This window comes from Barbus barbus (genome assembly GCF_936440315.1).
Source record: "Barbus barbus genome assembly, chromosome: 13".
Classification (NCBI taxonomy): Eukaryota; Metazoa; Chordata; class Actinopteri; order Cypriniformes; family Cyprinidae; genus Barbus; species Barbus barbus.
Window position 1 is genome coordinate 20,021,364 of NC_136741.1, and position 275,632 is coordinate 20,296,995.

At 36.3% G+C, this 275,632-nt stretch overlaps 8 protein-coding genes and 1 pseudogene across 17 annotated transcripts; 2 read left to right on the top strand and 7 right to left on the bottom strand.

Annotated features, from left to right (window-relative positions):
• Nucleotides 1–264: 264 nt before the first annotated feature.
• Nucleotides 265–8,740, bottom strand: LOC306878829 (SERPINE1 mRNA-binding protein 1-like). Of its 2 annotated transcripts, none has more exons than XM_079431382.1 (8): nt 8,358–8,740; nt 6,799–6,982; nt 6,247–6,387; nt 6,090–6,158; nt 5,885–5,959; nt 5,445–5,616; nt 4,132–4,320; nt 265–1,356 (listed from the first exon to the last, which is right to left on the bottom strand). In XM_079431382.1, exons 1-8 carry the CDS (start codon nt 8,608–8,610, stop codon nt 1,297–1,299), a joined length of 1,143 nt encoding a protein of 380 aa, XP_079287508.1. In that variant the 5' UTR covers nt 8,611–8,740; the 3' UTR covers nt 265–1,296. The 2 variants fall into 2 exon arrangements, with proteins under 2 accessions (XP_079287508.1, XP_079287507.1); XM_079431381.1 differs by having other exon boundaries at nt 6,090–6,161.
• A 3,638-nt stretch (nt 8,741–12,378) lies between these two features.
• LOC306878857 (3-keto-steroid reductase/17-beta-hydroxysteroid dehydrogenase 7-like) lies at nt 12,379–17,747 on the bottom strand (annotated as a pseudogene). The gene is made up of 9 exons: nt 17,713–17,747; nt 17,224–17,409; nt 16,420–16,494; nt 14,952–15,066; nt 13,871–14,065; nt 13,652–13,756; nt 13,508–13,559; nt 13,100–13,198; nt 12,379–12,462 (listed from the first exon to the last, which is right to left on the bottom strand). The product of its transcript is annotated as a 3-keto-steroid reductase/17-beta-hydroxysteroid dehydrogenase 7-like (transcript).
• Nucleotides 17,748–17,948: 201 nt separating this feature from the next.
• Nucleotides 17,949–48,529, bottom strand: LOC306878858 (discoidin domain-containing receptor 2-like). Of its 5 annotated transcripts, none has more exons than XM_079431428.1 (18): nt 48,303–48,529; nt 48,021–48,122; nt 35,399–35,506; nt 29,441–29,543; nt 28,909–29,140; nt 27,354–27,501; nt 26,378–26,480; nt 24,949–25,132; nt 24,486–24,726; nt 24,324–24,389; nt 24,051–24,187; nt 23,267–23,483; nt 22,953–23,179; nt 21,867–21,994; nt 21,531–21,728; nt 21,107–21,341; nt 20,813–20,962; nt 17,949–20,132 (listed from the first exon to the last, which is right to left on the bottom strand). In XM_079431428.1, exons 3-18 carry the CDS (start codon nt 35,502–35,504, stop codon nt 20,001–20,003), a joined length of 2,607 nt encoding a protein of 868 aa, XP_079287554.1. In that variant the 5' UTR covers nt 35,505–35,506; nt 48,021–48,122; nt 48,303–48,529; the 3' UTR covers nt 17,949–20,000. The 5 variants fall into 5 exon arrangements, with proteins under 5 accessions (XP_079287554.1, XP_079287555.1, XP_079287553.1 ...); XM_079431429.1 differs by having other exon boundaries at nt 24,051–24,163; nt 48,303–48,437; XM_079431427.1 differs by lacking the exon at nt 48,021–48,122 and having other exon boundaries at nt 48,303–48,449.
• A 992-nt stretch (nt 48,530–49,521) lies between these two features.
• On the bottom strand, nt 49,522–60,905 carry LOC306879291 (UDP-N-acetylhexosamine pyrophosphorylase-like). Of its 3 annotated transcripts, none has more exons than XM_079432112.1 (11): nt 60,782–60,901; nt 59,898–60,190; nt 58,624–58,828; nt 57,225–57,400; nt 56,732–56,904; nt 53,394–53,587; nt 52,775–52,915; nt 52,119–52,307; nt 51,655–51,685; nt 50,981–51,047; nt 49,522–50,821 (listed from the first exon to the last, which is right to left on the bottom strand). In XM_079432112.1, the coding sequence occupies exons 2-10, from the start codon at nt 60,172–60,174 to the stop codon at nt 51,012–51,014; spliced, it is 1,422 nt and encodes a 473-aa protein (XP_079288238.1). In that variant the 5' UTR covers nt 60,175–60,190; nt 60,782–60,901; the 3' UTR covers nt 49,522–50,821; nt 50,981–51,011. The 3 variants fall into 3 exon arrangements, with proteins under 3 accessions (XP_079288238.1, XP_079288236.1, XP_079288237.1); XM_079432110.1 differs by having other exon boundaries at nt 51,644–51,685; XM_079432111.1 differs by lacking the exon at nt 51,655–51,685 and having other exon boundaries at nt 60,782–60,905.
• Nucleotides 60,906–61,586: 681 nt separating this feature from the next.
• On the top strand, nt 61,587–69,378 carry LOC306879286 (serine/threonine-protein kinase Kist-like). Its single transcript, XM_079432102.1, has 8 exons — nt 61,587–62,218; nt 62,872–63,164; nt 63,556–63,747; nt 63,916–64,010; nt 64,091–64,167; nt 64,257–64,355; nt 64,444–64,532; nt 64,861–69,378. The coding sequence occupies exons 1-8, from the start codon at nt 61,918–61,920 to the stop codon at nt 65,005–65,007; spliced, it is 1,293 nt and encodes a 430-aa protein (XP_079288228.1). The 5' UTR covers nt 61,587–61,917; the 3' UTR covers nt 65,008–69,378.
• An 11,350-nt stretch (nt 69,379–80,728) lies between these two features.
• Nucleotides 80,729–210,874, bottom strand: LOC306878890 (carboxyl-terminal PDZ ligand of neuronal nitric oxide synthase protein-like). The gene is made up of 12 exons (XM_079431479.1): nt 210,277–210,874; nt 210,009–210,080; nt 166,347–166,439; nt 165,273–165,331; nt 133,400–133,508; nt 124,653–124,794; nt 120,736–120,893; nt 109,812–109,973; nt 103,728–103,893; nt 101,786–101,935; nt 86,511–86,802; nt 80,729–84,027 (listed from the first exon to the last, which is right to left on the bottom strand). Exons 1-12 carry the CDS (start codon nt 210,379–210,381, stop codon nt 83,466–83,468), a joined length of 2,070 nt encoding a protein of 689 aa, XP_079287605.1. The 5' UTR covers nt 210,382–210,874; the 3' UTR covers nt 80,729–83,465.
• Nucleotides 210,875–232,032: 21,158 nt separating this feature from the next.
• LOC306879310 (regulator of G-protein signaling 4-like) lies at nt 232,033–236,421 on the top strand. Its single transcript, XM_079432138.1, has 5 exons — nt 232,033–232,326; nt 232,673–232,786; nt 233,020–233,081; nt 233,954–234,117; nt 234,200–236,421. The coding sequence occupies exons 1-5, from the start codon at nt 232,283–232,285 to the stop codon at nt 234,446–234,448; spliced, it is 633 nt and encodes a 210-aa protein (XP_079288264.1). The 5' UTR covers nt 232,033–232,282; the 3' UTR covers nt 234,449–236,421.
• An 8,132-nt stretch (nt 236,422–244,553) lies between these two features.
• On the bottom strand, nt 244,554–253,602 carry LOC306878961 (regulator of G-protein signaling 5-like). Of its 2 annotated transcripts, XM_079431597.1 has the most exons (6): nt 253,374–253,492; nt 251,910–252,023; nt 248,612–248,673; nt 246,662–246,828; nt 245,015–245,184; nt 244,554–244,849 (listed from the first exon to the last, which is right to left on the bottom strand). In XM_079431597.1, exons 1-5 carry the CDS (start codon nt 253,415–253,417, stop codon nt 245,023–245,025), a joined length of 549 nt encoding a protein of 182 aa, XP_079287723.1. In that variant the 5' UTR covers nt 253,418–253,492; the 3' UTR covers nt 244,554–244,849; nt 245,015–245,022. The 2 variants fall into 2 exon arrangements, with proteins under 2 accessions (XP_079287723.1, XP_079287722.1); XM_079431596.1 differs by having other exon boundaries at nt 244,554–245,184; nt 253,374–253,602.
• Nucleotides 253,603–266,562: 12,960 nt separating this feature from the next.
• On the bottom strand, nt 266,563–268,958 carry LOC306878960 (regulator of G-protein signaling 5-like). Its single transcript, XM_079431595.1, has 5 exons — nt 268,846–268,958; nt 268,575–268,655; nt 268,395–268,456; nt 267,527–267,693; nt 266,563–267,442 (listed from the first exon to the last, which is right to left on the bottom strand). Exons 1-5 carry the CDS (start codon nt 268,917–268,919, stop codon nt 267,200–267,202), a joined length of 627 nt encoding a protein of 208 aa, XP_079287721.1. The 5' UTR covers nt 268,920–268,958; the 3' UTR covers nt 266,563–267,199.
• Between the last annotated feature and the right edge of the window lie 6,674 nt (nt 268,959–275,632).

Here is a 275,632-nt window from a genome sequence, read left to right on the forward strand (position 1 = left end):
AAAAAAAAAAAATTATTGCTTATGTTGGCTAATACATTAACTGTTTACAACTGGGACCTTATTGTTATTTTTAAGCCAAACTCCAGCTCTGACACCATTATAACCAATACTACACCATGGCATAAGATACCATATACAGCTACTAATAGGACCAGCGGGGGTGGGGGCACAAAAGACTTTAAATAAAATAAAAAAACTAACCAGCATCAGACAAGAGCAAGTTTGAAGCGGTTTCATCTGAATTTAAAGTCCACACAACAACTGTATGAATCGACCATCTTTTAATTATTGACAGAGGTCTAATAGCAGGGTAGGAATTCACACATCACTCAGCTGTTCCACACCGAACAGGATGGGGTTTCTTTCAGATCAGTTATGCAGTAAAGCTGTTGTAAAAGCAATGGGGCAGAAAGAAAAATTTAATTTCTAACAGGATTCATCCATAAACCGGCTCACATTTTTCAGTAAACAGGAATGCGGTGTGTAAACTTGCTTCTTGTATTTACACTGGAACTTTGTGTAACAAGAATGATACTATCCTGAGTTACAAGAGTCAATGGCATAAAGACACCATTTTGAACTTTACAGTGGTCATTCAATAAGAGACACTTTTTGTGGCGAGTGCAACTGAATCATTGGAACTACGGATCGGATCTTGGCATAAAGTTATTAATCATAAATTGTACATTTCATCAAAATGATTTCAGATTGTGTTTCAAGGCCCGCTTTCAGGGAACCGAGGTGTTTTAATTCTACAACAAGCAGAAACAAAATGCTCTATAATTTCCCTTAGAAATGCAGTAATCTTTACAAATTAAAAGACTAACTTGTAGATCTTACTCTTGAAATGGCTGCCTTGTGGCTTTTCTGTGTAAAAAGCAAGCTACGGGACACCTTAAGATAAACCTGTGTGCTCTTCACACCTATTTTTGGAAATGCATATTTTCAAGCAGCAGTACAAAAAGTATCCATGAACAATGCATAATTTCTGAGAGAAAAAAAGAAACACAACAAAAGAAACACTGTATGAAAACATCCCTGCTACCTTATTTCTAAATACAAAACCTCAACCAATAATTTGCTTCAGAATAGCAAGAAGTCCGTCCTTTTTTTTATTTTTTTATTTTCCATCTTTTTTTCTAAAACAGGTAAAATCAGTCCTCAGGGGTAAATGGCATGGATGACAGTCTTCCATCACTTCATCTGCTGAAGGATCCATTAGCATGCAAGCCTCGTAGACAAGGACCCATGGAGGAGTGATCCTCCTGGGTGAGCAGAGCGTGCTGTCTGAGCAGCTTAAGCCAGGGCTGGGAAAGCCTCTGGGTCGTCCACGTTAGGAACAGACACTCCACCGACCTAGAAGCAGAAGATACAAGAAAAACAGCCCATTGTCATTTAAGGTCCCTCTCTTCACTCCCAATAGATAATACCATTAGAGATAAAAAAGGATCTAAAGTAGGGATGCATCGAATGTTCGGCAACCAAAATTGTTTGGCCGAAAATAGCAACAAAAAATACCCCAAAACAAACATTCATTGTTCGGCCAAATAAGCGAAAAGACCAAATAAATTGTACTGAACAATGACGTGACGCGATCAAATAGAGGTGCGCACTAATGCAGCAAACACTCTGCAGTGGGAAAGTATTTAAAACTGTCAGAGGAAGCAGCAAAAATCATTACAAGCACGAAGCACCGACAACGAGAGACTGCTTAGCGCTGTATCTCATGTCTCCAATGAGAAGAGGAAGGGGTGGTTGTTGCTGGTTACTATGATGATTGAAATCACGAAATGACCTCAAGCGATTAGTAAATCAACTGCAGAATGTTGTTTTCTAAAACACGCATGAATTGCATGTATTCAAACAGCGCTGCACGAGCTTAAAACACTGTTACTCGTCATTTGCTCAGTAACTTTTTTTTTTTTTTAAACATGTTAATATTGTAATTTTACTGTTGTTCTGTAAAAAAAATAAGACAATAATAATTACCCTACAACAACTCTACACATTTATTATAACATTCACACAGTGTTCAAATTGGGATTTGTACTATATTCTAATGTTTTAAAAGAAGTCTCTTCTGCTCAGCAAGGCTGCATTTATTTGTACAGTAACAAATACATGCCTGATTCAAGAAGGGGTTCTCAAAAATGGCAAAACTATTATTTTAGTAACTTAATTTTAATGTAATGCAATGAATTTTAAGTTAAATTGTGCTTTATATAATATATATAATGTCTGATAGAATGTTAAAAAATTCAGTGTCAAGTAAATATTTTTAAATTGTTGTTTTTTTAATATATTTTTTTATTTGAAAAAGCAGGACAAAACAGTAAAAAGCACATTTTGGCTATTTAATTTATGCAATGGTGAAACAAATGGCAAAATAGGCCTACATGGGGAAAAAAATGCAAAAAACAGTGTTCGGCCTTCGTCCCAGTGTTTCACTTTGTTCGGCTTCGGCCAAGAATTTTAATTTCTGTGCATCCCTAATCTAAAGGTTTTGTGTCTTTTTCACCAATTTCATTGAATTGTATGGGGAGGACATACCATCTTCAAGACTTAAATGGGAAAAAGATCTGGAATGTACCTTTGAACAAGATACTTGGGAACTCGTATGTGAAAGTGCTTCATCGTTTTCATTTAACAGTAGGCATAGATTAATGCGGTTCAATATTATACATAGGGTATATTATACACCTGAAAGATTGCACAAGATCAGTGATTCATATTCAGAATGTTGCCCTAGGTGTAAAACAGAGGTTGGAATATTATTGCAAATGTTTTGAACTTGAAACTTATTGGAGAAATATAATACAAACCATTGACAAAATTGTTAATGTTAGGCTTCCATCTGACCCGAGATTTATGTTATTGGGGGATGACTCAATTCTTCACTTGATCAAAGGAAGACTTAACGTTTAGTTAAGATGGCTCTGATAGCAGCAAAGAAATGTATAGCTATACAATGGAAATCAGAAGAACCACCAAGTCATATTGTATGGCTAAAGGAACTTTCGTCCTATGTGCCTGTTGAAAAAATAATATCTAAAACAAATTCATCAATGTTTGAAAAGATTTGGGGCAAATTTATTGCATACATGAATAATTTGGATGTTACATTGACTGAAAATGCAGATGTGATAATGTAACCCTTCTTGACTTTAATCGTTTATTGATTATTATTTCTGGTATTTATTTATATTATTATTTTTTTCCTTTAGTTATGTTTATTTTTTTTATTTCCTCTTATTTTACGCACCAGCTCAGTACCCTCGCAATAATGTCCATTTATGTGTTCTGTCTAGTGAGGATGGGATAGGGAGGGAACATTTATTTGTAAACTGTACGGACTCTGTAAATTGTTGATGTAAAAATAATAAATGTGTGCATAAAAAAAAGAAAAAGAAAAAGAAAAAGAAGAACAGCCCATTGGAGTCAAACGACTAAAACCTTAGGAGTTATTGTTCATCTTTGAGATTATCTAGCAAAACTACATGTAAACTTTTCATGTTTTTGAACAAGTCTTGATTTGCTCACAAAGGCTGCATTTATTTGACCAAAGAACAAAGTAAAATCAGTAATATTGCGAAATATTATTAGAATTAAGATTGTAAAATATTTTTAAAAAATGTAATTTAAAAAAATGTGATGCCAAATATTCAGCAGTCATTATTCCAGTTTTTATCATCATGATTCTTATATGCTGATTTAGTCCTTAATGAAACATTTCCTATTATTAGTGTAGAAAACAGCTGTGCGGCTTAATATCTTTATTTGTGAAAACTCATGCATGGTTTTCAGAATTAGTTTGATGACTTAAATGTAAAAAAACAACCAAAACAGCGTTTATTTGAAATATAAATTTTTTTTAACAATGCAAATTGCTTCGTCACTTTTGATAGATTTTAGGCATCCTTGCTGAATAAAATTAAATTTGACATTTTGTACTGACCCAAAAGTTTAACAATAATATACAAGTCAGCCAAATGTTAACGAGGAATAAGTAATCACAACTGAATCAGGTGTGCGTTACTCTATAATTAAGGTTATGATGACAACATCCATCTTTGGATGGATGTGCAAACTCTTCCACAGTTGTACAAATATATATGCACAAAGAGACTGTACCTTGTCCGGCCTGCGTTCGCGAGGTGGCCTGGTAGCAACAGCTCCACGGCCTCCTCTGCCACCTCGTGGTCCTCCACGACCACGTCCTGGGCGGCCCAGATCTCCAAAGTTAATCTCCAGCTGGGTTGTAATGTCGTTAGCTAGTTTACGGAAGTGGTGATCTCCAGAGGCATCATCATCAACAGAGGCCTGCAGAAAAAAAAGAGAATATGTATGTGATATAATAGAGCTGCATGATTATTTGTTAAAGGGTAACTAAACCCTAAAACAACTTTGAGTTAATGATCTGTAAGACTGTGTCTTTATTAGTGCTGTGCATTGATTCGAGTAAATGTTGTGACATTTGGTTATAAAGTGTTTTAATTCTACAATATATGGTATAAATGTATAAACGTCTGAGTGCTGGCCTCTTCAGGTTGAACGGTGGCTACTGCAGTTGAATTTTCCTATCGGACGTTGCATACCCCTGTGACGTATCATCACAAAAATACAGGGATGAAAGTTCAGTAAAGTATAGTTCAGATAGAAACATTCAAAAGAGCAAATCCCCTTTTGAAAGCAACTGGCGCTTCAAATAACATGTGTCAACTGCATTGTTTTGCCACCAAGTGACTGCTAAAAAATGCATGTCATTGAATCATTCATTAAAGAGATTCGTTCAAAACGCTGAATCATCCAGTAATGAAACAAGTGAAGTATTAGGAGTCACCGAATCATTCATTCAAACCACTTTCTCATTTTAATATTAAGAACTGGTACATTAAATACATACAATTTTAAATGCATATATATTAAAATGCTTAATTCATTCATATTAAGTAAACACTTAAATAGACTGCAGCAATAATATTTTGTCATATTTTTTGGTTCAGAACTGTGGGAGAATCGTGATCTCTATTTGAGACAACAACAACAAAATTGTGATTCTCAATTTATCCAGAATCGTGCAGTTCTAGGATATAATATTGTCCTTTTCTTTTAAACTGACATTTTAGTTCAACATCCAAATATCTATAATTATTCATTTCTCATTTGGGATGAAAAAGACTGAAGCAACAAAAGACGACAATGAATGTGATGAAATATCTTCTCAATAATACAGCCTGAAGGTTTGAGTTTTTAAAGAAACAATGAGGTTGTGCTTTTAGCGTAATGACGCCACACTAAATGGAGAGCATTCAGGTTCCTCAAGCACACTTCCAGGCTACTTACAAGTATATACATACATTAACATACAAGTATAATTTATACATTTAGCATGAAAAATGGACACTATGAGAAGCAAAAAGCTCAAACGCTGTCATTTTACTTACATCCTCAGCCTTAGATTTGTGCAGAACGTATCCTTTCTTCCAATCGGTTCCCTCGTTGGCCTTACGAATGTTGAATTCCACTTTGGCTCTATCTTTATTCTGCTGGGCTTTCCATTCATCCAGAGTCATCTCCTTAGCACCATCTTCTTTAACCTCCTCAACCTCATTCTCTCTGTGAAAACATCAACATTAAAATTGAGCTACAAAGTACTGCATCCAAATTAGTTTAATCCCAATTAATCAATTAAGAAGGGACCATCAGTAACTGTTAAAGATTGAAAACGTGCTTTTAATAGAGCCATTGATCTTGAATCAATCCTAATGTTACACACTACATTTTTGTTTAATTACATGTGGGAACTTATGCTAATAGCACCGGCAGCAAATGGCAAGCAATGACTCCGCAGTGCGGCGCTAATTTAGAGCTGAAGTGTACACACTTGTTCTCCGAGTCAGCAGGTGGGTGCTCCTCTCCTTCAGGGGTATCCTCAGTGACATTTGACTGGTCAAGCTCACTGTAAAAGGAAAGAAATGTATCCAATTTCACAAAACTAACATAATGAACCAAAATACCTCCTACAGACCAGTCTGTGAATCAAATTCATCTGCGTTTTTTGCAGACAAAGGATCTGTTGCTTCACTGACCTCAACTCATCCTTAACAGTGCCCCAGTTATGAGATCCACTCCCTCCACGTTTTTCCTCTGCTTTCAGGCTGCTGAAACAAAAATTAACACTTAGCTTTGATATGTCACACGGGCGGCATTACAATTGAAGTTAACATGTGCATGCAAATGACTTACGATCGGTCGCTACCGCTGTGTCTGTCAAACTCGCGTTTGCCACGAGAGTCAAAGCCGTCAGTCCTGCCAACACCTCTGCCCCGGCCTCCGCGCCCTCCTCTTGCACCTCCACGACCTCGGAACGGCCGGTCACTGACAGACCTGAAGAGAAGAGATAATATAACAGTTACATGTCAGTCATTTCTGATGAAATTATCTACATTTGGATATTAACTACAGTGCAACTTTATGTATGGATTAAAATGGATTAAAAGATCCTTAAAAGGTTTATGAAATAAGAGAGTGTATGAAATTTAGAATGAACATTGAGTTCAAAAATTTTCAAAATGCAACATTAAGAATTGTTCACAATAAGATCTAACATGAATTTGGAAAATAGGGTGAATTTTCCTTTCACGTCGACTTCAGATTATCAGAAATAATAAAAATAAAAACATGAAAAAATAAAGCATTAAAAACAAAAGTATACTTCTGTTTGAATTAAATGTTTTCAATATAAAACTTCAAGGATCAACTATGCATTACCACACAAACAAAGGTCAATTGACTCACTTCTCCACCGAGAAATCTCCACCCTCAGCAGGTTTTTCATCAGCGGGTTTGTCAAAGCGTCGTTCACGTGGTGGCCTCCTGTCAGGCCGCCGGTCGGCTGGTGGACGAGCCTCCCCCTGACCTCCCTGCGGCTGGGATCCTGGCTGACCCTGCTGCTCCGGTCGGCGGCCCATTTTCCTCACGCCTGCAAACCAGACACAATAATGATTCAACACCCGCTGATGCCAAAAAGCATCACAGAAAACAATATTGAATGAGATGGGAAAAATCACTAGAACAAAACGCCTAGTCTTAATTCAAATCATATAAAATTCACTTCAATTCATGTGCTTAACAAGAACAAAAATTTAATTATTCACTCACCCTCAAAAAATCTCCAAAACCGTGTTACTCATTTCATTAGTGTAACTCTGAAGACTGAATTACAGCATTTGCCACAAATCAATTTTATTTAAAAAAAGTATATAAAAAAGTGAATGTCATTATCCCTTACGAACACTAACCGTGGTCTCCACAAATTAAGCATGGTTTTGCTAAACTAACCATAGTTTAACCATGGTATTTTTAGTAAAACTGTGGTTATACAAATAGTAATCAACCATGTTTACTACAATAAAACCATGGATAATTTTCGTAAGGGCTAGGCCTATCTCATAAAGCTTTAAAACAACATGAGGATGTTAATACATTTAATTTCTGGCAAACTATCCTTTTAACTGTGAAAAAGTCAAATTCTCTGAAAGAGAAGAACGATGTAAATTATTACGCTATTACTTCTTCAGCTTAACTGCTTAATATTGTCCATTTTCCTTATTTACTTTCGCAGGAAATCTTAGTTTTCACACTAGCAAAGCAAAAAACCAACGTTGTGGGTCTCGATAATAATGGTTTACGCCTCTTGACTGATCCCACCCTCCACCTACAGAAATAGACGCTCTCGCGCGCCCCGACAGCTGGTCACGCGCCCGCGCACCTGTTCACGAGCCGCTGCCTCCTCTCCTCCACACCACTGACACCCGGGGAAAAAACTCTGACAGCCCTACCTTCAGAGTAGTTGGGGCTGGCGCAATTTTAAAGCACGCAATTAAATTGAAAACCGGAGCGAATAACAATAGGAGGGTTTTAATGGGAGTGTCAAGTCTCTCTCAAACACGAGGTTGGAGCTGCACTGCCGCGCGACGCTAATAAAAAGCCATGCGATAACGGACCGTGCATTCAGAGACTATCAATAAACAAGTGTTTCAGTACTGGATGGGAGATTTTTACTAGTATGTTGAGTTAATTTCACAAATATACCCGACATTTAACAAACAAACTGAGGGTTATCTCTAGGCCTGCAGTTCATGGAGAATCTAGAAAATAATTAAGCAGCAACAGGTTCTTCTATCGTGCGTCACAGAGGATCAATGTACGGCGCGAAAAAGCATATTTGCTGAAAGCGCTGGAAGTTTTTGGGATGTCAGGCAGTTCATCAACAATAGTGATGTGCTCGACCTCATGGGCTTAACGTATAGCGCCTTTTGCAGACAAATGACGAGTTCAATGCAAGCGATGTTTACCATCTTTCTTGGGAGGAACGGGAGCTTGTGTTTCTTCCTTCTCGGCAGCTGGGTTTCTTCTTTCTTTCTGTGACTCCTTTTTGGCCTGCTTTGCAGCCTGCGCGGCGGTCTTGGCGGCACCAGGAGCGGTCGCGTCCTTCTTCTTCGTTTCTGCCTGCTTTAACACCTCAAACGGATCCTCTTCATCATCAAATAGCTGGGCGAACCGATTGGTTACGACACAGCCGAAACCTTCTTGCAGTTGTCCGGGCATGATGGCCCCCTTTCAGCAGGATTCTCCTCCGATTCTACGGGGCTTGAGCGAGCACTTCGCTGCGAGATGCCACAAGATGGCTGGAAAAGACTCGCGCTTCTCTTCCGGCGTAAAAGACATCCGGGACTCTGACCGCAAAGTCTTATGGGACATGTAGTCACACAAAATACTCTAGTCTAGAGAGTCTATGAGAGAAATTACAACATTGTTATTTCCTAGATTGACTATTAAAATGTAAATAGAAGATTATGTAAAGACCTATAAATCTAAATGGGCTATTTCACTTCATTTTTTTCTTAGTGTCAAAGCTATAACTGTCAATGAATTAACTTAAAATAGAAGAGTATAATATGTATCCTCAATTCCCTAGCCTCCCCTCTCCTATACTCCTATAGATTTAATACTTGAACCAATGTGTATTGGGAAAGGGATGATTTCAGTTTTTAATGACAAAATATGTTCTCTGCATAGAAGCTCACTGACATCCATAAAAACTCAATGGGAGGAAGACTTATTAGAAGACATACTGTGGGAAAGCATTTCATACAGGGTGCATTCCTCATCTGTGTGCCAAACACGCTTAGATCCAATGCAAAATACTTCAGCATACTCATTGGACTAAGGTCAAACTCTCTCAGATTTACTCTGATGTTGATCCTATCTGTGACCGTTGTCGTCAGGCTCCTGCAACCCTGGCACATGTTTTGGTTCTGCTCAACTCTATATATGGATATTGGTCTGAAATATTTGAGACAATGTCTCAAGTAGTTGGGTCAGCAATGAAACCTGTGTCTAAAACAGCACTGTTTGGTACACTTCCTTTGTCAGTTCGCTGTTCAGGATAAGGCAGATTTAGTGGCTTGTGTATCCCTCCTGGCCAGGCCGGATTTTACTGCATTGGAAGTCATCTGCTCCACCTATACTCACTCCTTGTGGATTAATGACGTTTTTCACTTCATCAAACAGGAAAGAATTAGATATTCACTGAGGGGTTCTTCCAAGAACTTTGATAAAATCTGGGGTTCTCTTCTTGGATATATGGAAACGTATACTTCCTGCATACTGGAAGATATACTCATATTTAAATAAATTAATATTTAATAATTGTTCCAATCATCCTATCTTCTTTCTCTCTCTACATGTTAAAATGTACAACAGTATTCTAATATGTTTGATATTTTGTAATTAGAAAAAAAAATCCTATAAATAAAGTGGGGGGAAAAAATAGAAGAGTAAAGGCCCCTTTTAACAAAGTATATAAAAAGTGTTTTACTCATTGACACAGACCCCTAATACCCCATTGCAAGGTCATATGTCAGGTCATATGACCCCATGGTCTTGTAAACAGCTCAAATTAGCTTTGAGTAAACTGGAGTAACCCGATCAAAGCAGTCATTCAGCAATCTTTGACGAAAATGTGTTATGTCACAAGTTAATTATTGGGTGCAAAGCTTGAATTCTCTTGGCGGTTTATTTATAGGCCTAAATGTCTGAATAGAGTAGGCTGAAGTAGGATAGGTTGATGATGTTGTTGTTACAGGCCTATTTGTGTCGGGCCAGGGGAACAAAGTAGGGCTAATTATATCATGATCACATAAAAATTATTTTGAAAACTTTTTTCATTGCTTTCATCTCTTACTTACAACTTTAAAATTATTTTACGTATGCTTTTTTATGTATGCACAAAACATTGGTGCAATTATACTGTACAGTTTAAATGTGAACAAACCTTAGTGTGCACCAAACAAGCTTCTAAATGAACTTTGATGCGGTTTGCCTGAAATAATGGAACACAGAACAAAAATTCATAAAGAACATTTTTGTCTATAATTATACCTGATGTGTGTGTGTGTGATGGGGATGGGGGGGTCAGTCAAGTTATTCAAAAAATGTTATTTAATTTAGGCTACTTGAGATATGAAATCATCCTTAGAGCAAGCAAAACAAGTCAACTGGTATACCTACCAAAAATGTCCAATTGTCACAATTTCCACCACAAATACATTATGAGAACTGATACTGTTAATGTTCATATTTTCTGACAGTAATATGCTTAATTTTATTGTTTGTGGTCAAATTAAATACTAGTTTAAATCAGTGTTTTTAAAACAGTTCATTTTCTTTATCTACATTCCCTCATACCATTAAAATCAGGATCTCGAAATAGCCTACTTCTGGTCACAAACATATTTATTTTAGTAAATATATTGACAAAGCTTCATAGTGAAGTGCGAAACTTTCCTTGAACTGTCATAATGAAGGCAGAAGCAATTGTGATGCCATAGCGCACAGGAGGACTGAAGACGACCGTGATTCATGGACATTCAGCTAAATCGACTTTGACTTCGGTTTAAGGTATTACTATTTGCAGAAAGCGTTGCTCGGCGCGCAAGGATGCCGAATGTGGTGACAGAGGCGATGATTGAGTCTTATGCGCTCATGTTTTTAGTGATGTCAGCGTTTTTTGTGTACTTTTGTGGCATGGTTTGGGCATTCTGCAACCCTAAACTCAGCGGTTTCGCTGAAGAAACAGAGTGCGACACGAGCAGTTTTTCACAAATCCCTCTGCAACAAATCTTTGCGGATCCTGAAGATGTGGAAATAACTCAGCCGGAACATACACGACGTTTAACCAGCCACGAACTGCTGGATCAACCGACAAGCACTTACATCGCTTCATCCTATATTGTGGATTAATATTGTTTAGTTTAAAGAAAACAGCACAGGCTATGCTCCAGCTTCATTAGAGATATATTTATAGTAGTTTACCCGAACATCTGCACGTGCAACCAGAGGACTCCAGCGTCAAGACAAAGGTAAAACTGCTAAAAATCTCTTAACTAACCTATTTACAAAACTTGCAAAGTCAAGATGGTTTCAGCATGCATGTTTCTTTATTAACACAGGGAAGTGCATCTTTATGATCTTCGTCACCATGGCGACCCATCAATATCTGCAATCTCCCTACATTGCCAACTCTCATCCAGAGAAATACAATCATTAGTTTCTGATATGTACATTAATTTAATGCTATGTAGTTGTATAAATTGGTACAAGGCACTTCATTTTACTTTGTTGCATTTGCGTTGTACTTTGAGAGCTAACACAGAAAAAAAGAAGAATAGATTGTAAAAGAAAGTCTGATTATACATATGTATCTGCGAGTGTTTTATACGAATTACAATTTTTTACTTTTTTTTTTTTTTTGTAGAAAGAGGATCAGAGCTTTAAAATACTGTCAAAGTAAAGTTCAATTGAAATTTTAAATCAAACACTTCAAACTGTTTATATTTTTTAGGTGAATTATTAATCATAAAATGTACACATACTGTTCCACACATTTTTATTCACTGGAAAGAGCAGATTCAGTTTCCTTTTTCACAGCCTGTGCTGATTTTGGCCAAAATCCCTCAAGTGACACCATACTAGATTTTTTTTTCTTCATATTAATCAGAAAATTTAGGAAGAAGCCCCTTTGGGGTCACAATAAAATAAATGCAATGTGTCAATTTGGATAAAGTGTCTGCCAATTGCATAAAATACTTTTTGTAAATACATAAGTGAAGAACGTGATGTGGTTTATAGCCATGCTAGATTATCATAATCATTTCATATTAAGTGTTTCTAAAGATCTTAATGAAAAATAAATATTCATGAGGTGTTTATACATTCCTTAGAGAATATTTCAAGATGGAAATGTGTTATAAGGCGATAGAATGCTTGAGGTTTTGTGTCCATATTTAGATTTTTGCTTTGATATCTACATCCTCATCTCAGTTTTTTCCGCACTGTATCCTCAAGTTCTAATAACTTCACATAGAGAGCCTCTGACATGCTTTCATCAATATCCATCTGAAAACAAACAAAAAACAGATTATTGACCGTATCAGTACTGAATAGATTATGAACATGATCAACAGCTGAGAAACATTAAAGTCCATGCATTCCTTTGCATAATTAACCAAATCACAAAGCATATAAACCAGGGGTGTCCAAACTCGGTCCTGGAGGGCCGGTGTCCTGCAGAGTTTAGCTCCAACCCTAATTAAACACACCCTAATTGAAGCAGCTTATCAAGCTCTTACTAGGCATACTAGAAGCTTCCATGCAGGTGTGTTGAGGCAAGTTGCAGCTAAACTCTGCAGGACACCGGCCCTCCAGGACCGAGTTTGGACAGCCCTGATATAAACCCTATAGACCAGTGGTCTCAAACTCAATTCCTGGAGGGCCACAGCCATGCACAGTTTTGCTCCAACCCTAATCAAACACACCTGATCCAGCTAAGCAATGTCTTCAGGATTACTATAAACTTCCAAGCAGGTGTGAATTGGAGCTGGTTGGAGCTATACTCTGCAGAGCTGTGTTCCTCCAGGAATTGAGTTTGAGACCACTGCTATTGACTATAATTTGCCATTTAAAATTGGATTTAAAATAGACTCAAACTGGCTTAAAAATAGATAAGTGAGAGAACCTGGTTGTCAGTTCTGACCTTGTGTGGTCGGGTGTAATTGTTTCCAAGCCCAGAGGTCAAACTGTGGTATTTGGCCATCGGGTCCAGTGACTCAGGTTTCTGCATGAACAGCCAAAACTGTGTAATAAAAACAATAGATGAAAACTGAGACTAGGAGAAAGCAATGAGGCCCAGACAACCGTGAATGAACTGAATCTAACATGGCTACTGGTGAGCCAACTGGCATGCAACACTAAGCTTGAAACTATTAGAATCAAAGTGGTTTCACATCTTGACTTATTTTTTCCATTCCTTGTACTATGAAATATTTAGTTTCACCGTTGTACAATTCAAAGTCCAAGAAAGTGATCCAGTACATTTGAATAATTATTCATGGTTAAAACGTGATGATGCTATATGAACGTTTGTGATGGTGCTGGTACTTACCAAAGCCTCTGCTCCAAGGTGAGAAGGTAAAAGTGTTGGTGAAAATCCTTATCTGATGAGATAGGACAGGACATTAACATAATGTGTAACACAGTGTGATTTTCCTATTATTGTGTTGATATACAAAGTAAATTGAGGACCTACAAGCCACATTACTGGCATGATGAGAGTCCAGAAGAATGATGGTAGAATGCCATAGGTGAGATTAGTCATGACCAGACCAGGACAGATCAATGAGGAGTACAAACCCTGTGAACAGATCACTGGTATTCATGACTAAATCACAGTTATGATAATCATAAATAATTAAGGTATAAACATGTCATGCAATAAACCATTTTCTGTAGGGAACTGTGAACTTACCCGGTTGTTGTAGTGACGGTTTAGGGCTAAACTAAGTAGATCAGACGCATATTTCGAGGAGCTGTAGGGCTCACGGCCTTTCTGATGCTGTATGTCATCTAGACTAAAAGCTGATCGCTGGGCATCACTGGAGGATGTCCAGATCACTAGAGAACTGTGGTCCATCTGACACAATAAGGGCTCCAGTTCTTTCACCTGTCACAGAAACAAAAAATGCAGTTGGATCAGATATTGTACTGCTTAATTTCTGCACCATTTAAAGTGCTAAACAAAATTACAAAAACAGTTTTTGTCTTTCATTTTTTTGGCTACACTGGTAATCCTGCCCTAAACTTTCACCATTAGTTGAGCCATAAAAAAAGATTAAAATATTTTTTTTTAATAAAGATTTTATTTTAAATATACAGTATATAAGTATATAACCATAAAAACAATTTCAGTGTGTGCTGTGAGAGAGAAGCAGAGGGCAAGTTGACTAGAAATACAAGCCTCACTCCTCCTCACTCGGTGCCGTCCCAGCAGAAAATCGATACGTCTCGTCTGGCCTTCGAGGACATGGAGTGTCATATCTACTGCAACTTTAATGTCTGAGGCACTTGAGCCACAATAACACAACTGTATAAAGAACCATGAGGAAAGAATGCTGCTGCCCGATTTCCAGCACTGATGACCAGATGCCTAGAGCAAATGAATGAGCTCTTCAATTAGCAAACAGCAACATTTCACAAAGAAGCACAGGGCTGCAATTTGAGGACTCAAAATAACTTCAGCACCAGAGACTTTCAGATGAATTATTGATCGGGACAGCTGTCAGGGAACAAGTTGTTGACAACAGTGAAATTAATCCTGTGGCATTTATGGGTGAAATATTGTTCCAGGAGATCTTTTTGAGGAAGATGATTTGTTTGATAGTGTTGCATGGAAAAGACAGAATAAAATGTGAATTTTCTACCACAGCTATATGCTCCTATGGAAATAACGTTGAAAAAATAAACTACTTTTATCCATATTTGTTATTATGTCTAGTTTATTTTTAATGTATGGTCATAGAAACACACTAATTTCTAATCCATCAATTTACCAGAAGGAAATGACCAAAAAGATTAGTGGCAAACACCTCCTGCAAACCATTGGGTGTGACCTTATCTTCCTGGGTCAGAAGACCCTCCCCCGTGGCAAACATGCGAACCATATTACTGATGGGTAGACAAATATAACAATGAATTATTCAGCCAGTGTTTGTGGGTCTGTGGGTCTTTTTGGGTTTTTAATTCAACACAATCAAACAATTTTGTTAAAATACACAGGACCTAAAACTTCCACACTTTTATTATCCCCATGTCCAGTGCATCCGAACATCTTGTATGTAATATAAATGTGTAGGGGGTGTACAGTGTGTGGTCATTGAAAATTTGTTCTGATATATGTTCGCAGAAAATGAGCCAAGGCCAATGAGTCAAAAAATAATTAATCGTATAATTTTTCTTTTGATAAAAAATGAAAATGGGTCACACACACACACACACACACACACACACACACACACACACACACACACACGGGAAGTCGTGGCCTTGGACTCGTAATCCAAAGGTTGCGGGTTCGAGTCACCGGCCGGCAGGAATTGTAGGTGGGGGGAGTGAATGTCCAGCGCTCTCTCCACCCTCAATACCACGACTGAGGTGCCCTTGAGCAAGGCACCGAACCCCCAACTGCTCCCCGGGCGCCGCCGCATAAAATGGCTGCCCACTGCTCCGGGTGTATGTTCACGGTGTGTGTGTGTTCACTGCTGTGTGTGTGCACGTTAGATGGGTTAAATGCAGAGCACGAATTCCGAGTATGGGTCACCATACTTGGCTGAATGTCACTTCACTTCACACACACACACACACATAATAATAACTATACTAAATTACACTAACTTTAAATATCCAGTATGCAACAATCAATGCTATAAAAAAATTATAATGCTGAATTACTGGCTGATGCATGATGGATGCATTATAAGCAAATTTTAGGTTAATTTGGTTATGGGAGTATTACATGTATAAAATTAATTTTATAGTATGCACCATGTTATGCACAGTTTATGTACTGTATTGTATTACAATATTCAAGTGTAGTAAATTATAGTAATATCTGATTTACAGTTGAGGAATGTAATGTTGGAGCACAAACTTGCTTTATAGATTATATTTAGAAACTATGAACCACTGTTCAAGATAAAAAAAAAAAAAAATGATCTGAAGTCTTTATGGCAAAGCTGAATTTTCAGCAGCCATTACTCCACTCTTCAGTGTCACATCTAATATGCTGATTTTGTGCTCAAGAAACATTTATTTTTATTATTATTATTATTAATGTTGAAAACATAAAACATACTACAACTACTACTATTACTACCACTAATAATTATACTGTCTTTTCTGTCACTTTTAATTCATTTAATCCATCCTTGCTAAATAAAATTATTAATTAAAAAAAACTATATATTTTTTTTACTGACCCAAAAATTTGAAACGGCAGTGTTCTAGAAAGAAATACTGTACCTAGAAAACAGGCCTTTATAAAAGGCTTTGTGATCTACCCTGGGATTGAGATACAGATAGTCCAATCTGTTGTACCTGTTGAGAGAAAAAAAGATGTTTTAAACAAGTTTAAGTTAAATAACGCTTTAAAGTTTATTTACAGCTATTTTATAACATTTATGTAATGTTATACTTTAATCAGACTGGAGGCTTCAAATGTGCTCCTAAGTGACACCTAATCTGCTTAACTTTAAATTTATGCAAGGGAATTCAGAAGTACCCAAACTGTTCAGACACGATTGGTTCATGCTTACTAATTGTAGGCCTGGTTTCACAGACATGGTTTAGGTTAAACCAGGAATAGGCAATAGTTCAATTAGGACGTTTAAGTAGTTTTTATAAACATGTCTTAGAAAAAAACAATACTGGTGTGCATACTGAGACAAAACAAAGGCACTGACATATTTTAAGATCAGTTAGTGCAAGTTTCTTTCAGTTGAAACAGCTCAGATTTACATTTTAGTCTGGGATTAGGCCTAAGACTTGTTTGTGAAACCGGGGGTTAGTGTACTAAATTTTAATAAGCACAAATGAGATTTCAGAACTACAGTGCAGTGCAACTTAAATTTTAGTCTGTTCCTCACATAAAACTATGAAATGACTTCAAAAGACTTGGAATTTAGTAGATGAGTCAATGGATTACTATTAAGGTGCTTTTTTAAAGTTTGACATGCCCCTGGTCACTATATGCTTAAACTGTATAAAAATCATTAAGTCTATCAAAATTACAGTGTATTTTTGCAAACAGGGACTGGGATGTCTTACTTCTGCTTGAACTCCTCAGCAGCCCTGAGCACAGAGCGCATGTTGCCCACATCTAAGTGCTGCAGATTAACCTGAGCTTGAGGGTGAGACACTAGAAGAGCCTGTCTGGCAGCTTCAGCTCTCTGCATGTTCCTGCAGGCCAGACAGAGCTGCAGTAGACGCTCACACAGGGCAAGGCCAATACCACTGAATGCACAATAAACACATGCATGTAAACAGGTGCATATGGAATGAACATACACATTTATGCAAACAGGGTTATAAGGAGTGAACATTAACATGCAGAGAAAAAGAGACAGTATACAACATGTTTTCTCAGCTATAGGAGAACGAAACTGCAGGATAATACACTTTATAAACTAATTATTCCTAATTTCTTCCTTTCTGTTTCTTTGTTATTTTAAAAGTTGTCACTAAAAAAAAAAAAAACAATGACATTTAAAACAGTGATGTGAAACTACAAAGAAAATAATTATACAGTTTCATTACCTGTTTGCACCGGTTACCAACACTACTTTCTTCATCCTATCTTTACATTCATATAATATATGACTATGCTACCTGTGATACTGTACTTTCCCTTTGTAACCGTTCCTAACGTGGTACTTCACCAGTGTCTGTGTACGGATCATGGACTGTAAGGTACGGATGGAGTTTGCACAGCATTGTCGGAAAAACAAAGTAATGCGATAGCAGAAAATGATCAGAAACTTAATTTTAAAATCAGATTTATTTGACAGGTAACCAATGCACAAAATGAAGGATTTAAAAGGCAAGTATTGGAGTACACACGATGTTAAAATGAATGTCTCGATACATTCTAGGCTGTACACATATGTATACATCCAAATACACGTTTTATTACTGTTAAAGTATGAAATCCGTGCTTTTATAATTATAAAATGTCTAGACAAGTTTAAAGGTTCATCAATTTATTATCATATGTACAGTTTCCTAACATATACAATAGGTTGTAAGAGAAAAATTGTAAGAGGACTGCTAATATATATAAAAAAAAACAGCACAAAGCGCAGATTAGAAAGAATAAGCATCACCTAATGGAAATTTTGCTATGAAAAAAAAACCTCCAGTTTTTCCATGCATTGTGATCAGATGTTGTCAGTAGAGAATATGAAAAATGTTCATTTCCTCACCTCACAAATATGTTTTATAAAGTGGAATGTGTTTGTAAACAAACTCAAACCCTCAGAAAGGGCTATTGCTGTTTCATATGGTTATGGTTTGAAGGAAGAACATTTAATAGACTTGTTGAAAAACCAGCTGATAAAACAGTGCAGAATTAAAGCATATCTATAATGCAACTTCATCAGTCATGTCAAGAATGCTAAAATTAATCTATACACATCGATAAATGACTTTCAAACCCACAACCAAAAAACTTCTTATAGACTGGCAGATATCTCAACCAACCCCAAAAGGTGCACACATTTGTAAAAATATGGTCATATTATACAATGACCTTGCAAAAATGATTTACAAGTATACAAGTTAATTACAAAACAGATTTCTGCGTGTCGCATTTGCAGCACTTTTCACATGCCAAAACATATCACAACTTACTGTAAACCATCATAGTGCATCTGTTCAATACAAATCCAGTATTTATCCCACACTTTAGCAATTCAACACCACCTAGAATATATTCTGACATAAGACAAACAGCTTTAAAATAAGCTAATTTAAATTTATTTTATTTTTTTTTTTTTTACAGATAAACAAAATTAGCTGGTGATAATAAAGGTACTTACAACCCCATTCGGCCTAATTTGAGATGCGTTGAAAAAATATAGGACAAATGCAATGGAAATGTGAAATTAGCACTCAGTAATATAACTATATCTGATTTCATCCAACTTCATGCAAATATTGTAAGACATTTCTGTAAAATAATTATGGCTATCCATAGCTCATTATGCTGAAATGTAAAAGTTGTTTTGAGCAAAGAAAAAATAAGAGCACAAATGAAATGGACTTAAATAATAACCATTATCACCCTAACAAGATTCTTTAGACAATAAAACGAAGAAAAGCAAAACACTTACATAATGCAGTATGCTTAAATATAAACACAAAATATAGGTAGTTGCAGGATAACACAAATATATATTTTTACATTGATTTTTTCTAATTTTAATCCACTTTAGTGCAAGTGGTCTTTGCAGTTTACTACAAAGAAAAAAAAATATGTAAAATAATAAAATACTTTAGCATTTTCGATAAATGAGATGAAAATATACACAAAAGTCAAGAGACATCAAGATAAAACCAAAGGTGAATCTGAATGTCAATTAATGATTCTTATTTACATTCAAGCTGTCTTCGGCCTCAAAATACTGAAAACAACATTAAATTGGAAATAATAAAAGGCGCATTAGTAGCCGATACCTTGTTTTTTTGCATTTCCTCTTTCTATTCAAAATATTCTTATAGATTTTTTAGAATATTTAGAGTTATATGGAGAAAATACTCAGTGTGTAAAATCCAATTATTCTGTGATAAAGATGTCTAAATTCATTGCTACATTTTCTTCGTCCTAGTGCTGCCCAGGTATTGTAAGCCAGCTGAAGGCACTTAGTTAGGGGGTGTAGTTCAATCTTACAATATATAGCAGTTTGCCTTTGCATACTCACAGTGAAAATTGCTACAAACGTATATACGGAAACATATAAGTACGTGTTACGGTGTGTAGTTGACTGGAGTCCTGTGGGCGCACTGAAATGTTTCTGGAAGTGCCAAGGTTGGCACATAAGTTGACACTACGGCTTGCAATCCAGTAACGTGTGATGAATCTCCTGGAAGGATGGACGCTCTTTGGTGTTCCTGTTCCAGCAGCTCAACATGAGCTTGTAGACAGGGTCAGGACACATTGGTGGCTGAGGCAGGTATATCTGAGAATAAGAAGTGGTACACTCTTTAAAAAAAAAAAAGTTTTTTTTGACCCATTTTATACAAATACAAATATAATTAAATATTAAAATTATTTTCTTTCTTTCTTTAACTTTGTGTCTGTGCTACTAATTTTGAATGTAACAATATATGGGTCAAACTAACCCCAAACACACTGGAAATCACACACACACACACACACGTTTCTGTGAATTGTGGGGACTTTCCATAGACTTCTATTACTATTATACTGACCAAACGATATTGTCTATCCCCTAAACCTAATCCTTACAGAAAACCTGTTTGCATTGTTACACTTTCAGATAAACATAGTCTCTAAAAGATAGATGAACAGTCTCTTTTAGTCTCTAAAAAGCTACAATAGAGGTTTTCTGTTTTTACATCAATCCTGTGTTTTTCATTTGTATTTTCCATAGTGTTGATTTTAAACACAACAGGAGGGTTAAAAGAATTGTTATTTTTCTTAGTGTTAAGAGCAAACCAAACAAACATTTTTGACTATGAAGAATCTTTTGTGCAATGAAAAGGTTCAATGGATTCTAAAAGTTCTTCCTGGAACATAGATGTCAATACAGAACCTTAATGGATAAAAGTATGAATAAATAAGATCAGTTTAATCAGATCTCATCCACCTCTACACAAAAGCAGATAAGCATAGTACCTGTCTCCTTTGATCCCGAAAGAACTCTCCTGTGTTTTCAATGACCTGCTCATCTGACAGCTGTGAGTAAGGCTGCTCTTTGCAGAAGGTAAGCATCTCCCAAAGGGTTACGCCAAAAGCCCACACATCACTGGATGTGGTGAATTTACCCTGTAAGGACAAAAATCATCCTGTGTCAGACTTTTATAGACATAGAATTAGTTTTTACCAACAGAAAAATCACTAAAATGTGTTATTCTCGGAGACTTTTGAGAGTATAATTTAGTATGTTTCTAGGTTGTGAATGTGTCTGACCAGAAGAATGCTCTCCCAGGACATCCAGCGGATGGGCAGCACGGCTCTGCCCTGGATACGGTAGTAGTCTCCGCTATACAGGTTCCTGCTCATCCCGAAGTCTGCAATCTTGATGGTGTAGTTCTTTCCTACTAGGCAGTTGCGTGTGGCCAAGTCTCGATGCACAAATTTGAGTGATGATAGATACTTCATGCCTGAAGCAATCTGTGTGGCCATGTGGTGTAGGTTACTGTAACTGAAACAGTTAAAGCAGAATGTAATTCATAACCTGGTAGTGCTGAAGAACATTACCTAAAAATTCAGTTTAGCAATAACATGTTGCTTCATCTGATTTCTGTTTCTGTTCGTAATAATCAGTCCATCTTTCTTAGGGATTTAGAGTCACAGTCCACTACTGCAATGTTTGAAATCTTTTGGTATCTACCTAACTGTGGGAGCGTTGCTGAGGAGAGCAATCATGCCCTCAGGCTCATGGCGGGACAGGAACTGATTAAGGTCTCCGTTCTCCATGTACTCTGTGATCATACACAGAGGGTCAGAGCTCATACACACCGCCAGCAGCCTGATGATGTTGGGGTCTTTCAATCGTGACATGATCTTTATCTCCTTCAAGAAATCATTCCTGTAAAGTATTAAAAAAAAGGAACCATGAATAAGAATGGAAATGAATATTAAAGCAACAGCATGCATTTGATGTTCATTAGGATGCAGTGAGTGTTAATTTATGGAAGTCATGATTGTGACATTTGGGCTTGCATACCTAGCGTTTTTATTTGCATCCGCTCTAAGCATTTTAACAGCTACAAGCACTGTTTGGTTTTCAATGACATCGAAGCAGAAGTCCTCGTCCATGAAATCTTGCATGCCTTCTGCTTCACATAAATGCACCTGGCAACATGCAAAAACAGGCATTTAGCATATTCACCCTAGTAAAAAAGTAACATTTATTTCATACTTAGTATATTTCAAATATATTAACATATTTACTGACATATCACTTGAGATTTAGTGATATAAAAATTATAAATTTTATTTGGAGTACTACTTGTGCACAATGCACATTTATTAATATTAAACCTAAAATGTCTTTAAATGCAAGATATTTAAAGTTTACCTGCAGTTTACTTGCAATAGCTCCACTTTAGCACAATCAAATATACTTCAGTATATCTTTAGTTAGACTTCAGCACTACTTCCGCAAAATTAAAGTACATTAAGCACAAAATTAGTTGTTCCAATTAACAGTACAACAGTTTAGTATACAAAAAGTACAATTGCAGGTTATTTTTAAGTACATAAATACGTAAATGCATTTATAATATACTTAACATGAAATAAATGTGTTTCAAATACATTTTAGTATATTTATTATTCAAATATGATTTAAATATTTGAATTAAAATAATTGAACATAGTCTATTCAAACGTTTGGGGTCAGTATGATTTAAAAAAATATATATTACTTTTATTCAGCAAGGGCACATTACATTGATCAAATGTGACATTTATAATGTTACAGAAGATTTCAATTTCTAATAAATATTATTCTTTTACTTTGTTCAAGAATCCCCCAAAAAATTATCATAGTTTCACCAAAATATTAAGCAGCACAACTCTTTTCAACATTCATAATAATAATAATAATAATAATAATAATAATAATAGTAATAGTAATAAGTGTTTCTAGAGCACCAATTCAGCATATTAGAATTATTTCAAAAGGATAGTAATGGCTGCTGAAAATTCAGCTTTGCCATTACATTTTTAAACTTTTGAACAGTAGATAAAGAATTGTACAATAAATTTTTCATCAATTGAGACTGTTATTTGTTAATTGAGAACTGACCTCTCCAAACTGCCCTTCTCCCAACTTTTCTTTAAAGGTAAGCAGCTTCCGAGGAAATTCTTCCACAGCGACATCCTTCCCTGACAGTAGGTCCATGGTGAGGGCGGGCACCGCGTAAGTGTTGCCCCCAGTTACACCTTGCAGGTTGACGATGTCTGCCTCAGCGTAATGTGGGACTCCCTCTTGAACACTGGCTGGAGCGGACTTGGAAGCTGTATTTGTTGAAGCTGCAGAAAAATAAACATGTATATATACTATTGCATAATATGTATGGAATACCCATATATACTCCATACATCGCTTCTGGAACTCACCGGTGTCCTCTGAGGTTTGGGAAAACTCTGGCAGTTTGCGAACTAGGCGGGAGGGCTCTTGGTAGTCGGGTCCCAGAGGGAAGATGCGCTCATAGGTGGAGTTGGACTCTTGCTCGCTGGGCACTGAAGAAGGACTGTTGTTGTTGTTATAGGTGAAGGTCTCACTCTGTATTGACAGACTAGCAGTTAGTTCATCGTCCAGCATCCTCCGAGACACCTGGAATGAAGGATGTTTAGTGAAAAGCGTTAAAAAACGCTACAATATTAACTGGGAGTTTAATGTGTTATACATATATAAAATCATATTTATAATCCACTTATGCATTACTGTTTTTTTTCATTCATATGCAAAATAGCATCACACTGTTTATTGTAAGACTACAATAAAAGCTTGTCATCATAATAAACCTTGTGTTATACTGTATGTTAAGGTCTGGTGCATAATTAATGTTTTATGCAAGAAGTTTATGTTGGAACATTCTGAGTCAAAGACATCATATGAAGACATCATACTGTACACATAATTGTACATGATCCTTCAGAACTGTGATTCATTTTTTTTTCAAGATTATTTGATGAAAGTTCAAAAGAAAAGCATTTATTTGAAATAGAAATAGTTTGCAACATTATAAATGTCTTTACTGTCATGTTTGATCAATTTATTGAGTCTTTACTAAATTAAAGCTGCAGCCCGTAACTTTTTTGTGTTCAAAATTTACAAAATGTATATAAGCAATTTAATAAAAAAGCTATGAAAAGCTTCAACCAGACACAAGCTTCTCACCTTCTCAAGCATCTTCTGCCACACTTGTCTCCATAATATAATAACAATAATGGCCACTAAAATGAAGATGATGGCGACCAAGCAGCCAATCAGAATCCGGGTGTTGCTGTCATCTACTTTGTGGGTGGGATCATCCCCTAAGAAGGGGATAAAGAGAAAGATAATCTGATGATGAAATTAACACTCCAGAGAAGGTGAGTGAAGTTTATTCAAATGGATTATAACACAGAAACTTCTTGTTCTCATCATATGACTGATGGCAGGAAATCTGACCTGGCTGATTGATGGTGGGAGGACTGGTTTTGGGGGGAGCCAGGGTTGTGTTGTACATGGCTGTATCTGAAATTAGTGTGTTAAAACAGCAATTATACGATGACTGTAGCATTATGAAACAATTCGGAAAGTGTCGTTGTCTTTGCATGGACATTTACTAACCTGACTGAAAGGTGATTTCACTAAACATCATCCAGATGTCAGAAAAGTAGTACTGGCACCTAATAGCACTGGCCATGTGATTGTAGAGTGAGACGGTGACGAAGCGGGCACTGGGGTTGACATCATCCATCACGGGGCTGAATGATATGGGTGTAGCTTCCCAGTCCAACTCTGAGCGAAAGTAACACACCACCTTCTGAAAGGTCTTCACTCTTTGGGAGAACATGTTGTTGCAATGCACCTGAATCAATTTGGATTAAAAGGGAGAGAGAATACAAAGCATTATTATGTGTGTAAATAAAGGAGAGTTGGGTCATGTAAACCTTTAAATCACCCAACAATTTTCAAACACTTAATCATGTAGTTCTAGCAATTAGACTGCACTTTTAACAACACACCCTTTAAATTTTACATGACTGAACAAAAGAGTCATATATCAGTAGGACATGACAGACATTTCTACCTTCATGGTGGTGAAGTTGCGGGTGCGGTCAAACTCAAACATGATCTCAACATAACCGTTGGGAAAGCTCTCGTTGGTCCAGCCGACATAGTCATAACCTGGCCATACATTGTAGACGTGACTATGTGTGAAATCATCAAGGCCACACATGCCATCCGTCAGCTGTCCAAGTCCTTCTGTCATACTACAGGGCAAAATAAAGCCAGAATACATATTTTTTCATGTATGCAAAAGTTCAAAAGATTTTGGGTCAGTAAGATATTTCTTTTAAAGAAATTAATACTTTCAGTCAGCAAGGATACATTAAATGATCAAATGTGACAATAAATGACTCACATTTGATCAATTTACAAACAAAACATCTATTTTTAAATAAATTCTGTTCTTTATATTCATCAAATAATCTTGGGGGAAAATGTATCACTGTTTCCACAAAAATATTAAGCAGCACAAATGTTTTCAAAATTGATGATAATAAGAATTATATATATATATAAAAAAATCATACTCTCAATTCTTGAGCACCAAATCAGCACATCTGAATGATTTCTGAAGGATCATGTGATACTGAAAACAACTGGCTGCTGAAAATTCAGCTTTGTCACCACAGAAATAAAAGTTATTCTAAATTGAAATAATATTTCACAATTTACTGTTTTATAGTAATCTGAAAGACATAAAAAAAATTACTGACCACCAACTTGTAAATGGTACTGTATGTGTGATTTGTATATGTGTTGCTACTTTTTGTTGTATAAACATATTATAAAAATATACACTCACACACACACACACACACATATATACAATAAATAGTTTCTTTAAAATCAAGTCTCTCACATGTATTTAATACCATGTGTTCTGTTTATACCATATCGCCACTAGATGGAGCCATTTAAACATCTTTTTTTTTTATTTTTCCAGCAATGACACAGGTCTTTCTTGTGATTGTTTAATGACTATGAATGTGTGTATTTTTACTTTGCGGTTTTCTGCCAGCTCTGTCAAGAAGGTAAACACGCTTTGCACTGTGTCATGGAAGGTATTGTTCAGGAAGCAATGAGTCAAGTTCTCCTGTGAACATTGTGAAACCACGTGACTCTCTCCGGTCTTGGCGCCTGTCGTCATAGCAACAAGGCAATAACAGACTGGCTGTAAGTTAGTTAGCACGTTTTTTAGCATCAATTTTTTCATGTGCCAGGCATCAGGTAAACGGGGCAGTTGAAACCATTCTGATTCTGAATCAGTAGTCAGTGGAGATATATCGACATTTAGTCGTAGATTTAACATTGTAACGTTACATCATATTTTGTAGAAGTAAAATAAGACTATGTCAAAGCTAAACTGCTACACACTCTTGGATTGGTGTAACGTTATTGGTGTAACGTTATCCTGTAACTTCCTCATTCATTCTCAAGCTTGTACTGACCTGTAACTCATGGCTCCATCATACACTGAATCATTGAGATAAATATGCTGTCCATTGAGAGTCATCTGCTGGCCAAGTGGAGAATTATATGAAACCAAGCCATCTAGAAACACACACAGGAGAACACCATCAAATAATCATATTTTTGTCAGGTGTCCTCTAATGGAAATACTAGAGGAGGTTCTGCGCTATACATAATACTGATTCATCCCACTGTAGGACATTGAAGTTTTCATTACAAAATGGTAAAAATGTCATCTGCATTTACAATGTCCATAACAGCATAACATATCACTGCAATATTTTTCTAATGTCACAGAGAGAGAGAGAGAGAGAGAGAGTTTGCAAGGGTTGTGAAGACTGTGTCCTCCTCAATATAATATAATTCAATATTGTAAATAAAATGAAAATGTTGCAGAACAGTGTAACAAAATATGAATACATTTACTATAAATTAATATTACTTATATGCGAAGATAAAGATCATTGATTTACATTCTGATATTTGGTCACTAAAGGTCCAGCAACTATGATCTGATCCGATATGTAAATATTATATCAGATATTGAAAATGATCAACGTTTATCAGCAGTCCATTTCAAATGATAATAGGACACCAAATGTATCTCACGCAAAGTTTTAATAAAAGCTGAACAATGTATAGCAGGTGACATATTTTTGAGCGATGTCACAAAGACCTCATGAAATGAAAAATGTAAAATTAACAGTTGTTCTCTTCTGGGAAAATGGACCAAAAAAACCTAATGACTCATGTTGCATAACCCAAACTTCTAGTTTCATTAGAAAATACGTTAACATAGAACTGAAAATAGTGTCAAGTGATTTCCTTAAAGGGATAGTTTAGCCAAAAATGAACCTGTATGAATTTCAATCTTCCGTGGAACAGCAAAGAAAACAAAACAAGAATGATTTGAAGCATTTCACTCAACTTTAGTTCATAAGTTGTCAGACTTACCTAGCCACTCACAGCCGTACAGTTCCACACGCATACAAACGTTCATGGAGTGATCAATGACAGGCATGAAGCGGACGAAACGTGCAATGATGGGTGGCTCCAAATCCTTCAGCACAATGTCATAGGCATGCCTGTTTCCCTCAATCACCTTCACAACAGAAAAAAAAATGACATTTAGATTTTCAATACACATTGCAAAATGTATGTGGACACCTAAACAACTCACATGTGCTTTTTGAACAGTTAACATTTCATCAAAATCATGCACATTTACAGGGAGTTGGTCCTCTCTAACAGCTGCAATTCTGGGGATGCTTTGCTGGGATTTCCTCTCTTTTAGACACAAAAGTGTCAGGCACAGATGTTAAACGATGAGGCCTGGCTCGCGGTTGGTGTTCCAATTAATCCCAGAAATGTTTGATTTATGTTCAGATCTGCACACCAGATCCAGTAAACCATTTCTTTCTGGACTTTGCTATGTACAGAGGCACTCGTGCTGGAACAGGAAAGTTATGTCCCATCCAGAAAAGGTTTGTCTACAGAGATTATATGGGTGTATGCTTGATTTTATGCACCTGTTAGTAATGGATGTAGGTGAAATCGTCAAACACAGTGATGGGTGTCCACATACTTTTGAGCAAGTAGCATAAGACTGCTGCATCACATTCACTACTGCCATAATTTAGCTATATCACATTCAAATTTGACTTATGAGTTTTTATATTGTGTTCTCTAGACTAATTTGCTACCATTCAGCTTGCAAAACAAATTTGCATAAATAAATAATATTATAAATATAATAATCAGAAAAAGACTAATAATAAGACATTCATAACATGGATATAATATAATAAATAATATATAATTTATTAAGGATAAGGATAATGGTGCACAAGAAAAATGTCAATGTTATTAAAAAAGTGCCACTGATTAATATTTTTGTGGATTTCTTCGTTAACTAAAAAGTTCACAAGAACAGTATTTATTTGAAATATTCACAATCTCAAACCTTTGTAACATTATGGAATTACTGTCACTTATGATCAACTGAATGCATCATTGCTAAATAAAAGTATGAATTTCTATAAATTTTTACACTGTATTAAAAAAAAAAAAGTTAAAGGCAACCAGCTTCAGCAGATTTTTGGGTTTTCTCAACTTCTTGTTTTCAGTGTATACAACAAAAAGTTGAGAAAACTCAAAAATCTGCTGAAGCTGATTGCCTTAAACTTTTAAGTTCTCTCAAATTTTTTTTTTTACAGTGTAATAATATAATATAAATGTGTTTTTAATGTGCCAAAAAAAATAATAATTGAACTAAACATTTCAATTATTATTATTATTATAAAAATAATTACATGAGTCAATTATAAAATATAATATTCTTAAACCAGTCAAAAAGATAATTGGTTAGTCGGTCAATCTCTATATTCTTCTTGTGTCTCCTTAGATAAAAATATGTAATTAATAGTAATATATAATCAGTTGATGATGTGCAAGCAGCAAGATGTTGGGTTTTCTATTATAGCACAGAGGCCAGTGTTGCAGTGTGTACCTCTTTGCCCTGCCTGTTGCGCCAGGAGATCCAGCGGCTGCCATCACGGCTGTATTTGATCTTATATGTCTGGGCAAACTCATTCCCAATGCCCCCCGCGTGACGTCCCTGAGTGCCCACCAGGGTGATGAAGTGCAGAGAACGAAGGTCTATCTGCAGGAACTCGTTCATATTCTCAGGTTCTCCTGCTATCTCAGGACACCATGCACCATCTCCTTCCTCACAGTCCAGCCTAAGACACAAAGAAAATTTAGAAGAGAATAAAATATATGCAAGCTTGTGTTTAATTTATAGCAATCTCTCTGGGTCCTTGGCCTCTGGGCTGAACCACAGAGACTGCAGGCTGTAATTTTCACAACTTACAACTTTCAAAACTGATTTATGGAGTTGTCGTCTACTGATTTTAATTTTTTTCCAGAAACATATTTCATCAGCTGCAAGTTGTTAAACATTAGTACAATCAATTTGATCCCGCCAAGATAACCTACACTACAGCTCATGGAAAATACTGTGTGTGTGTGTGTGCTCATACCTGCCATATTTTGCTGCTGTTGAGTCAGACCACTGACTGGAAGCTGAAATATCTTCATCTAAGATCTGGCCTCTGGACATTCCTAACGGGGACCGACACACACCTGTAAAAAAAAAAAAAAAAGAAAGAAAAAGAACTTAGTGTTTTTATCAACTTTTTTGCAAACAATGCTGTGAAGTTCCAAATAAGGCTTCCCATTATTTGACGGAATAAACAATAGATATAATAGTTAAAATGTAAACACCTTTTAGCACTTTTATGAATAACATTTCATATCACGGATTGATTCATATCTCCATGCGAGAAATACACAACACAGAAATGCTAAATGTTTGGTTGATAAGATCATTTATATGAGATAGATATTGCTTTTTACATTTCATCATTATAAACTGTAAAAAGGACATAGTCATGAATATTTTTCTTTGTGTTAATTTAATGGAAAACAGCACATAAAACATGTCAACATATATTTCTATTACTTATATTACATACTTTCTTATTACTTATATATTTTGAATCTACAGTACTTGGCAACAATGGCTGGTTGGTTGAAAAAAAAAAAAAAAGATTTTAAGTCAGAAGGTGGACAAGAATTTTTAAACATTCAAAAATTGACTGATTTAATGTTAGATTTGGCCTGTGAGAAGGAAGAGGTTTTGAAGAACTCTTGGGTAAACATGAATGTAGGGCTTTAGACCACCATACCACCCGCTGATGACTGGCACAATTTATCCATTTGATTGAACAGTATATTTTAGAATCAGTATTTCATATTTTGATTGCAATATCACATAATACTGCCAGAGCAAGAGAGGATATTTATATAAACTCTCTTAATCTCTTGTAATATCTCTTTTTCTTTGAGTGTCTGTGTGAAGATCCGGACATGTAAAAAAAAAAAAAAGTGTACAAGGACACTCCTATTCCAAGTGGCCCCTCCATTTCAACAAAATAACCTTTGTGATCCTGCCAGCAATAGCAAGGATAGTGGTGAAGGACTTTTTGTCTCTCTTTTCATTTTTTTTTCTGTCTCTCCTCCAAATGTTTGCTTAAAAGTCAAGATGGGGGAAACCTCAGAGGCTTGGTTTTGGCAATGACAAGCTGATATAATCCAAAACGAGCTGAATCCCTCAACAAAAAGCTCTTCCAGATGTAATCCTCCTCCCCCATCACTCACTCTCTCTCTGGCTGTTTCCTTAACACACATGAACTCATGCTTAAATACAGACAAATATTTATCAAAGTTAAGTCTGGGCGATATATATTGAATACTCACAATTAGTGCTGTCAAACGATTAATCGCGATTAATCGTACCCAAAATAAAAGTTTTTGTTTACATAATATATGAGTGTGTACTGTGTATATTTATATTGTACATATACATACAAACACACGTATATATTTAAGAAAAATTTATATATATATATATATATATAGTATAATGTAAAATATAAGAATATAAATATATAAATGTATATACACATGTAAATATTTTCAAAATATATACTGTATGTGTGTGTATTTATATATACATCATAAATATACACTGTACACACTCATATATTATGTAAACAAAAACTTTTATTTTGGATGCGATTAATCGCGATTAATCATTTGACAGCACTACAATATCTTCATAATGATTTTTCAATTTTACTATATTAAATGGTAACATAGTACAATTTTTTTTATTTTTAGTGTACTAAAATGTTTATTTTAAATGTTGGATATGCAAGTAATATGAGTAAATAAAATACATTTAAATAATTAAAAACAGCACAGAAAACTAAGCCAACAGTGACTGATGATTTAAATCTTCCGATTAAAAAAAAAAAACTTTAAGTTGTTTACACAAAATGAAAAATACTAATGTGTGTATATATATATATATATATATATATATATATATATATATATATATATATATATATATATATATATATATATATAAAATGTATAAAATAAATAATAATTTTCTTTCATAAATGTCATACATTAAATACTTGTAGCTGTATCACTCAGCTCTAATATTCAGGCACAAAGTGAGAAAATGTATGTGCTTTCGTAATTCAGAGCAGAGTTTTCATAGCTTTGTGAACGCAGGCAAAGCAGTGTTAGACAATTGACTTGAGAACGCCACATATATCAAATGTCTTGCGAATGCCCCGCACTATTCGCCTGCAGACACAGGGCCAAATGTGTGCTGACAAATGGTCTCACAAAGCCACAATAAAAAAAGCAGTCCAATATTTGATTTAAAAATTACTCACATAATATGCAAATATGAACACAAGGCCGTGTACACTCAATGATTAAATCAACAAATTGAATTTGTGGTGAATACTAATTAATAGTTTAATAAAATGAAAAAAACAAAAAACAAAGTGCTTGAGCAAATTTACAGGCTCCGATCTGAAATGCAGCCCATAGGAGATTTGAAAAGAATCCTACATTCACAGCTATGTGAGTGGATGGTTACAGCCTCACTATCAGATGGAGTAAACATTCAGTTACTGAGTCTAAAAATATCCCTCACTTTAGAAAGGTGGAAAAATACTCATGCTGTGTGAAGAAACTGCGGCTTTTGGTCTTTCCTCTCTCTCTTTCTCTTATGGGCCACTCTGGTCTTGTGCAGTAATTCATTGGTCCGAGTGGCGCTTACTTCCCCCTCCTGCGAAACCCGTTTTTTCCATCTTAAATCCTTGTGAATGGCACATTTGTTCCACCATGTTTGCTGTCTAACTGCAGGGTCCAAAACCTTGCACACACACATGTATACTAATATACACACACTTTTATTTGTGCACATGTAAACTGCTAGAAGAGGCACTTGCGTTTTTTCTTTACTTTCTTTCTTTTTTTTTTTTTTACAGTAGAAAAAAGTAAGAGTCTATTACTCAAAGTGGAAAAAAGCAGGGAGTAGGATGGTATAACTACAGTCTTTGGGAATTTTAAACAGAGGAAAGTTGGCAGAGGAGATCCCATAGCTACTCGGTTCGGCAACACACTTTTCCAGAAGTAGGAAAAAAATGCAGCTTTTTTCCAGCGGAAATATGAAGGAGCAAAACTGATATTTAAAGAGGTTACAGCATCTCTCTCCTGGAAAGAACGGAAATTCACCACCTTCGTGGAAAGCAATCATTTATACAATTTATCTGAAACACTGTCATTAACTTCTGTCACTTAATTGAATTAGTCGAATACCAAAACTCTAAACATGAGAAAGTCTGCTGCCCTGACTTGCTGTGAGCCTCTGGAGCAAAAAAAAAGGGGAGAAAGTAAGAAATAGAAGCTGTTTCAATATACTTTCCTGTTGTCAAAATGTCTGGTATGTACAAGCCACAGACTCCAGTCTGATTGTTGAATCCATTGTAAACAATCATGCTTGCGCTCCTGCTACATTCAATAATAAACTCAAAGCAAGGTCACATCCTCACACAGAGCTCACACACAGTTCAATGAGGTTTGAGTGATGGACTCGATCCCGTTACATTTCACCACTCCTTTAGCATAGTGTTCTTTCCTTTCTAACCACCAGCCTGTGAAAAAGAAATTCTAAACTGAAGATTTTTTAAGTGTCTGTGATGAGAAGTAATAATATTCAGCAGCAATTATGGGAGACCATGATATATTGCTAAATAAATGTTTCAAAGCACTGTAGTGTATTGATCCAAACTGTAAAGCACAGCACAGAAAAGCAAAGGAAAAAAGCAACACGCAGTTGGTAATGAATATTGAGCTTGTTGAGACAATTATTTCCACCATGCATTATGAATCTATATTTTCAGAATGAAGTGCACAGGAACCCTTCATGAATGAATGAATCTAATGAAACTTGTAATTTCTCAAGAACATGTTATGTATGTTAAAGTCCCCATGAAATAAAGTTTTTTGACTTTTTGTATGAATATGTTAGCCTTTAGGTTATCTATAAACTAGTATGCTCCAAAAATTCACGTTTACAAGATATAAGCATTCAAAACTTATAGTCTCTCACTTCTGCCAATATAGATCAACGATTTTGAAGACATCACTCTTCACTTCAGCTTCTCATCCAACCTTCTGTCCAATCAAATGCTCTCTAGAATCTGAAGCGTCCCACCCCTACACTATAAATAGACGCTGAAGTGCAAAAAAAAGCATAAAATATTATATAATTACTTAAAAAATAATAAAATAGGGACTGTGAAATTTGTTTTTCAATTGTGACATTATTTTCATATTAACAAAGCACAGAATTGTTATTAACAGATGGTAAGAATTTCATAATAATTACTATTAAATCTGTATTTAAAAGTGTACAGGACTCTTGTGAAGAAAGAACCAAATGAAAAGTGTAATTACTCAAGAACGTGTGTGGTAAAAAAGAAAATAAAAAAAGAAGTAAATATTGTAAAATGAATCAATGATGTTTCCTCTTACTGCTATTATGTCTTATGTATAAATGCCTATACACAATTTACTTCAATTATTTTAATTATGCTGTTTTTAACGTTATATGAGAACTAGTTTTTTTGCTTAATTGTCATGAAAATAATGTCACAAATCAAAAACTTAATGGTCCTAATAATTAATCTTCCTTTTCCAAAATGTAATTTCTTCTTTCTTTTGTTTTTGGGGTAAAAATGCTTGGTTGGTAGGATCCCTTCACCTACTTTTCTCAGATACTTTCAGACCGGAAAGTAACAATCCAGCAACTGAACAGCTGAGTATAATTCTGTTATTTTTGCTTGTACCACAAGCCATCCAAAAACTTTTGAACAATTCAGACTCCCTTCACATAAACCACACAGATGGATTTTTAACAAAGCATTTTACATATTCCATGTTTACTTTGAAACAGGCCAAACACTACTCTTTGTAGTTCGACCAAGCAAAGCGACAATTAAACAGTCTGGATTGACTGGTATATCCTCCTCTCCGATACATTAAAGCACAATATGGCAATAAAAAAAACATTTAAGAACATTATGCATTCCTTGTCGTATTACATTGGCATGCTTCTGAACCTTAAACTGCACTACAAATACAAACGTATGTGTTTTAAAACTCAATGCATTATCAGTTAAGCCTTTAATGTCAGCCTATGGTCTTAATTTGTTAATATATGGCAGAGGAAACTGACACATGATCGGTAGAAGGAAGCAATGTCACCTTGGGTAATCAAATTCATCTGCTTCATGAAGAAACACAGCCCAATATAGTACAAGAGCACAGTGTGGTTTTCATCCTGGGGGATCCCAGAAGAAACTGCCTCTAGCCATGGTGGTATTAGCTGCTTTCCAGACTTATGCTTTAGTCTCTACTGTACGGCTGCTCACCATGAGCTGGCTTCTGGTTTCCTTGTAAAATATAATTGAACCTCACATTGACATCACACTTTCCTCCCCACAAACCACCCATGCTAGAGAGAGAAAGCTAAAGTTGAAAGACACAGATAAAAGAGAAGAAGCCATGAGAACCAGAATGGAATCTGGGCATCTTCCAGACCTTATTCAGACCTCAAACGTAGATTGATCACAACTACAAGGCTGCCAGTTTCAAAGCAGTTAAAAAATAACAATGCAACTTGCAGCATTCTGACCTTTAGAAAAACTTCAATTCATGGACAATAAAATTGGAGATTGTGACCACATTACCACAACAACTGATTTCCATAGTGACTTGTCTCATAAATTTTCAAACACAGTTTTTGAGCAAATTTATGTCACCAGTGTCCACACCACTGTAGCTGTTCAATTAGTATAATATTGTAGACTAGTAGTTAAAGTTTGGGCTCAAATTCCTACAAACTCTAAAATCCACCGTTATTGTGCTGTTGAGTAAGCCATTAAACCCTAGGTCACAGTTTCTTTGGATAAAAAAACTAATCAACTAAATGACTAAATTTAGCTACAGCTTGAGTCATTTAAACACATTTTTATACAGGAAAAAAAATAGACATATATCTCTACCTGGATTTACTTGAGACTTGACAACTCCCGATAGGTAAAGGAGGATAAGGAGTGGAAAGAGCATCTTCCAAAGCTGCTTCATCTCAGGCGGAGACGGGACGTTCATTCCTGGAGAATGAGACACACGGTTAAAAAAACAACAACGTATGACTTCATTTCACCACAGACATCCAGGAACTGCTCTAACATGATTTCTCTTTAATAAAACTTAAAGAGGAATCAAATGTACCCCAACAATCCTTGAGCAAGTTTGAGCCCAGGCTTAAATGGAGATTTCACCTCCATTATTCATTAATACAATATTGTCAGTTTTTATGGCATTTTAAACTATAGAAGATATTTTGAAGAATCTCAGTGTTAGTTTTTTTCCCACCCATACAATTGCAGCCAGTGGGGCACAGTGATGTTTTGGACCCCATTAACTTTCATTATATGGGCAAAAACCTTCTTCATAATATCTTCTTTTGTGTTCCACACAAGATGGAATCATTCAAGTTTGGAATAACAAGTAAGCCCTTTCGCTCATTCTGCCCAAATAACATCTACCACCCACACAATGAGTGTCTGAAAAGCTAATAATCTCATAAACATTTCATATCCTGCAAATCTGTTAGCATGAGAACTGTCTTCATCCTTTTAGTTTTTATTCTCCAATTATGAAAAGGCACTGAGCCATGACACAAATCTAATGGGAAAACAGGTTGTTGTTGTTATTTTGAGGGAATGGTTTTAATTTGGTCAGTAAAGATGCAATAATTGCCTGCAGAGCATAATGGAATTTCCATATTCATTATAGTGACGTGAGAACTATGAGAACAACTATGGGAAACTTCATAAGTGGCTAGAGTTGAAAAACTTTACAAAGAGTTCAAAGAGAAAATACATGCTCTTTGGGTTTACTTCAACTGCTGACCATCAACAGAGCCTTTTATGAAAGTCTGCTTTGTACATATAATTTTGAGCAAACACAGACACACAATAAAACTAGCCAGCACATTTTAACATTCATATTTGTACTGATAGATTATGCAGATGTCTTGCTAGAATATAAACACTGCAACACTGCAAAAAAAATTAAATGTACTATTTTTTATTTATTTGCAACTTCATTATTGCAAAATACCTGACATACAAGTTTCTATAAAAATTATATTAAAGTATATTTAGGTTACCCTAAATGCTTCCCAGTACATTCTACAGTACATTTTAACTATATTTCATATGACAAAAGAAGCAATTATGAAATTACGGTAACACTTTATTTTAAGGACCAATTATCTCTATTAACTAGCTGCTTATTGGCATGCATATCACTAGCATGCTGGCCATTTATTAGCAGTGTTGGGAGTAACGTGTTACAAAAGTAATGCATTACAGTAACGTATTGCTTTTTGATGTAACGCAGTAGTGTAAGACATTACTAATCAATTTTCAGTAATATTTTACTTGTTACATGTTCAGTAACGCTTGCGACACACTTTTAGCCCCCAATTATTAGTATTTTTGGAAAATAGCAAGGATTTGCCATCTCCTCATTAGACGCGCCTTTAGAGAGAAGTGCATCTTCACGGATAACGATTATATTAAATAGTTTTTGTTTTTATTTATTTCGTTAAGTAGTAATTTAAAGCTTTCTATAGATATATTTATCATGTCTGTGGGGCATGTATTTGCTGACTTTAGGTTCATTTTTGTGAAGCGCTCCTGTTCAAGATAAAAGCACAACGTTTTGTTGATACTGTGAGTGCACACAAATAAAAGTAGACCCTTTACAGTTCCGAATGATGTATTACTCTTAACTTTATGAGCAAAAATTATGGCATAAGTTGTTTCCATTGAAAAAAATTGTAATTGATTGCGCTGGCGCCTCCATGTCCTGCGCTTTAGCTTCCACTCTCCGCACAAACTACTGATGCAGTGCACATTTATAGGTTTAACATTTAAGCATGGTTATATACATGAACTGTTTTAATATATCTATAGATTTTATTTTAGGCAAGTCGTGATGATTTGAGAAGGCTAAATTGATCAAACATAAGCTATGATCAGCCTGCCGGTCTGCCGCTGGCCACTTGGTCGTTACTTTAAGAAAGAAAAAACTTATTTAATGAACAAAAAATGCTCCAAACGTTTTTTCTAAATAAACTTAATAAAACCTGGAGTACCGCTGTCCTGTAGAGCTTTGCTCCAACCCTAATCAAGGTCTTCAGAATTTCTAGGGCTTATAGGCAGGTGAGGTTTTTTTCAGGGTTGGAGCTAAACTCTGCAGAACATCGGCACTCCAGGGCGGATGTTGCCTACCCCTGGTTTAGCTAATTCCTCTCTAGAGTAGTTAGCTATTTAAACTACAGAGTCTTGCCCAACACTATTCAGTACATGTTTGCAATGTGTGAATGCAATGTGACATTTTCATTTTAACTGAAACATAAGGAAAAGATACAGTTATGTAAAATTTTAACAAAGCACAGCAACCGTAATAACTAATAAAAAGTATATTGCACTTTTAACACTTTTACTTATGATTTCTTGCGTAAATCTTTCAGACAGCAATTCATCATCATGTATGTGTGACATTCTTAGCAATAATCATCTACTTGAATGACAGCATTTGATTTAACAACACAGATCGCCTCCTTGAATACTGTGCTTTGGGACAGCCAGAGGAACACAATGTATTTTTAATATTAATTTAATGAGATGCGCATTTGCAATGCATTGGCCGAGCATTCATGTCTGCATTTGTCTACTTGCATAGTGTATGTTTCTGGACTTAACATAAAAAAAACCTGACCAGGGGATGTGGAGTGTCTGACTGTGGGTCAGACGTTACCTCATAAAGTGTGTTAGTGCCTATAAGGATGACCAGTTCAGTCAAAATATCACTCCCACCTTTACTGATCATAATATGAAATAGTACTGGCTAACTACATTATTATTACACAACATGTATGTTTTCAAGAACCAGTGAACAACAGAATTGCTTATGACACATAATTAGGGGTCTGTAATGTCAGGATATATTGTACAAAACTCAAATTTACATGCCAATTTCATTCAGTGAACTATATTTAGTCTTATAAAGACAGCTGCTGCAGACTAAAACGAAATTTGCTTTAATTATAATGGAGAAAATGAAACGTACATGCTGGATTGCAAACAAGCGCAGGATTACTCACTGCTTTTGACTGTGCATGACTGTCCTAGCTCCTTGAAAATGTCTCAAAACATGATTCATGATGAGTTATGTAACAAAAAAATTTAAGGAATAATTGATTCAAAAATATCATCATATGAACTCACTCTCAATTCATTCAAAACCCATCAAAGTCATTTTCTGTGTAGTTGCAATGGTAAGAGGAGTTTTCATGTTTCAAATAAGACTGAAAAACTACATTTCCATTTATGTATTATAACATTACATTTATGCATGTAGTAAACGCTTTTATCCAAAGTGATGTTTAAAAAGGAACGAAGTAATTTGTCCAATTAGTCAGCAACATTACACAACGTATTACACGATGCCAGGTTTATTAGTCAACTAGATTATTAGACAGTCTATATACTGAATACCTATATATAAAAAACATATATAAACTATGTATAAAAGTTGGTCCATACTTCTTGTGTGCTATATTCTTGGAGCAAATTCATAATTGAATGGAAAAGAGTAACTTTTCATTATGATACACAATGTCTATTACTAAGTACAACCAATCTTGTAAAACCATAATATGTAAACTGGCAAACCATCATTTTTAATAACGATGTCTTCAGTAATCAATCTTTGTTATGTCACTAGAGGCTAAACGTGCATTTTATAGTTGAAACAGCAGCATGCACATTTATCAAGGTTATTTAAGTTCAGCTTAAAGTCTTTAAGGTTGGGACAAAAGTGACTTTGGATCTCTGCTGGAAACCTTAAGAAGCCAAGAAAAGTCTTCATCGTCAGCCAAACAAAACTCTCCTCACAGGATTGAAGTAGGAGTGGCCTATATAACATGAACATGTGTGATCATCAGGCAGATTTCTGCCTCTTCTGCCTCATTTAAGTTTGAGCGTTTCAAAGAGGTTTTAAACGACCGACAAAGGCCTCATAGACTCAACATACAACACACCCTTTGAACATTCACTACGGAAATAAGGCACACTAATCAAAGGAACTCCCTAAGTATATGATAATAAAGTTTAATGTAACTTTGGTCGACCACCAGCATTTGTTCTTCATGTATATTACAAAATGTCTCCAAAGTTTTTTTCACATATCTGTCACACTAAGAATGTATTTCATAAAATAGTTTCGGTCTTTGATTACGATTGGCTGAGCTGCGTTCAAAGCCATTTTGGCTGAACAACCACATTGCTTAGCAGAAGGATTATTGAAAAAAACATTTTTGCTGTGTGTTTGCATGGCTCCACATTATGACTCCACAGCCTCCTGGGCCCTATTGCAACAACAAATAAAGCAAAACAAACCACAACAAAACTAATTCAATTAAACAAAAAAAACTTAACTAAAACAACAAAAAATAAAAAAATAAAACAAACCTCAACAAAACAAAAAACTAAATAAAACAAATCAAAACAAAACACTAAACAAATGAAACAAACAAAAACAAAAGAACGATGAAAAACACTGTGAAGTGATTTTGAGAGGGGCAGGGCTCTGAGAGCTCAATAATGAGAAACAACTCCGTTCTTTTCCTTTTTATGGTGGCTCTTATAAATGTGCTTTGTCTCCCCAGGGACAACCCTGTTTGGTTAACACGTGTGACTCTGCAAACCTCTGTGTGAACTCCCACGCAGAGGGGATGCCACACACACACGGGAAAGAGCAGTCATGACCTGGGTTACAAGGACCCTCAAGTACTCGCTGCAGTGCATACCGGGGTTACGGCGCAGTGGGGAGAGGATTCTTTGGGGTGTTATTTTGCCAGCATTTTCCAAAGTCACATTTCCAAGTTTCAAACACTTAACACTTCGTTTTTTAACATTTCAGAGATATCAGAAGATTGTCAGTTAATGCCACTGCAAATGCAATATTATATTGTAAAACATTATTGTATTTATTATTAAATTGTATTGTGCATTGTCTTTAAGAATAATAATTGGTGCTAAATTTAGGTTCTAATAAACTGGTCTAGTAAAGCTGGTAAATATTGATAATGGATGACACTAAGGTATCATTTGTATCCAAAGTGCAGTATTACATTACCGGTCAAAAGTTCATTAAAGTTAATTAATATTTTTAAATGTTTTGGAAGAAGTCTCTAATGCACAACAAGGCTGCATTTATTTGAATAATAAAATACAGTAAACACAGCAATATTGTGAAATATTATTAAAATGTAAAAAAATATATTTTTAAATGTAATTTATTCCTTTGATGGCAAAGCCTTCAGTGTCCTTCAAAAACCAATATAATATGCAGAGTTGCTGAAAGCTTGAGATTTTTTGTGGAAACCAGGACTCTCTGATGAACAGTTTAAAATAACAGCATTTATTAGAAAAAACATATCCTTTGTAATATTTTGCATGTCTCTTTCAATCATTTTAACTGAATAAAAGTATTTATTTGTTTATAATTCTCACTTACCCCAAAGTTTTGTGTATCATGAATTCCACAAAAATATTAAGCAGTTTAATAAAAATAACTAATTTTCAACATGTTTCTTGAGCACCAAATCAGCAAAAATAAATTATTTCTTAAGGATCATGTGACACTGATGTATGGAGTAATAGCTCCATACTTCTGAAAGTTCAGTTTTGCCATCACAGGAATAAATAATAATTTACTGTATTTATTATCAAATACATACAGCCTTGGTGGGCATATAAGACTTTCAAAAACATAAAACTATATTAAATATTACACTTTTTTTTTATTATAAAACTTTATAAAACTTTTGACTGGTACTGTACAGTAATGGTCTATGTTAAAAACAACAACAACAAACCATTTTTCATTCTCTCAGCCAGTGTATGTTGGGAGTGCATTACTTTCAAAAGGTCCCTCAAGTATTCCCGTACTGCACAGAGACATGCGGTAGTGTAGGTCCCTCAGTTTATGACCTTCATGCTAAAATATACTTCAGTAAGAGTGTGAACAGAGCAGATGATCTAGGTCACACTCAGACTGTAGTCAACATATGGAATTACTGGATGGTTGCCTCTGAAGCATTCATATGTGCTCCACACATTTACAGCATAATATATGATTAAACGGCCTGCTGTGTTTGAAATTGGTACCAGCCCTATGAGGCCATTCCTCAAATGTCACGAGTCATGGTGTTCACATTGAGTGATCCTGCAAGGAGGCAGATGAGAATAATTGAAGGGAACATGGGCAGACGGGGCACAACGGGGGAAGTAATAAGAGATTTGCCTCTAAAACTAGTCAGTGTGTGTATGCTAGTGGTATACTGCATTATGAAGCTGTCGTGACCTAATCATATAACTTGAGAAGACAAAGTAGGCAAACATTTCAGAATATGGATGGTTTTTAAAATATCAGACACTTCAGACTTTCAGACAGGACCATTTCAAGACTGGCACGCTATATATAGCAACTGTTAAAGTTTCTCATTTGTGTCACCCAAGTACTTTGGAATGTTTAAAATCATTTTACCAGCAACTCTAAGGAATTATAAAGGAAAGCTCATACTGCTGCAGCTTTCTAAATCATCTGCCATGCTTTATTCATACACTTTAAAGAGGGCATTATAACTTAAATAGTGTGTGTTAAAAGGAACACACTACTAAACGAACTGGGGTCAGTATTTTTTTAAGTAAAGACTATTACATTATTACAAAAAATTTTATGTGAAATAAATGCTGTTCTTTTGAACTTTTTTTCATAGAAAAAAATGTATCACGCTTCCCACAAAAATATTAAGCAGTCCAACTGTTTTCAACACTGACCATAAGAAATGTTTCTTGCACACCAAATCAGCATATTAAAATGATCTTGGGATACTAAAGAGTGGAGTAATGGCTGATTAAAGTTCAGCTTCCACAGGTCAATGGAATAAATTACATAAAAAAAATAATATATATATATATATATATATATATATATATATATATATATATATATATATATATTAAAATAGAAAAGTGTCATTTAAATTGTATCAAATGTCTTTCAGTATTTTTAATCAAATAAATGCTGCTTTTATTAGCATAAGAAACTTCTTTTGGTACCTACGGTACTCTTTTTTTTTTTTTTCTTTGACAATTTTCCTGAAGGGGTTTGGACCAGTTACTGTTTACTAGCCCTGAGATTCAGTTAATACGACTAAGAAGCATAAGCCTTAGAAAATTGGAATGAAATCAAGACACATTAAGATCTCCCACATGATCTAACCTCCGTTTCACTGAAAAAAGTGCATTTGCCACACCAACGCAAAGAAGATCCATCATGATTCTTTCCTAGTATATTTGTTTTAATGGCTTAATGCGAGGAATATTCCACATGGAATTCTGGAGAGAGAAAAAAACACTTTTGCCATCTTAGATGAACTCTTGGTACTTAATAGCACACAGTGTTTATTAATGTAACCTTGGTAACACTTTACAATAAGGTTTCATTTGTTAACATCAGTTGACATGAACTAACAATAAACAATACTTCTACAGCATTTATTTCATGTTAATTTCAAAATAATTAATTATTTTTTAAATCAAAAGCTGCATCACTTAACATTAATTAATGAACTCTGAACTAACACCAACAAACAATGAACAAATTTACTTATATTAATGTAAATTACAAATGTTAATAAATAAAATAAAAGCTATGATTGTTAATTTAGGGAAGTTAATTAACTCTAATGTTAACAAATGAGACCTTACTGTAAAGTGTTACCAGAACCTTTAAGTACTCTTGACTTTAAGATGCTGACTAAAATAAATAATTCTCTAATCTCATATTTGATATATTAGCATGCATATTACAAAAGAATACCTGGAACAGAATGGTGCTATGAAATTACAAGGTCATAGGTCAATTCCCAGGGAATGAATGGACTCGTAAAATGTATGTAAACATATACCGTAGGCCACTTTGGGTAAAAGTGTCTGACATATGCATGTGTATTAATAATAGTTATCTGAAATTTCACAAATGATGGTTGAATGGGAAAAATGTGCAGTGTAAAATATCAAAAGCCTGTAAAAACTTAATTAAGATGCTTTATATAATAGTAATAAATAGTCTCACAAGAACTTTGCATTAGTTTAACAAGACAATTAATTAGTCAAGACAAGTCAAAGAAATTCATAAATTAATGAACTAATTTGGTGGGATTCAGAAAAAGCAACAAGAGCTGCCATTACAAATATTTATTTCAAATTAATTCTGCAGATTATTGTGCTCAACTGCTATAAAATATTTTCTTCAGAAAAAAGGTTCTGTGAATAGTAAAGCAATTAAACGTCTTAGAAGCCAGTTTGATTAATTATATATTTTTTCATGTTAATAATATTTTGCAAGTATATATATATATATATATATATATATATATATATATATATAAATAAAGGTATAATTCTCATTGGGGCAATTAGTATACCACAGTTAGGAAAACTTAAAATAGTTTTGTCTAGTATTTAATAGAAGTCTGGTGTTTGGTTCAGAGATTCTTACCATAAACAGACTCTCAGTAACAAGCTAAAGTACTATTATTGAGAAAATATAATTTCAGAAAATCACACTAAAACATCTTTTTTTTATCTGATAACAGTATTTAAAGAGAAACCATTAGTGAATTAAGGACCTTCTTAAACACAACACCTCATAGTACAGAGGGCCAATAGTGCACACGAAGGCGGTAGCCCTTGTAAGACCTCTAAATGTAAAAATAGTAGGATTTAGCTGATTCCAAACCACAATACTGGCTCTTCAGTGCAACTTGGCAAAACGAATCAATTACACATTGCATTACGTCTTCTAGGTGCTTTAGTCAACATCATTCACATGCAATAGGTGAAGATCGCTTTTAAAGTAAAAACACGGCCTCGCACAGAGCCTGGTTACCTCATAAACAGCATGAGGCCCATATCAGGAAAAAGGAAATGAAAGTCAAAAATAGTGTCAGTGATTTTGAAATGAGGACACAGTGTGCTCTTTGAATTTAAATAGTGGAGCTCATAGCTACGCATGTATGCAAAAGCTACTCCATTTTTAGTTAAATTAACATTTGGGATGAATGCTGGATTTTACAGGTAAGTGTTTTGTTAATGTGCTGTGAAAACCACAGCAATAAAGAGTAAATCGCACTTTATATGCAAAGCTTTTATCTTTCTGCACTTTTTCCTGTGCCACATCGAGGATGCTTGAGCCATGTTTTAATATTTAAAGGGGTCAACCTTTTTCAGGATGGACAGAGATAAATGTAATTTGATATGATGCTTACACTTCAAAGATCATTCAAACATATTTTTTTATATTACAGCATATTATATTGAAGTTATACCAAATTTAATAAAAATGTAACAAAAGTTTATGTACAGTAGGTTTACTAAATGAACAGTCTCCATACACGCTTTGTTCTAAACAAACACTAACTCTAACATTAGCCAGTCTCTCATTATAGCAGAGAAGCTAAATGGCAACTTTAGACTGGAAGACAGATAGGTCATATCTAAAGGTCTTAATTAAATATCATAACACATCAATGTCAAAATTTGGTTACAAAAGGTAACCTATATTTTTAACAGTCTCCATATAAGTTTTGTTCTAGACATAAAGAAATCTTCAGATTGGAGGACAGAGAGCTCATATTTATATATTTACAATAAAACAGTATGCAAGTTAGAAATAAATTAATAGTTTTCCTATAAACTTTGTTCTGAACATAAACAAATCCTAACTCTAACCAGTGTCTTATTACATAATACAGCACATAAGCTAATGACAGCTTCATATAGATTGGAGGACAGATAAGTCATGCATTATCCAAAGGCCTCAATTAAATCTCATTGCACATCGGTGTTAAAATCTGGTTTCAATTTGTGGCCCTGTAAGTGAGAGCGTTCCAAGATCTGAGATCGTCACTTAACCAACCAAATAACCCGAAAATGACAGAGAAGGGCTCTTCAAACGTCACCTTTCAAGACAACTATATGCACTTTTGGTTATGCTGTTGAGCCTCCCTTCACTGCTCACTGCAATTAACTGTCAGGATTTTATCATAGGCTTCAAAAATGTTGGCAGTGAGAACTTCACAATCATGTTTTTCAAACTCTTGCACAGTTTAGAGATTTACTTCAGGATTAAATGACACTAACTTCCTCCAAACACTTCTACAGTGTAAAAAAAAAAGTGTAATTTTGATGAAGGCCTCAATAAAACAAAGATTATTGGAGAAGTATGTTTTAAAACAAAACACTATTTCTTCAAAAGTGTTATTTGCCATTTTTTGGTGAATTTTTTTTCAGTGTAGCTTAATATAATTGAGAGTAAGAGTGCGGCTTAATGTAATTCAGATCTGAAATTAGCACAACTACAATAGTGCAATTTATTTTGCATACTACGTACCACTGGAGGGATCTTATTTGCCAGGCTGATATTCACACGCCTGTAAATTTAGGTATGAAGAGAACATGTGTTTTTCATTTGAAACCTCTTTCATTCCTCCCTAAAGCAATGGTCATAGCATTGCAGATATTTTACTTTCATGGAAATGCATAAATCCAAATCAAATGGCAGTTCCAGCAAAATTAGAGCCAGGTGACAGCAAAAACAGATGCAAGTGCAACGACACATGTTACAGAATCATGAGGTTTTGTGTTGAGTAGATGTTTCCTACTTTTCTTGTAACCTATTTGGGGTAGCACAGGTGACTGAAAAACATCATTAAACAAAAGTGTCATACTGGACAAAATTGAATCATAATTAAAAGAATAAAGGGCCACAAACAAACTGAAGTTTGCTAATAATGGAGGTATTAAAATGATTTGAAAAACAAGTCATAAAATCTTGCTTGTTTAATCATAAAATATTGAAATATTCTTTGTGAGACAACACAGCTTTTTTTTAGACTGTTTTATACGGGGTAAAGCTATATGGTCCAGTGGGTCATAGTTCTGGTGAACTTCATCTGTGCACCTGCACAAAACACACTGGAATGTAACATATACTCTCTCCTGAGCTTTCTGACTTAAATTACACCTAAAAACCTTTTCCATTTCCTTTCTAAAAGCAACAGTTAGTTTACGAAGTGTTGCATGAATCATACTCAAAGCAAGCAGTGGGTGCTTTCTTCCTGAGACGTCAATTAATTACAGGCAACATCTGCTTGCTAGTTTTCATATATGTTTTCATTTCATGCAAAAATGCATACATTTTTTGGGGTGTTTGGCTTAGTGTTATGTTGGAATCATTATTATACTCTTATACCTTTTATTCTTTAATATTTTGAATTGTTTTTAGCTTTTTTTTTTAATTTAAAATGTTAAGTATTGAGATTTTGTTGTATGCATTTGTCATTTTTATTTAATTTCTTTCATTTTAAAACGAGTATAGGTAGTAGGTAGTATTTATAAAGTTTTAGCTTTTAGTTTTGGATCTGTTTTTAGTTGTTTTAATACTACAATTGATTGCTTCTGTTGTCGCTTTGTCGCTTTGGATAAAAGCGTATGCTAAATGACTAAATAATAATAATAATAATAATAAAACATCACAAAAATATGTAAATGCATTAATATGGTATTATACATTTTAGTACTAGGCCTGGGTTAAAATGCAGTATTCAGTGTTTTTCGATATGTATCATCAGTCTCTGTGCCATCTCTTTATCCACCAAGCGGTCTGAAAGATACTGAAGATATTGTCAGTATCATATGTCAATCATATGTTGATGTCTTGATAAGGTCATCACGGTGTAACGCCGGTAGTGAGGTCATATCCTACACACACCAGGTTGAGTTGCACTGTGGGAGGATATGCAGCGGCCCCAAAAGTATTTAAATCACATTTAAAAATGTCAAAACAAGTGACAAACAAATGAGATCATAAACCAATCTGTCTCAAGGTGATTCTTAGAGGATGTATGAAGTCGGATCATCTCAAGTTTACACAGGTGGTCCTAGCAAGCAACAACAGGTGTAAATTCATAATTTATGATGATTATACTAAGTCTAAATACTTGGCGCCATCATTTTGAACAGTATGTTTCATAAACAATTTTTAATTATTTACATTTTGTGAACTGTTTTGCTTAAAATGTGTGCTTATCAAAATATTACAAATATTATAAATTTTTTAAGAGAGGCTCGAGCTGTCCAAATACTTTTTAAAGATATTTAAGTCACTGTACTTTAATTTTTGTGTGTGCATGTATCACAGCCACCATTCAAACTTATTAGAATTAATAGGGAAAAGCATCCTCGTGTTAACTTATAGACAGCTTTCTAATACAAAAACTGTATTCTTAATCTGACAACTATGAAAGGGGCACGTTTTTAATTTTATAAAGTTGGGTAGAAAAGGAAAGGAAAGGAAAAAAAGTTCTGAGGAACAACAGGAGTAACTAATAGGCTACAATAATGTGTAATTTCCGAGCAAAATCAAGCATTTTGAGTACACTTTCGTGAAATGTAACAAGCTAGAACATATGACTACCTTGTTAAAAAGTCGATTCAGAACAGCTGGTTTGCAAACGTTCTCTGGATCAAGTCGCTCTGCTATCCGCTATTTTAGTCTGCCATGCAAACAGTGGCTGTCCTATGCAAGTTTGAACAAAAAGACAACGGAACGGAACAGCACTAATACACATTCATTCATCTTAACACCATTATAATCAGTAATATACATATTCTCTTGAATCCAACAAAGGAAATGATCGAACTTTCTTTAACAAAATAAAAGAAAACAAAAAACAAAAGAGACAGTATGCAAACTTACTGCGTGTTGCTATTTTCAAACCATTTGTCCAAGGATTTCTTAATTCCAAATAATGTGTGTGTAATCAGGAGGATAAAAACAAGGCTTTGTCTTTCTCTCCGAACCTCTCTTTCAGGTCTCACATTCAGGCACAGTAAGCTGATGTAAGACACCGCTGGATGAGGGGAAAAAGAGCGAGAGAGAGAGAGACTAGCATTCTAAGGATTCTTGGGAAAATGCCAAAGTCCCAGAATTCTTCGTGCCATGCAGAAGGTTTCAATTAAGTCAGACTCCTGTGGCCAATCAGAAAAGATTTGGAATATTCACTCTCTTTTTTTTACTGTCCAACATCATTTCGAAAAGGCAAAATTCAGGACAGCAAATATTAACTTTATAATGTCTTTCAGAATGTTCTGAACATTTTATGTGCATATGATCTTAACCACATGTTGGCTCTCACTACTGGTAGTTATTTAAAATTTATTGAAGGCGCAGTGAATTTTTCTTTCCATGTGTACGTTTCTTTGCATTTATTGTCCTGTATCCTGCTTATAAAAAGTATTAATTGAATAGTAGCTGATACCACAGCTAGATCTAGTTGTAACTCTGGAACTGTTCATCCATATTAAGTGTGACTAAAATACCAATTAAGTATTTTTTTTTTACCTTAAAAAAGTGATTGTTAGGTAGTTCTCAGTGACTTCTGTGAATTTAGTTTGCTTTCCCTTTAAATCCCTCCTCCGTCTCTATAGAGGAAAATCATTCTGCAAGATAATGAGAAAAGCAGTCTCAACTTTTTTTCACCATTAGCTTTGGCTAGAGACAGGATATTCAATTATAATTTATAGATGGAAAACTGATACAGAACTATTGTTATAGGGGGAAAAAAAGCAATAAAAATTTAAAACTTCTCCACTGATCTGAAGAAACACAAATCTGTACTCTGCCTAATTTGATTACCACTACAAATCAAAGAGTTTACCAAAATTAAAAGCCTAAGCAATGGTCCCTGAGTTACTTGTCATTATCCAAAACCACTAACAGTACATTATTTGCACTAACCATCTGCCTGGGTTTATGTACCTTCCTCAAGTACAGAAAAGTGGCAGGATACAAAGTGATCCAGACTGTGGATTGTCTATATTTGATCTTGAACAATGAACATTTGTGCAAGCAACCTAGTTTTATATCTTAGAGGCCTTCTATTAAATACATGATTGCAACACTGCACATTAATTTTCCAAGAACTTATTCTTTAATTTCTGAGCTTTGCTTATACAGGGATTGAGATTGATGGGCCTACAGTAGGTCAAGGCATATTTCTATTCATTTTTACTATAGCAATGAGAAAAACACTGTCCAGATTCAACCATGTGATTAGTATAAACAGATACACTTGAAAACATTTCTCTATTCAGCTTTTTTGTTGTATTGGTGTACAATGAAAACATCTCAGAATTCCTGGAGAACCAAATTAAGTGGCAGGAACTGATACTTTCATTGCCAATCGAAGGCAACACAAATCCAAGAATTCTGAGAAAATGTTTTCAACGTATTCAAAAAGGAAGAAAAAAAATACCATGCTTAAAAAAGATTTTGAAATATGTCTGTTTATAGTAATCACATGCTTGAAACCAGGAAGCATTTGTCTCTGCTTTAATGTGAATGCGAAAATTGCAGCAATTTTCTCAAATGTCAAATTATATGTAATGTAATTTTCCAAATTCTATGCATCTTGTGCAAATGTAAGTCAAGACATTCCTATAAACGGTAACTGAGAAAAGTATACAGAAATTAAGGTAAACAAACAATTAATCATTCATCATGATAAATTATTTTATACATGGACGTGCACAAACAAACATTGATGGTGCAGACAAAGGCTAATCGGAAAAGTGGGATAGGTAGAGAGTAAAAGAGAAGGTGTCTCAAAGTGCACACTTTCTGAAGCACCGTCAGTGGCAGCAACTGATTCCAACCAATCAGAACCTCTCCCATAAACCCTGTGCTGGAAAGTCTGATGCAATGTCACATTCCCACTCACTTTTTCTCATTGAAAACATACCTGTCCTAAACAGACATCCATAGAGAAGACCAAACTTTGTTTTACATGCATCTACATTTTCAAAGAGTGGAACAGATTAAGCAGAAATGCCTGAAATCTTTGCAGTGACCATTCATGCACTGTGTATCATTTGATACATCCATTTATAAATTAAAGTTCCAATTCTAGAAAAAAAAGCACTGCACATTGATATAAAAATAAGTCTTTGCAAAATAAATAGAGTCTAAAATGATTTGATTGTGATTAGCCTTCTGGCATCCTTGGTTCATTTTATTGCACAAGAATTTCACGGTTTCCTCCACCCTGGCAGGAAGTGAGATGAAGATGAAGAGATAAAGAGCCTTTGTTTTGGTTTCAAGTACAGCAGCAGCTGGCTCGAGGTTCACAGGCCGTTCTTCACAAGCTCGCGGACACCGTTCTCATCGATGACCAGAGTGGGCTGGAAAGCTTTTCCATTCACAAGATGCTCCAACCCCTTGGAAACAAGAAAGGCTATTCATTTTTTTAAACAGGAACTAGCAAGTAGAGTATGAGGCCTAAAATGTTTTCTTTTGTCCTTGCACCTAAACAATATATTAGATAAAAATACTCTGGGATTGATATTCAAATTAAAATAGGCCTTTGTGTCTCTTACCTCACCACCATAAGACACAAGAGGAGAGATCTCACATTTGATTGGCAGATCTGTTCCATCCTTCAGGCTGTGGCACCAAAAAGAGTTACAGATTTCTTTATGTATGGCATTGCCAGATCAAGCATTAATCATGTCATATATGATATTAAATGATTTTAGAGATTACATAAATTAAAAAAAAAATTAAGATTAAACTAACAAATTATATAAAAAATAAAAAGAGAAATTTTTGCTTCATTACTTCAGTAATCAAAATTAATTCCACTACAAATGATTCACCCATTAGATACACTTTAGATCACCACAATCAATGTATGCACAATCTGAATATTTTGAATACATTTAAATATTCATAATACAAAGTTCTGCCATTTTCTGTCATTTTGCAGTTGAGGAAAACTTGATTATAAGCACCTAAACCAGATTATGTGTTATAAGCAGCCTTGTTCCATTCAGCATGCCTGATGCCCATTTCCCAGCATGCATATTATTCTGCCCCGTTAGTAGCTGCTGTATGGGTCAGAGCCGGTTTAAAGACGCCAACCTTTACCACGGCCGCCTGGGATTGGACACCGTCTCCCACTGAGCTCTAACAGCTACACGGAATCTACTAAGAGCGAAGCCCCATCACCATGCACTACATACGACAGTGAGAATAGTTACTTCTGGCTGACTTCATGTGTGACTGTCCCTGCTGGTCCAGGTCTAGAAATGTTACACAGAAAATATAGTGTGGTTACACTGTAGCTGAAGATAAAGGGGAGTGAAACCGAACACAGGTGGGAAGGAAATTTGGGTTTAAAGAGATATTTCAGCTGGAAATGAAAATTCTGTTATCATTTACTCACCTTTATGTTGTTCCACACCTGTATGCTATTATTTTTGCAGTAGAACATAAAATGAGAATTTTCAAAGAGCTCTTTTCCATACATGACATAATTGCCGATAATAAATTATCAAATAAATAAACAAACAAATAAATAAAAGATTTATTTAAAACATAAAATAAAGAGCTGTGTGATGAGATTCCTTAGAAATTCTCATTTTGTGTTTCATGGAAAAAAATAATAGCATACAGTTTTGGGAAAGCACCAGGGTGAGTAATGACAGAATTTTAATTTTTGTGTGTATGTCTCACCTGGGTATAGCAGGTATAGGGGTTCCATTCTCATCAACGAAATGTCCTCCTGCATTTAAGATCCAGCGGTGATGCAGGGACATGAGGGCCTGACGGGCTGTAGTGGGGTTGTCCTTCCCATCTTGACTGTCTGCATTTTTCAATGGAGAAAACTCGTCTTCTCTCAGAACTTCATATACCACAAATGTTCTGCCACACACAAAAAATGTTTTAATAAGTTAGAACTAATTGAACAAGCCTGAAGCAAAGTTTGAAACAAAAAAACAACAGAGTATAAAATATATAGATTTTCTAATAATAGATTAATTAGTATCCAAAAATTATCTTCTTGTTTTGTATATGATTAGCCTTAATTATATTCTTTAAGAGATTTTGGAGGCTCCCTGGGTCTTTGTTTTAAGCATAAGAATTTATATCTCATAAAAGTGTGTGCCAGAGCAAGGGTTTCATTCAAAACTTTGACATTTTGAGAACTTTTTTCATTTTGCAAAGGAATTTTAGAATGGCATGAGTACACTGCACTGTCTACACACTGTGCACATTGTATAAAACCTGTAAAATACCTAAAACACCTATAAAACAGGTGTAAATGAGGACCCTTCCTGCCAATAGCACGCATACTAAAAACAGGAATGGAAAAAAGTCCGGACACTAACTTGGCAAACTGGAATATGTCGAAGACAAATTTTTCCATCTTAATCCCATTGGGTTTGTCGGGTCTGATTAGCTGTCCTTGTGTGTTCACGTAGGGAATTTTCTTCTGTGCCACATGGTGTTGCAACTGTGGCTCGTGAGTCCTAAAAGTAAGATATAGCGGTATAAAGACAGAGCAATGGACAGGCAGACGGTAACAGACAGAAAAGTGAAGCATGTTCTTTCAGTTAAAATTTCATAAAAATGACAATAAGAGAACACGTCTGGCAAAGTCATCTGTGTTTAAAATACCAGACACTCAAAAACTGCAGATGTTCCTCTTCTGACTTTACCTCATTCTCAGCACACATTAAAGTCAGCTCCATCCTGTCTAGTATTTACAAGATGGCAAACCTTATTGGAAATAGCTCATAGAAATAGCTGTACTGTTTAATATGTTACGGCATTGCCTAGCGACAAAATGTCATTAAACAGCTCCTAAAGCTGTGATTCAGAGATGAGTAATCAAAAATTAACCTACATACTTTACCAAAAATAAATGTAAAATATTAATTGAAAACTACTGTGACATTAACAGCTGACTCATACAATGCATGAAGCACTCTCTGAAGATCGACTAACCTCACGATCTCTTTGAGGAATGTGAGGGTGAAGAAGTGATTAGCTATGTTGCCGGCATTGAACATAAGTCGTCCATCGGCGCTTCGCTTCTCTGCTGTTGCCAAGGTAATCTCGCTGTACTCCACTACTTGATAACGCCCATCCACCTTACAGACCACGCCCACTGCCTCTGTTGGATTGGTCTTCTCCACAACCTGCCAATCAGAATCAGTAGATGAATGTTTGGAAACAGCACAACATTAATGCGTTTCATTTTTGTCAGTATCAATATATTCAAAACTTTCCTGCACAAGCAATACCACACAGATTCACTTAGGTCATGTCCCACTTTTTTTTCTGATTATTTTTAAGATAATTTCTATGTAGATCATCTGGTGCTCACTGTAAAATGTCTAGTACCAGTATCACTTTAATAACAATATTAATTACATTACTGTTAAATATAATCTAAATGCACTTTCTATTCAAAGAATCATGGAGAAAAAAAAAGGCTTTCACAAAAATATTAAGCAGGACAACCAGTTTCAACTGTGATAATAATAGCAAATGTTTCTGAAGAATCATGTGACCCTGAAGACTGGAGTAATGGCTGCTGAAAATGTAGCTTTGCCATCAGGAATAAATATTAAAATGTATAAAAAAAACCTGCAATATTTCACAAAATCACTTATTTTACTGCACTGACGAGTTTAAGAATATTCAAAAACAAACAAACAAACAAAAAAACAACTTACCAATCACAAACTTTTAGTTAGATTTGATGTTTAAATTAACTTCTTAGCTTATTTCATGTGATTTACTTTTATAGACATAAGTAGTTAGGATTACACAATAGCTGAAAAAACAATTTACCAAAACAAACCCTGTAAACTCTTGTTAATGATTTAATTTGATTTAGTTTGTGTTGAGTTTATCAGATGTCATAAAAATTGTATCACGTCAACTGATAACAATTTTCAAGTACATCAAGTACTAAGCCCAAGACTAAAACCATTTGTTAAAGAAGTCTTTTTAACATTTAAAGGAATTTAGGTTGAAAAAACAAATCTATCAATTCTGAAATGTAATTTCTGTATAAGTACTAAACTAGTTGCTGTGTTTAAATGGTCCACACACCCTGTGTGCTGTGTTTGCCTGAGGTCTGTGCTAAATTACAGCAGAGGCAAAAGCAGAAAACCCTTTCCATTCATCTGAGTAACAAATTACAAACTTCTTGGTTGATGACGGGTTAGCACTGGGGGGAGGCATCGATCTGAAGCCACTTTAAGTGCATGCTTCAGAAATTATGAGGGGTGGGTGGGTCCAAATATTCTTACCATCGTCCCCTTGTCACGCAGGAACTGTTTAATTGCTAGCAGCTTCAGAGAGCCCAGTATTCAAAACCAGCTGTTGAGTATTAATGTTTGAACCAAATGTCACATGCAAACACTTTCATGAATCACATTTTGTATGCTAATGATTCAGTTTGAGACTCAAAATACGCTTTTTGTTCACACTGTGAATTAGAAAACCAAGCCCTAACTTAAAAAAAACAAAATCCCATTTATAAAGAACAGAAAGAAAGAATCAGAATCAAAGCAGAACACTTGTGTCAAACATTAGATACTATTGTCATCACATCAGTAACCGGTCACACAAGAAAAACATGTTGAGTTTCACTTTTGCGTAAATGGTTACTCCAGGAACATACCCACTGTGCATCATTTCATAATAATTGTCACAGATATACATTTATCATTTTGTATTGGGTATCTGCAAAACATCATTCCTTCATTTTTCATGTAAACAGGAATGCATGCAAGCAGGTTCAACCTAGTCATTTGCTTTCCTTTGCATCATAATAACCACTATAATACGTCAAAAACTGAGGCTACACTGAGAATAATGGCTAAATTAATTGGTATCCTGCATCACCAGGCTGGTTATATAAGAGGTTTAAAGGCAATTTAGCTCCTGACTGGAGACTATTTAAAATGTCCAGAATAACCACTGTTCCTTGTAAAACTATTTCCCCCCTTCTTGCTGTTGTGTACGCAGACTGCAAAAGCACATGTGAACAAGTTACCTGAATTTACATCATAAGAAACCACAATTAATTGCTGTAGGATGTGCGGCTAAGCACAGGGTCCCATCAAAACATTTCTAAAGTAAACATCATTAAACAAAAATTTTAACAGTTGTAAAAAGTAAAAAAAAATTGTGGTCGGTAAGTTTAAAAAAAAAAATTTGTATGATTTATGTGATCAAAAATACAGTGAAAAGAGTAATATTGTGAAATACTATTTCAATTTACAACTATTTTAATGTGTTTTAAAAAGTCATTTATTCCTGCAATAGGAAAATCTTTAATGAATTTTCATCAGGCATTTCAGTCTCCAGTGATTTGGTGCCCAGAAAAAAATCCTTATTATTATCAATGTTAAAATCAGTTTGTGCTGAATTTTTGTGGAAACTGATATATATATATATTTTCAGGATTTTTGATGAATAGAAAGTTCAAAAGAACAGCAATTATTTCATACAGGAATCTTTTGTTACATTATGTCGTTACTGTCACTTTTGATCAATTTAATGTGTCCTTGCTAAATAAAATTATATCTAATTTCTTAAAAAAAATAAAAAAATAAAAACAGACCCAAAACATGTTTGAATGGGGTATATGTCGAACATCACCTGACCAAACTCAGAAAAAGGTCTCATTGCATCCACTTGTTGGAGAAATTGGTAACAGCCATATTAAATAATGGCAATATCTAATGACTTTTAAGGTAATCGGTTAAGATAGCTAGTTGTTTTAATTGCTACCATTTTATTGAATTTTAATATCTAAATGTTAGTGAAAGGATAAAAAATAAAAAGAAAGCTATCAATCCAAATTGATATATAGATATCAATCCACATTTATGGATGACCATCTTTGATATCTAATTTGAAGGCATCTTGAGTAAAACAGCTCCATATTTAACAAAAATACGGGACCCGTTTTACAGATTACGTTAATCTGTTGTGCATAACCACCATAGTGTAATTTCCTGCATATACTGTTGTTTTGTTTTTTTCTTGAGTAGCTGCTCCATCTAGTGGACTAACATAATAGGCTTTGTTTTAAATGTGACAATTCTATAATACATCACTAGGAAATAGCCAAGCCAGGGAATTGACCACAAATACAGATATATAAAAACAAAAGTTGTTTAGATAAGGTGCACGAGCTTAATGATGATAAACCTCTAAGCTTGTGGATTTATGAGCAAATTTGTAATAGAACTGTATTTGCATAAAGCTTTTTGCATTATGTATAGAAGAGGAAACACCTGCAAGGTATGTTAAGGACTGACCTTTGCACCACAATCGGCTCCTTTCAGTGTACAGAAGCCAATGAAAGCAGGGTCGGCCACTTTCACAAGAATGTTGTCTACACAGTAGACATGGATGTAGGAGATTCCTCTCATCTCAATGTCCTTCACAATGTTCTGTGTCCCCAGAGCTCTGTACAGGCCCCCGTTTCCATCTGAATGTGAAGATTCACAGAAAATATACAAGTTCTGAATATTCACATGAGTATTTCTAATTATGAATGTTAGCAAGCTGTTCAGTCATGATATCATGCTGTAGGCTAACTGCAAGGCTAATTAACCTGGAGTTTCTTTGGGATATTTTTAATGGGCTTTAGAAAAGTGTTTTTTAATTAAAATAAGGTCTGTGGTTCAGATTACTTGAAGAGGCTTTGATGTTTCCTTCAGCAACATGCAATATAGGCATACCTCATATGTGAAGTTGCTTAAAGTTGTCTATACAACTAGAGACAATAACCTTGCTCTAAAAACTTACCTGGTGCCATGGACAATTTGCCTTTACCCTCTAGAATAATCTTCCCATTAAAGTCCACAGCGGGAAGCATGCCTTGCTGAAAGAAAAACACATTCTCTTCCTTCAGGCCGAAGTATTTGTGTTGCATGAAAAAATCTTTGGTCATGTCCATTGTTCTGCCACTTGTCATAATGTACCTGATGAATCAAAACATTGATCATGTGATTGCAAGACCAATCTCTTGACAGAATCTTAGCTTTAAGTGTAAAGGCCATTGCAAACCGAGTCCAAAACTTTTCCTCTGCAATATTCGCACGTTGACAAATAAATACGACCTCACGTTGTGTCAATCACGTTTGCACACTGCTCTCGAAACTTTCGTCCGTCACAAACCCCCCCCAAAAAATCAGACCAGGTTCCATTTTCTGCGTTTTCGCATCCGTACCAAGCATTTTGACAGGAAATGATGACAAATACGAAAAACGCATATGAAAATTTCCGACTCAGTGTGCAAGGACCTTAAGTCTATTATTTTTGAAAGGAGTCTTCCTCACCAAGGCTATATTTATTTGATTTATTTGAATATTTTAAAATGTAATTTACCCCTGTGATCTGAATTTCCAACTGCTATTACTCCAGTCTTAAGTGTCACAATCAGAAATTATTTCAATATGCTGATTTTGTGCTCAATAATAATTTCTTAACATTATCACAGCTGAAAACAGTTATGCTGCTTAATATTTTTGTGGAAACCACGATACATCATTTTGCAGGATGCTTTCATCAAGTTTAAAAGAACAGCATTTATTTGAAATAGAATTTCATAAATAAGTTTCTACTGTCACTTTTGTTCAACTTAATACATTAATTTATTTTCTAAAAAACATATTTGTGGTAAATTACTTTTAAAATATATGATGGTGTTAGCATGTTTTCTGGACATAGTAAATTCTGGATGCTAAAATGATGGTGTTCTTTAAAGTATATTGTCATATTACTATGACGATTATACATGGATCTAGTTATCTGTCTTTAAATAATGAGCTATGATTAGGGCTGATCATTAGGGCAATCATGTGTCAGGTGTCAAAGATCAATTCTGTCGGGCAGAGATTGGCTCTAAAATTATTTTTCTCTGGAGGCCTGACCTAGTTCCTCAGGACGACATGCTGGTTATGTCAACCTGATTTCACACTGACTAAACCATGTAATGACATTCATAGCAGGGATTTCACTTGCATTACAGTAAGTGGGGAGAAACTTCCTTAAAATCAAAACATGTTTGGTAATCCAAGTAATTAGATTGAACAATCATTGACTCAAACTACTTCCTTGGGAATTTGGAAATGGTTGTCTATGGCTTCAAATGTAAGTGCACTGTAACAGAATACATTTGAATTGTGCTTAATGATAATCTTACCATGGAATACAGCACTTCCTTGAGTGCTGTTTTTCAGCGAGCTGTTCCAGTCTTCTGATGCGTTCGGCCTGGGTCTGAAAGAGGGTTTTGTGAGAGGGGAGGCACACGTCATACATGCCTTTTGGATATGACACACCCAGCCGTGTCCCTTGCCCTCCAGCCAATAGAAGAACCGCCACTTTGCTCTCTGATATACAGCGAAGGCCTATGTGGAATGATGGGAGGTTAGGTCACTTTAGCAAACAGGTGTTAATACTATGCCATACAATTCAAGTAATAAACAAATATAGGTCATTGCTCCCATTACATGAGTGCTTAAAGTGAAATATGCTACATTAATGTACAAATGAAAATCAACTATGGCGAGAAAAGAGACGGATGCTGTAGGTTAAAATGTCTGGTTTCTTAAGCAACAGTTTGTGTTTAATTATTTGCAGATAACAAGGGAGATTATCATTTTAGCATTATCACTTTTATGAGGCCTGGTTTATCTAACATAAATTACTGTTATGCTAGATGTTACATCACCCACACACAGCCTTGAATATGCTAAAATATGACTTATGTGATTTAAAAAAACAAACAAAAAAACTTGAATTAAATAAAAAAAAAAAATGAACTGAACTAAGATGACACATAAAAGTCATTGGGTATCATAGTAATGTGGTCTGATTAAAGATGATGTGATGCTGAATGAGCTCAACATGACTTCAGCAAAGCAATTACGTCAAATCAAATCAGAACCAGATGTTTTCAAACCGTTTTGAAGCATCCTCGCCCAAAAATGGAGTACTGGGACAAAATAGTGTTTATTCAAATTTGAAGCCTATTGTTATTTCAATAACCGAGTGCCTTTTTAGACAGACTCTGGGCAGAAATCCTAAGCTGTTGATTTCGTATATGTCTCTTGGGGGTCATGATTTGTCTAAGAATGGTTCTCTGGGGTTCATTTGGGTGGAGAAGACATTGCATCACTCATTATGTTTTGTTGTGCAATATTTCTTAGCAACATTTTTTTCTGCTCAACAAAGATTTAAAAGAATTACTATCACATTTGGGTTATATTATTAAATGAAACATAAGTTGTTAAGCTTTCACAGTTGTTTAAAATAGCCTTTTATACAAATTCCTCTGCCTGTCTGCTTGGTCAGACTGGGAAACCAACTGGCTGACCAGCTAAACTCCAGCTTGGCCAGTTTGGGATGGCACTTAATGCAGAATAATGTGTGAGATGGACCAGGAGTGCTGTGAAACATTAAACTATCTGAACTCACCCTCTTCTTCCCATTCTTTGAGACGTTCATGATCGCGTGTTACGCTTCCCAAAACTTCTCGGGGCACCGGCTCCATTCTGGTGTCCACCTTCTCCCGTGAGTTCTGCCCAGACGTCTTCATGGCAGTTTTAAAGAAGTTATTGATCTCCATGAAGTTTAGGCTCTCCAAATCAACAATCATTTCAGCTTGTTCCTCAGGGCTTAGCTGGTCCCTATATTGGAGAACATGAGACTGTCCAGCTTCAGCGAGTCTTTCAGCCAGTTTGGCGGTGTCCATGGTCTTTCCTTTAGATCTGGATCAGTCAGTGATGGAACAGAGGCAGAAGCAAAGTGACACTGATTATCTAAGAGTCTCACAAACAGATCTACCTGTCTTATCCCACCCATAAATTGATAACTCTGTGTACGTGCTCAGTCGAATAAACACGAGGTTGGCTAAGTCTAAGGTCAGGTGTGATCTTTACCTCTCCTCAAAGATCAATATAATTTTTGATTGGCTGGAAGACAATACAGACCATTTCTGGTCATTTGAAAGCCTACTGGACAGTAACTCCATTCCAACTCTCTTATACAATACATCTTGTGCCTACATGTTCAACATTAATGAATGAAAACACCTGGTTTATTGACAACAAGGTATCAATATTTATCATAGCCATTCATGAAAAGAAACATAGTCTTTAGATGTAAAAACCCGTAAGAATTACCCATATCTAGCCCATATTTGCCCTCAAACTCAAATCGATAGACTGGTAAAACTGTCTTTGATTAGAGTTGCGTGGCGGTACTGTAGCCTGCACCCCATCCTTGACAACAGTACAGCTCTCTGCCGAGCCAAACCTTGCCGAATGTTTCTGAATTTAACAACATCATAACATTCTTACCTTTCGAGCAGCTGTTGACCACTTAATACGTCCCTCTCACTTCAGTAGGACTAAAGACACGGCTACATCTCCTGAGAGCACCGCCTTCACTGTTTGAGATCCTCCTCCGACATCCGTCATAGACACACACGGAAACACCAAACCGAAACCTCTTCAGCAAGCTCCACCTCCTTCGGACAAATGGGCGGGTCTAACTGCCTCTCTGCGAGCCGTCAGAGAAACAGAGATCAGGGCTGCATTCAGCCCCGAAAAAAACCGGTGCAAAACGTTTATTAGACGGAAACCGTGGTGCGTTGAACACCCTGTTCTGATGACGCAAGAGTTGCAACTATGGCCGTTTTCATTTTGAAGGCACCTTCTGGAGAGCCAAATGTAACAAAACAAAATTAATATTTAATTAAATAATATTTAATTAATTAGTAATTAATTAATAATTCTGATTTGAACACCATAGCAAGTCATTAATTCAATTTAATTAAGATAATTAGGGGTAAATGCTTTTATATATATATATATATATATATATATATATATATATATAATCGATAACAACAGTGTGGATTCCCAAAAATATAATAAAATATTCAAAGCCAAACATGTATTACTAATATTTTACAATACATGTACTTCTCTAATTTTCATTTGTTTAATTTAATAGTATTACAAATGGAGTAAGTTAGACATGGAGCATATTCTACATTTATAATATAGAATTTGCAGATTAAAATTATACTTAATTTGCTTCACTGTAGAAAATACGGCTTTGAATAGCAAAATCGTCATTTCCGGTATCATGGCCACCAAAACAGTGGCAGGAATTTGTCAACTCGGTCCAAAACTGGGTTTTATGGATCTGCTGTGTGTTTGAGGCGCCAACTCGGCTTTTCGGATTTTTAAGATCCGACTATGGTGCGGCACTTTGCTCTAATTTGGGCGTTTGCGTTAAAATATGGCATTTGAATCTCTGTTCGTCAGCAGTTGGTAGTTAACTTTAACTGTAAACTTTGGCATGCAGAAAATCACTATGCAAAGATAAGTTTAGCAAAAAAAAAAAAAAAACGTTTCTGCAAAGGGCAACTAATGGAGCAAACACTACTTATTATAAACCTGATAGTATTTAACTCCGATTATTACTGATGGCTTGTAGATCTGGCTCCAATGCTAAAATGTCCAGTCCAAATGTCAGCACACCAGCGATGGCGGTGACACCAGACGCCGTGGATCAGAAGACAAGCCCGGTGGTATTTGAGATTTACGGAAAGATCTGGAACGTGCAGGCTCGTTTGGGTCAGGGCGTCTCGGCCTCGGTGTACCGGGTGAACGCCGGCCGGGCGAGCTCTGCAGTCAAAGAGTTCCAGGTGGACGCGCAGGGCGGAGATTACGGGTACCTCAAGGAAAGCTCTGTGCTGGAGAAGATTCAGGGACATAAAAATATCGGTAAACCATACAGAGATCAAGACGAGCTAACAAATACAGAATTAAACCAGTGGTTCTCAATCTCAACCAGGGGCCCCAATAAATCTTAAAATTATGTAGTTCTATTAGCATAATCTCAATAAAATTAAATGGTGAAAACAAAAGTAATGTGCAACATAAAACTGACATATTTTTGAGTTCATTTACAACATCAGTATCAAAGGTACATATCAGGTTAGATATGGGGACAAAGTGGGCCTTGGAGTCAGAAAATGTTGATAACCACTGATTTTAACAGCTCTATATGCCATTTTATTGGGATTAAAATCATGCAGAAAGTCCTAATTTCTGTTGAACTGATGTTCCGTTCATTGTAGTAAACATGATTTCCCTCCATTACACAAAAACAACTTTCTAAAAATTCTGAAGTAACATTATTTACGCCCTTTGTACACCATGACCGAAATTAGTTTATAATAATTTCATTTTTTTAAATTTTTACCCTATTCATTCATAGAGAGCTGTAATATATATAATGGTTACAGCTACAAATAATTTCCCGGTTCCATTTGTGCTATTTCAAATATACTTTCTACACAATTTGCCATAGTCATCTTGAGTCCTGGAGATCCAAATGCTATTCCAGCATTATAACGTTGGTATTTTCTCTCTAGTGACGCTGTATGGAATGTTCACCAATCACAACCCATATGGTGTGGCCACTCATTGCCTGTTGTTGGAGCTTTTAGATGTGAGTGTGTCAGAATTGCTGGTAAGGGTGAGTAATCAGGGGCATTCCATGTGGTTGATTCAGCACTGTGCCCGTGATGTTTTGGAGGCCCTTAGCTTCCTGCACAGAGAAGGTTATGTACATGCTGACCTCAAGCCCCGCAACATTCTCTGGAGCGCTGACGACGAGTGCTTTAAGCTCATTGACTTCGGCCTAAGCTTTAAAGAGGGACACCAGGTGAGAAGTTGATATGGTTTGCCTGAGACACCCAAATTTATTCACATTCACAGACATACACTACCGTTTAAAAATTTGGGGTCTGTATAATTTTTTTTATCAACTTTTTTGAAAGAAGTCTTATGTTCCCCGAGTGTTCATTTATTTGATCAAGAACAGTTGAACAGTAATATTAAAATGTATTTCATTCCTGTGAAGTCAAAGCTGAATTTTCAGCCTACTCACTTTTCAGTGTCTTGTGATCCTTATAAACCATTAATATGCAGATTATATATTAATCATTAATAATATGCTGACCTCAAACTTTTAAATGGTAGTGTAGTATTAATGTGCTTCAGTATTTAGATGTGGGTTGGCTGTGAGCCTAAGGCTTCTTGTCTGTTTCTTCCAGGATGTGAAGTACATCCAGACAGATGGATACCGGGCACCTGAAGCCGAGCTGCAGAACTCAATGGCCCAGGCAGGTCTGGAGAGCGACTCTGGCTGCACAACTGCTGTGGACCTGTGGAGTCTGGGAATCATTCTTCTAGAGATGTTCTCAGGAATCAAACTGAAAGAAACTGTGAAGTCTCAGGAATGGAAGGTCAGCTGATACCCAAGCAGCACTCTACCTGCAATATGGCCTTAAATCTTTAATGTTATGTCAAATGTAAATCTTGAATTTGTGTCAGTTTTCTCTTGAGTCTACTGTTCCTCATGTTATTTTGACCTCTTATGCTTGCTAAGACAGCATTGTGTTGTGTCTCTACAGGATAACTGTTCTGCAATAGTAGACCATATCTTTTCAAGCAATGCTGTGGTTTACCCGGCTATCCCTGTTTTTCATTTGAGGGATCTGATCAAAAGGTTGGCAGTAATCTAAGCGGTCTACCAGTGTGTTCTTTAGACATGACTAAAATGAGTAATATGTGTCTTTACATTCCCAGTATGCTTCACAATGATCCTAAACTGAGAAGCACAGCTGAGGCAGCATTAATCAACCCTTTCTTCAGCATTCCCTTTGGTTAGTATGACTCCGCATCTAAAAACATTGCTACTTTGCCCAACACTTGGTGTAACACTTTGTGAGTGAGGAACTGCTTTGGGTTTTAGCACCTCATATTGAAGACTTGGTTCTTTTGCCTACACCTGTCTTGAGACTACTAAATGTAATAGATGACAACCACTTGTATAATGAGGATGAGTATGAAGGTAAGTCTTTTGTCTTTTGTTTTTTCTTTCTCTATGGTTTCTTTATTTAGTAATTCCCAAAGTGATATTTATTTCCTGGTTTTCTTAGACATAATAGAAGACATGAAAGAAGAATGTCAGAAGTATGGCACGGTTATATCCTTATTAATCCCAAAAGAGAATCCCGGCAAGGGACAGGTGAGGCAAATGGAATTTTTAGTAGTGAATGTGAAATATTTAAGATATTCGCTTCATGTAGCTGTAGCTAATTATCTGTTCTTGCATACTATCATACCATGGCCACCAATTTATACTTTTTTAATCTCTTCACATTTATTTCTGTTTGGAAGCTCACAAAATACAATTTGTTTTGCCATGATGCAGTTGATTCAGAAGTAGCAAAATAGTGGCACAGGAGTCAATTCCACCTCCTAGTGGACAGAGAGACAGTGATTCAGATTGTACTGTGCTAGATACTGTGCTAGTGTCCAGTCTTGAAGATGTATTATTTATCGTCTCTTGGCAGGTGTTTGTGGAGTATGCAAATGCTGGAGACTCCAAAGAAGCCCAGAGACTGCTGACAGGCCGAACGTTTGATGGCAAGTTCGTGGTCACTACGTTTTATCCACTGAGTGCCTATAAGAGAGGTTACTTATACCAAACTGTGCAGTAAAGCTGCACACACACCTCCATACAAAACATGTAAATTACAATCATGTGACCCTTGAGCTGCGTATTATTCTATTGTGCTACCTTTAATACTTACTTGTGTCACTAAGATCAACATTGTTGTGAATATAGGCACACATGCAATTTAACTTGGGTGGAACAAGGAGAAGAGTTTTAGTGCCTGCTTCCTACTTCCCTTTTTTACTAAATGATCACACCATAATAAGACAATTATATTTACAGTGTGATAGCTGGTTGCCAGACATTCAATATGTGTGCTTCCATATTTTGATTATTTACTTTTTTTTTGCAGTGGGGTTGATGCTCTGCTTTGGTTTACACTGTCTTCTAAACAACAGATCACTTCAGATACTAGGTTTACATGCTTTTTGAATGTCTACGATTCCAAAAATGTGTAGTTTATGTGGCCTGTTTTCTTCCGTTCTTTTTTTCCGTTGTTAGTTTTAGTGAAGGTTTGTTGGTATTTCCAGTAATTATGCACATATTTATAAACTACTGGCAAAATACACTGGCCTGCATGGACTGTGGCGTGGTTAACATTTATGTTCAACTTGACCATGAAAGCTGTTTAACCACATTTAAACTGAAGATGGAAATCTGTAGAGAGAGCACAAATACGACAGAGCGGGTAGCCTTGTGCTATAGATCATTCTTAAGTGACTTCATTCAGGGTTGACTGGAATGAGACTCTATGTCCAATACAAAAGCCACAATCTGTCTCATCCAAAACCTCTCTGGATATGTTTATTGAACGTTATACTATCGTTTTAGGATTTTCAACTCGAATTCCAAAGTATAATATTAGTTTAAGTATAAATTGTGTCTGAAAACTCCTCAAAAATATTCATAGCACACATATGTGAAGATTCAGGAGCAAATAATCTACTCTGAATCTTCATTAAGTTGGACTGCCCTGACGCACTGGTAAATAATGCTGTTGTGAGACTTACTTTACTATCAAAGATACAGTAACACAAATGTGTTTCAGAAAGGCTTAAAGCTAAAATGCTTTTTACAGACACGTTCAAGTCAATTGTATCTGCTGTTTGAATGGATTTTAATATCTGTACAATAATGGCGAGTGATTTTGAAATCGTAACATTATTTAAAGGCTTTTCCAGTTGTGATAGGTATAGTGTTCCTGGTATAATTGTGTTTTCCAGTCAGTTTGTCTGTGATTGCATGATGTGGAGTCTTTAATAGTTCTACAGAGCTTTCTGACACAAGAAATTCTTCGTAAGTGTGTTCTCGTTTACTTCATGAATGTTTTTTTCAGTCATCCAGGTTGATTGTTTTTCTTTCTACCGTCCCAACGAATGCCATAAAGTCAGTTTTCTCTGTCCTGCAGTCTAGAAAAATTATATTCACTTCCAGGGCAGTGAGCTCTAATATGATAAGTGTACAAGACAATGTGAGGAAAGAACAGGCTGGTTTTCTAGATGTAGATTTTAAAAAGAAGTTTAAACTTTATTGAAACATTTTTTGTGGATTAGATGGTATTGTGTCCAAAAGTTATTATTTTTAGTTAACATTTTTTTGGGGGGGGGGGGGTGTTTTAGGCGTGTTATTGTTGGAAAAGGGCACTTTGGTTATGCATGTTCTGAGTGTGAGTCTATCCAGATCTGGGCTATTTACTTAAAGTCTTTATCTGAGCATTGGAAAGAAATTGTGATTGATCTAGATTTTATACACTCATATCTCAAACTCTCTCACACTCTCTCACACACTCTTGCATGTTAATGGTGATGACATTTGAGAGAATTATGGAGATGGTGAGCTAGAGATCTTTTAGTATCCTGCCCATATGACTTTGGGCTGCTGCCATTGGTAAATGTGACTCTTGGAAAGAAAGATTCAGTTGCTAAAACATTTGAGCTTGTCTGTCTTTAAATGCACTAGGCATTGGATTGTGCTACTACATGTTTGGATAAACTTCCTAAGTACAAGAGTGAACCTGTATGAGTTCGAATGAATGAATGAAGTAGCCTAGACTGCTTATTTACAATGTCTTGTTTTATTCCTCTTCCTGTTTGAGCCAGAGAAAACTACAGTGAACAAATAATTGGCTTTTAGAATGTTAAATAATAACAGTATACATATATTTACTCAAACAAGAATTTCTGATATTAATTACAAAATTTCTATATTATGATGAAATTGTTGTTTATGAAACAGTGATTTAAAAAAACAAATATTATGTGAATACTGTGTAGGTCTAATGTTAGGAAAATTGCTTACATGCAACACATCATTAACCCTAATTTTAACAAATGGGAAGATTCCAGTTTGACAATCTAGCTTGATGCATTTGACAAATGTGACAATAGCAATAGTCAGTTTAAGTGCAGATTGTGCCTGTGAGCCATCCATACTTTAATCCAGCCTGTTATTAATATAAATCCACAATAAAATTCAAAAATGATCAATTACTTTTTGCTCAAGCAATATCATCAAAGCTGCTCAAATAGAGCCCGAGGCCCATTCGAACTCTTTCGAAAAGCACAAAGATTTATTTTCATAACTACTGCATAGAACCCGAGATGGGTGTCTGTCAGGGATCATTTCATGCTGCCTTAATTTGTTTGTATGCTGTAATAATGTCACAGTCAGTAAATGCTAGACTGTGATAAAAGTGCCAAAATTGTTTCAAAGCCTTCCTTTTTCCCTGCCACAAGCAACCCTGGAGAAATACCTAAGACTGCAGGGAAACCATATATATACCTTTATCTTGAATTGCATTTAAATGTCTTTAGATGTGTCCAGAAACATTAAAATGTGTTCCAGTTGGATGCCAGAGATCATATGAACAGTAAAGCACAGTGCTGGAGTTTGGCTGGCCTTTGTGTTTGTGTAGTGAATAATGAACCTCCCAAGAGAAAACACTGCAGGGTGTAACCACAGATAGACATGGGAGTGAAATGCTCTTTGGGCCTTAATAACTCGAGAAAGGTTGGAGAACTAAATGGCAGCTTGAATGGTCAGAAAGATTTTGAGTTGGTGACTACTAGAACAGACATATTGAAGTTCTAATCAGGAATAGAGAAAATGCACATGAACATCCTTTTCTTCTACCTTCATATTTATGATCATAATTTATTTTGTAACCCTCTTTAAAATGTATTGGCTGCTTTATTGGTTTCAATATTGCAATAAAGAAAGTAAAGTCATATCACACATATCTTAGCATGGATATGACCTTTGAAGGAAAAGGGCAAGAGCTCACCTGATAGTACAGTCATTTAATGGGGAAGAGTGAACATATAAGGCAGTAAGATGATAAGTTGAAATGAATCACGTATAGATAATAAAATATAAGACTGAATATGTGGCTTTGCTAAGGTGAAAAACAGTCAAGAAAGTCTTGTATTATGGAAATCAGCTTTTTTTCTGCGATGCATTGAAGAATCAGAGCAAAGGTTTAGACTCTTCAAATCACTTGTTAATTGGAAAGCTGAGTAAACAACAGAAGCGAGTTTATGTACTGATCTACTGGTAACATGCTGACTTCACAAAGTTATATAATGCGTATAATAACATGATCAAAAGGTTTGTAGAAATAGTGTTTACAGTACATTTGTTGTACATAAGTGCATTACAGTGGTTGGAGTGCTGGGTTTATAGGATCAGAGCAATTAGGATAATGATGTGAATTCTGATTAAATGTCTCAATGTTTTGTATGCAGATTCTATTTATGATTCTTCCCTTTACAGCATGTTTATGTGCGTTCATATTGAATCTATGCCAATGATTTCATTGTTACAGATCAACAGTGAAAATTCCCTCCAAAGCATTAAAAAAGTTTTACATTCTGACATTTAAAAAGACATTTTGCAAATCTGTAGATGTTTAAAGTTTAAACCTCACTATGAATTTGGTAACAGGAGATTAAAATTAGTATATTTAATAGTTGAGGTAAATAATAATAATGAATTATACATTGGAGGCGTGGTGCTGGTGGCCTGCATTACCATTATGTTGCTCCATATTCAGACAATCATGCGTTCTTGTTAAACCTTCCTCGCTTCTGTCTTCTTATCCCTGTGGCTGAGATGTGATTGGGCGAAATATAATTCTTTGTGAAGCTCTGCCTTAAAGTCCACATTATATGTGGCAGGGAAAACAAACCTAAACTTGAATTTGAACATGCTACAAAGTATAAAAATGATCTAACATTGAGTGTGAGAATGAGTGTTTTCTGGATTAGTTAGAGTAAAAAGATGTTGTAGATGTCATTTGTAAAATGTAAGTTGAGCAGATGATCATCCACTAAGGATCATGGGAGACTATGACTTAAGAGCTCTGGATGGAATGAATATTATTCATGTTTCTCACAATAAAAAGTTAATGTCTGTATCATGACCTTGAGTCTTTATTTTTTTCAAATTTATTAGAAAATGTATTCACATTCAAATGAGAAATCTTATAATGTAAGTGACTTAGGAACCAACACAGTCATGCTACAGACCACTAGATGGCAGCTCTACCTTTCAGACTGTTATAGTGTATTGCAATTTCATTAAAAATGAGCAAGGTTATTGAGGAAACAGATATTATTGAAAAGCAAATTTGCCGCTACATTTATGCACATCATAACTGTAAAAATGTAAGAATAATGAGTAACACTTAAAGCCTTTATGTATAATGCATTTAAAGGGTTATTAATACATTATAATTGTTCATAATGTGCATTATAAAACATTATATCTTGTCGTAAACAATATATCCCAATATATATAATATATATATACATTTTTCAAATAGTTGTATCTCAGCCAAATATTGTCCTAACAAACCATACATAAATGGATATATATATATATATATATATATATATATATATATATATATATATATATATATATACATATACACTCACCGGCCACTTTATTAGGTACACCTGTTCAATTGCTTGGTAACACAAATTGCTAATCAGCCAATCACATGGCAGCAACTCAATGCATTTAGGCATCTAGATGTGGTGAAGACGACTTGCTGAAGTTCAAACCGAGCATCAGAATGAGGAAGAAAGGGGATTTAAGTGACTTTGAACGTGGAATGGTTGTTGGTGCCAGACGGGCTGGTCTGAGTATTTCAAAAACTGATGATCTACTGGGATTTTCACGCAAAACTATCTCTAGGGTTTACAGAGAATGGTCCGAAAAAGAGAAAATATCCAGTGAGCGGCAGTTGTGTGGACGAAAATACCTTGTTGATGTCACATATTATTTACCATGTTTAAAGCGATTGTAGCCTATGTAAGATATTTTTAACCTCGAAATGAATCAGAATGAATCAAAATCATTCTGGTGACTTATAATAATTTAAATGGCGTATGTTTCTTTCCCAAGCTCCCACTGAGCGTACTGGGAACAAAATTCTGCGAAAAGGGTGGATTGCTTTACGGCAGCTACAAATGCAATTACACTGACTTAACTGTAGGGGGCTCTAAAGTCGTTAAAATACACAAAACTACATACGGTTGCTTTAAATACATTCTGTGATTTTTCGCCAAAAGAAATGTAAAAATCCACAGATTCAGTCTGGGCTTACTAATAAGTCATAAAACAGTGTAGGAAAAACATTATGTTGGAAAAACGTTTCAGTCTTTCAGGTTTTGTCGTCTTTCTCATTTAGGATTTGGGACAGTAAATATCCCCTCCTGGCAGCTACATTCCTAGGACCCCCATGGCACGTCTGTATCATCAGTTTCCTGTGGTTCTCTATAGCTCCACATCCCTGCCAGTTTAAAGGTTCAGTAATTTACTGCAGTCTAATAAAAGAGGCCTTGTACGGGGCTCTCATTGAGGTAGGCAGTTTCCCAACATAGTCAACTCAATGAATTACAAAAGACGAGCCGTTTTAATGAGGGCGTATTAATTAGTGCAGGATTCTCTGGAATGAAAGGGCTTGTTCACAATCAGGCAAAGTGACATATGTCGTGTAGAGACTGAATGTTAACCTGCATTGCTGCCTTTGCCACTTGAATTTACAGATGCACGTCTGCACAATCTTGTTTCAGCATATGTATGGCAGAATGACAGAGGAATCCAGGTGATGTTATGGTTCAGGATCACTGCCTTCTGTACCCAAGCACTTATCTCCATACTGATGATATGCCCATGCACCTACACAGCACATGTGGCTTATTGCACAAGCATGTTTCCTTGAGTCCTGCACTGGAACACACAAGAAAGCATGCTTACCTTACTTTTTATCTACTCAGGAATTAAAGCTGTACAACACTTGGTTGCGTTTTTGTTCAATGGATTATGTTATTTTGAATATCCAATTAAAAAATCATACCATAAAGCAGCCTTTCTCAATCGTGCTCCTGGAGTTCAAGCCTATACATTTTTAGCACTGTTTGTTAAGGCAAGCATCAATATTACAGTTCTTATAGTTAGGGATTTCAATAAACCCCTAACCCTATGAATAATTTTCAGCACATTCATATCGCAACACTTCTGCGACAGATATGAATGATACCTCAAAATATGCAGCTTTTGGGGAAGAGGTGGACTATAGTATATCTTTATATATATAAATTGCCATATTAGTCATATAAACAACTTTTTATATTATATTATTGTTATAAAATACTGTATATCATTTTTATATTTCTATAAATATATTTAGGAGTCATATGGATCACTTTCATTATACACTGAAAAAAATGCTTCTAAATGTTTTTGAGGTAAGTGGTTCAAAACTATTTATTTTAGCTACATTTAAATAAATTTAGTTGAAAGTTAGTCAACTAAATTTGTTTATTTAAATGTAGCTAAAATAAATTGATGGCAACCACTTACCTTAAAATAAATGAGTAAATTCAATTAATCATTTTTTTTCAGTGTATTTTATTGTGCTTTGTGTTTAAACTTCTGAATAGTGAGATCTGCGTGTGCAAGCATTACTTATATTTACAAATGTAATCAAAGTATACATTTTTAGAAAGTAAACTCTTAGTTTTGCATAGATTTATATTGTGGTATATGATATTAGAAAAAAACATACTATATACAATAATATAATACTGGTGGTTTTGTGTCCTTTTGAACTGAATCAGAGATTTGCATTTTTTTCTGACAAACTAAACACTTGGTTTTGCATAGTTTTATATTTTATATAAATTTTTTTATAATTACAAATACAGAGAAACTGCAGAAAGAAATGTGTGCAATGTTATTATCCGTTATATTTAATGACTTTTACAGGACAAACAAACATACAGGCCTACTGTGGTATGTTTTGATGCTTTTTTTGTTAGGACCATCCTTGAGAGATCTGCTCTTACAACTTAGAACTGGACCCAGACCAGAACGAAACAGTGATGCTTCATGCCTTACCACACTTGATTGAACAGCAAAAATGTAAAACATTCGGTTACAGTGGATGGAATGTAAGCTGCGGGGACCACAGAGCACAGGTCTGAGACAGCCAGAAGAGCGTATTTACTTTGCTGCTGTACTGCCCATTCCTTACTAATGCCAGCTATTTTCATTGTGCTGCTGATTTCAAATACTTTAAAAATAGAACATACACCCTCTCTCTCTTCGTTCAACTCTCTCACCTTGTCACTCAGACATAGCCTGACCATAAACCTCTAGATAAATCAGGAACCTTCTGGGGGAAAAGCTTTTTACTAAACATTGCACCTTATCTGAAACAAACATAGACACACGTGTGCTGTACTGTGACGATCAATAAGACAGATAAAAGATAACTCAGTGGGTTGAAGCTGACTCATACAGTCTCATTGTGTTCTCTTCTAGCACTGGGAGGTCAGGATATCACTGATGGGAATCTGTGTGAGACCCAAACATCAATGATTGGTGTGATTGCAAGCCGCGGGGAAAGATGACCATATCCACATGGCCAGGAGTCTTATGCGTTTTAGCACACTGCATTGAGTGATGGAGGATTGTTATCAACATCGCTGTCTCCAGATCTCAGGAACATTTATCTAACTGTCTGTCAGTTTCCAGTTTTCTCGTTAGAAGATCCAGTAAGTGGTCTGGACTGTGCGTTTTAAGTTTAAAGGCATACTGTACCCAACAATCATTCTGTCAGCCTCATGTTATTCCCAAATGACTTTCTTTCTGCAATGAAGCACAAACACAGAAAATGCACTGGGTAGTTTTTATATGCAATTACAATGAATGGGGACTGAAGTTTTAAGCTTCAAAAAGGATGCAAAAGCACTATACAAGTGTCATAAAGTGGTCCATATGACTCAAAGCCATCTTTGTTGTATGAAACATAACACATTTAAGTCATTATTCACTATTGATTCAATGCTTTGAATTTAATTCAATGAGTTGAATTTCAGCCTGTTTCTTACACAAAGCTAAATGGGATTTAGAATATTTCAAATATAGTGCACACGCCAAACAGACCATTTTTATGATACTTTATGGTGCTTTTGTATCATTTTTGATGTTTGAAAGCTTTAGTCTTTGTTCATTGTAATTGCATGAAAAAGAGCCACTAGGATATTTTTTCTTAAAAGAATATCATATGGGTCTGGAATGAGGTGCAGGTGAGTATAATACTTTTGTTAAATAATATTAAATATATGTATATTATAGTTATCATATTTCTTATGTTTCTCCATATAAAGTTTATATGGCTTAAGACTATTGGAATATAGTGCATGAAAGCTTCATTACTCATTCAATTATATGGCCAAAAAAAAACATTACTAGTAAAATTTGATATTTCTCCTTTTGTGCTTCATCACAAGAGTGCATGGTTGTTGAAGCTTCACTGGACGACTTGCTTTGTAGGCTAGTGGTAATTTTGCATGTCAAAAATGCATGGGCTTTTCTCAGTATGGCTGTACAAAGGCACAGCGGTGATCTTCTCTCACCATAGCAACACAATAACAATCCAAACTGTTCTTCGTAATGTGCCTGCAGAGTCTCTTTACACAAACATCATTCTGGGTCTTCTCTTGGCAGACGGGATGAACGGGAGCTGGAATGTAAACAGGAGGCAGATTTGTGAATACGCAGCATGTCATCTTTATTTAGCACCCTACCGGTGACATGATTATTTTCCACTTTTCACAGCATAACCCTTCTGGTTCAAACTGGACTTCTAGATGAGTATTATTATTGAATAAAGAGTCGTGCAGGCTGAAGACTCTCTTGGACAACTAGGGAAATAAATTATGGTACAACAAAAATACATTGGAGTTGTTTTAGAGTTTCTAGTTTTAAAAACAAATGGTATAAAGTGGTACATTTGTTTTATTAACATTTAAATGATCTACTGTATAATTGTGTATTTATAATGTTCTTATTTTATATGCCTTTGATGCATAAAAGAGACTTGGGTTAATAATGGAAACAGATAAACATTCATAATGGAAGGGCCTTTTAATCAAATTCAATTAAATGCATACAGCACTTACTATTCCCAGAGGTTTATTTGGATCGTTGGAGCAAATATATAATTATAATACCCAAGAAACCAAATGACTTTATTTGTTTCTTCTAGGGGAAGTTGATATGAGCTGTTTTTCTGCTCAGGAGTCCAAACAGTGCAGACAATCTGAGCTCAAATCCTGCCCCTGTGCTATAACAAGGAAATCCTCTTAATTCACCAACTGTTAGATCGGGAAGGAAGTACTAGAAACTGTTTTATCTTTGGTGCAAGTGCTAACAGACTAAAATATCAGATAAACATATCCCAGCGTCTCATAGACCCTGCACAGATATTTGTATTATTTTATTTTCCCATGTACTTGGACCCTGTTGAGTTCTGCTTTCAGCTATGTTTAACAATTAATATTATTTAATAACTAATAGTGGTCTTTGGGCACCTGTATAGCTATTCAAGCCGATGTCTTCTGTGTATTAATATTTTTTATGACATCTTTTTTTTGTAAATGTTGCTAACTAAACCCAGTCCTAATTTGATGTTTTCAGAAGCATCGTTACCGTGCAAAACATAATGTCCTTCTATTTAGTGTCTACATGATTAAGTTCCTCTTACCTTCATTATGATGTTTTAGCACATACATGATGTTTCATCAGGTTTAACGGTCATCAGAAGGTTGAGCATTATGCTGTGAATATACCAAATATTTTTTTCAGTTTGTGTGTATGATAAACTTCAGCAGTGGGATGCTGATAGGCGCATTAATATTGTTTTAAGTGCAAATTGCAAAGGGTTTAAGTATGATTAGATACAGTTTATTCAAATGATGTATCTTGGGGGTCACTATGTCTGTTGTAAATCAGCCTCATAGTTCATGACCCCTAATCTATGCTCTAGATGCTCACTATCAAGAGACTATTGTATACAGTGTTGAGCACAAAATTTCAATTTTGACAGGAACAACAAAACAAAAACACTGTCTCAAAGTGTTACATGTACAGTGAAATTAATAATTTTTGACGATAAAGAAATTATTTTGTTTTGACGATGGTCTCTGAACTTTGCGTTCTTGTATTTTTTTCAATCCTTCCCTACCTTAGGAAGGAACAGGTTTGTTAAGTCAAAAATATATTAATGATGGATTTGTTTCTTACAAATAAGCATCTTTTCACTTCACAATACATTAACTGGCATCCGGCCAAAAGTGCATTACAATAATCAAGTCTTGAGCTTTTCTCCATCCCGAATAGAAAGAGATTTTGAAACTATGAGGTGGAAAAACGCTGTTGTGAATGAGAGACATTAGAAAAGAGGCCTTCAAATGCTAATGCCATGTTTGCTAATAATATCATCCAGAAAGAACAACAAAGGTGGCACACCGTATTTTGCCTTTGTTAGCTCAGATTTTCACAAACAAGATATTAGAAATCTGACAAGAATCTAAACCAGGTTAGTGCCAGTCCACAAATACCACCACAATTCATTAAGATCTTAAATATAAAACAATACATGACAGAAGAAGATGAGGCACAGAGGTTAACCTCATGCAAATGCAATGTCCTTTGTTAACAATATTCATTTATTCACTGATTTATTCATGCACGTATGCATTCAAATGTATAAATGATTGTGGGTCACAGATTTATTTTTGAATTAATATTCAATACTATTAAGAATAAATCATCCATTTATTGCAATTAGGTAGTTATGCTTATCAAACCAGGCCTACATGAGGTTTCAGATATATTCCACATTATTTGGATATTCATTGTTATGTAAATTCAGAACTATTACATTAGCATACAGACTGCAGACCGTTGTTTTAGATTTTTCTAACACTTTTTCAGACCAAGCTCCTGTGCCTGCAGTTTTTGCTGTTTCTACTGCTGCTGACCTGTAAGTTGCAAGCTACAAATAAAGTAAGTTCTTATGGTTCATCACCATATCACATCAAATAGAGACTGTGTCTGTTCTCTGTATTGCCAAAAGCTTATGTTGTCTGTGTGCAATAGGAAGCACTTGAAGTGGAACAATGCCGGCAGAACTGCCAGAAGCTCCAGGTGGGTGACGTAGTAGTTTCTGATCTGTTGTTGTCATAATGAGTCTTGCCGTTGGAAACTTTCGCTCACCTTTCAAAACTGGCTCTTTTAGCCAATATGGCAACTGTGGTATTTCCGCTGCCTTTCTCATCTCCTGGGACCGTGCTGAGTGACTATACTGGGAAACTTCCTTATCTGTTTGTGTATTTTACCTCACAATAACAACATAAAAATACAAAACACTTTCTCAGTGAATAAAATGTGCAAAAGAACAACAAAAATAGTGAATGTTTATAGGATTGTGCAGTCAGATAATAATAATTTCCTAATGCCTCAATATTTAAAAGTGAAACAGGTGACCAAAGACCCCAGTATCATTTAACGCAATCTTTAATGATCCTGGAACAATAGCAGTACATTAATAAGTGTAATTTATGAACATTGTATAAGGGACTCTTTTAGGGCAGAATGTTTTGGGATACAGGAGGTTAAATATTTAAGGGTAAATAGGACTGAAAAAGAGACTAGAAAAAAAGAGACAAGAAAAAATAAATCAAACCCTGCAGAGAGACATACAAGGACAACAAATGAATTCTGACAATGCATTCTTCATGTCCTGCAGGAAATCCAGCACTAAATACATTTTTTCCAGTCTGAAAAATGTCTCATTTGATCTTAACTCTTTATATCAGCAATCCTTTGTAGTGAGATTTTATCCAAAATGACTTTATATACATAACCATTCAAAAGTTTGGGGTTGGTATGACCAAGGAATATTAAAATTTAAAAGAACTGTTTTCTGTTTTAATATATTTTAAATTGTAATTATAGCCTATTGTACTATAGCCAATTATAGCCTAGTGTATATAGCCTATACACTGAACAAAATTATAAACGCAACACTTTTGTTTTTGCCCCCATTTTCCATAAGCTGAACTCAAAGATCTAAGACTTTTTCTATGTACACAAAAGGCCTATTTCTCTCAAATATTGTTCACAAATCTGTCTAAATCTGTGTTAGTGAGCACTTCTCCTTTGCCGAGATAATCCATCCACCTCACAGGTGTGGCATATGAACATGCTGATTAGACAGCCTGATTATTGCACAGGTGTGCCTTAGGCTGGCCACAATAAAAGGCCACTCTAAAATGTGCAGTTTTATCACACAGTACAATGCCACAGATGTCGCAAGTTTTGAGGGATACCATATTCTAAACTTTTGAAGTGTTTTACTTTACATGTAATGAATCTAAAATATATTAAAGTTTCACTTTTTGAAATAAGTTACAAGAACAAAATGTACTTTTTCACCATATTCTAATTTTCTGAGATGCACCTGTAAGTCAATGTTGTCATTAATGAATTGTCATCCTTAATGGCTTTTGATGGTCTTCGAACATGATTGTTTGTCATTAGGTACCAATTGACCTGTCACAGGTGTCCGTAATTGGGAACTGTTCATCATTTAAGGCTCTGAAAGCTTCACTTTAGGTCAGAAAATGCCACATTTAGTGAGATTGCAGGATTCTGACCTCAACAGGGCCATTGGGATGCTGCAAGGAGGCATGACTCAGCGTGAAGTTGCAGATGCAGTGGTGACATCTCAAAGTGTCATTTTCGGAGCCTGGAACAGGTTCAGAAGGTCTGGTAGTGTGAGTAGAAAGCATGGTGGAGGCAGACAACGGGTCACAACACCAAATCAAGACCGATACTTGACCCTGCATGCCCACAGAAATCGTTTCATGCCTGCAGTCATCCTGCAAAATGACCTTCAGGATGAAACAGGGGTGTGAGTGTCCACTCAGACTGTGAGGAGACGACTTCATGAAGTTGGCTTGAGAGCCAGAAGACTGTGAGGGTGCCTCTTTCCAGAGCACACAAACTGGCACGTCTGCAGTGGGCCACAGAACACCACAGGTGGACAATGAATCATTGGGGTACAGTGCTCTTCACAGATGAGTCCCGGTTCTGCGTGAACTTCCTAGACCGGCGTAGGAGGGTCTGGCGTCGTACTGGGCAGAGAAATTTGCCACAAAATGTTGTACAGCATCAGCATGACAGTATTGGCAGATCAACAGTCATGGTTTGGGGAGGCATTTCCATGGGTGGAAGAACAGAGCTTGTCATCATTGAAAATGGCAGCTTGACAGGCCAAAGGTATAGGGATGAAATCCTGTATGCTAGTGCAATGTGGCCAGATTTCGTGCTTATGGATGATAACGCCAGCCCACACTTAGCTAGGCTGGTGACGGAATACTTGGAGGAGGAGGGCATCTCTAGGATTGAGTGGCCTGCCCGGTCACCCGATTGAACACATTTGGGAGCAGCTACAGTCAAGAGTACAAGCACGCCAGGTCCCTCCAGGAACCCATGTGGAGTTGCGAACAGCATTGCTGGAGGAATGGCAAGCCATCCCTCAACAGAATATCCAAAACCTCATCTCAAGCATGCACTGAGTGGATAATGTTTGTTGTTTCTTGCTCATGACTTGTTTGTCGCATTTGTTAAACCATGTAATTCATGTTTGTTTTACAGTACGAACTCAGATTTTTGATCTGCTGCAATGTGCAATAACATCTTGTTTTGTTGAACTGAAAAAGCTTTCTTTCCTGTTTTGGGTCCTGCTTCAAGCTCTGACACTTCACACAAAGTGACTACAGTACAGTACAGTATCCAGTGCATCAGCATTATGACCATTGTGCTGGCTCCTTGAGGCACTCCAAAGGTACTAAACTGCTGCACTGCAGGCAATAATGTTTAAGAGGCATTTCTAGTCCATTCAGGCAAATCACAAAAGTACTGAATAACCTACAGTTTTTTGATGTATCTTGTCTTCACGAATGTGTGACAAGCCACTTCACACCTTGTGACAAACAATCTGGGCACCATCAAAAGTGATGAGGCATGAAATTCCATTGATGACAACATTGATTAACAGCAGACTTACATGTTATACATGAATTTTGAACAATACCCTTTCTTGTCTTAGGACAACTTTGATTAACTTTTTTGATCCACTTCAAATGTTGACTACTGTATGTATATATATATATATATATATATATATATATTACACTACAAAAATATATTATATATACATAAAAATCTAAAGAAATATCTAATAGTAGACAATGTAGTCCAAATAAATCAAATGTAACAATGCCATTTGCCTTAATCACAATTTACTTCATAATGTACTGAATCACAAGTACATTTCGGTGTAAAACACCAGTAACAATTGCAATGATGAACAGATTGAATTGCACAGGAACAGGTGAGAAATGTTTCGAGCAAAGAGGCTGATAATGATCATGAGTTCAATTCCACACTAACCCCATATATTATACTGACTGACAGATAATTAAACTCCAAAACTGATTTCAATACTCCGTTGTCATCCATTATTTTAACCATATGACAAAATCTTTTCTTCAGATTAAAAGCTACCCTCACGCTTAAAGTAGTCAGTCTAAACAAAATGTCTGACTGGCAGTGATAAATAGGACAAGGTTATATTTTAGGAAAGGAAACTGTAAAACAGGATATGACTATAAACACTGAGACGGGATAGAGGATGAAGATCCCACCCACTGCCCCAATTTCACTATCAGAATTTACTTCTAACAGTTTGCTTCTTAAGTCATTTTTTGAGTTTAGCAAAGGCTGAATTGAAGATAAAACTGTGTAGAGCACCAGAATACAGTCTAAACATAAGATTCAATATTTCATATTTTGAGGCAATTGGATTAATAGATGAAATGATTTTGAAATGAAACATTTAAGTGTTTGAAAATATAAAGGTGCATTGCTTGTAAGCTGAAGTAGTAGGCAAATTAGATGCAAAAAAATAATTAAAAAGATAATTTTGCAGTAACTGGTAACTTTGCAGCTAATAAAAAGTAGTAAAATGATTAAAGCCGCTTTAAAATCAAGTGATATTGTGGTGATCAGAAAATGCTATGAACTGTCCATGTGCATGAATCTATAAAATATTTCTTGAGTTGAACATGGTTGGCAGGGTGGATTGAAATATACAGTTTGGTCTGGATTTGGGGTGATGGTAACATCATGGTTAGGAATCAGTTCTGGTAAACCAAAACTTAAAGGTTCAATCTCATGTAGGACTCACAGCAATCATCAAGTCCTGCTTTACTGTTGTTATGTCATAAAGCAGGCTATTTCAGCAGCATAAAGCAGGCTAAGTTGCATAAAATCCATTTACAGAAAATAAAGGCACCCAGACCCAAACTTCATCATGAATAGACAGTTAGCATAATGGGAAATCATTTTAATATACCCAGCTTCTCAAAATACATTTCAGTGCACTCATAAAACCTTCATATACATGCGTTTTCCTTCCACATTCTTTTTTCTTCATTCAAACAAACTGTGACAATGATGGGACCACTTTGATTGAAATTAAAATACATTAATCATCACAGAAAAATAAGAAATAACATTCCAGTCAGGTTAAAGGAATAGTTCACTTAAAAATTTAAATTTGATGAAAATGTACTTGTCCTCAGGCTAAGATGAAGATTTTATTGCAACAGATTTAAAGAAATTCAGCATTATGTTACTTGCTCACCAAAGGATCCTCTACAGTGAATGGGTGCCATCAGAAAAGGGGGTTAAACAGCTGATAAAAACATAATAATCCACAAGTGATCTTCACAACTCCAGTTCATCAGTTAACATTTTGTGAAGTGAAAAGCTAGGTGTTTATAAGAACAAAAAATTAAGATGTTTTTAACTTAAAACAGTTACTTCTGGCTAAAACACTCTAATAGAAGATCCCACCTAATACAGTCTTCTCTCCATATATTATTACTTTCTCCAGTAAAAAAACCCTGTGTGGTCTGAATCAGGGGAGAAATATGCTCAATATGCTCTTTACAAGCAAAAACAGTCCAAACTACTTCTAAACAAATATTTTGATGTTTTTAATCAGCTCTTTGGATTGTTCTGATGAAGCTCATTTACATCTTGGATGGCCTGAGTGTGAATGGAATTTCAGCCAATTTTCATATTTGGGAAAACTATTCCTTTAAGTTCCCACCAAGCATCATCTCAACTCTAAACTGTCTAAAAAGCTAAAATAATAAGATAAATATGCTTTTCTTTCATTCATTCAGCTGTAGTCTCACCAGCACATATACACAGGCATTACATAAAACACTTATATCTGACGGTCCAGTAACACCGTATCAGTGGTCCATATTAACTCATCACTTGCACATGTATCTGCATGAATCTGCTTTACTCTCAGTTCTTATTGTAGTGTTCACACTATTATGAATTAGTATGCATAATTGCACAATTGGTATCACAAGGCTACTGTAGTGTAACAAAAACGTGGTACGGAAGCTCAAAGATATTAATGCAATATTTCCAATACATACAAGTCATCTTTCATTAATGCAGCTATTTCATCCCAGCTTTGACTTATAATCAACATCTCAGTACATATATGCAGAATGACAGTATATCTCTTTAATATAACAGGAGCATTGTTAGCATTGGAATAGCCCAAAATCTCACCAGAGGAGCCACTGTGTGGGATAAAGAACAGGCCTGAGAGAATGCCATGGGAGTCAGGCGGTCTACACAAACAAGAGGATGAGAATCGAGATTAATGTTGAGTTATAGCATTCCAGGGAATTTCAGAACCCTTCTGCATACCTTCATGTTGACTGAGCCTTATTACTGACATTCCTCGAGCCATCATCACCTTGACTATTATCACTATGACACTGCTTATAAAGGTAGGATCCTAGACTTTCTCCATCAGATTGTGAAAGTTGATCTAGAGGTCACATAGTGTCAAAAACGACATGGAAGCAGCACATACAAGGTGCATAACGCTTTATAGACTGACCCAAAGCCATGTGCGCTCGCTCATACTGCCACTGATTATGACACTGAGCACAAGTTTAGAGATGTGGTCAGCTAGCCATGGATGTAGAATTGATATGAAACAAACAAAAACACACACAACACATGAAATGCTGCCCACTTATGAAATTGCAAAGACAGCTTTGGAGGTATAACAGTAACACTGCAAACATTATGTTCTGAACGAGTATTTTTGGCTAATTTTCCAGTAAAATAGTCAAAAAAACAACAACATGTGCATACTCTTTATATAGAACATTTAAAAACTGTTTTCAATAGTATAAATTTGGGGTCTAAGATTTTTTTTTTAAAGAAATGTTTTTTTTTTTTTTAATAAAGAAGTCTCTTATGCTCATCAATGCTGCATTTAATTGACCAAATACAGTAAAAACTGTAATACTGTGACATATTATTGCAATTTAAAATAACTATTTTCTATTTTAATATATTTAAAAATTTAATTTATTCCTAGGATGGCAAAGCTGAATTTTCAGCAGTCATTACTCCAGTCTTCAGCGTCACATGATCCTTCAGAAATCATTCTAATATGCTGATTCTGAATACATTTGTTTCAGGATTCTTTGATTTGAAGTTCATAAGAACAGCATTTATATGAATCTGAAATCTTTTGTATCATTATTAGTCTTTTTATAGTTAAAACGAGTGAAACAATCTTCCAGTGCAGTAAGAAATACAAAAGTTCACTAATATTTATGATATAACGAGAACAAGTCTTAATATCTTATGCAGTGGTGTTGCTTCAAGTAAATTTATCTGGAAGTTCTACTGGAATATGTGACTGGAAAAAAGCCAAGAAATACTAATTAAAAACCTTTTTTGCAGTGTAGTATTGACTTTGGTTTCTGCTAATGGATTCATCATGGTTTTTAGAATACAGGTCCACAAATAATTTAAAATACAATCTTTTAAATTGATTATGGTGCTACAATTAATAAAAACAATAGTGATTTTTATCATCTGAATAATTATATCTATGAAATAACTAAGTACAATCAGTGGTACTTAAAGGCAAAATATGAAATGCAGAATGAAAGCAGTTTAAATGACTTTTTGTCATCGCAGAAGCCTGGAGAATCAATGATCTTAAGGGTTTCAAGCCTGCTATTCAAATGACAGCAGGTCAGGGTGGGATTCTTCGTTCTCCAAGCTGAGGGTCCGGTAATCCGTTGTGCTGTTCCCCAACAATTCCCCTTCAGTGACGCTGATGCGGCAGCCCCCTTTCCCTGGACACGGGGTGGAAGCCATTCTAGTTTCTGAGCTGGCCAGTTTCTTTGGGTCCAGATTGTCTTTGTGAATGAGATCTGGAACGGAGCGCAGCAGCTGTGACTGATCGACATCCTCCGAATCTTTCTCATCCGTCACCACAGCTGTGGGCTCATTTTTTAGTTCTAAAACGGGAGTCTTCTCCATCTGGCTGTCGACACGGTCGCCGGGTCCTGAAGGTTTCTCAAGACCGGACTCTTCAGGCCTCGGTTCAGGCTGAAGCTCAGCTTTATCTTTGGAGATCTTGTCAGGTGAGGACACGAAGGAGGATTCTGGGGAGGCTACCACGGGGTCAGAGGATATCATCATGTCCTGGGTGGTCTTCAGGGCCCGTGGGAGACGCTTTTTGCCAGTGGGAGGTGGGGGATCTAGCCGAGGGAAGGAATCCAGGGAGATGTGACTGTGTGAGAGAAAGAAAAAGCATAGACACCAAGTGATCATGCAAGATAGAGTGACCACAAAAGATCGGAGCAAATATGTGGCCTGAATTTACTTATTCTCTAACACAGTGGTCCGAAATGATACTTCTAAAAAGTAAAGATGTCAAAGACTACCATCAACTCATTCTGATATTCAAGATATTTCCCTCTGTAATACAAGATCACACTTCATTTGAATAAATCTTATTAAACCTAATTTTAAATCACCGATTGAGCCTACAGGGATGGAAAGGGGGAAAGTAAACAGCAGAAAGGGCTTTTTGTTGAATTCAGAGGATCATGTTTGGGCAGGATAAAAAGATGAGAAGACAGCTGGACAACTCATTAGCTTTGACATATTTCCAATGGAGGAAAGTTGGATTGTGAAAGTACAATAAGAATACTTTTGTGATGTTATTTTCCATGTAAAATGTTTTGACCTTTTTAAAGAAAAAGTATTAAAATCTTAGAAACAGAATGCAAAAATGATGACAAAATAAAATGTAAAATAAATAAATAAATTTATTTTACATTCAATCCAACATTTATTAATATATTAATACATGTGGGAATGCAGCAGCATTGTTTTTATAAAGGTTTATTTTTTTTCAGCAATAATGCATTTTGAGCAATTATGTGACAGTAAAAACATTTTTTAAACGGACAATAACAAGAAATATTTCTTGAACAGACTGATTTCTAAAGGATCATGTGACACTGAAGACTGATGTAATGGCTGGAAAATTCACCATTTAATATGTTTTATTCCTTTAAAGTTATTTTAAATTGTATTAAAATGTCACAACATCACTCTTTTTACTGTTTTCTTTTTTATCAAATAAATACAGCCTTGGTGAGAATAAGAGACTTCTTTCTAAAACCCAAAATTTTGAGCAGAATTGTAAAATATATATGTTAATATATTAAAACATGCTGAAAAAGGTCAGTGGACAAGAATAGTAAATGCAATGGTGTCATTGCCATCTCAAGTCACACGAGATGCTCACAGTCATTTAGTGACACATTCCTGTAGTGAACTTTCCATAAATATCCCATGACGACGACACAAATCCCTCAATAATGCCACATATCTGGCCAATAATAGCCTTACTAGAAATTATAAGAAGTTGGTTTCTTGTAAATGCATAATTTCATCAAATGCATCATTTTATGACAGTGGAATTTGCACTTGGTCTGCTGAAGATAAGAATGTTGATGAAAGCCATAAAGTCTAATTATATATATATATATATATATATATATATATATATATATATATATATATATATATATATATATATATATATATATATATATATATATATATATTAGGTGTTTTTCCACAAATTGTGAAGACTGGGTAACAAGTTCATTACTTAGCGTTTGTCTTTGTAGCACTAACTCCAAGCAGTAATGTCTTTCAATGATTGTCTTAGCAAGCTTTGTCCTGTTTTTGCATTCACTGCTGAAAAACATGAACTACCATAGAGAAATATGAACGGCCATCTGCCATGATGAATTTTTGTTTTAAAAATAATGCCTCTATCAGCAAGTCAGCATTTGTTTGATCAAAAATGCAATAAATCAGTAATTTTGTAAAACATTACAGTTTTCTACATTATTCTACAAAAGATTATAACTGAAAAATAACATTACAACGGAAAAACAGTTTTCTATCGAAATATTAAATATGGAAATTTATGGCAAAAGATGGCAAAGCTGAATTTTCAGCAGCAATTAGTCTTCAGCATCACACAACCCTTCAGAAGTCATCTAATATGCTGATTTGGTGCTCACAAAACATTTATTATTATTATCAATGTTGAAAACAGTTGTGCTGATTAATAGTTTTGTGGAAACAGTAATACTTTTAAGGTATTCTTTGATGAATAATTTGAAATAGAAATCTTGTAACATAACATAACGTAACATAAATGTCTTTACTGTCACTATTCATCGAAATATTCATTTCTTTAACCAAAAAAACCCCACACTTCCTAAAGGATCATGTAAAGAGCCATTACAGAAATAAATAAAATATAAATATTAAATATATTTAAATAGAGAACAATTATTTTGTTTATATACAATATATTTAGTTTAAATTATGATAATATTATATAATAAAAATTTTTTTTCTTTGGATGAAATACATTCATTCAGCATTACTGAAAGTGTACTGGAACCAGATCAAAAATCACCTCACGTTTAGAGAAATATTGTGTTGACTTCCTTGTTTATTTGACATTTATTAGACAGGACAGTGAAGAGGGGGTATCGGATTGGGACATGACGCAGTCCAGCCCTGAATCTGTCTCTGCAGAGGCACTACGGGCCTTAAATGTCAAGAGCAAGTACCACGGCTGACAACTTCCTAGCAATTTTATTCTAAGCGTGAAGTCAATTGAATATAATGACCGTATTGAGGTCATTGGTTTTGCAGCTGTGAGGGTGAAATCTTTACCTGTTTCTTGTGGTATTGTGGCCCATCTCAGCCAGGCTGGGCCACACTGGCTCCACGTTCTTATTCACCTCTGTGACTCCGATGTCCCCGAGGCTGCTGAGATCTTTTCGGCGGAGCAGGTCGTTTACCTTGGCTCCCATGGCTTTGCCCAAGTTCAGGGCGTTTTTTAGGTGCTGGCTGCCTCCTGTCTTTGATCCTGCAGATGTGTCTGTGGAGGTGCTGCTGCCTGCCTGACGAAAGCTCAACTTCGGCTGCTCCGCAGCGTTGCAGTTCTCAAACATGCTTTGGTCCACTAAGGAACAAAATAACAAAAAGGTTTTCAGACAAAGTAAGGCACTGGGGAAATTTTAATGAAAACATTCATACCACATTAACATTTAAAGGTAAGCTGAGACTTCAGAAGCTTTTGTACAGACATAAATGCATGACTGTTTAAAACTGAAGAGTTTTCATTTAACCAGTTTGTTCAACAAACTCAATATTTTGATTTTCATGTTTTGGCTGATAACTGATAAATAACCAATATTGAATTTCTAAACAATTTTATATACAGGTGCATCTCAAAAAATTTAAATATCGTGAAAAAGTAAATTTTTTTATTGTAACATTTCAAAAAGTGAAACTTTCATATATTCTAGATGCATTATATGTAAAGTAAAACATTCCAAAAGTTATTGTTTTAATTTTGATGATTAGAGCTTACAGCTCATGAAAGTCAAAAATCCAGTATCTCAAAATATTAGAATATTTCCTAAGATCAAAAAAAAAAAAAAAAAAAAAAATTGCCAAACAGAAAAGTTCAAGTTTTTAAAGTATGTTTATTTATGCACTCAATACTTGGCCGGGGTTCCTTTAGCACAAAAATTCCAGCATCAGTGAGGTGTGGCATGGAAGCGATAAGCCTGTGGCTCTGCTGAGGCACTATTGTTGACCCCTGAGGAACCTTCAACTCGTCTGTATTGTTGGATCAACTGTTTCTCCTCTTTCTCTTGAAAATATCCCATAGATTCCATATGGGGATAAAGTCAGGCATGTTGTCTGGCCAATCAAGCACAGTGATATTATGGTCAGCAAACCACTTGGAAGTGGTTTTGGCACTGTGGACAGGTGCTAAAGTCCTGCTGGAAAAGGAAATCAGCATTTCCATAAAGCTTGTCAGCAGATGGAAGCATAAAGTGCTTCAAAATCTCTTGGTAGACAGGTGCATTGACTTTGGACTTGATAAAACACAATGGACGAACACCAGCAGACGTCACAGCACCCCAAATCATCACTGACTTCAGAAACTTCACACTGGACTTCAAGCAGCTTGGATTCTGTGCCTCTCCAGTCTTCCTCCAGACCTTGATTTCCAAATGAAATGCAAAATTTACTTTTATCTGAAAAGAGGACTTTGGACCACTGAGCAACAGTCCAGTTCTTTTTCTCTTTAGCCCAGGTAAGATGCTTCTGACCATGCTTCTGGTTCAGAAGTGGCTTGGTAGCCCTTTTCCTGAAGACGTCTGAGCGTGGTAACTCTTGATGCACTGACTCCAGCTTCAGTTCAATCCCTGTGAAGCTCTCCCAAGTGTTTGAATCAGCTTTGCTTGACTGTATTCAAACTTGCGGTCATCCCTGTTACTTGTCCACCTTCTCCTACTCAATTTCTTCCTTCCAGTCAACTTTACATTTAATATGCTTTGATACAGCACTCTGTGAACTATGTAGGATATCAGAGACCGAATCAGACAAATTTAAGATTCGATCAGACCATCGAAACCTGAGGAGCTGAAATTCCACAGAGGCCCAAGAAAACAGGACAATGCCATAAATTTGTCCAGATACTAGCGCCAGCCCGTCTGAAGAAAGCCTAACCAGCAAGCCTCTTTCAAAAAACAGCTTGCAACATTAAGACAAAAGAACTTATAAGTCCAACGTAGGAAGGAGACTGTCAAATTTGGGGCAAGTAATCAAGACTGATGGTCAAAGAGATGGCCATCACATGTGTTCCACGATAGACATCACGAGCTTCCTTAGATTGACTTTTCCCCCACACATAGAAGACACAGACCAGACCGAAATTCCTTTGTCCACAGAACATGTCTTTTTGTTCTACACAGAACTTCAGAGACTGTCTTTTCCATATGCACCTAAAATCATCCTAAAAGGACTTATGGAGTTATGCATAGAAATGATTAGTTGCTCATATGTATGTAACCCACACAATTAACTATCATGTTTTAATCAGGTATTGTGTATGTCTTTTTAATAACTACTGAATAGCTTAAAGGTTAATATTCATGTTTGGTATGTATGAGTTTGGGAATTCACGCTTTAAATGTTTCTTCCAATCAATTCTTTGTCAAATGTATAATAGTCTTGTTATAGAAATCATGCCCAAAATGATACTTTACAAGATTTATGATGGGGAAGAAACAGAGCAACACCCCTAGCTAAGATAATTTCTAATTGGTCAAGACATCCATTGGGACGGGTCCGAAAGCCGAGTTTAAAAACTCAGCACACCATCAAATCTTGCTTCAACTTTTGCTACTGCGTTTTGACGCTGCTTTCTATCGCTCTTTGATCGTGCTCTGGCCTACATGCCAGCTGCTACCACGATGAGAAGAAAAACCACCTAGTCTCGTTACCTCATTTTATTCTTTTACTTTAGTTTCTTTTCTTTCCGCTGAGTTTTGTGTTCAAAAGTTACGCTTGCCACAAAGCGCAGCTCCGACTGCACCAAACTTCAACTAACAAAGGACTCTGAAACCATCTTCAGCCAACGACACCTTCCCAAGACACCACTACAAACCACCACTGAACTGTCAGCTAATCAGCAACCTCGGGAAACCCCCTTTCCTGCAAGGACAGGCAACGCATTTAATGCAAATTTTAGCCTCATTGAGAAACTCAATGCAAGGGTTAAATAAGTGATTGATGGTTGTTCAGGTCTATGCAATAACACATATTGCTGTAAACTTAGGATATCACATTTTCATTCTCTTAAACTCATCCTTTCCTCACTTTCTCTCTTTCTGCAACGTGTGAATGCTTGTGTTCATGTGTTAGATTAGTTTACGTGTCTTAGATTTATCAAATAAAGCCTTATTTATATTGAAAAGAGAAGTATCTTGTGTTTTGTGCTTACAAGTTAATGTCTTAAACTGCCAATCTTCGTTACTGTTCTATTTAATAGTGTCGTCACTATATTTTGGATTTTAATATCCCGTGCAGAGTTGATGTTGTGCGGCTCGTTCATGAATTGCTGCCGTGAAACAGTGAGTCTGTTCAAATTCCCTATAAAATCATAAATGATTCCCTTTGAGCTAAATTGTCCTATTTCCCTTAAATTACATATTACCTTCACAACAGCCACCCCTTTCAGTAATGACCCTCTGTGACTTACCCTCTTTGTGGAGGGTGTCAATGATTGCCAAGTCAGCAGTTTTCCCCATTATCGTGGCTTCAAAGAACAAGAGATACCCGAAATTTATACTGTAGTGGTGGTCATTTAATGAAGCTCAAATGTAAATAGTCTAATATTTTGAGATCCTTGACTTTTGACTTTCATGAGCTGTAAGCTCTAATCATCAAAATTAAAACAAAAAACTTTTGAAATGTTTTACTTTACATGTAATGAATCTAGAATATATGATAGTTTCACTTTTTGAAATAAGTTACAATAAAAAAAAAAAATACTTTTTCACGATATTCTAATTTGAGATGCACCTGTAAATAGATTGGTAACACTTTACAATAAGGTCCCATTAGTTAACATAAGCTATAAATGAAAAACACTTCTAAAGCATTTATTAATCTTAGTTAATGTTGATTCCAACATTTATTTATTCATTATTAAAATAAAAAGAACTGAGCTAACATGGACTAACAATGAACTAATGTTAACAAATATTAATACTGTAACGAATGTATTTCTCATTAGCAATACAATGTTAGTTAATGCATTAGATATAGTTAACAAATGGAACCTCATCGTAAAGTGTTACCAATAAATGTATAATAATAAATCATTCAAAATTCTACAAGTGGGTTTAGGCATCACAACCTTCAAAAATAAATGAAAACTGGATACTCATTTTGATAAAAAAATAAATAATCAGATGATAGTCAAAAAAGATCAATTAAATATTCAGCATTACCTGATTTATATATCCAATATCAACAGATATCATTTAAAAAAATTACAGATAAACAATATGACACTGATTTTGTGCATCCCTAATTTCATGCAGTGGTAATTAAGCATTTTATACATCAAATGTTGAAAAATAGACATGCAAAAAAAAAAAAACACAATGACATTGGCAGAAAATGGCCATCAAAATAAAATAAACAGCATTTGGCAGGTCACAAGAAATCATGTTTCTTACCTCAGAACCATTATTTCATGGTTGGCATTTGAGTGACAAAGAGAGCATAATTTATTATTTGCAGCTAACAAAACAGTATATTAATTCTCATACATGCAAATAGAATAGTATTTAAAGGCCAAATGGACATCAGAAAGTAAAAAAAAAACACCAAGATTTTACCTTTTAAAAGATGACTGAAGAGAGGGAGACTGACAATGACAAAGACTGAAAGATTTGCAATTTGCCAACAAAAGCAACCCTGACACGGTGTTATAATTCAACTTCAGCTTCAATTTAGACCATTCAAAGCTGTATACAATAAAAGTTGTATATTAGTCTGGCTCTAATCAAATGTGATTTTAAGAAACTCTTGAAGGCATTTGATGTGGCATAGTTTTTTTCCAGCTCGTTAAACTCAATAGTTTCAACACTTGCTCATGGAGGAGTAAGAATTCTCATTAGCTTGTGACAGTCTCTCAGCAATGACAAACACGGGCCACATACGAGTCTAGAGAGGATTTTCCACAAATATTTGACAAAGCAAAGTTATTTTGATGCTGACAATGTCTTGGCTCTGCAGGCAAGGCAAACAGATGAATGAGGGAAATTTGTGTGCCAAAAACAGCATGTTGTTGTCATGGTAATCAGGGGAAAAAAATGACAACAAAAAACCCACAACTTACAATTTGCGATGGGTCTGCTTTTCTTTTCTAGACACGCCATTGGGTAACAAGACCAGCTTAAATCATTCACAGAATTGATCCTCAAAATGTGCGTCATCACACTGAATTAATTTCGCTATGAAGCTTAAATTAGCACAACATGCTGCTATAATGAGTACTGGAGAGAAATGAGCAGGAGAAAAGGAGGCTCTTGTCTGTGGTTTCATGTGATTGTATCATTGCAAATATTTATTTGTGGTAGAACACCAATAGGGTCATCTGACATCTGAAAAAAATACTTGATGTACCCAAACTACTAAAGCACTTCACTGACTGACATGATATTTCATCTGCTAATAATACAATACCCAGACTAGTTCTACTATAATTGTGGGTAGTATCAGCCTCAGATGGGCCACCCACGGCCCACCCACATTTCCTTCACTGACCGCCTGATGCATATTGCACACAAAACTAAAAAAACACTCAATTAGATTGTCTGACTGCAAAGCAACTTAAAATAATTTTTAAATATACTGTAGCTGCAAGCAGCAATGATATGAACATTATGTGGATGTACAAAACTACCAAATTTTGCAATACGTTTGATCGCAACAATCATTGCTGTTAATAGATTACATGCCTTTAACTAGTCGTGGCCTAATGGTTAGAGAGTCGGACTCGTAATCCAAAGGTTGCGGGTTCGAGTCTCGGGCCGGCAGGGATTGTAATTGGGGGGAGTGAATGTCCAGCGCTCTCTCCACCCTCAATACCACGACTGAGGTGCCCTTGAGCAAGGCACCGAACCCCCAACTGCTCCCCGGGCGCCGCAGCATAAATGGCTGCCCACTGCTCCGGGTGTATGTTCACGGTGTGTGTGTGTTCACTGCTGTGTGTGTGCACTTTGGATGGGTTAAATGCAGAGCACGACTTCACTTCACTTACTGCATGATTTTTACTGTACATTTCTGCCATATGGACATCACCTCGACATAGTCACCACTGATAAGCTACTCCTACATATACTGCAGAAACTTTAATTTTCTGTAAAGCTGCTTTGCAACGATTTGTATCGTAAAAAGCACTATATAAATAAACTTGAAACTTAACTAGTGGCCTACACTAATTTTTGTAATTCTTACAGACCTTTAGGGTCTCAAACAGAGTTTCGTTACGATCGGCCTCCATTAACCTTGTCTAATAGTTACTCAAAATTCATTGGACGATGGCGACCATTTTTGTTTTTTAAATACACAAATGTCCTCGACATTTGTTGCACTTTGGACAAAGACACGGCATACCACGCATACGAGGCATGTGTTTTGTCTGTCATGAGCCAAGGATTCCAACGAACGTGAGCCTCTGACTCACGGTTTAGGAGTTATGAGTAATTTTGTACTTTTGATTGCTGTAGCGCCCCTGTCAGGCTGATTGGGGCAAGCCTTAGTGACGTGAGCACTACTATCCCTCCAAGTTTCAAGTATCTATGACTTATGGTTTGGTCTACCTGGTCAGTTTTAGCTGGAGAATGCTGATCCTTGGGCATTCTAACAATTACAATAGGGTTTCAGCGTTATGCTCTTGAACTCCTAAAAAATATTTTTGTACAGCCTATTATTCTAGTATAATCCTTTTCAGATTTATCAGTCCAAAAAATGCAACTAAAAACAAAGCATGGTTGGTTGGGTTATATGTTATTCAGCCTCATCCCGTCTAAGTGGGTAGTCCAATTTTAAGTCACTTTGGATAAAAGCGTCTGCCAAATGACTAAATGTAAATGTAAATGTAGTTTTAGGTTAGAATACATGGAAACTGGACTAGACTTTATGCTGAAAATCACAAGTATGGTTCTGTGAGACTAGATTTTGAGTGAGGAAGAAAGAAAGATGGATGTATAGCAAATCCTCAGCTTCCAATTTTGAGCGCGACACAATGATCATTGGTTTTGATCCTTCTCCACGGGGCTGGACATTATCGTGTAGCTCGAGGCTGCAGTTTAAAATCCCTCACTGAGACTCCACCACAGTAGCAAATGCTAGAAGGGCATCTGACATGCTGCTATTCTGGGATGGTTTATGAGCTCCTGATGTGTCCCAGCAGGAAACCTCTGGACCAAACGCTGTCCAGCACATACATGCATGGGCCACATGGTACAGGGTTGCCGCTCTTTTTGACCATAAATTTCCATGACATTTCCAGCTGTTTGAGTTTAGTGCAAGACGACATTAAAAAAAATCCTTTTACAGCATGCACTTACAATTTTCAACTGATTAAATATGTTAGTGTTTAATATAATCTCAAATTTTAGAAATTAGAATGATTCTAGAATTTATAACAGCATGCATTTTACTGATTAAATATTTTAGCTTTAAGCTTTAAGCTAATATAATGCATTAGCGTAATGGCTTGCCCTGTCATGCGGCTTTGACAGATGCGTGCGTGTCCTTATCTGTAAATGTCACATATTCACGAGAGCATTTCCATTTTTGCGTAAAGACCCGTCCTGACAGTCTGTGTTTAAGTTTAAATTCTGAGGCGCGTGCACTCGCATCAGACAGACGGTAGAGAGGGAGACAATTAATATTCAGTGCAAAAACATTCATTGTGCTGAAATATCTGTTGTTGTACGTTAAATTAAGGTTTAAAAGTCAACATTTAGTGCACGTATTTTATGAGTAGGAACTGTAATGGGGATAACTGCCTGTAATTGTCTGAATATAAATATCAGATGCTTCATAGGCGCCTTTTAAAGATAAATAAATGACTGCAAAGATGACTAAACTAGGTTATATTCACTAGCCTATACACAGTGCTTAAAACAAATTTATGTAAGGTTTTAGCGCGCGAGCTATCAGCACCCGGGTGATAACGGAATAAATTCCAGCATACGGCACTCGCATTGAACAAGAGTGAATGGTTTTGTCCACTATTGTTTTTTTTTCCCCCCTCGCTGTTGTTGTAATATACTGGGAATCCATCAACAGAAGCATACATTAGCCGAATCCTGTTTTTTTTTAACGTGTTTTATTTATAACAAACCATATTGCAAATACGTTGTCAGATTCAAGTTGAACCGCGGTCCTAGCGCGTGCCAAACCATGTGTGGAGAACAGTACGGTTCGATTTTTTTCCGCAAACCATTCCACCCCTAGTGTACACACACATATATATTATGTAAACAAAAACTTTTATTTTGGATGCGATTCATTGTGATTAATCATTTGACAGCATTAAATATAATATAATACTTTCAAAATTTCTAAATTATATAATACAGTAAAATACTTTATATTTTTAAGTCTTAGAAAAGACATTCTATTTGATGTATAAATAAATGTAAATATATATGAAAACATATTTCTAGGTTTCCCCATTAACTAATGGTAAACTCCTGTTGTGTTTTTAAGACTTGTCTTCTCTCATGACCCCTTAATTATTAACAATATAAAATCTGGTCACATTTTGGTTGTGATTATTTTTGCATTTCATGATGCATTACATCATTACAGATTCAAAAATGAACCGATGAAGAAAAGCCAAAAGCCTACCATCTCTACTTGGACAAATTGGAGAATAACACTGAATAAATAAAGCAATTTAACCCATTATCTCCAAGTTGGCTGACCTAGATGTTCAGGTCGGCAGAAGATGGGTCAAACATCAATATTTCATTTGAACATCCTTTCTAGCATGAATCTTTAAATACAAGGGCAGGGGGATGGGAAAAAGACTTAGCCATGGATAGCACATGATGAGAGGGTCAAGGTTGACTAACTCGAAATGCACTTGCACCATATGACTCCCTGTTATCAACTCCATCATTAACACAAATGAGGTGGAGCACCATAGTGGCACAGCGGCCCAGAATAAAAGCATCAATCTTAGGACTCCTAAATGAAAAGGGCAGAGAACTTCACAAGTAAACTGCACTGTTAGGACTATCCATTAGCTTTATCTCTACTGAACAGCACTGCTGGCTGACTAGTCTCCTTGGTACTGTAGATATACTGAAGCACATATAAGGGTAGAAAGGAAATAAATTAATAAAAATCCCAAAGAGAGTAACAAAAACAACATTGTATTCTATTTGTATGTTAAGCAGCATGCTGAAACCTACAGCAGCACTTTGAAAAATGCATTGGCAAAAAATTGATTTTTGAAAGACAATAAATCTCAAAAAATGTCAGAAGAGTCTTACAATTAAAGTGAGACCAAACAGCAGCACTGAACACATCAAAAATAGATGTTGAGATGTTATTATGGCAATGTTCTGCTACTGGAGATAAAAAAATAACAGTGAACATAACAGGAGACAATGCCCCCATTTTCATCCGGCTTCAAATCTCAGATCAATAATTAATCAAAGCTTCCGACACATCAATGTCAAGCAGTAACATGCATGCAATGCAACAATCTGCAAGTTTATCACTGATGAAATAAAGAGATTTGGAGCAAGTAGACTGTGATGCCAGATAATGACAGCTTTGATACTTGATCGACGGTCATGTGTCTTTGAAGAAATCATTAGAACCTGATTGGACTAACGATGCGTATAACGGCACATTCTGTGAAATATAGCCAATAATTTTTTTTTTTTTAAGGGCAGTCTTTAATTTCATGGTGTGTCACCCTTGTGGGGCATAAAGGAGTTAAAATCAATTGAATTGTATTGCAGTTCACTTTTTACCATTAAGGATTTTTTTCCAGCCAAGTGCAGCGACTGTGCCTTGGATCTCCTTGTCATTGTGTCAAATTTTTTAATCCTGGCAGGAAATAGTCATTAATAAATATGGTGTGAATACTATGAAATTGCCACAACCCAATGCACAGGACTAATTTCGCTGTGTTACAGCTTGTTTCCGTTGTGCTAATCTTGTTGTGTTGCAGCTTGTTTCTGTTGTGTTGTGCTAATCTTGTGTTGCGGCTTGTGTAGTGCTAATCTTGTTGTGTTGTGGCTTGTTTCCTTTGTGTTGTGCTAATCTTGTGTTGTGGTTTGTTTCCGTTGTGTAGTGCTAATCTTGTTGTGGCTTGTTTCTGTTGTGTTGTGCTAATTTCATTGTGTTGCGGCTTGTTTCCGTTGTGTTGTGCTAATTTCGTTGTGGTTTGTTTCCATTGTGCTAATCTTGTTGTGTTGCGGCTTGTTTGTTGTGTTTTCCTAATCTTGTGTTGCGGCTTGTTTCTGTTGTGTTGTGTTGATTTCATGGGTTGTGGATTGTTTCCGTTGTGAAATCACATGCCTTTGGTGTGAGAGACCCGGGTTCGAATCCACTGTGAGACACCAATGTGTCCCTGAGCAAGACACTTAACCCCTAGTTGCTCCAGAGGTGTGCGACCTCTGATATATATATAGCAATTGTAAGTCGCTTTGGATAAAAGCGTCAGCTAAATGAATAAATGTAAATGTAAAATGTTGTGCACTACTGGGCCACCGTAAATAAAGGTTATGGTCCCTACAATAGTTGGAGCTGAACACTTCAAACTAAAGAACTATGGCAACTTCAGGAGAAAGAATGTTCTAAAAAGCCTCCAGAGCGAGCAGGTGGGCCGGGCATGAGCCTCTAATTCAGAGGCACCCGCGTTTCCAACAGCTTCTCAGAAGCGGCAGCTGTACTAAAAGGAGATGTGATATTGTTATGCAATTTCAATTACGCCGCAGGGAGAAGGATCAATCCGACAGCCGCTCGTTTCCCTGAGCGAGCAAAGATGAGACAGGGACACTCCAGAACATCCTTTAAATTACACAGCGATTCAGATGGTGTTCTCTGCACTAGCTGGTTTTGTGAGCACTACACGTTTTAATGATTATCTCTATTTCTTGAAGCAGCTATGCGTGCATATGGCGTCTGAAGTGGTTCTATAGCCGTGCCAGCGATTCTTGGAATCGCAGAACGACTGAACCACAGTTTAACTAGGAAAGTCTATTAAATGCATTCATGATGGATATGTGTGTAACTTAACCAGTGTGCACTTGCTGCTAAAGAAATGCCAGTTTGTGTAGGCACTTTTAAAAGCTCACTGAGAATGACTCTCACACTGAATGAACACAGTCACGCAGTGTCACCGCAAAGCTCTTAAAAATGACAACTCATTTAAAATGGCTTTGAAATGAGTCATATATTTTAAAAACCTGCAGTAACCTACAGGAGGGGCAATTCATGGTTTATTATTCGTGACACCAAAGGCTGTTTTCTGTGGAATAATTATTGAATTATTTCTTTCTCAAAAATGGCCAGGATTCAAGGACAAGATCAATGATGACAAAATAATTTTTTAAATAATTAGCTGTGCTTCCCCAGGCATCAATATCATATAAAAGAAATTCACTGTGTTTTGACTGGTTTTCATGCCATTACTATGCAGTTGCTAGGGCAGTTCAGAGCAAATTACTTTTTTAATCAAATGGGCCCACTGTTAACGTCCCAAAAATGCTTGCGTACAATAGTAGCAGTGATGTATGCACCTTAGCAAACACCACTAATACAAATATACTGTGTCCTTGAAGGAGGAGAAATCATAAAAATAAAAAAAAACACTGGTTTTGTGTTCAGACAATGACACGTTTCCCTGTGGAGGATTTAGACCACAGCTCACAGCTGGGTCTTGGCCTCCAGACCTGCTGCGAGCCAACACGACTGATCGTGAACCCTCATTACGGACGCAGCGAAGAATCTGTGGGAAGATTGTTACAAGCCTGAAGGAGATTTAAAGATGGTAAATTCTTACATTTTTTTCTTCTTGGTGGAAAGAAAAAAAAAGATATCAGTGCATAAATGGAGGAAAATACAAACGTTTAAGACTAAACCAACAACAGAAAGTGCTTTCGATGTCCTTTATGTGTGGGAAGAATTGCTTACCACTCTATTATTACCAGTCTAATTGTGTGCACTTGTCTGCCTCTAAATGACACTGGGCACACAGAGAGAAACAGAGAGAGAGAGGGAGAGAGAGAGAGGGAAAAACTGGAAAATATAAACAGAGGTTAAAGAGTCAGCAGTTTATCAGAGAGACACAGGTAAGACAGCGAAATATCACTTTTTAGAAGCACAGAAAAACGAAACGCAAGAAAGCAAAATGTGTACAAAAGTTAATATGTGAAGCAGTCAGACACGACAAGCTCTTCTGAGTATGAAAATAATGAATAAGGGATGTGGGTTGTGAAAACTCTTGACACTCTAATTGGGGTTCCTGTTGGTTTAGATGCCTCGTTACCCTTAGGATATAATTAGCTTAGCGTCCTCAGTCCACAGTCATTCAATTAAGAGTCTGTTCTGTCGTGCATGCTAAAACAGATGTAGCTGGGTAATTGTCTTTACTCTGAGCACATTTGATGAAAGGTGATCTAAGTGGCTGAACATATCAGCGCAAACATGGCTAATACCGCCCAAACCCGCAACTGTACAACTGATGTCATAGATACAATATCACAGGCTAATGTATAAAATTTGTTCTACATTTCACGTTTATCTCTTGCAGTTAAAAACAATTACTTGTTTGTGAATAACCAGCAATCGCTTGTAGACTCTAAAAGAGCGTTAACACATACAGCGGTTTCCGACGTCAAAGCAGTCACAGCTACCAATAGGAGGGAAGATGCTGGTGAACATGATCTGCCTACTGTGATTTAACTTTTCTATATTTGTCTTTTTTTCCCTATCAGTCGCTGTCCACATGCAAGGATATCACATATTATGACTTTACAATGATGTTCAATTTGTTAAAAACAATTCATATATACCATTTAAATACTTATCTATTTAAATATATATAGCCTAGTATACATACCCATATCATTTGTATATTACATTAAATATAACATAAAACATTACTATATTTATAAATAAATATATTATTATTTATATGCAATATACATAATTTATACGTGCCATTATAAATAAACAAAATATCTATGGAATATAAGATGTATACTTATGGTGTATATACCACTATACATTTAAAATCTATCTATCTATCTATCCATCCGTCCATCCTATTTTTATGATTTGTTTTACTAAATAATTCGACACACATTCATGTTGAAATGTTAAAATATATATAAAAAATAATGAAATACTCAATGCATGACACCTAATCAATTAGTTAATGTTAACAAATTGAACTTGTAAAGTGTTACTAAAAAAACATGCTTGGAAAACCAAGCCAATGGTCCATATATATATGGACATACATATATATATATTTGATCCCCTGCTGATTTTGTACATTCGCCCACTGACAAAGATATGATTAGTCTATAATTTTAATGGTAGGTTTATTTTAACAGTGAGAGACAGAATAACAACAACAAAAAAGAAAATTCAAAAGAAAAACGCATTTAAAAAAAGTTATAAATTGATTTGCATTTTAATAATTTCAATAATTATTTGACCCCTTCCCGAAACATGACTTAGTACTTGGTGGCAAAACCCCTGTTGGCAATCACAGAGGTCAGACGTTTCATGTAGTTGGCCACCAGGTTTGCACACATTTAGCGTGCATGTGTCATTGTCATGCTGTAATACCCATCCATGACCCATTTTCAATGCCCTGGCCCTGACGGTACATGGCACCGTCCATCGTCCCTTTGATGCGGTGCAGTTGTCCTGTCCCCTTAGCAGAAAAACACCCCCAAAGCATAATGTTTCCACCTCCATGTTTGACGGTGGGGATGGTGTTCTTGGGGTCATAGGCAGCATTCCTCCTCCAAACATGGCGAGTTGAGTTGATGCCAAAGAACTTGATTTTGGTCTTATCTGCCCACAACACTTTCACCCAGTTCTCCTCTGAATCATTGGCAAACTTCAGACGGGCCTGTACATGTGCTTTCTTGAGCAGGGGGATCATGCAGGCACTGCAGGATTTCAGTCCTTCTCGGCGTAGTGTGCTACCAATTGTTTTCTTGGTGACTATGGTCCCAGCTGCCTTGAGATCATTGACTAGATCCTCCTGTGTAGTTCTGGGCTGATTCCTCACTGATTCTCATGATCGTTGAAACTCCAAGAGGTGAGATCTTGCATGGAGCCCCAGTCCGAGGGAGAATGACAGTTATTTTGTGTTTCTTCCATTTGCAAATAATCGCACCAACTGTTGTCACCTTCTCACCAAACTGCTTTGTGAGGTCTTGTAGCCCATTTCAGCCTTGTGTAGGTCTACAACCTTGTTCCTGACATCCTTGGACAGCTCTTTGGTCTTGGCCATGGTGGAGAGTTTGGAATCTGATTGATTGATTGCTTCTGTGGACAGATGTCTTTTATACAGGTAACAAACTGAGATTAGGAGCACTCCCTTTAAGAGAATGCTCCTAATCTCAGCTCCTTACCTGTATAAAAGACACCTGGGAGCCAGAAATCTTGCTGATTGATAGGGGATCAAATATTTATTTGACTCATTAAAATGCAAATCAATTTATAACGTTTTCTGGATTTTTTTTGTTTGTTATTCTGTCTCTCACTGTTCAAATAAACCTACCATTAAAATTATAGACTGATCATTTCTTTGTCAGTGGGCAAACGTACAAAATCAGCAGGGGATCAAATAATTTTTCCCCCACTGTACATATATACACACACTCACATATATACATGGACCATATACGTGTGTGTGTGTGTGTATGGTGTGTTTGGAAGTAGGGATGGCCATTATGACCAACAATATAGCAGCCACTTGGTGATCTCCATCACTGTGTGTGAACATTCCATTAGAGACACAAGATTCTGGCATTGATGTGTGTCCCTAAACTTTAAAATGGAGACAAGAGTATTTACTATTCTTTGGGACTGTTTGCTTTTCGATATATGACAAAATGCGACAAACTAAACGGCCACCAAACGGTTAATGTCACCTTGGTCTCCCAGATTTATCAGCAGTACAAACAGCAGTAGATGGTTTGACAATATTGACATTGATTGACTTGAACCTTCTAAGCAAAGCATCAAGCAGTGTTTTTCTAAGTTCGCAAAATCACATTAAACAGCAATTTCGTCCTCCAAGCAGTCAGAGGGGCTATGTTTGTTGAGCACATTGAGCAGACGCAGGGTGCTCTCGTCCTGCTGTCCCCAGCTTTCATCACTCTCATCTGTGTTTGACTCGTACTCGGATGTGATTCCTGACTCGCGGAATTTTAGCAGCTCGAGGCTACCCAGAAGCTCGTCCCGTGATGAGGGTGAGACGCTTTGGGATGGTGTGTCAGGACTCTCCTCCTGTTGGGGTGGTCCCGGAAGAAAGCGGAAACACTCAAACTTGATCAAGCACTGGTCCCTACCTATTGGACTGCCCAGTGGCAGGGATAGCTGTGTCCCATCGTTGAGTGGAGGAAGGATGGCATCCTCTGGTCTGGGGGTGGTGGGGTCGCATAGGACTGGGGGCACGTTGGCACGGAAGGTGATTTCCAGGAGACTGTCTTGGGATCCCACTGTTAAGGGAAAGGAAGATATTGAAAATTAATTGTGAATAATCTCATGACTTTTTCTATTTAATTATACTAATCTAACAAAACTTCCTAAACAAAAATATTTTCATATCAAAACATGTTTGGTTTTAATGCATCTATTTTCTCTTTTCAGCTAGACAAAAAATAATTTTAATCAAGGCAGAGAGTTTTTTTTTTAAGAAGTTTCTTATGCTCATCAAGGCTGCATTTATTTGATTTAAAAAAACGGATTTTTTTATATAACTGTATATAATTATTTACTTTTTAATTTTGTAAAATTAGTTATAAATAATTGAAATTGTGAAATATTATATTTAATTATATTAAATATATTTAAAAATAACAGTTTTCTATTATAATATACTTTAAAATATAATTAATTCCTGTGAAGCAAAACTCAATTTTCAGTATCATTACTCCAGTTTTCAGTGTTACACGATCCTTCAGAAATCATTCTAATATATTGATTTATAATCAGTGTTGGAAACAGTTGTGCTGCTTAATATTTTTGCTATTGAACTATTGAAAGCATCACCCATCATGATGCATTCTCAGTGTTAAAATTAATTAATTTCGAAGCACCGTACTGTTTCAAAGTAAAACTGGGGTTCCGTCTTTCTACTCCCTTTTCTCTGTGGATGTCATCTGCCTTCCTTCATATTATATAACGCTTCATAATGTCAGTTCTGCTCCACTGTTTTCCCCTTTTCTTCTGCCTCAGTGGGTTAATAACAGTGCTCCTACCCCTGCAACACATCCTCACTTGCCCTCTCTGAATAGATCTGATGTGTTTCAGCAGATTTTTTATTTCACTCTTGCCTTTTCACTCAGACCCTCCCATCTGTTCCACCTCTCCTCTCTCCCCATCACATACAATTTCACTTTGCCTTTTAACTTCTCTCCCCTCATGGCACTCCACAGGGGTTAATTTCATGCTTATTTTAAAGCACACTTTCACATAGACCAGCAGCACCTGGAGATGTGCTGTCTTTCACATTAGCCCGCATGATAAAGAGCTCTCATCCTTGACTGTCCCAACTGTCACACTTAAGACACCTTGTAAAAAACAGCTGTAAATGACTGTTAAATCTCTTCTCATGTCCTCTTTAATAATGACACCACATTTTACTCTGAAGTTAGGGTTAGAATCTAGTACTCAGGATGTTTTCATAGCTAGTACTCTTTAAAATAATAATAATAATAATAATAATAATATATAAAAAATAATAATAACATTATTATTATTATATGAAAAATACATTAACATTTAGCAATTTAATAATAATAAAAATTAAAACTTTTAAAACTTTTTCTCAAAGGTCGAAATTCAATACTACTGTACTCAATGCATGGCTATACTGTACAGCCTGAGGATGTCAGTAGATTAAAAATTAAATGATAATCATGTGCATGATTATAATAATTGCATGTTAATTATAATACTGCTTATTCTAACAATGACTATAAATAAATATTTTCATACCAAAATGTATATTCAATCTTAATGCACTTTTATTTATTTTTTGTTATTTTATTATTTATTTTCTTAATGCACTTTTATTTATTTTTGACAACAAATAATGCATTAAAGATGTTTTAATGGATGCAGAAGGTCAACAAAAGATGCTTTACTGAAACACAGACCTCCTGTGCTTGTGCTCATTCTTCCATTACGAAGGATGTTAAACAGGGCACAATTAAAGTCTGCCACAAAAACAATGGAGGTTTTTACAGTTACTCCCTAGCACTGCTAAACACAGGAAATCATACTCACTAGAGCCATTCCCAGCCAACTTGAGCTCCAGCTCCTGAACCTGTTTGACCAAGAGAGAAATATGCTGCAGTAGGTCCTTATTCTGCAGCAGCAGCTGATGAACTCGAGCCTGGGCCTCAATCCTCGCCGCAGCTTCTGCAGAGAGCTGATCCTTCAGCAGATGAACCTGAGGAACACACCAAAGCAAGCATGCTTAAGTACAGCAGAATATTCTACCAACCAACACAGAGACCTCCAGAAGTTAATATGCTGTATTATCCTAGAGTCGCCTCTACTAAGGACAAAAACTCAAACTGGCTCAATTTATCAATCTTTTTTCAGCTCCAACTCAAAAGCATTTTGAAAATTTAAAAGCAATACTTTTAAAAAAATAAAAGAAGTTTTAGGTTTTCATTTGATTAAACTTTAAGGCCATTATTTCATAATTAATATCAGAATTTGCCTTTGTTCAGCTTCAGAAGAATATGTCTGAACATACTGGGATCCGGTCTGGGCTTCAAGAGTTCAAGGAAATTAAAACCTTTTTATTGTTATTCTGAGAATTTCAAAGTCCTACTTGAATTTATTCATATATTTAAGATTAAACATCTTTAAAATATTTTTTTTATCTACAATCACCATAATGCAATTTGGTATGCAGTTCTATTTAATATATTTTGAATGCATTTATATGAAAAATTGATGGCAAACTTTATAAAGTGTTACTATGAAGGTCATCTCATTTACTGTGTAGGTAGCAGCATTCATGCAAAATTAAAGAGTGCTTTCATCTTAAAAGCTTCTTTAACACCACATCAAGAAATAACTTTAAAAAAAAGAAGATATTTTATGTTCCTGATATCAGCTGTATTTTAAGAGTAATGATGAAATAATATGAAGCGCAACGATGGAAGGACAAATGGCTGTTATATCTGTTAAAATTTTTAAAAACAAACAATAAAACAAATAAATACAATATAATAATAATTATTATTATCATTCAATATTATATTTAGTTATATACATTATAATTAAATCAGAGTAAAATTTTTCTGCCACAAATATAATGCAAGTCTTTGCAAAAAAATATATATAAATATATTAAAAATAATAAGCCATTAAATATTACAGATGAATATTATCACTAAATACTTAAGAGTGTGTTCAATTTACACCGCTTTAGTCAAGTAATAATTAACTTAATCCTAGATAAAGGAATTATCTGGAATAGTCTAACAAACCTCCATTTCCATAAGTACCAGAAAAAGTCCTCCACACATTTTGTTATGAATTGCTGTTTGGTTTGTCCAGCTAATGACAAATGGCCAGCTATAAAGATTTCCAAAGCGATTATGATGCACTTGAGTGTCCTTCGTAAGTCCTATGATTCTACCCAGCGATAGGCGAATCCATTTCTGCCAGTGGCTTATGCTGAGCACCGTCTAAGTGTCTGTTTGCTCCTAAAGCCACTCTCCAAGGGGTCCGGGGTGATTTATGACCCAGCTTAAACAGCGTGCCTGCTCGTGCTGCCTGCCCTTAAGAACAATACATTCTCCAGACGAAGCCAATGAGCCATCAAGATCAGGCCAGCAGGGAGTAACGCAAAAGATTGAGGAAAAAAAATTACCATACTGTAAATGTGGATTGAAAGCTTAGTTCAGGTTGAGCCGCTTGCCATCAGTTCTCGAATGTAGTGCTTGTACGTATGTTTGCGTGTATGTTTTCTGACAAAGAGTGATTGTTTTTGGGGAAAGAGCTGCCCACCATGACAAAAGATGTTGTTTTCAAAAGGATATAGGATGTAATTGTATACAAGCCTCATATTTCATGCTGTCATGGTTTTATATCTCAATCTGAGTGGGGTACATTCATCAGCAAGGCAAGTCAGGGTAAATGTTGGGAGTCCAAATGCTTTGATGATCATCATTTTCCTCGATGACATACAGAAGCAGTATTTATTTTCCTTGTCTTCAAAAAAGTAAACAACAAAAGCAGCAATGAAGAACTGTTTAACGCCAATGCATTGCCACTGCAATCAGTTATTCTACGTTTCATTTTCACATCTACTAATTAAGCAATTAATAGTTCAATGTACAATTATTGCTACAAAATGAAAAGAGAACAGTAATATCTTTGACTGTATAGCGGAAAAGATTAAAGGGGTCACATGATGTTGCTAAAAAGAACATTATTTTGTGTATTTGGTATAATGCAATGTGTTTATGTGGTTTAAGGTAAAAAAAAAACACATTATTTTCCACATACTGTACATTGTTACTTCTCTATGCTCTGCCTTTCTGAAACGGGTCGATTTTTACAAAGCTCATTGTTCTGAGAAGCGAGGTGTGCTCTGATTAGCCAGCTATCCAGTGTGTTGTGATTGGTCGAATACCTCAAGTGTGTGACGGAAATGTTACGCCCCTTATTGTATTGTGATGCCATGTCCCGGCGCAATGAGACAAAAACAATAAAACCCATTATAAACGAGGCATTTGTTGCATCCAGTGGGGGCATAATTCCTGATTATAATGACTTATACTGTCTTTTTATGCATCGTGCTGCATAAACATTACCATGTCTGCATTTGTGATCGGAGAAACGACAAACAACAAGCACTACTCTACACTGCTCAAAACTCACATTTGAACAGTCAGTGGCAAATTCTTTAAATCTGAAAACATACTTACAGGCTGTGAGTCTGAAGCGCCAGACTGTCCTTGCAAAGTTAGAATTGCCCCACTTTATAGAAACAGCCTTTGTGCACAGCTGGCATTGTAGGCTACTCTCCCAGGTTCAGGAAATAGTCCTCCGTAAAATGCGCGGCACACACTCTAATATTTGGGTTGAACTGTTCTGGAACAGTGTTGTAAATACAACTTAACCACTGATTTCTAGTTGTGTACACTTTTGGAAGCCCAAACAAAGTAGTTTCGCTTTCACACACAGTGACGTAGACATGTGGGGGTGTGTTTAAATGAGACATTTTAGGAGGAGAGAATATCTCTTTGGGTTTTTGAGACTTTAGTCTTTGCAAATTTAGGAATCTTATCTATGCACGAACAGCTTGCAACACTTCAAAGAGAAAGGAAAACTTGAAATCGCATCATATGACCCCTTTAACAATATTTTCTGGCAGTAATATTAGTGTTTAGCATGAGGAATATTAGTTATAGAGCTGTTGTAAAAAAAAAAAAAAAGTCTGTTTCAACATCAAGGGCGTGAATTTCAACAACTTAACCAGGTCTAAAGTCCCTAAGGTTAAGTCCAAGTAGGCATGTGTGGGTATCAACTGTATCCTTTTAAAAAACCAAACCAAACCACAAAGCAAACCAAACCAAACCCAAAACAACACACAAAACAAGACAAAAGAAAAAAGAAAAGAAAAGAAAAAAATCAGAGCCTCACAATCCTTCTGGCTTTTGGATTAAAGTCCATGGTAAGGAATGATTCATGTAAAACTTGAGAAAATTGTAGCACTCCAAACAAGAAAAATTAAGTCCTTGTACTGCAGGTGCGTAGAGCCAGGTGGATACTTGAAAATGAACAAGAGGGTGGCTAACTGATCCACTCTAGACTGAAAAAGTCTACAAAAACATTTTTTACTTCATAAATTGCATTGTGCCAAAAGTGCAAAGTGCATGTGAATTAAAAACAGATGGACACGAGCAAGCAAGCAGACGTTTCAGCACATTGCCATCTTCAGAGCTCCAGAGCAGGAACGATCAATGCTCAGTCTGCATGCACTAGTCTTATGTAAAAACAGCCCATAAATCTCACATTTACACTGTTTTCTAAACCCTTTTCCATGCTTTCTCAAGAGAACAGATTTAATGGTACGGATGTCACCAAATGATTCATTTTCACTGACATAACCTAGAGAGCTCTAAAAAAGGTAATTTGTGTGATTCATGTTCTAACAATCTATTTAATCACACATATTTAAAGTGGAGACTTTCATGACCATAGTCATTTTAAAGCACAAATGTATTTTTTTTTTCTTCCACTGCACTGTAGTCATTACAAGGTTTTTATAGGGCTGTTTAATCCATTGTTGCTGCCCTCAAATGGCACAAAGAAATTACATCAAATATTTCAGTGCTGATTTTCCTTTAAACACTCCATTGAAAGCTGGAAGAGGGCATAAAAAAAAAAAAAAGTGGAAAACAAGCCGTGCTAAAATACGAAGCAGTCAGAGAGGCTATTTTCTATAAACCCTCTGTATACATATCTCTCTCTCTTTTTTTTTTTTTTACTAAACAGCACCGTAACAAGACTTTCATTTAAGAGAAGCCACATTTGACTCGTGCGGTACTAGAACTCAGATTCATCAGAAAATTTGCCTGAAATGTTCTCATAAAACATCTTCAATATACAAGCATGTAAAACAGATTTTTGGGAGATTTGACATGGCCATCGTTTTCAGGACATGGCAGAAGCCAAATGCGTTTGACTCATTTTATCTGTACTAAATTCTCCTGTAAAAAAAAAAGGAGAATCTTCCACCAGACTATGATTAAAAGAAACACAAAACACACAAAAACCTTCCTCCACAAATAACCCACTCCACCACTAATCCAGACTTCAGAAAAGCAAATATCGTTTCATCTGCCGATCATTTTCCCTAAGGATGAGAGCCACTGCAAAACAAATGGAGAAATAAATTAATAAGCGACGATTGACTTGCGTGTGCTGCTTTGATAGCATGCTTCAAAGCATCTCCTCTTCTTCAGTGACTGAAGACACCACAGCAGCCAGAGCAAAGTCAAGCCTTATTTCTCTTTGTGTGTGTTGTGTTGCAAATCTGGGTGCGTTTTCAATTGGCTGTCTTTGCTTATCAGAGTTATGGCAGGATGGACATCCCTGACTATCTTCAACACACCTCAAAGCGACATGCAGACACAAAGATGTGGGTCAAAGGAGCGTGGAACAAAACTCCACCCCCTGTAACACCATTCTCAGACCTGTGAAGAGTGCCAAGTGTCTTACACACACACACACACACACACACGTACACACAAAAGCACTTTCTTAAGAGAAAGTACCCTCTGGCTGAGCATAATGCTTATGAAAACCAAAGGCTTTCTCCTCTTGCCAAACACATGGTGTAGAACTGTGGCTAAACAAGCAAACCAGCAACAGAATACAGCTGTTTTGTGCACTCCAAGCCATTCACAACCAGTTCTAATGTTGGGATTTGTAGCTAAGGTTCACACTGAGACCACCGTAGCTGATAGGCAACAGTTTTTGTAAAGTGCTACAACAAGAAATATATTTTCTTTACAGAATAACAATATTTGGTGAACACCTAGATTTCACTCCACAATTAAGACAGATAAGACACAATTAAGATAAAATAATTTCAGATTTCAATAATATATTGAACAAACAGTTTGACAAAACAGCTCAATTATTTAAAAAGGAGTTGAGACCTGAAAAAATGCCAAGATTGTCAGTGTAGAAACATTTTACACAATTTTCCTGCTTAAATATCTGGAGGAACACTTATTGTTTGTATTGGGTTTATTTTTTTGAGGGATAAACAAATAAATCACTTAAACTCACCTGACCCATAATAAAACATGATTTGCATAATGCACAAACACATTAATAAAACCATCCTCAAAAGAATAATACATTAGATGAGCTAGCTGCTCTTTTTAATTACCCCCCCCATACCCCCCACACACACACACACACACACTCAAATGTTTTGGGTCAGTAAGATTTTGTACTTTTATACAAGATTAGGATGATTTCTGAAGGATCATGTGACACTGAAGACTGGAGAGACTGCTAAAAAATTCAGCTTTGCCATCACAGGAATAAATTACATTTTACAATATATTAAAATAGAAAAGTTGCTTTAGTTTGTAAGAATATTTCACAATATTACCATTTCTGATCAATTAAATGCAGTTTTCTTTCAAAAACATAAAAAAAAAATCTTACTGACCTCAAACTTTTGATGTGAAAATTTATACTAAGTTGTACTAAGTAACACTAAAATGTACACAACACCACCCAGAAATGAACCTAAATCCCACAGCTTCTAAAGGTCTATTAAATGTTCATTTAAAGTGCTATGTTGCATTTACTCTAACTCACCTGGGCCACGGCCACCTGTGTCTGCTGCTGCTGTTGGGTGAGCTGCTGCTGGAGCAGCTGGAGCTGGTGGTGCACAGACAGGGGAGTGCTGGCCGGCAGCTGACTGCCTGAAGGAAGCAGCAACTTAGGGGACGCCAGCAGGATGTTGGGCTCTTCAGAGGGCTGAAGAACAAGAGAGAGAACAGTTGTTTTGTCAAGATCGGTAATTAATCTACATGTTCACGATTAAGAGTATAAAAAAGTCTTCTGAAGCCATACGATAGCTTTGTGTGAGGATCGGGAACGACATGAAAAAGCAGAATAAGTTGAAAAGCATTAAAACAGACAATGCAGAATCGGCAAGGGCCTTTAATAATCAGCAAAATAACAATACAAACTAGTTTAGCAGTCATTAGTGCACAAACTCCATTTCATCCCCTGTGCTTTATGCCAATATCTTTAGCTTAAAAACAACTCCATGCTTGCCATTAGGATACAATGCACCGCTCTGACCAACTCTGTGGTCAAAGATGTCTCTTTGCTGGCCCCTACCGAGGCTCAGATATTAATTACAGTAGCACTTGCAGCTAGTGTAGCTGTGCAAACAAACAGAGCTCAGAGGGGTGGGAGGCAGTCAACTGTGACAAATTGTAAGTTTTACCCTGGTCGGGATGAAAATATGGTAATGCCAGTTGTCAGATATTGACCTCCAACGTACAGAATGAGGGATTGAGTATGAAAGCTGCAGCGGCCAGCGATAAGACTGATTTTGGCTGAGATTGATGTGCTGCAAAGAGCCCTTTGAAATATTCAGGCATTGCCTGGTGCTGAATCACTAAACGGATGGCTAGACACACCAAACCAGACCTCAGTCTTTTGAAAAATCGAACATGAGCATCTACTAGACATAAAACTGATATGGACCCCCTGAAGCATGCATTTCAAGTGTCATTTTTTTCTTTCTTTCTTTCTTTTTCCCCAAAGTTAAAACGTTCTCTTATCCCAATTTAATGTGACAAGAATGCTGTTCAGAACCTGATTCGATTGTGCTTCAAAGCACTGCTTTTGGAGTGGTCTAAAAACAGATGATTGAAAGTTTTGGGCAGGACTACCTGTACAAACAATGGAAAACAGCAGGTCAGAAGGGGAAGATGGGGTGAAAAGCATTTTATATTTTATTTACTAATCATGTGTATGTATGCATGTACTTGTGCGTAAAATCATCACAATTTAAATAGTCATTTTGATTCATCAAAAATTTACCATAAAATGTATTCCATATACAAGATACAATTTTGTAGTTTTAAAGCAATTTTGTAAGCCAAGTTTTTAAAATATGCACTACCGATTAAATTTTTTTAAAAGACAAATTTATTTAGCAAGGACACATTCATAAAAGGTGAAAGAACATGGAACACTTTTACATTGTTACACAAAAATAAACTGTATTTCTAAAGAAGTTCTTTTGAACTTTCATTCATTAAAGAAAACTGAAAAAATGTATCATGGTTTCCACAAAAAATACAAGGCATTGAAAAATTACATTTTGCATTCATTTATTTTTTTATATTCCCAGAAAACCAACCAGGAGGCTTTTACTTAAGACTGATGTCAAATAAGATTGCAGGCAGTATATTGGAAAAGACATTCTTCTCATGTTTTTCATTTCTCACATATTGACTGAGTGGTGGTTGAGGCCGACTGATGAGGATTTCCTTCTGTGTGTGTCTACTGACAGCTGTTTATTCGGGCAGTGCTGCAGAATGGCATGTTGTAAACAACACCTGCTCTCACAGACGCCTCACAGTGAATCTACCTCTTCTTAATAAATGATTCATTGATAAATATATTTTACAGACTTCAAATTGTACAGCACAGCTCAACAAATGCAGCAGAAACAGATCCTTGATGTGTGAGACCGACTAAAAGGGCTTTTCATGCTTTCTGAGACATGAGATAAAACTGGCTATAAATGAAGGAAGAAAAGTTCCTTGTTCTTCCAGAATGTTTTTCTCTTGCTGTAACTCAACAAATGCTATGCTAAATAGTTATAACCCCTGCAAATTTTGCTACAGTTAAGAATAAAATTATGATTTAAAACTGATTTTCAGCTCCATCTATTGAATTGTAACCACTGACAGATAAAAAAAAAAAAAAAAAGAGAAAAAGAAAATCTCATGGTTTTGATAGTTTATGGCAGGGGTGGGCAATTCATTTTCCCAAGGGGCCACATGAGAAATTTGGGCGGTTGCAGAGGGCCGGACCAATACACTTAACTAAGTTCTGCCCAATATATTTTATATTTCCCTATAAATGGAACATTACAATCATACAATGAAAATGTGGAGCACACAATTATACCAGTAGCTAATGAACAATCTCAAAAACAGTTTTGAAAATGTGATTTTTTTCGCAGCGTTTCAAAAACATCACAATTTTGAACAAAAAATCAAGTATTTCAAAGATTATGGACATGACATTCACAGTCAAAATCTGAAACACACATTCTCATAGAATGTATTCATTACCAATAGCTATATTGGACCATCTCTTTATATTTTTCTAAACCGCTGAAAATAGAGTCCAGACATCAGTAAAGTATCAGCCTAAACGATGAGGGGAAAAAAGGATATACATGCGTTACGGACGTGACAAAAATGGAAAGGGTTGGCTATTCACAACATAAAATATAGCCTACATAGGGTTTTTGTGTTTCAGAGGAAAAAAAAAAAAAAAATCAATATTACAGACGGACATCTCTCCGTTATGGACGTGACAGTTCTGAAAGTGGAATTTATCCGACAATGGAAACGCGCAGCTAAATTGCTTTAAAAACTTTACCAGAGATGTCTAGCTGATATTTAATAGGGCTGCCCCCAACAACTTAACTAGTCGTTCATTTAAGTCATTATTAACTAATTGCATGTTTATATTAAAGCTAATAATCCAATGAACTTAAATTCCGTGCTCAAGCACACGAATAAAGGTCGTCACCAAGCACAGGCAAAAGTTGCCTAATGATTATGAATGTGTTGGAAAAAAGGAGATATTTTAATTATTTATTAATTCTCTCATCTCCAGAGTACTGGACGCGCCTTTACAGAGAAATGAAACCTTCATGCAGATTAGGGACGCAACGATACCATTTTTTCAGAACCGATCCGATCCCGAAAATTCTGAGTATCTGCCGATACCGATCCAATCCGAGACCAGCGCAGTTTTTTTTTTTTTAAGTCAATGTAGATTTTCTATACTTCTGTGTGCTGACCTGATCATCACTCATTTTTGTGTTAAACACAATCTACTACATATAGATAGCTTAATGAAAAAAAATATATGATCATAATACAAAAACAAAAATACTATTATAAACTAGGTTAGTGGATAATTTTTCCTCCCTGGCGTTTTACTTAAAATGAGGCAAAACAGCAAAAAAATAAATAAAAATAATAATAATAAAACTATGCAATTTCTTTTCAATATGGGTAAATGGAGTTGGCATAAGCAAAAGTATATACAGTATTATGTTTGCTATTCAAAATCGAACCAAAAGCAAAGATATAGGCTATGGTCTTTATAGCATTTATTTACATACTGAATTGAGATCTCTTGTCTACATATATTTAATCATCTAAAGCCGTTTACACTGCAAAGTTGGCACAGAAACCATATTGTGTGTTGGATTATCGTGCACAGCTGACAGAAAACAAGACCCGAGTCTTTGGTAAATGGCTGAAGAAAACACATCTGCTAAAAGGTATCAAGGGAAATAGCGTTCATTTGAGTGCTTTCAATTAACCGCTGCAGAAAAACCTAATTAGTTAATCTGTGATTATGTGATGGATGTGTAATCGACAGCAGCTACTAAAAGCCTGTAGTGTTGCTTTAGCAATCATCACCAGGATCCATGAACACCTGAGGTTTTGGACTGGGTCAAACATAAACCTACAGAGGCAGAAAAAGATCAGTAAGGAAGTATATGGAATGTCTGCCATGCTTCACAAACTCAACTCTCTAAAGGCCGTTTCACATGGGATGCTTTGTCAAGCGGTAAAATCTCCGCACATGTTCCCTTGTTTCTGTATTTGGCAGATCTCATGTGGTGGTTAGGGTTTGATGTTGCCCAGAAGATTCCTTATGAAGACTTTCAATGCAATACAATGTCAACAATCTCTAATGTCAAAGTATAACATCAAAATGGGAAAAAAATAAAAATCACACATTTCTAAAGAGGAAAAAATTTGGAAAGAAATTGAGAGACTAAGAAGCAGTGTCTATGTGAATAAATGATACAGCAATCTATGGCTTACACTGCTATTATAGTACAAATAACCTCATTATATTTCATTGGATTACAGCATGCCTGTGGAATAAGGCCACTGGTGGAGGACGGTTATTAAACTTATTATTATACAGGTGCTACAACTTACATACAGATCTCCACATTTTCGGAAATGTCACAGCAGATGCCTTGGATTTTCTACAACAGCTGTCTTCAGTTCAGAATTTTTTCATACTTCAAGGTGGAGAATAACTATCAGAATATTTTTTTGCGCTCTATGCCAATGTTAATCCATTATTATGGTAGCTGCCGAATGTTTTTCAACTGAAAGTTCATATAGAGGGTAGGTATATAACACTAACTGTAAGAAACTTGTGTTTAGGTTCTATGAGATTTATGTCACACAGATTTGTGTTGCATTGCCAGACTTTTGACAACCAGTAGAAAGCTTTTTCAACTTTTCACACACCTTCCTCTGCACAAGCAAACTGCACAAGTTTTGTCTCTCATGCTCATGATCTGAATGTATCTGATCAAAAATATGTTATACACAGTTATATTGTGAAATATGGTTACAATTTAAAATAACTGTTTTCTATTTTAGTATAATTCATTCATGTTAAGGCAAAGCTGAATTTTCAGCAGCCATTACTTCTTTAGTGTTACATGATCCTTCAGAAATCATTCTAATATGCCAACAGTATTTCTTATTATAAATGTTGAAAACAGTTGTTGCTTAATATTTTTGTAGAAATTATATCTTTTTTTAATACATTCTTGCTCAAGTCTTAATTTCTTTAAAACTTTTCAACAGTAGTGTAAAATGCAAAACACTGACACTAATTTACTTTGTGTCTCCATCAATCTCTCAGCATCTGAAGATTTGTTGGCACAAATCAGCCCAACTTGATCAAATCCAGTAATTACTTTTTACTCAAAAGTTGTTTCAAGGCACGGAAAAGTGAGCCAATCAAATTGGAACAGCTGCTTTTGAGCCAGCTCTTACCATTTTCATGTACAACACGCATCAGACAGTCAGGGAACAAACTGTGAGCGGTACATCTGAGGCTGAGATTAAGACACCTACTAGTCAATAGACTTCACTGGAAAGTCTGCAGAGTCTAAAAGTGTATATCAACAAATGTTGATTCCTACATGTATCCTTCTAAACATAAAAAAAACTTCTTATCTGGCACATAAGATAAGATGAAAATGTGCTGAGGTCTCTGATAGTCCAGGATGGATGTTCTGTACTTGAAAGCAATGCATTTAAAAGTGGATTACATCCAACAACAAACTAATCCACCTCTGCCTGAGAAAGTCTGCACATCTTACATAAAAAAGAAAATATGCTGAGTATTACAATGCAAGTCTTTCTTTCAAGCACCCAATTACTATGCTGGTCTTTTTGATAATTGGTGAAACAATGCAGGAGTCTAACAGTGCTGCATATTCATTAGAAACAAAGGTGAAGACCTGAATGTAAATAAGGAGTTTTTTTTAAGCATTGTTTGATATTCCAGTCAGACACAGAACGACACACATCTAAACACACTCGGCAGCATGTGAAATACAACAAGCTTGGGAGCAAAATGCTTTAACTCATGTCTAGACTAGACATATTGCCTCTCCTGAACCTGTGCAATATGTCGAGCTTTCTGAATTTGTGAAGTGTTGGTTGTACCCTAGTGAAAGCACTGAGCCCTTGAGGGTAAACGAGGGTAAAAGAGCAATGTTCAGCTCACAGCTGGGCTGACTGAGAGTTGCTAGCGGCCACACAAATGCCCTCATTGGTTTTCTGCTCAGGGCTTTCTGCAAGGCAGATTGCTGCCTTCTTTTTATTGACCTTTTTTTTTTTTTTGGAGACGTCCTTGACAGTGTTAGAGACGTATAGAGGGAATTATTGTCTTGTTACACAAATTTGCTTTCTTGCTTCTGTGTTTCTCAGACAAGAAGCTTTTAGTGACAGCATCAAGAAGCACATTATGAAATATAAAAATGTTTGTTAACACCCAATGCAAAAGTTACTCCAGTACTTTCACAGTAAATGCAAAAACATTTTTATTTTATATATATATATTGTGGCGGGAGGCGCAAACGACAGACACAGTGGGCGTGGCGTTATATATATATAAAAAGAGGTGGCACATATTGGCTATATAATTTTAATTAAACAAATGATTTTAAATTAAAATAAAACGTAATAAAATAAAGTAAAATAAAAAAGAAAAATTTAAATCAATTTTGTTTGATAAAACGTGGCTCACCCTTTAATAATAAATGAATAAATAGCTTGAAAAAAATTATAAAACAAGATTTAAAACATTTAGCAGGTACATTTATGCAAAGCAGCTTACAAATGATGAATACAAGGCAATAATTCGAGAATTGCTAGCAATAAATAATTTCAAACATAGTCTAGAATAGTACAAGCTAGAACAGAGAAGGATTTAAGAAATATTGAAAGATTAGAAGTTATTGTTATTATTTTTAAGTCAGCAGTTAATAACTTAACCGATGAGCTATCACCCATTTCTTGAATATTATCAAGGATCCGATTGCCCAGAGAGAGTTTGAAAGATAATTCCATCAGCAATAATGCATTTATTCATTATTAATTTTGTTTGATAAAAGGGTGCCTCACCCTTAATAAGGAAGAAACAAAGAAAGAAAGAAAGAAAAAAAGAAAGAAAGAAGAAAAGAAAAGAAAAGAAAAGAAAGGATTTATTAATAATTTTGTTCAATCTCTGCTTGGATTGTATCACCTTTCTCTGTCATTCAATGGGACCTGCCATTGTTCACCAAACGCAACAACTCTTGTCTAAATCCAGTAAAGCAAAAAGGATAAAAATTGGAGGGTTACAAAATAACAAATATATAATACATAGAGAGGTTTGGACAGCTCTTACTGAATTAAACATGAAACGTATTTAAGTGAAATGAGAGCTTAAACACAACTACCTGAGTCAGTGCTAATCAATATGAAGAACAAAAAAATAAATACTAAATAATAATACAAGAAACTATAGCCTACTCTGAAGACAGTGTCACAGAAATGCTTCAAATGTTCATAAAACACTGTTACTGTGATATATACCTACAGTAGACTACATTCCACTTGTATTCATACCAGCCTCATTAATAAGAAAAATCAAAAGTGCAGCTCTTTGATCTAAAGGCATCTTGAGGCTTTGTGGCCCTTGAGCTTTTCAAAGTTGAGTAGCCCTGAGGACAGGAACATGACATTGGGGACTAGAATACAATGATGAAGGATTTTAATGGCAAAGACAGTGAGGATGTAAGTGAGCACTGTTACCTTTCTCACTAACATGACTCGAGACAATGATGCCTGAAAAGTCACAAGAGAAAACCGTTTGCATTGTTATAGTCATAACACTAAAAGTTGCCTGAGGGTACCGGCACACCCTAGACAATAATACAGCTTCAAAATTATCAGACAAAACTAGTGCGTCTATTAAAACATAGTCCACATGAGGTGTCAGGATTTAAAGAGTATAGAACAATGACCTGAAACATCAAACAATCTCAAATAACCACTTTTTACAGCAAGTTTATAAAGGATCCTTTTCCCACTGTGGTGGTTCATTCAGCATCTTGAGAAATATAGAACGGCATTAAATATCATGAGCTGGGATGGTTGTCAGACACAGACTGAAGGAGAATCAAAAGAGGTCCAAGCTGTCAAATAGCTAACTAACACTAAATATGATTAAGTGCCACCATAAAGCTGTTGGCTTTTATTGTCTTCCACGCTGTCAAGCTAATGTTAAATGTCACTGTAACGCATTAGCATATGGATAGAAGTGAATGAACTAATCATGCATTGAATAATCGTGCATCCTTTTGAAACGCGACCTAAATTTATGACTGAATGAATTATAAAGACAAAAGGGCTTTGTTATAATGTCTGAAAGATCATTGAGAGTGAAATGCCAAAGCTTTATCAGCATTTAGACTACACATCTCAGCATAGTCGAAGTTGCTCAGTTGAAATTCATTTGTAGTTTGCTTTTTTTAGGCATCCATTGTTACCTAGCAGAGACGATTCAATATCTGTTTGATTCCCTACGGTTAACAGTGCTGGCGCAGAAAGTGCAAAAGCTGTTTTCTGTATGTAGCAACAGTAAGAAAAGTGTTTATTTTCTTTCTAACCGTCCATGTCTTCTTTTCTATTTCATTCTTTGTTAAAGATAACTGGAGAAAAAGCTGTTTCATTAATTTCTGTTTCATTCGTGACACTGTAATGCATTGGCATGCCAGAATACAAGCTTTTCAAAGATGACATATAAAAATAACACACAAACTGCACAAATTTACGAACGTACATATATTATTCTATAAGATTTGTGTTTAAACACTTAAGTGTAAAAAGGGACTAACTTTTCTAGGTATAAGGGTTCATCTCTCAAGAGCTCATGCATGGCAAACATCAAAATGATAAAACTAAACTGGCTGCAAAGGCTCGACGCAGAAAGCTTTTCCTTTTCAGAGTCTGTTCTTTTATGTCCATTGCCGCTCCACGATCCTTGAGGATGGCATGAGTATCCCTGTTCTGCAGAGTACAAGAATCTAAAATGATCTGCTTATGTAGGAGTAGGACAGTACGCTCTCAGACGCTTCATTCATGAAGACATTTGCTGAAATGCTAAATTTAAATCTCCTGACAAAAGTGCCAAATGTACACATGTATGATTCAGTTATAAAAATGAAATTTCTTTGAAAACCAGAGAGAGACAAAAATTATTTTTTAAGATCAAACAACCTCTTCGATTACATTCACACTGTTGTCGTTTGGAACTGACAACCGTATTTACTGGTAATCTTAAACTGTCCCATTCACACAACAGCAGGCAGAAAAGGATCAAATACTGCCTGTATGATCAAGCAACCAAAGTCAGTGACTTGAATAATGTCAGTTACCATGGTAGTAGTAACAGATGTCAATAGAAAATGTCAGTGGGTGTCATATCACACACATCACATAAACTTGTGATTAAAGTTTGTCTGTGACTCCAGTAAATGTAAACTAGTCGGAAATAGTTGTAAAATTCTGGCAAATAACTTTTTATATATTATGGCCAGAAAACGATAAAGAGCCAATATTTTTAATATATATTATAATAAATTCTACATTATTATTATTTTGATTAAAAATAAAAATAAAATACTGAAAAATACAATCAAATCGATTTATATGTATTGTTTTTGATTTAGGCGATGTCCAGAATGAAAAATGAGCATAGATTTTGAGATTTGCTAAAGATTGAAGTTTATATAAAAAAATTAAGACAGCGCTAAATGATAGCAAAGGTAAAAGAAATGTAAAAATAAAAGAAATATCAATATCTACAGATATATCCAATATCAATTGATAACGGTAAAAAACTGGCATTGAATAAAATAAAATAAAAACAATATAAAATAAAATAAATCTATTAAACAAACAGGACAAGCACATTCTTCTGTAGTTTGAATTTAGCCATAGTCTCTTTATATGGAATCAAGACAGGTATAAATTTCTCAAATATAAAGCCCAAACCGAAGAAAACCATCAGATTTGAGTATCTGGAATATAGTCTTAAAAAAAAGAAAGAAAGAAAAGGAATCATTATGGTACTTATTTAAAATTTGATGAAGCAGCTCATGGTCAAGGAAACAAGGAGCATGAGTTTTATCGAGGAGCCACACTTTTGTTAACCACACTGCCCCCTTTATCTATTAGACTACCACTAAAACTCATTTGAGTTATACTGGATTGCAAAATTTCCATTTGGGTCAAAAACTTTGAAACCAAATGAAATAAGGACACGGTACCTCTGAGGCTGGCATGAAAGCTTTCTCTGGCACAGAGTAAAAGTTTCTGACTGGCTTATAAATCATGGAACAATCATCTGAGACAACCCAAACATTTCTGACATTGTAATTTCCTGAGGAGAGGAGTGTCTTATCAGTCTCAGACATGATTCCAGGCTCATCGCCGCAGACACTGATGCAACAAACCCACAAAATTATGCCTGAGCGGAAAGATAAACAAGCATCAGCGAGGTAGAACAAATAAGCTATATGGACAACAGAAAGCCTGAATTCAATGGAATGAATACTCAATGCTATTTTTAGGCTGACTCGAATCCTCAATCCAACTCTATTAGAATGCTTGTCATTTGGATGATCCAGATGGTGAAACTTATCCATAGAGACGAATACGATGCAATGCAACCGATACTCCAGTACCCTGTTTGTTACCTTCCTCTCCTCAGCACTAAACAGTCATTACTATAATGATTCTCTTGAAGAATGTCTCAGCTAGTCAGGGTCACAGTTTCAGTACATAATCCTTTGCAGCACAACGGCTTTCACACTACAAGATTATGCTAATGAGTTTATTGCTACATCTGGACCCCAGGCTGAACATAGCTGCGAGCATAAAATAAATCTAATCTGCAAAACAATAAATACGTGCTGAATAACCTTCCCTTGATTACTCAAGTTAATTGGAAGATACAGCGCAAAGGATGTGTGTGTAAAAGCTGATACACAGCATTTTAGCAAACCACTTCGAGAGCTCGACATTATAGAAGATTGTGGTTAATTATTGATATGGATTGAATAAATAAGTGGGCAAAGCGAGCTGCAGCTGGATACCTTTTTGTCCTTGGTGACATCTTCCTCTTTCTTGGCCGCATCCAGGTCAGTGACTCCGCGACTGAACTCGTCCATTGTGCTGTCAGGGAAGGGAAGCTCCTCTGCATCAATGTCTGTCTCATCTGCAGCCGGCTTTTCGGCCCCTGTGAGCTCCCGCCCTTTGAAGAGAAACAATTCATCTCGCAAAATATTTATTACCGAGATGGAAAGCATGATATAGGGATTAAAGGAAAAATTAACTGAAAATAAAAATTAAGCATGAGCCTTATTATAGGTTTATGCCATCATGCATTGTCTTGTTGGAACATGGAAACTACAGAGTTTAAAGGGACTAACTTTCTGTTAGTGTTGCTTTTATTCACACACAGGCATATAAACAAATAGATTTATTCTGACCAAACACTGATGTTGACAGTGTTAACTATGGATCCCCTGTGGGACAGTGGTGTTACTGATATGGGGCCCCATGTATGTTTTGACCACACCTTCACCCGGTCTGTACATCAGATCTGGATTTCTGGAAATGGATAGTTGACATGACATGGCAAGCAGTGACAGCTGTGTCCTGTGGTGCGACATGCTATGCTACATGTACAGCTATTCTGAACAACATACTTGTACTGTAATTATATATCATGCATTGGATTTATTACATTAATTGAGGGACTAAATGGAATATTTATATTTTGAAAAATTAATGTCACACTATAATAAATAGCAAAAAAATAAATACATTTTAATTAAGATAAACAAGTAAACAAACAAACAAACAAACAAACAAACAAACACACATATAATCAATAACTTCATTGTCATTAAATCCAAATACAATTTGGAGGAATTATAGTTATTTTGGGGTGACCGTTTAACCCAGATCATAAACTCTGTATTGTGTTACTGAACATAACACGAGAGTTAAAAAAAGGAAATAGACTGAGGTCAGAGGCATTTACTCTACACTTAAACGCATGTACAGTAATGGGACACGCAGTCCTTCTCTGGCATTTCCACTGGCTAAAAGTCAATTCTGGAGCAAAAAATAAATAAAAATCACATTCCTATGTATAGTATAACAGTATATTGCACGTTGACCTAGACATTTTATTTTCCCCATTTGTCTAATATCAAATTTTAACTAATATCATGTGAATGAAAAAAAATCTAATTACAGTACAAATGTGAAGCCACAAAAACTTAGTAATTAGGTTACTTGACATGGCAAAAAGATGCTAAAAGATGTTTAAATCTCCAACCATTTTATTTTTCTCTTGCACATCTACAATCAAATTAAAACCAATAGAACTCAGGTGTTTACTTTGAATTTGATTTTTTTGTAACAGACAGCTGCATCAAACATTTCTCTTGCTGGCATAAATACACTCAAGCAACTTACATATGATGTAAAAAAAATGGGTCCCACTTTATATTAAGTGGACTACTATGTACTTACATTCAAATTAATCATTTGCTACAATGCACTTATTGTGTACATACTGTACATGTTTTATATTGTATTTATATAAAAAACACCTGCATGTAACTACATCTCACATTAGTTTTTATAACTACATGTATAATTACACTGTTGACCCATCCCTTACAACTTAACCCAGCCTTAAACCTACCCATACCACCAAACCTGTATACCACTTTAACAGCAGCAAAAGTCTTTTGCAATACAATATGAACAAAATAAGTACATTGTACTTATTTTTTGATGCAAGTACATAGTAGTTAAGGCTATCTAATATAAAGTGGGACCAACATTTATTTTTTTTTTTATTTTTTTTTTAAATGGCATAGACATAGGCTATAAAGTACTATAATTATTTGTTGGCAGATTTTGCAGTAATTTAAGCAGTTAATTTGGCTCTCAGAACGGTTTGCTGTTTCCCTGTGGAAAGGGGTTATTAAGGTCTCCCTGTCCTATCACTGGGACAGCATTGGAGCTGTTAAACATAGTGAGTCCCATACATGTGACATTGCAGCGTGTTGGTGCTGGGGAATCCTGTGTGGATTAGATGCAGCGCGTGGGTGAATGAGAGCTCATTTGCATTTGAAAAGAAAACCGGTCGAGAGGAAGCTGTGGGAGGATGATCAGCCTGAACCCCTGGCCCATGCACCATGAGATCTGCCCCTCAGACACAAGCAATCATAGGTGCTGTTCCATGCTGCCTATCAAAGCTCCCGGCTAGGGCTGTGCGATTTGGGGAAAATATCTAATTGCAATATTTTTGACAGATATTGCGATTGCGATTTGATTTGCGATTTTAAATTTGCAAAGTTAAGCTTCAGCTCAATATTGTCAATAATGTGCAGCACAGTATGAGTATCGTTACCCTGCTGAAAAAACAACAACAAAAAAAAACTAAACAATAGAAACCATCACAGAAATTCTTACAGTTTCCATAAAAACCATTACAAAATTGTTACAAAACCTTTTTGTTTTGGGCATTATTCCAATAGGAATTACTGTTGTTTTATTGGTTGCCATTTGCTAGATTACATCCCACCAATTGAATGCATCAAATACCAGTAGACACCATTATAGTTTACATTAAAACCAGTACAATTCCCATCATAACCCTTAAATCCATTACATTTTCTATTGTGTTTTGGGAGGGGTTCTACTGTTTTTTTGTGCGTTTTGTTTTTTCTGCAGGGAAGATTATAATGGTATTACTACTTTTACAGAATTACTAAATTTCACAGGAAAGATTTGTTTATTTTTTATAAATAAAAGAACTGTATTTCTTTAGTCAATTATTAAAGTATTACATGCTTCACGGGCTGATTTATTCATTTTTAAGTATTTGGGATTTAAAGAACAAGTGGGAAATGTGCTGAATGTTTAATTTCATCCAAGTGAAACTGGCAAGCACTTAGACTTAATTTACATTCGTTTTAAACGCGGAGCCAGGCGCGAGTTGACACAGGTTGCGCGCGTGCGTCAGGCCTCGTCCATATTGCCAGATGCGCTCGTGAGAGACTTGCGGAGCAGAACCAGGCACGAGACCGCGAGTATAAAAACGCATTACGAGACAAGCTGCGTGTAAACGGCTCGCCCGTGAGACGCGGGAGACGCGCAGCGTGGGGCAGAGCGGAGCGAGTATGAGAAACATTCAGAGACACGGGCTGTGTGTGTGCAGTCTTCTGAATTAGCGAATATGCATTATAAACTTATTTCAAATTAATCTGTTGGGGAGATAAAATGTGTAAAAGAACGATCATTTAGCCTACTAATAAAAAGATCTAAAAATGTATCTTTTATTCTCCAGTACTGACCGCAGAACCGACAAGGGAGCTCTTGATATGCGTTGTGACGCAGCTCTTGCAAATTACTTTTTTTTTTCGTTGTCTGTCATTTCGAAGCTGAAGTTACAAACGTTTTTCTTTAGTTTTAATTTACCTAACTTTCGATCTGACCCTTTTTAAATGGTGGGCGTTTACGCAGTTGGCTAGAGCAGTGCTGATCGGGGAGAACAGATGTGCGCTCACTCTATTGGTTAGTAAGACTGTCACTCAAGGCTGGCAGTCATGCAAATGCTCTGGAACAGACTAATATCGCGTCCACATCGCAGGCTTCACGATTAGGAAATCGCAACGTCTCAAATCGCGATTCAATTTCGATTAATCGCACAGCCCTACTCCCGGCTCACAAAGACTTCCTCCAATGCACTGTGCTGGATTGCACCAAAATACCTCGAACAACCGCATGGATTTTCCCTTTGCTAAATGTCAGGGATCAGCAAGAACATCACTCATCTGTAATCCCATAACACCAAGTTCAAGGGGCACAAACAGACAATCAATTAGAGGGAGTCTGAAGAATAAAAACCTGTTGTGAAAGATGACTACACTGACTTCTATTATGACAAAGAAGTGGAAAGAAGAGAGGATACAGTTCATTAAAGTACCTGTTACTCCAGAATCTGTGCATGTCTTGTCACAGTCACCGTCTTCCTGGCCATCTGCGTTTTGCTGGGTGTGCTGCAGGCTAAGTTTATGACAGACCTCAAAAGCCTGACCCACCGTCCGCACTATCCGCATGGCTTGGCTCTACAGAGAAATGAAGGAGAGCTTAGAATTATTTAATTGGTCCTAAGTATTCAGACCCTTTGCTGTGACACTCATATATTTAACTCAGGTGCTGTCCATTTCTTCGGATCATCCTTGAGATGGTTCTACAGCTTCATTTGAGTCCAGCTGTGTTTGATTATACTGACTGGACTTGATTAGGAAAGCTACACACCTGTCTATATAAGACCTTACAGCTCACAGTGCATGTCAGAGCAAATGAGAATCATGAGGTCAAAGGAACTGCCTGAAGAGCTCAGAGACAGAATTGTGGCAAGGCACAGATCTGGCCAAGGTTACAAAAAAAATTCTGCTGCACTTAAGGTTCCTAAGAGCACAGTGGCCTCCATAATCCTTAAATGGAAGACGTTTGGGACGACCAGAACCCTTCTTAGAGCTGGCCGTCCGGCCAAACTGAGCTATCGGGGGAGAAGAGCCTTGGTGAGAGAGGTAAAGAAGAACCTAAAGATCACTGTGGCTGAGCTCCAGAGATGCAGTCGGGAGATGGGAGAAAGTTGTAGAAAGTCAACCATCACTGCAGCCCTCCACCAGTCGGGGCTTTATGGCAGAGTGGCCCGACGGAAGCCTCTCCTCAGTGCAAGACACATGAAAGCCCGCATGGAGTTTGCTAAAAAACACCTGAAGATTATCTGGTCTGATGAGACCAAGATAGAACTTTTTGGCCTTAATTCTAAGCGGTATGTGTGGAGAAAACCAGGCACTGCTCATCACCTGTCCAATACAGTCCCAACAGTGAAGCATGGTGGTGGCAGCATCATGCTGTGGGGGGTTTTTTCAGCTGCAGGGACAGGACGACTGGTTGCAATCGAGGGAAAGATGAATGCGGCCAAGTACAGGGATATCCTGGACGAAAACCTTCTCCAGAGTGCTCAGGACCTCAGACTGGGCCGAAGGTTTACCTTCCAACAAGACAATGACCCTAAGCACACAGCTAAAATAACGAAGGAGTGGCTTCACAACAACTCCGTGACTGTTCTTGAATGGCCCAGCCAGAGCCCAACTTAAACCCAATTGAGCATCTCTGGAGAGACCTAAAAATGGCTGTCCACCAACGTTTACCATCCAACCTGACAGAACTGGAGAGGATCTGCAAGGAGGAATGGCAGAGGATCCCCAAATCCAGGTGTGAAAAACTTGTTGCATCTTTCCCAACTCCTGGCTGTATTAGATCAAAAGGGTGCTTCTACTAAATACTGAGCAAAGGGTCTGAATACTTAGGACCATGTGATATTTCAGTTTTTCTTTAATAAATCTGCAAAAATGTCAACAATTCTGTGTTTTTCTGTCAATATGGGGTGCTGTGTGTACATTAATGAGAAAAAAATGAACAAATGATTTTAGCAAATGGCTGCAATATAACAAAGAGTGAAAAATTTAAGGGGGTCTGAATACTTTCCATACCCACTGTATATAGAATACAAATTGTATATGCTACACATAGATAGACAGAGAGTAAATAAAAAGACATGTTGCTGAAACAGTAAATATTCTACAGGTTTCAAGAGCAAAGCCCTGCATCTCAGTGGTGTGTGGCTAATACTCATCGCATTTAGCTCAGAATGTCAGGGAAAGTCCACTTAGAAGCTCAGGATGTCTGAAAGAATCTCGGTTGTTGTTCTATTACCTTGCCACCCTTCAGCATTTTTTCGATGGTTTGCAATATTGGATGTCTATCTTTTTAGCAACTGAAAGTTATAGTCAAAATCTGACACTAACGGAGGTCATTAACAAGGCTCTGAAATCTCAATTCAGTCAGGGAACAAAAACAAATCAAAATTCTTTGATATGACTCATACCTGTTCATTTGATTAATCGTGACAGCTTTTGATTCCCTTCCCACACTTTTAATTTCAGATGGTATGTTGTTAGCCAGCAAATGTGGAAAACAGGAATGTAGCCAAACAAAAGCAATCAAAATAGGAACTTCAAAGTTTAACAAAAATGTAAATTTGATATTAAAACTTAAGAATGCTCTAAAGCTTTAAGTGTTAAGATGTTTTTACATACTATAGTTTGCACAAAAGCAATGCAGTAACATCATACAGTGGGGGAAATTGTTTTTGATCCCCTACTGATTTTGTACATTTGCCTACTGACAAAGAAATGACCAGTCTATAATTTTAATGGTAGGTTTATTTGAACAGTGAGAGAGAACAACAACAAAAAAATCCAGAAAAACGCATTTCAAAAAAGTTAGAAATTGATTTGCATTTTAATGAGTCAAATAAGTATTTGATCCCCTATCAATCAACAAGATTTCTGGCTCCCAGGTGTCTTTTATACAGGTAAGGAGCTGAGATTAGGAGCACTCTCTTAAAGGGAATGCTCCTAATCTTAGTTTGTTACCTGTATAAAAGACAACCTGTCCACAGAAGCAATCAATCAATCAGATTCCAAACACATAGTGCGGTGCGGCTGACACAGAAGAGGTTTCCGTCCAGAGGATATTTTCCAAAATGGCGCTACGCTGACATAGAGGAGACGAACTGTTGAATAAAGTCGTAATTTTTGTTTTCTTTGCATACAAAAAGTATTCTCAGAATTTTCATTTTTGGGTGAACTAACCCTTTAATCCCATAGAAAATGTGTGGAGAGAGCTGAAGGTTCGAGTTGGCAAACGTCACCCTCGAAACCTTAATGACTTGGAGAGGATCCCTCCTGAGATGTGTGCAAAACTGGTGGCCAACTACAAGAAACGTCTGACCTCTGTGATTGCCAACAAGAGATGGCTCGATACCATAATTTTGGCTTCGGTAAGATACCATAATGTAATACCTCGGTATCGATACTAAATCGATACCATAGGTAACAAATAACCAGCCTCAAAAGATAAGTGAATTTAAAATTGTATTAATAATAATAATAATAAAAACAGATTAATATCTTAATACCTTTGTATCAAACTGTAACAAAAAACCTACAGGGAACATGGGTTACATTTTGACTGAGTTTGAAGAAAGAAATACAACTGAAGTTGCGCAATTAATGCAACAAATGTTGCTTTATTGTAAAGTGTTATTCTAACAGTCAAAGTAATATTCCAAATCACATCATTATTTCTCTCTCTCTCTCAGATTGTTTTCAGATTTCAGACTCAGCCAAAGAAAAAGCATTAAATATAAATCTCTCTCTCTTGGCTGCTTCATATTAGCGGTCAGCAGCGGATTAGAAACATTCCCGTCATATCATTGATACTAATATTGAAAGTTGAAATGTAATATTATACTGGTACTTTTCCAGTACCGGTATACCGCGCATCCCTATTGCCAACAAGGGTTTTGCTACCAAGTACTAAGTCATGTTTTGCGAAGGGGTCAAATACTCATTTGTAGGGATGGGTACCGAGAACCAGTATTTTTTTGGACCAGTATGTAATCGCCTCAATACCGGACTACCGATAAGCTTCAGGACAAACGATATGGTTATCGATACTTGCATTGTTTTATCTCCGTATACTTCAATGATAATGGTGAATTAGAAGCTGCTGCTTGTCCTTTTCCTTCACTGAATGATGTGGCCGTCGTTTGCTAGGCGTGCATGTGATATCCATGTGCATGTGTGATGTGTGTTTGCGTGCAATCAGTGGCGGCAAGAGTGAAACGTTCGAAAGTGTGGGCTCACGTTACAAAACTAAGCCACAACAGTGTCAGATGCAATATATGCAGAAGTGTAATAGTGAACAAAGGAGGCAACACCAGTAATATAATGAAACATTTACTAACAAAACAACATCTAACTCAAGCAATGCACTGTATTTACTATGTCTCCCGGCTCCAGCTACAACTGCGAGACACATTCACATCAAATGTTGATTCAGCGGTAGAGTTACACTCATGAGACACTGCACTTATTCGCAATCACAAAATTACATTATTTGCGTGTGCTTTAGTTTAAAGCCTTGCTGGTTAAACATTTAATTTGCGTGCTGTTCTGACGTGCGCTTATTCAGAGCGCTTTACACCTGAAGCGTGTGTACACTAAAAGGCCGGTCAAGCAGCACATGATTACTTAGTTATCATCTGTCAAAAACACACAAGGTTTGCATATAAACAGTTATTTGTCTAAAGTGAAAGTAAACAGTTGAGACGGAGAAACAGATGTGTGGCGATCTTAAAGGGACAGAATTAAACATGCTGCCGATTTTCATTAAAGGGATAGTTCAACCAAAAATTTTAATTCTGTCATTACTTACTCACTGTCATGTTGAACCAAACCTGTATTAATTTTTATTCTTGTGCTGAACACAAAAGAAGATATTCTGAAGAATGTGGGTAACCAAACAGTTGCTGGTCCCCACTGACTTTGATAGGAGGAAAAATAAATATGGAAGTCACTGGGGAACAGCAACTGTTTGGTTTCCCACATTCTTCAGATTATCTTCTTTTGTTTAACAGAAGAAAGAAACTCATTCAGGTTTAAAACAACTTGAGAGTTGAGTAGACGACACAATTTTCATTTATGGGTGAACTATTCCTTTAAAATGTTAATAAAAAAAAAAAAACACAAAGAGAAAAATAACTCCCTGCTCCTGACTGAAGAACTTTAATACAGTTGCTAAAATTCAGCAGTAATAAAATAACTTGAAATTTTCAACAACTTTTCACACCAAATAGTATCGATAAGCAGTATCGGTATCGATATCGGTAAAATGTAAACGATACCCAACCCTACTTATTTGACTCAATAAAATGCAAATCAATTTATAACTTTTTTTCTGGATTTTCTTTTTGTTATTCTGTCTATCACTGTTAAAATAAACCTACCATTAAAATTATAGAGTGATCACTTCTTTGTCAGTGGGCAAACTTACAAAATCAGGGGATCAAATAATTTTTTCCCCATTGTATATAAAGGAAAGAAATTTAATTGGAAACCGAAGCAAATTTGTCAATTAACTTTCAGTTTTCCATGGAATAAGTCTCTAATTGTTAGTTGTGACAAACCATTAAGTGTTAAAATATAATTCAAGCTTTTTAAACACTGGATAAACCCGTTGGTCTGCAGACTTCATAAGACCACTGTACAAAAATGACCTATTCCACAAAATGCTGAAGATCTGTTATCAGTATTTTGATAGATGGTGGAAAAACAATTAAATGACAACATTATTTCAGCTAAAATGTTTGAGTCTGTAGACAGTAAAAGGTGAATTTATCAGTGCAGATCTATTTGCAGTTTATTGAGAGCACACTTGAGCAGTTGATGTACAATTACCCAGAGCAGCTCTGAATTGCTCAGTCTGTAATGGACAGTGATGCTGGGGTTTAATGGGCCAGATGAAGCTTTTAACTCAAATGAGTGACTTCTTTCTAAAGAATCTTTGTTAAATAAAGAATACTGGTTTATTGATTGCCTTTCACCATGGCCAAACTTCTGCTGTATAAATCTATGGCTATTGATGAACTACATTTTTTAATGATGAGAGAAGGCTTTCATAATAACCGTTTTCAATATAGTGGCAATCTCATTACAGTATGCTCTTTTTGTATGCTATTTGCAATTTCACATCTAAAGAAGAATGAGGAATGAAACAAAGTCAGATTATAGATGACTGAAAAGATGTATTCAGATTAGTGTCTGTTACGTCTCTCGCAGTCTTTCATGTGAAAGGCCTGCTCAGACTTACAAAACAAACAATACACAGACTAGTTTCACTGGGGAAAAAATAATGATATGATAATTTGCATTAAGGTCTTAACTTTACTAATTTTCTGAAGTGTAAATCAGGTACAAGACATACTTTAAAAATGTTTGCAAATTCTACAGAAAAAAAATAAAAATAAAATGCTACCATAAAAACCTAATTGGTAAGTTACCACTCCATCTGTGGTAGATTTGATTTTTTCTCATGCACTGTAAAATTAAAATTTTAAGTTTAAAGTAAAAACAAGCCGCTGTGCCAAAAACTCATTGAAAAAATTCATGGTGAAAAAAAAGTTTTTGCAAATAAAACTATTAATAACTACCATACTACTATATAATATATGGTGAAAAACAGCAAAAGAACATTCCCTGATGATCTTTATAACACATTATGTATGAATAGATTTTCTTTCAAATAATACAACTACATTAGTTGACAAGCCAACAATAAAAAATACTTCTAAAGCATTTATTATTCTTAGTTCATGTTTATTCCAACATTTGCTAATACATTACTAAAATGGGGAAGTCGTGGCCTAATGGTTAGAGAGTCGGACTAGTAATCGAAAGGTTGCGAGTTCGAGCCCCCGGCCGGCAGGAATTGTAGGTGGGGGGAGTGAGTGTCCAGCGCTCTCTCCACCCTCAATACCACGACTGAGGTGCCCTTGAGCAAGGCACCGAACCCCCAATTGCTCCCCGGGCGCTGCAGCATGGCTGCCCACTGCTCCGGGTGTGTGTTCACGGTGTGTGTGTGTGTGTGTGGATTTGTTCACTACTCACTGCTGTGTGTGTGCACTTGGATGGGTTAAACGCAGAGCACCAATTTCGAGTATGGGTCACCATACTTGACAATACGTCACGAGAAAAAAAAAAAAAAAAAAAAAAAATCAAAAGTTGTATATCTTCATGTTATATAATGGACCTGAGGTAACGAACTAACAATTAACATTTATATTATTATTAACTAACATTAACATAGATTAATCAATACTGTAACAATGTATCGCTCATTGTTTTCTCTAATGTTCGCTATCTCATGTAGTGCTAATGTTAGTCAATGCATTAAATATAGTTAACAAATGGAACCTTATTGTAAAGTGTTACCAAAAAAATTTAACACCACACTAATTTACATTACTGATAAAAATAAAATTAAGAATAAACAAAACTGTTTAGTACCATGTCTGTTAAGCTTGATGACGTTTTGTCTTTGTGGGAATGACCCTGTGCATCCACTTGTATTATTATGGTGGTTATCAGTACATTTTAAAGGGTTAGTTCACCCAAAAATGAAAATTAGCCTGTGTTTTACTCACGCTCGAGGCATCCTAGGTGTAAATGACTTTCATCTTTCAGACAAATCCAATCAGAGCTATTTTAAAAATTGTCCTGGCTCTTCTAAGCTCTATCATTGCAGTGGGTGGGTGTTTCTGTTCAACAGTCCACAAGACGTCAAATAAAGCGCGTGCATCTATAATAAAACGTGCCTCACACGGCTCCAGAGGGTGAATAAAGGCCTTCTGTAGCGAATCCATGCATTTTAGTGAGAAAAATATCCATATTTCAAACGTAATAAACACTTCTCTCTCACTTCATCTAACTGTCATAAGCAGAAGCCGTTCAGGCGGATGACGTAGGATGTCGGCGTTGCGTGATTAGTGACGAACATGGAGAGAGAACAAAACAAAATGCCGGTCATGAATTAGAAGTATAAACCGAGGATTTGTAAAGAAAAATGTTGGATGATTTAGATATAAGCCAAGAGGAGACTGGTCTTCCTTTGCTAAAGTTAGGAAACTGCTTTCTTTGCTCCTGTAAACAAACTCATGAGACTAGCATATCTTATGTCATCCGCCAGAACGGTTTCCGTGTACGACACATGGTGGAAGTGAGAGAAAAGTCTGCCTCGAGGGTGAGTAAAACACAGGCTAATATTCATTTTTGGGTGAACTAACCCTTTAAGATAAAACACCGTTTTTTCCATACTGTAATACTTGAAACATTGGAACTATTTTTTACAGCGAATTTCTGGAGGAGCTGCCTTTTTTATTGTAAGTTTAACAGGATATTTTTTACAGTGATTTTGAGGGAAAAAAAACAACTACCGCAGATGATGTGGTGACTTAATGCAGTCATACTGTATTTGCCCAATACAGTACCCATTTGCCTATGCCTATTATATTTGACGTCTTGTATTTTCACATACATTTCTTGTACAGTCTGTTCTCAAGCCCTTAGCACTCGGAGATCCTTGTGTATGCAAACTTCTGTGATAATGTGATGTGTGTCAGTGACAACTATCGCATAGCATGAACTCCTCTCTATATTTATACAGTGTAGGCACCAGCTCTGGAGAGGAAAAAAAATATTATTTTCCCTGTGAAAAATCTTATTTATTTTGATTCTCGCGAAATTGTAGATTAATTGCCAATATTAAAAATATATATTTAAACCAGTCAAGCAGAGAAAAACAGATTCAGATGTCAAATCCTTCTCAGAGGTGGTGGGCGTCTTTAAACAGTTATTTAGCTTTCATATTTGTCTCTGATTCAAATCCAGTGCAGAAGCATGAAAGGGATCAGAATTTGACAGCTTTAAGAACTAAAAGCATGCCCTGTCAGTATATCATCTACATGCACCGCTGCTGGATCATTGTACTGCTCTGCGTGCTAGATGACTGAGAAGAAAAATATAACCATTCTGAAAAGTGCACTTCAGTTTCATGGCCAAGGGCTGCTGTTCCCTTTTTTTTCTGATTTTCTTTTCAACTATATGCCCTGAAGTAAAATGAAACAAGTGTGCTGAAGAGGGAAGGAACTGTCAGTAGCCTTCATTCGCTCGGAGCTTCAATGACAGGATTCTATTCTAGAAAACCATCAGCACTCAATGTCCTGACTAGAAGACATTCTCAATAGGTGCCTACCTTTTTCTTTGATTTGAAGACGTTACATCGAAACACGTTGCTCTGTCCATCTCTTGCTATGTAACTGAAGATCTTCAGATCTTGAGAGTCGTGCGATACGTAGAATATCCTGTTAAAAAAAAATTATAAAAAAATAATTGTAATCTAACGTGCAGTACTTTCAAGGACAGTAGATTCAGTTGGAGTAAAAAGGAGGAAAGGAGAAAAGTATTTACTGGAACATTTCCGGTACCGTTAAAAGCTTTTATTCCTGCATCTGCATAATTTTTCTTGCTATATTTTGGTCCAAACCACCACAGTGCACCCTTTTTATCAGGAATCCATTAATGTTGTGTTTAGAAATTATCTTTGGCTGTGTATTTTTGTTGGACATCTAAACAAAAATGGTGCTTGAAGTGTAGCAAACAAAGCATCATGAGTCAATGAAGCACATTCAGTTCTGTTGTGACACTGTGTGAGTGCATTTACCCCAAAGCAAACAAGACTTGCAGCAAGGAACAAGTAGCAACGCAGATCAGAGTGTAAAACACTACATAAACCAAAAGATAAATAATTGACACCATGCAAATCCAGATCAATTTCCTCCACAACAGAGTAGAGGATTTTCTTCAGAGCTTGATAAAATGACAATGCAGCTGTCACAAGGCACTGAGGAAAATCCTGAGCAGAAATCTTGTTGAATAAGATGAATAAAATGTCGTCAATGTCAATTGCAACAACTTTCATGCACATCCACAGAGAACCTCAAATGTAAAACTGCCAAAGAAATGATAGACAAATAGCTAGTTTGCTAGACAACATGACACATTCACCAAGAAAAAGCAAGCTGGTTTGGTGGGTGCCGGCTTGGCGGGAGTACTTTGCATTTTGCTTTTCACTACACCTTGACAGACAAAAAAAAAAAGAAGAAAAATCTTAGATTGTTTCAGTGGGTTTGTCAGAGAGTGAATAACTGGCAGCAGGAAGCAGAACTGCCTAAAACGGCATTCAAATCACTATTCTACGTATATGAAAGAAACATAATAGTACCCAGAGACTCTTCATTCTCTCCAATTACAAAGAATCATTTGTGCAGTCATAACTAACGAACAATTAGAGCTGAGAATGTGACTTATATGAAGCTGCAAAGTCATCACACAGATTGGAAGGTCATGTGGCGTGTATCATACAATATCTGTAAAGCAGCTAGACAGATGTTGCATATGAAAACCGCGTGCATCCTTCTGTATATACAATACACTTCTTAAATGGACATGTGTGGTAATTTGAAACGTCTGATATGGATTATAAATGATGATGTTTACTTTAATTAGCACCTTTAAATCATCAAAACAATAAATAGAACACAAAATCAAACAAAAACAGATAATCAGGCTGAAATTTACATAGCCATCATATAACCAACAGCTCAACTGAATAGATGTGTTTCTAAAATTTGACAGCATCTTAAAAACACAATTCTCATTGAGATGATAAAAATCACAGATGTGTCCAAAGAGACACATCAGATGCTTGTGTGTGTACATAGTTCTGCAGATAAATCATCAGAAAGTGGAAAAACGGTCCCCAATATAAAGAGCAAGTTTTTTTCATTTTGCTTTTTTCATTGGAAAATGGAAAATTACATTTTCATAGTAGATGATTCAAGTTAAAATGACCCCAAACATAATACAGAGTAGGAATGTGCAATATTGAAGAAAAATGCAATATGCGATACCTTGTTAAATAATGCGATACTCCATATGCCATACGAAATCAATTTAAATTATATTTAAAAATATTCAAAAACTGAAAATTATATAACCAATATACTGTACAGACATTCTTTCTTGGAATAGAAAGCATTACTACAACTTCTGAAAGTGACCAGCAGTGTTTTAGCATTACATAAAAAGTAATGTCTCAAATCTGAAAATGTATTTTTAACATCAGTGTAAACAAACTAAATAATGCCACTTATTTTTTTATAATCAATGTAACGTTGCTTCTCTATCGAAAGAGAACTCCCGTTGCGTCATCATTTTCATTGACGACTGCTAATGGGGAAACTCCTGTTTACTCTGTTACTGAAGCTTGAATTGTTAACGTTTGTGTAGCAGCACAAACCAATGGAGCTCCAGCCCGCCAGAAGGGGCGGAGTCGACTGCTACAGGAGTTGGCCCAGTCCACCATTTCATTAGAATCTTCTCCTTCAGAGACGAGACCATCTCTTTCGCTGACTCTGCAATTAAGAAGCCGAAGCAGAGGTACAGCCTGCAGCTCGCTCTGTAGAAAAAGCCCCTGGCAGCGGAAGAAGCGAGAAGCCTTCCCCTGCGGCTATCCGGCTGGTAAGAGCAATTCCTGTGCAATTTCTCTGCTACGTTTTTGCAAATGTCGCGAGTGTGGCTCGTGTGAGGGAATCCTGCACGATGCAGAAGGGCAGTGAGTGCGTCACCTGTCTGGACAACCCCCATGCAGAGACTGTATGCTCAATGAGACGGAATGCTCTCACAGAGGGCATGAGTCTCGCTCTTCTCTGCTCGCGAATCAAAAAACCCCAAAAAACTGCGATCAGGCATGAGTGATTTATGTCGGCACAGATCCCGCGTGTTTCACTCTTACCACAGCACTTTGATCTGCCAGTGTATTTTATACGTGAGGATCAGCGCCCCTCGCTTCATCGAGCGGCTCTGTCCTTCTGTTGTGCTGCTGAGAGGTTTGCGTTTGTAGCTCCGCTTTATTGAATCTTTACCTTACGGTTGAGCCCGTGCAGCAGGGCAACAGGGTGACTGTAAGGCAGCCTAGTCGCGGGTCAAAACACAGCTCTTCCGTTACGATCAGAACATCAAACAGGTTCTCCCCACTCAGTGACGCACCAACTGAGAAACCTGATGAAAGTGCTCTACTAATTGGCGATTCTATTGTACGGAACGTGAAAATAGAGACACCAGCCACCATAGTCTAATGTTTACCGGGAGCCAGAGCACCTGACATCTTGGCAAATTTAAAAGTGTTGGCTAATGCTAAATGTAAATTCAGTAGTGAAGTGAAGTGAAGTGACATACTGCCAAGTATGGTGACCCATACTCGGAATTCGTGCTCTGCATTTAACCCATCCAACGTGCACACACACAGCAGTGAACACACACACACCGTGAACACACACCCGGAGCAGTGGGCAGCCATTTATGCTGCGGCGCCCGGGGAGCAGTTGGGGGTTCGGTGCCTTGCTCAAGGGCACCTCAGTCGTGGTATTGAGGGTGGAGAGAGCGCTGGACATTCACTCCCCCCACCTACAATTCCTGCCGGCCCGAGACTCGAACCCGCAACCTTTGGATTACAAGTCCAACTCTCTAACCATTAGGCCACGACTTCCCCAAAGATTGTTTGGGGACTTCCCCAGTAAGATTGTTATCCACGTCGGCGCTAATGATGTTCGACTTCGCCAGCAACCGTGTGTGAACTTGCAAGTACGATGTCAGACACTGTAATATGCTCTGGTCCGCTCCCTGCTTACCGTGGCGATGAGATTCATAGCAGACCGTCGTCACTCAATAGCTGGATGTCTAAGTGGTGCCAGCAGAGTAACATAGACTTTATAGACAATTGGACGAGTTTTTGGGGCAAACCTGACTTGTTGAAAAGAGATGGTATTCATCCCTCCTGGGGGGTGCCGCTCTTCTCTCTAGAAATATGGCACATAGTCTGGGGCCCAGGTCAGGAAGCAGACAGACTGGCTAAACCGACCGTCTGCTAGCCACCTCACGTCACAGAAGTCAGTTAATTCTCAGCACATAGAGACTCCTTCACCTAGATATCACACTATAGAGACTGTGTCTGTTCCCCGAACTAGAAAATACAGAAAACGTCCAAACCAAATTAAGAGTAACAATTTAATTGATGTTCAACAAATAAAAAATGTTTACAATACAGAGAAACAATTGATAAAGCTTGGCTTACTGAATATCAGGTCCCTTTCTACAAAAGCACTTTTTGTAAATGATTTGATCAATGATAATAATCTAGATTTGCTCTGTTTGACAGAAACATGGCTAAAAACAGATGAATACATTACTTTAAATGAGTCCAACCCCCAAGATTACTGCTATAAAAATGAGCCACGTCCAAAAGGTAAAGGGGGAGGTGTTGCTACAATTCATAGCAATATTCTCAGTATTTCTTGGAGGGCAGGCTTTAAGTATAACTCGTTTGAAGTTATGGTGCTGCGTATAACATTATCTAGAGAAACACGTGTTAGTGATAAATCCCCTGTGATGTTTGTACTGGCTCCTGTATACAGGCCACCAGGGCACCACACAGACTTTATTAAAGAATTTGCTGATTTTCTCTCTGAGTTAGTACAGATAAAGTCTTAATTGTTGGCGATTTTAATATCCATGTCGATAATGAAAAATATGCATTAGGATCAGCATTCATAGACATTCTGAACTCTATTGGGGTTAGACAAAACGTTTCCGAACCTACTCATTGTCGAAATACTCTAGATTTAATACGGTCACATGGAATTGATGTTAGTGGTGTTGAAATTCTGCAGCAAAGCGATGATATCTCAGATCATTATCTAGTCTTGTGTAAACTCCATATAGCTAAAACTGTAAATTCTACTCCTTGTTACAAGTATGGTAGAACCATCACCTATACCACAAAAGACTGCTTTGTAAGTAATCTTCCTGATTTATCTCAATTCCTCAGCATATCCAACAGCGCAGAAAAACTTGATGTAACAGAAACTATGGACTCTCTCTTTTCTAGCACTTTAGATACAGCTGCTCCTTTAGGAAGATCAAAGAAAACAGTCCGACTCCGTGGTATAATGAGCACACTCGCATCTTAAAGAGAGCAGCCCGGAAAATGGAGCGCAGATGGAGGAAAACAAAACTAGAAGTATTTTGTATAGCCTGGCGGGAAAATACCCTATCCTACAGAAAAGCATGAAAAACTGCTAGATCTGATTACTTTTCGTCTCTTCTAGAAGAAAACAAACATAACCCCCGGTATTTATTCAATACAGTCACTAAATTAACGAAAAATAAAGCATCAACAGGTGTTGGCATTTCCCAAAAGCACAGCAGTAATGACTTTATGAACTACTTTACTTCCAAGATCGATTCTATCAAGAGATAAAATTGTAATCATGCAGCCGTCAGCTACAATATCGCATCAGATAGTGCCCTGAATGGCTTAGCTCCTCAGTACTTGAGCGAGCTCTTATCACATTATAGTCCTCCACGTCCGTGTTCTCAAAACTCTGGCCATTTGATAATACCTAGAATACCAAAATCGACTGCAGAGCAGCAGATCCTTTTCCTGTTTAGCACCCAAACTCTGGAACAATCTACCTAATACTGTTCGGGAGGCAGACACACTCTGTCAGTTTAAATCTAGATTAAAGACACATTTCTTTAACTTGGCTTACACATAACACACTAATACAGTTCTATTATTCAAATCCATTAAAGGATTGTTAGACTGTATTAATTAGATCAAGCGGAACCGGGAACACTCCCCATAACACATGATGTACTTGTTACATCATAAGAAGAATGGAATCTACGCTAATATTTGTCTGTTTCTCAGTCCGTGTCCGGATCAGATGGTGGATCGGCGCCGGGATCCATCCCTCCGTTCAACACTGAGCGGATGGATATTCTAGTCAAGCTGGGCATGTCCTTCTCATTCAGCGCGCGCCCAAGCAATCTACCACTGTGATAGTGGACCCGCTAGAGGAATTCTCCTCTCCTCACACTGTGAATGCCAGTTCCCCGCCATGTGCCGTGAACTGCCATTAGTAGGAAAGTAGCCGCTTGCTGCGTGGCTTTTGGTTTGTCAAGCTGGATTCTAAAAATCTATGGAACAAGGTTACTCGCTCCAGTTCGCTCGCAGGTCACCTCGCTCAGAGGTATTATTCACACTTCGGTACCGGACAACGCATGTTCTTCGGTCCGGAGTACATACACTGCTTGCAAAGGTGCCGTGGAAACGGTCCCCTTAGTGAACAGCAAGTTGGGATTTTACAGCCGATACAACCTAGTGTACGGCTCCTGGTCGACCCACAAGCAACGCCTGCATATCAACTGTCTCAAAATGATAGCTGTTTGTCTGGCCCTAAAGACCTTCCTGCCAGTCTTAAAAGGGCATCACATCCTAGTCCGGTCAGACAACACAACGGTGGTGGCCTACATCAACCACCAAGGCGGCCTCAGGTCATGTCCCCTTCACAGGATGACTCGATGTCTCCTGCTTTGGGCACAGAAAGAACTCCTCTCACTATGAGCAGTTCATGTGCCGGGCAGACTGAACCAAGGAGCGGATATATGCTGTCAAGGAACAATGTAGCTCCAGGGGAATGGAATCTACATCCCCAGACGGTTCAGATGATTTGGTCAGTTTTCGGCAAGACAGAGGTAGACCTCTTCGCCTCCGGAGAAAACGGTCACTGCCCAACTTATTTTTCAAAGCAGCGGGATGCTCTGGGCCACGATTGGCCCAACACCCGTCTGTATGCCTTCCCTCCAATCGCCCTCCTACCCCAGGTTATCAGGCGAATCAGGGAAACAAAATGCACTCTACTCCTCGTGGCCCCCCTCTGGAGGAATGAAGCCTGGTTCCCAGAGATGATCCAACTGCTATCTGGAAAATCTGGAAGTCAAAGAGGAGAGATCTTCTCTCGCAAGCGCAGGGCAAGATTTGGCATCCCCAGCTAGAACTGTGGAGACTTCACGTCTGGCTGCTCGACGGGAGTCTAGTCAACTCCCAAGCAAGAGTCGCTAATACCATTTAACCTGTTAACCTTCAACCCCATTTAGGGCCTCGCAGGTGAAAATAACCTACCTGAATTAAAATGGTAACAGTTTGTGACAAAGTGTGCTTACACAAACAAATTAGGTATCTTTGGAAAGAAGAGACTCTGGGCTTTACTATCTATCATCCAGAGTTGATAATGCTCAAAAAGATAAAAAGTTATAGACACTGACGTGCCTTGAAAAATATTTTTCCACACTGAATGTTTTTTTATTTCATATACAAATACATGAAATAAGTCCTGGAGCAATCCAGAAAAGTAATGGATCGAAAGCCATGTGTCTCATCAGTTCATATTTCAAATTTGAAGAAGATACCATGAAAAATGAGATTCCTGCAATATTTTTTCTGAAACTATTTATAGTCCCCCCCACCCCCCTGTTTGAGGAAAAATAACCACCAAATGGATTACAGAATTATACAAGCTATTTTAGTCATTATACATGTTCCTGCATAGTTTTTCAATTATAAAATAATAGACAGATTTATTTGAGCACTAAAAAATACAAAAATAATTATTTGAGTAATAAAAAAGGAAAAAAAATAGAAAAAAAATGCTTTGTATATAGTATGTATACTGAAGTATTCTTCGTTATTCGTTATTACAATGATAAATATCACTGCCAGACGTGAAGTGATATTGCCAGACATGGTCATAGAGTCAGTAAACACACGCTGATGTGCTTCCATTCAGATTATAATCAAACAGATGGGCCATATAATCAATAATAGCTGATCAATGAATCACAATGATAGCCGTCATAGAGTCGCTAATAAACACGCTGATGTGCGTCCATACATATTATAATCATGCAGACACGGCCACATTCCCCACACAATACACACACACACATATAAAAAATGTAGAAGAAAAAAAAAAAAGTTTTTTATGGATAAAGCAGATCGCTAAGTTATGCCCCGCTCAGATGACAGCGTGCGTCACAGAAGCGTCACTGCCGGCAGGAGGGAGCGCCAAATTCAAATAATCTATATTCCGCTTTTCTGAGACTTTTTTTTCCGTAGACGGTCTCATTATGTTTGTAAGACCGTATTCTACAACATCGTTTTGTTTTTTTACCACCAAGACGCTGTTTTTGAGCGTAATTTATTCCATAACGGACGCGAACAATAACTCTCTGAAGAAATGAAACGTAAACAAAGGAATATTCATCCTTATTACAACGTTATTGTTTCGCTGGACTAAAAGTGCTCGCTGGGATGTTTTTCTGTGGACCCTTACCTCTCTAACTAAACTGGGATTTCAGCAGTGGACGCGTTTGTGGCTCGTTATTACAATGATAAAGGTACGTACGGCTTTTTTACTCTGCGTGTTTGGATGTGTACTGCTTACACAAATGTAGCAAATTTGTGCCACTCATTCCTTATAAGCTTTCCATCGAAAAACAGCGATCTGTCGTCGATGCTTGATGCTTAGACCCTCAGAATGATATATAGTTTGTCAAGATTAACTTTGTCCCGTTTCATTTATTCTATTAGAAAACAATGACACATGCAAACAAAGAGCGTTCAGTGCGAGGTCGCTCTGGTGAAGGCTAACAGGTTAAGAGGTTAGAGCTCCATCTACATGACGCCTCTATGCTCTCAAGTGGTCAGTCTTCAGTGACTGGTGTTCAACACGTAACCAGGATCCGGTTTCATGTGATGTGTCCCACGTGCTAACCCTTCTGCAAGAGCTGCTGGATAAGGGGGCGCACCCCTTCCAAGCTCAAGGTCTATGTGGCGGCCATCGCGGCGAATCATTCTCTCGAGTCTGGCCGGACTATTGGCAGAATTGACTTGGTCATTAAGTTCCTTAGAGGCGCTCGGCGGTTGAATCCTCCTCGCCCCAAGACTATGCCAACTTGGGACTTGTCCATAGTCCTGGGGGCCCTCAAGGGCCCTCCGTTTGAGCCGCTACAACAACCGACTTAAGGGTCATGGCTCTCTAAACCGCTCTGCTTTTGGCCCTAGCGTCCGTCAAGTGAGTAGGTGACTTGCAAACCCAGTGCTTCCTGTCTTGAGTTTGGACCCAATGACCGTAAGTCGTTCTGCAGCCGTGCAGCTGCTATGTACCAAAGGTGCTCTCAACTCTGTTCAGAGCCCAGGTTATCTCCCTTCTAGCCCTCCCCATTGTGGATGGTGAACAGGGACCTAATTTGTTGTGCCCAGTCGGGCACTACGAGCGTACTTTTAGCATTCAAAGTCTGTTAGACAAACGGAGCAGTTCTTTGTGTGCATTGTGACCGGCAGCTATACGTATAGAGCGGTCTCCAAAGTAAAGACTGTCACACTGGATAGTAGCTGCTGTCGCTCTGGCTTAAGCCTCAGTAGACGTGCAATACCCTATAGGTGTGAGGGCCCATTCCACCAGAGGAATGGCCTCCTCCTAGGCCTGGTCCAGTGGAATCTCTATTTGACCTGGAATCTCTATGTGGCCTGGTCCAGTGGAATCTCTATTTGAGATTTGTGCTGCCGCCAGCTGGTCGTTGCCATTTACCTTTATCAGATTATACATTAAACTCTAAGCGTGCCTGAGCTGAGCTCACGGAGCAGGCTTAGTTCTGCTTCTGCTTATAGCACTGTGCTACTGGATGCGTTCCCCATTAGCAGTTGTCGATGAAAAATGACGATGCAACGGGAGTTCCCTGAGATATGGCGTAACTGGCCGTGCTATAGCTGCACGCGAATTGATGGCTGTCGCTTCAGTCGTTGATTCTGATGAAATGGCACACTGGGCCGACTCTTGTAGCAGTCGGCTCCGCCCCTTCTGGCGGGCTCGAGCGCCATTGGTTTGTGCAGCTACACAAATGTTAACAATTCAGGCTTCAGTAACAGAGTAAACAGGAGTTTCCCCATTAGCACTCGTCAATGAAAAATGAGGACGCAACGCTCGTTCCCTTATCTCAGGGAACCGATGTTACATGAGTAACCGGAGCGTTTCCGTTTATTATTTAAAGTACACTTTAAGAACATCTTTTGTACCACAGCAAAACCTACTAACCTAAGAAAGTTAAAACATGATTAAAAGGCAAGAGAACAATCAGTAAATAAGAACAAAGACACAAATGACAAGCACAGATAAATACCATATAACCGTTACATATAAAATAAGGGCTAACAGTAGTATTCAGGTACATAAATATAATAATTAAGGGTAAAATAAAACTATAAGCACTATATTGCAGGGTCAAACAGAAATAAAATGGTAAGGCAAATATATAATATATTACTGATAATTATCAGTTGTAATTTCATCACCATCATTGATATCATTATACTTTTTCCAATAATCTATGAATATATCAGTCATGATATACATCACACACCTCTAATTATCTGAGACATCAGAAATCAAATATTATATTGATCTCCCACTGAAGCGCAAGAGCAGGTTGATCTTTTGTGATTAAGGCCTGACAGTGAGGAAATCTGTATCTAAAGCTCATCAACATCCTGAGTTATAGTAGTAGTAATATCTTTATTTGTCCCTTTACAGGGCAATTTAAACAGCTTCAACCTCACAAACATACAAATTTTATAAAACAAAAAGCATCACAAACCCTGGGCATTTACAATAATTCTTCATATACTATTAAAATTCACGGTACATCTTTATCTTTGTTTCAAATAAGTATTTACACTCATAACTGCATTTGAAACAAAAGACCTAGAAGCTTTAACAGTCCTCCACTTGGGCACTCTATATCGCCTGCCTGAGGGAAGCAGCTCAAATTCTAAATACAAAATGTGAGATGTATCATCCAAGACAGTCAAAGACTTCCTAAGAACATTCCTCTCACACAGAGCAGACAAACCCAGCTGCACAGAGCCTGTAATCTTTGATCCTAAATTAACGATGCTCTGCAGCTGGGATCTACTTTTAACATTTAATCCATAAAACCAACAGATCATAGCAAAGGTCAAAACAGTTTCAATAAAAGATCTATAAAACATTATCAATATAGATTTATCCACATCAAAGGACTTAAGCTTCCTCAATAAATAGCCGTTTTTGTGCTTTCGATATAATAAAATTTATGTTTTCCACCCAACTAAGCTTATCATCAATTAATGTACCCAAATACTTGTATGAACTGACCTTCTCAACTGCTTTACCTGCAATAACTACTTTAGATGGAGTTTCAATAGAATTATAAAATTATATCATCATATTTTTAGTTTTGGAGACATTAATTTGTAAATGAGGACTCTCACACAATCCAAAAAATAATTCAAAATGGGCCCATGCGCTGTGTCACCTTGCTTTAACAGACTTAGCACCACTGTATCATCGCATATTTAATAATATGTCTGTCTGGATATTGACTTCTGCACCTATCTGTATATAAAATAAATAATAAAGGTGAAAGAATATACAATATAACAGTTACATATAAAATAAGGGATAACAGTAGTATTCAGGTATAGAAATATAATAATTAAGGGTAAAATAACACTATAAGCACTATATTGCAGGGTCAAACAGAAAAAAAAAATGGTAAGGCAAATGTATAATATATTACTGATAATTATCGGTTGCAATTTCATCACCATCATTGATATCATTATACTTTTTCCATTAATCTGTGAATATATCAGTCATGATATACATCACACACCTCTAATTATCGGAGACATCAGAAATCAAATATTATATTGATCTCCCACTGAAGCGCAAGAGCAGGTTGATCTTTTGTGATTAAGGCCTGACAGTGAGGAAATCTGTAGCTAAAGCTCATCAACATCCTGAGTTATTGTTATATTAGCCTGGAAAATATTTATTTACGATCACTATAGTCTTCATTTGGACCAGTGCAGAGTAGACTTGATATGTATCCAACACTCACACTACTGAGAATGTCAGCATGTTACATGTTAGTGCTTGCCGATACAAGATTGCAGTGATGCTAAAGGGATCGAATACACCCTGCAAGGAAGATGTACCTAAACACCAGTCCGCTCAGAGGTACATTCTGATAGACAGTGCGGGACAGATGGGTGAAGAGAAACCCTACTCATTAATTGAATTCTCTTCGTTGCAGTTGACACTTCAGGGAGACATGCCGCATCAGCGATTTGCACAGATGACATGCTGTTTAAGAGCTTTTTTCCCCCGTCACTTTAATTCATCAAGTCTGAAAGCAAAATTAGGAGCTGAAATATGTAATGTACACCCACTCCGCCCATCATCATAGAAAGAGTGTGATTTTACTCCACAATCATTACGTAGCCTTATTTAAAGGGTTGCTCTGCAAATGTCTGATTAAGAATATATGAGCATATCTACTAGAAGGCAAAGTGCTGCTTCGCTCATTTCTGAGATATATAAGATGCCAATGACTAAGTAATGCTATTTCTATATTCTAAGCAAGCGTGCCCATTTAACACGGACAGAATAGGCTAAAGTGATGATACATTAGCATTAAGATCTCAAAGCAGTCATCCTAATTTAATATAAAAATCAATAGTGATGACTTTTAGGGATGCTTGGCATAGCTAAAATGTGTTTTGCAAGGTCCCTGAAATAAGTCATATACAGGACATTGCACATTTGTATTTTTTTTTCAGACATAAAATACATACAAGTATAACAAATTATACCTCAAATTGCTGGATGATTAAATATGGGCTGACATTAATTTAATTAATTAGTTACAGAATAATATCACTATTAAAAATTAATTCAATTAACGCACTCGCCCCGCACGTTACATTTCATACAGTTGACCGTGTGATGACATGATGGAGGGCAACAACAATGTAGCCTATAAAATGCACTTTTGAGTGTGACCCCTTAAAATGACCCCGTTTGAGTTTTTGTCTTGTATATAGTCTACATCATATGACAAGCGATATCACACGAGTTTTGTTTTTGTCCTGAATAACATCAGAGCATGTGTGATTTTATACAACAGTTAAGTAAATAAGAAGTTGTTATATTTTAGATGGGCAACAACATTGCCTGTTTTTTTTCTCAATTTTGCCAATTAAAATATTACCTATAAAGCCACAGCAGATTTGCAACTGTTTTGCATCTCTGAGCAACGCATCGGTAATTCGTTTCTGAATGAATCGGGTGAACCAACGATTCAATGGCCCATACATAAATATTTACTTCATTCCTGAATGAATTAGGAGTTTGAAGGAAATGAATGAATGAATGAGTCAATGACTTAAAGACATTTACCGCCACCAACTGGCAGTTTTAGTTTCTTATTTAGATTTTTATTTAAATAACAAAATAAAAAAATAAAGTGATAGCTCACTCAAAAAGAAAAATTCTGTCAACATTCAATCAAGTGACGTAACTGGTCTTGCGGCTTAAGACAAAAACGACCATTGGTGGAGAACCACTAATCTAGAAACCCCCTAATAATCACCCAAAACACCTAAGCAATCACAGAAACACCCCAGCAACCATTAAGACCACTACAGCTACCCACAACATGGCATGGCAACCACCTAAAAACCACCCAGAATACCCTAATGCCCTAACAACCACCTACAACACTCTAACATTGCAAGTTTAGTACAATAAATGTAAAATAAGGTCATAAACCAAAAACCAGTTCTTCAAGATGTTGCTCAATTCAGCATGTATTAAAGTAACAAATCTGCCCTACATCACTTCCAAACTCCCCTGCCTCTCTTGTTTATTTTTCAATGTTTCTACACAGGCAAGTGCAGTCATGAGGACTGTATAGACAGAGCCATGATTTCCTCTGCACTTTACTACAAACGAGAGATCTGAATTATTGATGCCTCTTATTATATCTCTGTTAATAACAGCAGGCCAGTTCTCCCTGCTCCTGTTGCCAAGTTTATGGTCTGGGTGACAATAAAGACACAAATGTCACCATTGCTCTTCAGAAGGGGGGCAACAGCAGGCATTCTCATACCTTCAGAGCTGACACGGCCCCAATCCCATCATTCTAAGAAAGTCCCCATACACACACGATTCAGTCTCTTCAGCTTGCAATCAAACACTCACAAAAAATGTCAAAAGCCTCCTGGGGTTGCAGCTCCTGGTTTAGAAGGCTGTTGCATAGCAAAAATCATTGTAATCACTTAAATAGGCACAAATTACAGTCAAACTCAAGTGTTATCTTCATTGAAATGATTTAGGATGTGATGTTTATTCATTCATTGTGCTTAACCAACTCAAAATGTTTTAAAATGAAATGCCTCCATTCAAGAGGGCCAACAGACCCCAATCTTTACCGGTTTCAGGTCTGCCAGATAAAAATAAATATTGTCCTGACATGTCAGCTGCCTCATCCAGTGAGTCAGGGGATTGCACGGGCATGTTGTCAAGTTCAAGCACCAAATTTTGGTGAAGATGATTAATGTGTTTTGATTAGGCTTTCATGCGATTCTGCATTCTGCGGACACACAGCCAAACAGGATTTTAAACTGCACATTTATACGATTACCATCAGCAGCGGTTACATAAGGAACAACTGCATTGCTAAAAGGCTTTGCAAAGAACAAACACTTCCAAGCACTTTCTTCAGAGCTACAGAAATCAAAAGCACAGAAGAACATGTTAGGCACTTCTTTTTATTTTCACAACAAGCAGGGTGTCCTTTGGCCACACGCTGACCGAACTCACTTGTACTGCAACTTTAAAAAGCCTTAATTACATGGCACCCAAATTGATTCATTTTCTCAGGGTTTTCTCAAGTTAATATGAGAAGGTACAAAACTGCTATTACAGAATCTCTACGTGAAATGTCACCATGTTCAAAGTGCATGTTGGGTCTACTGCCTAATTCCTATGATTGCACAAAATGAGCTCGTGAATATAAAATTGCTCACTTTGGCATGATTGTAGTAGATTAGAACAGTTACGTTTCAAAAAGCAGCATCTTGAATGATTAATTTCTCTACTATGTGTATGAATATATGATTACAGGTCATAAATACTTCTGAAATAAATTAGTCTAACTGTATTTTATGTCTAGTTGAGAAATCCAATCTAAACCACAAAATCTTACCACAGAACTGTTTAGAGATGAAGATCTACCTACACATTAAAAGTGAAAAAAAGCTCAAACATGCAAGATCCTGAAATGTAAAATGATGGGCACTGGCAATTTTTAGACAAACTAATGTAATGATAAAAAATAAAATAAAAATTTTAATCAGCAAGGATGGATTAAATCGATCAAACAATAAAGAGGTGTTATAACGCTACAAAAGACTGATTTCAACAAATTGATGTTCCTTTACAATTGCAGAAATAAATTAGTTTAAAATATATAAAACAGAAAACAGTTATTTTAAATTGTAATAATATTTCACCATGGTGTTTTACTGCATTTTTGAGCAAATAAATGCAGCCTTATTGAGCAGAAGAGACAACAAATCTAAGCTAAATCCTGAACTGTTGGGTCCCTTCAGGCTTGGATCACATAGCACACCTCTGTTAAACATTTGTAGTTGAAAAAGATGAATGAGGAGATAAAATGGCAGTGACAGGAAAAAAACGGCAAGAAATGTAGAAACAGAAGAGGCTGAAAGCAAAATGTTGAACATCAGAATACTGCTGACATGTTACATTTGAAAAGCTGAGGAATACACCTTCTCTCCTGAATTTCAATGAACCGAAGAACTAACAAACACAATATTTAAATACACAATTGTTCATTAAAACAAAACAGTAGCTCACCACTTCATTACTGGCAAAAACCATTACATATTCTTTTATTTTCTAAGTGTGCTTTTCACAAGTGCTATCAAACAGACGAGAGAATTTAAGCCTAGACTGACTTTACTGACTTGGCTGCTGTACAGAAACATGGGAGAAAGTAAAACAATGAAAGGGAGAGAGACGTTCCTGACAGTGAAGGAGGAAAAGAGGTCTTGCGCTGACACAGCCATTTAAACTTTTCATTAGGAAAGCATAACAACAGCACAAGCATTTCCAGCACACTGCTTTAAACTCTCTAGCTGACTTGGAAAATGTTTTTTCTCAATTTTGCGGGGGTCTTGGCAGTTAGCACAAGTTCCAGTGGGAGTTCAGGTTCAACTCGCGTCATTTCCTGATCCTGTTCCCTTCAATTCTTGTAAACATTTCCTGCTCTCTCTCTGCTATCAGTATAATTATAACATGAAAAAAAGTAAAGGCCTTTTATTGCACAATTCCCATATTTAAACTATTGCAATCATTAATGCAGCTACAATGAAAGATAAGAAATGAAAAGTCTATTGACTGACATTCATTCACCTATAGCCCTTCTGCATCCAACAAAACTGCGCTGCCATTGGCGTACACACACACACACACACACACACACACACACACACACAAACACACAAACACACAAACAAGAAACTGGGAGAGAATAGGGTGAGTAGATGGCCACGATATAACATCAGGACAGGTCAGACGTGAAATACATGTGCCCCAACACGATGGGCGGCCTGAGTTTGAATCTGTTGTGAATAAAAACATTCACTTCAGTCACACCAGACAAGTTTAATCGAAACTTGAACTTAATACTGAAATCAGAACGTGTCGATTTAAAATTTCTTCTTTAAGATGAATGAACACTTCCAAAAGTGTTTGTATTAGAATGAATAACCTATTAGATCATTTATTTTAAGCATTAAAACATCAGCATGTATTTCTCAGAAAAACAGCGGTAATTTGTGCATGCACACTAGATATTTTCAACTTTCTTCTCAATTTTAAGGAAGCAACAAAAACAGTTATGCATTATACTTCCATTAATGGGCCAAGTATAAAATAGTTAATTTTTAAGCTTGTCTCTTAACAAAAAAAAGTGTCAAGTTTAGTCACTATTAAATAACTGCATGTAAACTGCACAACAGATGAAATTATTTAAAAATTAAACAACAGCTAACAACAATCTGAAAACTGACAAAAACGTGTGAAAAACTATATTGGAACAAAGACTGTTTTTATTACTCGGCCATGTTTTTTTTCTCTCATCACATTTTCATCAACAGTAATTTTGAATTATAATACTTTATCAGTAGTTTATGCAGCATCTTTGTTATTGCTGACAAAAAACAAAAACAAACAAATAATCGAGTAGAGTTTCTGCACTCCATTTGTTGGGTGAATTGATTCAATCTATATATACACAGGAAAAAAATGTAAATCAATAAAATAAAATTTAATTAAAATTGTAAATAAATTAAATTTCTTTGATTACCAAAAATGCAAAAACAAAAACTGCAAAAAAAAAAAAAAGTGTCAACATTTAACTTCATTGAAGAAAATAACAGAGCTACACTAATCAGTCAAACTAAGACAAATTATTAATGACAACCAGGCTGAAACACTGTTGGGCACGGGATAGGGTCTTTAAAAACAAACAAACAAACAAACAAAAAAATGGAACCTGATTTTATTAGGAGATCTGTTCACTGTAAAGGGGAAACATACATCACCTTTAAATGTCCATTCTTTAAGAGGAATAGATGAGTTTGTACAGTAATCACTTTTGTATTTCCTTCAGCAGCTTTGATGGACTCTGAATGGATGTGTCTGGTACACAGTGACAGGGCAGTAAAGAGAGAGGAATCTCAATCTCAGTGTCGTAAGCTGCCAAGCGGGTCAATAATTAAGAGCCATCCGTCCATTCCTCTAAGCTCCCACTGACAAATCTAATGAGACCTCTCTCTGCTCTCTCCGCTCTTAGAAATCTGCAAGCACACACACAACTGTCTCCTTCTGAAGACAAATGGTGTCACCCACTTCAAACATTTACATTTACATTTATTCATTTAGCTGACGCTTTTATCCAAAGCGACTTACAATTGCTATATATGTCAGAGGTCGCACGCCTCTGGAGCAACTAGGGGTTAAGTGTCTTGCTCAGGGACACATTGGTGTCTCACAGTGGATTCGAACCCGGGTCTCTCACACCAAAGGCATGTGTCTTATCCACTGCGCCATCACCACCCATCTCACAGTAAAAACAAAGAAAAACAGAGATATGCAGAAAACACAATAAAAAGGGACTCCAACAGCTAGGCCAATCTGGAGTTTGGATCATATAAATAAATAAATCTAAGATTATTAAAAATGCTCCACATTCTAAAAGAAAGAAAGAAAGAAAAGAAAAAGAAAGAAAACAAATTGGGATAGATAAATAAATATTGCTGTAATTGCACTTGAGCTGCAAGAGCTCTTTAAAATTTATGTAAAACCCGATGAACATGATTTATGAAATTTTCCAAGGAAACATTCCATCTTGTGCTACAATAGAGACAAGAACATCTGACAATCTGTATAAAGAAATTCACATGGTCAATGAAACAAATTAGCTTATTTTATTAGTGTAGAAAAAAAAAAATAGCAAAAAGGGTAGAATCTTAAATATTTCTGTATCATTTAAAGTCAAAACTTTGCTATAACTGGATCACATAAAAACAAATGAATACATAAAAACAGACAGTTCAGCACTATTTATGTTAACAGATATACGAAGAATCTCTGCTATAATTGGATAATTAAAAAAAAAAAGAGTTTAAAATAGTTTATTTTCTGCTTAAAAACAGCTATAATGAAGAAACAAATATTTCTGTATTAATTTTAAGTCATAATTTTGCTTTATTTGATCCTTTAAAATATATAAATGAAAAAACTTAAAACTGTTGATTTTCTTAATTAAATTCAGAAAGTGCAGAAGCTTATATTTCTTTACCATTTTAAGGTCACAACTTTAATGTGATTATTGAATGAATGAAGGAATGAAGGAATTCATTAATTTATTTTCTGGTTTCATTAAAAAAAAAAAAAAAAAAAAAAAAAAAAAAATGAATAAAAGCTTTTATAAAAACACTTTTAAAAAAGGTTTTTAATGTTTGCTTTTGATTAAAAAAAAAGTAGTAAAATTAAAACTGGTCTCACTTTACTTAAAATCTTTTCATTTGAGAAAAATAAAGAGTTCCAGAGAAGTTCAAGACTTCACAGTCCATCAAAATATGCTTCAGAAAAAAATTACTATGCAAATAAAAATGAAAGCCTCAAGCCTTAACTACATTGTGCTTAAGGTGCCTTTCCAAAGTTCATCGCTCACATTACTAAATTGCCCCGAAGTGAAGATGACACAACCAACCCCATGAACGAGCTGCTCAGTTAAACTTCAAGGTTGGCTAAGGATCAAACTGTGTGGGATATGTGGAAGTTTTATGTGCTTAGGCTTAAACCAGCGAAGTCTCAAATACGAATGTTCTGGAGGTGTATGCTGGGTTCTCACGGACGATCTCCACTAAAGTTATAGCTTATGACTTTCCAAGCCTCTAATTGACTTTAACACTAAACAGAGGAAAATAGACAACCCTCTGTCTATGCAGTAAGCCTTGCTGAGGGCAAATCTGCCTCCGCTTCTGCTTTATCAACAGCCATTCAGAGCATTCCGACAGTAATCACACATAAACAGAGGACGTGCTTGGCACATTTCATTAGCCACACACCTCACACCCCGCATGGCTTCCAGAGGCTCATTTAGAAGACCAATGTGGTGGACCTTTTATGTATGCATGGAATATCGGATGCAGCGCTACAAGCTAAATGTGCTGTGCAATGAGGTTTACGCAAATGGAAGTTCGGGTGCAGACCTAAGGAAATTACGTATACGTCTGGCACATAAATTGATAGCATTCATCTGTGACTTTCTTCAAGGAACACAGGCAAAAACAACAGCTGTTCAGGCCAACGCTCGCTCACACACGATTAACTGGCAGGATATTTTCCAAAAAGTTTTTTTTTCAGCAAGGAATAAGTATTCCAAAATAAAGTATTATGGAATGGATGGTATTAGTCTACGACTTTAAATAAACCTGAACGCTTATTAACAAAAACAGTCCTCAATATGTTGCAGTCCTAAAGCCATATTTACATTGTTATTTAGCAGACGCTTTTTTTTATCCAAAGCGACTTACAAGTGAGAACAATAGAAGCAATCAAAACCAACAACAGAGCAACAATGCAAGCGCTATGACAAGTCTCAGTTAGCCTAACGCAGTGCACGTAGCAAGTGTTTTTCTTTTTTTTTTATTTAGAAAGAAAACAAGTAGATAGAATAAAAAAAGAAAGCTAATGTTAGAGGGTCAGATAGATAAAGAAGACTAATAAATACAAAGACAGACAGATAGATAAAATAGAATTAGAATAGAGAGTGCTAGAGTTAGAGAGTCAAATAAAGATGGAAGAGATGTGTTTTTAGCCGTTTCTTGAAGATGGCTAAGGACTCCGCTGCTCGGATTGAGTTGGGCAGGTCATTCCACCAGGAGGGAACGGTTAATGAAAATGTCTGTGAAAGTGATTTTGCGCCTCTTTGGGATGGTACAATAAAGCGACGTTCACTTGCAGAACGCAAGCTTCTAGAGGGCACATAGGTCTGAAGTAGTGAATTTAGGTAAAGGGTTGCAGAGCCAATGGTGGTTTTGTAGACAAACATTAAGGCCTTGAATTTTATGCGAGCAGCTATTGGTAGCCAGTGCAGATTGATGAACAGAGGTGTGATGTGCGTTCTTTTCGGCTCATTAAAGATTAATCTTGCAGCGGCATTTTGTAGAGGTTTGATAGAACTGGATGGAAGACCTGCCAAGAGAGCATTTCAATAGTCCAGTCTGGACAGAACAAGAGCTTGAACAAGGAGTTGTGTTGCATGTTCCGAAAGAAAAGGCCTGATCTTCCTAATGTTGTATAAAGCAAATCTGCAGGACCGGGCAGTTTTAGCAATGTGGTCTGAGAAATTCAGCTGATCATCAATCACAACTCCAAGGTTTCCGGCTGTTTTTGAAGGAGTTATGGTTGATGAGCCTAACTTATTATTAATATTACTTGCGTCAGTGGTATAAGAAAGACCACATGGCAAAAACTATGCCATCCAGGATCAATTCCAATCAGCCAATGTGTCAGCAGTTTTCCTGCTGGCCTTCCCTCATCTACTCTGCTGATGAAAATGTCTGCTGAATAAGTTCAGAGTTTTAAAGAGCACCAAGATCATTCCACAAAAGACATCTGCAATTCAGATCTACTGTAACTTTCATTACAGTCATCCTCTATGTTTTTGAGAGAAAACATACAAAATTATCGGTGCAGTTTATTATTTGATTAATGTGTTTATATTCATAATTAGAAATAATATTAGCAATATTTTTGCAGATATTTACACTCTTACACTCAATCAGTTCTTAAATAACAGGCTTACTGATAAATGCTGCTATCTGGTAGGTAAAATAAAATAAAATATAATTGATGCTAAAATGCCTTTGTGTGTTTAACGGGGGAAAACATTGTTCAAAAAAAAAAAAAAGTGTTATGTGTTGATTGCATAAACTGACTTAGTCATTGTGACAGTAGCATTCTCCGATATTTGTCTACTATCTACTTATTTTCTTTTTATTTATTATAAATAATGACCCTCTAACACTAACTTCTCTATTCTTTTTCTATTCTTCTGACTTGTTTTATTTTTATTATAAAAAAACCCTGTAACACTAGCATTCTCTATTATGTTTCTGTTCTATCTACTTTTCTTTTTATTATATTAAAAAACCTTGCTACGTATACTGCATTAAGCTAACTGAGACTTGTCACAGCACTTACATATTATTGCCCTTTTGTTGGTATTGATTGCTTCTATTGTCCTTATTTGTAAGTCAATAAAAATTTTTATTTTCTGGTTTAACAAGTTATATTGCAGAATTTCAAATATTTACTTTCTGTATCATTTTACAACAACTTCTATTTGATCATAAATTAATCAAATAAATTAGCAAACAAACAAACAAAGGCTTTGCAATGCAGTCTTCGACTTTACGTGGATAACTGAACTCATCTGACATTCATGTCTTTTATGGAACAACTAAAACTGCAATCCGATGAAAGCTTTGATAAACCTGAATGCGCATCATTGCAATCAATCAAATATTCATTCCTACATATGAAATAATAATTAAAAGTAATTAATTATAAGAATGACCTAGCTACAGAAAGTTACTTGGTGGGGGGGGGGGGGGGGGGGGGGGGGTTCTATACTTTTCTAGTTAGCGAAAGTTTGCGAAGAGGCAGGAATCACTGAAGGAAATGATTAAATGATCAACTTCTAGATGGAAACAAGTCAGAACTTTAATAAGACACAGACAACGAGACCCTTGTGTCAGTATGGAAAAGATTTCCCAGAAGGGCTTACAACCTTTCCTGCACATTTAACTGATAAAGGGTAGCAGGAAAAAAATCTTGGGAAAGTGAACTTTATAAAAGAAAGCTTTTGGGAAATCCTAAATTGCTGACTCTTCAACAGCTCATGCTGGGTTATGCATCACTGTACAGAATTCAAACACAAAGCTTCCCACTGTTCCTGCCAGTATGCAGACGCTTTGTTCTTTGTAAATGTGTACATTTACTGTGAGTACACATTCACATCTGTACATCTTACTACCAAAACAGGAAACTGGATGTCAGTTTAGACAGATCTGTTCATCAACAGACTAAAAAAACCCAATAACCCACTTGAGACTGCAGTACATTTTACCATGGTTAAGGTGGCACAACATGGAAGAAGCACTGTAATGCACGGCCTTGACTGGCTTATAGCTCATATAACAAACCAATATTCAGCGAACACGTAAATTAATAAAAATTAATAAAATTCTCCACAGCTTTCTTGCCTCCGCTCTGTTGCTGACTCGTCAGGATTGTTGTGCATTCTCAGTGGTTTGCTGGCCTGCGCGTGATTTCATGCGCAAGGTAAACTGTCCGCGAAGCACTTGCCCAAGCGGAAAAATGCGCTAGCTGTTGCTGCCAGATCTCGACTGCCGAAAATTACATTGTGTTTGATGCTAAACTAAAAAAATAACATCATATTTTCATGCTTTCTCAAGCAAAACTAATTTTGAAATTTTGAAATTATATTGCATTTATATACAGAAATTGCGAGAAAAAAGTCAGAATTGCAATTTTAATATCTCACAATTCGAGAGAAAAAAGTCAGAATTGCGAGTTTATATCACAAATCTTACTTTATAACTCGCAATTGCAAGAAAAAAAAGATAGAATTGCGAGATAAAAATTGACAATTTGCTTTTTTTTTTTTTATTGGAAGAAATGGGCTTCCATAGTCGATAGATAAATAAATAAATACCTTCCTGACCCCAAGCTTTTGAACGGTAGTTACTTATTAACAAATGGAAAACACCAGAAATGGTTTTGCATAATAACATTCAACTAAAAATGCACAAGCTGCCATTTCAGCAAAGTTGAAAAATGCAAATAAAGGGGAAAAACAAAGGATATTTTCTCTCTTTGAACTGAAGTTGCAGTTGTATTCACTAACTTCAGTGTGATCAAAGCTTTCATTGGTCGTACAGCATAGGAAACAATTTGGATAATATAACCGTTATCAGGGTGTGCTTAGAACAACATTTGACTGCAATGCCATGTGCGCTCAAAAGGAAATAACATAAAATGCACTGGCACACACAGAAGAGTGTGATTGCCTAATTACTGCATTTACACTAAAATCAAACTGCCACCACCCATAACCTGGTCTTCACACCCTTTCCTTAGCGACTCAAACTAAACACAAACTATTGAGTAAATGGTCTGATACAGTCAGATATCCCTGTTTACACCTGGTATGCATTTTGTTGTGATCCGATCACAAGTGGACAGCACTACAGATGTAAAATGGGTCCAAACGGCTCCAGTAAATAAAACCACGTATATATGCAACCAGAAATGCATGTATCGAATAACACACAGAACTTGCAGCGTAATGCAAAGCCATTCTGAAGAATCTCAGACATGATCGCCTGCTCAACTTTCAATCAACCACTGTCCTATGGGCCCTCCCTTCGAAACCCGATCACAAGTGATCACATTTGAGATGCATGTTAGTAGGTGTAACTGTCTGTCTGACTGCTCGTCATCAGATGATCCATAACTGATGTTATTAACTGGCGAACTTGGAACAGAGCATAAACACTGAGATACTGCTTAATCCGGTTAATGTGTGGGGGACATTAAATTAAATAAAGTCAAACTGCATCACCACAGCAACACTCATTAAAGGAATAAAATGAATAGTCTCTGCTTTGTAACAAAGGATGTCAAGCAGTAGAGGTATGGCTTACACGATAAAATTTTCTCCAACACCCACCCAATTATGGTCCACAGCTACAGCATGAGAATGAGAAGCTAATAAAATAGGTATTATGAAGGCATGAGACGGCATTTAGAATCAGCTCTTTTGAATTTTCATGGGCAATTTTAGCTGATGCTACACTGGGATGATCCGAGGAATAAGCTACTTTGGTGGTCTATATTCTGAGGCCAATGCAGGCCTCAAAGGGTGAATATACAGGCAGGATTTGTGGCAGAGTGTGTGTTTTAGGACCACGAGGGTTGTTCCATAGGGCTGTTTGTCAAAGTATGTGCTAGGAAAACTGGATTATTCCCAAATTCTACAACATAAATCAGAGAATTTTTATAATGATCACAACTTGGGTGGTTACAACAACATGTACTCGCATATTGTTAACACTATTTTCCACGGTTTCAAAAATATTACTAATAACAACAATAATTTCTATAAAAGAGATGCAATTAATACTTTTATTCAGTCAGTATACAAAATTGATCTATTGCTTTGAATAGTTATAAAATAATCATGGTTTCCACAACAATATTAAGCAAATCACGGCTTATTTCAGCAACAAGAAATGTTTCAAAATTAGTATATTAGAATAATATCTGTGCCATTACAGGAATAAACGGTTTTAAAATGCATTAAAACAAACAGTTATTTTAATAGTTTAATGGTTATTTTAAATTCTAATAATTTCACACTATTGTTTTACTGTTTTTTTAATCAAATAAATGATGCCTTTGGTCAGCAAAGGACTTCTTTAAAAATATTTAAATCTTTCGAACTATAAACCTTTGAGCAAATGTAGTGACATTTATATTAAAAGAGCATTTCACCCAAACATTTCAACTAGACAGGCAGTATAAAGGCAAAAAATGGTTTTACATTTGTTGTGTTGAGACCTGAATTATATTGAGGGCTGGTTAAACAAGGAGCAAGATATGAAATTTCCATCGGATGACAAAGACTCCCAAGGAATGCAAACTGGACAAAAACCTTGGCATCACATAAAATCCTGTTCCACTAAGGTAAGCTCTTCAACGCTCCAGGAAATATTAAAACCTGCCACTGGGCATTCAGCTCTCATGCAGTCTTCAGTGTTTGCTATACAAACAGTGAATGTAGTCCTTGTTCTGATCAGCCAGATTCTTATTTATAACTAAGACGGGTGACCTGATTCATATGCTGGTCAATCAGCCACACACATTATATGGATTAGGTGAACATTTCAATGCGGTAGACTCATAAACACATTGATCAGAGCCTGTAGGTACAAAAACCAGCCACTCATTATTTATTATCTTGAGATTAGGTGCTTTTCGTCTAGTACACTGTAATGTATTCCGCCTCTTGTGGGGACTGTGCGAAGTATTTCACCAATTAGATTGATGAACGGAATGTGAGGATCTGGACGAACAATCATATCTATCTTGCCAAACATCTCCTAAAACCATATTTCTACACAATAAGAGAGACTGCAAGCAATCTGCAGTAAGAGAGAGATGCATTTGGGAGTAATGCATGCCTGCCAATTCTGGAAACCGTGCATAAACATGAAGATGCCGGTATGTGAGGTATCCATCATGATCGAGTTAGTTTTAATCACAGAGTCATGTATACCGGCTGCTTGTGTGGATACTCTGGCACTAATGGGAGTGTATTCATAAAACACCACTAATGGTTTGTGTGTCCTCAACACAAACAAACACAAACAAATGCACACGTGTTCACACACATACCCTTAAGCAAGGACGATGGAGAAAGCTTTTCATATTCTAATGGGGACGCTGTGCTCACGTTGCCTGGGAGATGAAGCATTCTGAGGCTTTTGCAGCAGTGCTGATGTAGATGTTGGCTATTGTATTGAACCGATCCCAACACTGTGATCCAGGAAAGATGAAGTGTTGATGAACAAAATTATTGCATGCCTTCATTTTCAAGACTGATTTTTAACATCTGCTCATTAAGCAGACTTAAATGTACTTATGGCTAGGTTTGATCACCAAACTAAATGAAAAGCAAACGCGAACTAATGTTACAGCGACGTTGCATTGTAATCACTGGAAAATTTTAAGAGTTATGAAATGAATAATTATGTAAACTGTAACAGAATCGGACTCAATATTTGAATATGCTTTTTTAACAGACCTTTGAAAGGTGAGTATTTATTACTGAATTTATTTAAAGGTGGAAATAATTACTTAAATTAAACAGCAACCCCCAAACAAATGCAAAATGTAAGTTTTTTTTACTTCATGTATAAAAATAAATGCCTCAAATTGCTCGCAAATGAAGAACAGACTCATGAAAGATCAAGCGTAAATCGGCTTCTCTATACTCCATACTCAAAGACACACCAACATGACCGCATTTCACTGAATGCCCTTGAGTGTCAGGGATAAACTGAATCCTAGATAAAATACTTGTATTCCAGGTGGCTGCAGTATTGTGGTATCTCAGCCATCAGGTCATGGGCTGTGAACCAGTCATGTTCGAAGCCGTTTAGAGCTTTATAACATGCTCCTTGTCATCTTTTCACTTCACGTCTCAGAAGACAGTCCTGTGGTTAGCTTTGGGTGTTGTTTTTTTAATGACAATGCAGTTGTTCCCCACCAGCTTTGAATCAGCCTGATGCTTAGTACCGGGGCGTAAGTGCAAGCGAAGATTAATACTGATGACATAGTGAGGTAGTCCTCTCATTTTTCATTAAGTCTGTCAGCGACTGGTAAATTGGGTCCTGCATTCTCCTCAGCTAGGCTTAGAGGAACACAGTCAGTGGCTGTGTATGAAATGGCTTTAAGGTAACAATGACCTTGTCTGCTGTCCCAGCTGTACGACAGCCACCACATGGGTTCAGACCATTGCTTTCTTTTGACTAATCCAAAGATTTGAACTCTAACCACAACATCTCATTATCCACGCTTTGACAGACACAGTCGGCAAACAGTATGCACACTGATCTGCTCCAGAAAATTCACTTAGATTCTCCTTGAGAGACTCCAGAATTCATTACTATAAGGTTGCATTCAATAAGCTGCAATACAATGAGTAGATTGTGCAATGTTCATTGATTTTTTCCAATCTGCAAAACACTGGATGTCCTAATTTGCATAATCAAAAGACTAATCCCAGTGTTAATTGAGCCTCCCACTGTCTAATTACTTAAATGAAATGTAGTGTAATTAAATCTTTCAGCATCATTTATTAAATTGTTCTGGTCAGCAACTGAAGCCTTTTTACAATTTGAAGTCACATACTGTATGTTGATCTGACTATGCGTGTCATTTGGGTGTTTGTCTGACTTTTATTATTATATGAAATGTAGCACATTAACAGTGGTTAGGAATGTGTGGCATTTGAGAGACAGTCACTGCAAGTCTCATATTGTAGAGAAATACTGAAGATAATCACAGATTTTAAGAAGGACTCATCTGTGCGGGGTGACATAGGTTGCTGCAAACTAGTCTGAGTTCAATGGAGAATTACAGCCTGAAAACAAAACAATAGTAACAGCTAAATCAAATTGGCTACATTCACACAGCAGCAAAATGTGTTTTTCTGTACTGTTTGGAGTGCTAAACTCATTACGTTCATATAGAGCTCAATTATGAAAGCATATTTTTTGCATCTGAAATGATTCAGTGGTCACAATCAAATTTAGTGAGAGAGTTTTGTGAGTTGTTTTCTTGTGGTCTATGTTCGGAGTTAAAGATGTCATTTATTTTCTTCATTATTTAGAAGTAAAGAAATAGTAATGAATCTAATAAAGTGCATCATATAAAATTATCTCTCTTTACAAGACTTGAACTCAACCTCTCAAATCATTTAGATTTGTTTTACGGTGCCTTTATAAGCTTTTTTTATTTTTGTTACCAGGACTTTCAATGGAGGGACAGAAACCTCTCAGGTTTCATTAAAAATACTGTAATTTGTGTTTTGAAGATTAAAGTAGTAAATAACGAAAATGTTTCACTTCTAATCATTAGGACATTAAGTAAAGATCATGTTGCATGAAGATATTTTGTACATTTCCTACTGTAAATATATAAAAACATAAATTTGGATTTGTAATATGCATTATTTTGTTATATGCATATGAACTTCATTTCGACAACTTTAAAGGCAATTTTCTCAATATTTAGATTTTTTTGCACCCTCAGATTCAAGCTTATTTATTCAGCTTTCAGATGAAGTATAAATCTCAATTTCGAAAAATTGACCCTTATGACTTTTGTGGTCCAGGGTCACAAATAAGGAATTACAGGCGCATCTCAATAAATTAGAATGTCGTGGAAAAGTTCATTTCAGTAATTCAACTCAAATTGTGAAACTCGTGTATTAAATAAATTCAATGCACACAGACTGAAGTCTTTGGTTCTTTTAGGCTAACATTTAACAAAAACCCACCAATTCACAACAAATCAGACAAATTATTAGAATACTTCATAAGACCAATAAAAAATAAAAATAAAACATTTTTAGTGAATTGTTGGCCTTCTGGAAAGTATGTTCATTTACTGTATATGTACTCAATACTTGGTAGTAGTGTTGTGAAAAATATCGATATTTCGATAAATATCGATACTGAAATATCTGAACGGTACCAATATTAATTTCCCGAAGTATCGATACACCGATACTAGCCGAGCTGTCACTTTCACTTCTCTCCAAAGGCGCGTGGACAAGCACCACACGTGACCGCACTCGTCTCCTTCGCTCTGGTTAAATAGCAAAAGTGAAGTGAATAGAAAGATGACTGCTCTGGTTGTTAAAGAACACAGCAGGAGCGCTATCTGTAGGGATCTATGATCTCCGCGATGCAGAGAACGCGCACGGAATCCAGTCATAAAAACGGAATTTACAGTTTAACGCGGAATGTCACGGAATTTGTCAAAGTTTGGATGAATTAATCAAAAGTAGGTCATTACACTTAAATCAAATCGCGATATGGACTAGTATCTGTAAATATTAAGCTGCAAAAGTGGATTTAAATATGAATCCTGCATGTTCTGTGCGTCTCTGTGTGAATGTGCTGCACGTGTGGTTGTGTTTACTAATGTGGCGCTCGCGGTGATTTCAGCGTCTGCCGTCTCAATGAGGACATAAATACATCAACAATATCTCCAGAACTGATCTGAAAGCCACTTTACGAGCATTTTACCATTTAATTTGAGTAAAACTAGCATCATATCATACACACACAGAACTTTAAAAGTATTCACGGCAACCCGTCAAAATAAAAGTTAGGTTTAACTTAGCCTATTAAAGACCGTGTGCCAGAAATAGGCTAGATTACTATTATTTAGTAGAATGTACATAATACTACTACTTACTACTACTGTTAATTTTTTTAAAAGAAATAAAATCACAAAATATTTTAATTTTAATAGTAAATCCCCTTCATTTGCCAAAAATGTAAATGTTTAATTTTCATTAATTCAAATATAAATCTGATATCCAGTAAAATTTAAATACACAACACAGAATTTCTGAGGGGGAAAACACATTTCATAAGGCTACTGTAAGAATAAATAAAAATAGTTTGTATGCATTCAAATAATAGACATGCTAAAACACAGAATTTGGTAACAATAAAACATAAGGTGAGAAAAAATAAAACATTTCATACGGCCCTAAACGTGTCATTTTTGTTACACTTTTAATAAATTAAATGTTAAATTGTATAATTTTAATGATTTTAATGAATTAGACATGCTTTTAGATTAATAGCATTTAATTTGACCATAAAAAAAAAAAAAAAAAAAAAAAAAAAAAAAAAAGAGTCCAGAAAAATTAAAACGGAAAAAAACGGAATCCAGAAAAATTAAAATGGAAAAAATTGAATGTAGAAAAAAATTAAAACGGAATTTGGGGAAAAATAAAACGGATTTCATAGGGCCCTATATCTGGAAATATTTTGGTTATGAAGCAAATGAGAATATCAACAAATACAACTTTGGATTTGAATTAGTACATGTATTAGTAAACGTTAGTTTCAATTAACATTTAACTAAGATTAATAAAAGATTAATAAATAAATCAACAAATGCAGTACCTCAAGACATTTTTTTGTTCATGTAAAATATACCGCATGTTCTCGACTTGTTACATTTATCTTTAAATTAAAAGTTTTTTTCTCCATGGTATCGAAAATGGTATCGAATATCGATATTTTTCAAGGTATCGTATCGAAGTTAGAAATTCCAGTATCGTGACAACACTACTTGGTAGGGGCTCCTTTTGCTTTAATTACTGCCTCAATTCGGCGTGGCATGGAGTTGATCAGTTTGTGGCACTGCTCAGGTGTAATGGAAGCCCAGGTTGCTTTGATAGCGGCCTTCAGGTCATCTGCATTGTTGTGTCTGGTGTCTCTCATCTTCCTCTTGACAATACCCCATTGCGAGTTTACTGGCCAATCAAGCACAGTAACACCATGGTCATTGAACCAGCTTTTGGTACCTTTGGCAGTGTGGGCAGGTGCCAAGTCCTGCTGGAAAATGAAATCAGCATCTCCATAAAGCTTGTCAGCAGAAGTAAGCATGAAATGCTCTAAAATTTCCTGGTAGATGGCTGCGTTGACTGTGGACTTCAGAAAACACAGTGGAACAACACAGCAGATGACATGGCAGCCCAAATCATCACTGACTGTGGAAACTTCACACTGGACTTCAAGCAACATGGATTCTGTGCCTCTCCACTCTTCCTCCAGACTCTGGGACTTTGATTTCCAAATGAAATGCAAAATTTAATTTTATCTGAAAAGAGGACTTTGGACCACTGAGCAACAGTCCAGTTCTTTTTCTCCACAGCCCAGGTAAGATGCTTCTGACGTTGTCTCTGGTTCAGAAGTGGCTTGGTAGCCCTTTTCCTGAAGACGTCTGAGCGTGGTGACTCTTGATGCACTGACTCCAGCTTCAGTCCACTCCTTGTGAAGCTGTCACAAGTGTTTGAATCAGCTTTGCTTGACAGTATTCTCAAGCTTGCAGTCATCCCTGTTGCTTGTGCACCTTTTCATACCCAAATTCTTCCTTCCAGTCAACTTTGCATTTAATATGCTTTGATACAGCACTCTGTAAACAGCCACACCTTTCAGTAATGACCCTCTGTGACTTACCCTCTTTGTGGAGGGCGTCAATGTTCATCTTCTGGATCATTTAAGTCAGCAGTCTTCTCCATTATTGTGGTTTCAAAGAACAAAAGATAACCGGAATTTATACTGTAGGGATGGTCATTAATTGAAACTCAAATGTAAATATTCTAATATTTTGAGATACTGATTTTTGACTTTCATGAGCTGTGAGCTCTAATTATCAAAATTAAAACAAAAAAAAAACTTTTGAAATGTTTTACTTTACATGCAATGAATTTAAAATATATGATTTCACTTTTTGAAATAACTTACACTTTTAGTAACTTTTTCACGACATTCTTATATATTGAGATGCACCTGTACAGATGACTATTTAAATATTCACAACTTGAAACGGTGCAATTATGATGCAAAATACAGGGGGAAAAAACTAAGACAGAGCAACATCTCTGTCTGACATAAATCTGAACCAAAATACCCATCACTTCTATTATGGTCATTACTTTCAATTTAGAGAAGGAGACTAACTTCAGTTACCCATCCATTCAGACATAATTTGATCATAACAGGCTGTTGTACAGACAATCTGAGACTCACACTTGGTACTAAAATGGTTGCCAGTCTTAAACACTTACTGTGAACCCTGCCATTGTGAGTGTGAAGGTTATATATTTAGGTACACAGTTTAGGGGCAAACATGACAATCATTTTATTATCCTTTCCCACTGTAAGCCTCCTATTGAGAGCTGACTCACAGCATTACTCACTTACTTTCAGGACTGACAGCTACATTGCTCAAGTGCTGAATGCAGTTAAAATAAAAGAGACATTTTATGAAGCTCCTCACCTGTATATTGGGTCTTGCATCACCATCATCTTGCTTTCATCCCAGGTCCATTCTTTTTTCTGCAGGAAATGAAAGTGATAATTTCACCACAAGCCAGGCTACAATATATGATAATATATCCGAGGCAGAAGCTTGCTCTATCAATTTTCTCATTTAAGTTCCAGCTCCAAATTAAACCAAGAGATAACGCACTTGTGTAAATCAATTTATGTTTAAATGAACAGCACGAGGCAACTCAAGATGCAGAAATTGCAGGGACTGACTGTACCCATTAACTTTGAGCTAAGCATCTTGCTAAAGGAAAAAAACATCCCAGAAATCACCTGAAGGCAAAGTGTCTTGACAAACGGTGAACACAGCAGAGCAGGACTGTGATAAAAATGTTATTCTCACCTGCTCTAAAAAAACAAAACAAAAAAACAACAACCCAGGATCGAACCCTGTCTTTACTTGAAACTTATACTAGATTGCTACCAACATCCCCATCTAAATTATGACCTGCAGTTATTGTTACTAAAAACAAGGTAGAATCTAAGCAGACCAACCATGGCAAACTGACAGTGAATCAACTTGCCTCTAGATATGTTATGTAATATGTTTGTTCATATTGGAAGTTAACACTTACAATGAATCAATTTCTACTACAGCCCAATAAAACAATTTATGACAGTATTTTCTTTCATAAAAGCCAATTATAGATAATTAAAAAGGTTCTCTATAGTCTCAAACACAAGGAAATACTGATATAAAGTTCCTAGGCATTTTATGTGCATACTTTGTGCATTTAAAAAAAACAAAGGATTTCATTGCATAATTTTATGCAGCGTAACAAACATACAGCAAAATTATTTGTCTGTAATAACTGAATTTTGTAGCATCTTTGTGCCTGTTAAATGGTAACATTTGTGCGAGTGTGTGAGAAGAATAAATAATAAATAAATAAAATGAATGAATAAATAAATATATATAAAACAATACAAATCAAAAAAAAATACATGCATGAATGACTAAATATAATCTCCCCTTTAACAAATTAAACATATCCTAGTTTTAAACTAGAAACTTTTAATTTACCTTTTTCTTTTTACGCAGCGCTACTTTCACCCCGTCCACAGACACGATGATGTTGACTTTCTTCTTTTTGATATTCTTCACTTTAAATTCATACTGTAAAGAGGAGAGGAAAGATAGAGATCATTATGGGAAGAAATATCAATACAGAGTAATTATTTTTCCACCCTTCCAGGACACCTAAGGATACTAATTAAATTCAATCCAAGACTCCATTTAAATAGAAATCATGCGCTCCGTCCTGTACAAACATCAATAATTCACTCTTTTTTATTGGCGTATATGCCCTTGCAGAGAACGAGCTCAAATGCCATTAACATTTCGACAAATGAAATGCAAGATTGGAACTTTTAAATGAGCCAAGCGCTTATCAACAGTATGGAAATAGGAAAGGGAACAGCAAAGCCTTTGAAGTGCATCTGGATAGAATCGAGTTCTCTATTAAATGGCTTTCTCTATAGCTTCTCAGCACTGAGTTAACTTTGTGATGTATGCACTCTTCCGCTATTCAGAGAGGCATTAGTCTGCTTAGAGATGTATGGATGAGGGTGTCGGTACAAACAACTGTGAGCAAACACTCTTACACAAGTAAACAAGAGTCTCCGCAGGGACAGCATGAAGAGCAGAGTGTTCTCATTTTTCATTCCTACTCATGTACAGTACAAATGCATAGGGATATACACAATATTGTTAAAAACTACAATAAGTTGCCACTGGGTCTTAATTAATACACAATGTCAAATTCGAGCCTAACATCCTTCAAAGCAACACGCTGAAATTTTTACACCATCAATACCACCACAGCTGAACAGTCATTCAAGTTACTCTGCATCTTGTTTGTTCACTAGCTAATGTTAGCTAATAAGGAGAAAGATTGCTTTTTATGCGTCTTCCTGCTTACAGACAAAAGAAAAAAGTGGATTTTGACCCATTTTGGGCTGTTTTGGCAAACCGCAATTCGGACCAGACACTGTTGTCACAAAGATGCAACATTTTTAAACCAAGATGCAAAATTCAGAGTGAAATAAATGAGATAAAATACAATATAAATATGAATCAAATGCACTGAAAAAAAAATTGGAGTAGGATTTACTTGAAAAAGTTTGGAAACAATTTTCAAAGTAAAAAAAAATTTGCCAAGTAAAAGCCTAAACATAATTATTAGTAGCTTTAAATATACATTTTTAAGTTAAGTTTACTTGGGAATTCCCAGTAAATTTTACTCAAGTAATGCTTACCATGGAAATTAACTCTGATTCACTGAAAAAAAAAAACAATAAGTATACTCAAGTACATTTCACTCAGTCACAGTTTATCAAATTTCCTCAAACAATGTAGCACTGGAAAAAAGCATGCTATTAAAGTATGTGGTTCACTTACAAACAAGCAAGCAAGTAGACAGCTTGTTATCATTTTAATAACATGTCCACTCAATCTAATTATTACCCAATTTAACACAGAGACCTTAATACTTGGTACACCATACACAATGACAGTAACAATCAGGGGATGGTGTTAGAGTATGAATGGCTCGTTTTGAGTACAAAATGAACTCCAGTAGTCACAAAACATAAGTTACTAAACCCAACAACAAAAGCAACCATAAAACAGTGTAAATACAACTCGAACACAGTGAAAACCTTTTTAATTATTCATTCACTTTGATATTTACTTAAAGAATACTTGTAAACAAACAATTCCAAGTACAATATACTTATAAGTTCAAACTTTAATTTCTACAAGCTTAAATTGAGTACAGATATAGAATTAATTTACTTAAAATAATTTTGTTCAGGCAAGAATTAAAACATTAATGTAGACATTACATTTGTTTTTATGTAGTAGTTACTTCACCACAAAATAATTTTTATCAGTAATAATAATAATAATAATTTGTTACATTTATATAGCGCTTTTCTGGGTACTCAAAGCGCTTTTACATGGAAGGGGGAATGTCCTCATCCACCACCATGATTAGGAGGCCATGATGAACAGAGGCCAGTGGGCAAATTTGGCCAGGATGCTGGGGTTACACCCCTACTCTTTTTCGAAGGATATCCTGGAATTTTTAATTACCACAGAGATTCAGGACCTCGGTTTAACGTCTCATCCGAAGGACGGTGCTTTTTTTAAAGTACAGTGTCCCAGTCACTATACTGGGGCGTTAGGACCCACACAGACCACAGGGTGAGCACCCTGCTGGCCTCAATAACAACTCTTCCAACAGCAACCTAGTTTTCTCAGGAGGTCTCCCATCCAGGTTCTGACCAGGCTCAGCCCTGCTTAGCTTCAGTGGGCAACCAGTCTTGGGGTACAGGGTGATATGGCTGCTGGCAGTGTACATGTAAATATCAGTAAATTATAAATAAACTATTAAAGGGGTCATTGGATGCCCAATTGTTGATATGATTCTTTAAGGTCTTAATGAAAAGTCAATAACATACTTTGGTTCAAAATTCTCAATAGTAGTTAAAAAAAACACCCTTTTTACCTTGTTAAAATCAGCTTTTTTCACTGCAACCCGTTTGTTGCATTTCCCTTTAAATGCTAATGAGCTCTCCTCACCCCACCACTTGAATGCTGAATGGAGGATGACAGACAGCTGCAGCAGAGAGAAGAGTTTACGTGAACTTGAATAAACGACTTAAATATTCATCTGTACCTTACATTAAACTATGGAACGGCTTCAGAACGCTTGGACTTTGACTTTATAATGCTTTATAATGTTCTTGTGCTTTCGTGGGGCTTGGAATTGTTCCAGCTTTCGTTTCAGTGTGGCACCATTTGGGCTTTTGTGGTAATGCCCGGGACCGCGGCGCGAGCGCAACCTCGGTTCTGCCACTTGCCGCGTCCTGTGTTGAAGAGCCTCTGCGCGGGGCGCAGCGGGCGGTAGAGTCGCCGCGCAGCTGCAGCTTTCTCTCGTGTTGGGGGCGTTTTGTGCAGTTGGGGCGGTGCTTGCGTCGCGGTCTCGGCGATTCCACACGGAACATAAATACAAGCTGAAAAACCTGTGAAATCCAAGTTAAAAAGTTCTGAGAATGTTTAACATCTGCATTTATTTGATTGTTTTACAATTGTTTTGTTTTCTTTAGGAATCCTGCAAGCACTTTATTTTTCATTGATATTAAGCAGGTGTCATTTTTTTGTTCAGATAAAATGTTATGACATTGCATGTCACAATTGTAAACTTAAACTGTTAAACTTTAAAGTAGAGTCTATAAATATATATTTTTATCTTTTTATAAAATACATTTTATACATACATTTAACTAAAGAATCATGCAAGGACTTGAATATTTCCCGCTTTACTCGTACTGCACAAAAAGCGGTTCAATAATGTTGAATGTTATAGGGACTGATTATTGCAAATGCAGATCCCAGTGTGTTTCTGCAGTGTGTTCTGGTTAAACAATTTTTATTTATTTATTTTTTGCTAAGGTTTGCATATGGTGGTGTGTTCTTAATGACAGCCCTCCTAAAAAATATATATCCTATTCCTAAAATAAGAAATATCCCAATATATCGCCTTGCTTACAGTATCGCAATATCGTATCGCAACCCCTGTATCGTGATATGTATCGTATCACCAGATTCTTGCCAATACACAGTCCTAATATCTATAATGCAATGCTAATCGACATAGCCTTTATCACTGCTTAGAATACTATGAAATATGTTGAGTGCCTTATTCTATATGTAAGAAGCCACATCATCCCACAGAGTGATTTATTTAAAAACTCGGCTGACATTATGAAGTGAGTTTGGAGTAAAAACATGTTATTAAATGTGGTATTTTCACGTGCTTTCAGATGGAGCAGCATTTACTACACAGAGCCGTAGTTCACAGAGAAGCTACGCAAACAGCTGTTATTATCGCAAACGATTGCTTCGATTTCATAATTGCGCAAAAATATAGTCTGCGATTTTTTTGCCGTAGCTTGTCAGAGAACTACGGCTCTGTGTAGTAAATGCTGCTCCATCTGAAAGCAGGTGATGGAAATTTACTACTGATCACAGAACCGGCTTTACTGACAAGATGTGCATAACAATCGCATTCGATTAATCGTGCAGCCCTACTCCCAATCCTATGGTCACATACTGACTTTAGGAAGCTCAATCACTGTGACATTCACAATGTTGATTATTAAAAAAAAACATGATATTAATTTATATATTATAACTATTCAATATATCATGCAGCCATGAAGAATATAAGATTAATTCATAAAACATGCATGGACAAGAGCAAGGAGATAAATTATTAGCAGTAAACAAGCAAAAGCTGAAATGCCGTGGTGTAGAAAGAATCCCCCACCCTTACTTAATGATCTTTATTTTACAGTAAAGGGCCAATCATCATATGCTCAGCACAGCATAAAAAAATAAAAAACAAACAAAAAAAAACAAGACAAAAGTGCTAATATACAAGCTGTCAAGGCCGCCACGTGCACCTACGTGTTAATACTAACCAGGTGATGGCACGTTTACCGCTCTTTTCCATTTGAACCCCCTCTCTGCAGTAAAATCTTCCTGTTTGTCTCATTTTAATTGAGTTTCTTTCAGCCACCTGGAGCCCATTTCTTGTCTCTCAGCAGGTGCTGAGTGAAATTTAATTAGTATTGACACGCTGGGGTTAAAGAAGATACAGATACTGCTGTCTGTAAGAGATGTATGAATTAAAGATTAAACCAAAAGATAAAACCATTTCACTAGACCCTGCCTAAAACAACTTTTGTGATTCAACTTTCCTTTTCAGGTTCTGACCATACAAAAAGAAATGAAAAAATATGCAATTAATTCTGCAATGTTTACTTGGAAATAATCTTGTGCACTAAATACTGAAGAAAGAACTCAATTTGCTCAAGATGTGCATAACAGACATGGCAAAAACTTTACACCGGCGTTGAAAACAGAAAGTTGAGACGTGCATACTCAAAGTCAAACAATGAGGAGCATTGAGTTTGTCTTGAATTCCTTTAAGCAGAACCTACAAGGTCACAACAAAGTTCAAACAACCAGATGAGAAATCTAACCGTGCTTTCAGAATGGTTTCAGAGCCAAACCTGAATGTTTTACAAGGAGAACAGAGAAAAAAATCTATATCATACAAAATTGAATAAAATATGTCAGAGATTCCTGTACTGAACCATCAATGAACCAAAAAAGCAACAGGCAAGAATAAGAATCCTAAATCATATTAGTAATGCAATAAGCACAGCAGCACAAGTAATATGATTTATGAACATATTCTTCTAATAAATTGTTCAAACGCACAAACTATGAATGCTTCACTAAAACAACTGAATTGACTTGATTTCAAAAAAATGAAGCAGTTTGTTATGACAACATGCAGTTAAAAAGATACACAGTTGCACAGATACACCTTTCCAAACACTTTACATTGACATTTACGCATTTAGCAGACGTTTTTATCCAAAGCGACTTACATTGCATTCAAGTTACAGTTTTTACATTTTATCAGCTCTTGCTTTCCCTGGGAATTGAACCCATGACCTTGGCGTTGCTAGCGCCATGCTCTACTATTTGAGCTACAGGAAAGTTACAGGAAAGACACTTATTACTTCTTAAACATTGTTCACTAGAGGAATTATTAGACACATTTGTAAATCTAATTATTCAAATTATTTATATTTACTGAAAAGAAATTGGACAAAGCAACTTTTATTAGATCTATAGCAATAATATCTAACAAAACATTTTAGAGCAAAACCAGAAGGATAATATAACCTTGGGACAACAGTACACTCTTTACAAATAATATGGCAGGCACCCTATCTACAGATACCATTATATCCATAAAACCTTCTGATTCTGCTACAAAAATTAAGGGATCATAATTGCTATTATCCATTATACACGTCACAGACAGCAAGGACGTGATTCCTGTGCTGTGAGGTGGTGAAAATAATCCACAACTAACAGAGAAGCCATTCATTTGATCTACAGCGCACCTTTAAAATATCAGGCTCGTTTTGCTCATTGCAACAGCATTCACAACATCCTACGTCGGTCGCCTTTGAGAAATAGCACCTTTCAACAGAATGACATTCACATGCTGTTGAGGCTAGATTAGGATTTTAGTAACCCTCCTGGGATCAGGAGATTCAGTGGGATACATTGCCAGCAATCCACTCGTGACAGCTACATGAATGTGCACAGGCTGGGGCAAAGACTTCCTTTATTACACTACTAAATCTGACACATTCATTCATTCTCTCTTAACATGTAAGATTATGGGTTGATTATTGAGCCACCCTGAGAGGTAGGGTGATCCATCATAATGGCACACTCCATCACTCTTTATTTTTGTCTTGTCCCCAGACAACAATTACACAGCAGACTTGATAGTCTGATCATGCATGTGGGTGAGACTGAAAATAACGCTGCATCAACTAATCACTAAAATTTGATCTTCAAGTCAATAACACATTTCTTAATTCGTTTTTGCACTGTGCATGGGAAACACATCTGGCGAAGGCCACTCGTTGACATTTTCCGTTAATCCCAATGCCAGTTGCTCAGCTGGCGCACAACTCCTCAGAAGTATGCAGACTGCTTTCATCAATCCATTTGTACATATTGCTGCAGTCAAATCAATTTCCTTTGAAACTTTTTTTTTTTATATATACAATTTACACTGAAAAAAACTGCAAAAATCTACAGCGGGGAGGAATCCTATTCTATAGCATGATTAGTTTGATCTAATTTTCAAAGGAAATTACTTTTAGGAGTTGATTATATTAATAAACAAATTCAAAATGACTCGCAAAGTCAGTTGTTACTGGTTTAAACCAGTCTGACGAATCCTTCACTGAATGAATTGACTGAATCCATCAGAGAAGCTTCTGGAACAACATCTGACTCACAAGTTGTCAATACTTTCAGTTATGTCTGTTATGAAATTAAGTGTTTAAAATTTAAGAACAGTTTCACATCACTGTTCAGAAATAAATCTAATATGCTGATTTGGTGCTCAAGAATAATTGCTTTATTTAATGTCAACACCTGCTTAATATTTTTTGTGGAAACCATGATACATCTTTTTCAAGGTTATGAATAGAAAATTCTAAAGAACAGCATTTATTTGAAATATGAATCTTCTGTAAATGTTTTTACTGGAAGTTTAATCAGTTTAAAACATCATTGCTGAATAAAACTATACATTTCTTTTAAAAAAAATACTGACCTCAGTCTGACAGGAGTCAATTTTTTTAATGAAGTAATTTTAAATACACAACAAATCATTGAAACTTCCTATTTTGTAATAAATTAACAAAAACATACACTCTGAAAAGTGCTGGGTTATTTCTGTAAACACATTGTTGGGTTAATTGTGCTGGGTCATAATTCTGGGTTGTTTGAGGTACTGTAAACACACAGTTGGGTTGTTCATGCTGGGTCAAATGGACTGCAAGGGGTTCTTTCACCACTGAACACCTGGGTTGGGTTATTTTGACCCAACCGGTTTGTTTATTTTTCCTCTTCATCGAATTTTCTGGATTCTTCACTCGTCTCGTCATCAGACGGTCAAGCAACTCGCAGCAAGCAGGATTATAAGGTAAATGAATATGATGATATGATTATTTACCTCTATTTTTAATAAGCTGTGGTAAGAGCACACTGATTTCACGGTTAATGTGATATTTGATCTGTCGCTGTGCGGGTAAACGTTAGCGTTATTCTGTGAATCAAGTAGCCGCCTACATTTTTTTTGTTGACAAAAAAGGCCTCAACAATCTCTTTATCGTTATAAAAGTTATATATTTGTGTGTGTGTGTTTGTGTGCGCGTGCGCAAGGTTTTATATACTTATTTTAGCACCTCATGGAAAATGTATGAACTATAGTTAGGTCGGAAATACATGAGTAAGTTCAGTTAATTTACTCTCTGTGTAACATTTCTGTATGGCTTTGTAATGTTTTCTAAGAATTAGATCATTTCATACTAAAATTGATCTTTTAAGGTCTTTTTTCCAAGTAAATGTCTGCGACGTGCCGAATCCAACAATAACTTCCATTTTCACGCTTTTTTTTCCCCCTCAGGTAACGTTAGCTGCATTACCCTTAACGTTAAACCACAATATTACTGGTATGTAGTAATATTCTTAAATATTGTTACTTAAATGTAATGTTGTCTTAGCTACAGTATGTAAAGTTAGACAATCTCTCCTCTTGTATGAGGGTCCTTTTACTCTTCCTCTATTTTAGTGAATGCTGTGTTGCTTTAATCAGGACACAAGAGGTTTATCCAGGTTAACAATTTAGAAATAATTTAGATTTTATGGTTTCGTTTACAGAAATTTGAAATGGTTAAATTGTTGGTGGGGTTGTGCAGATAGACGATAATAGTGTATTGACGATTGTAAGCGATATCGCTGAGAGCTGATGTCTTTGTCGATAGTCAAGGCGATATTAAAGGAGCTGCCCCACATCTTTCAAATTTGAGCACATTGCTTTCTGTGAGTGTTCACAGCAGCAGCACCTCTGCCAGAACCACAAACATCTACATATTCCTAATAAATTACATGTTTGTCTCAGGAAGTCATTCATGTAGGCTGACTAAGTCACACTTCAGCCATGCCATTGTCACTTGGTCTGCCTGTGTCATTTGTTTCTGATCCAATCTATTTAAATCCAATCCGATCCGATCCAAGCTATTTAAAGGAATGAAGACATTTTCACAGGAAAAGTGTTACAATGTGCCGTTTCTTATGGTTTAGATGCTAAAAGGGAGAGTGCTTTCAAAGTCCTGCCCACTCTACTTCCCCAATCAATATTCAAGAACGGAGGAAAGGTCTTCCCACAACCACTGAATCCTGGAAGTCATTCATTTGACGTACAACCTGTAAGTTTTTTTTTTTTTTTTACTTTTTCTACTCTATAAACAGTACTGTGCAAAAGTTTTAGGCCACTAGTATTTTCATCAGTTAAAAAGTGGTTTTAAGTCAGTTATTTTTATCTTTTGCTGTAGTGTGTCAACAGGAAATATCAGTTTACATTTCCAAACATTTATTTTGCCATCAATTGTAATAATCCAGTGAATGTCTGACAACAGCCAGAGCTCCACACAGAGATCTGATCTGATCATCTTCCAGTCTGTCTGGAATGACGAAGAAACGGAGACAGACTAAATCCAGAAGAACTGTGGCAACATCTCCAAGATGCTTCATGAAAGCTACCTGCAAAGCTACAGTACTGTTAAAAGTTTTAGACACTTGTGAATAAATGAGGATGCTGTCAAAAATAATGTCATAAATAGATTTCCTTTATCAATTAACTTCTATGAAGTAAATTAAATCAACATTTAGTGTAAGCATCCTTTGCATTTAAAACGGTGCACTTGAGTAGAGTTTTTCAGTTAGCTTTGCAGGGAGGTGTCGAAGCAATTTGGAGACGTTGCCACAGTTCTTCTGGATTTAGTCTGTCTCAGTTTGTTCTGTTTCTTCCAGACCGACTGGATGATGATCAGATCAGGTCTCTGTGTGGAGCACTGGCTGTTTTCAGACTCTGTGTGCAAACAAAAATCTCACTGGATTATTACAATTAATGGCAAAATGAATGTTTGGAAATGAAAACTGATATTTCCTACAGACACATTACAGCAAAAGATCAAAATAACTGACTTAAAACCATTTTTTGTAGCTGGCTAAAACACTAGTGGCCTAAAACTTTTGCACAATACTGTATATATATATATTGGGGGCTTTAAATTATGCCATGTTGGTTGGATGGAATTTAGGTAGACAACCAAGAAGTGCCAGAAAGCAGAAAGAAACCTAAATCAGTAGCACAATAAATATTTTGTTTGAGCAACCTTTACCAGACCCAGTTCAAAACCCTGATGGTGTGGCTGATTTCCATAAAATACACTTAAACGTTATTTAAGTCAACTTAAATGTTACAACTTGTAAAAATGTAAGTTATGTTTCAAGACTAAGTGTTGTGTAATTAACGGGTGGGGACCAACATGTTGATACATCCCACACCGTCGCCATTGTTTCGGGCCATGCCATTGAAATGGACTTGTTGTTTGAGGCTGTTTATCTTTTTCAAGTCCTTCTTTGATTGCTTCTATTATCCTCATTTGTAAGTCGCTTTGGATAAAAGTATCTGCTAAATAACAAAATGTAAATATAGTGTAACTGTAAATAACAAAACTAAATTGAAATTTTAAAACAAACCCCAAATCAAATAAGTAACACAAATAAAAGAAATCTCTTCATATAAACAAAATAAGGCTTTGTCTGTGCTCTTTCCATTTAAAATTAGAGGCAACCACTGCATTTTAATCATGATCCAAACAAAGATGCTGCATACATGCAACATGAGCAGTTTTTAATCTAAATTAAACTGTATAATTTCGAAATTTGAAGCAAAAACAGAATGGTCTGACTTCAGTTGTGAAACTATACATAACATATCTGCATAAAACAGAAACAGCAGACGAGCTGAATGAGACGCAGATTCATTCTCTGCCAGCAGGTGGCGCTTAAAGCATTTCCTTGGTTTCCACTGTAAACAAAGCAGCGCTGCACTTATGAACCTCAATATGCATTATACAGAGGCAAGATGAAAAGAAAAAATACTAAAAGACATACATTAATATTAACTACCCCTAATTGAATCGCGATTTGTTTTGCATCTCAACCGATTTGAATCTTGACATATTTGATTCAATTTTCAACCGGATTGTGGTTAATCGTTACATGTTCAGAATGTTACAGATGCCTAAAAATAGATATTGTGTGATGTAAAGGCTAATTCAGACAGGCTACATTATAACATTTCCACCAAGGTCACTCTGACAGTTCCTGGAAGGAAAGAATAGAAATCAATGCACTCTGTACTTTCCAGGGTTACGTGGTTAAGTCTCATGGATCTTTACCATACCTCTTTTGATGGCGTTTTACATTCTAGAGAGCGAGTGAGTCACAGGGCCGTCTGTATCTACAATCCTCCAGCTGCACAATGGGACAGACAATGTGTCAGCATTAATCATCAGACATGGTGGATCTTGGTGACAATTTCTGCAGCTTATCATAAAGTAGAATCTCAAGAGAGAAGAAAAAAAGTCTCAGAACAGACAGACCCTGATGGAGAGAAGCACATCCATCTTGGAAGTTTATGCAGACAACAGAAAAAAATAAATAAATCTGTCACAAATCTAATCTTGAATCAATATCCAGATGATATACGGCTCCTACACTTCACTGCCACTGCAGAGGAAAAACTTTGACTGTCAACAAGCCTTTTTTCCATGATATCAAAAGACACGGACACACTCTGAATCAACATTTAGATTCATTCAGTGTCCATGGCTACACAAGATACTATCAAGGACGGCGTTCCCATAGCAACCAATAAAGATATCCTCAAGGCATCCAGAAGGACAGCAAATTGTTGAAAATAAATTGATGAGTTCTGACAAACTGATCTTGAAATATTATCCCAGAGTAACCAACCTTTAGTCTAGCATTAACTTCCAGTGAGATATGGGAGACAAAATCAGTTCATTTCTTCTGGAGTAAACCAAGTTTCATGGATTTGAAAAGATTCAATTCTGAATGTCACAAAAGATCTGATTTCATTACTCTCTGAAATGAAAAGACAAAGTCTAAGTAAAATAAAAAGCAGAAAGTGATACACTGAACCTCTTTAGAATAAATTATGTGCTATTAAATTTTTAATTTTCTATGCCACAAAAAAGTTGCCGCCATAATTTTAGATTGTGGAGGGCGTGTTGTGGTTGCTAAGTGGTTTTGGGTGGTTGCTAGGGTATTGAGGATGATTGCTAGGTGGCTGTTTACTGGCCCAACTCAAAAGAGTCCACCAGTTTCTATGACACTCCGGTCCTAACATAAAAAAAAATAATAATAAATGTAACGCACTGTCACACATAAAATTTATGTGTATAAAACATGATCAGCAATCCTTTAAAAACATGAAAACACTGGCTTCTGGCTCATAGCAACTTTCTCCTAAAAACGGGTGGAAGGGGGCACAATGACACAATGACTCTGAACAAGAGGCTCTCGGTATAAAAGCCCACTGGGGAATGCAGGCTCTTCACATGCACACTTTTCTCTTTTTCTCCCTCTCACCACTGTCAGAGACCCACGAAGATGACACTGAGATAGAAAGCAAGTACAGCCTTGCTCCACAGCTGCAACTTACAGGTAAATGCTTGTTTCATTACAGGAGCAATGGCAGGCTGACCTAGAAACATAAGCCCATTTCTCAAAGCGTAGCGGGCAGAAAACACCTCACTCTCATTTCGTTTTGCCCATTTCACCACTGTAGACAAATGCCATTTAAGAAGCAATCCAAAACATCTAAGATGAATCTGTGCCTGAGAGCTAAGCATCAAACGTAATCAAAGAAATCAGTTTGGCCTTGCTATTAAGTTACTGCACTAATGTGTCAAATTCTAGAGATCGACCGATATATCGATTTACCGATATTTTTCCCGATATTTAATCATTTTTTCATAATCGAATATCGGTTTTGTAATATCGGATTCCCCGATAAACACCGCCATCTTGTGGACGTTTTCAGAATTGCGCGCAGGATCGCAATTGCAGCGCATCTGAGGGGAGACGAGACAGCAACGGCGTGCAGGTACTTGATTTGCTGTAGTTAGTAAACTATTTAATATTACAGGCATTAATGCACAAATTAGATGTATTACATAAATGCCTGATATATAGTTTAAATGCAACTTGGCTCTAAGAAATATGATAAATAAGATACTCTGTCAAGCCCTGTCCCTATAAAGATAGCCTATAACTTTGCCTGAAATAACACAGCCATGAATTAGCACATGGTGGAAATAAAAGCGCTGAATTTAATTCTCTCTGTGGTCTATTAGTCTCGTGAAGTCGGAGTCACATAGATAATCCGTCAAGTCCTCTCCCAATAAAGACGTAACTTTGCATGAATTAAATAATACAGCCATGAATGATTGCATGTTGGAAAGAAAAGCATTGAATGTAATTCTCTCTCTGTTGTCTATATGCTCATCATTAGTCTCGTGAAGCCGCTTCATATTGCAGTTCACTCAGCGGTTGATGCTCAAGAAATGCTCCAGCTCGGACACCGCATGTAACTTTTAACAAGATTCACTTTTTTGAAGCACCCTAAATTGTATTAACACTTACTATATAACCATTATTTCGTTTATAAACATCTAAATTAATACAACTCTATGGAAATTAATTATTTATTATCTCCGCGATCGATGGCAGTTTGAGTAGCCTATAGTTCTGTGTAAAGGCATAGATAAACCGCGCTGTCAGCAGCATAATTTAGAGCATGCCAGTTGAGAAATGCAATAAAATACAATGCTTGTTATATTCCAATATTCCAGAGAATATTATTCCGTGAATTAACATTATCCAGTGAATTATTCTTCACTCTTTATCCTATTAAACAGCTTAAAAACTGTTTTTAAAAATGAAGTTGATATGACTCCTTTCCTTTATTTTCTCCATTTGAAAACATTAGACTTTCTATGTTCATTTTGCTTACTGCTAATATTAGTGTTGCTGCTAAAGCTTTTTATAAATAAAATGTTTTTTATTGTTGTAATACGAAGATTAAATTTAACATGACAGGGCTCTAGACTGCGACCAAAATGGTAATTGTTTGCGAGTTAAAATTTGACGTGGTCGCATTTGTACGAGTGCCAGGTCTGCGCTGCTCCAAAGCGTCTGCTTCATACAGCGCGCGCTGCCAGCCGCAGCACATTATAGCAGGAGTCAGATTTCACTGATCACGTGAAGAGAGGTGCTTTCAGCCGAGCGCTTAGTGGGTAGAGCCTGGTTTATACTCGCCGCGTCAGCACGAGCGTGAAGGTGCGCGTCGCGGATGGAGCGCAACGGATGGATTTGTTTTCAAACTAAAGTAAAAGACCGCTTCTTAAACCAGAGAAGGTGAACGTGGTGGTATTCTTGTAGAAAAAACATGCAAGTCCTGTCAGCTACAGCCAGTTTAGTTTTACTTTTCTTTTTGTTTTCGTTTTGAGAAGCTTGTTATCTTTGCTGTTTACCTCAGGTTATGCTGCTTTCCTTAATTAAAATTATATATATATATATATATATATATATATATATATATATATATATATATATATATATATATATATATATATATATATATATATATATATATATATATATATATATATATATATATATTAATATTTATTTGCTTCCTCAGAGTTTGCTAAACATTCTGTAATGTGGTGTGTCCTATGCCATGCCTCGTCTTATTCGTTTTTGTTGATAAATGTTATGTAAGAGTTTGTCATTGTAACGTACTGTTTTATTGTTGTTGCACTTTTTAATTAAGAATAACAATGAATCCATCTTTTGTTTTAGTCTTAAAAAGTTAAATGTGTATAGATATAAGCAAACCAGACAATGATCTTTTCTTGTAAAATGTGACACCAAGATCGCAAATTTGAAAGTAAAAAGCGCACGAAAAAAGGAATTCCTGATCACAAAATTTAAATCACAAATAATACAGATGAAAAAGAACGAGTTGAATGTTGAACACTTTCGTTACCATATAACTATAAACTATGATAAAAGTTCATCAGCATGCATTGATTAATCAAATGTTGTAGCAAAAACAAAAAACAAATTGCAACCAAATTATGTGCTCGTGCGCAAAAGTGAGATCAGTGGGAAGAATGAGTCTAGAGCCCTGCATGAAAGACTGCTAATTCTCAAAACATTTTTTGTTAAGATGACTGAAAGGAGGTAAAACCAAAGTGAAGAATGGACTTACTTCACGCAGTCATTTATTTACTTTATAACAGTAAATAAATATCGGTTCTGCATATCGGTTATCGGGCACACAGACATGCAAATAATTGGTATCGGTTATAAAAAATCAATATCGGTCGATCACTATCAAATTCCAGTGTTTTTATGTATTAAAATGATCCCTGTGCACACATTCTGGAATTGACAAAGCGGGACTTCAATTTAAAGCTCAAGGTGAGTAATTTGGCAATACTAGCATTAATGAAATAATGCCAGTTATATTCAGCTTTCCAGCACTACCATTGGTCCATTGGTACCATTGGTCAAGCAAGCAGATAGCCCCTCCCTAAACTCACACCATTGGTCGAGACAATGTTGTTGTGTTGAGATGCTCAAACAAATAATGTTCTCAAAGCACCAGAGAGCCACATTCTTTAAACGTTTTGATTAAATAAACTTAACAAATTGCTTGTTTGTAGTTGGAATACAATGATGCAATGGAATTTGGCAATGGGAAGTATTTGATCAAAACAGCAAAGAAAAGAAAAATTAATTTGATTTTTTTTTTTATTTCTTTTAATTAATTTTAGTGCATCAGTTATTAAAAAAAAAAAAAAAAAACCATATTTTCCATTTATTTGAGCTCTAATTATATTTAATCTCAGTGGTAATTTAAACTAGGATTGGGTCAGCCTAGTCAACACTGTAATATTTTTTTTTTTAAGTTGCAAATAAAACAAAGCTTATTTGAGTCTATTTTACAAGAAAATACTATTTTAGTCTTTCTACTAAAAAAAAAAAAAAAAAAAAAAAAAAAAAGGACTGCCTAGGACTGCCCACGACTATGGATTATTCTGGTCGAATAGTAGTCGTTCATTTTAAGCATTAGTCAACTAATCACATTTATTAATAAACCATTTAAATCATAATAATGAGCCTTTAATAGTCTTCATAGCCTAATAAGCGCTCAAGCACAAAGCTTTCCACAGCATACTGGCAAAAATAATGATTATGAATGTGTAGGGAAAAACAGTAAGGAGGCTGCATTAATTTGTTGATAAACTAGTGCTTTCTTTGTTTTTGTCTTAATAGATGAATTCGGCGGCACTGACTAGTCATCTCCGCAGTACGCTAGTGGATGCACCTGTTTCATATAGGGATGCATCGATCCGATACTCATGATCGGTATCGGCTCCGATAGTGGAATTTCTGCCGGATCGGGTATCGGTCAGACGAGACCGATCCAAATCTGATATTGTGTGTATACTATTCGGTGTTATTGTTAAGCCCCACGAAAGCACAAAAACATTAGAAAGCATCATAAAGTCAAAGTCCAAGTGTTCTGAAGCCCTTCCATAGTTTAATGTGAGGTACAGATGAATATTTAAGTCGTTAAATTCAAGTTCACGTAAATTCTTCTCTCCATAATAGGTGTCCTTTAAGAGCAAGTGATTGTGTGACCTTACAACTTCCTGTGGATTTTTTTTTTCTTCTGCAACTAAGCAACTTGTACAATTTTGGTCGACGAATCCGATTCTTGTCGACTATTAGGGGGCAGCCCTAGAATTTCATTTAATTCATCAACGTCTCTCACCCACTTCGCTTCCTGTTGACCTACTGTCCTATCTAAATAAAAAGCATTAAACACCAAATTAATTACTAGCAATTTCTGAGTTAAATACCCCCCCCCCAATGTGTCACCAAATAACTGACTAGCCGATTAGACAGGCTGGCAAGTCAAATATTTTTTCGAGAAGCAGCTCTCAGAGTGTTCTGAAAGCACCAATGCTTACCATTCTCTTTGAAGGAAGCATTTGCTACCATTTCTTTCAATATAGCAGTGAGTCAACTGTGGTAAACAGAAAAATAAAGAACAGACAGTGAATGCGTATTTGCGTGGTGGGGATGTTATTATTGAGAGTAAACAAGTCTCATAATGAACATTGGTTGAAAGCAAACACTAACTGCCAGTCTGTTACACACACATATTTTGGCATCATGAGGGTTCTGTTTTTAGTTAAACAAACCAAAAATGCATAGAAGCATGTACAAATAAACTAATCTGAATGCAATAATTTAATGGCATTTTGTGCTGGAAAAATGGATTGCTGTCATTGCTGAAAACAAAGCCTCTGAAGAAACCTGTGGAAAGTTGAATATAAGTGGCAAGAGGAAGTACCGCAGCCCTCACACCCCTTCCTTTAAGGAAAATCAGAGGAACAGTCTCTGACAGGTAGGCAGAGATGATATTTAGCCACAGTGCTGTGAATCACTACTTCTGTGAGAAAAACAAGATGAATCTTCAAAGACCACAGGAAACTGAAATTACTGTATGAGATATGACTGAATCAAGTTCCCCACTATTTCTTGACTCTGAATATGAATTGTTTTTAATGACGCACGAGTGAGGGTCTCAAAATAAACAGCAAGCCCAATAAATGTTACAAAGAAGAAAGCAAAACTAGTAGGAATGTACAATATTCTCTGCACTATAAGGCTGCATTTACACTGCAAGTCTTGATGACCAATTCCGATTTTGTGACTATATCCGATTTTTTGAACGACGTGCTTACATTTCTTTTACAAGTGACCCGTATCCGATGTGTACATTTTACACTGCACTTGGTGAAACAAGCCAATAGCATATGACATCACAAATCAATTTGAATAGTGCATTGAGTTTAATTTATTCACATGGAATTCATATAGAAAAGTTAATGCAATAGTTACATCTATACATCAAAATAATTATATAGCCTAGAACAAATTCTTCAGGATAGTGATGAAAGCTTGCGAGTGGAATAATAGATAATGTTAAGCGTGTCACATCGTCTGTGTTTTTTAATAATTGAAACCAAATGCATTCACCGGTGATTGTATATCAAAGGCAGGGACATGTTTGTGTGCATTTTATTTTGTGGTTTCAATGGAACGAATGGGACTGAAGCGCTCGTCTGTGCACAAGCCGCCGTCACTGACAACAGCAGCACATTTCAGCGTCAGATCTTTTATTTAACACAAATGAACGAAATTAATACTCTTCTACTCAACTAGAGAGGTTTCATTTGTTACAGGTATGTCTGTACCGTGAAATGTTATCATGAATGTTACCGCGAAATCACTTTTCAATGACGTAGGAGTAGCATTTACAGGGGAAATATCTGATCTGACCGCTTACGTGCATTTGCACCTGCCGTGTATCCAATTTATATCTGATTTATTTCCACATATGAATGAGGCCTGAAACCAATCTGAGAATATTGGAATCAATGCGATTTTTTCCTGCTTACACGGTCGTGGGCCATATCCGATCTGTGCCACATGGGAGGAAAAAATAAATAAATATCGGAATTGGGTCACTAAGAGATACTGGCCCTTTCCTGGCTAGAAAAATAATAAATTTTTCATACTTTTTACAAGATGGGGATGGTGTGTAAGAGTTAATTTTTGTCTTTAGCCTATGGCCAATGCACCCACTGACCATCCTGCAGGTGTGGTAGGGTTAATTGTTTGTTTATTGATTAATTTTTTAAATCATATCGGTCAATTAATTGTGCATATAAATTACCTTTACTTTAAGTTAAATAAAAAAAACCCCCACTAATAATTGTAAAAAAAAAATAAAAAAAATTTAAATGGATTTTTAAAAAATAATTATACATATTAAAGCTGCAGTCTGTAACGGTGCTCTAGCGGTTAATAAACAGAACTGCATGCGTCTTGCGGAAGAACATTGTAGCCGGAGCTACTTCTCTCCGTTTATGTCGAATCACGAAGGTACTGGGCTAATCCGCAGCAGTACCTACCCGAACCAGTCTAAAATAGTCCAAATATAAACACTTATTATAGGTGTACCGTAGTGACTCAGGACAAGCCAAAAACATGGTTTGGACAATGGATTCATGGTGTTACTCGCTTATATAAATTTAGTAAATTTTGAGTCATAATTTAGAGTCATTTTATAGTCATGGCCAAAAATATCAGCACCCTTGGTAAATATGATCAAAGAAGGCTGTGAAAATTATTCTGAATTGTTAATCATTTTGATCTTTTATTTAAAAAAAATTCACAAAAATCTAACCTTTCATTGGATAATAAAAATTTAAAATGGGGGGAAATATCATTATGAAAAATGTTTTTCTCTAGTACATATTGGCCACAATTAGCGGCACCCTTTTATTCAATACTTTTTGAAACCTCCATTTGCCAGTTTAACAGCTCTAAATTTTCTCATATAATGCCTGATGAGGTTAGAGAACACCTGACAAGAGATCAGAGACCATTCCTTCATCCAGAATCACTCCAGACTCTTTAGATTCCCAGCTCCATGTTGGTGCTTCTTCTCTTCAGTTCACCTCACTCATTTTCTACAGGGTTCAGGTCAGAGAACTGGAATGGCCATGACAGAAGCTTGGTTTTGTGCTCAGTGACCCATTTGTGTGTTGTTTTTGAGGTTTGTGTTTGGATTATTGTATAGTTGGAAGATCCAAACATGGCCCATTATAAGATTTCTAACAGAGTCAGTCACTTATTGATTTTTTATCTGTTGATATTGGATAGAATCCACGATGCCATGCGTCTAAACAAGATGTCCAGGACCTCCAGCAGAAATATAGGCCCACAACATCAAAAATACAGCAGTACATTTTATTGTACCCACGGGGTACTTTTTATCCCTGTGTTCACCAAACCCATCTTGAGTGTTTGCTGCTATAAGATTTGAAATACAAAAGCCTGGTCTGACACCCCACACCCACTCTGACCGTCTCACAACACAGCCATCAACACCTTCCCCCTCCCTCCCCCCTACTGTTTCTCAGCCTGTAATCAAGATCTGTGAAGAAGATGTAAGCAAAGTCTTCAGGAAACAGAAGATAAGGAAAGCCAAAGGCCCAGACAGTGTCTCTCCAGCTTGCCTCAAAGCCTGTGCTGTCCAGCTATCATCCATCTTCACATTGATCTTCAACAGCTCACTGGAGCTGTGTGAAGTCCCCTCCTGCTTCAAACGCTCCACCATCATCCCTGTACCCAAGAAACCTAAATATCAAAGGACTTAATGACTACAGACCTGTTGCTTTAACGTCTGTGGTGATGAAGTCATTTGAGAGGCTCGAGTTGGCTCACCTGAAGGACTTTACTGGTCCCTTGCTGGACCCCCTGCAGTTTGCTTACCGAGCAAACAGGTCTGTGGATGATGCAGTCAACATGGGACTGCATTTCATCCTCCAACATCTGGACAAACCAGGGACTTATGCAAGGATCTGGTTTGTGGACTTCAGCTCCGCCTACAACATCATCATCCCGAACACCCTTCAGAATAAACTGACACAGCTCTCAGTCCCCACCTCACCCGCACCATCAGCACTGGAGCTCCTCAGGGCTGCGTTCTCTCCCCACTGCTCTTCTCCCTCTACACGAACGACTGCACATCTAAAGACCCCTCTGTCAAACTTCTGAAGTTTGCAGATGACACTACAGTCATCGGCCTCATCCAGGACGGTGACGAGTCTGCTTACAAACAGGAGGTTGATCAGCTAGCTGTCTGGTGCAGTCACAACAACCTGGAACTCAACACGCTCAAAACTGTAGAGATAATAGTGGACTTCAGGAGAAACCCCCCCTGCTCTCCCCCCACTCACCATCATGAACAGCACTGTGACTGCAGCGGAGTCATTCAGGTCCTGGGCGCCACCATCTCCCAGGACCTGAAGTGGGATACTCATATCGACTCACATCATGAAAAAGGTACAGCAGAGATTGTACTTTCTTCGTCAATTGAAAAAGTTGAACCTGCCACAGGCGCACGACACAGTTTTACGCTGCTGTTCTTTAGTCGGTCCTGTGCTCTTCTATAACTGTATGGTTTGGGTCAGCCAACAAATCAGATATACAGCTTTCCTGTAGCTCAAATAGTTGCGCATGGCGCTAGCAACGCCAAGGTCATGGGTTCGATTCCCAGGGAAAGCAAGAGCTGATAAAATGTAAAAACTGTAACTTGAATGCAATGTAAGTCGCTTTGGATAAAAGCGTCTGCTAAATGCATAAATGTAAATGTAAATATAAGAAGACTGCAGCGGACTGTTAGTGAGTAAATGAGGCACAAATCTGTACATAAATCTACATAATTTACACATTGTTATTATAATTATTATTGTTGTTAAGTCTTATTTAAATGTTTCTGTTCTCATGTCAGATATGCATGTATGCGTGTATGTACCAGTGCTTCTTAAAAACCACAACAAATTCCTCATGTGTTTGCGCACACTTGGCGAATAAAGCGGATTCTGATTCTGATTATAAAGCAACCTTTTTTAGTTTCATCTGACCATAGAAGCCAGTCCCATTTGAAGTTCCAGTCGTGTCTGATAACTGAATATGCTGGAGTTTGTTTTTGGATGAGCTAGGAGAATTTTTCTTGAAACCCTCCCAAACAACATGTGGTGATGTAGGTGCTGTTTGACGATTTTTTAAGGTTTTCTGACCCCGAGACAACTATTTTCTGCAATTCTCCAGCTGTGGTCCTTGGAGAGTCGTTAGCCACTCAAACTCTCCTTCTCACCGTGCATTAGGACGATTTAGACACACGTTCACTTCCTGGCAGTTTTGTAACATTTTATGTTGATTGGAAATGATCAATTATTGCCCTGATGGTGGAAATGGGAATTTTCACTGCTCTAGCTCTTTTCTTAAAGCCACTTCACTAATTTGTGAAGCTCAATTATCTTTTGCTGCACATCAGAAATATATTCTGTTTTTTTTATGGATAATTAAGGAAGTTTTTAAGGGCTTTATTTTCCTTCCTATTTATATTTCTGTGAAACAGGAAGCCATGGCTGGATAATTTCAAGTTCATAATCACCCTGGAGTGCTCAAAATTGTGAATATGAATGGGAATATACTTCAGAGATATTTTACTCATAAGAATTACTAGGGGTGCCAATAATTGTGTCCAACGTGTATTTGAGAAAAACATTTTCATAATGATATTTCCCCCCATTTTAAATTCTTATTATCCAATGAAATGTTACATTTTTGTGCATTTTTTAAATAAAAGATCAAAAGTATTAACAATGCAGATTGATTTTCACAGCCTTCTTTGATCATATTTAGCAAGGGTGCTGATATTTTTGGCTTTGACTGTATAACCTTAATTTCAGAAACAAATACAGAATAACATAAGGCCAATTAAATTCAGTTTAAAATCAGCAACAAAACAACTAGGACAACAGCATACAAACAGGCATATCATGACAATACTCCAATGACAAATAACTTTTCTGTTCAATGTGCAATGCAACAAAATTGAGTGCACGACTTCTGCTTACATATCACATTCATAACACTCTAAGAAAATTAATTAAAGTGGTGTGCAGCTCCTGATAATTTTTCAGATTTTACATGAGACCCATATGGATGAAATCCCTCTTATAAACAATGCCCAACCTTTTGTTGTTTAAATGGGTCCTAGATCAGCATAAAAGCCCTCCATTGCATAGCCAATTAAAAGCTGCTTGAGAGCCAGAGGGATTTCTCCTTGTGTGGGAGTCGTAATGCACACCAGATTTTGACCATGGTTGCGCAGAACAAACACAATATTGCTCTGCATAATGCTCTCTGCCTTAAAACTTATAAAATCTTAAAAAAAATTTCCCCTCTGACCTTGCTCTCACATCTGCTATCTATATAAACAGAATGACCATCATCCTTCCTTCAGATGGCCTCCTCAGCTGAATGAGTTCTCAATTTGAGCAGCAATGAATATATAGTGCCTTCAATTTCCACTGAAAGGGAGATGAGGTGTTATTTGGGAGACAAAACACATACGGTTCTTTTGTTATGCATTTTAAAATTGCTATGTAATAAAGCAGATGAGATCACTTCAGGAAAGTGCCCACTTTCAGCTTTACATTGCACAACCAATAATCTAGTGGCATATTTCTTGCTAAATGTTACTGTCGTCATGCTATGATAATGCTCTATCATATAAAAAATATTACTATTATTATTTCAATTAAACAACTTGGTTATAACAGCAGTCCAATATGGACTGAACAACAAATATTACGTCTCAAAATAGACATTCAGCTGTCTATTATTCCTTGTATGTTTTCCAATTCAATGTGTTTGTGTCAAATACTGAAATATTGGTATTGTGACAACAGCTGTATGATCAGTGAGTGGTATAAGGCAGAATAAATAAATCTGGCCTTCAGCAGAAAGGCTGTGAGTGTCTCCACAGCCATTATTAGTTTGGAGTCTGGATGGCTATTGGCAATCTCCTTACTGCAATTCATAAAGTTAGCAAGGGCCCGTCAACGCTACAGCTCCACATTTCTGCTGTGAAATCAAATCCAACACTTAAAACCACAAAAACCAGGGGGATCTGCTGTGGGAATAAAACTGATGACCACAGCATTCCCCGTCCCTCTGGGTTCAGAGAAACTGACATTTTTATTATTATTGAAGCTGACCAGCCTCACTTGCAAGCTTGTCTGTCTCAAAGAGAGGGATATAGCAAAAATGGTCTCATAGGAAACAATGAGAGCAGGACAAAATCTCTCTCTCATGTTAAGGATTTGGCTGCTAAAATCCGAACTGACAATGGAAACAAATCAATACTATGGTTTGCGTACAAATTTCTTTGATTTCCTTGGAACTGTCAATGATGTGCAAAAGCTACAGGCAGACAGTCTTTATCCACTATGTGCCAGCCATCACTGTGTGAATCACATAAAGCATATTTTGTTAATGGAATTATTTTGTTATAGTACTCATTTATAGTTAATAACTGAATTAAGTGACGGAACGACTAAAAAAACCTGACAAAATCTGTACAAATTGGGGCTGAAATACTGAAAATAATTTTATTAGCCAAAGATCAATAATGGAATGAAGCCAAACATGAAAAAAAAAAAAAAAAAAAAAAAAAAAAAAAAAAAAAAAGTCAAATTAAATAACTTTTCTCTATGTAAAAAAAGAAATCTCCAGATACCAGTATGTTTCTGGTATAAAGCAATCTTTTTTTCCCTTTCCACAGAGCACTCCTGGCTATGTGAGTCAACATCAAATGGTGTCATTTGGAATGGATGAAGCGTGATTTCTTATAAAGTGCCTTGTTAAATATTTTAGTAAAGAGCCAGCAACAGACATCTGTCAAAGAGGAAAAACGAGAGGGTTCATTTCTTTATGAAATATAAACAGTTTGGTATGAAGAGTATCTAACATTCAGGTGTCATCGTCATCTGGTTTGACAGACTACAAATATTTGGATGACAAGGCGATGTTTTACATATAAAATTCTGCAATTTCACATTGCAAACAGAATGCGCGGTTGGTGCAAATGGGAGAAATGCTATGAATGCTATATGATATGTGAATTAGAATCCCAATAATAAACACATCTGAAATGAAAGCAGTGCCATTAATAGTAGTGACCAACTGTTGTTTAATTTTCTTGACTTGGAAAAAAAAAATGCTAATGAATCTCTCTAAACAGTAGTGCACTTAATTTTCAAGTATCACTCAATTAAAGATCTTCTAGCAGGCCAATAATAGCAGATTGAAAGCCTCATCAGAAACACTCCGTCAAGATAATTAGTTTGTTATTGAGAAGGAGTGATTGGAGGCTGGCCTCCTACGCTCCACTAAAGCTGCCAATACAGATATAAGAGATAAGTAAGAATGTAAAAATACACCTCATTCACAAATGATTACAAGTTGTGTATGTATCACTGTATGCAAACAGAAAAGGTTTTAAGGTAAGGTGTATATGCACATGAATTTATATCTTTTTCTATTTGGACGGTCAATGAATTGAGTAAATATTATAAATATTTTTGTTTTCCAAAGATGAATAAATGTCTTTTGGGTATATATATATAGTATCTTTGATACAATGGCCAGATTTTTTTTTTTTTTTTTTTTTTTTTTTTTTTTAAGATATTATAAGATAATAATAATACAAAATATTATTCATTATAATAAATTATTCTTGTGATTTTTAAGTATCATTTTTATTTCAGACAACAAAAAAGAAAGCAGTAAGACTTGTAGGGTCATATGTGTGTGTGTGTAAAGGTTTCTAAATCTTAGCTTAATTTTAATAAATGTAATCAAATTTGAACATTGGCTCACATTATTGCACTTAACTGGACCTTGTTATATTGATTTTAAAGCGACTTTTATTGGCAAAACCCCAGAGGTGGTAAACTCCTTTAAGAAGCTACTAGTTGCCACAGACATTTTTCAGTGGCGTTACACTATCATCCAGTTTTCTTCATCTCCCTCATCCTACTTCTCCCCTAAACGGAGCCCTGACAGTGCAGAACAGACGTAGCATGAAGATATGCAAGCCTCTGAATGGAAGCCATGTAATTGGAGCGTTTTCAGAGCCCCCGATGCTGTGAGTGAGTAATGTATCAAAGAAGTCAGCAGGCAGGATTTACACTGCTGCAAACGGATGAAGCAGCTCTCTTGACACTCAGCCAGTGTTAAGAGCCACCGCTATCTCAATGTTAAATATATGCACATTTTCTCTAAGGCTCAGCATTCAGCTCAGTTTCCTTCGAAAGTCACTGAAACAGTCAATTAAGAAAAAAGAAGCGAAGCTATTATATGAAATGAGCAGAAGTCACCAAGTTAAGTTTCAGTGATACAGATACTAAACTTGCAGCTGTAACACGTGAGAAGCATGAATTGAAAACCTAATATTGCAGAATGTAATTCAAGTTCAAGAGACTACGCCGTGACTCTGGAATGTGAGAGTATTTCATGTGCGGTTGAATAGAGGTGCTTTCAGAGGAAACCATACAGATTTGCTGAATAAATGCTCTACTCGAGAGGCATGATGTTTCTGCCTTGAGAGTTAATCAAAAGAGGCTTGAGCTGTTCCACACTGTTCTCTATAACTCCTACTGTTATTCTACAGACTTTTGTGAGGTTTCCATGGTTACTCCCCATTTCTCCTAAACCCTGTAGTCACAAAATATCAAACACAGAGAAACCATTAGAGGAAATATGTATTTGCGTAAGTTTCCCCATGTATGCATTTGTGGGTCTTCATAAATGCTCATTAGATGTATAGTACACTGCTGACAAAAACACAATTTATCATAAAAAGAGAAGAAATGGTTGGTGCCTATGTCTTTGTCATACAGCACAATTACAAGAGAACTGTAACATCTGCTTATGATCCTTGATGGACATTGGGACTTTATGTCTTAAGAGACCCCTTTTAGCCTTTTGACATTTGCATATAATTCACAGACCTGGCCCCACATTCAACCTTTATATGGGTGATAAATTGCCAATGGTTGCCCCCCACTGTCAAAAAGACGTTAGACAGACTCCTATCCGTTCTCTCCATGGGACTTAAAACACATCCCAGAAAACTAAATGACCCTTGATACCAGACACCAACGGCCTGGCTGACCAGTGAACTACCTCCACGAGTACAACACACATAACACACACGCATAGAGACATTTCCTTTATTTAGACCATAATTAATCATCTGGTATAGGCATGTGTTGTTTGTATGTTTCCTTATATTAGCCTAGTGACCACTCGTTATTTGTATTAGTAAGCTCTAAACACTCATATTCAGGTGTATGAATGTATCTCATACATTCAAACACGTAATGAACAGTCATAAAACATTCATTCAGACGAAATGAACAGTCATAAAACATGCAAATGAGGTGTCAAGTGAGACAAAGAAACACTTTCCCGCTGAAACTACGTGCCTTGTTATTGGTCAAACTGACCAAAATGGGTGTTACAGAATCACCAGATAAAACTTCTCCCACACCCAAAAGGCGAGTTCTTCTCTTTACCTTCAGTTCCCTGGAGACTAGGGCTGCAACAACTAATCGATAAAATCGATTATTATCGATTATGAAAATAATCGTCAACGATTCTCATTATCGATTAATCGGGTCTGCCCACAGTGCACGTCCAACTTCAGCTGGTTAGTCAAATTACGGCACTGAATAATGCATTTCTATGGACAAAATGCATCTAAAAATAGTGGAGGAAACAGAATGAGATTCTGCCGGAGAAGCACGTGATCCAAGCTGCCCAAAACATGATAATTCTTTATTTTAAGCTTTAAGTTAATGCATAAGAGTAATGGCTTGCCCTGTCAGGCGCTTTGACAGATGCGTGTGCGTCCTCAGCGCAAAAACTTTCAGTTTACGGTCATATCCTTATCTATAAATGCCACAAATTCACGCGAGCATTTCCATTTTTGCATAAAGGTCCGTCCTGACAGTCTGTGTTAAGTTTAAAATACAGAATGAGTGCCGGCGCGCGCACGCGCGTCAGACGGACAGAACACAGTAGAGAGGGAGACAATTAATAGGCTTTTCAGCGCAAACATATCCATTGTGCTGAATTATCTGTTGTTGAAAGTTAATTTAAAGTTAAAAGTAAAAAGAAAAAAAAAGTTAAAAGAAAGTTAAAATAAATTAAAATATTTTATGAGAGTAGGAACTTTAAAGGGATAACAGCGTGTAATTGTCTGTCTGAATATAAACATGAGACGCTCCATAACGGCCTTTTACAGGATAAAGAAATGACGAGGTGACTGTGATCAAAGTAGTTCCTGCAGAACATTACTCTTACCTGTTGGTTAACACTGAGTTTGTGTTTTTATTCGTCTTTATTATTATCTTTATTATTTAAATTTTTAATAGAGGTTTAAACTATATTCAATTTTTACAGTGCTTAACAAATTTCTGTAAGTTTTTTAACAATGTGTTTATGTAAGGTTTGTGCCACTGCTGCTCTAAAGTAACAGTATTGGTGATAACCAAAATCATTTTTCGGCTTTCTGTACTGGTTAGTACTCCAATATGTGTAAGCTCTTTAGTAACAGTAGTAGGCTATTTTTAATGCTATAATATCATTATTGCTGTTATCTATGAAAGAAAACCAGAGCACTTATTTTTTTTTTGTATTTTTTATTTGAGTATTTTTTTTTCGCGATACCCAATTGCAGTCAAAAAGTACATAAACAATACCAGCAAGAATGCAAGCTGTTATGAGGACATTTTTTATTATTATGTCCAATAAATGACAATAACATTTTTAAATTTAAACAAATTTTTGACAAATTTCTAAAATATGTTTTCTCTTTATTATGATAAGTGGTCTAATAAATTAAGCACTGTATGTTTTCATAGCATTCAGTTGTCACGTTTGTTTGAAGGACATTGGGCAGAATGTGGAATAGTGTTTTTTTTTGTCAATATTTTTTTAATCCGATTAATCGAAAGAATAATCGGCCAACTAATCGATTATCAAAACAATCGTTAGTTGCAGCCCTACTGGAGACACACATCACCGTGGAAACCTTGCGACTCCCCTTTCGGGGGGAGACCGAGCTTCTGGCAGTTTTGAGTTCAGTAACTTTGGCGATTCACTTCGGACCAATCAACCCGTGGCTGGAATGACGAAGCTTTCACTCCTAAAGGAATTCATAAGGAATCTACGCATTATACATGCACCAGAACACTTTACTCAGCATCAACAAACCAGTGCAAGTAACCGCTTGTTAACCATTTAGATGCGCTTCTAGGCTTCGACCCCTTTTGATTAAGGTGATGTGATTCTTTGATGGTTCTAACAGGTTGTGTTTAGCTGATGTGCAAATCCTGCCATTATGCTCTCTCTTGCGCGCGAGCACTCTCTCTCTCTCTCTCTCTCTCTCTCTCCATGCCTTCCTTGTGTTGGCATCTATGTTTAATGTGTGTATGTTTGTGTTTAGTTCAATGTTACATGTTCCCCTGTAGTGTAGTTTAATAAACATCCATATGTATTCACACTTGGTTGTCTGTCCGCAGCTCACAGAAGGTCACTTTAACGTTCCGGTTTTGCTACATGTTGTATGAGCGATGTATTAGTGAGGAAATACATTTTTCATGGCCAGAGAAATAATTTTCCTTAGAGTCAATAGACGATTAAAACTGTCCATACTGCGGACAAACAAATCATTTTATTGTACTATTAATGCTACAGTTAATTCCTGAAGATGAATATATAATTGATAACAACCCGTTATGATTAATTGTTCATCTCACTTTGAGCTAATTTTCTACAGAATAATGGCTATGATGCATTCTTTTGAGTGTATGAAGCCAGTTCAACAAAAAATGCAAAAAGAAAAAGAAATTGAAACAAAGTCATTATTGTTAACCAAATTTGGCTTTGTTACGCTTCTTGTTAGCCAAAAAGCAAACATTCCCTTCAAAGTCTCTCCAAAAATTATTATGCCACCATGAGGAAAAAAAAAAGACCTTTCTATAAGAGGCAAAAGGTTTGCATCTTCCCAGAGTAGGAATCATTTATCAAAAATTATTTCGTTTATTAACCTTAATTGCGTAGCTCTGAAAGACCCTCAAGCCCTGAAACAAGTACAATAGTCTCGCATACAACATCAGTGTCGTTTTTAAAATGGTGTCAAGATGTGGTACACTGATTTGATTATTAGTTAGTCAAGCATGAGGTAAGTGTACATAAGTAAATAAGATGCTTTGGTGCAGAAAGTGCTGATGGGAATATATGGAGGCATTAATCATAGCGATGGTTGAAAGACATAGGTCGCACTGCCATTCTCCCCAATTAACACATGATCCATTTTAAACACCAAGCCCATATCATTGTAATAATTGTGGCCTCAGCAAGAGACTACACTGGAAGTTATTGTGGCTTAGAGACTTTCATTGGTGCATATAATCAATTAGCATTGGAAGGACACCAGAAGGAGCGTGTAGGGCTGCAACTGCCATGGCCATAAAAGAGCCTATGCGGCTTGTGCTCGTTTAGTTACACTGCTTGCAAAAATTGCCTCTGCTCGCTTACAATGTGAAAATAAGGGCCGTGCTGCATCACTAAAAACTCAGCAATGACAGGAATGAGATAGGGCCTTTATTTCAGATTACTGAAGGAATTCCTCACAAAGCTGTTAAAATTTACTTATCCTCAAGTCACTCCATCCACATATTACTTTCTTTTTTTCTTTTTTAACACAAATGGAGATGTGAGGCAGAATAACCAGGCTGCTCTTTTCCAATAAAAGGTGATTCTTCTGAAGATATCTTTTTGTTAGGAATATAACTCATTTATAAGGTTTATATAGTACACTATAAGCTACTTGTATAGTGTTTTTTTTTGTGGTCTTTTCTGGAACCTTATACAAAATTATCCATTTGAGTGTGGGGTCAAGTTTTTCTTTATCTCTTTCGTTGTAAAGAAATTAATACTTTAAGCAAGAATGCATTACACTGATCAAAAAATGTGAGTAAACATTGTTTTCATTGTTACAAAAAAATCTGTTTTAAATAAATGACATTCTATTGAACATTCTAATAAAAATAAAAGGAAAAAAAAAAAAAAAAAAGTTACTTGAGTGGCAAATCAGCAGATCAGAATGATTTCTTAAAGACAGAAGAAGTCTGACAATGAAGACTGGAATAATGGCTACTAAAATTCAGCTTTGCCATGACAGGAATAATTTACATTTTAAAAATGTAAACTGTAATAATATTCAGCCTTGGCAAATATATATAAAAACACTGAACGTTAGTGCATAAAATGTGTAGTGATACTGCCATCTACTTTCATCATACTGAAAAGAGCAGAAACACTTTACCTAAGATCTTATGTTTCAAGTGAAAATATGTTGGAAAGTGAAAGTGACGAAAGTGACGTGACATACGGCCAAGTATGGTGACCCATACTCGGAATTCGTGCTCTGCATTTAACCCATCCAAAGTGCACACACACAGCAGTGAACACACACACACCGTGAACACACACCCTTGAGCAGTGGGCAGCCATTTATGCTGCGGTGCCCGGGGAGCAGTTGGGGGTTCGGTGCCTTGCTCAAGGGCACCTCAGTCGTGGTATTGAGGGTGGAGACTCGAACTCGCAACCTTTGGATTATGAGTCCGACTCACTAACCATTAGGCCACGACTTCCCCGTTGCATGAAGGCAATTTAATGATTTTTTATTTAAAGCTATGCAAATGACACCAATTACCGGCTAACCAGTGGCCCTCAGTGTCACAAGACTGAGGAGCTTCCCATCATTAAAAAGTATAGGTCGCGTTATTTCCTGAACTGGCAGCGGTGCCTGTGATTTCCCTGTCTACTGAGCCGCCTAAATGCAGACACATGCCCTGAGGGGTCAGCAAGGCGGTCTACCTTTCCAGATGATGTGCAATAAGTTCTGGCAGGGCAGTAATCCCTCATTTCAACCAATTACTCTGAGAGGGCAAATTGTTTCAACTTCAGTGAGCACCAAGTTATAGTACATTAATGGAGAAAAAGACACAGCCTTTAGACCTTTCTGGAATGTAAGTTACGGACACATATCAAAAGGAATAAGAGGTTATATAAAAAGTATGGTATCGTATGGTAGCATATGGTAACTATTGACATTATAATCTTATGTATACCATCCAAACCACTTCCTCATGCCTGGTATTTGACATAGGTGTGGTGCTTGGTACCGTAAATGCTACAAATGTCGCTATTGTTGGTGTATCCACACAAGCAAAGCGTTGACCAACTATGGATCACCTTCCTTCCTTCCTGACAGGCCTGATTTTTGGCCGAAGCACTGATAACCATCCCAGGCCACTGTTGTGTACATGTACACCCCATCCTTCATCGCAGTGCGGTTTGTCTCATTGTTCTTTAACTTCCTTTCTCCCGTCAAGCTTTCCTGCCACGGCTCATATACCCCAGGCCTCTACGAGAGCTATAGGAGCATATGGTTTGGGGGCTGGGCTGTGTGAATGGAGGGTGGTTACAGTTGCATGCCACCAGTATGTGATTAATCACAGAGCATCTGCCAATGTCATTACCTGCTTAAACACAAAGGCTGTTTATGCTACTGTTCTGGCTTCAATGGACATCAAGGTGTATTACTTAATGCTAATAAAAGTGATGTGTGACATTTTTAAAAGGACAGTTCTTACATTTACATTTATTCAATTAGCAGACGCTTTTATCCAAAACAACTTACTATTGAGGAAGACAACAAGTGATTCATCATACAGAGGCAAGTAAACATAAGAAGTGCTCATAAAACAAAGTTTCAGACATTGTTCAGAATTAGTACAAGCTAGCCAGGGGGGATTGAGAAAAAAGGAAGCAAAGATTACCCAAAAATGGCATAATTCTCACACTCTTTCTTTTTTTTTTTTTACTTAAAATAAAAGATTTTTTGAGAAATGCAATGGCTATATATATTTTTTTAGTTCTGCAGAAGTCATGCAGGTTTTGAACAACATGGCAGTGAGTAAAAATGAAAATTTTAATTTTGGGGTGAACTCTTTAATGTAACGAGGGCTCAGACAACTACTAAAACGGAATTAAGTACAAAAAGTAAAACAAATTAATTTATAACAAATAACTGAACATTTGTATGACAAGTTACCATATCTGAAAAGTGGATTTAAGTATAAGTAAAGCTGGGTTTTTTTGACACAAATTTCACAATTTGATTCGATTCTGATTAACAAGCTTGCGATTTGATTCGATTTCCGATTCAAATCAATTTAATATAGGCTAGAATATATTTTGGATATATATCAGGTAGTGCGCATGCCAAATTTTCTCAAGCAAAAAAAAGGTAAAATATACATGAGAGTCAGTTGGGACTACATTACTACAATATTGAAGGCTGCAGTCCGTAAGTTTTGCCTCTTTTTTCGCCATCTCTGTTTGAAAACATGGAAATGCAGCTGCTTGCGGAATTATCTTCCTTGCGTGGGATGTGCTCCGGCACAGCTCCAGCGCGGATGAATCTAATGTTTTGAAGTGAATGTGTGGCAGTCAGTCACGCACAGGTGTGGATGTTTACTGTATTTCGGAATCACAGATTCTAGCCTACGTCTTGGAATATATGACCCAAATAAGAATTTTCACCACCTATTGTCATCTGAACAAGTAAGTAATAAGTCTGCCACGTTTGTTTTGACCAACTGAGGAAAAAAGCATTACAATAAATTGTGGTACAATGGTGATTAAATCTAATGATCGGTTAGCTCATATCACATCAAACCATGCAAATTAATATTGTTATACTTCATTCTTAAATTAACAACATCAGCATTGCGTGACTATGAGTGTAGTGTGTATTAGCATGTAGATTTCAATTTCTGTACAGTCTAATCTAATCATGCCATTCAAATTTCATAAGAAATTCTTTTAACCCAAAAAGCAAATTATGCTCCCTTCGAACTGGTTTTCTTTAAAATACAAATCTTGCATAATCCCAGGCTATCTGTAATCAGAAGCACATTTAAAACTGGAATATAATTTAATTTCATTCACATGCGTTTCATAAACGCAAAATCCTTTCTGGATTACAATCCACCATCAAAATGATACATTTAATTATTCTAGCTGCTGTGAGAAAAAGCGTCACCTGCAGGATCCTCACGTGCAATAGCCAAGTAGCCAGGACAAATTCTTTATGTTTACAGACGTGACGTAATGATGCAGTGCTATGCTCGAATTTCCCGTGAAAACCTACCCGTACCACTCAAATTAGAAAACATTATTATAAGCTAACAATTGTGAATCAGGCTAAAGTAAGGACATGTTTACAGTTTTGAACACTGGTTATGTACTTGCTCAAATATTGATTTCGGATCATTTTTAACCAAAAAAAAAAAAAAAAAAAAAAAAAAAAAAAAACAGACTGCAGCTTTAAAATGAACTGATTTGTACAAACACTTAAATTACACTCAATTACATTTTTAATAATAAAGTTACAATTACATAACTATGTATCTACTTCAATTCTTTTTTTAAATATAAATATTTATGGTGGCCATTAATACAAATTAAACATTGAAAAAATTATAATGAATATGTTAATCTAGATTTACTTTTTCTAGATGACTAACAAGTTTTTGGTCACCAAATATGTTTTTTATGAGGTAAATGTGACGCTGTGTGACATTGTTTACAAGCTGTTATATTGGCGTCTTTGTGCTGATGAAACACTGATTGAGCGATTACATGAGACTGGATACAAATTTCTGCAAGTATACTCTTTCTTTTAACATAACTTTGGATATTCACTCATGTTCATTTCATGCTGAAACTGGTATTAAAGAAGAGGAGATGATCAGTTTGCACGTGCTTCACACTGCCTTTTCTCTTGAACTGAGGCGCCACAGTGATCTGTCACTCCACATTAAACGGTATTTATTGTTTAGACACCATAATAAAATGGATATCATCAGAGACAGTTTTATATCAAAAGTAACAAAGCTTATTGCAACTTACTGGATGGGAGGTGCGCTACAATGTTTCCTTCATTAACTGAAAACAGGCTAGACGTATTAATTCTTGGGATTTAAGAATTGATATTGTTTCATAAAAATTAGAATCTATTAAAAACAAGAAATATTTTTTTTTTACCCAACCCTACTAATACTGTAAGTACTAATAAACAGCATAATACATAATGCACATACTTCTATGCATTTTATTTTTGATGACTATTTTTGTAAAGTCTGGAGAACAAAATGAGTAGGTGCATCAAAACATTCAACTGCTTGCGGCTTGACCAAAAGAGATTATAATTTAGTATAGAACAGATGTTGGCTGGCCCTTTCAAGGTGAAATGAGGCAAAAAGCTAATTTATCCAACTGGCTTGAATGCAGCAAACTCCCTCCACTTCACAACTCTACCCTAGCATAAACTGCATGTCGATCCCAGCACTGCATAACTCCACAATTGCCTTGTTAACCATAATATGCATCGTTATTCAGATGATGAAAAACCATCAAATCAATTGCCTCAGTTTAACCATTACACATTACACAAAAGCTACAATCTCCTCATATAAAACCAGCACATGAATAAAAACTATCAGGCTGCCAGGAAAGATAGTGAGAAATGCAATAAATGGAGGGGAAAGTCTGGCATGTAGTTACTTATTGGGCTGAAAGATATTATCGAGCAAACCACCCCCTTTCAATCTGCTTTCAATCTGCAGACCAACAGAAGAGACAACGATTTTTGATGCTGATGAGTCCATGATAGTGTCTGTAAATCAATAGTGAAGATGGAAGCTTGTGAGGAGAATAATCAAAGGTATGTGGATTTGTGGAACATAGTAATGACTCAAGCTGTGAATGTGAAGGAAGGACTCAAAGAATTGGAAAAACATAGTATCAGGCTAATTATTAAAACAGTTAGAGTTCTAGCAATGCAGACAATTAATGCTTCAATATTTTAAAAGCAAGTGCAACTAATTTGTATCTCCAGAGAAAGAAGGACTCTGACATGACAGGTCTGGAAGGACTTTAGACGGAAGACAATGTGCACTGGTATGATTGCGTTCACATTCACTGTCAGCTCATTACTGCAGCAGAACAAAGAAGGCTTTCCCCTGATATTTAATGACAGATTGTCAGCACTTCATTCAGAATAAAGTGTCATGATACCAATGAACACTTGGCAAAAATCCACATATATATTTGGCAAATTTCTGATTAGGTTTAATTAATTTACATCCATCAATCAAGTAAAGCAATTCATTTGCCTTTTATAAATATGCATATTAATGCAGTAGCCAACACTATGTCGGTTTTTCCTATGAAGGTGGCCAAAATTGGCCTGTAAGACCAGAGGCTTTGGAAACAGCTATTTTTTAGCTTTCTATTTTTGAAAGGCAGCACCAAGGGGCTGAGAAAATTCACATCATTGTGAGCACTGATTTGTTACCACTGGCCACTGACCGTTAACTGGCATGAACGCTTTATGTCACAATTGTCCATTTGGTCAATAATTCACATGGAAAAACTGCCTGTCAGAATGATTTTGGATGTGAACACGAGATATCTTTTCCACTTTGAAATTCTAGAGCATGTGGCCAACCTTATCCAACAACAGCAAACTGACTCCAATAGCATTCACAGTCAATTATGAAATGATTAATACAGTTATATGCAGTAGAATAATAATTTTCCCTGACATTAATGATTGGTTTCAACACCAACTTATACTTACACCAAATATGGTGTAATCCTTGCTTAAATTAATATACAAAATAGTAGAGGCCAGTTCTTCTCAACAGGATGAGTATTTAAATTAATAAAATATTATTTAAAATCATCAAAATTTAATCTAAAATCAAATTCTAAAAACCCCCCTTTAATAAAATATAATATATTGTTGAAACCACTGTAAATCCATTAAACACTCCTCTTAGTTTTTATTAATAAAAAAGAAAACAAGCAACTTTTTCGTAATTACAGCAGAAATAAAAGAAACAACTTAGCCTTTATTATAAAGTTTTATTCAATTGTGTTGGACAACAGGTGGCTTTTTAGAACAGGCCACAGAGAGATTAATTTAAAAAAGCGGGCTATTAAGGGCATTAAAATGAAAGGGTTGCCAGATTTAAATTAACAATGCTTTAAAAATGTTAGAGCATTCATAGATCACATAATACATTAAATAGGCCATATCAAGTGAAAGTGTTTTCTTGAAGCTTTTTAATTTATCAAGTGATTTCTTAGCATCAAGGACATTAATCAAGCTGACCTCGGCTACAAAAAAATAAAAAATAAATAAAAAAAACAATATGCAACAGGACCTGGTTGCTGAATTTATCTCATAGATGCTTAATGATTTTTTTTACCCTCACAGAAAGGAAAAAAAAAAAAAAAGAAAAATCACAAGGAATGAGTTATATACCTCTGAGCCACTGGAGACGTTAATTAAAAAGGAGGCGCAAATTAGGCCAGAATATTCATTTGTTAAAATGAAAGGTCTCAGAAAAAGAGATGCATTTAAAAAGGAAAAACAAAACATGTTTTAAGATGAATTTTGCCTGTGCGGTTGACAGGGGTGAAAGCGATCCTTTTAACAGATCGCAATGCAAAGACACTCCAAGGAGAAAGGAAGAGAGTTATGAGTCAATTTACTGTTCTCTGTTACTATGGTTAAGAAGGGGATGGGCTCGAGTATCCTATGGCTTTGTTGTTCTGATACTAGTCGATGTTACACAGAGGATGTTCAGTTCTTGAGGGGATAGAGAGCTTTTCTAAATCCAAAGAGGCCCTTTGGAGACAAAATGAGGCACGTCAACAGAATGGATCCTGGCCAACAGCCTCTCTTATGGCTGGATCCTGGATGGGGCAGTCAAAATGTCATCCAGTTTAAGTCAGATGGACAAAAGCGAATATTAGTAAAGACATCGATTTTTACCCATTTGATTGGCAGCAAGGAAAATTGGCAAATACTTACCTATTGTAACAGTCATTTTGAAATTTGGCATAAATTGAAAATTCACCCCATTTTCTAAATGCATGTTATAGATCTTATTGTGAATGATTTATCCATGCATTTGCCCCCATTATTAATCAACCTTGTAATGTTTAATCAAAATATCATAACTGGCCCTTCTGGTGATGTTTGCAAAACTCAGATACACAATACAGAAGAAAATATCTACTTTGGTCGCTACTTTGTTGTTTGGATTTAAATTCACGATAAAACCAAAGTTATACATTAACCAGCAGCCACAGTTAGACTAAACTCTAAGCCAGGGATGGGCAACTTCGGTCCTGGAGGACCACTGTCCTGCAGAGTTTAGCTCCAACCCTAATCAAACACATCAGAACAAGCTAATTAAGGTCTTCAAGATCATTAGAAAGCTACAGGCAGGTGTGTTTGATTAGGGTTGGAGCTAAACTCTGCAGGACAGTGGCCCTCCAGGACTGAAGTTGCCCATCCCTGCTCTAAGCTTTCCCTCAAAAAGGTGTTTGATGGAGGGGAACAGAAACAGAGAATCAATAATGGTCACATGAACACTCTTTGTGACCTTTCTGCTTCAACAGAGATAACTGAAGGAGAACAGAAAAACATCTATTCAGTGACAGCTTCAGAGTACTGGCCCTGTCCCAAATGTCGCCCTTAGCCCTCTACCTAACCCTGTAGAGTAGAAATCCCTTGTGAAACCAGTAAAAATAGACTCTTAAAAATAACATTTCTTTATTGGCCTTTAAGAGCCTTAAACTTCCATGGTACCTTTCCATTGCACAAAAGGTTCTTTATAGGTTCTTCAGATTATTAAAACGTGCCTCACACTAAAAAAGTGGTTCTTGTGACAACTTTTAAATTAAGGGTTCTTTGAGGAAGCCAGAATGGTTCTTCTATTGCATGTAAACTTTATTTTAAATGGCTTTGGTAAGAGTGCACAGCCAGGGGAATAAGGCACTACGGCCTTTCACATTCGTATTCAGGTAATGTCTTTAAATTTATACTGCCATATGAACATAAGGCAATTCATTTTGCAGACAAGGTTCAGCGGGCACTGGTATCCACCAGATATAACAGCAAGGCAAGATCACCTAATTTTAGCTTGAATCAATGAAGAAAAAACCTTAAAAATAAAAATGCTATTCATAACTATAAATTAGAAGTCAACATTTCCACTTCCACAATGTTGGAGGAAGGACCTCAGCCCAAAAGTCAGTCACTTAATTAAGGTGCCGTTTTAAAGTGCAGGTCATCAATTTATGCAAAGAGTGAGGCTTGACCATCTTAAAGCTAACAATATATAATGCAGTAAATCTGAGGCACAGCAATAAGAGCAAAGTGCGCTGGGCTACGAGTCTGAAAGCTTTTACAGGAGGATTGCAAGACCGTAAATATTCCCCTTTCCAAATCTGACAGCAACATCTACTCGATGCTAATCATCTCCACAAAGATAATGTCACGATCAGGTTCTTTCTTACGAGGTGTCTGTTAGGTATCTCGTAAATCAATGAAGCTAGAGTAAACATTCAAGTAGGCCTATAATTTAGTCCTCAATGAAGGCACTTCACATTGGTGTAACACAAACTGCTACTGCTGCTTAAGTGAATCTCCATCTTTGATGCTACAAAGGCTTAAAAATTCAAGGAAGGCTTGGGGCCCAAGTGGATTTTGAAGCCGTTTATTGTGATGCTCAAGAACAAAGAGACAGCAAATCGAGAAGCCTTCATGTGGAAATAAAGTGAAACTCAGAAACAGTCTAATAACAAACCACTATAAAACTAAACTGCTGTTCAGGACATAAGGGAAGCTGTTATAAGGGATCTACACTTATATCTCTATTATTAGATGATTAAAATAACAAACATTCTTTGCACCAAATAAAACATGACAACAGGCTATAAACATTTCGGACTCCAGCTTATTATAATCGGTAAATGGAATCTGGGTGTGGTGAAAATTGCCAGAGATTGTAGGCTTCAAGCTTTTAATCACCCCTTCCTGAACAAATAGAGTGTCTCTCTCTGTGTGTGTTTTTAATGTAACTATTGACCAACATGTCTGAGGCACCTGATCTCACCTCAATATTTACACTTCTACGTTACTCGATTCAAGTTAAACCTAATATATTCACAATTCACTGGATCACTTCATCCCACGTTCCTTTATCGAGGTGATGGCAATTAAGATTTCTGACAGCCATTGAAAGGTTCTCCTTTCATTTACAGATACCACATCATATCATCCTACAAAGTGAAATACCGGAGAACAGAAAGCACTGACACTAGAATCATATTTAACACTATACTTAAACATTTAGCTATTTATGCACTACACTCTTTTCATTAGGGGTGTCAGGAGTCAAGTCATAAATACTGATGTTAACAAACAGGGAAAATGTGTAACGGACGCCTCGCAGATACAAATGGGGTAAATAATGATTTATGTTTTGATTAAAAGATAGTTAACATTAAACGTCATTGAAATCCTAAGAATTCACAAAATGTTTACAATAGTGCTCTCATTATAACGTTTTTATATATGACAGTAGTTATTAATGTTCTGCATTTCTGTTTTGAGCTGCGCGTGCTGAAGATGACCAGTAGATTGAAGCACATGATAGCAGGTTTTTAATCAATGGGATTTAACTCATAATTTATCTCATATAGAATACGCCTCGTTATTTATACAACATACCGTTAGTATTATGACTTATAGGCTATCTGCACAAATTGCCCCGAATGCACGTGTCTGCGCGGCTCTGAATTAACTCCTTTTGTGGACACGTTCTTCATGCAGCAACGTGCAGAAACCCGCCAACTACAGGTACATCTCAAAAAATTGGAACATTGTGAAAAAGGTCAATATTTTTTGTCACTCATTTCAGAAAGTGAAACCCATATATTATGTAGATTTATTACACGGAGTGAAATGTCAAGCCTTTATTTCTTGAAATTTTGATGATTATGGCTTATAGATATTGAAAACCCAAAATTCAGTGTCTCAGAAAATTTGAATATTACATAATATCAATAAAAAGAAACAATATTTTAAACAGAAATGTCAGGCTTCTGAAAAGTATGTTCACTTCTATGCACTCAATACATGGTTGGGCCTCCTTTTGCATGAATTACTGCATCAATGCGGTGTGGCATGGAGGCAATCAGCCTGTGGCACTGCTCAGGTGTAATGAAAGCCCAGGTTGCTTTGATAGCCACCTTCAGGTCATCTGCATTGTTGGGACTGGTGTCTCTCATCTTCCTCTTGACAATACCCCATAGATTCTTCCCAATCAAGCACAATAACACCATGGTCATTGAACCAGCTTTTGGTACCTTTGGCAGTGTGGGCAGGTGCCAAGTCCTGCTGAAAAATGAAATCAGCATCTCCATAAAGCTTGTCAGCAGAAGTGCTCTAAAATTTCCTGGTAGATGGCTGTGTTGACTGTGGACTTCAGAAAACACAATGGACCAACACAGCAGATGACATGGCAGCCCAAATCATCACTGACTGTGGAAACTTCACACTGGACCTCAAGCAACATGAATTCTGTTCCACTCCACTCTTCCTCCAGACTCTGGGACCTTGATTTCCAAATGAAATGCTAAATTTACTTTTATCTGAAAAGAGGACTTTGGACCACGGAGCAACAGTCCAGTTCTTTTTCTCCACAGCCCAAGTAAGACGCTTCTGACGTTGTCTCTGGTTCAGAAGTGGCTTGGTAGCCCTTTTCCTGAAGACGTCTGAGCGTGGTGACTCTTGATGCACTGACTCCAGCTTCAGTCCACTCCTTGTGAAGCTATCCCAAGTGTTTGAATCAGCTTTGCTTGACAGTATTCTCAAGCTTGCGGTCACCCCTGTTGCTTGTGCACCTTTTCCTACCCAAATCCTTCCTTCCAGTAAACTTTGCATTTAATAGGCTTTGATACAGCACTCTGTAAACAGCCACACCTTTCAGTAATGACCCTCTGTGAATTACCCTCTTTGTGGAGGGCGTCAATGTTCGTCTTCTAGATCATTGCCAAGTCATTGCTTCCCCATTATTGTGGTTTCAAAAAACAAGAGATACCCGGAATTTATACTGTAGGGATGGTCATTAATTGAAACTCAAATGTAAATATTCTAATATTTTGAGATACAGATTTTTGACTTTCATGAGCTGTAAGCTCTAATTATCAAAAAAAAAAAAAAAAAAAAAAGTTTTGAAATATTTTACTTTACATGTAATGAATCTAAAATATAAGAAAGTTTCACTTTTTGAAATTACTTTCACGATATTCAAATTTTTGGAGATGTACCTGTAAACTCTAAAAATTCACAGCGATTTATTATAATAGTGTTCTCTTTTTGTTATATATATGACAGTCCCAGTCATAGTTATTAATATTCTGCATTGTTGTTTGTACTGCTTGCGCTGCACGCTGAAGAGATAATCACCATACTACAATAAAGCACTTTACTGCAGCGTAACTCAACCAAATGCATCTTATAGGCTACAAGATAAATAATATACACAATATATTTAAACCGGCTGAAATGTTTTGAAATAACTTGTACTCTACCTTTGTCGGGCATGGATTATGAAAAGTGAAACTTAAATCTATAGGAGTGGTATATTAATTTATTGGGAGAAAACCGGTTATTCTATGTGAAATCAGACATCTGAGCACCCTCATATAGCCAAAATGGCACGATCATAACACCCCGCGAATATACGACTGTGAAATTGGGAGTCGAATCAGGCTCCTCCTATCGAAGCGTCGACTATTCACTAGGGTCACGCCTACTTTGCATGAAGCTTTCACATTGAAATTACCAGTCTAAAGTTGCAAACTGCATTCTAGAGATGTTACATGATTCCTCGGACTGATGGAAATGTCCTATGTTGGAACATATTATCATACGCCATGATGCGCATTTTGTAAAAGAAGTACACAATAGCAACAAACAGTGAGGAATAAAAAAATAGACCGTAACAATACAGAGAAGCTGCTTGCCAAATAAATTAGTGAATGGGACTTGAAACCAAACAAGTAGGATCTCTTTTGTCAACATTACATAAAACTGTCCCTCAAAATACAACGGTTCAAAATTCTAAATAGGAAAATGTATATATGGTTTAAGTAATATTTAAGCGAGTATTACTTGCAATGTGCTGAGCAAAAACAAAGTGCAAAGAGTTATAAATCAATAGTTCTGTCCCATGAAGGATAGGTTTGACTTAATTATGCTTACATTTGTAGAAAAGAGTGTAAAAAATGTTATGAAATAAATAAAAAAATTAATTCTCAGTTTCGGTGTTGTCATTGTATGCATCTTGTCTTAGTAGGGCAGTATACTGCAAGCTCAAACAAGTCGTCACTGCTTTAACTATACTTAACTGCTACAGTATAATAACTTTTATGTTTGAGCTTTACCACACAATAATTCTCTGCTTTAAAGGCATGTATGGTTGCCCGTTAGCCAGCAGACCATAGCAGGGGGTCCAGCACACTGAAAAGGTTAATAGGATCGTTTGCACCTGGTGTCTGCTGCCATGCTGGAATCCAGGATGTTGGTAGGAGAAAAAGCCTTTCAATTGTTACATTCAAACCACCTCTTACATCACACTTCCCTGAAATAAGTTTCACTATATAATAGCAATGGCTGGGCCACACAATGCAAAGTTTACTAGGAAAAGGAAGTAGATATCTACAGGTAAAACAACTCTCCCTGCCAGCAATAAAGTAGTGAATGTTAGAGAACCTGCCATGAATACAGCTAACTGACAACAGATCACACTTAAGTTTGAAGATCACACTTAAGAGACTCATAAAACCTCAGTGTTAAGGAATGAAATGTTATTAATTACCTGTTTTTTTTTTTTTTTCCTTTTTATAAGTGGAAGGAGAATAACACATTTTGAAAATGATGTATCATACAACCGAGGACATTTGTGTCATTAAATGAAATTGGAAAACTATGAAGGAAAAAAACAAAGTTTTGGGCTTTCAAATGTGATGTACAAAATGCGTCTGCTAATGTGAACTTTTATAGTAGGTAGCAATAAACACTAGCTTTCTACATATGAGGACTTTAAATGAACTAATCCATCTACCAACAGGGAAATGTCTTTAAACACAAAACATGATAGCACTTTGGGATATCTTTATCAGGGGGTCTAGCCACACAGGAAGCCAGTGCATTCTCAACAGTATGATTAGTGGGCGCCAAAACTGGCCCTTTAAGTGCTTAACACAGAAGACCCCCACTTCAAAGAGCTCACACATGAAAATCCACAAACACTGTGGTTGCCAAAGGCGACATAACTTACAGAGCCGGTGTATGTGTATCAAAGCAACTTTGACAGGGCTATCAATATCCAACCCTTTCATTTTGTAAGCAATTTGCTCATTGATCTGTCCTGCTTTTGTATTTTGATTGTTGCTCGAGGCATGAAGAGACCACCCGTGTGGAATAGAGGCTGAGTCGTGCACGTCGTGGCGCTTTATTAGAATACAGCACTAATACTGCCATTTGTAAACTTTGTAAGCTAACTCGACTTTAGGAAGCAGTAGAAGTAAACTGGTTCCATAAAAACTCACCCTTATTCGTCTCATGGCCGCAACAATCTCCACACGGCTGTTGGGTCGAGTCACATCCAGACTACCGATATACTGGAAATCAAAGCCAACGAGATGAAATGTATTAGATCGCCTGTCGACAAGTTGGGCTTTTGGTGTGCTATCAGAATTGACGCGCTCAATTAAATTGACAATACGGAATGTAAACAAAGTGGCAAAACAACTTTAAATGTTTCCTGGGACTGGAAACAGGATTCGCAGCAGGATGTAAACAAAACATGTAACTTACCTTTGCTTCGAAATTAATCCCATGTTGGAATGCTTCCTCGTTATGTAAAGGAATCCGCAAGTCGTGTCCATCATCGACTAAATTGTACTTTGTTTTGGCAGGCATGGTGACTGATTTAGTCCTTCTCCTCAGTTAAAAAGACAAACAGCTCGAGGGGAGTCAGAACTCAGTCTAACTCTTGCGATCCATGCCTTTTTTTAGCCCGAGGTTATTCTTATTTCTCATGCGTGCTCGCTTTTGACAGAGCAACTTTTGTAGAAATCACTATCTTCAATCCGACGTCGCCGAAGTGGCTTCCAATGTGTACGTTTGAGCAAATATGAATGGTCTGTTCACTTGTTCCCATTCAAGCGGGCAGCCCTAAGCTTTAGCTGGTGTAGTAGTGCCAAAATCCTGCTTCCTGGGCTTGTCCGTTTCCAACAACTTCACGCCAGCGCCATGACCGAGCCCACACATCCTTTTCGAAAGGATTATTGCGAGGGCAGAGCGCCATTGGTTGAAAGGGGGAATTCCACCTGCTTTCATTGGAACACGGCTTCATCACAGGTTTGGAGGAGGAGAAAAACACCTCGCTTCACATTCAACACCCAACAATGGTGTTCAAGGAGAGCGGAGAATGACACCTAGTGGCAGACTTCGGTAAACAGGCTTGATGCAGTTATTGAAAGCAAAGGATTTGCAACTAAATATTAAGTCTTTTTCACTTTAATCTATGTTAATTATATCTGTTCCAATACTTTTGGTAACATGAAAAATGGGTGGGTTCAAAAGGTGCTATATTCTAAGTCATGTATCAGATCCAGATGAAAATGCCTGTAAATAAAAGCTGAAATGTTAATCTCTCATCTCATATTCATCTTTTGAGGTCAAACCCAAATGTTTTCAGTCTACAGCAAAAATAAAGGAATTGGCCTTACTGTTCCAATACTTTTGGAGGGCAAATAAGTATTTGATACACTGCAGATTTCTCAAGTTTTCCCACTTACAAAGAATGGAGAGATCTGTAATTTTCATCGTAGGTACACCTCAGCTGTGAGAGACAGAATATTAAAAAAATTAAAATAAAAAAATCCAGAAAATCACATTGTATTATTTTTGAATTATTAATTTCCATTTTATTGCATGAAATAAGTATTCTACAATAGAAAAATAGAACTTAATATTTGGTACAGAAACCGGTTTACAATTACAGAGGTCAGACGTTTCCTGTAGTTCTTGACCAGGTTTGCACACACTGCAGCAGGGATTTTGGCCCACTCCTCCATACAGTCAAGTCAAGTCAAGTCAAGTCAAGTCTGCTTTATTGTCAATTCTTCCACATGTACATACAGAGAATTGAAATTGTGTTACTCTCAGACCCTTGGTGCATACAGTTAACATTAAACACTGACAGTAGATGTTCAAATACAGATAAGTACAGTTTAAACATATGTACATACAACTATACAGATATACAAATGAGGACATCGTAAAAAAAATAAAGAAAGAGATAAAGTGGCATAAGGCACATGGCAGATAGGGTGCAAACCAGTTAAATAAAACAAAATTGTGCAGTGATATGTGTATATGTATAGAGTGTATATATATATAGTGCAAGAGGAGCTTATCAGTCTGAGGACATTGTAGAAAAATAAAAAAGAGGTAAATAAATTGGCATAAGGCACATGGCAGATAGAGTGCAAACCAGTTAAACAGAACAAAACTGTGCAGTTATATGTGTATATGGATAGAGTGTATATATATATAGTGCAAGAGGAGCTTATCAGTCTGAGGACATTTGTAGAAAAATAAAAAAAGAGATAAAGTGGCATAAGGCACAAGGCAGAATAGATAGAGTGCAAACCAGTTAAATTAAACAAAAACTGTGCAGATATGTGTGTAGTGCAAGAAGAGCTTATCAGTCTGTTAAAGTGACAGGAGAACAGTCTTTTTATCAGACCATCCGAAGAGGTAGTTTGCAGTCAATGCTGGATGAGGTAGTGATCAGTCCAATGCTGCACAAGTGACAGGTGCTGGTCACAGTTTTTAAGTGGGTGGGTGGGGGTCGTAGTGTCAGTGTTCAGTGTTGCATGGGGTAAAAGAGGGGGGGGGGGGGGGGGGGGGGGCAAGGACGGGAGGGAGTTCAGCTTCCTGACAGTCTGATGAAGAAGCTGTGTGTCGGATGGGTGGGATCACCTGCAATGCGGAGGGATTTGCGGGTGAGACGGGTGCTATAAATGTCCTGGAGGGAGGGGAGAGAGACACCAACGATCTTCTCAGCTGCTCTCACTATGCGTTGAAGTGACTTGCGGCAGGATGCGTTGCAAGCGCCATACCACACAGTGATGCAGCTAGTCAGGATGCTCTCGATGGTGCCTCTGTAGAAGGAGCACATGATGGGGGCCGGGGCTCTGGCTCTTCTAAGTTTGCGGAGGAAGTAGAGACGCTGCTGTGGTTTCTTGACCAGTGCTACAGTGTTTTTAGTCCAGGAGAGGTGTTCTGTGATGTGCACACCCAGGAACTTGGTGCTGCTCACTCTCTCCACAGTCGCACCGTTGATGGTCAGAGGGGCATGCTGAGTGTGCACTCTCCTGAAGTCAACAACAATCTCCTTCGTCTTCTCCACATTCAGAGAGAGATTGTTGTCACTGCACCACCCGGCCAGGCGGCTCACCTCGCTCCTGTAGTTTGTCTCATCTCTGTTGCTAATGAGACCCACCACAGTCGTGTCATCCGCAAACTTAATGAAGAGGTTGGAGTTGTGTGACGGTGTGCAGTCGTGGGTCAGCAGAGTGAAGAGGAGGGGGCTCAGCACACATCCCTGGGGGGGCCCAGTGTTCAGTGTGATGGTGCTGGATGTGTTAGTGCCGACCCGTTCTGCCTGAGGTCTTCCGGTCAGGAAGTCCAACAGCCAGTTGCATAGAGAGGTGTTGAGCCCCAGCTGGACCAGTTTGTGAGTGAGCTGTTGAGGGATGATTGTGTTGAATGCTGAACTGAAGTCTATGAACAGCATCCTGACATATGAGTTGTCCAGATGTGTGAGGGCTGGGTGAAGGGCAGTGGCGATGGCATCATCAGTCGAGCGGTTGGACCCGTATGCAAACTGGAAGGGGTCCAGGGAGGGGGGGAGGACAGACTTGATGTGGTGCATGACTAGCCGTTCAAAGCACTTCATGAGAATAGGAGCGAGTGCTATTGGACGGTCATTGAAGCAGGATGGAGATGACTTCTTCGGGACTGGGATGATGGTGGTAGCTTTGAAGCATGTGGGGACAACGGCCTGATTTAGCGAGATGTTGAAGATGTCTGTGAAGACATCAGTGAGTTCCACTGCACAGTCTCTCAGTACACGCCCAGGAATGTTGTCAGGACCCGGAGCTTTGCGTACATTGCTGAGGGATCTCCTCACACTGTCTGGGGACAGCGTCATCACCTGGTCGCCGGGAGGAGGTGTAGTCTTCTGTGCAGTTGTGCTGTTTTGTGCCTCAAAGCGAGCATTTTGATGAAGAAAAACTGCCGGAAAGAGTATTTTTAGGATTTATGAGCTATGTTGTTTGACCATACATTCCACCCCCGCTAAGGTGTTTTAAGTGTCAAAAATATGGAGGCTATAGTTTGCAGAGGGAAGCAACGCTGTGCTAAATGTGGTGGGGATCATGAATACGGAAAATGTGAGGAAGGTGTGAAACCTAAATGCTGTAATTGCGGGGGAGAAATGAGCGTCCGAATCAGGGGAAAAAATGACAGTAAGTTCGTGACTGATAAATTGGCATTTGTCACGTTCATCGTAGAAGTAGTTAACTGCTCGGCACAGACTGAGAGTAGAACTGAAAGAACAAGAATAATCTTAAGAGTGGCAGAAAAATATCTAAATGTAGAAGGAATAAGAGTAGAACAGATAAATGAGAAACTGAAAATGCATGCTACTAATCCCAAGATAGTATGTGGAGATTCATAATGGTATTTTTAATCTTGCAGTGGAATGCAAGAAGTTTAATATCAAATGGACAAGAATAAAAAAAAATGGATAGATGATTTTAAGGTTAAACCTCAAATAATATGTGTACAAGAATCGTGATTAAAGCCTAATTTAAATTTTGTGGTTCAAGGATATGAAGCAGTATGCAAAGATAGGATTGAAGGAAATGGAGGGGGAGTAATAACATTCATTAAATTAGGAGTAGCATATAGGGAAATTAAAGTGAACGATGAATATGAATCAGTAGTGATTGACGTAAGAACTGATAATCAGAATATAAGATTTATTCATTTTTATAATCCGTGTAAAATATTAAATAAAGATTTGTTGAAAATTATTGGAGGAGAGGGTAATATTAACATAGTATGGTGTGGTGATTTTAATGCTTATAGTACTTTGTGGGGAAGTGCAAATAATGACCAAAATGGGAATGTGATAGAAGAAATTTTAGAATGTAACATACATCGCCAGGAAAAGACGAAATATGTTATCAAACGATAAAACATCTTTCAGATGTATCTCTGAACATTATTTTGGAGTTTTTTAATAAGATATGGGAGTTGGGAAAACTCCCTATATCTTGGAAACACGGAGTGATAATTCCAATTGGAAAGCCTGGAAAGGATCATTCAAAAGCATCAAATTATAGACCAATTTCTTTAACATCTAATTTATGCAAAGTAATGGAGAGAATGATAATTATGTAAATAAATTATGTAATAGAAAAGAAAAATCTAATGTGTTCATATCAGAGTGGCTTTAGAAAAGGGCGTAATACAATGGATTCAATAGTAAGTCTAGAATCTGAAATTAGAAAGGCAATGGTGAATAAGGAGGTGTTAGTAGGTGTGTTTTTTTGATGTGGAAAAGGCATACGATATGCTGTGGAAAGAGGGACTTTTAGTTAAATTGGACAAGATGGGAATAAAAGGAAAAATGTACAATTGGATTATGGATTTTTTGATTAATAGGACCATACAAGTAAGGGTCGGAGCAAGTTATTCTAGAACTTACTCAACAGATAATGGGACCCCACAAGGAAGTGTGTGTAGCCCAGTTTTATTTAATATTATGGTAAATGACATTTTCAATGATTGGACAAGGGTTTGGTAAATCTTTATATGAGGATGATGGTGCTTTATGGAAAAGGGGAAGAAATGTAGTATATGTGGAAAGTAGTATGCAGAAAGCAGTTAGTGAAGTGGAAAAATGGGTGAATAAGTGGAGTTTTAGACTGTCAGTAGAAAAAACTAAAGTGATATGTTTCTCAAAAAAGATTAAAATTAAAATTTATGGTCAAATGTTAGAGCAGGTAACAGAAATTAGGTTCCTTGGAGTGTGGATGGACTCAAAACTAACTTTTGCATCACATATTAAGAAAATAATAGATAAATGTAAAAAGGGAATAAATATTTTAAAATGTTTGGCAGGGGTAGATTGGGGTGCAACCCAACAGGCATTGAAAAGAGTATATTGTGCAATGATTAGACCTATGATTGATTATGGCAGCATAATATATAGTTTGGCATAGTATCCATGTTAAAGAAAGTAAGTGGCATTCAATCTCAAGCACTAAGAATAGGAAGTGGGGCATTTAGAACATTGCCAGTTTCAGCTATGCAGGTGGAAATGGCAGAGTTGCCTTTAGACCTCCGGAGACTTAAGTTAAAGATGACATACTGGTGTTCTGTAAGGGGGCATGTAGAAACCCATCCAGTCAAAGATGTATTACAAAAATGATGGGAATATGAGTAAATTATAATAGCTTTGGATGGAATGCTGATGCAGATGCTAAGAAGATAGGAATTAATGATATAAAAATAAGTTCAATGGTAGCAATACCAATAATACCCCCTTTGCTGTTTCAAATGCCAATGGTAGATCTCCAGTTGCATTTTGAAATAAATGAAAAGGAAAGGTGTATGCCAAAAAAATAGTAGTGGATCAATATTTGAAACAAAACTATTTCAATAGTATTCAAATATATACTGATGGGTCGAAAAAAAAAAAAAAAAAAAAAAAAAAAAAAAAAAAAAATATATACTGATGGGTCGAAAAATCCTGATTGTGGGTATACAGCAGCAGCCATATATATTTATATATATATATATATATATATATATATATATATACCCTATTTTAAATATAGCACTGTTAAGAGGTTATCTAACGATGTATCTGTATTCACAACAGAAATGATGGCAATTCTAATGGCTATGCAATGGGTGGAAGAAATTAAGTCTATAAGTGTAGTTGTTTGTTCAGACTCATACTCCGTATTAAAGAGTTTAAATAGTGGGAAATCAGCAGCTAGACAGGATATACTCTATGAAATTTTACAAAATGTATATAGAGTAAATCAAACAGGAGTAAGAGTAAAGTTTCTATGGATACCTGGCCATGTAGGTGTAGAAGGGAATGAGGAGGTGGATAAGCTGGCTAAGTCAGCATTGAGAAAAGAAGTGATTGACATAGAAATTCCTTTAAGTAAAACAGAAGTAAAAGGTATTTTTAAAACAGCAGTTGGAAGTATGTGGCAAAATTTATGGAATAAAGAGTCAAAAGAGAGGCACCTATTTAGCATTCAACAGAAAGTGGGGATTGAAAGAAAGATATATGGAAACCGAAGAGAAGATACTGTTATAACCAGGATCCGTAGGACACTCTAACCTTAATTATTCATTGTATACAATAGGAAAAAGTGAGTCAGATTGCTGCAATTACTGTGGAATGACAGAAACAGTTGAACATGTCTTCTTACATTGTGAGGCATATAATAGTCAAAGAAAGCAGTTTTTATTTAAATACTCAAATAAGTCAACTACTTATTTCATGCAAAAAAAAAAAAAATGGAAATTAATTATTTAAAAATCATACAATGTGATTTTTTGGATTTTTTAAAAATATTCTGTCGCTCACAGTTGAGGTGTACCTACGATGAAAATTACAGATCTCTACAGTAAGTGGGAAAACTTGAAAAATGGGCAGTGTATCAAATAATTATTTGCCCCACTCTATATATATTTGTGTATATATGATACATCAGAGCAAATTGATTTTTAAATTTGTTAGAAATGTATTATAATACAATGGATACCTACAACTGGCTAAAATAGATAAATAAACGTCCAGTGTCATTCAGCCCATTAAGGCACTCACAGGTGGATTGGTAGCAGAAGTTGCCCTTCAGATGGTATCAATGCATTATGTGCCCCACTGGTCCTGTCAGCTCTGAAAACTGAACAACTGCAAACAGATGGGCAGACATGGCAAAAGAAACTGTAAATAATGTTAATGTTCCATCTCGGATCCAGAATCCATCAATTTTATGAAGCCCAATCCAGTAACCTTGAAGAGGTTGCTGTTGAAAAGTCTCTTTTTTCTGAATGGCCCACACTGTAGTTCTGCTTTTATCGGTCTTCAGTTTTAATGGACTGCATTCTCAGATTGTTCATGGTAAAATAGAATGCATACAGTCTAGTTACTATTTTTTTTTTTTTTTATCTTTATGTGTGTAAATTAGCAGAAAATCAAATTTAATTGGATTAACACAATATAGAATGACACCTAACAGACTGAATACATCAGAAGAACACTTCAGTGTTGCTGGTCAGAGGACTTATTCATTATTATTGATCCACTGATATGAAGATGGTGGTCTTTGATTAATATGCTTTTATTAAGTTCTTTAATAATACTAATTCTTTCTTAATATGATGGATCTTCTATGGTAATTATTGTGATACAGTTACTTTGCGACTTGCTTTCCTGAAAATTTTGTAGTGCTTCAGGCTAAATGAACCTTTCAACCATCTCAAACTCTGAACATGACTATGGAGAATAAAGGAAGAATCTTTCTATTTTAAAATAGTTTGATTGCTTAGGGCTGAGGGAAAAGTTGAAAAAATTGTTGTTGTTACAAAAGTAACCACTGGGGAGATGTGTAGGCAGAAACTACTGACTCATACATTTCCTGTATTATCTTCACTGTTTGTTTAATAAAAGAGACTGATAGGTTGTGAGAAGCCCTAGAAAACGACGTTCTGACATCATGCCTTTTATCTCCCAGCTCATGGAAATACAAATATTTATTTTTGTCAGGTAGTGCATTAAAGTTATTAGGTAGCTTGCAAGTACAAAACTGTACTAAAGTAAGATTGGAATAGAATAGAATAATATTTGTCTCCCCCTTTCACCCTCTACTGGTGATTTTGAGGATGTGCAGTTCACTAATAGGCTGATTTGATGTGGCTTGGTCTTATTAGTGAGCACAGGTGTTGGAGGTTACTATAGCGGTTTAAAAGACCCTCAGTTTGGGGCTTTTCAGAAGAGAACAGAGTTTTTTTTGTGTGCAATGTTGGTGCATGTTGCTAGAAAGAGTGTGACTTTTGGGAGGGTGATTTATGTTAGGGAGAAGATGATGGGAGAAGTAAAGGCAAAAAAGGAGAGCAAAGGAAGGAATATATTTTGTTCCATTTAAGATGCAGTCTGTGTTGGGGGCACCTCCTTTTAAACAGTTAAAAAGGGGTCATAAAGAAGCGCCTTTCTATCTGTCACTTTGTCAGTCATTACTTAGAGATGTTTTAAAAAAAAATGGTAGAGTGAATGGTTAATGTTTAGTCTGGACTTTTAGTACCTGAACTCCTTGAACCTGATTTAGAATTAAAAGATGGGGTGTGCATTCACGGAGGGGAGCTTGAGGCAGCTGCAGCAGGGGGCAGTTCATATGCTAAATGAAACCTGATGTAAAAATCTAAATTGTTTTAATTGAGGCTGGGAAATGTATAACCTGTGATCACAAAATAACTGTGCCACTTCAGTGGAAATCTGTGGCCACGTCACTGGCTGTCCAGGGGGTCAGATAAGCTGGGCCTGGCCTGAGTGTTTAAATCTTTAAAGATTTGAGCATGACCCCATTCATCAACAGATGATCTGCTTAAACTGAATTAATAATGAAGATTCCCCAAAAATATGCGGCACAGGAACAGCTGAAACAGGATGTGAGGATTCCACACATAACGACTATAAACTCACTCTTGTACAAACAACAAAGCAGCAAAGAACATATTTGTTTGTTCATGCCTATTGGCTATTCACATTGTTGTTCTTACAAGGATAGAATAACATTTTATGCAGGCCATTGATGTATTATGTGCGCTGATGACAGTATTCTGCATTCTGCTGCAGAAAACAGTATTCTGTATATGAATTAAATGAATAAAAAAAAATCCTACTGCTATTGAAATTAATTATAATTGCAAAGCCTTTAAATATTACGAAATATTAAGTATAGCACTTCTAGAGTTATGCCAATACAATAAAATTCCACAGAGGGGCACTGCAGTGCAAGATTTACAGTAAGCAAATAGAGGTCAAAAATGGGACGGTAAAAACAGTAACAGTCTTGTTTAAACATTCAGTTTCAGTTAAACTTTTCAAACAGTAATGCTGTTATCACACTATTCAATAAAATTAGATTTGAGTTCTTTAGTCAATCGGCATGGAACTATTTGGAATATAATGAGTTTTGATCTTTGTTAACATTCCCCTCTATATAAATAATTCTTTCTTGAAATATCATTGATTGTATGTTGCTGATAGTGCTTAGACATCATCAACGAACACTTACATACATTTATTTTTATTTGTCAATCCCGTCTGGCAATAATGAGTGAAAAGAAATAAGTATTGTTATCTATTAGTGATAACTTGATAGTGATAAGACCATAAAAAGACAAATAGTTATTTGTTTTTTTTGTGCCCTTAACCTACATTACAATAAGTATGTCTGATGGTAATCAATTAGATCAGTCGCCAAGGTTATGTCAAAGTATGCAACTCATCACTGATAATAGTCAGTTTTGAGGTCACTGTCTGGCTATTAGGTTTTCTGTGTTCGCTGTGGGTGCTGAAAGCTTCTCTGTGAATTGGTAAAAGGTCAAGCTCAAGGGAAATGTGGTTGAACAGGTGTTTTGTTTTATAACAAGGCTGTCAAACACCACAATAACAATCATTAATCTCTGGTTGGACATACCAAGGCTAATTTGGCCCGTAAACCATATTCAGCCATCAAATGTTGACACATTGACCTTGATTATAAAATGTAATCGCTTTTGGTTGCTACCTGATAGCTTGGTTTCATTAGAGCACAGAAGTATTCAAGGGAATGACATGCTTTATCAACTTGGCCTTAATAAACCAGATGCTTCATTGTAGCCAAGGACAAATGTCTAAACAGTCTTCAAGATTTACTGGTGCGTTTTGGGTAAGGTCATCTCGAGTCACTCGACAGAAAGGCCGTTTTTGTCTGCTTAGCCACTAAGTGTCACTGTTGTCTTGCTGTTTAATTTAATTTACATTTTGAAACAGCCTTTTTGATGGCTCAACTGCACTGTAATTGCATAGTGTAATTTCCCACAAGTGGATACATACAATATGTGGTTAAAAAGGTGGCGTAACAAAGCACTTATAGCAATTAAGTGGTTGGTTGAACTTTTAAAACCACTTTAAATAGAATCATTGATGAAGAAAATTGAAATAAACTTTTTGAAAAATACAAATTTAAGAAATTACAAATTTATTTTACTAATTTGTAAGAAATTACAAATTTAAATGGATTAAAGTTAAATGGAAAAGATTATGAAAACATATATACACTGATGTTATGACAGTTTCTACAATACATCAGCATTTCTTGGAATGATGCCCTTATTGGTGTAAAGGAGTGTAATGTTGTCACACTGTCCATGTTGGTGTCTCTATTTACATGAACACTAATGGTGCAGGAACAAACACTGGCTATTTGAGTCATGACAAGGTTGGAGTCGTGACAAATTCTCTCATGGTTCACCTAAATTACCAGCAGTACCCGCAGAGGTAAATATTTATGTTGAAGAAAAATAAAATTCATTCATTCCGTCTGCCTCTAAACACTAAGAATGTATTTCACCTCTTGGGTCAAATCTTTATTAATCTTTACTCTCTTCCTCTGTTTTGTCTTTGAAAGCTTAGCCACCATGTCCTAAAGTAGACCGTCTTTTAGGTAAGGAAGTTCATCTTTGGTTTCCTGATAGGATGCACACCGATCTCGCAGCTTTTACGTAATCCATGACACATCTGTGCCTTAAAACCTTGTTTGCCCTGGCTGATGACCTGGGGCTGCGAATGTCTTTTTGACATTTACAGAATGATGGTAGCTGTGGCGTCATCCACAGGTTTCACGATGGAAGTGCGCAGGATCTGGCCTGATGTTCCTCTTTGAGTCCAGAGAGCTTTCCCAGTCCCTCTCCCACAGCCGAGGCTTGATTGTTGGACTGCAGATCCCCCAAAGACCTTCACTGAGGGTCAGGAATCCAGTGCTCCCTGTGTCAAATAATTCTGTTCCATATGGAACATGTGACACGTACAGTAGCTGCTCTTGTTATATAATTGGATTCAATTGCTTAACGAATACACATGCTTGAAGAATAAATTGACTGTTAAAGACATTTAGTGTAAGAGCCTGAAATACATTCAGCATTTTCACCAGTTGTAAGTTAGAACCTATTTACAATATCTACTAAATATTTGAGTGTTTCCATTAAACATAGTTACACTTAAACTAAATATTTACAGGAGCCTCCAACCAGAAGTAACTTCTGGAATAAAATGGCAGACTGATTGGATTACTGAGATCATGTTTTGTGTGACTTTACTTTGGTCGTTTAGACATACTCTATACGATGATGTTGACATTTACACTCATTGACATAAAGAGAACATAAGAACTTCTTATGGTTGGAATACACTACACGATTTTTGCCCAGATTTGTGCCCCTGATTTACACTCTGGAGAAGTTGACGCTAGTTGTCGAAATTCAGTGCCAGTCTGCAGATTTTAATTGGCAGATTTCAAAATTGTTTTTATTTTTCATGCATCTCCTGTTTCTGCTTGAGATTGTTGTGATCAGAACAACTAGAAACTCTGGTGGTATGTCATCCTCAGTTGTTTATGCCTAGTGTTTTAAACATTTTCAGATTTGCATACTTTTTAGCAGCTTTTGAGCACAGAACCCATCTAAACCAGTGACACCTTGATCAATATCACACCATGTTAGTTTGTTTAGGCCAGAGGACTTGGTTTCTCCCAACTTTTTTTTTTTCTCCATCTGTCACCTGATGGAGTTTATGTTCTTTTCTACTGTTGCCTTCTGGCTTGCTTATTTGGGGTCTGAAAGACTCGTAACTTTATCGATATGACCACAGTTTATCAATAGACCGTACTGACTTACACCATTGGATGAGAACAAAACTTAAACTGAATTAAGCTTGATGATGGCAGCATTGTTTTCTGTAGATATGCGTTACAACTGAATTGTGTCTTGTAACATCGGCACTGCATGGTTTTGAACTGAATTGAATCAACACTGAACTGATTCGAGTTGAATATCAACATTGCTGACTATTGTAGAACTGCCTGTACTAGAGCTGATTGATTATTTTCACACCATTATTGATCTGAACTGGCTTGAGGTAACTAATGACACTATTGTCTTTTAGAGCTGCTTTACAGCTCAGTTTTCATAATTGCTCAGTTATTTCCTGTCTATCGCTGTGAAGCTGCTTTGACACAGTTTTGTATAATTATGTTATATAAATAGTTCACTTGGCTTGACTTGAAGGTTGTCCACATTAATTTTTTCCTGCAGATTAATTTTAGATACAGTTCCTGAATACCTGTTTACATATTTAAAATACACTCGTTGTGCTTTGAAATAATTTGTGTAAGTAGAATAGATTTCATGATTATTTCTAAATATGATTTTTCTTTTTAAATATATTGATGTTGACAGTTACATAATACAATATAGCTGCAAGCAGCAATGACAGGACCAAGCACATCAGCGGCAAAATTAGGAGCTAAGCATAGTACGGAGCATCAGAACAACTGCAGAAATTAGTAATTGAAGCCATTTTAAGATTATTGCAGGCCAAATGAGTGAAACATCATTTAAAACTAGCAGTAATAGGATTGATTGACTTTTAACCAACAGGAAGTACCGTTATCAAATCGATGTGGTGTGTTCCGTGTGAGGTGACAATGGCACACACAAAGTTTGGTGTCAATATGCCAAAGCATTGCAGAGATACGGCCTCAAGTGTTGTTTTGGCATCATGCCTCAAATTCATTGTTGTGGTATGTGAACCGTTTTGTCTATCAACACGAAATCCATAACTTTTTGTCAGCATGGTCTGAAGATGATATGATTCGATTTTGGTGAAAATCGGACCAGCGGTCTAGGAGGAGTTTGAAAAAGTAGGTTTTTAAAGAAAATTAAAAGAGCAGAAGTTTGGCTGACTATGGCAACATTGATATCACTACTCTCAGCATGACCCAAGGAATCTATTAATACCAATCTCATTACAATAGGCAAAATTCACAGAAAGATATAAGCATTTATTTGAAATTTCATTATGACTTTTGACCACAAGGTGGCTCTGTTTCAAAACATTTTGAGTACTTTCAGGTCATGGTCTCCATGGTACATAAAGTTTCATAATGGTACACCAATGCATTCATAAAATATAGCATTTTTGATCATAATACCCCATTAGTCAATGGCAATTTCATGTTTTGTTCAATTATAGCGCCACCAAGAGGCACAATCCCACCAAATTGTTTAAGTGTCCTTAGAGTGTGCCCATACATATGTGTGTAACATTTGGTGAAAATATCTAATTTTGTTTCGGAGTTATAGCCATATTTGTCTGTAAGTAGATGAAAAATGACTGACTCTTGACTTTGTTTGCATTTTTGTGCTCCTTACTATAACATTTTTGGCAATTGGGCATTAGCCGGGACACTGTTTCCGAACTTTCCACGGTGGTTTCGTGTCGATCGGAGTAACGGTTTCTAAGATATTGGCAAATGTTTTTTAAGCGTTAAAATGCGAAACTGTCAGGCTCCTTCAGGGCATCGTGCTTATTACCCATACCAAGTTTCGTAACGATATGTTAATGCGTTCGTAAAATATAGCATTTAACTACAAAATTCAACATGGCCGACGCCCAAAATGGCTGACATGGGAAAATTGGATATGGTTGGACTCGGCATGATACACCAAATCTAAAGATACATTTTTATGACTTTTGGCCAATCCATTCACAAGTTATAGGCAAAAAAGGTCGCCTCAGGTCATGCTTGTTATAACACACACCAAGTTTCGTGTCAATCCGTCAAACCCTTGAGGAGATATAGCCTCAGATCCATTTTTGCGTGCTTTTCAGCGAATTCGTTCGCTCATTATTCGAGAACTGCTAAGCGAATCAACTTGAATTCCATAACTTTTTGCCACCATTTTGGTGAGAATCAGACGAACCGTCTAGGACGAGTTCGACAAAGTAGGTTTTACGAACAATTGAAGATAGCGAAAAAACTAAATCTTACGATTTTTGAATTTTGGACTTGATTCGACTCGGCTTGAGACAAGGATTCAGAGGAAAAAATAATTTTAATTTTGTGGCTTCAAAAGTTACTAGCATTGCAAAATTGAATTTTTGGACAAGTGGTGGCGCTAGGGAGTTTGAGTTAGAGACTCCAAAAATTGGTGTGGTTACTATTGACAGTATCATCTATCAGTGTGCCAATTTTACAACTTTCCCGCAATCGGTTCTATGGGCTGCCATTGCCTTAATTTACTTTTACTTTACTTTTAGTCATTTAGCCGACGCTTTTATCCAATGCGACTTACAAATAAGAAAAAGTAACTAACACTAAAAGTTAACACTCTGTAAATACTCTATACACACCCATTTAAGAAAATACAGAAATGAAATAAAATTGACAAATGCATACAACAACATTTCAATAGTAAAAAAAAAAAGCGATACTTATATCCTTTGCCGGTGTCCCAGCCCGGTGGAGTCGCACGAACTTCCGGCGGAAGAAACAGAAGAAGAAGAATAAGAAGGCTAACGATTACAATAGGTGCCTACACACCTTCGGTGCTTGGCCCCTAAAAAGAATGTTCAAATATCAACTATAACCAGATTAACTAAAACTCACAGCTTTTCAACACTTCAGTTTACAAATTTGAAGGCTGATTGGATTAATAAAGGCATTATGTTGTACAACTGCACATTTCTTAACAGAAGGCTAACGACTTTTGGATTATTGTCACTCTAATGTATGTCCTATAGAAATTTCAGGATGACACCAGCTAAAATAATGGACAAGTATAAAAGGGAGTCATTTCAGTCTCAATATCATTCACTATCTGATGCATTTGCTGCCATTTCAATTCACTCGGCTAATAGCACAGACGAGACATGACCTGAAAGCACTACATTAATATGAAATGGAAGGAACGACTGCCAGGGGCCAGAAAGATGACACTCTAAAATACATGCCACAAAACAGAGAGCCTCTGATAATTTCATACCAATAAATGAATTCACACCTCTGTAACCTGTAGAAATGGACTGTTTCATCAAATGGACCATCTCATTGTGGAAAAACAATTCCATTATCTTGTCAGTCTTGATTTCACAACAGATGCTTGTTCAATGAGAACATTAATCAGAGATGTTTAAATCAAATTTTACTTTGCAATTCGTTGATGAGACAATGTGTGGAGAAACCGAGTGTCCAATGATTTCGTAACACTTAGGGTTGAAGTTCACTCTGTTAACGGGCCTAATCAGCATCAAGCAGTGATGAAAACGGAATCTGTCGTAACCTCATTCTCTCTCGGCGCTTTAAAGTGTGCTGAAGATGTACTGATTTAAGGGAACAATCTCTTTAGTCTTTAGTGCACAGGTTTTCAAACACACACATGCATAAACAGTCCAGGCCTGTGATGAAAGGGCTAACGAGCCCTTAAACGCCATCTGGCCAAATATCCCGCTCTCTTTGTGCTGCCTGGCACGTAGCTCCCACATTTATTTGTTAGCGTTAACAGACACGACCACATTAATTCCTCACACATGCTCCCTTGCATGGGTCAAACACTTTCTCACTCTCACAGACAGTTGGGGGACAAAGAGGTTTGTTTGTTTGTCATTATTTAAGTGTGTTATGAAGCATCTGACAATATGCTTACTGGATAGTACACTGCACAATCCATCCACATCAACAGTATTAAACAACTTACGGCAGTTTGACTCAGAATTTCAATCAGAAAACATCTTTACATCAATATCAAGTCAATATTTAAAAAGAAAATGAAAATAAATAGAGGTCACCTTCCTGTCACCCTTCATATTACAATCCATTTTCCATTCAGAAACAGGGTTGTAAATGGCCATAAACATCACTCGTCCTGGGAGCGAGGTAGAGAAAGCTTAATGGCACCTGTTTTATAATACATTTATCTTCTGTCTTGAGTTAAGGCATCAGTCTTTGAAATACAACAGATAACCAGCAGCTGAACTTTAGACTCGGATACACTCATATGGGGTGTTTTTTTTTATCAGTTCTATGCTTAAGATGTGGCTGTCTTTAAAGGAATAGTACATTGAAATATCAACTTCAAAATTCAAACTTTCTTTTCCAGTGAATGAGGTTGTTGAGCTTCAAAAAGGGCACCAAATCACCATATAGTATCATTAATATAATAAAATTAGTCTCTATGACTCATGTCCTATATTCCAAGTCGTTATTCACTAACAGTCTTCCACTCCAATTATGGAAGATTGTTACGCAAACGGATCAGTGAGTCACACGAGAACCAAATCACTCAGATTCATGAACGAATCGTTAACACTACTTTGTAAACTAGATTCAATGAACTGATTCATTGTGCCAATGATCTAACTCATAAGCACTTTCTGTTAGTGAATTGGATAGTACTACTTGTTTCATGAACACTCAGTCCAAGTAGTACTTAAACTTCAGTCTTTTTCTCCCATGAAGATATCGTATAACTTTTACAATTCATATGAGCCATTTTTATGGTGCTTATCATATATTCTATAGCCTGACAGTCCGAGTCCTCATTTTTTTTCATTGTATTAAAAGAGTGGCCAAGATATTCTTTAAAAATCACCTTTAGTGTTCCAGGAATAAAGTCTCTCTGTGGACTTTAAAAGTCTGTGGGTTTTGAACAACGATGACTAAATATTGTAGTATTAATAGTGTCTGTTTTCATAAAGCAATGAGGCACGAGTGTTGTATCATTTCATTTAACTGAGCTCATGGCATAAGAATAGAATGACATCTTTGCTGGTTTTTGTGTTTTCATGTGTGTGTGTGTGTGTGTGTGTGTGTGTGAGTGTGATGCAATATGGTATTAACATATGATAAATGATAGGAAAAATGATTACAGTTTTCTTTATTACTGAAAATTGTTCTGAAGCTACTTTAGCAACAAAACTCTCTGATCTACTACAGACATGACCAAAAATGTGGCTTGGACACTATGCAAATACAGAACAATCTGAAAAGCCAGAACATTTGCTTGCACATGTTGCTTCACTGCAGCTCTTCATTGACTGCACAATACAATTTCTGCACTGAGAAGACTGTTATTATGATGTCTGGCCATGGCAGCATTTTATTGAGCTTGTTCAGTCATACTTTGAGTATTGAGCACTGTGTTTTTCTCTCTCCCAGTTTATCTGGGGCTGATAAGACTAAACTCCCGAATAGCACATGTCTCGCATTCAAGCAGAAATGTGTACTGAAGGTAATGCGTAAAAGCAGTGCTGATGGACTAACTCTAGCGTAACAAAGGAGAATGGGATTCGAGTGAAGGCGGGAACACAGTTTGTTGCGCTGTTAAGCTGTTTTTAAAAAGCTAGTAAGTAAGCTTCCTACATAGGCAGGTGTCTTATAAAAGTCAAGTAACCGTACCAAAAGTTTGGCAAAATTGTGTTGGCAAAAATATCCATTGTCTGTTGTCATAGTATAGTGTCATGTCATAGTATAGTGACATATAGAGTTGGTTGTTAGCATGTTGTCAAGCAAGTGAAATTTTACTGAGCTGTATTATTTATACTGTTCAGTCTACCACTAAATGTCATCTGTCAGTTTACAGTAAATTAATTTTTTCCCACTGATATCACAATGCCTTCTACATAATGCTGTACATGTGATAACAGCTTGTCCTAACCAGCCCCGATGCACGAATAATAGACCATGTTAATCAGTTTTGGCCTAACCAGCCACGATATGTGACAAGCTTCAGGGGATTCTATTTCAGATACAGTTTCTAATTCTGGGATGTCACGACTGGAACAACAGCATACAAACTAAGACAACAATAATCTCAGCCTACTGTTTAAATGCTTCATTTTATGCGAAACTGGTCTAATTTGAATTTGAATATAATTTTGCCTGACCTTTACAGCCATACTGAAAGCTACAATTAATAAATGACCTCAGATCACGAAAAATATGCTCAAAATGTGAACTCTGTGTGAACAAAAACATCTATTCAATGTAAGATTCACTCCTAAGTATGTATTTGTAACAATGATGAAATGTTCTTATCCATTTCATTGTGAGTGCAGTATGTTTGCAGAAAGAGCCCGCCTACACACTCTCCTGATTGACTAGTATATTTGATTGCGTCAAGTCTCGCAGTCGTGTCACGTCCTGTTTGCACAGATTCTCTTATCGCACAGTGTTGCAATTTGTTTCAAATTAGTTTTATTAGATTGCGACATAAATATGATGGCTACCTTTTTGAATGTCTTCATGACCCCCTAAATATTACTTCCAAGAGTAGTTCACTATGTTTTGGAACAGAGCAAGTGAACAATTCTTCTTCTTTTATTTCGTTACTGTACCAACAAAATATTTTTTGTTGTTTGTCTCATTGACCCTGATGAACCACAAGCCGTTTCCTCTTTTTATGAATGTTTTATGGTGAAAAATGACCTGGACAATCTAAGGCCACCATGACTCCATTTCCTGTGTAAACGTAGCAGCTGGAACTGATTTGATATGACATTACACTGAGGTGGACCATTCTGTTTTTTTTCCCCCCATGATTTGATAGACTGAGATATAGAGCGACATTAAACACAGTGGAGCCAAGAGGGGTGATCTCACCTCACAGGCTTGTTTTTCATCTGCAGTCTGGTTCTTTGATCAATACGCCCGGTCTGCATCAACTGAAGTATGAACTCAGAAGGGTTGTGAGGTGATGTATAACATATCGAGCTTGAAGAAGTCTATCCCTTCATGTGAAATGAGCCACAGTTTGAATCCCGTTCAAACCACTTGCTATGACCTGAACCTACACTTCAAATTGAGCGTAAACTGCACACAATAATTGTTCAGTGGTTTCTTGTTTAAATGAATTTTCTGGGTTCAGTACGTGTTAAGGTCAGTTGCCAGAACTTGTGGCATATATAGTGTTTTTCTGTGTAAAATATCCAATTTTACAACTTTGTTGACAGTTAAAATGACTATCAAAACAATGATTTTACAGCTCAAATAATACACGTTTTTAACATGCAAATGAATAAGTCTTTTTAAAAAATATAATCTTCTGCTTTTACATTCTGCTTTTACATTTATATTCAGAGTTCTGCTTCATCCCAAAACTGGCCCATTCACTTGTTTGACCTTTGACCTTTGACCTTTCGTTCGTTCGTTCATTCATTAGTTCGTTCATGCATTTGTTCTTTCATTCGTTCATTCATTCCTTCATTCCTTCATTCTTTCATTCATTCATTCATTTTATTCATTAATTCGGTATCGCTGTATATGCCACAAAGGCTATTGATTGAGCCTAACTTCTATTGAACCTTGAATATTAAGGTGACAATCACAACAAGAACTAGTCAGAGCTGGACAATTTAATTGCGAGAGAGGAAAAAATACCAATAGAATATCAATAGAATCAATAGGGCTACAATCTCTGAAAAGTCTGCATATAATCGGCCTGTATTTGCACCTTGAGGCGTAAACGTAACCATCAGATGACAATTTTCAGAAATTGCCCTATTTTGTAGTATTGCTCTTGCACATTCTGTACTAGGCATATGTCCAGCTTTTAAACATCTACACATGCAGCCTCAAGACATGGTCAAAGGTATGTAACATTAGCTATTTTCCAACAAGCTAATCAAAAACAGCAATTTAGTCAGATTTTTTGGCAGGTAGTTAGAGGGAGAGTGGCAGGTAGAGTCAAAATTCCACCTAATGGTAATATGCTATGCACTGAATAAACCATTTAACTGCGTGTGAATACTACTACTACTAATAAAACATGCAGTTATATTGTTTAATTATTGTTGTTGAATTATTAGAATTATTTAATATTGTCAATATTATTATTTTATATATAAATACAATTTTAAATAAATAAATGTTTATTATTTAGTAGTGGTAGTAGTAATTTAATTCTTTTGTGGTTAGCTATGAAAGTGGTTTTTGTTTCTGTTTACAGATTAATCTAGCGATCTAGTAATCATTTATCTGCAGAAGTCTGCACTGAATGTGTAATCAGCAAAAGACCTCTGAAGTTTCCAATATCTAGTTAAAGCTTAATGGAGCTGAAAGATGCACATGCTTCGAGTCACAGCCCCACATCTGGGACCAGGTAACATATGATAAGAAGAAAAATGTGGGCTAATACAAGGTGGAGGTAACGTTTCCCCTGAATATGACCTCATATGAGCTTGGTTATCACATTCTCACTTTGCCCTGGATTAAACTATTGTTGATTCATACGCACCTTATATGGCCTATAGCTGATGCAGTTGAATGAACTGGAAATGATAGACTTGCTGCTTTGTTTTTTGGTTCTGATGTCAAAAGTGTGTCTTTAGATCTGTCAGGCATCTGAATAACTAGAACTATTGATTGGTTCAATACTTTGCATGGATGTGTCAACAGATTGAAATGGATAGGGTGAGAAGAGATGTGTTTTTAAACAGGTTTTGTTGATGAAGTTAGAATGTGAGGAGTGAGATGAAATGATGCAAACTGGAGGAGTTTATTGTGATCTTTCTACATTTTTCATAAAGATATGTCTTATAATATGCAGTGTTTAATTAATTCCAAATGTAATTGTGAAATGTTACTAATATTACTAAATTGGAGTATCTTTCTTCCATGACATCACTGCTAGCAGGATTTCGATGCTCCCATAAATTCAACATGAAGTGCATTTCCTTTACTAGAGGATAATTTATGATCTTACACTCTGTTAAATATAGACCTGACATGATCTGATATGTAAATCAGGGTAATGACAGCTATTACATTACAGCCGGGGATTAGGAGTCTGTTCTTGTCTCCAGATCATTACAGAATTTGGCCTTTTGCCTTTTCCTTTTAGACTGTAGCAATTTTTATTTTTTTTTTTACAATTTTTTCACTGAGGAGATTTGTGTCTTGATTTAGTTGATCAGTTCAAAATGATAAAAGGGCCTTGACATTAAGGAAGTATTTTTTTAAGGTTTTGTTGAGATTTATTACTTGGACAGAACAAAATGTTCAATTGCTTTGAGCGCAGCTTTATTTTCATTTGTAGCAGTCCTAATGTGTAATATTTATTTCTTGCCACAGATTCCTTTCTTCAGGGCAGGCAGGGTATGAACAAATTAATCCGGGCATGGAAACCACAAATATTTGACAACTTAGAGAATGCTGCTTTTGTGACCTTAGGGGCTGTATGGTGTCGTGGAGGTCAGTCAAAGAGTTCAAATACAATTTGGGTTGTGATTGTTTGTTCAGACCGCTCTGGTGAATAAAGGCAATATTATGACATTTTCAATCACACCTGTCAAGCCCCCATAAACAGTCCAAAAGCAAATAGAGCATATAAAACATGCAGGACAAGTACACCACAAAAAATGCCATCACATGTTTATTATACATCAATGATCTAGGTACAAAAACTTCTTTCCTTTAATAAACTTTGGAAATTCACTTGGTTTTGCGTCTGCTTTGTTCATGCCTCTGTTGTGATTGGCTGGTTGTTGTATTGTGGGGGCTGGGGCTGTATAAAAGGACAGTTGTAGGAGGAGACTGCACTGAGATTGTGAGGACCTGTGTTGTGACACTCAACACTCTTTTTCTCTAGCGTTGGATTTGTATTACACACCAGCACCATGTGTAAAGGACTCGCTGCCCTCCCAGCAACATGCTTGAAAAGGTATGAACTAACTTATTGGAAATTATTGGTGATATTCTAATTTTTAGTTCAACGTTGAAGATGATATATGTTTTCATGCTCTGTATACTCTGAAGTGGACTAAGAGCAAAGCAAAGCAGTTGTTTGGGTATCAAGATTTGTATTACAATTTGCTTTGAGTAATAGGAAAAGTTTTTTTTTTTTTTTTTTTTTTTATCTCTGTGATAAATTAGAAGCAGTCGTTTTAGAGATATTTAACAGAAAATAAAAGTTCCTCCAAACCAGCTTTTTTTTTTCATAATTGTTTAAATATCTGATTCTCTAAAGCCAAAAGATTCCTTTAATTATATGTTAAATTCTCCAACAGCGCCAAAGACATTAAGCATAAGATTGGCTTCCTGCTTCAAAAGCCAGATCCACCTCAAGAGCAGAAGTCTCTGAAGGAGAAGGAGAAGAAGGCGAAGGTCACCGTGGTGAACAGGTAAGGTTGGACCAACAAAGCTTACTTTTATGTTATATTATATTATAGTATAGTATATTATAGTATATATTTTCAATAATATTTTATTATTTACATTAATACAAATTTGAGATATTATAGATATTTCATATTTTGACATTACTGTATTTAAACATTATTGAAGCTAATCTGATATTACACATTTACAATACCATTTACATATTTTGTTTATTAATTCCTTTCTCTGATTCTAGAGTTCCTCCTGCTGAAATTGAGAAATGGAAAACATCATTTAACAACCTAATCAAAAATGAAGGTAAGTGTCAAGATTATTTATGCAATAAAAAATAAATAAATAAATCAACCATCCTGATCAAATCTCAGAAACCAGCATGTGTTTAACTAGTAATGATTTAATGAGAACGCCTGAGACTTCTGCACTGACACTTGTTTATTCGGCCTTGTGTTTGCTGTCAAAGAGCCCTTGGCCTCATTAAAGTCTCTGTTAAAGGAGACTGTTTCTGTCAGTCTGATAGGCCATGACCATATTTTTCTCACGCACCAGAGTGTGTGCTACGTGTCCGCAGACTGCACTGGCGGCCCCTGAAGAGCTTGAGTGTTCTGCTCTGGTGGGCTACAGGGGGTCATCAACCACTAGGACAGTCTTTAGAGAATCCCCCCAGACTCAAACTCCTGACCTCTTCATTCCAAAACTTCCTCAGCATCCGCTCCCTAGGAATAATGAGTTCAAATGGAGATTTGAATGTCTTCGGACCAGGGTTATTATAGTAACCTAAAATAAATAAAATCATAATAAATGTTAACTGAAATAAAATATTACAAACTTAAACTTGTTTCAGTTAGTTTCCATTTCTCATATTCATTTAGTTTAACTTGATGCAATAAAATAATAAAAAATGAAACAGAAAAAAATAAATAGACAACAACAAAACTAAATATAAATATATAAAATAAATGACAAAAACATACAACAAAATTACTAAAACCATAACTAAAATGAACATTGAAAGCAGAATATATAAAAATTAAATTCAAAAACTCTCAACGATACTAAACTGATGCTGTTTCGAATAATAAATCGGACATATATTATTATATTATAGAATATATAATGCGATTTATTATTTTTTCAGTATATTGAGTCTCACTGAAATTCTTTCCTTTCAGACGGTCGGAAGGCATTCACTTCCTTTTTACAGTCCGAGTACAGTCAAGAGAATATTGAATTCTGGGAAGCCTGTGAAGATTTCAAGCAGACGTCAGTGGCCAAGATGAATGTGAATGCTAGAAAGATATTTGAGCGATACGTTGAAGCCGATTCCCCTAGCGAGGTGAGAGTGCTGCTTGACTGGAGTGTATCTATTCCCTTATCCCATCTAAAATGTACTCATAAATCTCCATCATTTTTTTTAGGTCAATTTGGATTCGGCCACCAGAGAACTCACTAGAAAGAATCTGGAAAGGTGTGACGCATCCTGTTTTGAGGAAGCTCAGAGTAAAATCTTCACCCTCATGGAAAAGGACTCGTACAGGCGTTTCCTGAAATCCAAAGTGTTCCTGGAACTGTCTCAACCACTGTTGGACAACAAACCCTGTAGTTTAGAGAAGAAAGGAAAATGTCATGTTTCTGATCACAGTCAGTGCTTGGCTAGCTATGCCTAACCTGAATCATATCCTCCTACATGAACAAAGTCTGTGGCGAACTTTGCCATAATGTGACTTCCACTCATTTGACTTTGTAAAGCTGGTTCACGTTTATGAGTAAAAAGGTGGAGTTCATTATGGTTCAGTCATTGTGATTGTAACACTTTTATCTTTGCAGCAGCGTTGAAAGTGTGTAGTTAATCACTGCTTGAGCATGACATTCATGTTCTGAATGGGTTTTGTTCAGGCAATGTTTTTACCATCAACAGAAATAACCCGTCTCTACTCCTCAACCTTGAAATTCCATTGAATTGGCTTTGGGAAATACATGTGTGATGTAGTTTACAACTAAATGACTGTTACAGACAGAAACGGATTTTTGCTTATAAGATTTTATTTGAGCTGTGATGAGAATCGGACCATCACTAATAACCAACTGTATTCTCTTTATTCTTGTAATGTTATGTAATCTGTATATTTATATGGTTATATATAAGCTATCTTAACTTCAGAGGTGATGTATGTTCTTTCTACTTAAAATGTGAAATTTCCAGCATTTCCTTTTTGTATTGGCCACTCTTCATAATCCACAAAATGACAAGTGAATGTGATAATTGTGCATGTGCAATGTATTACCTGTCACTGGTAATGATTTACGATGCGTTGCACAGTGAAACAGTGTCTTGGCTTTAAGGCAGACATTACATATCAAACCACAAATGCTCCTGTTAGAATAAATGGCCAAATGTGCGTTGTTTACATATTTGTTTACTGGTTCCATATTTATTTTTGTCATCTTTATGAATAAAATTACATATTAAAATTAAAATGGTCTCATACTAGTAGATCCAACAGACAACTGCTAATTTTACTTTTTAAAATAAAATGCAAGTGAAGCTCTATATATATATGTATCTTCTAAAATGAGCATTTTTATCAGTCTTCTATGTGTAGGTTCATTAATTTCAATTTAATGGCAATGAATAGGTTATTTTCTGAACTGAACATAAACATAGGACAAAAATGCAAATTTTAGAAGAAAATTTCAGACAGCACGTAGAAACTTTTGCATCTGAACTCTTCATATATATGAATATATATTTCATTCTTAAGATTTTTTATACCCATTACATATATAGGGTACATATATAGAGAGAACAAAAGAGTATTTTATGACACTATTCAAAACCTAAACAAAACTGGGTAGTCAACAATTCATATATCTTCAGAAAATAATTAATTGCAAGTAAGAAATGCATTTGGTTACTGTCGATATCTCCTTACTGAAAGCATCTTGAAAGTTTTTTTTATTTTTTTTAAGGCTTCATGTCAATAACCATTATCTCTCAAAACATGATAATGAGCACCCATGTAGCTTGAGTGTGACATAATGGAGGATTGCAGGACGTTGTATGTGGATGTTTAGGACATTGAGCGAAAGAGTACAGGAAGTTCTCTCATGGGTATTTCTCAGATATTCCTAAAATTACAGAGACCATTAGAAAACTATATAGCAAGACTCAAACTGTCCATTTCAGTAAGATTACTTATTAACTCTATATATATTGACACATTCATCATGTATCCTATTTCTCCTTCCTAAGGTACACTGATAAAGAATTATTTAAAAACAGAGTTTCAACTCTTAACAGCAGAGGAAATGATTACCTTGGCAAAGTCAATGTGACCCAGCACACATGCAAGCACATGGTTTTAATTAGGAGTGTTTTTAAGATGTTTGAAATATTGCGAGAGAACAGTCAATACTCTTTTTGAATACACATACTATATTATCCAGTCTCATCTCATCTCTCATCGTGCTTAAAACAATGCAGAGAGATTTTGTGAAGTAAAAAGTGCGCAAAGAGGCTGAGCTGGAGTGGGTTCATTGCAAGACGAATACAGGATGGGAACATTCAGTTCTTTCATGTCTTTCGGGTCTTTTGAAGTAGGAAACAAATGATGTGACACTTCAAAAGCGTATTACATTCAAATAAAAACATAAACACAAATGAAGTAATGAGTGAAAATTATTAATATAAAGTATTGCTGTATATCTCACACAGAGCTGTAGGGTAAAAAGGAAAAGTTTTTCAAAGTGTATGATTATTGAAAACATGATTGATGAAGCAACTGTGAAAAGAAATGATCAAAGAAGCTTTACTGAAAATCATTTCAAAATAAAGGCAATGAATAATGGGGGGCTTTTACCCCCACATTCAGGATATAAATAAAATAGAGCGGCATAAATGGTATAAAATACCAGCTTATAGAGACAAAATGAATGTAGGACAAGATTTCTGAGTAAAATCATCAAAGAAATATGGGAAATAACTTCAGCAAATTCATTTTGAACATTCTTCATAGGAACAAATATAATTTTCCTGCTTTTAACAAACAATGTATATTCAACAGCTACAATGCTGAAGGCATGTTTCGGAAATGACTCTCGATTGTGTTTGTCACAGTCACTGAGCCCACTTTGCACATGCTTCAAAACAAAGCTGTTTCTTCTCACTTTTGGAAAACAATTTGTTTCAGAATCGGCATCCTTCATCTTCCTCCCCTGTCAACTATATAGTATTTCTAGTGGCATTTTAAAACAGATTGGATCTTGTGTTGAATTAGTGTCCCACTTCAAAATATTTGATTGGTTATTGAAAAACCAATGATTTTATTCTTTTGAACAAACATGAAAACCATAAGACTCAATTTATAACAAGCCTAATAATATAAACTTGGTCTATGCATATTTGCCTAAATAAATAAATATGCTACACCCAGGGCTAATTTATTAAAAAGAATAGTTGTATGCCCTACATCGTGTGCCAAAAATATAAATGTTATGAACAGCACTTTTCTCACACACACACACACACACACACACACACACACACACACACACACACACACACACACACACACACACACACACAATAATTCTGTTTATATAGATGTTTAAAATATATATTTTTTAAATTACATAAATTTGAAGGTACATTATTATTATTATTATTAAATTTAAAATGGAAAATTTAGTGACCACATGGATAAGATAATGTTTTGCAGAGCATAGCAACTAACTGTTGTTTAGGAAAATGTTGTGGTGGTGCTCGTTTTAATTTGGTGTTTTGGAGACAAAATATTTTCAAAAGGCCTTTTTACCCCGAGGGGCTTTCAGCCCCTTTGCACCCTGTTAAATTAAATTCAGCACAAAGGAAAATGCTAGTGAAATTGAGATGTTGCTGATGACTTTGAGTGAAGGTCATTATGGAGGTTGCCATTACATCACAGTTATGTTGACAATCCAGCTTTGAATATAATAGGTAAACATTTCACAAAGTTACTCAAGTCCCATTATGGGCTCACATTTGCTAAAAACAACCTACAAAAACAATTCAATAACCATCTGCATAGCTGTTTTACATTCCCAAAAGAAATGTGTGACTTCTCATCACCCCTCGTCTACACTGCTTGACATGTTTTCCCTTTGCCCGCAGTTACAGAGGAGCAAATGAGCGTCTGGTAGAGCAGAGAACAGGTTTTTTTTTTCTTGACTGATTTATCTCTTTCTCTCTCTGTTCTCTGTTCTGTGTTCTCTGTTTCATGGCAGGATCTTGCTGCAGGACAGCAGGCTGCTCATTATGGCTCAACACAGGGCTTGATGTAATTATACTCTGGTCTGGCGCTTCAGGTGCTGCAGTGCCTGTTTGATCATTGTTATTGAAGTGGGCACCTTTTGAAATGGCAGACACATACACACAGAACAGCAATGAACTTGCTTGAGCCAAAAAGGAATGAGCCATATTTGTATACTGCATCTGAAAACCTATTAATAAGGAAACACTAGAGGCCGAATTAACCGAGTTGGTTTTCAGTGCACTGACTAAACAACTCCAGACCAGTTTAACCAGGCGCTATTGGTGCTAGTATAGGGCTTTCCAAGGATATTTAAATGAAGTCATAAGCTGTGTCCAAAATAGATGAAAGCTTAGAACAGAACAGACGACAGTGTGCTGTCAGAATTATTCTGAAACTGATATTTCAAGTTAAAAAACAAATACAGTTGCTTTAAAATACTAATATGTATCATTTAGGGGTAAATAAAGTGCAAAGATGTAGCTTTTTACCCAACACCTTAGGGCACCGTAGGGACAGCTTTGTAATTTTATATAGTATATGAAATGCATTAAGGAAATAGCTGCATCAATATAATAACATTGTTTTGGATTTTTGGGTATTTGCTGAAAGAAAAACAACAACAACTGTTTTATAAGCCAAACTTACCAGTTCAATATTTAGGTTTCCTAGAATTTACATTACAATCTTGGTAGCCATCAAAAACAGTGCAAACTCACAGCTGTCTCTTTAATGAGAGCGGTCTGGTTTTAGTACACAAATGACCATATGAAGTGAGTATTTGGAGAGCATTATCTCTCCTTCCATCTGAGCCCTGCGCAGTCATTATCTGGTTTCTGGTTTTGTTTTTGTGTGTACGAGCCACATTTATTTCCATTTGTGTGCATGCGCAAATAACAGGAACAACATTATTGTGCCATAAGGGCATGATTAGCAGCCTGGTACACACACACACACACACACACACACACACACACACACACAAACACACACACACACACACTCACACTCTTGTACCTTGTTATAGCTGCAGCTCCAGCTGTCGTAAGACTGGTGTTAACACCTGGATAAGATGTAATATTGTTTGGCCCTGGTATGGAAAGAAACGTGACCGTTGTACATAGCTTCACCACATAACACCACCACAGTCGTGTCGAATGAGCACTGCCAAATTTGGCATGTGAATGGACAGGCTATTTGTGAACGGATATACAGATATGTACAGTGGCCATAAAAGTATTTGAACACATAATGCATATATTTGCATTATAACAAAATTTCAAACCCCGTGGCATTTATTTTAAAGCGGCACAAACACATTGTTTCAAAAACAAAACATTTCCCGATAGCAAGTTAATTGAAATGATAAAAATAACATACTGTTAAAAAAATTAAGATGAAATCATTTGATCATTTTCAGGAGAAAATGTTCTGTGTTAATTTGACTGTTTGACACTCCAGCTGTGTAAAACTTTGAAATCAATAAGCCTTTTTAATGGTTTCTTATTACTTAAAAAAACTCCAAATGATTACTTTTTAAATTAAATAAAAATGTATTAATAGTTTTATTCATCAATGACAGTGATGACATAATGACTGCTGAACATTCAGCTTTGCCATATTAAGAATAAATTAAATGTAAAAAAAAACATTTTAATAAAAAAAAACATTTTAATAAAAAAAATACATAAAATTACACAGAAATGTTATTTAAAATAGTAATTATATTTCACAATATACTTTTATACTTTATATAAAAGCATATATACTGTATACTGTTTATTCTTTTTTTTTTTTTACAAAAATAAATGCAGCTTTGATCTGCATAAGAGACTTCTTTCAAAAACATAAACAAAAGTATTTTTAATAGTGTGCATCCATTATCACATCAGTCAATATTGAGACCAATAGTGTAAGGGCAAACGTAATTGCCAAAATATTGCAGAAAAGTAAATTTAACACAGGGAAAAGCATCTATCTCCCTCTCTCTCTCTCTCTCTCTCTATATATATATATATACAGTGGTGTGAAAAAGTGTTAGCCCCCTTCCTGATTTTTTATTTTATTGCATGTTTGTCACACTTTAATGTTTCAGATCATCAAACTAATTTAAATTTAAATTTGAGATAACACAAGTAAACAAGTTAAAAATTAAAAGATAACACAAGTAAACACAACATGCAGTTTTTAAATGAAGGGTTTTTTTTAATGAAGGGAAAACAAAATCCAAACCCACATGGCCCTGTGTGAAAAAGTGTTTGCCCCCCCCGTTAAAACATAACTGTGGTTTATCACACCTGAGTTCAGTTTCTCTAGCCACACCCAGGCCTGATTACTGCCACACCTGTTCACAATCAAGAAACCACTTAAATAGGACCTGCCTGACAAAGTAAAGTAGACCAAAAGATCCTCAAAAGCTACACATCATGTTGAGATCCAAAGAAATTCAGGAACAAATGAGAAAGAAAGTAATTGAGATCTATCAGTCTGGAAAAGGTTATAAAGCCTTTTCTAAAGCTTTGGGACTCCAGCGAACCACAGTGAGAGCCATTATCCACAAATGGTGAAAACATGGGACAGTGGTGAACCTTCCCAGGAGTGGCCGGCCGACCAAAATTACCCCAAGAGCGCAGCAACAACTCCTCCAAGAGATCACAAAAGACCCCACGACAACATCTAAAAGAACTGCAGGCCTCACTTGCCTCAGTTAAGGTCAGTGTTCATGACTCCACCATAAGAAAGAGACTGGGCAAAAATGGCCTGCATGGCAGAGTTCCAAGACGAAAACCGCTGCTGAGCAAAAAGAACATAAAGGCTCGTCTCAGTTTTGCCAGAAAACATCTTGATGATCCCCAAGACTTTTGGGAAAATACTCTGTGGACTGACGAGACAAAAGTTGAACTTTTTGGAAGGTGTGTGTCCCATTACATCTGCTGTAAAAGTAACAGCATTTCAGAAAAAGAACATCATACCAACAGTAAAATATGGTGGTGGTAATGTAATGGTCTGGAGCTGTTTTACTGCTTCAGGACCTGGAAGACTTGCTGTGATAAATGGAACCATGAATTCAGCTGTCTACCAAAAAATCCTGAAGGACAATGTCCGGCCATCTGTTCGTGACCTCTTGGGTTCTGCAGCAGGACAATGATCCAAAACACACCAGCAAATCCCCTTCTGAATGGCTGAAGAAAAACAAAATGAAGACTTTGGAGTGGCCTAGTCAAAGTCATGACCTGAATCCTATTGAGATGCTGTGGCATGACCTTAAAAAGGCGGTTCATGCTCAAACCCTCCAATGTGGCTGAATTACAACAATTCTGCCAAGATGAGTGGGCCAAAATTCCTCCACAGCGCTGTAACAGACTCATTGCATGTTATCGCAAACGCTTGATTGCAGTTGTTGCTGCTAAGGGTGGTCCAACCAGTTATTAGGTTTAGGGGGCAAGCTCTTTTTCACACAGGGCCATGTGGGTTTGGATTTTGTTTTCCCTTCATAATAAAAAAACTTCATTCAAAAACTGCATGTTGTGTTTACTTGTGTTATCTTTGATTAATATTTACATTTGTTTGATCTGAAACATTAAAGAAAAAATCAGGATGGGGGGGGGGGGGTTCAACACTTTTTCACACCACTATATATATTTATATTTTTTTTGCAAATGACAATTGGTGTTTTTTTGTTTTTTTACCTTTTTTTTATTTTTATCTAAGGCGGGGCACCATTTTCAACTAAAATGTGTTTTGGCCATTCATTTACATGACAACAGCGTTGGGTGGTCTGAAAATGCAAGTTTTTGTAAACAATACCATTATCATCTATTTGTAAACTACAAAACATGAATGTGTGTTCAGTCTAAAGGTATATGTGCATAATATTTCTGTCCAAAGTGCCATTGCCAACTACTGGTCTGGCATGCATAATACAGTGACTTTAGCTGTTTTTGTGGATCCGTGTGAGTGGTGATTGTTTTGACAACAGTGTCCTCTACTATACGTGAAACAAAAATGCAGAGGGAACGTTTTAGTACTTTGTTGTCATGTAAATGTACCCTTATACAAATACATTTAGACAATTTTAAATGTGGCTCAGTGTCCAAATACTAATTTGGTCTACTGTATATGATTTTGTACTTTTCCACTGGATTAATTTAATATTCTGTTTGCCTTGTCATAACATAATGTTCGAAAGGATTTAACCTTGTTTAAGCAGAGATTAATTGGAATGCGAGCATTTGCTGTTTAAACGAAATGCGTTATGTCCTTGTATGTCTTTGATAAATGCAGCACAACAAAAACAATTTAATTAAGAACTGTTTTGCTGATCCCGACCTATAGTCTGGGCAAAGCAAAATGGATATGCTCTGTTGTTTGGCATTTATGAAAAGGGTGCCTTTTTGATGCAACTCAGTAATGGTTGAAGAAATGTCTTTTCGGTTCCGCCAGTACACAAGGGGTTTATCCCCCAGTCATGAGTCATACGTCTATTTCTAGGAATGAGAGTGGTAATGAATGTGAACATGTTTGCATCTGACATTGTTTATTTTGGCAACCTCTCATCGCTCATCTGCTTCATCTCAATTTTCCACTTCTCTCTTCCTCTGTCTTATATCTTTCTATTCTTCACACTGATCCACTCATCTTATCATGGTTGTGTGAATAAAACACTCTGGACGAGTGGCTAAATGAAATAGACGAGAGAGCTTGCTGTGCTGGATGTCAGGAAACAGTTGCATTATTATTTAAAGAGGACCTATTATGCTCCTTTTTACAAAATGTAAAATAAGTGTGTATGTGAAGTTTTAGCTCAAAATACCCGACAGATAATTTTTTATAGCTTGTTAAAATTGACACTTTTAGGGTGTGAGCCAAAACTCTCTGATTTTGAGTATGTTGCTTTAATGCAAATGAGCTGGTGCTCCCGGAGAACAGGGCGGAGCTTCAAGAGCTCAAGCTCCTGTATTAGCAGTGCTAGCCTTTGCAAATAAACATTTCACTATTAGTACACAAGCCTGTTGTCTTTACAGAAAACATACTCTGTTTAAAGGTCAGTCATCTGATTGTACAGTGCATAATTCGCATTTGTGAATTACACAGACAGGGAGCTTTATTTACTTTATGTAATTTACTTTACGTTGGAGATGCCTAGTTATTGATAGCCATATTAAACTAAACCTGTCCTGCAGTGAACTAATAATTTGCTTTTGGAACATCAGTAAGGACTTCTGGAAGCACCTACCACTGCTCATGTATGAATGAATGCTATTAGATTTGGTGACATAGCTACACACAGTTTAATAAAGAAACATGCAAGAATATATGTGTCAGTGAAACACACTTTACAGTTTTTTTCAACTACTTACACAAAAAATCTTTACTTGTCACATCATTTCTGAAACCTGAAACTCAAACACCAGAACCACACACCAAATCTGCAAAACCATACACTAATTCTTGGCCTTAGACTCAGTTTTCAATTTCATTAAACACTTTTTGCAAAACACAAAACACAATTCTTTGTGTATAAGGAATTATTTTTATGGCGTTAAAGGTGTTTGCAAATGTTTGCTTTTGAGATGTGTTTGTGATATTTTGAATGCAGTGCTACATTTTCCAAGAGATGTGAGGCATTTTGCATTTTGTGTGTGCAATTCTTGGATTCGTGTGTAAAGTTTTGACAAAAAGGAGGCAAAGTTTTGAAAATGTGTGTGAGCAGCTGAAAAAAAACTGTAAATAAAAACATGCAAAAAACAAAACAAAACACTAAATATCACACATGTGGGTTACATATATTTGTTATGCCTTTCTGTCTGCAATAACTTGACTTGCAACTCATGACTGGCTGCACATGCTAAAAGCAAATAATAGATGTTAACTTCAATAACATTTGTCAGCAATCATTCTTGTTCAGAGTATAATAGTTTATAGATCTTACAGTGTGTATATATTTATGGTATTCTTATAAATGGTTGCTGTGGAAAGACAGAAAAAACACTCGGATGTTTGGGGTTTCCATGACTTAATCTAAATGTGTTCTGCTTTTAAAGTGGCATGGGAATAAACATTACCGTTAGAATAAAAAATAATGTGTCCAGTGCTTTATAGAGATTCTCCTATAATCTCCTATAATCTCCTACTTGATATTCCCATTTTAGCAACTTTCAAATAGCGGTAATCCAAACAACAAGTTCCCAGAGACTGGAGTGCATCTTAACATGTCACACTTTTTTTTTTAAAGCTTTGAATTATAGTCAAGCTTTCAATACTAAGTGGGTTGTTCCCCATTATTTCCATTGGTTTACCATTTGGTCATTTTAATGTTAACACAGACATTTCCAAGAAAAAGCCCACACTCTCCCGTTCCCATTCCCCAGCCTGTTCCCCTGGATGAACATGCTGCTTAGGCGCTCAGGTCAGAACGTCCTCATCGAAAGTACATGAACCACTTCTGCACTTATCCCGAAAAGCCATAAATTACAAGTGGGGATCAGTTTTAGTCTTTATTTAGTCTACAAGGGTCAGAAAAGAGTGTGACAATTAATAGGACATATACACAAGATTTTAAGAGGCGCTTCAAATCCTTGCCATTTTGCACTTGTACAAATTAAAATGTTTGCTACTGACAAATCACACTTTTATAAGGAGCAATACTGCGTCTTAAACCCTAATCAACTTCTTTTATTGAAGTTCTTGACTTTGACATTCAGAGCACTGGGCAGGAATCACGTTAGTTTTAACAATATATGTTAAGATGTTCTTCTGAGCAGTGGGCCAGTTCAGCAGCTGCAGGGAGATATTGCAACCGTGCCCGATGTTTTCCACTTTCACCAACTTTGGTATCGTTTAGCTTAGAAATGTGTCAAAAAGTGTATAGTAAAGACTTTGAGTAAAATAGTTTTCTGTGACATAAATTTATGACCAAAGTAACGAGTCTCCCTGCAGCTGGACAAGTCAGTTTACTTGAGGAGTTCCTGGTACTGCTCAGACTGCAGGAACCGACCGAAGGAGTCTTTCTCCATCAGGGTGTAGATCCGGCTCTGAGCCAGCTCGAAGGTGGAGGGAGAAAGATCCACCAGGTTCCTCAGAGTCACATCTTTGGTGAAGTGGTCGATGTTCACCTAAAAGCATGATATTGGTGATAAGGAGGAAGTGTGTAAAAGTCAGTCACAAAATGCTTCAAATTGGACAAAAATTATGAGTAAAAAACACATTATTTCAACTCTGACAGTTTCTCAGCACTCTAGGGGGGCTGTGGAGCAGTCAGTCTTCTGGAACGAAGTCATCCAATTTGACTGATTCCCTGCAGTTTTTACGAATATAGGCCTGATTAGAGAATTGTATTCTTTTTTACTTAAAAAAAAAGAAGTAAACAAGAATTGTTGTTGTTGTTGAACAACAACAACAACAATTAATTTTTAACTTTTTTACTACGCATCATCATGACCATATCAATTTCCTTACATAACCTGATATAGAAAAATACCTCAGAAGTCTTTAAGTTGTGTTATTTATTACATTTTTGTAAGCAGCAATAGTGTGCATGACTTTTTCCATTCGTTTTGAATAAGTGCTTTTATTATTACTGTTTTATATTTAAATGTATTTAGATTTAGTTTTGTTTTATTGTAATATGTGCAATCAAAGTGTTTGATCATAATATTGAATGAACAGAGCTAAAAAATAATTTTGTTGATGCGGAAACAATCACAGAATTAGAAAAAAAGTTATATATAAAATGTCAATGAGATACTGTTTACATTTCACTGATTTTAAAAATCGTTATGATCGCTAAGAAACAAATGGTTATTGTTACATTTATCAAGGTTTGCATGTGTGTGTTCTCTCATGGCTGTTACATAACTATACTTTAAACCTTAGCACACGGCTGTGCAAACGTCCTGATGCAAACGTTTTGTTTTTATGCAACATGATCATTCACTTAATTATTTTTTAACAGTGTTGGTTTAAAAGTGGCTTTTATTGGCACAGGGTTAGAACCTACAACCTTTTGGCTATTAGAAAAATTCTATGAAATGACCTGGCAAAAACTCAAGTGGAAAACTGCATCTTTATTAAGTTACAGTATATATAGCCTATGGTGCTGAAATATCAAATATAAGTAACCAGCAATCATGTAGTTAAAACAATATTCCTGAAAATGTCATTTACAAGCTTATGTTGACCTAAAAAAATAACTTGAAGGAGCAATACCTCAGTGGAAATCTATGGTAATGTGGAGCTCTAATAACCTTTCTCAATGTCCTAAAGGTCAATTTATTTTAATCACAGTTCATTAAACTGAAAAAAACTAAACAAAAATGACAGATACTCCATTTTCAAGTTTTTTTTTATAGCTCCTTGGGGACATTTAGGGGGGAGAACATTGGCCTCAGCGTTAATACAGTGATCTAAACAGCTGATATGAAACATATTTTCACAGGAGATGAATAACGAGTCTGATGGAGAACTGCTTCCTTCTACCTCTGAAGCACTGTGCCTTTTATCTGAACAGTAAATCTAAGTGTGATTACCATGAAAAAACAAACAAACAAAAACAACAACAACAACAAAAAAACAATGGCAAAACAAACAAACCTCTTTGGGCCCACCGGTCTGAATGAAGTCCTCATAAATCTTGTTAGCTTTGATGGCCATTTTCAGGGGGGACTTGGTCTTTTTGAAGTCTTCACAAGCCTCCCAGAATTCAATATTCTCCTCGCTGAACTCCGATCTGAGGAAGCTCTTGAAGGTGGCCAGGCCATCTATGGAATTAAAAATGTGGAAAAGCTATTAGAGTGAGTACAGCTTTGTGTGTTGTTTTTGTGCTAATGTGTTGGTGACACGCTGCCACCAGAGACCCCGGTCTCACCAGCTCTTAACATCCTTATCCAAACATTACCGCCGTGCATGCCTAGGGCACACAGCCCTTAATGCAATCCCCCATGAGTCCATGTTGCATAACAGTAGTATTCAAGTACTACATGATTCACCTCTGTGGATCAATCAAAGTAATTATTCACTATTCAATGCAGATTTATTTTAAGACTTGCAATTGTTTGTGTAGGAATGATTTTAACAAACAGTGATAAAAAGATAAGCAACATTTAGGTTAAATTACCTTCAAAGCACATAATAGAGTTTTTCAGCAGTGTCAACACAAAATAAATTCTCTTATCATTGAATAATAATAAAAAAATGAAGTATGGACTGATTATGCTAATCTGCAAACAATCCACTCTAAAATAAAATGAACAAATTTTCCAAGGCATATTGTTACAATTAAACATAACAAACTGGCCTTGAAACAAATAACTAAATGAATAACAAAGATTTGTTTTCCCAACTATAATTGACTAATTCAGCCCTTCTGTGTAGACAAAGGATCTTTTTGACATTTTGTTTTTATGGGTTTGCTTGTGTTTGTTTTTTTGTAAAGAACCAACAACGAATCAGAAAATTGCTTTTACAATGATAAAGAAGAGTTTAATACTTTACTGCTGAATACACTGTAAAGCTGGACTACAGAAGCAATCGTTGTTCAGACTGTGTTCTGTACTTATGCAGATTCACAAAGCAAAGACCCATTTACACCAAGAATGATAAATATAATGATAAATATATTAGTGTTCACAACAACAGATGATAACATTCTTGCTGTTTGCTGCATTGAATGCTCAAACAAGTCATTCATCTGTTATCATTATAGTTGTGGCACGGACTTTGCTGTTCTTTTAAAATTATTTTTAAAACCAGTTATCTTTGGTGTGAACAGGTCTTAAGCATACAATGATAATTTATATTTTGAACAATCAAGTTCAATTTGGTGGCATATTTCAGGTTTACCTAATTTATCTTTGCATCTTTGCATGCTTGTAAAGTGAGAAAATATGGTATGGCTATTATGGCAGGTAATTTTTTGGATATACTTCTCATAGGATTTTCTTGGAATCTTGCATCAGAAATATCCATGAAAAGAAGAGCAATGATAACCTTTCAATTTTTATTTCAACCACAAGTGACAACTTATGTAGTGCAGCTTTAATTTCAATAAGGATTGTCAAATAATTAGGTGTGTGCAATTCTATACTTAGAAATGTTCCTAGAATACACACAAACTAAAAAGTAAACTTATGAGGACATCCTCAATTGAAAAAACAATAAATGAAGCAAACAATTTTCTTTTAAAATTTTCTAGTAATTATAGTTAGCTCTACTTGAAAACACTAAGTCTGTAAGTCATTTAGAAAATATTTATGTATGCATGCTTTTTTTATAGATATAAACTACTGTTAGGAATATTCTCGTAGATGCGTAGCTTTTAAAGGTCAATGTGTCCGTTCAAGTACAAGCTGTTTATGCATACCGAATCAAGTGCATTAGTGCAACATAACAGACCTCCAGAGGTTCTAAACTGTCAAATATAAACAAAGTTTTAAAATGTGTTTTGCATAGTCAACTGATAAACTAAACCCTCAAATGATTGCCTGGAAGAACTTTTAAGATGTAAAATGCAACCGAATGGACATAAATAAAAATCATACTTACAGCTGTTGGAAATGACCTTATCAAGGGCCTCACGCCACTGGACTGCTTCTTCAGACGTGGGTCTGAACAAAACAAGCAGATTGTTTCACTTAGTTGTATTACCCTTTGGATATGGCCAACAAGCTGTTTCCATACACAATCACTGTAATAATGGTATACATGTAAAATTACACATGTGGTCCAGAAATATGATACTTACGGGTGCAAGGGTACACAAACATGATGGTATGGTACATTCAGCAGGAGGAAAAAATACTAAACATATATATATATATATATATATATATATATATATATATATATATACTGTATATATATATGAATAGCTAATATATATATATCTATATATACATATATATTGGTCTCATACTGTATCGCGTATCTTGTCAGTGTCTGCACTTGCTTGGCCATTTTTTGTGATAAACAGGAAAGTGGGTTCAAGCGCCAGCAGAAGGCAGTGTAAAGAAATAGTCTTTAAGAGAAGCAGTCTATCCGCGGAAGTTAAAATCAGCTCGTAAGTGTATTTACTTGTCTCATTAGTGTTTAGCGCAGTTGCCGTTGCTAGGAAACGTTTATTTTGTTTACTGTGTTGAGACTTGCTGAAACCGCGTTTGGTCTCATACTGTATCGCGTATCTTGTCAGTGTCTGCACTTGCTTGGCCATTTTTTTGTGATAAACAGGAAAGTGGGTTCAGCTGAATTCAAATAGGGATTTGTTAGATGGGTATAAAAAAAGGTTATTATACCGCGGTAGCGGTCGCTGCAGCCGTCGTGTAAAGACCGAAGAGCGTAAAGACCATCGACTCTACCGTGCGACTCAACCGGGCAGGGAAACCGGCAAAAGACAAAAGTATCGATTTTTAATTATCCTCATTCCTACTACTTGTTTCACTTCTGTTTTAGTTTATATAACCTATTCTTACTATGTGTTTCCAGATCAATACTATCACTACCACTCGCAGACAGCGCAATCTTATCTACCTGCGCACTTTGCCTATGTCTGCTAATACATTACTTTCTTTTTCTATTGGTCTCTGGAAAGCTGATTTCATTACTTCCATTACTAGTCATTCAAGGTTAACCCCCATGGCCCTGACAGAGACCTGGATCAAACCAGAGGACAATGTTACACCTGCAGCACTCTCCAATAATTTCTTCTTTTCCCACCCCCCCGTTTGACTGGAAGAGGTGGAGGTACTGGTCTGCTCATCTCTAATAATTGGAAATTTACTCCTTTACCATCTCTGAGTATCAACAGCTCCTTTGAATCACATTCGGTTACTATTACCTACCCTCTAAAAATCCATTTTGTAGTTGTTTATCGTCTTCCAGGATCACTAGGTAACTTTGTGAAAGAATTCTATTTATTGCTCTCAACCTTTCCAGAGGATGGTACTCCCTTAGTCTTACTTGGAGACTTCAACATCCACCTAGATAAACCTCAGGCTGCAGACTTCCACACTCTGCTTGCCTCTTTTGATCTCAAGAGAGTGCTAACTACAAATCTACTCACAAATCAGGCAACCAACTGGACCTTATTTACACAAGACACTGCTCCACTGATCATGTGCTGGTTACTCCACTGCACACCTCAGATCACTTCCTCCTCACTCTTAACCTCAACATATATCCTGACACATCACATACCCCTCCACATGTCACTTTTTCGACGTAACTTGCGTTCACTCTCACCCTCCTGCTGTGGTTTCATCTTCGCTTCCTCCCCCTAAACAGTTATCCTCTCTAACTCTCTACTGATACTTTCTGTTCCAGTCTGACATCTTGTTTAGATACTTTCTGCCTCTTATCTTCCAAACGGCATTAATTGCCTGAATTCCTGAAAAAAAAAGTATGATTTGTTCGGTACACATGCTTACTGAACCGAAAGACCTGACAATTTTCGGTATGAATACGTGTACTGTTACGTTACACTCCTACTTACACAGATAGCAATGATAACCAAAAAAAGTGAATGATCTGCGAAAGAAATTGTTATAGGCTAATTTAATTTTATTTCCACATTTCTTGTCTAAATAGATATTATCCAAGTCTTTTGGCTCAACTTGATTACTGATGTAACTGTGTTTTCTGTGCACGTCTCATCTTGTGCTTGGGATATTTAATTTAGTTTTTTTTCTGCCTGAAAAAATACAACTCTATTAACAACATTACGCAAGTAAAAGGGAGCTGAAGTGGTCTGCAAATGTTTTTATGGTCAATTTGGACACAATTTTCATTATAAACAGACTCTTGCAGTTTTCCATTACAGGATGTACTAACATGGCCTTCCTAATTTTTTTCTCTCTGACTCCCTTGCTCTCTACTCTTCAGCCCTTTTCTCTACACGTCCACCTTTTAGTGACGTCTGGTAATCTGTGTAATTATGGGCATTAATAGATGAATAGGTAGTTAATGTGCTCTTATTCTCGTGTTTTTTTTATGAATTCACACTGAACTTTGCTACTTTGCTGTAGCTTCCCAAGTAAGAACCTCGTAATTCTCAAGTAAACTACAGCAGAATACTTACAAATAGTTACCTACAATACAAGCTGCTAATTGATGGGGTAATAAGTGATTTAGATTCTTTAAAACCCACGTAAATGTAAATTTTGGTGAACAGCAGCATTTAACTACAAAGACATAAAATATATTGCAGGGAATATAGAAATGCACCCTGAAGAAGGCTTGTTAGTCAAAATGTGCTTGAAAAATGACATTAAGATACTCAATGGCCTGTGGAATAAAGGCCTTTTTATCCTGACAACATGAGCACGTTGGATATACCTCTTTGCCCAGTAAGCACCATTAGTTACCAATTTGGAGACCCTTGAGACACTCTTTAAAACAGAGCTAAATTGAGCTTCCGAAATGTTCTGTTTGCACTTAAAGGCGGAAAGCATCTCAGGATAACTATTATAAACATCAAACCATCCTTCTTTAAACATCATGGTGGATGATTTCCACCATTTCAGGTGAATGATTTCCACCTGAAAACACCAAACAAACATCCTGAGATGATTTCCACCGTTTTAGGTGGAGAGTTTCTACCCGAAAACATAAATCAAATCATCACCTTTAATTTCAAAAGGTCGGGTCGGGTATATTTTGAAACTTAAAAAAATATATGTAAATGAATGGTGACAAGCTTTTTGTATACTTAAACATTTTGGTCTAAATGAGCATGTGAGGCGTGTGAGGAGACACATGCAGAGCTGAAGTCCTCATCAGTAGGGAAAAGAAAAAGAGAGAGGAAGCAAAAACATCAGGGGTAAAGTTAACGGAGCCAACAGGAACTCACTTCTGAAGCTTCTCTGGTTTCTTCTCAGGCTTTTCTTGGTAGGGGACAATAAGGTCGATGGAATTCTCTGGCTTCTGAAGCAGAGTTCCCAATTTAGTCTTGATCTCCTTAGCCCTGAAGACAGCACAAACACAAATCCATACAGATGTCCATTAGCGCTTTTAACATATACTAATAAATGATTCATGTTATGTATGAATTGAATTTCAAAACAAATGTCGAGGATATTTCCAAAATGTACAACATACCTGTCAACAGATTATATAGTATAAGCCTAGTGACATCTATTTTCTTCTCTCAAAGTGCACATATTGTTTTCAGAGAATGATAATTTGTTTAGTTTAGTCTTTTTATCCTTTTGCACGTCAGCTATAGAACGCTTTTATTATTGACTTGTACAGCTGTCATCAATACAGTAATTACCACATTTTGACAGATGAGACAATAAATTAACACGTGTTGAAGGTTTACAGTTCACACCTATTCAGAACTATTTCACACTACCTGTAGAGTTAAAAACAGATGCAATATCCTTTTGTGCGGTTTTGTGATAAAAAAAAACAAACAAAAAAAAAACACATATTCCTCCCAGATGACTGTGGATTAAGTGACGTCAACAAACTTGGTGATTTGTTGAGGTTTCATGAACATCTTGCTGCCACAGACAGATCTACTGCTCCAAAAATACTGACATCAATGCACACATTTCTCAGCTTATTATATATATAATTATATAATGCAACGTTATAAACCACCTCATGTTACCATCTTAAAACTGTCTTTCTGATGTACAAATACACTTTTCCGAAGTACTCCAGGCCCTGGGCCAAGCATTAAGACCAAAGCCAAGAACAGTGATAAACATATGTTTACACAACGAATGAGCCAATAACACGTTGTTTGATCAGAAAATGACTCAATAGTCTCAATAAATGTCCTCATTGCTATACTTAAAGTCTGTTCTCAGGAATTCTACTCCAAATCTCGTTATGAACAGAGAACTAAACAAAGTAGAGGGTGTTCTGGATTTTGATAATACTGAGGAACCTTGATGTTTTCAGAGAAAAAATAAATAAATAAATAAAATACATTTAAATGTATCTAAATAGAAAATAAGACAAACTTAAAATGTACAATACAATACAAATTTACAATACAACAGATACAATCCTTCAGTTTTTATAAAATTTATGTTGGATATAAAAATGTTTAACCAAAATACAACTCTGAGGCCATACAATGAATAAAGTCTTCCCATATACAATGATCTATACTCACTACCTAAACCTTGTAAAAAACACCATACAGACTTTCTCAAAATGGTATTTTGAGAATTCCCAGCTGCTCCAGACCAGAACAAAGCACTGATTCCCAAAGGAGGCTGCCAACCGATTTATCTAACTAATGTATCATGGGGTACATTTTAAGTTAATCCATGATGCTAAAATGCTTTGAAGATCTTACCTTTCCAGACATGTCTGGGGCAGGGCAGCTAATCCTTTACACATTTTCTGAGCTGTTGACTTTAGGTTTGCACAGTTAGTCCACCACCAAGAGTTGTTGTCTGCTCTCTCTTTTAGAAGCTGTCGTCCGGCTTCCCTCTATTATATGGAGAAAGTCTGCTGGCCCAAAGCCAACAACTGAAGAGCCAATCAAGTCCTGGCTTGCAATTACAATCGGAGCTGAGAGAGCTCTGGAGATAATCAACACAAGAGAGGAAATTTTAAACTTACTGAAACATCAGTGCATAGCACTTTAGATCTATATCTATGCCTAGTAACAGACAATTCAACCAGTTAAATTACAGTAAAGTAAATTAAAGTAAACACTTTACACTTTATTTTAAGGTTCACTTGTTACAGTGTAATTATACATTTAAGTACCGATATATTAATTAACTATATGTATCTGCTATATGATTAGGGTTTGGTTTTCGGTTACCTGCATGTAATTATGTATAATTTATTGTTATTATAATAGTAAGTACATGTAACATGTAACAAGGACACCATAAAATGTTGAATATTAGATACATTAAACAACTTTCATTGCAAGTAAGGTTGACACACTGATACTTTGTTTTGTTATATTTTATTTTTAAAGATGAACTATGATCTTCATCTAACAGAGTCAGTCTAACCATAATAACTACTAGTTATCTATTAAACAGAAGTATAACTTTCTTTGGATGGCCATAATCATATTTACAAAGTTCATGCATAAAATGCAATATTCTCATTATTTGCATGTAACTGCTTTATGTGTATTAACATTCCTCAAAGTCATTAAAGTATATAAAAAACATATTCTGGTGTTCTTTCTGAGGAATGATAATGGAACATGAGGACATAGTATTGTCTTTTCTAGGGACAACTAAACAAACTCTCAATTACACGGATCTGCTAGAACATTCTTTGCGTAGTTTAAAAAAAAAAGGATGCAATGAAAATAAGGGGGGTGGAAAAAAAGAAAACCAATCCTAATCAAAGGTAGTTTGAGTACTTTTTATAACGGAGAAACAATTTGATCTGTTGCTGTTACAAAAATACGTTTATGTAAGATTTATCGGGAGTTTTATTGTTTTTCAAACACGTAATGTTTTTCATTAGCATAAATCAACTACATACAACTATAATTTAAGTCAGTGTTTTACTAAAATGACACTTGCTTAAACTCTCATTGTAATGTAATGCATTAAAAAAAAATAAAAAAATAAAATCAACCCAACCACCTAACTTGGTGGGATTTACTGTTGTTTTCATTAGAATGAAAGCATACAGCAAGTTGCCATGCTACAATAAATGAGTCATTAATAAAACAGGCTATGCTATGAAGCATTTTTTTTTAAATCTGGGTAGCATATGGCCTGCATATGACTTGCATAACAACCCCACACAATCTATTTTTGCAAAATATAAACAAAGTGTGAGAATAGGAGCGTCACGCTACAGCAATGTTTAAACGTTTTCTCTTTGTTTCCAGATAAATTTAGTGTAAAATAGATGTCATTATTCAAATATGCTATGATAAATAATGCAAACGTGGCCTGTGGCAATATTCATGGCTTGGACAAACACGGAGCAGTTGGTAGGCGACAGGCTTCTATGCTTAAGACACGTTCATGACTGAACTTCTGGTCTTTTGTATGTATGTCTGTTGTTTATTACAGGCGTTGTCATCACGAGATGCTTTCAAGCACTGCAATCAGATAGGATCGTCATGGAATACAACATATATAAAAATGTTGGTTTTGAGAGCCAGACGTGTTGGAAACGTGTAAAATAAACCCACCAACGCTGAGCTGATGACTGTATTGTCGCAGTGGATATGAATGATTTGAATTGTATAATCAAACCTTAATATTATCCTTTAGTTTCCGCACAATAGAGACATCAGCGCAGTTTGTTTATCTTGATGAGTGGATATACAGTGTTACCACTGACAACAGAGAACAATTAGGAAATATTGCGTCTTAAAGGTGTGTATTAAACAATGTATGTGTTCAATATTGTGAAATATTAACTGGCAATTGCGAGAACAAAAGTCAGAATAGTGAGATTTAAAATAAACGCCAATTACATTTCATTTACATTACATTTAACAAACAGAATAGCAAAAAGTAAACTCAGAATTCAGAAAAAAAGTCTGAATTACGAGATGTGAACCCAAAAGTCACAATTCTATATATTGCGAAAACCAAAATCAGAATTCTGAGTTTATATCAGAATTGTGAGAAAAAAGTATGAATTGTGAGATATAAACTCAGAACTGAGAGAAAAAAAGGTCCAAATTGCGAGAGAAAAAGTTACAATTACCTTTTTATTTTATTATATTTTCTTTTTTTATGTGGCAGAAACATGATTTCATAATATACAGTATAAGTGCATTAAGTATAGAGCCACTATTTTGGTTGTTTAGTGCTATCTGACACATCTGCTATAAAAATGTGTCTTTTTGGGGTAATCATTATACTGATCAAAACTCCATATATGGGCTCTCTCTCTGTGCAAAGCTCATATCAAAAACTCTACTTGCTGTGTATCATGTTCGGATACCATTTATGTCCAACAATTGGGCATGTGTACAACAATTGCTCTTGCAAAATTAAACAATTTTAGCCTAATAGACATCCTTGCCAGAAAGGAAAGCAAGCAAAGCTTTCTCCGATGTGCCAGCAGGAATTTCTGCAAACACTATTATCACCTAATCACAGGTTTTTTGTCTCAGTCCAAATGGTTTGTTTAGACTTGCAGCTAATGTTTTGGCAAGTCATTTCCTTCAAAATCACACAACAGAAGGAACTGATTAATTCATATTATTGTTCTAGGGGCTGGTGTTGTTACGGTAGAGGTTCCTGTACCGCCTCCCTCGCACCACCAGAGGGAGCCGTCTCCCGAATATTAACTCTCTCATGAACTCCAATTCCCATCATGCCTCATACCTGGGACTGATTGCACTCCACACCTGCGCCTCATTAGCACACACACATGTAAGCCATTCACACACAGCACCACACTGCCAAGTCTTGATTTGCCCTGGCTGTCATTTCTGAGCATTATATACCCGTGTTTGTTTTGTATCTCTTGACCTTGGACTGTTTCACGTTGCTGATTGTTCTCTGCCTGCCCTGACTCTGATTGTTTACTGGACTATTGATTCTCGCTGCCTGCCTCGACCTTCTGCCTGATTCTCGACTCTGTCTCTGCCTCGTCTCCAATGTTCAGTTTGCTGGTGTTTGACTCTGCCTGTTTGACCGTTCTTATTAAAAGCTGCAAATGGATCCGAACCAGTCTGATCTTTCGCAACAGGTGTTCAATGATTTTATGATTATGGTTGAACCACATTTCACTACTGTTTTAATAAAGCCACAAACCCTGTTACAAAATCTCCATACAATTGTTTTTTGAGGACTAATTAGTACGATGGTACTCCAAATTGTCAGTGAATTAAATCGTTCATATGAGAGAGAATTTGAAACCATTTTATTGCAAATAAGCTGCAATCACAAAAAGACAGAATATGATAAGATACTATTGTACAAAGTACTAGTGATAAAATATTTGAAAGTTTTCTGTACATTTTGTTATTCCTATTTGTGTGTAGCATCTGCAGCTCTGTATACGTAATCTGAAGGATTCATCCCAAGCATTGTTGATTAGCAGACAATTCACCAAAGAAATTACAGAAATTAGATAATGATACAACCCATGGTAAACAAAATAGTGCTATATTCCATTTTCATAAAATTTATTCTGAATGTGGAAGCGAGGATAACTGAGTTATAAAATAAGTAGCATCTTAATATATTAGCCTCCATGAGTCTGATCCATGTAAAAAAAAAAAAGAAAAAATAATTAATTAGTAAAAAAAAGAAAAAAAAGAAAAAAAAAACATTTAAATTGATATAAAATGGCAGTAAATAATATATACAAAATATCTATAAGGTTATAAAATATTTCTGTTTTAGTGAAAAAGCTGTCCTCTTGAATTTTCCATTTATCACAGGTTCCTGGAAAAATGCATCACGATATCCACAAAAATATTAAGCTTCGCAACGGTTTTCAGCATATTATAATAGTAACAAATGTGTCTTGAGCATCAAATCAGCATATTAGAATGTTTTCTGAAGGATCATGTGACACTCAAAACTGGAGTAATGGCTGCTGAAAATTCATTTTTGCCATCAAAGAAATAACTGACGTTTTAAAATATATTCAAACGTCATTTGGAATTGTAATAATATGTGACCCTGGACCACAAACCCAGTCATAAGTGTCAATTTTTCAAAATTGAGATATATACATCACCTGAAATCTGAATAAATAAGTTTCCATTGATGTATGGTTTGTAATGATAGGGCAATATTTAGCGCAGATACAACTATTTGAAAATCTGGAAACTGAGGATGCAAAAAATTCAAAATATTGAGAAAATTGCCTTTAAAGTTGTCCAAATGAAGTTCTTAGCAATGCATATTACTAATCAAAATTTAAGTTATGATATATTTATGGTAGGAAATTTACAAAATATCTTAATGGAACATGAACTTTACTTAATGTCTTAATGATTTTTGGCATAAAAGAAAAATCAATAATTTTGACCCATATGTATTTTTGGCTATTGCTACAAATATACTCCAGCGACTTAAGACTGGTATTGTGGTCCAGAGTCACATATTTCACAATATAACATTTTTTTTTTCTCTATTTTTGATCTTATAAGAGCACCTTTGGTAAGTATAAGAGTCTATTTCAAAAACATTTTAAAATGCTTACTGTTTTTTTTTGAGTGCACCTTTAAGCCAAACATGTCTCGAGCACTTTTGTCAACGAAAATGATGCTAAGAACATTCTTCTGATGATGTCCACAATATGGAAAATGATAAAGACATGCCAAACCCAATGTGACGTTGAAGCTAATCCATCATGTCTGGTTTAGATCTTCTTCAATCAAGTGATAGCTAGCAAATGTTTGAGCAATAACCTCACTGTGGCAGATATTTGCTGGTTATAATGCTCTTTTGTTATTTGATTATCATTTGATGAGTTACAGCCAGCATAATAAGACACACTATTGCGAACATAAGGTGCAATCTCTCAGTCCAATTTTCATAGAAAAAGCATGACTGTATACTGAAAAGAATGACAATGTCTTATTAAAAGTGGTGCATCTGTTGAGTGAATTCACACATGACAGTATAATCATGACCACTGTAACAAACAGCGAATGTAAACTAGGTTAGTAGTTGCAGTATTTTACAACAGTCCACTCCATTATCCTGTCTCACAAAGCTGTAAGCTCATACTCTGTGATACGAATGTCCGCTGACAGAATGCTGCAGAACAAGGCCAAGTAATGAAGCCACATCTGTCATGCTGTGCAAGTACACTGAGTGCACTTGGCCAGCCAAGATCATCGGTGCCTGGAAAGCATCAAGGTCGAAAGCATTTCAGAGGCAGGTGTCAGATATTGCATGACTCTTTCAGGCTCTGTGCTAGAAAGCTTAAGTGAAGTGAAGTGACATATGGCCATGTATGGTGACCCATACTCGGAATTCGTGCTCTCCATTTAACCCATCCAACGTGCACACACACAGCAGTGAACACACACACACCGTGAACACACACCCGGAGCAGTGGGCAGCCATTTATGCTGCAGCGGCGCCCGGGGAGCTGGGGTGCCTTGCTCAAGGGCACCTCAGTCGTGGTATTGATGGTGGAGAGAGCGCTGGACATTCACTCCCCCCACCTACAATCCCTGCTGGCCCGAGACTCGAACCCGCAACCTTTGGATTACAAGCCCGACTCTCTAACCATTAGGCCACAACTTACCCGTGGTATGTGAGCCACATCAGAGCTGGAGAATGAGCCACATCAGAGCTGGAGAATGACTGAAAATCAACGGAAAATCTTCTGAAAAAGAATCAAATGGGTTCTTTTGAAAAGCATGTTCTGGTTTGTATTCAGCAAGGAAAACAGAAACAGAACATGCTTCGACAGATAGCTATAAGGGTCGTCACATGCAAACCATCCAAACAGCTTTGCTGTGATCTTTATGGCAGCTTCCATCATCGTAAAGTTGACATGGTGCAGGGCACAGGCTAAGAGCTGGTCTTCACACAGTGCAGCAGCACAAGTCACTTGAGAGGAAATTAAAATAATGTTCCCACAGCAGCATAAATTGATTACATTAAATCGTTTATTTGCGAAGGGTTTTCTGGAGGACCCTGGCTTAATAAGGGAAGAGTTCTGTGCATAAATTATTTGCTTTGAATTAATTTGAGACATTACATAATGGCATATTGAGTGGAAAAAGGACAAATAACGTGGCCTTAAACCCAATCCCCTTCTAAGAAACAAATCACTTACAACTGGGAAAAGTTGTGTAAAGTCGGCCTGGAAACTAAATGTTGATTTTGGTTGTCTTTTAACAAGAAAGACAAAAACAGTCTGCATGAAATAGGCTAATCTATTTAGTGTAGTGCCTATAATGAAATCTTTAGCTTTATTTTAATATTGCTATTATACATTTTCAAATATGTATGTTTTAAACCATTCAAAGCTATAATTTATGTATGCATGTACAGTATATAAAGATAAAAACGTTTAAATGTCTTTTTGATAATGTGACTATATGCAAGCAAAAGTCTTAAATTTGCATGATAAAGAGATGCTAAACCAAACTTGACGTTGAAGCTAATCCATCATGGAAAATATGTGCTGTCTGGTTTAGCACTTCTTAGATCATCAAGTGATAGCCAGCAAACGGAAGGCTTATGTTTGCGCAATAACCTCACTGTGGTAACCATAAATATATCCCACCCTATGGACCTTCCCAATCTACAATCTTTGGCTGAAATTGGAAGGCAATGGGGATTAGACTACTTTTAGCCAGACATTTTTATTTGTATAATGGCATTTTGGTAATCACATATGACCTAATATAAATGTCTAGAGAAAAATATGCAGAGACAGTACATCCAGGAAATTGTGATCTGTGCAATTGTTCAATGTTAATGGAATAGTTCACCCAAAAAATTAACATTTGCTGAAACTTTTCTTACCCTTAAGCCATCCAAGAGGTAAAGGAGTTTGTTCCTTCATCAGAACAGATATGAGGAAATTTATCATTACATCACTTGCTCACAAATGGATCCCCTGCAGTAAATGGGTGCCATCAGAATGAGAATTCAAATATCCGTTAAAAACATCACAATAAACCATAAGTAATCCACACGACTACAGTCTATAAATTAACATCTTGTAAAGTGAAAAGTGTTTGTAAAAAAACAAAACAAAAACAAAAAAAACATCAAGGCATTCAAAATCCATTGACATTTTTGTTTAGAACCATTTTGGACTGTTCTGGCTTGTGAACAGTGCTTGATCTGTGCATATTTCTGTTGAGACAACTGTTTCATTGGAGGAAGCAATGTTACTGATAGAGAACTTATTTTAGCTGGAAGCAATGATTTGAAGTCTGGATTTTTTGTGAATTACTATGACATTTTTAGCTTTTTGGACTCTCATTCTGACGGCACCCATTCACTAGAGAGGATCCATTGGTGAGCAAGTGATGTAATGCTAAACTTCTCCAAATATATTCTGATGAAGAAACAAACTATGGCCTGAGAGTAAACTTCCATCAGTTTCATTTTGGGTGAACTATTTCTTTAAATGACAAAGCTACAGCTGTTAATGCTTGAGAAATACTATGCTTTGTTGACTTTTTTTCAGTTATAATCACGCAGTCTAAAGCCTAATGATGAGTCTAAGATGTGATTTCTCCCGCATACCTTAGATTTCACCCTCTGCTCGTACAGCTCCACTTGAAAACACTCAAGTGTTTCATGCTACCAATATAATGATGAAGCATGTCTTTAAAGCTGTTGTTTTTCAAACAGCATGTGTTCTCAAGTATGCTGCCTGAGGCCAAAACAGGTCGAACATTCCTTGTTGTCAAAAGTTTCTGGATCAGTTCTGATGAACAGATCGGCATGCTCTTTCAGCTCAAATATGATGTGTTGTGTGTTGTGCTGTGTGGTCAGCTGAGTGTTTTTTTCAGGTAAGAACAAAGGTAATAAATACTACGTGCTATGTTTAAGGATGGAAATGGCAGCACAGAATGACATTATTTAGGTTGCATTCAGTAATGGAGACAGAACTGCACCCCTCAGGGTTTGAAAGGCTACCAACATCTTGAATGCATCTGTATACTGTTTCACATTTTAGGTCTTTCTTCCTCTTTTGAGCACAATTTCCAAGCACAGTATGAAATCAGTTATTACACAAAGTTGTGGATGGGCACAGAAGTAATATTCAATTGAATTCCTACTGCCGTCACTATGGAAATCCTGCTGCTCACGATGAATTTCCATATGCTTTTTAGTGCTGGTGGACCAAAAGGCCTGTTTGGGGCATCAGGACAGCACTGTCCCATGCTGGGAAGTCCAGCAGGGTAAAGGGAATACCCATGCTGAACTATTTTTGGAAATAAAGAAATCCCAGCCCAAATAAAATACATACAATGGTTCAGAAGTCCACAAATTTATATTTATATATATATATATATATATATAAAAAAATATTATTCAAATTTTTTAAATTCCCATGTCAACAGTGAGGACCCAATGATGACAACAGAAATGATAAATGGCAGCTGATGCACAGGGCTGACTGTGAAAGCTCCAATTCACAGGAGACAGAAGCTCCAAAGCCCTGAGGAACAAGGTCAGTGGACAGAACAATTTTTCCTTTTCACAGGGGAACAGCAGCAAGCCTTTTCCCACACTTGGAGTGCAAAGCAACAGAGGAATGACCTCTAAAAATCAGTTTGATTGTAATAAAACTTTATTTAAAAAATGAACTGGTAATAAATATAGAGGTTGCTGTTAGCTTGCAATAAAATACTCAGTTTATTCTCAACCAGCCTGAATATTTTGGATGATGCAGACAGGATAGAAGGAACAAATGACTCAGATCCAGTGGCTGAACGTCTCTGTCATAAACACAAGTGTCATGATGGGACGAACAGTGCCTGATATGTAACATCTTCCTGGAACAGCTTCTCATTTGTATCAGCACCAAGGGAATGTGTTTCTCAGCGTGTGTTCATAGTGCCCCTCTATATCCTGCTCACAAAGGGTCATCTGAGGAAGTATCAAAAGAGTGATTGCATTGCTTTGACAAGGTTCATAGTGAGTGTCATAAGCATTACACTCATGCTGTCAGTTTACTGTATATTTCAGATGCGATTATGGAGTAGAAAAGTTAAAAAAGAAAAGAAAACAAAACAAAAATTCTGATCAAATATTAATAAGGTTTGCAGATCTTCAGCAGCTGTTGAATATGCTTACATAATGTTGTGTTCATAGCATGCTGGCTCATGAGTGCTCCCTAATTATTATTTGATTACTGTGGTGCTGTGGTCTTTCTTTGGAAGATGCTGCCCTCTGCTGACACACATTTTAAAAACCTATTGGAAATGATCTTGAATGAAATGCTACCAAGGACATGTAATATAAATGTTATCTAAAATAAATGGAGAAAGTGACCAGGATGCTGCCATCGTTGCTTCATGGGTACTGAACTGGTGGAAAAAAAAGATATTTCCATTAATTGTAAAAAACAAAAAACAAAAAACAAAAAAACAAGAAAAACAAGAAAAAAGACAAAATTCTAAAATGCATTGGGGCCTATATTTATAACTATAAAAATAATAAAAGTGCTATAATAAACAAACAAAAAAATAAATATGGACTTAATCTAAAACTGTGTATTTATGCATATACAAAGTAAAATAAGCTCAAATAAAATAAAATCTAAAATAAAATAAGATCAATAAAATATTAGAAACTATAAAGATATTTTACACTTTTAAGAGCACTAATTAATAATAATAATAATAATAATAATGTGATTTATGTAGCTTAATTGTATATTACAAGCATACTATATATTTACAAGCACACTATATATTTATGTAGTGGTAAGTTATTGCACCAAAGCAATACAAATAAATAAATTAGAGAATAAAATAAAATAAAATTAAATTAAATTCACACTTTTAAGAGCAAAAACAAACAAATAATAATAATAATAATAATTATTATTATTATTACTATTATTATTCTGTGTTTCCTATTTGTTGCTTTTAAACATAATTGTGTATTTTACCTGAAACTGTGCAGTGGTGACTTATCCTTAATTGACACAACAATTATGTTGATGTCTTGATGCTGATCTCCCACTAGGAGGCAATGTTTCATAAATAATTCCAAACAGGAAATAAAGCGGATTCAAATCCCTTCACTTCCTGTAAGTACATATGAATACAAATGGATATATTTAATCCAAATGCCAACTTTAGAGATTGTCATATTGACATGCAATGCATATATTGATAAACATGTGGGAAAAGCTTCATCAGGGTGAAATATATTGTCACTTGCTGCTGCTAGTGCGTCAGTGTTCTCTGCAGTCTTCATGAGGGCCTAGCATTGAGGCGTTACTGCATCAGGCTGTATATGTGATAGTTCTGGGGGATGCATGCACTGACCTTGATGCTACTGACTGACTCACCATGCGCACAGTTTTATTGAAGATTTCTGAAGACGTGGGCCAACAAACATGATAGAAATGTGCTTTGAGGTCGGATGCACTGTAAGTCTGTGAATGGACTTGCTAACGCTGGCTCTCACTTCTGACGAACAAGGTGGTAGGTTTACGGATTTAATTAAATTCACAGGCAAACAGTCTTTCAGAATGAATTCTCGGCTCTTATGTTTGTAGATCAGACTATCACACCTTCAGCAATGCTTGCAAAGGACAAATATGATTGAGTGCAGCTGTAAAAAGTCAAAGAAGGAAATTGCCATATCTGAATGCATTAATCTCATGAACTTCAAGATCAAAGTGAACCGTTTCAGCCATGAAATATGTGTTATTTTTACAGGCTTGTCTTGCAATCATAATGGGTTTAATAGAAATATCCAATGCAAACCTCTGATAAGTGCACTTATATTCATTTTAATATAATATAATATAATATTATTTTATTTATATTTATATATGTGTAGATATACACACAATTATACACATACATAAAAAAAAATCATGAATAATATATTATAATTTATTAAATACATTTATTTATATGTATGTATTTGTTTGTTTGTGTGTGTGTGTGTGTGTGTATATATATATATATATATATATATATATATATATATATATATATATATATATATATATATATATATATATACACACACACATATATGTATACTAAAACAATTAAGAATAAAAACAATTAAGAATATGTGTGTGTGTGCAAATATAAGCGTAAATGTGTGTGTCTGTGTGTTTTTTTCAATTGGCAGATACTTTTATCTAAAGCAATTATATACACACACATAGTTGTTATAAAATAATTTACACATTTTATTATAGTTTTTGTTAATATTTTTAAATTTGGTTAGATTTGTTTGTTTTCATTTTAAGTTTACCTAAAGTTTTAGTAATTTTAGTAAATTTTCTATTTATTTTTTAAAAGATGTCTATATAGATTTTAAGTTTTAGTTGTTATAAATTAAACAAAAATGAGAAACGAGAAAAATGAGAACTTTCCTTGGCAGCTAGCTGAAATAGAATAAGTTAAATTTGTATCTTATTTAATTTGAGTTAATGTTTATTTTAATTCCAGTAATGAGTAATAAAGTGTTCATGGTTTTAGTTTTATTTAACGAAAACAACCCTGTTACAAAATATATTTAATAAATTAAAATAATCATTCAAATATTAAATAAAAAAAATAATAGTAATAATAATAATAAAAAAATCATACAATTAAACTTATGGGGTGATTTATTTATTATGGTTACCATGTTGAAACTGATTTCCATGTTGTTGTTGTTTTTTAAAAATTATTATTGGGTTTTTGTGGAATGTAAACCCCACTGTTGCTCTACTCTTGCATAACATTTTAGCTTATTAATCTTTTTATAATCAAAGTCTGAGATCAAATTACTAAGAGCGCAACACTCAAGTACATGTAGCCCCTCTTTAATCATCAGGACCTTCATCTGACAAGAAGCATGAGATACTTCTAATGTTGTGTTGACTATATGCTGTATATCCACTGTATCATCTTCTAGCCCCCATTTGTCTGATTAAATCAAAATATTCAGCCATTGCCAATGTTTCGTTGTAGAATCATATTCCACGCACAAATTGTGATTGCTTTTGTGGATTAATGAGAATATTCATGTGATTATTGTCGGTGCAATATAGTTTAATACACAGTTTTCTGTGAAAGCAACCAACGACATGATTTACAAATCAAACGATGGCCCTTTATGTCATTACATGTGTAAACAAATACAATAGCTAACAAATCTTTATGGCTGTTCGTGCAAAGACGTTATCAAATGTATTCTTTATGAACTCCAGTATTTGATTTTCGAACTGGGTGATGAACTTTCTCATTACTGTCAGCAGGAATGATGTGGCTTAATCTTGAGCTGAGAGAATTGTGTGGACCGCTTTGGCAACTGGGTCCAAACGGTTGCCTTGACAACTGTGTAAACCTACACTTGAAGCTGTTCGTTGCTTGTGGGCATTGATGGTTAAATATGAAACTCAAGCTTGGTCTGGCCAGTCATGTGCATAACAAGCCTGTTTACCTCATAGTGACGCATCTGTGATAAATCTGGGCTTTACATTTTCATTCTGTTCACATTGAATAAAAACAGCAACACCTTTTAATAGGAACAAACCTGGGTTATAAGAAAGTACACTCTAAAAAATGCTGGGTTAAATACAACCCAGCGGTTGGTTGAATACAACCCAGCATGTGTTCTGCCCAATATTTACCCAGCAATGGGTTGTATTTAACCCAGCATTTTTTTTTAGAGTGTAGTAACTAAAGCTAAAATTGAAACTAAAGCCTAAGAAAAAAAAAAAAAGAACAGAAAAATGAACAGAAACAAAATAAAATTGTAAAAAAAAAAAAATATTTTTTTGTTTCAGCTGGTTGCCTCATTTATTTATTTTAATTTAATGTGCTTAAAAACTAAAATGGGAATAAATATGAATATAAGCTATGTAGAGACACACACACACACACACACACACACACAAAACACACAAGATGTGAAAGCACATTATCACTTTAATACAAAATTGTATTCACTTTCATTTAAAATTGAGTGAACAAAAACATTTAAAAAAACATTAAAATAAATACTAGTGCACCAACTTTTAACATTTTTAAGCCTTATAACAGTCCAGACAGATTGTCAGTGTTTTTTGTTTTTTAAATTGTTCAATTTTAAAACCATTCTTTTTCAGGATGATTATTTTATTTGTTTATTTTTTAAAATAAGATACCACCACTTTACCATGGTAAGTACCATTTATTTAAAAAAAGGATTTTTGCATTAAATATCCAAACACTTTTGTCCATTTTATAAACTTTACAAAAGACATAATTTGCTTTTTGAAAGTATGCTATGTTTTTTTAAGCCCACGCATCCTTCAGTAAAGTCTGTATCTCCTTTGTGTTGAGTACAGGTGTTTGTGCAGATTCATCTCTCTCCACCAGCAGCTCTGCTTTTCCCTCTCATAGACAATATTAAGAGGGTCTGGGATTGCAGTCACTCTGATTCCGTTATGTGGTTCTCTTCATGGCACTCCGACTGCCTCAGGCAACCTTTTTAGGGTCTGCACCGGTCCCTTCCACTTCTTGCCAGAGCTTCCATCTTTTGCAAAACCAAAATTCACCTGCGTTTTTCATTTTGGTTCTTCATCTTCAATTGGTGGTCTGGCCACAATGGCCTTTTTGCTTTTTGCCTTAGCGCTCTTCACTGTGAGCTGTTTGACTAGATTTCGGTAGGCAGCGGAGCGCAGGAACCGTGGGTAACAGTCCTTTTCCATGAGAATATAGATGCGGTACTGGGCCATATCGAAGCAGGATGCCATAGGGCTTTTCAAGTTGGCTTGAGTAATGTCTCGGGTCTCATAATCGATGTTAACCTGGAAGCAAATGGGAAGTGAGTTCAAATATCTGCAATTTAGAAACGAGACCACAGGATATGGTGATTCATTATGTATATTTACCTCTCTAGGAGCTTCACTGCCGATAAACTCCTCGTAGATTCTCTTGGCTTTTGATGGCATCTTAGCCGGAGACTTTGTGCTTTTGTAGTCCTCACAGGCCATGTAGAAAGCAATGTTTTCTTCACTAAACTCAGATACCAGGAAAGCTCTGAAGGCATATAGTCCATCTGATAGAGAGAGAAAAATGGGGTTAGAGAAGAGATTAGTTGTGTAACATGTCTCATCAGACTAAAGCCCCCCACACAGATCAGACAGCAGGACAGACACATCTGTGCACTGCAGTCCTATTTCTAGCATCTAAATTTAAACCTTGGATTTGTATTATCATACGCTGTAAAAAAAAAAAAAAAAAAAAAAAAAAAAAAATGTATATATATTCAAAGTTGTAAATAAAAGTTATTGGAGTATGTAGAAAATTATTTCAGTCTTTCTATCTCAGTATTTCACATTAATTGCCATTTCTTTGTAGTTATTTGTGAAATCTGCTAGCAATGGAAGGGATTTTTTTTAAAGTAAATCGTACTCCAAATGTTTTTTTTTAATGTATGTCATTACTGAGGCTGATTTTTACTTGATTTTATCAATTTTCTACATTATATTCATAATTTGTTTAACCTCATAACATTTTTTAATAAAAAATGGGATCATCTTTAACTATTACCCAATGAAAAAAATAAATATATATATATATCTTAAAGTTGATTATCATTGATTTATAGAGTACATTTTACAAGAAAAAAATATTTCAGTCTTTCTGCTTCAAAATTAAATTTTTTACAAGTTGTTACTTATTGTTGATTCTTTGTACTTATTTGTGAAATTATTAGCAATTTCTGAGTGATTTTTTTTTTTTTCACTTTGGACTTACGTTTGCTGGACAGAATCTTCTCAAAAGACTGTTTCCATATCAGACATTCCTCCAAGGTCAACCTGCAAAGATGCAAGCCAGTCAGAGAAGAAACCGTAGAAAACTAAGCACGCTTTATCATGCAAAAAGAAACCTGATAAGAAATAGGCAAAAGCCAGTGCATTCAATAACTGTACTTACCTTGGTTTTCTATATTTACATAGGCTGTTCAAGTCTTGTCTCTGCAGAAATCCACCCACGCATGCCTTTAATCTTTTGGCCCTGATGTTAGAAAAGCATTTATTTAATACGCAACATATGTACACTTTTGAAATATACACAGTTCTTATAATAAGATTAAAAGTCCCTACTGATGTTATATAAAAGAGTAGAGGCTTACGTTTAAGCCTTCAAATTATTTGTTATTAAAAAGCACATAAAAACCTATAAAATGTCAATATGAGGATCGTACCTTTCTAGGCAATTGTTTGAGAGCCCTGTTATTCCTCTACACATTGGAAAGGCAGAAGGGAAATAAATATCCATTGTGCAGTGTGATCTCTAGGTGAAATTTATCAGCAGTGTGTCTGCAGTGAGGGAACAGGGAGTTTATATAGAGCAGGAAGCAGAGCATCATCTCTCCTCTCGGCCAATCACGATCCAGTTCACTCTCCGCTCATGTAATGTGTACTGTGCATTCATGTGTATGTAAAAAGGCAGGAAAGTCCACAGTAATGGTAATGTTCACAAGTGTGGTTATTGTAAGTGCCCTAATTCAGGTCATCTTAATGTTCTTTTACACTGCTGACACACTGTTCCACAAATATGATTATTTCAAAAGCATAAATAAAAACAACATCCCCAACACTGAATCTTTGCAGGGCTGTTGGTCAAATGACAGGAGAAGCACAGTTCGTGACCTACCAGAAAAGTGTTTTCTTGTGGATGATCTTGGTCACCGTGTTTTAAGTGAAAGTGAAAGTGAAGTGACATACGGCCAAGTATGGTGACCCATACTCGGAATTTGTGCTCTGCATTTAACCCATCCAACGTGCACACACACAGCAGTGAACACAAACACACTGTGAACACACACCCGGAGCAGTGGGCAGCCATTTATGCTGTGGTGCCTGGGGAGCAGTTGGGGGTTCGGTGCCTTGCTCAAGGGCACCTCAGTCGTGGTATTGAGGGTGGAGAGAGCGCTGTACATTCACTCCCCCCACCTACAATCCCTGCCGGCCGGAGACTCAAACCCGCAACCTTTGGATTACGAGTCCAACTCTCTAACCATCTAACGACTTCCCCCTTTTTTTCACAGTTATCTTAACCTGGAACGTGCACTGAAGGCTGTCATATTGTAAATAAATAAATGGAAGCAATACTCGACAATACGTATGCCAACTTGGATATGCACATTCATTAAATTCTGTCTCCTTTTGCCAAAAAACACAGGAAATGTTTGTTTGTAGATATATAGATATGAATGCACTGTATAAAGTGGAGTTCTGAATAAAGAACTTACACAACAAACAACTAACAATAATGTTTAAAAGTCATTTCCAGTGTTATCTGTGAAAAAATAAAAAACTTATCTCTGCCTCCAGCGTGAACTTCACTGAACATGGGCATGGCAGTCATTTGCTCTCAAATGTTATGAAAATACAAAGGCTTTTTCTGTGGGCATTGTAATGTTTGTTACTCTACAGGTGGGTAAACTTACTGATAAAACATTGTTACTCAAAGTACCTTACTGCATGATATTACATTAATTATAATTCATTCATTCATTAATTTATACACACACACACACGTTGGTTTTTGTGGTTTATGGTGACTCTCCATAGGCGTAATGGTTTTTATACTAAACAAACTGTGTGTGTGTGATATTTTATGTTTATTCCTTTCATCAGAAGTCCAATGCAGTCAAGCGTCTCGCTTCATTGATCTACAAGTCGAATCAGGACAGCTGTACCTAACTTGTTCAAGCTCTGCACAGAACGAGGAACATTTGATAGGTTTAATATCCCAGAAAGATATAGTACCTGAGGGAATCCCACCTCGGATCAATAACTTATGATGTCAACAGCCACAAAGGTCTTTCTCTCGCCCAACATGACACTCAGGATATAAAAGACCAAAAATCTGGTTGTATGAGGACAAGGGATCTTCTGCATCAGTTGGCCTTGAGATCTCTACATCTGCTCGGATAGATGTCATTCACTTTCACCCCATTGCCTGGAAGCAATTTCTCAGAGATGTGGAAGACATGCAGAGGGGAAAATGAGCTTGTTGTTGAAAGTATCATTTTCCTTTTTATAGATAAAATGCCTTGCATTAGGGCAATTATACCACCACAGAGCTATCCCAATGGGTAGTGCAGGATGAAACCCTTTTGCTGGGTCTCTTCATAAAGATGATAGTGGGTGTCCCACTGCTGCACCATGAGAACGGGCAATAGAGAAGGTGCAATCCAGAGGAAGTCTTACCTCAGGGCAGCACTAACATTTTTTAATGTTAATGAAGAGATAAGTCTTCACACGACACAATGAACAAAGTACATTCAGCATATTATGAATATTTCAGTTTGATTCTGAAACTATTTCAGGATCTCAGGATGGAAAGTGCCATCCTATTTGTTTTAACATGATAAGAGTTAAAGAAAGTCATTGGGAAAGTAGGCCATACTGGCAGCTGTAACCAAATTGTTTACATTTGTGAGCCTCCTTTTTCAGACCACGATTCCGTGTCCTCCAAATGACAGAATTATCAGGATAAGAACGATTCATCCTTGAACAAAGGATACTTGTTTTCTGGAATGTTGCATATTTTTAGTCCTAGTTTGTAATTTTCTGTCACGCATGATCATATTCTATTTTAAATCATATTTTACTTTACATTTCTTAATGTAATATTGGTAACACTTTACAGTAAGGGTAGATGAATTACCATGAATTCATGCATAAATTAATGTGTGAATTATGCATTACTTTGCATTTCTCATGAATCATCAGGAACTAACATGAGTTCAAAGTCTTTCATTCATGACTGGATGAACAACACCTTAATTAAGACATTAACTAAGGTGAGCACATCATCATGATTTATGATTTATTATGCATGATCATGATGTTTTCTGTTCACAAAAAAACAAGGTCTTTACTGTCCATTGTGGATAAAGCGATGCTTATGGTATATGATTCAATAAAGCATTATTTCATGCATGTAAGACTACTAAGGAATATACAAAAATCCACATTGCTTCATGCATGCATACAGGCAACAGCATATCAATTAATGTGAGAACTAATGTTTTTCATTAAATATGATATAATAAATATGATAAAAGTTGTTGTGGACTTTGTGGACTTCAGCTCCGCTTTTAACACCATCATCACGGACACCCTTCAGAATAAACTGTCTCAGCTCTTCGTCCCCACCTCACCCCACCCCAAGCTTTATTAAATCCACATCCAGCACTCGTACCATCAGCACTGGAGCTCCTCAGGGCTGCGTTCCCTCCCCACTGCTCTTCTCCCTCTACACCAACGACTGCACATCTAAAGACCCCTCTGTCAAGCTCCTGAAATTTGCAGACAACACCACACTGATCGGCCTCATTCAGGACGGTGACGAGTGACGTAATTAGTGCTTAAAGACAGGAGGTTAAGTGAAGTGAAGTGAAGTGACATACTGCCAAGTATGGTGACCCATACTCAGAATTCGTGCTCTGCATTTAACCCATCCAACGTGCACACACACAGCAGTGCACACACACAGCAGTGAACACACACCCGGAGCAGTTCACCCGGAGCAGTGGGCAGCCATTTATGCTGCCCGGGGAGCAGTTGGGGGTTCGGTGCCTTGCTCAAGGGCACCTCAGTCGTGGTATTGAGGGTGGAGAGAGCGCTGGACATTCACTCCCCCCACCTACAATTCCTGCCGGCCCGAGACTCGAACCCGCAACCTTTGGATTACGAGTCCGACTCTCTAACCATTAGGCCACGACTTCCCCTTTTTTTGTGTGTGTGTGTCTGTGTGTGTGTGAGTGTGCGTGCGTGCGTGTGTGCGTGTGTGTGTGCGTGTGTGTGTGCGTGTTAAGGAGCTGGCTGTATGGTGCAGCCTTAACAACCTGGAGCTGAACACGCTCAAAACTGTGTAGATGATTGTGGACTTCAGGAAAAAAAACCCTGCACTCCCCCCACTCACCATCATGAACAGCACTGTAACAACAGTGGAGTCATTCAGATTCCTGGGCACCAACATCTCCCAGGACCTGAAGTGGGACAATCACATTGACTATATTGTGAAAAAGGCCCAGCAGAGGTTGTACTTCCTTCGCCAGCTGAGGAAGTTCAACCTGCCACAGGAGCTGCTGAAACAATTCTACTCTGCCATTATTGAATCCGTCCTCTGGATTACGAGTACAACTCTCTAACCATTAGGCCACGACTTACCTATGACATCCTTAAAAATAAATAAATAAAGGTTTCTGTGATTAATCATGATGAACACCTAACAAAAATTCATAATCATAAATTTATATACACATTGATTCCTCAAATGATATTTAAATAATAACTTTTTACTAAGAATTATCAAGGCTATATTGCCAATGTCTATACATTTGGTAGATAGATTTTTCCCCACATTTTCAGGATTAAGTGAATAATGAGCAGAATTACATATTCAGCAGAATATGTAAATCATGTTTATTAGGCAAACTCAAATTTATCAGATTATTTTTTGTTTAGGCCTATCATTAACTACATTTACATATCGATATCAATCTTAAAGCAACTTTTAATTTCATGAACTTCAACTTGGAGAATGGATGGATGGATAAACTAATAATAAATATCTCATACAATAATTCATTTAGCATTGCCTTTGTATATGAGAAGTAACTCTAGATGTTCTTTTGCTCAGTCTCTGTCACCAGTCAAATAAATATGCATGCAAGATCCTAACAAATAAATGCAATTTCTTAATATAAAAATGTCAACCTATTTTCAAATAAAAATTGTCATTCATCTGGAAAGAATATCCAATTTTTAATGTTTTTATATTTTCAGATTCAGAAAAACAAGTGTAAAAGTTTTGTTAACAACGGGGAGAAAATGCACTGATGTTTGAGTTTGTTGCTGCACTTCATATTTTCTTTTGATCATGCAATCAGATGCTCATCTGGTGAAAAGCATCTAATAAAATTTGAATATTCCAATAAGATCAAATATTGCTGTATACCTGGCTGCACCTAAATCCCAGGTTTTCACTGCTCATGATCTCCACATCAGCACCGACAAATGCGATAACTGTGATATTTAGAAAGTTCATTTTGGAACTTTGAACACAGGAATTCTTAAACAAAGAGAAAAGATTGTAATTAACCTGAGCTCCCACCTGAATGGTTCCCCTCATTCTCTCACGGTAACACAGATTTGATAGGGAGGCATGTGTCTGTGACTCGTGAATCTATTTGCGATGCCTCCAGGGAGGACTTTGCCCCAGGCCAACAGATGTTCTCTCTGTCTTAAACTGTGCTCAGGGAGCACTGATCTGAAGAGGTGGAAGATCTAATTATTCCATCTGGGCTATAGCCCTTGGAAGAAACCAAATGAGCCAAGGGCATCACATCTGTGTACTGAAGAGATTTTATAACATTTGCAGTCTGTCTGTGGTCATTTGCACCTATTTATTCTAAAGTATTATATTGTGCCACACTGTAAAAAGCAGGAAGATGTAGATTTTATTTTTTAATGGATTTCTATCCTTGAGCATCTTACAAATTACCTCAGTAGTTTTTTTTAGGTAGGCTACTCAATTTAAACTTTCACCCCAAAAATGAAAATTTGCTGAAAATGTACTCACCCTTAAGCCGTGCTGTTTTTTTTTTTTTTTTTCTCCATATCAGAACAGATTACCAATGGATCCTCTACAGTGAATGGGGTGCCGTCAGAATGAGAATCCAAACATCTGATAAAAGAATCATAATAATCCACAGGTAACTGACTTGACTCCAGTCCATCAATTAACGTTTTCATCGGATTAAGTGTTATTATGGATTACAGACTCGTATTTTGGCCAGAAGCAATGGTTTACAGGTAAAATGCCTTAATGATGGATTTGTTTTCTTACAAACACACAGCTTTTCACTTGACAAGACATTAAAAGGGGTCATATGATGCGATTTCACGTTTTCCTTTCTCTTTGGAGTGTTACAAGCTGTTCGTGCATAGATAAGATCCCTAAAGTTGCAAAGACTAACGTCTCAATCCCAAAGAGATAGTCTTTATAAAAGTTAAGACTCGTCTACACCCTCCTAAAATGCCTCATTTAAACACGCCCCCACATGTCTACGTCACTGTGTGGGATGATTTGCATAACACCGCCCAAATGTGTACGCAAAGAAAGAGTGAATTTTATTCTCACTGTTGTATTGTTGCTGCCGCCGGCGCCATGTCCTGGAGATGCTGTGTTTCGTTGTGAAATCGAAAGTACTTTGTTTGGGCTTCCAAAAGAGGACACAACTAGAAATCGGTGGTTAAGTTGTATTTACAACATTGTTCCAGAACAGTTCAACCCAAATATTAGAGTGTGTGCAGCGCATTTTACGGAGGACTATTTCCTGAACCTGGGAGAGTAGCCTACAATGCCAGCTGTGCACAAAGGCTGTTTCTAAAAAGTGGGGCAATTCCAACTTTGCAAGGACAGTCTGGCGCTTCTGACACACAGCCTGTAAGTATGTTTTCAGATTTAAAGAATTTGCCACTGACTATTCAAATGTGAGTTTTGAGCAGTGTAGAGTAGTGCTTGTTGTTTGTCATTTCTCCGATCACAAATGCAGACATGGTAATGTTTACGCGGCGCAATGCAACACAGCGCGTAAAAAGACAGTGTAAGTCATTATAATCAGTAATTATGTCCCCACTGGATGCAACAAATTCCTCGTTTATAATGGGTTTTATTATTTTTGTCTCGTCGCGCTGGGACATGGCATCACAATGCGATAAGGGGCATAACATTTCCATCACACGCTTGATGTATTCGGCCAATCACAACCCACTGGATAGCTGGCCAATCAGAACACACCTTGCTTCTCAGAACGATGAGCTTTGTAAAAATCGACACATTTCAGAAAGGTGGAGCATAGAGGAGCAATAATAATGTAATCTACAGTATGTGGAAAATAATGTGTTTTTTAACCTTAAACCACATAAACACATAGCATTACACCAAATACACAAATTAATGTTCTTTTT

Coding starts and splice junctions, on each gene's coding strand:
- LOC306878829 (XM_079431381.1), bottom strand. CDS start 8,610: ATGCCCGGACAACTGCAAGAAGGTTTCGGCTGTGTCGTAACCAATCGG. Junction 6,388..6,798: donor GGAGATTTCTCGGTGGAGAA/GTGAGTCAATTG, acceptor TCTTCTCTTCAG/GTCTGTCAGTGACCGGCCGT. Junction 1,357..4,131: donor GCGAACGCAGGCCGGACAAG/GTACAGTCTCTT, acceptor TTCTGCTTCTAG/GTCGGTGGAGTGTCTGTTCC.
- LOC306878858 (XM_079431426.1), bottom strand. CDS start 35,480: ATGAAGCAGCTTTGGAAGATGCTCTTTCCACTCCTTATCCTCCTTTAC. Junction 24,188..24,323: donor TCCCACCATCAATCAGCCAG/GTCAGATTTCCT, acceptor TCCCCTTCTTAG/GGGATGATCCCACCCACAAA. Junction 20,963..21,106: donor CCTGGGAGAGCATTCTTCTG/GTCAGACACATT, acceptor TTGTCCTTACAG/GGTAAATTCACCACATCCAG.
- LOC306879291 (XM_079432110.1), bottom strand. CDS start 60,174: ATGGACACCGCCAAACTGGCTGAAAGACTCGCTGAAGCTGGACAGTCT. Junction 53,588..56,731: donor GAGCCGATTGTGGTGCAAAG/GTCAGTCCTTAA, acceptor TCTGATTGGCAG/GTTGTGGAGAAGACCAATCC. Junction 51,048..51,643: donor ACACATGAAGTCAGCCAGAA/GTAACTATTCTC, acceptor TTGGTGCCACAG/CCTGAAGGATGGAACAGATC.
- LOC306879286 (XM_079432102.1), top strand. CDS start 61,918: ATGGCTTGTAGATCTGGCTCCAATGCTAAAATGTCCAGTCCAAATGTC. Junction 62,219..62,871: donor TCAGGGACATAAAAATATCG/GTAAACCATACA, acceptor TTTTCTCTCTAG/TGACGCTGTATGGAATGTTC. Junction 64,011..64,090: donor TTGAGGGATCTGATCAAAAG/GTTGGCAGTAAT, acceptor TTACATTCCCAG/TATGCTTCACAATGATCCTA.
- LOC306878890 (XM_079431479.1), bottom strand. CDS start 210,381: ATGCCTGCCAAAACAAAGTACAATTTAGTCGATGATGGACACGACTTG. Junction 133,509..165,272: donor ATGCAAGACCCAATATACAG/GTGAGGAGCTTC, acceptor TTTTTTTAACAG/GATATTCTACGTATCGCACG. Junction 124,795..133,399: donor TCTTCAAATCAAAGAAAAAG/GTAGGCACCTAT, acceptor ATTTCTCTGTAG/AGCCAAGCCATGCGGATAGT.
- LOC306879310 (XM_079432138.1), top strand. CDS start 232,283: ATGTGTAAAGGACTCGCTGCCCTCCCAGCAACATGCTTGAAAAG. Junction 232,327..232,672: donor CCAGCAACATGCTTGAAAAG/GTATGAACTAAC, acceptor ATTCTCCAACAG/CGCCAAAGACATTAAGCATA. Junction 233,082..233,953: donor CAACCTAATCAAAAATGAAG/GTAAGTGTCAAG, acceptor CTTTCCTTTCAG/ACGGTCGGAAGGCATTCACT.
- LOC306878961 (XM_079431596.1), bottom strand. CDS start 253,417: ATGTGTAAAGGATTAGCTGCCCTGCCCCAGACATGTCTGGAAAG. Junction 252,024..253,373: donor CCCCAGACATGTCTGGAAAG/GTAAGATCTTCA, acceptor TGCTGTCTTCAG/GGCTAAGGAGATCAAGACTA. Junction 245,185..246,661: donor AGACCGGTGGGCCCAAAGAG/GTTTGTTTGTTT, acceptor TCATGCTTTTAG/GTGAACATCGACCACTTCAC.
- LOC306878960 (XM_079431595.1), bottom strand. CDS start 268,919: ATGGATATTTATTTCCCTTCTGCCTTTCCAATGTGTAGAGGAATAACA. Junction 267,694..268,394: donor GAAGATTCTGTCCAGCAAAC/GTAAGTCCAAAG, acceptor TCTCTCTATCAG/ATGGACTATATGCCTTCAGA. Junction 267,443..267,526: donor GCAGTGAAGCTCCTAGAGAG/GTAAATATACAT, acceptor ATTTGCTTCCAG/GTTAACATCGATTATGAGAC.